Source organism: Scyliorhinus torazame, chromosome 7, assembly GCF_047496885.1.
Source record: "Scyliorhinus torazame isolate Kashiwa2021f chromosome 7, sScyTor2.1, whole genome shotgun sequence".
Lineage (NCBI taxonomy): Eukaryota > Metazoa > Chordata > Chondrichthyes > Carcharhiniformes > Scyliorhinidae > Scyliorhinus > Scyliorhinus torazame.
In genome coordinates, this window is record NC_092713.1 from 291585746 (window position 1) to 291874103 (window position 288358).

General features: G+C 47.3%; 1 protein-coding gene across 3 annotated transcripts; it reads left to right on the plus strand.

Annotated features, from left to right (window-relative positions):
- The first annotated feature begins 17946 nt into the window (after positions 1 to 17946).
- Positions 17947 to 230303, plus strand: LOC140427091 (glycine receptor subunit alphaZ1). Of its 3 annotated transcripts, XM_072512599.1 has the most exons (9): positions 17949 to 18248; positions 20254 to 20381; positions 85846 to 85913; positions 113437 to 113660; positions 120281 to 120363; positions 151653 to 151787; positions 170509 to 170723; positions 178220 to 178366; positions 227648 to 230303. In XM_072512599.1, exons 1-9 carry the CDS (start codon positions 18193 to 18195, stop codon positions 227930 to 227932), a joined length of 1341 nt encoding a protein of 446 aa, XP_072368700.1. In that variant the 5' UTR covers positions 17949 to 18192; the 3' UTR covers positions 227933 to 230303. The 3 variants fall into 3 exon arrangements, with proteins under 3 accessions (XP_072368701.1, XP_072368702.1, XP_072368700.1); XM_072512600.1 differs by lacking the exon at positions 151653 to 151787 and having other exon boundaries at positions 17947 to 18248; XM_072512601.1 differs by lacking the exon at positions 178220 to 178366 and having other exon boundaries at positions 17948 to 18248.
- Positions 230304 to 288358: the final 58055 nt, after the last annotated feature.

Below are 288358 nucleotides of genomic sequence, written 5' to 3' on the forward strand. Positions count from 1 at the left end.
GTCAAGCATGTAACCTCTTGTTGTTTTCCTGACCACCTGCCGCAGACGTAGTTTGGCAGCTTTGTCCTTTAGGACTTGTCCAGTTCGGTCAGTAGTGGTCATTACTTAGTGTTGATTCATCAGCTGAGGGAGGGCAGTAGGTGTTAATCAGCAGGAGGTTTCCTTGCCAATGTTTGATCTGATGCCATGGAACTTCATGGCAGCTGGAGTCAGTGTTCAGGATTCCAAAGGCAATTCCATCCTGACTGTATACCAGTGCACCACACCTTTGGTAGGTCTGCCGGTCTGTGGGAGAAGACATGCTCAGGGATGGCGATGGTAGTGGCTAGGACATTGTAAAGAAAGATTCTGTGAGTATGACTATGTCAGGCTGTTTCTTGACTTGTCTGTGTGACAGCTCTCCCAATTTTGGCGCAAGCCCCTGATGTACGTAGGGAGGACTTTGCAGGGTCAACAGGGCTAAGTTTGCTGTTGTCGTTTCTGGTGCTTCAGTCGATGTGGGTGATCTATCTGGTTTCATTCCTTGTTGTCTGTTCTGTAGCGGTTTGAAGCAACTGAGTGTCCCGTTAGGCTATGCCAGAGGGCATTTAAGAGTCAACCACATTGCTGTGGGTCTGGAGTCACATGTAGCCCAGACCAGGTAAGGACGGCAGATTTCCTTCCCTAAAGGACATGACTGAACTGAAGGGATTCTGTACAATTCTGTAACAGGGAAATAATCCATTGCTCCATTGAATTTTTTCTAGTGACCCATCCTGGAACTGCACAGATGGTAAAGACAAGTGGGTTTTTAAGAGATGGATGTGTTTGCTTTCATAGTCAAATAAACTGTGGATGCCCAATCTCTCGGGCCAGTGTTCAGGTAGGTGGTTTGAAGTGTGTCTACTTCAATGCCAGGAGTATACGAAATAAGGTAGGGGAACTGGCAGCATGGGTTGGTACCTGGGACTTCGATGTTGTGGCCATTTCGGAGACATGGATAGAGCAGGGACAGGAATGGATGTTGCAGGTTCCGGGGTTTAGGTGTTTTAGTAAGCTCAGAGAAGGAGGCAAAAGAGGGGGAGGTGTGGCGCTGCTAGTCAAGAACAGTATTACGGTGGCGGAGAGGATGCTAGATGGGGACTCTTCTTCCGAGGTAGTATGGGCTGAGGTTAGAAACAGGAAAGGAGAGGTCACCCTGTTGGGAGTTTTCTATAGGCCTCCAAATAGTTCTAGGGATGTAGAGGAAAGGATGGCGAAGATGATTCTGGATAAGAGCGAAAGTAACAGGGTAGTTATTATGGGAGACTTTAACTTTCCAAATATTGACTGGAAAAGATATAGTTCGAGTACATTAGATGGGTCGTTTTTTGTACAATGTGTGCAGGAGGGTTTCCTGACACAATATGTTGACATGCCAACAAGAGGCGAGGCCACTTTGGATTTGGTTTTGGGTAATGAACCAGGCCAGGTGTTAGATTTGGAGGTAGGAGAGCACTTTGGAGACAGTGACCACAATTCGGTGACGTTTACGTTAGTGATGGAAAGGGATAAGTATACACCGCAGGGCAAGAGTTATAGCTGGGGGATGGGCAATTATGATGCCATTAGACATGACTTGGGGGGGATAGGTTGGAGAAGTAGTTAGTGGGCAGCACGGTAGCATTGTGGATAGCACAATTGCTTCACAGCTCCAGGGTCCCAAGTTCGATTCCGACTTGGGTCACTGTCTGTGCGGAGTCTGCACATCCTCCCCGTGTGTGCGTGGGTTTCCTCCGGGTGCTCCGGTTTCCTCCCACAGTCCAAAGATGTGCAGGTTAGGTGGATTGGCCATGATAAATTGCCCTTAGTGTCCAAAGTTGTCCTTAGTGTTGGGTGGGGTTACTGGGTTGTGGGGATCGGGTGGAGGTGTTGACCTTGGGTAGGGTGCTCTTTCCAAGAGCTGGTGCAGACTCGATGAGCCGAATGGCCTCCTTCTGCACTGTAAATTCTATGTAAGTAGGCTGCAAGTGATGGGCACACTGGATAAGTGGAGCTTGTTCAAGGAACAGCTACTGCATGTTCTTGATAAGTACATACCGGTCAGGCAGGGTGGAAGGAGTCGAGCGAGGGAACCGTGGTTTACCAAAGAAGTGGAATCTCTTGTTAAGAGGAAGAAGGAGGCCTATGTGAAGATGAGGTGTGAAGTTTCAGTTGGGGCGATTGATAGTTACAAGGTAGCGAGGAAGGATCTAAAGAGAGAGCTAAGACGAGCAAGGAGGGGACATGAGAAGTATTTGGCAGGTAGGATCAAGGAAAACCCAAAAGCTTTCTATAGGTATGTCAGGAATAAAAGAATGACTAGGGTAAGAGTAGGGCCAGTCAGGGACAGGGATGGGAAGTTGTGTGTGGAGTCTGAAGAGATAGGCGAGATACTAAATGAATATTTTTCGTCAGTATTCACTCAGGAAAAAGAGAATGTTGTGGAGGAGAATGCTGATACCCAGGCTATTAGGATAGATGGCATTGAGGTACGTAGGGAAGAGGTGTTGGCAATTCTGGACAGGCTGAAAATAGACAGGTCCCTGGGGCCTGATGGGATTTATCCTAGGATTCTCTGGAAACCCAGGGAAGAGATTGCTGGGCCTTTGGCTTTGATTTTTATGTCATCATTGGCTACAGGAATAGTGCCAGAGGACTGGAGGATAGCAAATGTGGTCCCTTTGTTCAAGAAGGGGAGTAGAGACAACCCCGGCAACTATAGACCGGTGAGCCTCACGTCTGTTGTGGGTAAAGTCTTGGAGGGGATTATAAGAGACAAGATTTATAATCATCTAGATAGGAATAATATGATCAGGGATAGTCAGCATGGCTTTGTGAAGGGTAGGTCATGCCTCACAAACCTTATCGAGTTCTTTGGGAAGGTGACTGAACAGGTAGACGAGGGTAGAGCAGTTGATGTGGTGTATATGGATTTCAGTAAAGCGTTTGATAAGGTTCCCCACGGTAGGCTATTGCAGAAAATACAGAGGCTGTGGATTGAGGGTGATTTAGAGATATGGATCAGAAATTGGCTAGCTGAAAGAAAACAGAGGGTGGTGGTTGATGGGAAATGTTCAGAATGGAGTTCAGTTACAAGTGGCGTACCACAAGGATCTGTTCTGGGGCCGTTGCTGTTTGTCATTTTTATCAATGACCTAGAGGAGGGCGCAGAATGGTGGGTGAGCAAATTTGCAGACGACACTAAAGTCGGTGGTGTTGTTGACAGTGCGGAAGGATGTAGCAGGTTATAAAGGGACATAGATAAGCTGCAGAGCTGGGCTGAGAGGTGGCAAATGGAGTTTAATGTAGAGAAGTGTGAGGTGATTCACTTTGGAAGGAATAACAGGAATGCGGAATATTTGGCTAATGGTAAAGTTCTTGAAAGTGTGGATGAGCAGAGGGATCTAGGTGTCCATGTACATAGATCCCTGAAAGTTGCCACCCAGGTTGATCGGGTTGTGAAGAAGGCCTATGAAGTGTTGGCCTTTATTGGTAGAGGGATTGAGTTCCAGAGTCATGAGGTCATGTTGCAGCTGTACAAAACTCTGGTACGGCCGCATTTGGAGTATTGCGTACAGTTCTGGTCACCGCATTATAGGAAGGATAGAAGGATAGGAAGCTTTGGAGCAGGTGCAGAGGAGGTTTACCAGGATGTTGCCGGGTATGGAGGGAAAATCTTATGAGGAAAGGCTGATGGACTTGAGGTTGTTTTCGTTAGAGAGAAGAAGGTTAAGAGGAGACTTAATAGAGGCATACAAAATGATCAGGGGGTTAGATAGGGTGGACAGTGAGAGCCTTCTCCCGCGGATGGAAATGGCTAGCACGAGGGGACATAGCTTTAAACTGAGGGGTAATAGATATAGGACAGAGGTCAGAGGTAGGTTCTTTACGCAAAGAGTGGTGAGGCCGTGGAATGCCCTACCTGCAACTGTAGTGAACGCGCCAACATTGAGGGCATTTAAAAGTTTATTGGATGATAATGGCATAGTGTAAGTTAGATGGCTTTTGTTTCGGTGCAACATCGTGGGCCGAAGGGCCTGTACTGCGCTGTATCGTTCTATGTTCTATATATGAAGCATAGCCTATTTTACAAGATAATAAGACCACTCTACCAGGCATGAGCAGTAATGTAGCATCAATAATCAAGACTAGAGTGAGGGAAGTGGAGAATAAGTGGAGAAAATTGGTGAAAAAGAGACTAATTTAATGATATTAATAATTTTAAATATTTCCCAACTAATGTCTGATCATGTTGCGTCTAAATTTGTGGTCTCCTGGGGCAAAATTGTTGGTAAAGGCACTTGGGAATTTATAACCTAGTTCCAAATCAGTATGGCTGACAACACAAAACATTGCCTTATTTCAGCACCAACTGCACTAAATTGGAGTGCTCACTTGGTGAGGCTGGAGGAAGGGGTGGTGCTCAGTAAGGGATGCACAAGAGGTTGGGACTAACATCTATCACTAAGACAGAGAAATGGTGCTTCACACTATGTTTAATCATGTTGCATATTTCTACATTGATTCTGATCCTAAAAATGAGAATGTTTTCGAATTTTCAGCATTAACATTCTTTCTGCTGAAAGGTCACAGATCTGAAACATTAACTTTGTTTTACTCTCCACAGATGCTACCTAACCTGCTGAGCATTTACAGCATTTTCTGTTTTTGTTTCATCAAAGTTACTTAATGTTTATTGAATAACTCCTTCATTCATTGGAAATGTGCAGGAACCTGCCCAAAGTCACTCAATTCGGAAAAGTGGTATTACTACTGCACTGCTGAGGGCAGCAAGGTAGCACAGTGGTTAGCACTGTTGCTTCACAGTGCCAGGGCGGCACGGTAGCACAGTGATTAGCACTGTTGCTTCACAGTGCCAGGGCAGCACGGTAGCACAGTGGTTAGCACTGTTGCTTCACAGTGGTTAGCACTGTTGCTTCACAGTGCCAGGGCAGCAAGGTAGCACAGTGGTTAGCACTGTTGCTTCACAGTGCCAGGGCGGCACGGTAGCACAGTGGTTAGCACTGTTGCTTCACAGTGCCAGGGCGGCACGGTAGCACAGTGGTTAGCACTGTTGCTTCACAGTGCCAGGGCGGCACGGTAGCACAGTGATTAGCACTGTTGCTTCACAGTGCCAGGGCGGCACGGTAGCACAGTGATTAGCACTGTTGCTTCACAGTGCCAGGGCGGCACGGTAGCACAGTGGTTAGCACTGTTGCTTCACCGTGCCAGGGCGGCACGGTAGCACAGTGGTTAGCATTGTTGCTTCACAGCGCCAGGGTCGCAGGTTCGATTCCCAGCTTTCGTCACTGTCTGTGCTCCGGTTTCCACCCACAGGTCCCGAAACACGTGCTGCTAGGTAATTTGGACATTCTGAATTTTCTGTCTGCATAGGTCTGGCGCCGGAATGTGGCGAATAGGGGCTTTTCACAGTATCTTCATTGCAGTGTTAATATAAGCCTACTTGAGACAATAAAGATTATCATTATTATATCGTTAAAACATTCATACATGACACCCATTGCATACATCCACAATGTCGACTGAAATTCAAGAACATGCAAGAGAAATTGGGACGCAGTAACTTGGGAGCTCATCCGCATATAAAGACAAAAGCATTAAAATCAAATCTAAGACTTACACAGGCGGGAGGAGGAAAACTAACCCATGCCAACAAAAGGTTTACCACTCTGACTAGGCCTGATGTATCGTACATTGTGCCTTGAACTGCACTGTATCTTATAATCTCCAAAGAAATGGGCTTGGTACCTGAAGAATGAAGAGAACACGAGAGAATGGCACAGCAGATGGACCTCACAGTAAATATTGTTGGTGCAGATTGATGGGCTTCTGATGATGCAGTTGCAGGTGGCCATTAGGTTCCTGCCACAATGATGTCCTGGGATTGTTCGGAGAGACCTTTCATTAAAGATTTTTCACAACTGGCTGAGAACTGTTTCGCTTTCTTTGTTGTTATGAATCAAAATATGACCTATATTTCCAACACCATGAGCCAGCCAATAAAAAGGTCAAAACACTACTCCTCTTAAGCTGTTTACATATAAGATATTTAGGTGTGGGCCCAGCTCAGTGGTTGCATGCTTACGTCCAAGTCTGAACTTTACATGTTCAGGCTCCACTTCAGAGAAATCACCACACAGCCTAGATCAGTGCATCCCAAACTAGGTTCTGCGGAACCCTAGAGTTTGTAGGAGACATCTGGAGGTTCCGCAGACCCCTAGGGTTTGGTGGGAGACATCCGGGGGTTCCGCAGAACCCCGGAGTTTTGTAGGAGACATCCGGGGGTTTGGCCGGACCCTAGGGTTTTGTGGGAGGCGACCGGGGGTTCGGCGGAACCCTAGGATTTTATGGGAGGAATCCGGGGGTTCGGCGGAACCCTAGAGTTTTGTAGGAGACATCTGGGGGTTCTGCAAAACCCTAGGGTTTTGTAGGAGACATCCGGGGTTTCTGCGGTAGGTCTGGCAGTTGTAAACTTGAAAAAAACTGTCCTTCCTGCTTGTCCAATCAAAGGAGATTTTCACACTAGTTTGGTTGCTGATAGTCAGCCTATCAGCTGCAAATGCACTGAGAAGCCAGGAACTGATTGGAAGAGCAGGATATAGCGGCAAAGTGAGTATTGAACATCACCATGGCCAAGAGTGAAGGCGAGCGGATGGTAGAACGAGATAGACTACGGGTTAGGAGGAGAAGCAACCACAGAACAAGGAAGAGATGGTGAGAGTGTGTGTGTTTGTGAGAGGGAAAGAGTATGTGTGTGTGTGAGAGAGAGAGTGTATGTGCATGTGAGAGAGAAATAGAGGTGTGTGTGTGCGAGACAGAAAGAGAAGTGAGTGTGAATAAGAGAGTGGGTAGGAGTGTATGTGTGCATGAGAGAGGTAAGCATCTGTGTTTGTGTGCATGGTGTGCGTTTGTGTGTGGGTGTAACAAAGAGAGCGCCTGTGTGTGCTTGTGTATGTGAGATAGGGAGAGAGAGAATGTGCATGCACACGTGTCTACTATGAGAATCCAGCTCCCCAGCAGCACTTTTAATATTCAATTAATTTGTGAGTAATATAAGCAGCAAAACTCAAAGAACAAAGAAAAGTACAGCACAGGAACAGGCCCTTCGGCCCTCCAAGCCTGCGCCGACCATGCTGCCTGTCTAAACTAAAATCTTCTACACTTCCGGGTTCTGTATCCCTCTATTCCCATCCTATTCATGTATTTGTCAAGATGCCCCTTAAATGTCACTATCGTCCCTGCTTCCACCACCTCCTCCGGCAGCGAGTTCCAGGCACCCACTACCCTCTGTGTAAAAGACTTGCCTCGTACATCTCCTCTAAACCTTGCCCCTCTCACCTATGATCCCTAGCAATTTACCCCCTACTCTGGGAAAACGTCTCTGACTATCCACTCTGTCTATGTCCCTCATAATTTTGTAGACCTCTACCAGGTCACCCCTCAATCTCTGTCGATCCAGTGAGAACAAATCGAGTTTATTCAACCTCTCCTCATAGCTAATGCCCTCCATACCAGGCACCATCCTGGTAAATCTCTTCTGCACCCTCTCTAAAGCCTCCACAGTGCAGAAGGAGGCCATTCGGCCCATCGAATCTGCACCGACCCACTTAAGCACTCACTTCCACCCTATCCCCGTAACCCAATAAACCCTTCTGACCTTTTTTGGTCACTAAGGGCAATTTAACATGGCCAATCCACCTAACCTGCATGTCTTTGGCGTGTGGGAGGAAACTGGAGCACCCGGAGGAAACCCACGCAAACACGGGGAGAATGTGCAGACTCCGCACAGACACTGACCCAGCGGGGAATCGATCCTGGGACCCTGGCGCTGTGAAGCCACAGTGCTATCCACTTGTGCTACCGTGCAGGCCCAGTATAACATTTAGGATTGGGATGTCTGATGGCAGAGATATTTATTGCACATAAGCACCAAAATTGAACACCAATGAACAGAAAAAAATGCATCTTCTCTCCTTTGAACTTCACTGGCACCATAATGACCAAGTCTGCTATCGTTAAGATATTGAGGATCATCAGTGACCAGAGGTTGAACTGGACAAGCCAAACCAACACCGTGGTCACAAAAAGAAGGCAAAGCTGGGTGTTCTGTGATATTCTTACTCATCGACCCTTCAAAGCCTCGTCTTTATCTAAAATAGCTCAATTCAGGAGTGTAATGCAAGAGGCTCCATGTCGTTCAGAACTCATTGGCCACCCGCCAGAACACCATGACGCACTGAATTAAAAATGTACATTCCAAGATTACTTTGACAGCACCTACCTACTTGAGGACTCTACCACTGAGAAGATCAGTAATGTTGTGGGGCCACCATCAACTACAAGTTTGTCTCCAAGGCAAACTCAATCTTGACTTGGATATATATCACATATATATCTTGGCGATAGCAGGCTTGGTACTAATGAAGTTCAAAGGGGACTGGATGTGTTTTCATCTCTTCGTTAAGTTTATTTTTGGTGCTTATGTGTAATGAACATATATCGCCATTGGATCAATATGCTGGAATTTCAAAAATAACACCATCATAGAAGCAGCAAAACCATAAGAACTCAAAAAGGTCCATAGCCGTACTTTCAGGACAACTAGGGCTGGTATTAATTATGGTCTTGCCAGGGTTTTTATTTTTTTATTTTATTTTGTTTTAATCTAGAGGGGATGGCAGTGAAGGCAGTGCAATGTTCCTTCTGCAGAATGTTTGAGGTGAGGGACGCCGTCAGTGTCCCTGCTGATTTCATCTGTGGGAAGTGCACCCATCTCCAGCTCCTCAGAAACCGTGTTAGGGAACTGGAGCTGGAGCTGGATGAACTTCGGATCATTCGGGAGGCAGAGGTGGTTATAGATAGAAGCTTCAGGGATGTAGTTACTCCGAAGAATAAAGATAGATGGGTGACGATGAGAGGGGCTGGGAGGAAGCAATCAGTGCAGGGATCCCCTGTGGTCGTTCCCCTTAATAACAAGTATACCGCTTTGGATACTGTTGGGGGGGGGGAGGGCTTACCAGGGGTAAGCTATGGGGTACAGGTCTCTGGCACAGAGTCTGTCCCTGTTGCTCAGAAGGGAAGGGGGAGAGGAGTAGAGCATTAGTCATTGGAGACTCCATAGTTAGGGGGATAGATAGGAGATTCTGTGGGAACGAGGGAGACTCGCGATTGGTTTGTTGCGTCCCAGGTGCCAGGGTCCGTGATGTCTCAGATCGTGTTTTCGGGATCCTTAAGGGGGAGGGGGAGCAGCCCCAAGTTGTGGTCCACATTGGTACCAACGACATAGGTAGGAAAAGGGATAGGGATGTAAGGCAGGAATTCAGGGAGCTAGGTGGAAACTTAGATCTAGGACAAACAGAGTAATTATTTCTGGGTTGTTATCCGTGCCACATGCTAGCGAGACGAGGAATAGGGAGAGAGAGGAGTTGAACACGTGGCTACAGGGATGATGCAGGAGGGAGGGTTTCAGATTTCTGGATAATTGGGGCTCATTCTGGGGTCGGTGGGACCTCTACAAATGGGATGGTCTACACCTGGACCAGAGGGGTACAAATATCCTGGTGTGGAAATTTGCTAATGCTCTTCGGGAGGGTTTAAACTAGTTCAGCAAGGGATTGGGAACCTGAATTGTAGCTCCAGTATACAGGAGGTTGAGAGTAGTGAGGTCATGAGTAAGGTTTCAAAGTTGCAGGAGTATATCGGCAGGCAGGATAGTGGTTTAAAGTGTGTCTTCTTCAATGCCAGGAGCATCCGGAATAAGGTGGGTGAACTTGCGGCATGGGATGGTACCTGGGACTTCGATGTTGTGGCCATTTCGGAGACATGGATACAGCAGGGACAGGAATGGTTGTTGCAGGTGCCGGGGTTTAGATATTTCAGTAAACTCAGGGAAGGTGGTAAAAGAGGGGGATGGGTGGCATTGTTAGTCAAGGACAGTATTACTGTGGCAGAAAGGATGTTTGATGAGGACTCGTCTACTGAGGTAGTATGGGCTGAGGTTAGAAACAGGAAAGGAGAGGTCACCCTGTTAGGGGTTTTCTATAGGCCTCCGAAAAGTTCCAGAGATGTTGAGGAAAGGATTGCAAAGATGATTCTGGATAGGAGCGAAAGCAACAGGGTTGTTTTTATTGGGTACTTTAACTTTCCAAATATTGACTGGAAACGCTATAGTTTGAGTACTTTAGATGGGTCCGTTTTTGTCCAATGTGCGCAGGAGGGTTTCCTGACACAGTATGTAGATAGGCCAACGAGAGGCGAGCCCATATTAGATTTGGTACTGGGTAATGAACCGGGACAGGTGTTAGATTTGGAGGTAGGTGAGCACTTTGGTGATAGTGACCACAATTCGATTATGTTTACTTTAGTGATGGAAAGGGATAGGTATATACCGCAGGGCAAGAGTTATATCTGGGGGAAAGGCAATTATGATGCGATGAGGCAAGACTTAGGATGCATCGGATGTAGAGGAAAACTGCAGGGGATGGGCACAATGGAAATGTGGAGCTTGTTCAAGGAACAGCTACTGCGTGCCCTTGATAAGTATGTACCTGTCAGGCAGGGAGGAAGTGGTCGAGCGAGGGAACCGTGGTTTACTAAAGCAGTCGAAACACTTGTCAAGAGGAAGAAGGAGACTTATGTAAAGATGAGACATGAAGGTTCAGTTAGGGCGCTCGAGAGTTACAAGTTAGCTCGGAAGGACCTAAAGAGAGAGCTAAGAAGAGCCAGGACGGGACATGAGAAGTCTTTGGCAGGTAGGATCAAAGATAACCCTAAAGGTTTCTATAAATATGTCAGGAATAAAAGAATGACTAGGGTAAGAGTAGGGCCAGTCAAGGACAGTAGTTGTGCGTGGAGTCCGAGGAGATAGGAGAGGTGCGAAATGAATATTTTTTGTCAGTATTCACACAGGAAAAAGACAATGTTGTTGAGGAGAATACTGAGATTCAGGCTTCTAGACTAGAAGGGCTTGAGGTTCATAAGGAGGAGGTGTTAGCAATTCTGGAAAGTGTGAAAATAGATAAGTCCCCTGGGCCGGATGGGATTTATCCTTGGATTCTCTGGGAAGTTAGGGAGGAGATTGCTGAGCCTTTGGCTTTGATCTTAAATTCATCTTTGTCTCCAGGAATAGTGCTAGAAGACTGGAGGATAGCAAATGTTGTCCCCTTGTTCAAGAAGCGGAGTAGAGACAACCCTGGTAACTATAGACCATTGAGCCTTACTTCTGTTGTGGGCAAAGTCTTGGAAAGGTTTATGAGAGATAGGATGTATAATCATCTGGAAAGGAATAATTTGATTAGAGATGGTCACCACGGTTTTGTGAAGGGTAGGTCATGCCTCACAAACCTTATTGAGTTCTTTGAGAAGGTGACCAAACAGGTGGATTAGGGTAAAGCTGTTGATGTGGTGTATATGGATTTCAGTAAAGCGTTTGATAAGGTTCCCCACAGTAGGCTACTGCAGAAAATACGGAGGCATGGGATTCAGGGTGATTTAGCAGTTTGGATCAGAAATTGGCTAGCTGGAAGAAGACAAAGGGTGGTGGTTGATGGGAAATGTTCAGACTGGAGTCCAGTTACTAGTGGTGTACCATAAGGATCTGTTTTGGGGCCACTGCTGTTTGTCATTTTTATAAATGACCTGGAGGAGGGCGTAGAAGGATGGGTGAGTAAATTTGCAGATGACACTAAAGTCGGTGGAGTTGTGGACAGTGCAGAAGGATGTTACAAGTTACAGAGGGACATAGATAAGCTGCAGCGCTGGGCTGAGAGGTGGCAAATGGAGTTTAATGCAGAAAAGTGTGAGGTGATTCATTTTGGAAGGAATAACAGGAAGACATAGTATTGGGCTAATGGTAAGATTCTTGGTAGTGTGGATGAGCAGAGAGAACTCGGTGTCCATGTACATAGATCCCTGAAAGTTGCCACCCAGCTTGAGAGGGTTGTTAAGAAGGCGTACGGTGTGTTAGCTTTTATTGGTAGAGGGATTGAGTTTCGGAGCCAAGAAATCATGTTGCAGCTGTACAAAACTCTGGTGCGGCCGCATTTGGAGTATTGCGTGCAATTCTGGTCGCCGCATTATAGTAAGGATGTGGATGCATTGGAAAGGGTGCAGAGGAGATTTACCAGGATGTTGCCTGGTATAGAGGGAAGATCTTATGAGGGAAGGCTGAGGGACTTGAGGCTGTTTTCATTAGTGAGAAGAAGGTTAAGAGGTGACTTAATTGAGGTATACAAGATGATCAGAGGATCAGATAGGGTGGACAGTGAGAGCCTTTTTTCTCGGATGGTGATGTCTAGCATGAGGAGACATAGCTTTAAATTGAGGGGAGGTAGATATAGGACAGATATCAGAGGTAGGTGCTTTACTCAGAGAGTAGTAAGGGCGTGGAATGCCCTGCCTGCAACAGTAGTGGACTCGCCAACACTAAGGGCATTCAAAAGACCATTGGATAGACATATGGACGATAAGGGATTAGTGTAGATGGGCTTTAGAGTGGTTTCACAGGCCGGCGCAACATCGAGAGCCGAAGGGCCTGTACTGCGCTGTAATGTTCTATGTTCTGTGTTTCTTTAAAAAAATCTCAGCAAGCAACAACTTCCAGATAGGTTCCCTGTACAGGTGGCATGGTAGCCGGAATGTGGTGACCAGGGTATTTTCATAGTAACTTCATTGCAGTGTTAATGTAAGCCTACTTGTGACAACAATAAAGATTATTATCATTATTACAGAGCGGTTGTATCAGCTGAAAACGCCGAGCAGCAAAAACACAATATATGTACAATGTTGAAGCTCCACAACATGCGTTGTCCTGTAGATCAGAGTCAAGGACACTAGCAATAAACGGTTAATTTCACTGATACGTTCATTGCAAGCTTGAACGTACTGAAGCCTCCTCAGTTGGTCAACCATATGGGATGAAGCATAAGCTGATTATGAAACATATGTCACATCACATTTCTGATCAGTCTGCTGAATTGCCCTGAATTGCTAAAGGCACCTTTATTCACTTCAAAGGCTTGTTTTGCCTGGCTGGAACAGAGAGATGAATGTCCTGGTTATGATCATTTCTCTGCTGTTCAATTTCATTATTTTCTAGTGTCTCAAGAGCTTTTAATGTACACATGTTAAGTGAATACACAGAGAGATATTCACGTTCAAAAGTATTCACTTCACAACCTGGTACAAGTAAGTTATGTTGGTCAAATGCGAGCTGAATATTTTGATTAAAGTGGTTTATGTACTGTCAGCCATTGGACAAAATTTATTTTGAGAGTTAAAAAATAAAAAAATGATATTGATGGACTGCCATTCTTGTTGCAAATAGGGGTGGATGTTCTTCGGTTTTAATATTTGACTTGCTTTGCGACCATAAAAGTGAAAAATGTCAGTGCTGAATGGAAAATATTCTTAACTTGTACAATTTTGTTGTGCCAATTATATGGGCACTGGATATGTTTCCTCCAAGCGTTATGAAAGGTTCATTTCTCACAACAAATATCAGTAGTGATGGTAAGAGACCAATTGAATCAAAAATTTAATGAAACAATCAAAATTTAACTGCACAACTAGAAATTAACTTATGGTGGTGGGGCAGTGATATTGATTTGTCATCCATGAATAATTTTGGGACCAACTTGCCAGCAAGTCAAAAATGTAATTCTAGGTGTAAAGTTTCATATGGCACTAAAACGTTTTTGTCACAGACATTAGAAGTAATTATTATATCCATTATTACCTATGAAGGTTCCAGTTTATTATCGCCAATCATTTTTTAAGGAGCTGTATGCTGTGCACATGTCATTAAAATGGGGGGAAGACATTTTGAAGTGACAATCACTGTGTCGGTCATTTTCAAACCCAGGGTCGTGACCCAGGGTAATGAGCCCATGCGTTGTGACGTTCACGGTTGCAGGAAGTAGTGCCCAAGGGCACGACCGGCTTTTAAAAATGAGGGCGTTGGCCAGCTTTCAGAATGGAGGCCTTTGTGCCCCCTCAACAGTGCGCAGGCCCGGAGTCCAGCGGTCTAGATAGGACACGTGAACGGCGCAGGCTTGGAGGGCTGAAGGGCCTGTTCCTGTGCTGTATTGTTCTTTGTTCTTTGAGACAGTCCAGCTGTTCCTGATGTCAGCGTGCTGACCCAGGAGCAGATTTTTTTTAAATCGCTGGAGTCTTCCTGCCTGGAGCGATGGCGGAGAGCAAGTCACGCACTCCAAACACTGACGTCACGTGTTCTGGGTGTGAGAGAGATTCTTCCATTTTGCAGCTGCCAGCAGTGCTGGTGTGTAATTCAGGGGCTCTGGTGAACAACCTATGAAGAATAAGCTAAAATAGGAATAAAGCAGCATTAAGGTGATTATTTGAGGGGTGGGTTCATTAATTGCGTTGCTGCAAATCAGGTCATGTGTGTTATATGCAGGGAAGCACTGGCAAATGGAAGTTTAAAACCCTCAAAACTTCAAAGTCAAACCACTTGAATTTTTTCAACGGATGCAGTGAGATCTTAAATCATCAGCTGAAGTCATTATCAGAAATGTAACATTGGACAACAAAGCAAGCAGGCTCACCTGTCACATCAAAGGTAAGTTAAAATGATGGGTCGCGAAGGTCGGGCGGCGTGAGTCACGAAAGTCAGCCGGCATGGGTCCCGAAGGTGGGCCGGCGTGCGTCCCGAAGTATGGCTGGTTGATAAAAATGGATCCCGAGCAAAAAAGTTTGAAAAACACTGCTCTATGTAATTACATCAGATCATTGTAGCAACCCATGGTTGAAGGTATTTTGTTCTGGTGAACTGCAGACATAAGCCTTCCACATGATATGTACCAGGTGTGATCCTCATGTCTGAGAATTTCCATATCTCGATGCAACTTGAACAAGGAGGTTACAATGATGTAATAGACATAAATGCATGTTCCTCTGACATTATGGCCAGGACATTCTGATCCAAGTTCACCCCAGCACCGCTACCAGCGAGTACAGAGAATTTGGCACACAGCGAGAACTCTATTCACTGCAGTGGGACTGGATAATCCCACCAACATGAACGGATGGAGAATTCCGGCCAATATCTTTGCAATGCACAATACAAATTTGGTATAAGAAGTGGAAAACCAGCACTGTTGCAGCAGAAGCAATTGCAACAATTTTTAGCCAGATATGCGAGTGGATGATCCATCTTGGCCTCCTCCGGAGGTCCCCAGTATCACAGATGGGAGTTTTTACCTAATTTGATTCCCTCCATGTGATATTAATCAAAACAAGAACCGCATTGTAAAGAGATTTGAGACATCTGGTAATCATGAAAGGTGAAACATAAATTCAAGTCTTTCTACTTTTGGTTTTCTGTTCATTAACCAAATCTCCATCCATTCTAATATATTACCAGGTTTTTGATTTCTTTCATGCCTAATAACCTTTTGTGTGGCACATTATTGAATGCTTTTTGGAAATCCAATAATAATAATAATCATTTATTGTCACAAGTAGGCTTCAATGAAGTTACTGTGAAAAGCCCTGAGTCACCACAGTCCGGCGGCTGTTCGGGGAGGCCGGTACGGGAATTGAACCCACACTGCTAGCCTTGTTCTGCATTACAAGCCAGCTGTTTAGCCCACTGTGCTAAACCATCCCCTGGTCTACTGGCTCCGCTTTATCTACCCTACTTGTTACAACTTCAAAAAAACTGAAATAGATTTCTCAAACAACAATTTTCTTTTTGTAAATCCACGTATTAATCCATGATTATACTATGATTTTCTAAGTGCATTATTAAGACTTCCTTAATAACAGATCTTAATGACTGATGGCAGGCTAACTGGTCTATAGTCCTCGGTATTCTTTGTCCCTCCTTTCTTGGAATAGTGGTGTTACATTTTTAACTTCCAATCCATGGGGTTGGGGGTGAGGGGTTCTGGAATCCAGGGAATTGTCTGGTGCAGTGCCACTAGACCAAAAGACCCTGCACCATCTTGTCAAACAACATCCATAATCAGTGGAGTGTGACTAAGTTCTATGGGCGGCACGGTAGCACAGTGGTTGGCACTGTTGCTTCCCAGCGCCAGGTTCCCAGGTTCGATTCCTGCTTGGGTCACTGTCTGTGCGGAGTTTGCACGTTCTCCCGTGTCTGCATAGGTTTCCTCCGGGTGCTCCGGTTTCCTCCCACAAGTCCTGAAAGTCGCGCTTGTTAGGTAAATTGGACATTCTGAATTCTCCCTCAGTGTACCCGAACAGACGCCGGAGTGTGGCGTCTATGGGCTTTTCATAGTAACTTCATTGCAGTGTTAATATAAGCCTACTTGTGGCAATAATAAAGTTAATTATAAATTCCCCATTTCAGTAAAGTCTACTAGCCCCGCTTGCTGTGCCTGCCCCCATAGCTTGGAAATTGGGTCAGAGGCTCATGCATCCCAAAATCTCCACTCCATACACCCTGACAACTATCCTGTCTCCTCTACTACTGCACCCGGACATCTCTCTCCCAACCCATGGCAGCTCAGGAATGTCACGCTGTATCAGGTCCCATCACACATCTCGGCTCACTTAGATCTCAATGCACCACCAACTGGGGTGGCACGGTGGCACAGTGGTTAGCACTACTGCCTCACGGTGCCGCGAACCAGGGTTTGATCCTGGCCCCAGATCGCTGTCTGTGTGGAGTTTGCACATTCTCTCCGTGTCTGCGTGGATCTCACCCCCACAACCCAAAAGGGTGCAGGGTAGGCGGATTGGCCATGCTAAATTGCCCCTTAATTGGAAAGAAAAAACACCACCAACTTCACCAGTTCTGAGACTTTCCCAACACACTGGTGACAGATCCTGACACTTTTCCCAATGCCCGCAGACCAGGGGGACCTACCTATTTTGTTTCCACCCAGTGGAGTCACTCAACAAATTAATCACCCCATTCTGCATTGACACAACTCAAAACCTCCCTCCCTCCCTCTCCCCCACCCACTACTCCCATGGCCCAAAACTGCCCTTGTCCAACACTATTGAGGAACCCCCCCCCCCTCCCTAATAGCTGCTGAACCCACAATCTCCACAGTTCGGATTCTCCCTCCCCCCAAAAAAAACAAAACGAGGAGCTGGAGATTGAAAAGCAAGTTCCAATCTCCAAGTAAACTTACCTCTCCGACCACAATCTGTGCAGCACGTCTTGCCATTGTGTGGAGCAGGAGAAAGTTCCGGGATGGTCTCTGGAGAGAACCCCACCACCCTCCGACTGCAGGGCGGCCGCGAATTCGGACTCCGGCTCCTCCAATCGCTCGGGGTCTCGGGAAATGCAGTTCCCATAAAGTCACTCCTAACATGTTTTTGTTGGAAAGAACAGGAGGCTGGGGGAAGCACTCCAACTCCCAGAGTGCAGCTTCCACTGGCAGCCCAGTAAAAAAAAAACCTTGAGCAAAAAAGAAATGTCAACAAAGTGCTGGAACCAATTGGAACAGCCAGCGGGGGCGGGCTTTACTGCGAGATGAAGTTTTTCGAGAGTGTGAGAGTTTAGAATTGCTGCAGTGGGGAAAAAAAAATCTCCATAACTCAACTGCCAACACAGTAATGTAGGGCAAATAGGGAAAGGGAAGGAGCCCAGACCCCCACCAGCACTACATGCCATGAAACCTCCCTCCGGCTTCTTCTCTTCAATCACCCCAGGAGAAGGGGCTTTTTTAAGAGCAGCAATAATATCGGGTTGGTGTTTTACCCGGAGAAACAGCATTGAAAGTACTCAATGTTACCTGGAGCAGCCGTAGCTATGTCTAAATCCAGAGCCATAACAAATACCTTTGGGTATCTCTCTCTTCGATAGTGTATTGGGACTGGAGGGGCGATCCAGGAGATATCCTAGGAGGAGAAAACTTGTGGATTTTAATGCAAAATATTTTTTTTTAAAACAACGGAATAATAATTTAGGGGGGGAGGGGGGGAGGGAGAGAGGAAACGCTCACCCTTTTTTACTGGAACTCTTCAACATTAACCGATCCAGCAGTGGACCTGTCCAGGGTCCTGAAAACATCACGTTGCTCTTACCTATCCCAGGACGCTGAAAGAATCGAGATCTTGGAGGCAAGAGAGAAGACGGAGCTGGCAACATCAACAACAACAAAACACCCAGACTATTGGACATTCCTAACGACACCTGCATCAAAAGCACTTTCTAACACCATCTAGGCTTCGAAGATGTACAGCCTAGCCGCTCTCCGCCTCTACCTGTGGGAGACAATCGTATTTTTCAGGTAAGATATTTTTTTCCTGTGTGGATGTGTGTGCAAGTCTGTGAGCATTATTAACAGTAACTGACGGCATTGGAAAGCAGCGCGTGTGGTTAGAAGCGTAATGAGCTGCTGGCAGGATTGTGCACCGTTGCAATTATTTTTTATTATTTGGGCTGAGGTGGGGGGGGGGGGGGAATACATTTTTACAGGCTGAGTATTATTGTTGGTTCGCCGTTTTGAGGAGGGCACCCGTTGCAAAAGAGATTTGCCTTGCCAAATCACCATGGAGGGACCCGCGGTAATCTCATTTCGGCTTCATGACCGTGCAAGCCCCAGTCACAATTTAAATTGTGCTGCATTAGATTAGACCGCAGTGGATGTGGAACTGGCCGAAGCGGCGCTCTGCTTGCCTGGACAACACCGCCAACTATCGGCGGCTCACGACGAGTGTGTGGGAGAACTATTAAAACAGATCATCTTCAAAATAAAAAGGAAAATACTTCGTGCTCCTCGCTGCAACTGGTCTAACTGGGCTAGAACAGGAAATGTTTCCGCGGCCTTTATACAGAATGCACACTCATCAATGTCCAGTGAATGTGTGTGTGTGTTTTAGTTTGGATGTCCGCTGGTGCAATGGATTTGGTGCCTGGGCTGAGTGCATCCGTGCAAGTGAAAGTTTTAGTGCCTCTTGCACCAGTTGCCAAGCTGCACTGGCGCGTGGGTGCATCAACTGGTTTTAATATCTTAACCATTTCCGAAGCATCAGTTCCATTAAGTTTAATGAAAATACCCCCCTCCCCCCACACCCGGACTTAAATTCCTGGTTCGTTCGCCTCTGCCCCGTGTTCAGTTTCACACCCCCCCCCCCCCCCCCCCCCGCCCCGGGCCATTTCGTCCCGGTCCCTGAAGATTCACGATATTGATTGCAAACGGGCAAAGTAGCGTATGGGCGCTGATGCTGCAATTTTAAGGTGTCAAGCAGTATTGTAGAGGTAGCGCTCCCTGGAAGAAAACACTTGATCTTAAGGAAATAGAGGTGGCGACTGGGGAGATAATTGAAATTATCTGGCGGTGGGGGGGGGGGGGGGGGAGCTTTACATTCTCTGCACATTTTGGCGCTAATGTTGATGATGAAGAACTCGCACACATTGCTGGCGTCTGCACAAACCCGGAGTCATTGCAATCTGTGCTCCAATCACCCTACTCATTTGGAATGGACATTTGTGGGCAGGCGTTGAACACTTTGACAATAAAAGTGGTGCTGCAGGAATACAAATTATTTTATTTTTAATTGTGTTTAAAGAAGGAAGGGAGACGTTCTGCACCTTGACAGCCCTCGCTTTGCGGAAAGCCTCGACTCCGCTAATATTCCAAAATGACTCCTCACTTTGGTGCAGATGATAGATTCGCCCGGATGCCAATTTGCCGAGCAGTGAAGATTCGGGAATGCCATCAGGTTAAAGTGGAAACTTGACCCATGACACCGGGCACCCCTTACAGATAGAGTTGGGGGGGGGGGCTCCCTCTCCCTCTCCCTAATATTTCTCTGGCCTTAACTCAAATGACAACCAGGGATGGGAATGGGCCGAGGGTCGCGAAACATTTTGTTTTACAAAAAGTGCTCCAATATTGTGATAGAATGGCAATTATTTAAGAACCTTTGGGTGACCCTGCCCGTTCAGGATAACGATTTTCACCTTTTAATTTGCTGTGATGTCAAATCAAGCTGATAGCTTGTGGATTTTACAGAGGCAATGATGATACACATACAGCAAAGCGGACGTGATCACTACAATTATATATTGTCATTAAGGTCATAACTTTAAAAGCCCCTAGCGGTTAACTTTACACCCTTCATTTCTCAACAGCAATCGTCTGCGTTAATTTAACGCTGATTATTTATTTGGGGTTCAGTAGGACAGGTCGCTGCCGCTCTTTACAGTTTGACCTGTGACAGTGGTGAGGAGTAGATTGAGATTTGCGGTTGACATCTATCTTATCCCCCTGCCTTTCTCGCCCTATGCAGCTTGGCAACGTCCAAAGAGGTGCAGGCGGCGAGAGCTGCCGTCAAGCCCCCGTCACCGTCAGACTTTCTGGACAAACTGATGGGCAGGACATCGGGATACGATGCAAGGATCAGGCCGAATTTCAAAGGTAATCCTTTTGCAAACACTCGCGTGCTTCATTGCTGTTGTTGTTGTTGCGGCAATGCGGCCGACATAAATCATGAGTTGTTCACCGACGCTGAACTGGGAACAGTGGCCAGTGTCAGGAACTCTGCTGCGAACAGATTGCTCGATACAAACACGCCGTGAGCCAGGCTCGTGTCTTTTATGGTTAAGGAAAGCTTCCCTTGTCGCTTCATATTTTTTTTGGGGGGGGAAGGGTGAGCTTAAATTTGACAGCCACACGCGGCATTGTGGCCGATCAAGTGACATTATCCAAACATTACCTATCTGTCAACAGTGAGCTGTGGCCTGTAACACAAGCTTGACAGCAAAGCCACTTGTGTCCAAAATAAAATAAAAAATCTTTTTTGCACCTCATACTAAAGGAAACAGTATAATTCAAGAAACTACCTTTACTGTTCGTGGTGTGCTATTGGTTAATGTAAAGCTTGCAGTGTGATTTTAACTGACTAATTAAAAAACAAATTTTTAGCACAATAGAATCAATTGAAACTCTTTTGTGCTGTCACTTTATCATTGTGATATATTGTTAAAATGTTTATTTTCACTGGTATTGAACACACAGATTTTTTCTAACATACCTTCTTGGATTTACTGACTTGCATATGCGTTCCAAACTATAGTATAACGTCCAAAGGTGTTGAAGTACACCTGGCAGATCAATATGTGCATTCTCACTGTTTCCACAATCCTCCAGTGATCACCTCGATGTCAAAGGTCCAGATGACCGGTTGATTTTAGCCATTGGTGATTAGGTGCCCGCACCCGGGCACAGAGGTCACATTTGTATCAGCGAGTGTTGTATTCAGGGAAAGAATGATAATTGCCTTCATTCTTATACTGTGTACACCAGTCAAGGCAAGTGGGAACATTTCCCATCAGTCGGTGTGAAATATTGCTGAACCCTAATGAAACTCCTTTGCCCTGCGGAGTAATATACCTGAATGCCATATCAGAACAACACTGCCAAAACAACAACCCCATCATATGCCAGTAATATACCTGAAACCCATCTCAAAACACCGCCAAAACAACAACCCCATCATCCCCCAGTAATATACCTGAATGCCATACCAGAACAACACCGCCAAAACAACAACCCCATCATCCCCCAGTAATATACCTGAAACCCATCTCAAAACACCGCCAATACAACAACACCATCACCCCCCAGTAATATACCTGAATGCCATACCAGAACAACACCGCCAAAACAACAACCCCATCATCCCCCAGTAATATACCTGAATGCCATACCAGAACAACACCGCCAAAACAACAACCCCATCATATCCCAGTAATATACCTGAAACCCATCTCAGAACACCGCCAAAACAACAACTCCATCATCCCCCAGTAATATACCTGAATGCCATACCAGAACAACACCGCCAAAACAACAACCCCATCATCCCCCAGTAATATACCTGAATCCAATCTCAGAACATCACCGTCAAAACAACAACCCCATCACCCCCCCCGTAATATAACTGAATCCCATCTCAGAACAACACTGCCTCAACAACAACCCCATCACCCCCCCCCCAGTAATATACCTGAAACTGATCTCAGAACAACACCAACGCAACAACACCCCCATCATCCCCCCAGTAATATACCTGAAACTGATCTCAGAACATCACCAACACAACAACACCCCCATCATCCCCCAGTAATATACCTGAATCCCATCTCAGAACAACACCAACGCAACTACACCCCTATCATCCCCCAGTAATATACCTGAATCACATCTCAGAACAACAACACCACAACAACACCCTCATCATCCCCCAGTAATATCCAGAATCCCATCTCAGAATAATACCAACGCAACAACAACCCCATCATCCCCCAGTAATATACATGAACCCCATCTCAGAACAACACCGCCACAACAACAACCCCATCATCCCCCAGTAATATACCTGAATCCAATCTCAGAACATCACCGTCAAAACAACAACCCCATCACCCCCCCCGTAATATAACTGAATCCCATCTCAGAACAACACTGCCTCAACAACAACCCCATCACCCCCCCCCCAGTAATATACCTGAAACTGATCTCAGAACAACACCAACGCAACAACACCCCCATCATCCCCCCAGTAATATACCTGAAACTGATCTCAGAACATCACCAACACAACAACACCCCCATCATCCCCCAGTAATATACCTGAATCCCATCTCAGAACAACACCAACGCAACTACACCCCTATCATCCCCCAGTAATATACCTGAATCACATCTCAGAACAACAACACCACAACAACACCCTCATCATCCCCCAGTAATATCCAGAATCCCATCTCAGAATAATACCAACGCAACAACAACCCCATCATCCCCCAGTAATATACATGAACCCCATCTCAGAACAACACCGCCACAACAACAACCCCATCACTCCCCAGTAATATACCTGAAACTGATCTCAGAACAACACCAACGCAACAACACCCCCATCATCCCCCCGTAATATACCTGAAACTGATCTCAGAACAACAACACCACAACAATAACCCCATCATCCCCCAGTAATATACCTGAATCCCATCTCAGAACAACACCAACGCAACAACACCCCCATCATCCCCCAGTAATACACCTGAATCCCATCTCAGAACAACACCGCCACAACAACAACCCCATCACTCCCCCCCCCCCAGTAATATACCTGAATCCCATCTCAGAACAACACCAACGCAACAACAACCCCATCACTCCCCAGTAATATACCTGAATCCCATCTCAGAACAACACCGCCACAACAACAACCCCATCACTCCCCCCCCCCCCCAGTAATATACCTGAATCCCATCTCAGAACAACACCAATGCTACATCATCCCCATCACCCCCAACATCCCCCAGGAATATACCTGAACCCCTCTCAGAACAACACCGCCAAAACAACAACCCCATCATCACCCAGTAATACATCTGAATCTCATCTCAGAACAACACCAACGCAACAACACCCCCCCCCCAGTAATATACCTGAACCCCTCTCAGAACAATACCGCCAAAGCAACAACCCCATCATCCCCCAGTAATATACCTGAATCCCATCTCAGAACAACAACACCACAACAACAACCCCATCACCCCCAATAATATACCTGAATCTCATCTCAGAACAACACCAACGCAACAACAACCCCATCACCCCCCCAGTATACACCTGAATCCCATCTCAGAACAACACCGCCACAACAACAACCCCATCACCCCCCCAGTAATATACCTGAAACTGATCTCAGAACAACACCAATGCAACAACACCCCCATCATCCCCCATTAATATACCTGAATCTCATCTCAGAACAACACCAACGGAACAACAACCCCATCATCCCCCAGTAATATACCTGAATCCCATCTCAGAACAACACCAATGCAACAACACCCCCATCATCCCCCAGTAATATACCTGAATCCCATCTCAGAACAACACCGCCACAACAACAACCCCATCACCCCCAGTAATACACCTGAATCCCATCTCAGAACAACAGCAACGCAACAACACCCCCATCATCCCCCAGTAATATACCTGAATCCCATCTCAGAACAACACCAACGGAACAACAACCCCATCATCCCCCAGTAATATACCTAAATCCCATCTCAGAACACCACCGCCACAACAACAACCCCATCACCCCCCAATAATATACCTGAATCCCATCTCAGAACAACACCGCCACAACAACACCCCCATCATCCCCCAATAATATACCTGAATCCCATCTCAGAACAACACCAATGCAACAACACCCCCATCATCCCCCATTAATATACCTGAATCTCATCTCAGAACAACACCGCCTCAACAACAACCCCATCATCCCCCAATAATATACCTGAATCCCATCTCAGAACAACACCAATGCAACAACACCCCCATCATCCCCCAGTAATATACCTGAATCCCATCTCAGAACAACACCAATGCAACAACACCCCCATCATCCCCCAGTAATATACCTGAATCCCATCTCAGAACAACACCAACGGAACAACAACCCCATCATCCCCCAGTAATATACCTGAATCCCATCTCAGAACACCACCGCCACAACAACAACCCCATCACCCCCCAAAAATATACCTGAATCTCATCTCAGAACAACACCAACGCAACAACACCCCCATCATCCCCCCAGTAATACACCTGAATCTCATCTCAGAAGAACACCGCCACAACAACAACCCCATCACCCCCCCAGTAATATACCTGAAACTGATCTCAGAACAACACCAACGCAACAACACCCCCATCATCCCCCCGTAATATACCTGAAACTGATCGCAGAACAACACCAACGCAACAACACCCCCATCATTCCCCAGTAATATACCTGGATCCCATCTCAGAACAACAACACCACAACAACAACCCCATCACCCCCCAGTAATATACCTGAATCCCATCTCAGAACAACACCAACGCAACAACACCCCCATCATCCCCCAGTAATACACCTGAATCCCATCTCAGAACAACACCGCCACAACAACACCCCCATCATCCCCCAGTAATATACCTGAATCCCATCTCAGAACAACACCAACGCAACAACACCCCCATCATCACCCAGTAATATACCTGAATCTCATCTCAGAACAACACCAACGCAACAACACCCCCATCATCCCCCAGTAATATACCTGAATCCCATCTCAGAACAACACCGCCTCAACAACAACCCCATCACCCCCCCCCCAGTAATATACCTGAAACTGATCTCAGAACAACACCAATGCAACAACACCCCCATCATCCCCCCGTAATATACCTGAGTCCCATCTCAGAACAACACCGCCTCAACAACAACCCCATCACCCCCCCCAGTAATATACCTGAAACTGATCTCAGAACAACAGTAACGCAACAACACCCCCATCATCCCCCAGTAATATACCTGAGTCCCATCTCAGAACAACACCGCCACAACAACACCCCCATCATCCGCCAGTAATATACCTGAAACTGATCTCAGAACAACACCAACGCAACAACACCCCCATCCTCCCCCAGTAATATACCTGAGTCCCATCTCAGAACAACACCAACGCAACAACAACGCCATCATCCCCCAGTAATATACCTGAAACTGATCTCAGAACAACACCAACAGAACAACACCCCCATCATCCCCCAGTAATATACCTGAAACCCATCTCAGAACAACCCCACCAAAACAACAACCCCATCATCTCCCAGTAATATACCTGAATTCCTTCTCAGAACAACACCAACGCTACATCATCCCCATCATTCCCCAGTATACACCTGAATCCCAGCTCAGAACAACACCAATGCAACAACAACTGCATCACTCCCCAGTAATATACCTGAAACCCATCTCAGAACAACACCGCCACAACTGCAACCCCATCATCCCCCAGTAATACACCTGAATCCCATCTCAGAACAACACCAACGCAACAACACCCCCATCATCCCCCAGTAATATACCTGAATCCCATCTCAGAACAACACCAACGCAACAACAACGCCATCATCCCCCAGTAATATACCTGAATCCCATCTCAGAACACCACCGCCACAACAACAACCCCATCACCCCCAGTAATACACCTGAATCCCATCTCAGAACAACACCGCCACAACAACACCCCCATCATCCCCCAATAATATACCTGAAACCCATCTCAGAACAACACCAACGCAACAACACCCCCATCATCCCCCAGTAATATACCTGAATCCCATCTCAGAACAACACCGCCACAACAACACCCCCATCATCCCCCAATAATATACCTGAATCCCATCTCAGAACAACACCAACGCAACAACACCCCCATCATCCCCCAATAATATACCTGAATCCCATCTCAGAACAACACCAACGCAACAACACCCCCATCATCCCCCAGTAATATACCTGAATCCCATCTCAGAACAACACCAACGCAACAACCCGATCATCCCCCAGTAATATACCTGAATCCCATCTCAGAACAACACCAACGCAACAACAACCCTATCATCCCCCAGTAATATACCTGAATCCCATCTCAGAACAACAACACCCCCATCATCCCCCAGTAATATACCTGAATCCCATCTCAGAACAACATCACCATGGCGGAATGGTGGCACAGTGGTTAGCCCTGCTGCCTTACAGCTCCAGGAACCCGGATTCAATTCTGTGTGGAGAATGTGACTGTCTGTGTGGAGTTTGCACATCCTCCCCGTGTCTGTGTGGTTTCCTCCGGGTGCTCTGGATTCCTCCCACAGTCCAAAGATGTGCAGGTTAGGGGGATTGGTCATGCTATGTTGCCCCTTAGTGTCCAAACATTTAAGTGGGATTACGGGGATAAGGTGGAGGTGTGGGATTACGGGGCAAGAGTGGAGGTGTGGACCTAAGTAGGGTACTCTGTCTAAGGATCAGTGCAGACCCGATGAACCGAATGGCCTCCTTCGGCCCTGCATGGATTCTCTGATTCTATAGCAACTGCCAGCACCCTTCCTCCCACCCAGCTCCACAAGTGTATGATATTTCTGTGCTTCACATGTACCAATCTTATAGCTGATTTGAGTGAGATGATCAATTTAATTCTCAAATATGCGCATTAAGTTTTTGCTTTGGGGTTATGACGGAAATGCTCAGTCTTCCCACGAAAGTTGCTTTGATTTTAAGTAAGGGAGGAAATAAAGAGTGTGTCATGCCGCACCATAAGCAACAAAAAGTCAGGTGACACTGGGGTTTACCACTCCAATGATTGTTTCAGCATTTCCTCGTACTAAAGCCATTGTAGACATGATAAAGGAATTCTTGTGCCGGCAAGACTTCAAGAAGTAATGAAGTATATTAGTAAAGAAATGCTGCGGATACTGTCTCAAAAATAATACAACAAAGTGTACCATAGGAGGATTGTTGATAAGATCATGTGATTGGTATCAAATACAGCAGCATGGGCTCAGAGGTGGCAAAAAGACTCAAGAGAAACGTTCTTAAAACTAGAAAGATGTGTGGTTTCTCTAGGGGGAGATTAGTATTCCGAACATAGTTTTTTATGTATATAACTTTTCATATAGCACATGGTCAAAACAAATTGGATAGCATTTTCAAAGAGACAGCACAATGGATTGAATGGACTCCTTTGCGCTGTGTCAATCTGTGGTTCTATCAATCAAACTTGTTAATTATTGAAGGAAACCTGTCACTCTGCCTGATTTGGACTCTGCGTTACATGGTTGAAACTTGATGTCCTCAGAATTGGCCGAGAAATCAACATGAATAAAAATTAGCACTAACACTATCCCTTTATGGCATCTCGGGATGGCCACTAAATGGGAACTTTTCAGTAGAAATGATAAGAAACATAAAAAGACCGAAGAGACGTTTTTCTAGGCAGAGGCTTACTGGGATACATTATGGTGGGGCATGTTGGAACTCAAAGCTAGAATAACTTTCAAAAGGGAGATAGGTAAATATTTTCCAAAAAATTAATATTGGGAAAGAGAAAGAAGAGAGTTTGCAATTTATCGCTCCTTTAGAGAACCAATGGAGGCACATTGGCATAAATAGCTACCTTTATGTTTTACAATTCAAGATTTAAGTTACTCATTCTGATAACATCCGAAAGCTCAATGATATGCTAATAACAACAGAAACATATTTTTTAGATTGACTCTCAGGATGTGGGCATCTCTGACGAGGCCAGAATCTATTGCTCATTTATTGCCCTTGAGGAGGTGGTGGTGAGTTGCCTTCTTGAACTGCTGCTGTCCATGTGATGTAGGTACAGTGCTATTAGGAAGGGAGCTCCATGAATTTGACCCAGCAACAGTGAAGGAACGGCAATATAGTTCAAATTCAGGACGGTGTGGGACTTGGAAAGTGTTATAATCTGCCCGGATCCAATGGGCTGCGGACAATTGGTTACCCCATATTACTTGGGGAATATGAGCTCCCCCAGTGAGGGGGGTGGTCAAACGTTAGAAATGTAGCTGTATAAATAGAGCTGGCCAGCGTGGTACCGGCTAGAGAGGGAACCAGTAGTGAACTTCTGGCCCTGTGGACATATTGTTGTAAATAAAGTTGCTTTCTGTTTGACTGTACAAACTCACGTTGGATTTTTCGTGGGCCTCACGAAAGAAAGGAATTTGCAGGTTGTGCTGTTCCCATGTTATTCTAGGTAGTAAAGGTCATGGACTTGGAAGGTACAGCAGAAGGAGAGTTGTTGCAATACATCTTGTAGATGGAACAAATTATTTCCACTGTGTGTCGGTGATGGAAGGGGTGAATTTTGAAGGTGGTCAATGGGTGCCAATCAAGTGGGCTGCTTTGTCCTGGATGGTGTTGAGCTTCTTGAGTGTCGTGGAGTTGCACTCATCCAGGAAAGTGGAGAGTATCCCATCACACTCGTGGCCTGATATATAAGTAACCATTAAATAAAAGCTGTGATGGTATTTTTAAAATTAGCATGAGTGAACATTACACCAACAGTAGCAGAAATGTCAAGTGTGCAAGTTAGAACTAAAATGTCCAAATCAACATTGTAAGATTTCTGGTTCACTTATTCAATGTTGCACAGATTGATTTGTATCTGGAGGAATGAAAATCAATGTTTCGAAGTTCCGTGTCACATCTTGTCAAATGTTCAACTTCCATATGTTCTAGTCTGCCGGCATAATGTCGCTCACTTTTATTTTTGCCTGTTGACAGACATCGAACGTGATCTAACGGCCGCATTATGCCTGGCGCGGATCCGTGTGAGCCAGTTAGTTTACGGGAGAGAATGAAATCAGGATCAGTGCCAGACGCTGATTGGTTTCTGATCTGAGCGGCCAGCTCCTGTTGGTGGGATCCGGAACCTAATAATCACCAATTAAGGTCAATCTCCATATCACTAATGAGACGGAACCCCATCTAACAGCCTCCCATGATCTAACCGGCTCCCCAGTGAGCGGTCACGTAGGTGTCCTTTAGCACACCTACTTTAAAAAGTGACGGGCCTAGTTGGGGGGAGGGAGGAGGGTGGGGGGGGGGGGGGGGGGGTTTGGGTGCCATTGGCATGGGATCACCTCTGAGATGAGGGGCTCAGCGCCCATAGGTCCAACAAGCCACCCCCTCCCCAGATTGTGTATACCCATAATAGGGGCAGCTTCAGCTCCTGCCTATCCGACACCCCTAGGACAGAACCCTATCTGTGGTAATATGGTGAAGGTCACTGTAATCCCCGTTGACCATGGCGGCCTCTGGCTGCACAGACGAAGGCTAATGCCAATAGGGAATTGTCTGTGTTCGTTATATGAACACTTCACAGCTCTCACATGGATTGCAATGGGTAGACGTGCCATGTCGCAGGTGAGTGTTACTGCCTGGCTTCAGAGTCAGACTGTGAGGCCTGGACACTTTGTCTGAACACTGGATGCTTCAACGCCACAGAGGCAGCAGCCAACATTCAAGCACCCAAGAGCTGGGCCGCAGCACTGGAGCTATCCCCACAACCAGAGGGTGGGTGAATGGATTGGGGAGGGAACCTGAGTCTGGTTCAATTAATGTTCCCGGCAGGGGTCTGTGGTCTGGGGTTCAGTGCCCATGGGCCCCTGCTGTTGTTGGACGTCTGTATGCAGGGCAGGTCCCCCCAGCACAACCGACTCATTGAATGGCACCCTGAGAGAAGGTGGTGAATGTAAAGGTGTTGGAGGCTTGGGGGACCCGATGGTCCCGGCGTGGAACTCATTACTGGTTGTCAGTCTCTCACCCTCTCCAATTCCTTACTGATGGCGCATTTTGGATGGTATTGTGGACCCGCAGCAGCTGTCCTCGTAGTACTGGTGGCAATCCAGATGGCCAGACGTTGGAGAAGGCGATGGCAGCAGCGTCGACACAGGCTCGAGGTGGCACCCTGTGTGTAGGGGCCCACCCCACACCCTGAGGACCCTGCTGCCCATCATGCCAGGGAGGGACCCAGAGGGGGAGGCTGGCAATGGTCCAAGGTGTACAGAGGTCGCTGATCATTTCAGATGTCGGACAGCACGTGCCGCAGGAGGCTCCGTCTCAACAAGCAAATGGCGCGGCACCTGTGCCATGTCCTTGCAGACCTGGCACCCCATGGAGGAGGTGGATACCCACTCCCAGTGGCTGTGAAGGTCACCGCAGGCCTGAACGTTTGTGCCTCGGGTTCATTCCAGGACTCGAGCGGGGATTATGTGGCATACCCCAGCCTACAGCCCACGAGTGCATCTGTGAAGACACGGATGTCCTGTTTCCCCGGGCAGCTGACTATATAAACTTTGACCCGGACCAAGCCCATTAAGATGCACGGGTTGTAGGATTATCCGCCATCACCGGGATGCCCCAGATCCAGGGAGTAATAGATGGCACGCATGTCGCCTTGTGTGCACTGGGCGGTCGTGTGTGACCACAACCTCAAGACCATGCACGTGCGTGCATGCTTCCTAGGGTGTGTGCATGACTGCTACATCCTGGGATTGTCATAGATCCCCTGCATCTTCGAGGGACACCCCAGGATGACCTTTTGGCTCTTGGGGGGATATGGGAGGTCCTGGATAATGACGGCAGTACGGAGGCTGGGGACCAGTGTGGAGACCTGAAATAACGAGGCCCATGTGGCCACCTGGGCTGTCATTGAGCGATGTATCAGACTGCTGAAAACGTAGTTCCAATGCGTCGACCGCTGTGATAGTGCGCTGTGGTACACCCCCCCCAGAGGGTCACCCGCTTTGTGGTGGTCTGCTGTGCCCTCCACAACTGAGCACAGCAGCGAATCGAGGATGGGGGAGGATGAGGAACATGTGACCTCGTCTGAGGAGGAACAGGACCATGAGGGGCTTGTGGACAAGCCCGGGGAGTGCTTTAATGGTGTACAGTCGTGACCCTCACTGTCCCTAGATACCAGTGGTGCCACCCCATCTTCCTCCCCAGTGCTCTCTCAGTGATCCTGAAACGACTTTGTCCTCTGTGCTCTAACGTTACATGTAGGTGTGTCCCCCGGATGCACATCAGATGTGGAGGCAGCCTGCTGCTTAGCACGCCCTGTGGCCGTCCATGTCTTTGGCAGGCGCCCCCCCGGGGACCCTGGGGCTGGAGGGCACCGGTTGACTTGCCAGTGGCACAAGCCTCGTGTGCTACTCTCTTCCAACCACTGACCACGAGAAGCACCATTGTCAGGAGGGAGGGGACTTGGGAGAGCTGCTGACCACCGTCAACTCCCCGCAGTGAGGTTTCAGGTCGGCCTCCAGTGCTCCCTCCTCCCAGACAGTGCCTGTGGGGGTCAGCTTGGGTTGGAGGGGTGGCTGGACTGAACTCCAATGGCCCCTGCATCACCTGGCTTTGTGAACCCTGACAACTCCCCATTGCCGATGCCCTCAGTGATGCCCTCTGTGACCGGGCCATCCTCTTGGGTACCTCGGCAGTGTCCAACTGTGTCTGGGACATATTCCTCAGCGACTGAGACATGTTCCGGAGTGCCTCAGCAATGCCCACCTGAGACTGGGACATGCTCCGCAGCGCCTCGCCAATGCCCACCTGAGACTGGGACATGCTCCGCAGCGCCTCACCGATGCCCACCTGAGACTGGGACATGCTCCGCAGCGCCTCGCCAATGCCCACCTGAGACTGAACATGCTCCGCAATGCCTCGCCAATGCCCACCTGAGACTGGAACATGCTCCGCAATGCCTCGCCGATGCCCACCTGAGACTGGAACATGCTCCGCAGCGCGTCGCCGATGCCCACCTGAGACTGGAACATGCTCCGCAATGCCTCGCCAATGCCCACCTGAGACTGGGACATGCTCCGCAGCGCCTCGCCAATGCCCACCTGAGACTGGGACATGCTCCGCAGCGCCTCGCCAATGCCCACCTGAGACTGGAACATGCTCCGCAATGCCTCGCCGATGCCCACCTGAGACTGGGACATGCTCCGGCGCAACTCGGCAATGTCACCTTGAGGCTGGGATATGCTTCGCAGAGCATTGCAAGGTCCACCTGCATCAGGGACATGTCTACCAGCCACTGGGATATTCTGTCGAGGCGCTCAGCCATGGCCTTCACTGACTGATCAATGCCTTGGGCACCACCACTCAGGATGTTAATGTCATGCTCCAGGCTATCCACTAGGGTCACCACCCTAGCAATATTGGCCTGTGTCATGCATTGCCGGCGCCATCTCCTGCACCTGTAACCTTTGGGACTCCTCCAATTGTCTTTGAACCCGCTGGAGTGTTGCTGATGTCCCCTTCAGAAACTCATGGCTGCACCCTAGCATCTGCATCAGCTCCGGGATGACCTTTTCCAGAGGTTAGGCATTTGACTGAGACCCAGCTGGTTCCTAGGATCCAGCAGACCTCCAACTGCTATCCACCCTGGATGTTCCTGTCACAGCAACTGGGTGGTGCTCCCAGGTTGTGCCCCAGAAGCCTGGTCACTACATTTGCCCACTGAGGTGTATGTCACTGTGCTGGTGGAGGGTGGGGATGATAGCTGTGATGCCTCAAGGGTGGCATCCTTGGAGGTCTCTTCTGAGGTATACTCTCAGAAGGCATGGGGGGTGGGGGAGACCCCGGATGGGACAGCACCATCAGATGGAGATCCTGCTGGAGAATGGACATGTGGCCTGTGGGAGGGAAGGATCATTATTTCTGCCATGAACAACTCACAGGTGATTTGGGTGGGGCGCGGTGGATCCTCACATCTGCGGTGGAGGCCAAGCTCGACGACGGTGACCTTCAGGGGGTGAGGGCTCTGATGTCCGGTACCCAACCACCCATCTGGGCCCTCTCCCATGATTCCTGTGGCTTCTCCTGTGGCTCACAGAGTGGGCATTATAAGCCACACGCTTTATGCATCTCATGGATGGCTATGGCGGGGGATAGGTGTGGGCACAGAGTAGGTGTGCTGGTGGGCGCCAGGATGAGGTGGGGCACAGGCGCGGTATCATGCTGGGGGGTTGCGGTACAAACCACTGGATCTTCGGAGGCGGAGGGGGGGGCCATGGGTGGCAGGCTGGACCGGTGCCAGGGGGCCAATGGAGGTCATTGGACAATCCCCACGCTGACGGCTGCTGCCATTGACCTCCATGCAGCACTGGCTGACATGTGGCTGACTCTCCAATCCCCTCGGGAAACAGGGTGTTCCATCATGGCTCCACCGCCTCCAATAGCAGGGCCAGGTCGGAATCTCCGAATTGTGGGGCTGAGCTGCGCAATGGCATGGCTGCGTGCTGTCTGGGGTTGGCTTGGAGAGAGTAGTTTAACAGCTGCTCCCCCTCGTTAATGGGGAGCTGCCAGGCGCGGTCCAGGAAATCAGCTGGTGAGACAGCCATTTCTTTTGTGAAGCGCTTGGGGCATCACTACCCGTCCTTATTGACGTCAGATACCGGTTGCGGTCTCCCCGGGTCGGCCGACGGGAAACATCCGGCAATTCCCACTCGCTACCACACTTAGTGCTTCTCCCATTAGATCGTGTCCATCATTTTTAGTCGAGGCTCAGTCATCTTACCTTATAAATATTAGCACAGTTCATTTATGAACGAGAAAAATTGCCCACATTTAGAAAACATTTGGTAATATATTGCACACTGAAAATGAGACGTCTAGATTTATTTTTCAATTTAAAGTCAGATATTTTAACCATAGCAGTATGACAAATTTCTACATAGCACTTGCTCGGTAACTGTTGTCAGGTAGAAAATCAGGAAGGGGAAAAGCAACACTGATTAAACAGATGAATATGGACAATGGGGGAGGCATAAGAATATAACAGGCACAGTGTTAACCATAATAAGCATGGGAGTATGATGCCTATATGATTGGAACAAATATGTGCAAATTGTTGAAGGACATAGGGTATTCAGAACAGTGTAGAATGGACAGTTCAGGGATTACAAGGATAACCATGAGGGGTAAGGAGAGACATTGGGCAGTAGTAATAGACATGAGTAGGGGCATGAAAAGGACTTGTGTAAGAGAATGGAGAAATTAATTGCACCAGGGAACTTGAAGTCAAATTCTACTCTAGGTTTGCACAATTTATACAATTCTTTGAAGTTGAAATTCAGATTGCATAAACTAAAAATATTTCAAAAGGTCTTTCAATTTAGCACACTGGGCTAAATCGCTGGCTTTTAAAGCAGACCAAGGCAGGCCAGTAGCACGGTTCAATTCCTGTACCAGCCTCCCCGAACTGGTGCCAGAATGTGGCGACTAGGGGCTTTTCACAGTAACTTCATTGAAGCCTACTTGTGACAATAAGCGATTTTCTTTTCATTTCATTTCAATTTGAATCCGATGCCAAAATTCTAAAGGTCAAATCCACTGCTGTAAATGTCTGGCAAATTATTCCATAATCTTATAGATTTTCAATATTGTCTTGGTTCAATGAGTGTAATTTCCCATCTCACCGGGATTTTAAGTATCTTAAATAGCAAAAATTTGCTCATAAATCCTTTGCACCTTGCACAAATGAAGAAAGTCCAATTATATTTTGTTCACAACAGTTTATGTAGCGGAATACATTTACTGCAATGAATGCTATCACTGCCCAGTAAAACCTCATTTCTATAGAACTATATTTTGCTAATCAATGCATCTGTTTTGATTTTGTTCCAAGATTTCCTTAAGTTTTAAAATGTGGCTACAATTCAAGCTGGGAAAGGTGATGACGTAGTTTTCAAAAGGGCAATTTATGGAAATGGAATTTTTAAAAAAAATATGGTCCTGTGCCAAACAATGCCAAATAGATTGGACTATTAATCAAAGTTTCAACTATGTTCTTTCTGTGAGCTTTGCATACAGCTTAATTTACATTTCATGAACTATATCAGGATGTGCCTCACTATTTGTTTTGCCCTATATGAGTCGTAGCATTTCAGTGCAAATTTGCCGGTATGATTATTATTTATGACACGGTCAAGAAGAATGCTGATCACAAATTCTTAAAATTACTTCAGAAAAATTAATTGAAAAGGATATTAAATAGCTTAAGATCATTCTATTAATAACAATTAGCAAGTTTGTCAGAAACTTGATGCCTAAATAACACAGAAATTTATTTCGACCAATAATCATCATCAAAATCCTGGATTAGTCAATATTTTCATGGTGTTTGCAATCCCCTGGGGGATGGGGTGCAATTGAGAGATTTATTTTTCATCTGCTTTTGGAGATGTTTCTGTTTGGTCTTCTGCATACACAATTACTCAAGTTTTTACATCACTCTTTTTGCTGCTTCCATTATCAACATTTCATTTGCTTCTACTTGAGCATCAACAGCAGTACAGCTGCAATCACAAACTTCATGTTAAGAACCATAGCTATAGTCAACTTTCAATGGACTACAGATTAAACTTAATATTCCTGAGCAAGAATTACTGGCTCTTTTGAAGAATAAAATAAAAACGCTTTTATGTTTTTGACGAACGTCAATTTTTAATTTTGCTTGAAGGCCGGGAAGGTCCTGTTCTGAGTTAACTGATTTCAATGAGGATAGTACAATAAATACGATAATTGGATACAGTTACCCAAGCTTCAGAGCGGTAGGAAAAAAGTCAACCACGGTTCCCATTTCTGATCACACTCCTGCCACCCCTGTAGAATTGTCGGGCACGATTTAACGAAAATGAAAGAGTCCCGTGCCCAGTGTGTTTCGCTGGGTGTTTCCCGGCTCTGGACTCTGCTTCATTTCAGGGCATCAGTGACGAATGTCCCGCCAAGACTGCAGTTAGTTGAATTTCCTGCACTAACAAGCTCTGTTCGCCAGTGCAGGAAGAGATCCCGGCGCCATTTTTAAATGGCCCGCCGATCTCTAGACTGCCCAATGCGGTGTCCGGACCTCCCAAAGCCCATCTTACCTGCAAGGGGGTCACCGAGACCCCACACCCTACCTCTTAAGGACAGGGCATCCCCGAGCCTGATCCCCAGCATGGGCAGGATGCCACCTGGACCCGTTGGCAGTGCCAGGGTGCCACCCAGGTGGCACTGCCAAGGTATGCAGGTGGCACTTCAGGATGCCAGACTGGCAGTGACAAAGCACCCAGGTGGCATCAGCAGTGCCAGGAAGCCAACCTGCCCAGAGCCCAGCACCTGGTAGCCTCTAATCGCCTGGAAGACATCCCCCAAGTGCCATTCCGCCTGGTCCATCTTGGTGGAGCTGAACTATGCCCTGCCCGGGTCTCCAAGGTGAGAGGATACAATCCCGGGCACTGGGTAGATTCAGCGTAGAGATATTAAAGTGAGACAGCATAGACATATTCAATTGAGGCTAATTACTCACTAGAATGTGCTGATCTGGATAATTGGATACAGTTCCTCAATTCCCATTAGATCTCACGAGGTGTGAAGAGCGGGTAAATCTCGCAAGAGGCCTCTCATGAGATTTACCGCCCATGTCACGACCCAAGGCGGGCACGGCACAGTCGTTAGATCATGTCCGTTATTTGTAAATGTCAGCAGGCGTGCCTGCGATACTTCCCTGCATCATGGTCAGATAGATTCCTACTACTCATGATCGAGGCTTGAACTGAAAGAATGGGCATTTGCTGAAAACATCAAATACTTCATTAAAGGATCCATTCATCAGCCTGAGTCAGGAGAGAGAATTGAGGAATACTGAGGAATATAGTTTTGTGTACTAAGCCACAAGTATGATTATTTGTGAATCTTTTCTGTAGTGTCATAACAATATGCTTCTAGATACTAGTATTCCTTGTTGAGTTGCATGACGTTACATGGGCTGAAATTTTAAAATAACATAGATTAATATTGAAAGTGGCTTTGTCACAGACTTTGATGAAGCCATTTTATCTTAGCTCAAGTTGCTAAGATGGAAACAAGTATCTTTAAATACTGCTCACTGATTGGAATTTCACGGCCTGAAATTCCAATTTCCAGTCTATTTGGAAATATAACATTTTCTGGCAACAAATACTTCCTTTCCTTGTGCCTGTTTCTAAGAAAAAGCTGTAGCAACATCAAATTGTTTGTGCTTATATCTGGATGTGTAATAAAGCCTGGGACTGACTTCCTATAAAATATGCTGAACTTGAAATGCATTTGGCTCGACATGGCCTTTGTTGAAACCGCAGTGAGGCACAAACTGTCCTTCTCTCTTATTCCTATGGAAGTGCATGAAAATCTAACTCACTAACAATAGATGGTTAATCACTTGAAATAGATAGAGGACATGGAGTAATCACTGACAACAGGCCGTGTATAAATTCAGTATTTGTCGCCTATTCTGGATATGAAAGTTAGCACGTGCGTCAAGGGTAAAGAAGATTTATCGTTCCCCCTTCCGTATACTACTGGGAGACAGTTGCTTTATGAGGAATTTTACAGTGTTAGTCCCTATTCGGCAATCATAACAAGGAACTAACATTTTGACGCCATAAGACTCTGCCGGAACTGTTACACTCGGGAGGATTTAAGACTTGTGATGTTTGGAATTTTCCATTCTTCAGACTTCAATCATTTGAAATATGTTTTGTGTCTACAGGTAAAATAAGTGAATGGTTGTCACCAATTACTGCAGCATGCCTTTTGGTGTTCAGAATTTATTATTGCAAGTCTGTGCTTTCCCTTAAACCTGGCCAACCAGAACAAATAATGAAGGAAGTCAGATTGCTGCTTTCACTACACTTGCCGAAGAATATTTAATGTACTTGACTCTGGGAAATTGCTTCAAATAAATTTGTTTTATTGGTTCATATATTGTGGTATCAGTTACATCAAGCAGCGAATTCCTGGTAACACCATTTCATCTTTATGGCTTTCACATAATGCCACCTCAATTCAACACTTGGTTGTTAAACTCTTCATTTCAGTTTGAGTTTTTACATCTAGGAGCCTATCTTATTGTTTCTTGGTTAGCACAGAAACAATGGATTGTACGAGTAGGTTCAAATTACAATGTTGAGGTGGGAGATAGTACTGTTTGCATCAATGTGCTGCATCCTTGTTTTTGACTCGAGTTACCTAAACCACAGCCCTTAAATACAACAGCAATGGAAGGAACAAATCAAAATACCATTTTTTGAGAGACTAACAGATTTGAACAATGTAGCTAAATTGGTAAATCCGCATAAGCAAAAATAAGCACTGAACTGAAGTGTGTTTATTATTTAATCGCAGCTGTCTGGGAATAAGTGTAATCGGCTGGAAGAGCCCCAGGGGCTGAATGATGTTTTAATCTATCATGATTTAGGGATATTATCAGATCCTTTGACAATACCACTTGTAACATCATTTTTAGTTGTTTTTCTGTGTGCCACCTATAAGACATTCTAGTCCAACAACAACAGCTTTCATTTCTGTTGCGCCATTGATGCAGTGAAATACCCCACTTCACAGGAGCATTTTCAAAGAAAATTTGACATTGTATCACATAAGGCAATAATAGAACAGTTGAATCATAGAATGGGGAGGCCATTTGGACCTATCTATATATCTGTGCCGGCTCTCTACAAAAGCGACTTCCATTCCCCTGCCATTTCCACATAGCCCTGCAATATTTTTCTCTTCAGATAATTATCCAAATTCCTTTTGAAAGCCATGATTGAATCTGCCTCCACTCTCAGTCAGTGCATTTCAGATCTTAACCAAGCATTGTGTAAAAGAGGTTTTCCCTCACTTTGCCTTTGGTTCATTTGTCATGCATCTTATACTGGTTTAGCACAGGGCTAAATCGCTGGCTTTGAAAGCAGACCAAGGCAGGCCAGCAGCACGGTTCAATTCCCGTACCAGCCTCCCCGAGCAGGCGCCGGAATGTGGCGACTAGGAGCTTTTCACAGTAACTTCATTTGAAGCCGACTTGTGACAATAAGCGATTTTCATTTCATTTTCATTTCATCTGCGTTCTTGATCCATTCGGTGAAAGCGTTGTCAAAGATTGGTTTTGTAGAATATCCTTCATGAGGCTGACTTTACAATGGTCTGATTCATTTTGGAGCCACCAAGCATCTGGTTACATTTGGAGCCCCACAAGCCTGGCCCTTGTTCAAGCCTGGTGAGAGGCAAGAGACATTTTAAAATCAGTGAGAGAGCCATTTGCAACAGGTGAGGGGCAGAGAAGCCATTTTGAAGCCCCTTGTTTCAGGCTTATCATTTCGGGCAATCCTTTGGAATCACTCTTAAACATGAGTCAGCAATACCCAAGAATTGGAACCTGTGTTTTGAAGAATGCAAATAAAAGTATCAGGCAAGAAGTGAAATTGGATGTTTTTGAGCAGTTGATATTGTTAGAGTGCTAGAGCACATAAAACACTACAACTACAAGGCTAGGAACCAAGTACTGGAAAATAGAATTAGAGTGGATTGGTGCTTGATGATAGGCTCAGACACGATGGGCCAAAGGGCCTCTTTCTGTGCTGTAAAATTCTATGGCCGGGATTTACCGTCCTACCCGCCATGTGTTTTTCGGTGGCGGAGGCGAATCTACCAACCCCGCCATTGTCAACGGGATCTCCCGGTGACTGCACCCCTCATCGCTGGGAAACCCTTGTGCAGGCATGGGACCGGAATCCCCTGCTGGCGTGAACAGCCAGGAGTTCGCGCCCTTTGACTCTAGCCTAAAGAAAGAGAAAGTAATGTAATGGGGGAGAAGGTTCGGGAGGGAATTTCCGAGCTTGGCACTAAGCAGCTGAAAGAACAGCCACTAGTGGTTGAACAATGTTAATCGGGAATGTGCAAATGTCCAGAATTGGAGGACCACTGATATCTCCGAGAGGAGGTTACTGAGATAGGCGAGGGTGAGGTTACGAAGGGATTGGACTCCCAGGCCCAAATGCGGGTCACCAAGCACAATGTTAATAGGTGATAGAGAATTGGTGCAAGTCAGGACGGATACAGCAGAGTTTCAAATTAGTTTATGTTGGTTGCAAGATGGGAGGATGGCTACTGAGAGCATTGGTGTAGTTGAGTCTAGAGGTAAGATTTAGCTGGGATTTTCCAGCCCCCACCCCCAGTGGTGGGTTCCTTGGTGGTGAGCAACGCAAATGGCCGTTGACTTCAGCTGGAAAATAAAGATAACATACTGATTCCGATGCACTCTCCTGTGTCACTGGCCGCATTTACAAGCAGCGAGCAACACTATATATGTCTCTACAAAATCAAAATGCTGCAAATGCCGACAATCTAAACTAAAAACGAACTGCAGGAAACACTCGCAGTCTGGCAACATCTGTGGAGAAAGAGACAAGAGTTAATGGACAGGATTTTCCAGCCATTCCCGCCAGCGGGATCTTCCAGTCTCACTGAAGGCGACGCCGCCCCCTCCCGCCCGTAGCGGGCTCTCTCATGGCTGGATGGGCGAGCCAATCAAAACGTCATAGACTTCGGTGGGATGGGAAAATCCCACCGGCAGCCAATGGTGAGCTGCTTCCACCTCCGGAAAACACGCCGGGAGGGTGGGGGGGCTGGACAATCCCGCCAGGTGTTCGTCAGAATGTTTGTCTGTATTTGCTTGGAATTGCATATGAACTGGCAGATCTGAAATATATTTGAACAATTATTGTCTTGACTCCATGTTTGAAAATAGTTTAAATTACTGGTGGGTTGAAATGCATGGGTTTTCTTTGAATTCTTTTCACTCGTGTGTTTGAATGGTTCACTCCCTCTGATGTTTCTCCCATTATTTCTTTCCGCCCTCCTATCTTGCTGAGCCATCGATCTCCTCTTCCTGAGAGGAGACGGTGGCATAATAGCAATGCCACTGAGCTAGTAATCCGGAAACCCGGGCTAATGCTCTGGACGCACGGATTCAAATCCCACCATGGCAGCTGGTGGAAATTCAATTCATCAAATCTGAAATTGAAAGCCAGTCTTAGAAACCGTCCTGTGAAACTATCCCCGATTGTTGTAAAAAATCCATCTTGGGAAGGAAACCTCGTTTGGCCTACCTGTGACTCTGGATCCACAGCGATGTCGTTGACTTCTAACTGCCCTCTGAAGTGGCCGAGGAAGCCGCTCGCCTCAAGGGCAATTGAAGATCAGCAACAAATGCTGGACTTTGCAGCTCCCATGAAAGAAAAACATGAAAAACAAAAGAGATGGCCAACACACACCCAGACAGTGCACTCCTGCTCAGTGCCAGTAAGTATACAAGATCGTTGGAGGAGCCGATGATGGGCAAAATTTTCCGATATTGACTAAGTGTTGGCTCTGGAGAAAGACCAGCGTGGAGCTCCCCGGCTGCACAGCTGGCTTTTCCCGCCAGATAATGCAGCATTTAAAGTTTAAAAAATGCTGCAGGCACCTCTGATGCCGCAGCGCTGAGGGATGATAAGGCCGGTAATGCTAGCCCCATGGAGAGCAGGGCACCACTTTTAAAGGATGGCCCAATCTGCGCAACCAAAATACTTCACCCCTTCCCCCACACGCACTGGCATATCCCCCAGTGCTCCCCCTCCCAACAGATAAGACCCTCCCCCACGGCTCCCTCCAATGGAACTCCCTAGAGGGATCCCCCAGCACTGCCCCTGGCACTATACCGGCTCAACCATGCCAGGGGACATTACTGTGGCAGTGCCAGGGGGCAGTGTCAGGGCACTGCTTGGGCATGTCCCTCTTGCCGCATGGGCTATACCTATCCATGCACCCCTGGCGGGTTCCCTTTGACTGCTTCACATTTTTAAATACCTGTTGTAAACCTCACCGAGAGGGGGATTCTAAATGGGGGAGGGGGGGGGGGGAACTTATGGTTGGGAAATCTGCTATGTATATCAAAATTTATTGAAATGTATTGAAATTAGGTTCTTGTCCAGTTCCGTCATCAGTGCGGGGCAGGGAAAATTGGAAAATGAGATCTGGCCAGCGAGAATAAGTTGTTTTCCAATTCTCGTGAGATTCTGCACTCATGTCACCGTTTGCACTCACAGCGGAATTGGGTGCAAAGTCACCCCCTGACTACTGGGTGACAATAATCTTTCCTTTTGAATAAATGCCTACCCTTTGCTTAAAGGATTCCAACATCATATTGTTGATAAAATACAATGAAATAAGGTTTTAAAATTGAATCTTGCTACTTTGTGACATTTTGGATCATAGGGCATAGGAACATAGGACATAGGAACATAGGACATAGGAACATAAGGCATAGGAACATAGGGCATAGGAACATAGGACATAGGAACATAGGACATAGGAACATAAGGCATAGGAACATAGGACATAGGAACATAGGAACATAAGGCATAGGAACATAGGGCATAGGAACATAGGGCATAGAAACATAGGACACAGGAACATAATGCATAGGAATTAGGAACATAGGACATAGGAACATTGGGCATAGGACATAGGAACATAGGAATTAGGAACATAAGTAGGCAATTCAACCCTTTGTGCTTGCTCTGCCATTCAATCAGATCATGGCTGACCTCCTCCTAATCTAAACCCCATCTCCCCACCTGTTGCTCATCTCTCTTTAACATATTTTTTATCAGAAATATATGTATCTCTATCTTGAAACCATTTAATGACTCAGACTCACCACAGTATGGGGCAGCGAGTTCCACAAATTCACCACCCTCTGTGAGAAGTAGGTCCTCCTCATCTCAGATCTAAATCTACCGCCTCTCAACCTAAAACCATGACTAGGTACAGTTTTCCAATGTCCAGCACCAATATTTCAACTTGCAGCTAAACGTTCGGCTCCCTGTTGAAATTAATTGAAAACACTTTCTGACTTGAATGTTTAACATCTATTGGATTTGTGACACGGTAGCACAGTGGTTAGCACTGTCACTTCACAGCACCAGGGTCTCAGGTTCGATTCTCGGCTTGGGTCACTGTCTGTGTGGAGTCTGTACGTTCTCCCTGTGTCTACATGGGCTTCCTCTGGGTGCTCCGGTTGCCTCCCACAAGTCCCAAAAGACGTGCTGTTAGGTGAATTGGATATTCTGAATTCTCCCTCTGTGTACCCAAACAGGCGCCCGAGTCTGGCATCTAGGAGATTTTCACAGTACCTTCATTGCAGTAACCCTAACCCTAATGTAAGCCTACTTGCGACAATAATAAAGATGATATATTATTATATTGGGTAGCAGTTTATGATAACCATTGTAGCAGGAAGGGACAGAGTGTTCAAATTTAACAGTGCACCAGCAGATTAAGTCAGAGATTAAAGGTTCTGTCCTTATTTGCATGCAGCATTTGTAATGAAATGGCTAAATTGTTAGCACAGAAAAAGATCAACATGTACGAACTGAAAGCCTGTACAGAGACATGGTTATAAATTGGCCAGAGCTGGGATCTGAATATTAAAGGGTATTTAACATCTCAGAATGGCATATTGTCTCTATTAATTAAGAAAGAGACTAGTACAATAGTGAGAGATTATCTTTGTTTGAAGGAGCAAGATGTAAAATGCCTTTCGGTAGAGATAAAAAATAGGTAAGAGGTCACTTGTAGACGGGATTCAGAGGCCTCCTAACAGTAATTGCACTTCATGGCAGAGGATTCAAGAAGAAATAAGTGGGGCATGTAAGAAAGGTACTGCACCAATCACAAGTGACTTTAATCCACATGTAGGTCGGGTGATCAAATTGGCACAGGTAGCCTGGAAAATTAATTAATAGAGTACATTTGGGATACCAACTAGGGAGCAGGTTACCTTACACCTGGTAATGTACAATGGAAACATAGAAAGTAGGAGCAGGAGTTGGCCATTCGACCTTCAGGCCTGCGCTGTCATTCACTATGATCGTGGCTGATCCCTTATCTCAACACCGTACTTCCCTGCTCTCCCCATCCTTCTTGACATTTTTAGAGTCTAAAAATTTAACTATTTCCTTCTTAAATATATTGAGTGACTTGGCCTCTACAGCGTTCTGTGACAGAGAATTCCATAGGTTCACCACCCTCTGATTGAAGACGTTTCTTCTCGTCTCAGTCCTAAATGGCCTACCCCTTTACCCTGTGACTATGTCCCCTTATTCTAGACCCTCCAGCCAAAGGAAAAACATCCCTGCATCCAATCTGTCCAGCCCAGTCAGAATTTTATATGTTTCAATTAGATCCCCTCTCATTCTTTCAAATTCTAGTGTGTACAGGTCCACTTGACCCAATCTAGCCTCATATAACAATCCTGCCATCCCAGGAATCTGTGAGGTGAACCTTCGCTGCACTCCTTCCATGGCAAATATATCCTTCCTTAGAAAAGGAGATAAAAACTGCACACTACTCCAGATGTGGTCTCACCAAAGCGCTGTAGAGATGCAGTAAGACATCCTTGCTCCTGTACGCAAGTCCTCTTGCAATGAAGGCCAAGAAGAATGGTTCCAGGAATGAGAAACTTTAGTAATGAGGATAGATTGGAGAGATTGGAACTGTTCTCCTTGTGGAGATTGAGAGGAGATTTGATAGAGATGTTCAAAATCATGAGGGAGCTGGACAGAGTAGATAGGAATAAACACTTCTCCCTCGTAAAAGGATCAAGAATGAGAGGGTACAGATTTAAGGTGATTTAAAGGAGAGCTGCAGGCACAACGTGGAGCTGCAGGCACAAAGGAGAGCTTCAGGCACAAAGGAGAGCTTCAGACACAAAGGAGAGCTGCAGACACAAAAGAGAGCTGCAGTCACAGAGGAGAGCTGCAGGCACAAAGGAGAGCTGCAGGCACAAAGGAGAGCTGCAGGCACAAGGGCGAGCTGCAGGCACAAAGGAGAGCTGCAGACACAAGGGAGAGCTTCAGACACAAAGGAGAGCTGCAGACACAAAGGAGAGCTGCAGACACAAAGGAGAGCTGCAGACACAAGGGAGAGCTTCAGACACAAAGGAGAGCTGCAGACACAAAGGAGAGCTGCAGACACAAAGGAGAGCTGCAGACACAAAGGAGAGCTGCAGACACAAAGGAGAGCTGCAGACACAAAGGAGAGCTGCAGACACAAAGGAGAGCTGCAGACACAAAGGAGAGCTGCAGGCACAAAGGAGAGCTGCAGGCACAAAGGAGAGCTGCAGGCACAAAGGAGAGCTGTAGACACAAAGGAGAACTGCAGGCACAAAGGAGAGCTGCAGGAACAAAGGTGAGCTGCAGACACAAAGGAGAGCTGCAGACACAAAGGAGAGCTGCAGACACAAGGGAGCGGTGCAGTCACAAAGGATAGCTGGAGACACAAAGGAGAGCTGCAGACATAAAGGAGAGCTGCAGACACAAAGGAGAGCTGGAGACACAAGGGTGAGCTGCAGAGACAAAGGAGAGCTGCAGACACAAAGGAGAGCTGCAGACACAAAGGAGAGCTGCAGACACAAAGGAGAGCTGGAGACACAAGGAGAGCTGCAGACACAAAGGAGAGCTGCAGACACAAAGGAGAGCTGCAGACACAAAGGAGAGCTGCAGGCACAAAGGAGAGCTGCAGGCACAAAGGAGAGCTGCAGACACAAAGGAGAGCTGCAGACACAAAGGAGAGCTGGAGACACAAGGAGAGCTGCAGGCACAAAGGAGAGCTGCAGACACAAAGGAGAGCTGCAGACACAAGGGTGAGCTGCAGACACAAGGGTGAGCTGCAGACACAAGGGTGAGCTGCAGACACAAAGGAGAGCTGCAGACATAAAGGAGAGCTGCAGACACAAGGGTGAGCTGCAGACACAAGGGTGAGCTGCAGACACAAAGGAGAGCTGCAGACACAAAGGAGAGCTGCAGACACAAAGGTAAGCTGCAGACATAAAGGAGAGCTGCAGACACAAAGGAGAGCTGGAGACACAAAGGAGAGCAGCAGACACAAAGGAGAGCTGCAGTCATAAAGGAGAGCTGGAGACACAAAGGAGAGCTTCAGACACAAAGGAGAGCTGCAGACATAAAGGAGAGCTGCAGACACAAAGGAGAGCTGCAAACACAAGGGAGAGCTGCAGACACAAAGAAGAGCTGCAGACACAAAGGAGAGCTGCAGACACAAAGGAGAGCTGCAGGCACAAAGAAGAGCTGCAGACACAAAGGAGAGCTGCAGGCACAAAGGAGAGCTGCAGACACAAGGGTGAGCTGCAGACACAAGGGTGGGCTGCAGACACAAAGGAGAGCTGCAGTCATATAGGAGAGCTGGAGACACAAAGGAGAGCTGGAGACACAAAGGAGAGCTGCAGGCAGAGGATGATTATGAGAGGCAGATGCATAGAGAAAGCAAAGGGGAACACAGAATTCATGTGAGGTGAAGGCACAAAATCTCTCCAAGCAAAGGTTGCTTTTCTGTTTGGCAAGAAGAATTTAAAATAGAGGGGAGGATTTTTCGTGCCGCTGCGATCTGCTTCTCGATGGCAGGAGATGGCCCGCCACTGGCTGGCGGCAGGATCTACTGGCCCCGCCGCTGTCAATGGGATTTGCCATCAAATCCACCCCCCTGCCACCAGGAAATCCACGGCGGTGGTTCGCTATCGGCAGGGACCAGAAGATCCTGCTGGTGGACACGGCCAAAATTTCAGAAGCTCTTGCGGAAGTGATGTGTAAGCGAGCCAGACGGGACTGACTCTTAAGGAGCGGTTTGAATAGCTCAGACATGCAAAAGAACTGAGAATTTGATTCAGAGGAGGTTGACTAGTTAAAATGAAATTTACCTTTCCTTTTGAATTATCATTTGCCTTTTAATTCATATATAATTTGCATTGGTTCCGATTTGTGTTGAAGTAAAAGCTGCGAGAAGTGGAAACTTGTTAGCAATTGCTTCATTTGGGGGTCATTCAGTAAATTGGGCCATTTTGGTTGACGATTTCTCCACAGGATCGTAACAATTACGCTCTGTTTGTTTGAACCTGTGTGCCTCTGATCTACTCTCGCAAAGTGTTCTCACCAAGCAATGAATCACCAGCACCTGGACAGGCAAGGTCACTTGTTTAGTCCTTAACCTCTCAGCTCCTATTCACAATGGACTTCACACAGGTTCAAATTAGGTAGGAGATCTTTCTGCTTCATTTAACAAGCTGTCTCTGGGTCTTTGGTGTTGATGGCTGGTCTTCTACCCCGGTAACGAATATTTGCATCAGAATTCATGGTTTAACTTGCATTATCTCTTTCCTCACCTAGCGCTCAATCTGACTACTGAATCCCATGTTGAGGATACGCTTAAGGACCTTTATTTAAAGCAAACGAGTGTATAGTTTTCACTGCAAAGAAGTGGTGCAAATAAGAGTCTGAAGCTTTTCCTTGGTGCTAAAGAGCTGAGATATGAAGAAATCCTGAAGCGATCTAATTTTTTTCAGCCTTGAATCACGTGAGAAGTTATCTTACTGACTATAAAAGCAGAACATTTCAAATCGAGATGAGACAGGAAGACAAGGGCATGGCGCTTCAATTTACTGAAGTACTGGAATAACATCAGAATACTCTTCCTCTTAATATGCAACAAGAGTTTTGGGAAGATGTTGAGGATGGAAATCTTAGGATTTTTTTAAGAACTAGTCATACGCCTTTTTTAAAATTCATTTTGTGGGATGTGGGCGTTGATGGCTGGGCCAACATTTATTGCCACACCTAACTGTCCTCCATTTCAGAGGGAATTTAAGAGTCAACCACATTAGTGTGAATCTGGAGTCACATGTAGGCCAGACCAAGTAGGTTTCCTTCCCTAAAGGACATTAATGAAGCTGATGGGCTTTTTACGACAATCAACAATGGTTTCATGGTCATCATTAGACTTTTAATCCCAGATTTTTATTGAATCGGAACGTCACCATCTGCCATGGTGGGATTTGAGTCTCTGGATTACTAATCCAGTGACAATAACACTCCGCCACTGCCTCTCCTGCAAATAGAAAGACATTAGGCACGCTGGCTGGTTAGATTAATGGCCAAATGAAGTCCTCATTCTTAATTAACTTATGACCCTGGTACAAATATAACAATCTGTAGCAGAGATAAAATGGTAATGGGACAATACTAGGAACATTATAATAATTTGGTAATAATGCTCAAGCAGTTTATTAATAATAACCAGTAGGTTAAGCAGGCTGAGAATGGGACCTCCGTCGCTCAGTGGGGTGGGAGGGGGAAGAGTCTCACTTTTGAGAGATGCCAATCCGATTGGCCAGCAGCTCTACCAGTCCCAACAGCGCTGCTTCAATTGAGGGTGGGATTTAATTTAAACAGCCCTGATTTTCCTCTCACCACCCATCCGTAAACAGAAAAGTGTTTTGATTTGGTTCCCCCTCTAAATGGTGGCGTATTTCCAAATCCCTCAGTGATCCAATTTTCTATTCATAACCCCACAGAAAACTCAAAATAAGATGAACTCAGAGGGTTAGTTTATTCGTATATACTTAAAACGGAGTAGGGAGTCGCTGCATAGTCCTCAGTGCACTCATACATTAAAAGTGAGACAGAGACCACAAAGCTTTACAGGATAAAGAAAAAAAAATATTGTTTCACATGAGGTTAGCGTCCAGAATCAGAGTTCAATGGTGTGTTCCTTCACAGCGGTCAGCAGGCTGAACTGATGCAAGATAATTCACTCTCCCAGTGCAGTTGACCTCCGCAATGAGATAGGCATGAAGATTTAAATCAGTCTTTTAAGCAGTGGTACAAAATGTCTAGTATAAACAGTGTAGCGGGGGGGCAGGCATTGAAAGCTGGACAGCGCCTTTTATCTGAACTGCTGCTTAGTAGATGGAAAGATGGCAGCCTGAGCTTTGCAGTTCCTCAACGCAATATTACTGGTTCCACCCAGGTAGGGGGTTCATGTCACATGACTCCCACTCTGGCCTTGACAAACGGAGGGAATTTTTTTGTCTGGGTCCCAGAGTTTTTACATTTTCAAATCATTAAGTCTTAAAGGGAGGTTGCTGGGTCTTTTGTCCTAGCAGGTAAATCAGTTCTAGATGTCCAGGATTGGCATATTCAACGTAAAAGTCTTTTGTATAGCTCTCTTTGAATGTGGACTCTGCAGCCCACAGGATTGTTAATATCTCTTGAGGGATAATGAGGTACGGGTTTCTGCGATGCTGCCAAACTGTTCGAGGGTTACAAACATAACTTCAGCCATTCGTGTGTGTGTATATGCAGTCTTGGTCCCATTACAAATTCCAGAGCCAGATAAGTCCGCGGGCTTTTAGGGCCTGGAGGGTCAGGCAGACGAGGGAGGGGGCCAAGAGGAATGGGGGTGGGTTTTGGAGGCGAGGCGAAGATGGACAAAGGGGTTAAAACCTTCCCGGGGAGGAGAGGAATGGAAGTGGTTAGTGCCCCAGATGCACAAAGGGGCACTCCTCCGAATGTTGTGCCCTCCTTCCTTCCCATCTTTCCAACAAATAATATCAAAAGCGGGCTCCCCTCTCACCCACCTATTCATGCCAACCGTTTGATGATACATGGGCAGTATGGGTTAATGGCTTGGCAACTAGCTCAATTGTCTGACAATTACTTATTTTTAAATGGCGGATGGGCTTCTGATTTCAGCACCTGCCCATCCACCATATTATGGAGCCTCCAAACCCCAGACCTCTACCGGCAACATTAGGGAAACCGCAATCAGCTGCCCTCCCCTGACCCACACGCACCCTTTGGTCGTGAGAGGATCCCGAGTGCTGAAGGCCTGTTCTTTAGTGTTTGATTGTTGGCAGCTGCTTCTGTGGTGCTGGCGCTCCTCGAGTTCAGGCAAACTGTTCAGACTTCAAGGTTTGCTTGACATGCAATGCATTAACCATCCTGAGGTATGGCACGTGTGCCCTCGAAGAGACACTTGAGAGTTGAGGAGCGTGAAGTACTATCACAACTAACAAGGCTAATTCCTCAGTTGAAATAGCCTTCAACTGTGAAGGTAGAGGCTGCTCCCAGTCCAAGGGGGTGAAAGTGACTTTAATGACAAAAGCCACAGTAGGGCTCTGCATTGGAACTGTTTGGTAGGACAAACAGGCTGCAGCTGTGGTTGCTCCTGTTATGGGTCTCCACAATACATAAAGAGAGCTTGAAGGTCTCAAAGATGCAAAGCGCCTCCCCACTCAGCCCATGGGTGACCTCTGAACCTGAACAAAGAACAAAGAAAAGTACAGCACAGGAACAGGCCCTTCGGCCCTCCAAGCCTGTGCCAACCATGCTGCCCGACTAAACTACAATCTTTGACACTTCCTGGGTCCGTATCCCTCTATTCCCATCCTAGTCATGTATTTGTCAAGATGCCCCTTAAATGTCACTATCGTCCCTGCTTCCACCACCTCCTCCGGCAGCGAGTTTCAGGCACCCACTACCCTCTGGCTTCAATCTCCTGACCAATCCCAACCCCCCGGAGGGGTCCCTTACCTCCCGAGCACTGGGGCAGTAGCTCACTTGAGCTGAATGCCAGAAAATGGAAATGGCTACTCACCTCCTCACTTCCCCTCCGAAGCCATTGTGCCAGCTTCACACTTGTAAAAAGGAGGACAAAACGAAGCCGGCAAGATTTCTCACTGGGGAGTCGCTAATTCCCGGGAGGCCACTGCATTCGACTTCAATCTTGCTAATGAGCTGGAAATTAATGCAAATGACGGTTAATGATTTGCTAACAATTTGGGGGCAAGATCCGGAACTCGCTAACGGGAGCGCGCCGGGTGAATTGCAAACTGGTTCGCACCTGCCGTGAATCCTGATTTTGACCTTTCCCGCTATTTACCCGGCATGCCCAGATCCACTCCGCGTGCAAGGGTGGTTAAATCGCACCCTGCGATTTAAGTATCGTCGTCAGGACTGAATAACGTGCGCTCCATTGGGGGCGCTATTTGGAAAGCAAGTCAGGACATGCAAACGAGCCAACATTCTGCTGGCGCGCGTTGAGAGCAATTCCCGGCCCAGCAGGCATTGTAACCACCGAGACTACAGTTAGCGCGGAAGAGCCTGAGAGCTGGAGCTGTTTTTAAGTGCTCCGCTTACCACACATTCACTGCAGCCACAAAGAATTTTATTTTTATAAATTCAGAGGCACCCAATTCTTTTTTTTTTCCAATTAAGAGGAAATTTAGCATGGCCAATCTACCTGCCCTGTACATCTTTGGGTTGTGGGGGTCAGACCCATGCAGACACGGGGAGAATGTGCAAACTCCGCATGGACAGTGACCTGGGGCCGGGATCGAACCCGGGTCCTTGGCGGCGTGAGGCCGCAGTGTTAACCACTGTGGCACCGTGCCACCCCTGCAGCCACTAAGGTGACTCACAGAAGATCTACGCCCTGAGGTCGGGAGTCCGAGGTGGACCCACAGTTCAATGCCAGTGAGGAGAGGAGGGACACCCACTTCCCCAGGGTGGGCTGCAGATTCAAGGCTGCCCTCCTGAACAGCACCTGAGAGGTGTTGGCAGAGACAGTCAACAATGCCTGCCTCACCAACAGGTGACAGCTGGTGATCCAACCTGGCAGTGTCAACCTGGTTGGTCGTGGCAACTTGTGTTAAAGGGCAGTGCCAGGGCAGGTCCATGGAGGGGACGGTTCAATTACGTGTGCTTGGGAGAGGGAGAGCGGACACTGAGGATAGGGGGAGTGCCGGCGATGCTGTGGTTGGGGGAATGCTGCCGATGATTGTGGCAGCCGGGAGGGGGTTGGGGTAAGATGCCTCTGTAGTGGGGGCCGTTAGCTTTCAATGTTGATCGATCCACCCTTTAAAGAAGGTGCCCCGATCCCGGTGGAGCCAGTTACCGGCTCAATCAGGCTCCACCCCGCCAGAATGGTGACGGAAAACACGCCCACTAATTGTTTTTCTTTAAAGAGGCTCAAGATCTGGAGAGAAAAATGCGCAACTGGAGAGTTACACGCCAGCTTTCAGCCTGTGCCTGACACTTTGCCAAATTCTGATTCCACTCATTGAGTGGAATGTTTAACTTATCTGTGACATAAAAATTGGCATCACTGCAGCGATTAAATAGTTTGGTTTTATATTGATAGTCACTGCAAGATAACATTTTCCAAAACTAGTGCGAAACCAGCAAAAATATTGATATCCCCTGGCCTCATTAATAGATCTCTGCAGTTTATGAAAGTGATGTGTGAATGCGATACCCCACAGGGCAATATTCATGTGACTGACTTGCACTGTACAACTGTCACATCTTGTTCCTCAACCTTCACGGATAAGGGTCAAACTAAATGAACAAAGCTGTTCTGCAAACTTACTTCTTCGAATCTTCAAAATTTTTCCCGTAATTTGGATGTCTCTTTAATCCACTTCCAATTATTATCCTGTTAACGTGTAATAAATATCAAAGAGTAAAATGACCAATGATAAAGCTTTTTCATGAAATGACACAAGGTTAGCTGTGCCAGGGCTGGACTGAAGGAGGCTACAAGGGGGCACAGACAGGTTAAGTGAGTGGGCAAATGTGAAATTGTCCGTTTTGGCAGGAAGAAAAAGAAGCTCATTATCTAAATGGTGAGAGATTGCAGAGCTCTGAGGTACAGAGGGATCTGGGTCTCCGAGTGCATGAATCAGAAAGAGCTAGCATACAGGAGCAGCAAGCAATTAGGAAAGCGAATAGAATATTTTTATTTATTGTGCGGGGAACTGATTACAAAAGTAAGGAGGTAAGGAGATCCAGAAAAAGGGCAGCAGAGGGCAGTAGAGCGGAGCTGCTAATTGGCTGTTGCAGGGAAAATTTGCATCAGTGCATTGCAGTCACTGCATCCAGAAAGTGTACCTGAGCAAGACACCTTAGGTGTTCAAGTGAAGGCAAGCATCCGGCAGAGGGCAGTAGAGCGGAGCTGCTGATTAGCTGTTGCAGGGAAAATTTGCATCAGTGCATTGCGGTCACTGCATTCAGAAAGTGTACCTGAGTAAGACACCCTAGGTGTTCAAGTGAAGGCAAGCATCCAGCAGAGGACAGTAGAGTGGAGCTGCTGATTGGCTGTTGCGGGGAAAATTTGCATCAGTGCATTGCAGTCACTGCATCCAGAAAGTGTACCCGAGCAAGACACCCTAAGTGTTCAAGTGAAGGCAAGCATCCAGCAGAGGGCAGTAGAGCAGAGCTGCTGATTGGTTGTTGCGGGGAAAATTTGCATCGGTGCATTACGGTCACTGCATCTAGAAAGTGTACCTGAGCAAGACACCCTAGGTGTTCAAGTGAAGGCAATCATCCAGCAGAGGACAGTAGAGTGAAGCTGCTGATTGGCTGTTGTGGGGAAAATTTGCATCAGTGCATTGCGGTCACCGCATCTTGAAGGTGGTTTGTGGAGGTGCTGTTGTCAAGTGACAGTTAAACCCGAAACACTTCTTCAGTGTTTCCCTCCCTACCTCCTCTAACCAAAAAAAAAAGACAATCACTGTAAGGATCCCAGCCGAGTAAAGATCAAGAGGGAGACTCAAGGGCAGGTAGAAGTAGAAAGAAGTTGAAACGTGATGTCACAGCCTGCAGGTAAGTGATTGGCTGGTGACTGGTAAGTAGTTTTTCTTTTCCCTGAGGTGTTATCGTGCGGGGCGCAGTGGTTGCTGAGTGAGTGCTTGCTGAGAAGGGGAGTAAAAAATTTTTTAAACTAACTGTTGGGAGTTTCCAGTTGAATACGGTCAGAGTGCAGATAGTGACTGAGTGACTGCTGGGTAAGTAGTAAAGATTTAAATTGTTTGCACAGGCCCATAACAGTTGATTGCTGTTCTGAAGTGGGGTGCAGTGGTTGCTGGTTGAGTGTTTTATTTTTACCCGTATTTAAGTTGGGCAGTTTCTAAACCCTAGACACTACACCTGTAGTGTCCCCCACCCTTCCACCTCCTTTAACCTAAGGGGTAGAGTGAATAACAGATAAGCTCTTTCTTTCTTTTTCTTTTTTATCTAGAGGGGATGGCAGGGAAGACAATGCAATGTTCCTCCTGCAGAATGTTTGAGGTGAGGGACGCCGTCAGTGTCCCTGCTGATTTCACCTGTGGGAAGTGCACCCATCTCCAGCTCCTCAGAAACCGCGTTAGGGAACTGGAGCTGGAGCTGGATGAACTTCGGATCATTCGGGAGGCAAAGGTGGTCATAGATAGTAGCTTCAGGGATGTTGTTACTCCGAAGAGTCAAGGTAGATGGGTGACGGTGAGAGGGGCTGGGAGGAAGCAGTCAGTGCAGGGATCCTCTGTGGTCGTTCCCCTCAGTAACAAATATACCGTTTTGGATACTGTTGAGGGGGATGAGCTACCAGGGGTAAGCCACGGTGAACGGATCTCCAGCACTGGGTACATCCCTGTGGCTCAGAAGGGAAGAAGGGAGAGCAGGAGAGCAATAGTTATTGGGGACTCGATAGTTAGAGGGACAGATAGATGGTTCTGTGGCAACGAAAGAGACTCACGGATGGTATGTTGCCTCCCGGGTGCCAGGGTCCATGACGTCTCAGACCGTGTTTTCAGAATCCTTAAAGGGGAGGGGGAGCAGTCACAAGTCGTGGTACACATCAGTACCAATGACATAGGTAAGAGAAGGGACGGTGATTTAAAACAGGAATTTAGGGAGCTCGGGTGGAAGCTGAGAGCCAGGACACACCATGTTGTCATCTCTGGTTTGTTGCCGGTGCCACGTGCTAGTGAGGTGAGGAACAGGGAGAGAGTGCAGATAAACGCGTGGCTGCAGGGATGGTGTAGGAGGGAGGGTTTTGTTAAGTAATGGGTTAAGTGACATTGCAATTCGCTGTCCCATTTATGTTAAGTATCCATTAGTTGACACTGATATGTAAAGGGGCTTCAGGTGGCCTCTGTCAGGTGATGTATAGTGAGAGTTTTGTGCAAAGGCTGTTGGAATGAAATAAATGTGTGTTTGTGAAAAAGGAACAGAACTTTAGACTCTTCATATCACAGCAACTAAAACGTCCAACAATTGGTAGCAGAGGATGATTGCTGTGTAAATGTGAAGGGTTGAAAGATACAACTTTTCCAGATTAAACCAAGGAGTTAGTGAGAAAAGAAAAAAAAAGGTATATATGGCTGAACCGAGGATAAAGATGGCTGGATATGACTATCCTCCCTTATTTTCTGAAAGGGAATCATACGACCAATGGAGAAGTGCAGTAGTCATGTGGACTAAGGTAACTGCCTTGGGAAAGAGAAAACAAGGTATGGCATTGGCTCTTTCTCTACCATATGGCAGTAAAATCCGAAACAAAGTGCTTTCTGAGCTGGAATTGGAAGAGTTAGACTCAGAAGAAGGTCTGGAGACTTTATTCCATTATATGGATTAGATTTATAAGAAAGATGACTTGTTAAGTGCGTATGAAGCATGGTCGGATTTTGATGAGTTCTGGAAAATGGAGGATATCTCCATGGAAGACTATATAATGGAATTTGGCAGACTATATAAAAGGCTACAGAAACACAACCTGGAATTTCCACAGGCTGTGTTGGCCTTTAAATTACTTGTCTGTGCTAGAGTGAGCAACATGGATAGGCTCCTGGTTTTGACAGGAGTTCAGTTTACTGATTATTCGAACAGATGACAAAAGCTTTACAAAAGTTTTGGGGAAACATTCGATTCCGATGGCTCTGATGACCCAAATAGGTCAGCCTGCAATAAGGCAGAATATGGAAGATACACTACTAACAGGATGGCAAAATCGTATGGCTATGAACAGGGCCAAGACTATAGAAGGAGACCGAGACAAGGAAATTATGAAGACAGAAACCCAGTTAGAACCTACAATAGGAAGATGAACCCCAGAAATGCACGGGGCATGATAAATAGATGTTTTCGATGTGACTCTCAATACCATTATGCTTTCAACTGTCCAACTCGTTAAGATAGTGTTTGAAGCGACACATGACACGGAACAGTCAGAAGAGGAAAAAGATAGTGACCAGAAAGGAGGCATTGTCCTAGTGACAAGCAGTTTTACGCCGGTAATGAGGGTGTTGGTTGCAGAATCCTTCAACTGTGCTGTATTGGACAGTGGCTGCACATCTACTGTGTGTGGAATTGACTGGTTAAAATGTTACCTGGACTCTTTGAATGCTGAAAATTGTAACAAGGTTAAGGAATTTGAAAGTTCCACAAGTTTCAGGTTTGGGGATGATAATACTCTGAAGTCGCTGAAAAGAGTGGTGATCCCTTGCAATATTACCAGAATGAATCATTTCATTAACACGGATGTTGTATCAAATGAACCGTTGCTTCTGAGCAGACCGTCGATGAAGAAAGCACACATGAAACTGGATATGGAACAGGATAAGGCAACAGTTTTTGGAAAGACGGTGGACTTACAATTTACACAGTCAGGACACTATTGTATTCCATTACTGACAAATAATAATTCATGTAGAGTGGTTAAGGATGTGTTAATGGCAGTTGAAAATGGGACTTTAGCTGATAAAAAGATTGTGTTATTAAAACTGCGTTGGCAATTTGCACATCCGTCTCCTCGGAGGCTGAAACATTTATTAAAGGATGACGACTATACTAAACTGATAGAACAGGTTAGTGACCGCTGTGAAGTTTGTAGGAAGTACAGAAGGACACCAGCACGACCGATAGTAACCCTACCTTTGGCCAGGGATTTTAACGACATTGTGGCCATGGACTAAGATCTGGGATAAAGCAAATAATATATTTATTTTGCATTTTGTAGATGTAGAAACCAGATTAAGTCAATCAACAATTGTATGAAGTAAAGAAAAGAGAGTAATTTTGGATCAAATCGTGGAAAAATGGATAGGGACAGGAATGTGTCCACTGACAAAATTCCTTACGGACAATGGGGGAGAATTTGCTAATGATGAGTTTAGGGATATGTATGAAAACATGAATATCAGAGTTATGAATACGGCTGCAGAAAGCCCATTTAGTAATGGTGTCTGTGAAAGAAATCATGCTGTCATCGATGACATGCTTCAGACAATTTTGGCAGATCGACCAAATTGCAGGCTAAATTCAGCTTTAGCATGGGCAGTACATGCAAATAATTCATTGCAGAAGGTTGGGGGCTATAGTCCTTATCAATTAGTGTTTGGTAGAAATCCTAAAAGTCCATCCATTTTGGATGACCAGCCTCCAGCTTGGGAGGGGACTACAATTAGCTCTGGTTTTGCTGAACATTTAAAAGCATTACATAGCAGTAGAAAAACATTTTTTGGAAGCAGAAGTCTCTGAAAGAATTCACAGAGCTTTCAGACATAACGTACGGCCATCAGATTCCGTTTTTCAGCAAGGAGGCATGGTACACTATAAGAGAGACAACTCTAATGAATGGAAAGGCCCAGGGAAGATCATAGGCATAGTTGACAAAACAGTTATTTTGCAACATGGTACTCAAACTGTTAGGGTACATTCATCAAGGATAATGGGTACAGATTACAAATTTTCAAATTTAGACAGAGAAGACAGACATGATGAGGAACCAGAGTCATCTGGTATGCATGTGTTACAGAACTATGAGGACCAATTAACTGATGTAGACAGGGTTTCTGTGGAGGAGCACAACACTTCTGATGAATTAGAACAGGCCATTTTCGTGAAAGGGCAACTGCCAAAAGTTGGTACAAAAGTGACATACTTGCCTGAAGGGTCTAGTCAATCGAAGGTTGCAACTGTTATTAGTAGAGCAGGGAAGGCCACTGGAAAGTATAATCATTGGTTGAATGTACAGCATTCAGGGGAAGGAGTCAAGACAATGGATTAGGGAAACAAAGTTCAAAAATGGAGGGCACAATAATGCAGTGCCAGTTCAGATAGTACATCAGATGGTGAACAGGTCCGCAGGAAAAGGTTGAGAACTATTGAAAGGACATCCCACAGCAGACATCCTCCTCGGCTTTGTTCATTATAGATGGCTGCTTTCTCTGGCCCATGGTGGGGAAGCGGGTGTCTCTGCTTGACGGCGTCCAGCATCCAGTTGCTGTCGGCATCCACAAGCCCGGGAGCGGTTCCTTTGGCATCCATCCTGTTGCCTGCAATGAAAGTGTGGTCTACATGGAGCACTTAAAAGCTGCTCCAACTTGTCAGTCTCTCAACGACCTTTCCGACCCCAGCTAATCAGACAACTGGGGATTCGGGACTTGAGCGGGATGCATGTTGCCAGCAGTCAGGCCCATTTGCACACCAGGAGCAGTATTCTCAGTCCCGCCACAGCCGTTTTCCAGTGCAGCGCGCCCCCGCCGGCAGCAGAATTCTCCATTCCGGCAGCCGGCCAATGGGGTTTCCCATTATAGGCACCCCCCTGCTGTTGGGAAATCCACGGATGTGAGTGTGCTGCCGACGAAACGGTGCATCACACCGGCGGAGAATCTGTCTCCACAAATTTCTCCTAGCGGCAGTGCGAGCCTGTTGTGATTCACCCCCCAGCGGGAGCACTTAGGGCGAGATTCTCCATTGCCTGACGCCGATATAATCGGCAATCGGGCTGAGAAGCCCTGTTTACGACTGAATCGGGGGCGGCGCCTGTTTTCAGATGTTCCACCCCCTCCAAAGTAGCATATTTAATATGGTTTGGAACTGAAACTGGACAATAGTTTCACCACAGCTATTGTAATCTTGAACCCCTCCAACCACCAATAACTCCCACTCCTCAAGTTCCGACAGGCAGACTTACATAATACTGGATTTGAGATATCTCATGAAAAGGGACAAGATTCAATGCCTAGCATTGCTGCCTCACGGCACTGACGTCCCAGGTTCGATCCCGGCTCTGGGTCACTGTCGTGTGGAGTTTGCACATTCTCCCCGTGTCTGCATGGGTTTCACCCCCTCAACCTAAAGATGTGCAGGGTAGGTGGATTGGCCCCGCTAAATTGCTGCTTAATTGGAAAGAATGAATTGGGAACTCTAAATATATATTTTTTAAATTTTAAATAAATAAATGATATTGAATACCTCTATCAAATATCCACTCAAATATCTCAAAGGGAAACAATCCAATATATGTGAAGCCACAGTGCTATCCACTTGTGCTACCGTGCTGCCCATGAATACTCCAGCCGAAGTTTACCTAGTGCCTTATATAAGCTCAACATCATTTCTTACTCTTGTACTCTGTGCCCCCATTAATAAAGCTCAGGATACTGCATGCTTTACTAATGTGCTCTCAACCTGCCCTGTCACTGTCAATGATTTAGGCATCTGTATACCCAGGTCCCTCTCCTCCTGCACCCTTTTAGAATTGTACCCTTTATTTTATATTGTTTTTCCATGTTCTTCCTACCAAAATGAGTCATTTCTCCAGATTGACGTTCATCTGCCACCTGTCTGCCCACTCATTAACTTGTTTATGTTCTTTTGAATGTTGACACTGTCCTCCTCACAGTGCGCAATGACTTCTAGCCCTTCCATCTGCAAATTTGGAAATTTTCCCCTGCACACCAACATCTAAATCATTAATATGCATCAGGAAAAGCAAGTGTCCCAACACTGACCCCTGACACTACAAAACTTTCTCCGTCCCCAAAAATATTCATGAACCATTAACTTGCCCCGGGTCACTGTCCGTGTGGAGTTTGCACATTCTCCCCGTGTCTGTGTGGGTCTCACCCCCACAACCCAAAAAAATGTGCAGGGTAGGTGAATTGGCCACGCTAAATTGCCACTTAATTGGGGGGGAAAAATTAATAACCATTAACTCACTGTTTCCTGTCACTGAGCCAATTCTTTGTCCATGTTGCTACTGTCCCTCTTATCCCATGAGCTATAACTTTTCTCAGAAGTCAATTGTGTGGCACGGAGAATAAGTTATGACATTAATTCAATCGAGATGTGCTGAAGAAGTAGGTTTGCTCTCGGGGCTGATTAAATCAGCTCCTCGTCTTAAAATTAGAAAGTGGCTCAGCTCTGCCAGTCTGTTATAATGAGGTCCACTTAACCTCTCAATGAATCTGCAAGCTTTAATCATTCCACAGGCATTCATTTTCTTCAAGTGTTTGTGAAAAACTGGGAAGATTAGAGGTGAGCATGGCGAGGAACAGAAAGACCTGTGACTCTATTGCTAATCAATTATCTATTATGAAGCCACTGTCTTTGGGAACTGGATTGGAGGTGGAAGAAATTTAGATGGGGGGACATGAAAAAAGGAAAGATGAGAGAAAATGTTACCCTCCTGAAACGATTAGGCTTAATTATTCCTCACTAATCTGAGTTATAAATAACCTGAATTTGCTGCTTTGAAGAAAATAAATCTTTTGATTCAACACACAATACAAGTTGGGCAGCTGCATAAATTGTAAACTTGTCCATAACTTATTCTTCCTGAGCAATTTGTTGTCAAAACACTACACCAAAGTATACTTGCAAAAAAATGATGTGGAGTTTTCTATAGCATTTCTATAATTCGCTAAGAATAAGATGGAATTGTGGATTCCAAAAGCTAGTTTTGCAGACCTAGTGAATAATGAAATGCCTGAGCTAAAATACTGCCAAAATGAAAAAAAGGCGTGCAGGTCAATGCAGAAAGCACCTGTCTTCCTCGAAAGGAAAGTATGTGTGGTGATCCGCGGTAAAGGTTAATGAAGAATAGTTAAGGGTGTGCCACAGCCACTGGGGGGAAAATACTGACTGCTGCTGAACTCAAAGTGGCTGTAGCCTGTTTAACTTCATCAATGGGAACAGCAAATTCACCAGATCTTCGGATTCTGGCAAATAGGTACTTAAAATAAATAAATAAAAACACAAATTATTTAATGTAAAATACTACGTAAAATATTCTCAATATGGAATATAAGATAATATATACACAGGTATGAGTCGTTATTCAATGGTAGCAATCTCACGAGTCAAGATGCTATGGGTTCAAGTCCCGTTCCAGAGGCATGAGCACATCATTTAGGCTGATTCTTAAAGTGCTGCACTGGCAGAGGGTCAATACTGAGGAGGTGATGCACTGGCAGAAGGTCGGTACTGAGGGAGTACTACACTTGCAAAGGCTGAGTACTGAGGAAGTGCTGCACTGTTAGAGGGTTAGTACTGAGGGAGTGCTGCACTGTCAAAGGGTTAGTACTGAGGAAGTGCTAAACTGTCAGAGGGTTAGTACTGAGTAAGTGCTGCATAATCAGAGGGTTAGTACTGAGGGAGTACTGCACTGTCAGAGGTTCAGTACTGAGGGAGTGCTGCACAGTCAGAGGAGCAGGACTGAGGGAGCGCTGCATTGGCAGAGGCTCAGTACTCAGGGAATGGTGCACTGGCAGAGGCTCAGTACTGAAGGAGTGCTACACTGGCAGAGGAGCAGTACTGAGGGAGTGCTGCACTGGCAGAAGGTCAGTACTGAGGGAGTGCTGCACTGTCACGGGAGGAGTACTGAGGGAGTGCTGCACTGGCAGAGGAGCAGTACTGAGGGAGTGCTGCACAGTCAGACGTTCAGTACTGAGGGAGTGCTGCACTGTCAGAGGAGGAGTACTGAGGAAGTGCTGCACTGGCAGAGGTGCATTACTGAGGGACTGCTGCACTGGCAGAAGGTCAGTACTGAGGGAGTGCTGCACTGGCAGAGGAGGAGTACTGAGGGAGTGCTGCACTGGCAGAGGTGCATTACTGAGGGACTGCTGCACTGTCAGAGTTCAGTACTGAGGGAGTGCTGCACTGTCAGAGGAGCAGTACTGAGGGAGTGCTGCACTGGCAGAGGAGCAGTACTGAGGGAGTGCTGCACTGACACAGGTTCAGTACTGAGGGAGTGCTGCACTGTCAGAGGGTCTGTACTGAGGGAGTGCTGCGCTATCAGAGGAGGAGTACTGGGGGACTGCTGCACTGGCAGAGGAGCAGTACTGAGGGAGTGCTGCACTGTCAGAGGGTCAGTACTGAGGGAGCACCGCACTGTCAGAGGGTCAGTACTGAGGGAGTGCTGCACTGTCAGAGGGTCAGTACTGAGGGAGTGCTGCACTGACAGTGGGTCAGTACTGAGGGAGTGCTGCACTGTCAGAGGTTCAGCACTGAGGATCAGGGGTGAGCTGGCAAGGTGGATACAGAACTGGCTAGGTCATAGAAGCCAGAGAGTAGCAATGGAAGGATGCTTTTCTAATTGGAGGGCTGTGACCAGTGGTGTTCCGCAGGGATCAGTGCTGGAACCTTTGCTGTTTGTAGTATATATAAATGATTTGGAGGAAAATGTAACTGGTCTGATTAGTAAGTTTGCAGATGACACAAAGGTTGGTGGAATTGTGGATAGCGATGAGGACTGTCAGAGGATACAGCAGGATTTAGATTGGAGACTTGGGCGGAGAGATGGCAGATGGAGTTTAATCAGGACAAATGTGAGGTAATGCATTTTGGAAGGTCTAATGCAGGTAGGGAATATACAGTGAATGGTAGAACACTCAAGAGTATTGAAAGTCAGAGAGATCTAGGAGTACAGGTCCACAGGTCACTGAAAGGAGCAACATAGGTGGAGAAGGTAGTCAAGAAGGCATACGGCATGCTTGCCTTCATTGGCCGGGGCATTGAGTATAAGAATTGGCAAGTCATGTTGCAGCTGTATAAAACTTTAGTCAGGCCACACTTGGAGTATAGTGTTCAATTCTGGTCACCACACTACCAGAAGGATGTGGAGGCTTTAGAGAGGATTTAGTGCAGAAGAGATTTACCAGAATGTTGCCTGGTATGGAGGGCATTAGCTATGAGGAGCGGTTGAATAAACCCTGTTTGTTCTCACTGGAACGAGAGGTTGAGGGGCGACCTGATAGAGGTCTACAACATTATGAGGGGCATAGACAGAGTGGATAGTCAGAGGCTTTTCCCCAGGGTAGAGGGATCAATTACTAGAGGGCATAGGTTTAAGGTGAGAGGGGCAAGGTTTAGAGTAGATGTACGAGGCAAGTTTTTTTACACAGAGGGTAGTGGGTGCCTGGAACTCGCTACCGGAGGAGGTGGTGGAAGCAGGGACGATAGTGACATTTAAGGGGCATCTTGACAAATACATGAATAGGATGGGAATAGAGGGATACGGACCCAGAAAGTGTAGAAGATTGTAGTTTAGTCGGGCAGCATGGTCGGCACGGGCTTGGAGGGCCGAAGGGCCTGTTCCTGTGCTGTACATTTCTTTGTTCTTTGTTGAGTGCTGCACTGTCAGACGTTCAGTACTGAGGGAGTGCTGCACTGTCAGAGGAGGAGTCCTGAGGGAGTGCTGCACTGGCAGAAGGTCAGTACTGAGGGAGTGCTGCACTGTCAGAGGGTCAGTACTGAGGGAGTGCGGCACTGGCAGATGGTCAGTACTGAGGGAGTGCTGCACTGTCAGAGGGTCAGTACTGAGGGAGTGCTGCACCGTCAGAGGGTCAGTACTGAGGGAGTGCTGCACTGTCAGAGGGTCAGTACTGAGGGAGTGCTGCACTGTCAGAGGGTCAGTACTGAGGGAGTGCTGCACTGTCAGAGGGTCAGTACTGAGGGAGTGCGGCACTGGCAGATGGTCAGTACTGAGGGAGTGCTGCACTGTCAGATGGTCAGTACTGAGGGAGTGCTGCACTGTCAGAGGTTCAGTACTGAGGGAGTGCTGCACTGTCAGAGGGTCAGTACTGAGGGAGTGCTGCACTAGCAGGGGTGCTATCTTTCTAGGTAGACATTAAAACAAGGTTTCACTTCTCAAGTAGAAGTGAAAATCCCAGGGCACTGTTGGAAAAATATCACAGGAGTTCTCCCCATGCCCTGGCCTCAATCAACATCTATAGCAAATAATCTGATTATTTATTTTGTTGCTATTTGTGGGAGCTTGCTCAGCACAAAATGCCCACTACATTTCCTACATCGAAACAGTGATTGTGTTTCAAGTGTAATTTATAGGTTGTAAAGTGCTTTGGGGCATATTTGAAGTCATGAGAAGTTCTAAATAAATGAAAGCTCTTTTCCTGTATGCATGTCTGTCACATGAGTTGGGATGCTCCGCCTGCGCACCCCCCCCCCCCCCCCCCCCCAGCAATTCTTCTGGTGGTGAAGGTGACTTGGCATTGACCACCAGCGGAATTTTGTGGTCCTGCCGAAGTCTTCGGTGCTCCGTACGGGTCACTCGCCCCCACTGCCAAGGAACCCGCCACGGAGGGGCTGTTGGGGTTGGGGGTCACAATTGGCGGATTCAGAAGATACTGCTGGTAGCAAGGGTGGGAAAATCCTCCCCCCCCCCCCCCCCACCCCCCCCCCCCCCCCACCCCCACCCGCCGCCACCAAGAGGGAGTCATTGCGAACTCTGACTGAATTTTCGGAAGATTTCCCTGTTATCGCTGAGGAGAAAGAGGGGAGGAATCAGTGGAAGAGGGAGGAGACTTCCTACCTCAGAGGGGCCTAATGTTATCAGTAAAGAGAATGGACCTCTCCAATGTCTTCTTACCAAATTATAATTTTTATTTTCATTTCTCACTGTCATGTGAGAGTACCTTTAAGAAATGGGTGTTTATAAATGGGTGGGTGTGTATATAAATATCTGTCGTGAGAGTACCTTTAAGAAATGGGTGTTTACTACTGCAGTGATGTCAGAGAGTGGGTGAAACGGGGCTGGGTCAGCTTTTTACTTTCGTTTTTGAGCAGGCTGCAGGGTGTGTTTTAGTTTCGTTTTCAGCCAGACCAAGCTGTTCTCTCTGCCATCAAAAGACTATCTATTGATCATTTGGTGAATTCAGAATTATAAATGTTCTCAGTAGTGAATGTAAACCTAATGTGCTTCTGTTGAAAGGTGTTTTGTCTGACTTCTGGATGTTGTTTGGGAAGTTATTAAGGATTACTTAGTGTTGTAACCTTTGGGGGTTGTATTTGAATTAATGGTTGCTAAGATTTTCACTGTATGTTTTAAAAAGGTTAACTTGAGTTCATAGAATAAACATTGTTTTGCTTTAAAAAATACTTTTCCATTTCTGCTGTACCACACCTGTAGAGTAGGGCGTGTGCTCCCCATACCACAATCTAGTAAAAGTTGTGGGTCAGGTGAACTCCATGATACACTTTGGGGTTCTCTAAACCCTGGCCCATAACAAATTGGGGGCTCGAGGGGGATAAAAGTCTATCTATTGGATTGGCTTAGTGAACTTAAAGACAGTGAGGGGTGAGCATTTTGTGGGTGCTTTTCAGGTGTGGTATTTTAGTTTAAGTAGGGAGTGTGTTGTGGACAATGGCTCTTTCAGAGGCTCTGAAGATTTTGGGGGTGGAGACGGTCACATGCAGTACCTTACGGACAGAGACTAAAAGCAGACTGTTAGATTTGGCAAAAACATTGCAGTTAACATTACCTGACGAAATGCGAAAAGATGAGGTAATTATGGTGGTGGCGAAACATTTAAAGTTGCCTGAGATACTGTTTGACTCATTGGAAATGGCAAAAATTCAGTTGCAAATTAAACAAATGGAACATGAGAAAGAATTAAAGCAGCTTGAAAATGAAAGACGTAGAGAGGAAAAAGAAAGAGAGAGAGAAAGAGATAGAGAGGAAAAAGAAAAGGAGGGAAAAGAAAGTAGAAAAGAAAGAATAGCTCTAGCAGAACAAAAAGAAAGAGAAAGGGAGATACAGATCAGGGAAAAAGATAACGAGAGAGAGTTTGAATTTCAGAAAATGGCCATGAAACATGACAGTCAGTTAAAATTGGCAGACGTAAAGGGAAACGTACAGTTGGATGATAGTGATGAGGATAGTGAGAAAGAGAGGCATAGTCGAAGGCTTGGTGGGAATATATTTAAATATGGCCAAGCATTGCCAAGGTTTGACGAGAATGAGGTAGAAGCCTTTTTTATTTCATTTGGGAAGATGGCTAACCAAATGAAATGGCCACAGGACATGTGAGTATTACTGATTCAAACAAAGCTGGTAGGTAGGACTGGTGAAGTGTTTGCATCACAACGGAGGAGGTATCCGAGACGTATGACGAGGTGAAAAAATCCATCTTAGCTGCATATGAACTAGTGCCTGAAGCCGACAGACAAAGGTTTAGATATTTAAGGAAAGAATTTGGTCAAACATACATGCAGTTTAAAAAGATCAAACAGTAATTTTGATAGGTGGATAAGGGCTTTGAAAATAGATCAAACGTATGAAGCTCTCAGAGAAATTATACTTTTGGAGGAGTTTAAAAATTCAATTCCTGATGTAGTGAGAACTCATGTGGAAGGGCAGAGGGTTAAAACTGCGAGATTAGCAGCAGAAATGGCAGATGATTATGAATTAGTTCATAAATCAAAGCTTGGTTTCCAACATCAGTTTCAGCCTGTGAGGGATTGAAACTGGGGACATGAAAAATACTCAAGTGGTGAAGGTAAAGGTGATCTGATGGGAGATAATAAGGAGAGTGTACCTCAGCTTAAAAAAGAAATCCAGGAGGGTGGAAAAGAAATGAAAAGTTTCAAATGTTTTCACTGTCATAATCTAGGCCATGGAAAGTCACAGTGTTGGTAGTTGAAGAAATGCACTGGGAAGGCTGATGTGGTAAAACAGGATAAGACAATGGGGTTTGTTAAAGTGGTAAAGGAAAGCCCAAGTGAAGTGAAGGAGGTGCAAAAGATTGTACAGTCTGATCAAGAGGTGATTGATAAGAAGGTGCCAGAATTTATTTGTGTGGGTAACATTTACTCATGTGCATCAGGAGGAGCAGGTAAATAAGTCACAATTTTAAGAGATACGGGAGCTAGTCAATCTTTAATGGTAAGAGATGAGGAATTATGTATTTTGGGAAGAATGTTGCCAGAAAAGGTGGTAATATGTGGAATTCAGGGTGAGAGGAGTAGTGTTCAATTATATAATGTAAGGTTGGAAAGTCCAGTGAAGAGTGGTGAAGTGGCCGTCGGAGTAATAGAGAAACTTGTCCAGAAATACAGTTTATCTTGGGTAATGATATAGCTGGATCGCAGGTGGGAGTGATGCCTACTGTGGTTGATAAACCAGTGCAAAATCAGACAACTGAAGTGTTGAAGGATGAATATCCTGGGATTTTTCCGGATTGTGTAGTAACAAGGTCGCAAAGTCACAGGTTAAGACAAGAGGAAAAATCAAAGAGTGAAGATGAAGTTGAGGTGCAATTGTCAGAAACGGTTTTTGATCAGATGGTTGAAAAAGAACAAGAACAGGTGGAGGATGAGGCGGATATTTTTAATTCAGGAAAATTGGCGGCGTTACAACAAGAAGATATCGAAATATAACGGATGTATCAAAAAAACATATACAGAAGAGGAATCTGAGTGGATACCAGAGTTATTAACATAAAAGTGATGTCTTGATGAGAAAATGGATACCTTTACATATGCAGGTGGATGAAAAGTGGGCAGAAGTTCATCCAAGTAGTGTTGCCGATAGGGTATAGAAAGGAGGTGTTGCGAGTTGCACATGAGGTACCAGTGAGGGGTCATTTAGGAATAAGAAAAACTCAATCTAAAATCCAGAAACATTTTTATTGGCCTGGACTACATAAAAATGGAGTTAAATTTTGTCAATCATGTCACACATGTCAAGTGATAGGGAAACCTCAAGCAGTGATAAAACCAGCACCCTTACGAGCCATTCCAGCATTTGAGGAACCTTTTACAGGGTCCTAATTGATTGCGTAGGACCGCTTCCTAAAACAAAAAGTGGAATCACTATCTTTTGACCATAGTGGATCTGTTTACTAGGTTTCTAGAGGCCATTCCAGTACGTAATATTACAGCTCAAAAGATTGTGAAGGAGTTATTTAAATTCTTTACTAGATATGGACTATCCACAGAAAAACAATTGGATCAAGGATCAAATTTTATCTCCAGGTTATTCAAAGAAGTTATGGATAGCTTTGGAATAAAACAATTTAAATCAACTGCCTACCATCCAGAATCGCAACGAGCGTTAGAAAGGTGGCATTAGACATTAAAGACAATGTTGAGGGCTTATTGTCATGATTATCCAGAGGATTGGGACAAAGGAATTCCATTTGTACTGTTTGCAATTAGGGATGCACCTAATGAATCAACCGAATTCAGTCCTTTTGAACTAATGTTTGGTCATGAAGTAAGAGGACCACTTAAATTGATTAAGGAAAAAACGTTGAGTGAGAAATCGGAATTACATTATTGAATTACGTGTCAAATTTTTGGGAACGATTAAATAGAGCCGGTGAATTGGCTAGACAACATTTAAAAGTTGCACAAAATGTGATGAAACGGGTAGCGGACAAGAAATCCAAAGTTCGTAGTTTTGCCAGTGGAGATAAAGTTTTAGTATTGTTACCAGTGGTAGGTGAGCCTTTAAAAGCTAGGTTTTGTGGACCTTATCAGATTGAAAGGAAATTAAGTGAGATGAATTATGTGGTAAAACCACCAGATAGAAGGAAGACTCACCAAGTGTGTCATGTGAATATGCTTAAAAGGTACTTTGAAAGGGAAGGAAAGAAAAAAGAGGAGGTTTTAATGATTCTAACTCAAAGAGATGAATCAAATCCAGATGATTGTGAATTTGACATACCTCAAATTAAATTGGAAAATGAGGATGTTCTTAAAAATTGGGATAAATTATTGAGTTACCTAAGGGTAACCCGAAGTTAACCCGAGGAAAACGGACTGACCTGAAAGAGTTATTGATATCACATGGGCAAGTTTGTAGAGATAAATTGGGAAGTACTAAAATGGCTATACATGATGTAGATGGGGGAAATGCTGTTCCAATCAAACAACATCCACACAGACTGAACCCTTTAAAATTGGCACACTTTAACAAAGAGATTGAGAGTATGCTTAAAAATGGCATAATTGAAGTGGGTTGCAGCCAATGGAGCTCACCCATCGTGATGGTACCTAAACCAGGCAATACCCAACGGTTGTGTGTGGACTATAGAAAGGTTAATGCAGTTACAAGAATGGACTCTTATCCTATCCCACGTTTGGAGGATTGCATTGAGAAAGTGGGACAATCAGCTTTTATTTCCAAACTGGATTTACTTAAAGGTTACTGGCAGGTACCTTTATCCGAAAGGGCAAAGGATATTTCAGCTTTTGTGACTCCATATGGTATATACCAATTTAAAGTTATGCCATTTGGCATGAAAAACGTCCCAGCCACATTTCAACGGTTAACTAACAAATTTGTGTGCGCGGAGGGGAGGAGCACCGGGTCTCCCTCTACGCGGATGACCTGCTGTTGTTTATTTTGGACCCGTTAGAGGGGATGGGGGAGGTCATGCAGATCCTGGGGGACTTCGGGAGGTTCACGGGGTATAAGTTGAACGTGGGGAAGAGTGAGCTGTTCGTGGTCCACGGTAGGGGCCAGGAGGAGAGACTGAAGGAGCTCCCACTCAGGATAGTGGAGAGGAGCTTTCGGTACTTGGGGATACAAGTGGCCAGAAACTGGGATGCCCTGACAGGCTCAACTTAACCCGGCTAGTGGGGCAGATGGAGGGAGAGTTTAAAAGGTGGGCCATGCTCCCGCTTTCCTTGGCGGGACGGGTGCAGACTGTGAAGATGACGGTTCTCCCCAGGTTCCTCTTCGTATTTCAGTGCCTCCCCATTTTCATCCCCAAGTCCTTCTTTAAGCGGGTGAATAGGATTGTTACGGGATTTGTGTGAGCGAATAAAACCCCGCGAGTCAAAAGGGTATTCTTGGAGCCGAGCCAGGGGGACTGGCTCTGCCGAACTTCTGCAGTTATTACTGGGCGGCCAATGTGGCCATGATCGGGAAATAGATGATGGAGGAGGGGGCGGCGTGGGGGCGGTTGGAGGCGGCGTCGTGTAGAGGCATCAGTCTAGGGTCACTTGTTACGGCTCCGCTGCCGTTCTCGCCGGCGTGATACACCACTAGCCCGGTGGTGACGGCGGCACTGAGGATCTGGGGGCAGTGGAGGAGACACAAGGGAGAGGAGGGGGCCTCAGTGTGGACCCAATTTAGGAATAACCACAGATTTGCTCCGGGTAGGTTGAATGGGGGGGGGGGGTACCAAGACTGGTATAGGGCAGGTATTAGGAGGATGGGGGACCTGTTTACAGATGGGGTTTTCCCCAGCATGCAGGCGCTGGAGGATAGGTTCGGCCTGCATCCGGGGAGTGCGTTCAGGTGCCTTCAGGTTCAGGACTTTCTTAGAAAACAGGTGGGGACATTCCCGTGGCTGCCCCCACGTAGGATCCAAGATAGGGTGGTGTCTGGCATCTGGGTTGGGGAGGGGAAGGTGTCGGACATATATCAGGAGCTGCGGGAGGTAGAGGAAGCCTCAGTGGGGGAGTTGAAGGATAAGTGGGAGGAGGAGCTGGGCGAGGAGCTGGATGAGGGCCTGTGGGCCGATGCCCTGGGCAGGTTGAACTCCTCATCATCATGTGCCAGGCTCGGATTAATCCAGTTTAAGGTGGTGCATCGGGCGCACATAACGGCGGCAAGAATGAGTAGGTTTTTTGGGGTGGAGGACAGGTGCGGGCCCAAGGTGTGCAGGGAGTCCGGCAAATCATGCCCATATGTTTTGGGCATGTCCGGCGCTTAAAGGATTCTGGCAGGGGTTTGCAAGGCTGATGTCTAGGGTTTTGGACGCTCGGGTGAAGGCGAGCCCAGCGGTAGCGATATTTGGGGTGGCGGAGGATCCGGGAGTGCAGGAAGTGAAAGAGGCCGAGGTACTGGCCTTTGCCTCCCTGGTAGCCCGGCGATGGATTCTGTTAATGTGGAGGGACTCGAAACACCCGAGTGTGGAGACCTGGGTTAGTGACATGGCGGGGCTCCTCAGCCTGGAGCGAATGAAGTTCACCTTGAGAGGGTCCTTGATGGGGTTCTCCTGGCGCTGGCAACCTTTCCTTGACTTTCTAGGGGAGCAGTAAGTGTCAGCAGCAGCATCCTGGGGGGAGGGGAGGGGTTCAGGTGGGGGGGTACTGTTGATATAATGTGAGTTGGGCATGGAGACAAAACCCACCTTGTTCTGTTTTTTTTTAATTCTGTTTTGTAAGTAGTTTTATTGTAAGCTTTGGACTATGTTTATTGTTATTTTTTATTACTATTTGTATTTCTATTTTGTTATGTAAAAACGCTGATTGGAAAAACTTTAATAAAACATTTATTTTTAAAAACTAACAAAGTTGTTTCAGAATTACCCAATTGTGCGGTATACATCGACGATCTGGTAATTTTCAGACAGACATGGAAAGAACATTTAAAACATCTGATGGAGTTATTCGATCGAGTTCAGGAGGCGGGTTTGGTGATAAACCTAGCCAAAAGTGAATTTGGAAAAGCCCAAGTCACTTTCCTTGGCCATACAATCGGACGGGGTCGAATGGTCACACGGGATGTGAAACTAACAGTTATTGAGGAGTTTCTGATGCGCTCGAAACGAAGGGAAATAATCCGATTTCTTGGCATGAGAGGATTTGATCGAACGTTTGTGCAAAGGTTTTGTAGCGTGATTGCTCCACTGATGGACTTGCTGAAGAAACGTCAAATATTTCAGTGGACAGCAGAGCTTCAACAGGCATTTGACTGCCTGAAAGCTGTGATAACCAATGCTCCTGTGTTGGAGAATTACAAGGGACTCTGTGTTCAGATTGAACTAAAGTATATGACTTTAAAGAGAAATGCCGAAGCGTAGAGAAATGGCCGGATCGTGCAGAGACCTTATTGTTCAAAGAGACTGTCAATAAAGAAGGATTTCAGTTGGATGAAGAAAGAAAAATGGACTATATTATTGCACCTGTTTGCGTGTGTTGTTTTTTTAAACAAAAAATATATTTACTGCATGCATTTCTTAAAGGACAGTGAAAAGGTGAAAAATGAAACCACCTTGAAGTTGATGGGGGGGGGGTTTCTCTTGGGGGGAGGTGTCATGTGAGAGTACCTCTAAGAAATGGGTGTTTATAAATGGGTGTGTATATAAATATCCGTAGTGAGAGTACCTTTAAGAAATGGGTGTTTACTACTGCAGTGATGACAGAGAGTGGGTGGAGCTGGGTGGAGTCAGCTTTTTACTTTCGTTTTTTAGCAGGCTGCAGGGTGTGTTTTAGTTTCGTTTTCAGTGTTGGAGCTGAAGCCAGACCAAGAATTTGAACTGCTGTTCTCTCTGCCATCAAAAGACTATCTCTTGATCATTTGGTGAATTCAGAATTATAAATGTTCTCAGTAGTGAATGTAAACCTAATGTGCTTCGGTTGAAAGATGTTTCTTCTGTCTTCTGGATGTTGTTTGAGAAGTTATTAAGGATTACTTAGTGTTGTATTCATTGGGGGTTGTATTTGAATTAATGGTTGCTAAAATGTTCACTATATGTTTTAAAAAGGTTAACTTGAGTTCATAGAATAATTGATGTTTTGCTTTAACAAATACTTTTCCATTTCTGCTGTACCACACCTGTAGAGTGGGCCGTGTGCTCCCCATAGCACAATCTATTAAAAGTTGTGGGTCAGGTGAACTCCATGATACACTTTGGGGTTCTCTAAACCCTGGCGTATAACATCACGCAGAAACATACATGGACTCAGAGCAATTACAAGGTACAGACCACTGCTGTACCATATCTTCAGAGAGCAAGCAACCAAACATGTTGTGAGGGCTCAGCATTGGAAATGCATTTTGAAACTGGCTTCAACTAGCAGTTATACAGTAGTGTTTTGGCTGGAGAAAGTTAGCTGAGCAGAATGGCTCAAACATGAAAATGTCAATGAGACGATCCATGATGAACTATTCCCATCAATGTAGCTCAGAGACCCTGTCAGAAAATATGCCGGTCGTCTCTGAAGGTGGGTTAAGAAAAAAATGGTGGGCATTCCTTTCGTCACAGTAACCAAAGCAACACTAATTCCCACTCAGATGATTCTTAAGAATATTTATTTTGCATCAAGCATTATTCAGAACTTTTCAATTGTGATAATTTGTGGTGAAGTTTTGTGTGGACAGACATTATTTGCAATTTTATTAAAGACCTGTTAAGTTTAAAAAATACATCACTTCTACTCCCTAGTCATTTTCTTCAGAACGCTAGAAAATGTATCTTGAGGGATAATGTAAAATACTTTTGAGACACACTTTACCCTGTGGGTTCTTATTTCCATAATGTCAACATATGGGAGATAGGAGGCATATCCCTTCAAGTAAACTTTACAAAATAAAATTGTCAAAATTCTGAGATCATTTAAAAATTCTCAAAAGTCAGTTGTGATTAAATCCTAACAAGTGGTCATGAATCAGGGCGTGCACCATAATGAAACCATCGGTTCGCTAAAACACAGCAGTTTTATCTGCAGCAGGGAAAGATTTGTGACTAATCATTTGTCTAAAAGATTCTGAACTATCAAACATTCTATTCAAAACTGGTTGTTGAGTTCCTGCAAAAACAAACCATACCAGAAATGGCTGCGGAGTTAATTCCTCCCCCGTGAAAATACTTTTCACTGTACCTCGGTACACATGACAATAAACAAATCCAATCCAATCCAATCCCTCAGTGGAGTGGCAAAAGAACACGAGGGCAGCCGCTGTGGGATCAACTCCTGCAACCATTTTGGTATCTGTCAGGAATTGGAGAAGGAGATAGACCGACAAAATCGGTGAGGGCTTCCATCTCGGGACTCTCAAATCCCCCAAGCCTCCCCACCATTACTTTTCCTCCCTCTTCTCTCAGAGTGCCATCCAGCGAGCCAGTTGTGCTGGAAAACCTTGCTCTGCACACTCAGCCCCGGCCACAAAAGGAGCCATGAGACCTCAGATCCCAGACATCTGCCGGGTAGTAAAGGAGGTTATATAAGATTGCAACAGGATCTTGACCAGTGGGCCGATGAATGGCAGATAGAGTTTAATTTGGATGAATGAGAGTTGATGTATTTTGGTAGATCAAATCAGGGCAGGACCTATTCAGTTAATGGTAGAGAGTTGGGGAGAGTTACAAAACAAAGAGATCTAGGGGCACAGGTTCATAGCTCCTTGAAGGTGGAGTCGCAGGTGGACAGGGTGGTGAAGAAGGCATTCACCGTAAATAAAGCTGGCCAGTTTGGAACCAGCTAGAGGAGAGTGAGCAGCAAGGGAGTTGCTGCTGCTGTTGTATATATATGTTACTGTAAGTAAATGTTATTTCTTTCTATCCTTCAACTCGTGCTGGATTCTTCGTGGCTCTCACAAAACTGGCGACGAGGGTTAAAATGAATAGCTGTCTACACTGCTGAAGCCACCTCCCTGGATTTTTGTTGGATACAGGTTGGAAGTTGATTTCTATTATACCATGCCTCTGTATGGACGTTTGGATGTTTTTGATGCTGCGCTGGAAAATTGGAACCAGTACGCACAACGGATGCGTTACTATTTCCGGGCAAACACCATCACCGAAAATGAGTGCCAGGTGGTCATATTGCTCACCGCCTGCAGCCCGCATACGTTTGGGGTGATTAGGAGCCTTACGTACCCAGCTGCACCGAACACCAAAACGTTTGATGAACTTGTAAACTTAGTGGGGCAACATTTTAACCCAACTCCGTCCACGATAGCCCAGCGTTACCGGTTTAATACCGCTGAGAGGACCCCAGGAGAATTCCTTGCCGATTTTCTATCCAGGCTACGCAGGATTGCGGAGTACTGTGACTATGGTGAGACCTTGTCAGAAATGTTACGCGACCGTTTGGTTTGCGGAATTAACAATGCAGCCACCCAAAGAAAGTTGTTAGCTGAACCAACATTGACTTTTCAGCAGGTCACTCAAATAGTATTGTCTCGAGAGAGAGAGAGAGAGAGAGAGCGCAGAGCGAGGAGTGCAGGAGCTACAGGGAATGGAGGTGCATGCCTTGGGGTGTAACCCCTTCCATCCGAAAGCGTCCCCCCGCACCCCTGCGGTACCTTGGGCGAGGCGACGTCCGGATCGACGTCAGTGGCCGTCAGACATTCCTCCCTGAAGGGAGCCTTCTCCAGAGCCAATGGATGAGGAGCCATGTCCGTGTCAGACTTGTGAGCACCGACCCCGTCGCTGACGCCAGTCCTGGGGCTAACAGAATTTCTGACAGAAATTGGGGCCAGCCCAGGGGCTGTACCTTCCATTTGGATGAACCTGCGGCGACTACTCCTGAGGATGTGGAGACGGAGGACAACTGCCTGCAGCTGCATTGTGTGGCAGCTCCCCGTGTGGCGGTCAATGGTCACCCGCTTGAGATGGAATTGGACATTGGTGCAGCAGTCTCCGTGATCACCCAGAGAACATTCAACCGCATCAAGCAGGGTATACAGACCCTTACAATAACCGACACGCAGGCCAGGTTGGTCACCTATATGGGGGGAACCATTGGACATTGCAGGAACTACGATGACCCCTGTTGTTTATAAACACCAGGAAGGGCGTTTCTCATTTATCGTGGTGCGCGGCCATGGGCCCAGCCTGTTGGGTCAGGACTGGTTGCGCCATTTGCGGCTGCAGTGGCAGCACATCCTCCAAACAGTTGCTGGACGGTTGACGGAGGTGCTAGGACGGTACCCAGATGTATTCCAGCCAGCTTTGGGGAAAATAAAAGGGGCCGTAGCCCGTATCCAAATCAAACCAGGCGCGCCCGATGCCTTACGCCTTGCTTGAGAAGGTAGAAGGGGAGCTCAGTCGTTTGGAGACTTTGGGTATTATATGGCCAGTCCGTTTCGCTGACTGGGCAGCACCAATTGTACCTGTAATGAAGCCAGATGCCACAGTTCGCTTGTGCGGCTTCTATAAACGTACAGTGAATACGGCTTCCCGGCTCGACCGATATCCAATGCCTCGCATAGAAGATCTCTACGCGAAGCTTGCAGGCGGACTCTCGTTCACGAAATTAGATATGAGTCACGCCTAGCTACAGTTGGAGCTGGGCCCTGCCTCCCGGCCATATGTAACGATTAATACACACCGGGGCCTGTATGAATATACACGGTTGCCCTTTGGGGTATCCTCTGCCTACGCTATTTTTCAACGCATCATGGAGGGCATTTTGAGAGGTTTACCGCATGTCGCTGTCTACTTAGACAACGTTTTGATTACAGTGACGCCAGAGCAGGAACATTTGGGAAATTTGGAAGCTGTCCTTAGACGCTTTTCAGAGGCTCGAGTCCGTTTACGGCGCACAAAGTGCGTCTTTCAGGCAAAGGAAGTAGTCTATCTGGGTTATCGGGTGGACCGCGATGGTTTAGACCCCGTCGCAGAGAAGGTGCGCGTGATTCAACAGGCCCCTGCCCCGACTGACACTTCGCATCTTCATTCTTTTCTCGGCCTCGTAAACTATTACGGGAAGTTCATCCCCAATCTGGCAACTACACTGGCCCCGTTGCACCCTCTGCTAAAGAAGAATCACACCTGGGTTTGGGGTCAGCCGCAAGAAACCGCTTTCCGGCGGGTAAAACAACAATTGTCATCGTCTGGGTTACTAACCCACTGTGATCCTAGAAAGCCTTTGCTCATCACATGTGATGCATCCCCGTATGGTATTGGGGCCGTCCTGTCCCACAAAATGGAGAATGGGGCTGAGCGGCCGATAGTTTTCACCTCCCGCACATTGACTGCAGCGGAAAAGAAATACGCGCAGATCGAGAAGGAAGGCCTGGCGGTGATCTTTGCAGTGAAACGCTTCCACCAGTATGTGTATGGCCGCCACTTCACTATCATGACTGATCATAAGCCTCTGCTGGGACTTTTCCGAGAGGATTAGCCAATATCACCCATTGCTTCCGCACGGATCCAGCGCTGGGCTCTGTTGCTCGCTGCTTACGAGTATTCTCTGGGGCACAAACCAGGAACCCAGATGCCGAAGCACTGAGCCAATTGCCTTTATCAACCGGCCCCATGTCAACCCCCACGACCGGTGAGGTGGTTGCAACCCTAAATCTTATGGACACCTTGCCTGTCACAGCACCACTGATCTGTGAGTGGACCCAGACGGAGCCAGTCCTGTCAAAGGTTCGGCACATAGTCCTGTATGGTGGGCAGCATAGACAGCTCCCAGGCGAGTTGCGGGCATTTTCCTCCAAGCTGTCAGAATTTTAGTGTGGAAGACGGTATCCTCTTGTGGGAGACACGTGTGATTATCCCAGAAAAAGGACAGCGGCTGATACTATGAGACTTGCACAATGGGCATCCGGGTGTGACCAAAATGAATAATGTTGGCTCGGAGTTATGTCTGGTGGCCAGGCCTCGACACTGACATTGAGAAGGTGGCCCAAAACTGCTCCATTTGCCAGGAGCATCAGAAGCTTCCGCCGGCCACGTCCCTACATCACTGGGAACGGCCAGGGCAGCCTTGGGCGCGCTTGCATGTGGATTTCGCCGGCCCTTTTCAAGGATCCATGTTCCTTCTATTAATTGATGCCCTGTCTATATGGTTAGAGGTGCATAAGATGGTAGGCACAACATCCTGCGCAACAATCGAGAAGATGCGTTTGTCTTTCAGTACGCATGGCCTCCCCAAGGTGCTGGTCATGGACAACGGCACTCCGTTCATAAGTGAGGAGTTTGCGAGGTTCATGAAGATGAACGGCATACGCCATATCCGCACCGCCCCATGCCCCCCGGTTTCAAATGGGTTGGCGGAGCGTGCAGTGCAGGCATTCAAACGAGGCCTAAAGAAGCAGTCTTCCGGGTCGATGGACACGAGACTGGCTCATTTTTTGTTTTCATATAGGACCACCCCACATGCGGTAGCTCCCGCGGAACTCCTAATGGACCGGAGACTTCGCACCCGCCTTGGCGTGGTTTTCCTGGACATTGGCACAAAAGTACGCCGCACACAAGGACGGCAGGGACATGGTTTTTCTCGGCATCAGCCGATTTGGCAGTTTGCGCCTGGTGACCCAGTGTTCATTCGGAAACTTTGCTGGTGGTTCCCAGTGGGTCCCTGGCGTAATCTTTCGCAGAACGGGCCCTATCTCTTACCAGGTGCAAGCCCAGGGTCGGCTCCAGCGCAAGCATGTAGACCACGTTCGGTCCAGAAGACCATCCCTTCCAAAGATTCCCCGCCCCCGGAGCTCATTTCTACAGCCACAGAGACCAGACACAGTGGAAAGTATTCCTCACAATCTTCCTCTGGTGCTGCACTCAATGGTCGTTGCAGAACCGCGTGGAGATAGAGACTCCGAGATGACGGAGGCAGCGGACTCCGACACCGAGATGGAGACACAGGATACCTCAGAGGGGGAATCCTCAGGCCCACGGGCCGTGGTTGTACAAGCGTTATGCCGTTCATCACAGAAGCGCCGTTCTCCGTCTCATTACACACCGCCCGATCCAGCGCCTCATGCAAATGGTGTCCGGCCTGCAGCAAAACAAATCTTCGGTGGATTCCTTGGACTTTGCGGGGGAGGGACATTATAACCTGCCTGCCTACCACTGGCTGGGGACTAATGGCAATCCCACAATCCTTTGGGAGTATGAGCTTCCCCAATTAGGGGGCGGAGAAATCATTAGCAGATTCCCTGCATAAATAAAGCTGGCCAGTTTGGAACCGGCTACAGGAGAGTGAGCAGCAAGGGAGTTGCTGCTGAAGTTGTGTATATATATATGTTATTGTAAATAAATGTTATTTCTTTCTATCCTTCAAATCATGCTGGATTCTTCGTGGCCCTCACAAAACCCTTTAACCTGTTTTTTAATCAAATATAAATCTATCTCTTTCTTGAAACCATTTAATGACTCAGATTCTACCTCACTATGGGGCAGCGAGTTCCACAAATTCACCACCCTCTGCGAGAAGTAGATCCTCCTCATCTCAGTTCTAAATCTCCGTCTCTCAACCTACGTCCATGGCCTCTCATTCCAGGTTGCTCCACAAGGGGGAACATTTAGTCTTTGTTTACTTTATCAATTCCATTAAAAATTTTATACACCTCAATCAGATGCCTTCTCATCCTTCTAAACTCCAGCGAGTATAACCCCAAACTGTTTCATTTCTCCTCAAACGGTAATCCCTTCATCCCCGGAATCAATCTGGTGAACCTCCACTGAACTGCTTTCAATGCCACCACACCCTTCCTCAAATAAGGAGACCAAAGCTGGACACATTACTCCAGATGTGGTCTCACCAACACCCTATACAATTGCAACAACACTTCTCTACTTTTATACTCCAGTCCTTTTGCAATAAATGCTAACATTCCATTTGCCTTTGTTATTACACACTGTACCTGCATCCCGACTTTCTGTGATTCATGAACAAAGGCACCCAGATCCCTCTGCCCAGACGCATCTTGAATCTGCTTTCCATTTCGATAATAAGTTGCCTTTCTATTTTTTCGGTCAAAATGAATAACCTCACACTTATCTATATTAAACTCCATCTGCCAAATTTTGGCCCAATTTCCTAGCCTATCTATATTGTTGCATCTCTTCTGTTATACCTTCTTCTCTTGCTCATAACTATTTCTCACGAAACACATGTCATAGCTACTATATTTATTTTTATTTGTCTTAACTGTTCTCCACAATTACTTCACTCAAATGGCCTTTTTAAAAAGTTTCTTTCTCTAAGATGCTTCTTTTATACATACATTTGTATATGGTGGTAGCATGGCCCCTTTAAGGGGGCGGGTCTGGCGACCCATGTGACTGGCTCAGGGCCCCCCATGCAAATCCTGGCTAATAGAGAGTAAGCACGGGGCCATGGGAACTAGTACGCAATGTGGACCCCAGAGCCGGAGAGATAAGACCTTCGGGCCGGAAAGTGGAGCTGAGTCCACAAAAGATCAGCCATGATCTCATTGAATGGCGGAGCAGGCTCGAGGGGCCAGATGGCCTACTCCTGCTCCTAGTTCTTATGTTAACCTTTGTCTTTTAGTAATAAACCCCATTGTTGCTACTGGAAGCCTCCAGTGTGTTGTCTCAAGCCATCATATTAGCAACAAGGTAAAAGGATCAATTGTAGCCCTGCGGTACTTCGTGAGTCAAGAGGGGAAGAAATAACTTTTTTAAAAGACCAATGAGACCCAAAACATAAGGAAAAATGCCTGATATTGGTAATCTAAGAGGCTGAAGATTGGAGCCAGTATATTGAATGGCTCCGCTGTTGCTTCACCGCAAACGAGATCATTGGGTAGAAAAACAGAAGGCGATATTTGACAGTTTTTGGGCCTCAAACGTATAATTTGATAAGGAACCTTACGTCCCTGGAGGTACTCGACTCAAAGACCTTTGACCAATTAGTCCTGAGAGTCCTGAAACAAGTTCTTTGATACGTGTTAGAGGATATTGATCAGCACATAATACAGGGTTGATAGTTGTTTTGAAATCCCCACATATTCGCACTGAACCTTCCTTCTTTAAGGCAGGAATGGTTGTGGTTGTCCAATCACTGGTGGTAACAGGCTCAATGACTCCAATCTTCAGTAACCTCTTGCGTTCTTCTTCCACTTTAAGTCAAATGACATAGGGTACGGTGCGTGCTTGCAACTTAGGCACTGCCTTTACCTTCAGTTTCACTTTGACCACAGTCATGAATCTAAGTGACTCCACAAATACCTGCACATGAGTTCTCAGAAGTGGTTAAAGATCATTCATAGAATCAACAAGTTGGTTCAGACAGCCCAGTTTAGCTTAATCTTCCTGATGTGTTGGGTGTTCTGGATCACATACAGGTCACCAACACTTGAAGTAGTGCAACACTATTTTATTAAAAGGTTAACTATTTAAACATACTTGAACTGTGGGTAAATACGATACCAGCTTTAACTAAAGACCTTTCCCTTGTCCTCACCAGTTGATGCACTCAGCACATGGTGAATGTCTGTGTTGCAGGCTGTGAGCTTTGTGCTCCTAGCTAGCTACTACTCGAATGAGCGGGAACTCTGATGTCCCCTGTCTTTATAGTGCGTGTGCTCTCATTGGTGATTGACTGTGGTGTTGTGTATGTTGATTGGTCCCAGTGTGTGTCCATCAGTGTGTGTCTACACCATGATATACTGATGTATATTATGACACTTCCTCAACCAAGATTTCCCAAACAATGCTGCAAGGTTTCCTTGAACAATGTGAAGAGGCAACTCCACTTTCTGCTTGTTAACATCCATAGTCACCTTTATGAGGCCCTTCAGCGGCACAACCTCCTCGGCATATGTCCTCAAGACCACATCAGATGGTTGTAATGGCAGATACTTTTCTGACGATATAATCGATTCAGGTATAAATGGTACTGCAGCGCCCATATTCACTTTCATATTATTAGTATTCCCAATCAATTCTGGGTAGACCCAAAATTGTTGCTGGTCTCCTGTACTACTAGAATGCTGAGCTTACATTCCTTAAGCATTTTGGTACTCGGTGAGTCTTTAGTTCTATCCCTTAACTGGTAAACCGCCCCAGTCGACTTTGCAGTATTTTTCTTGCTCCACTTCTTTTGTGCTGATGAAGGTTGTCATGACCAACATGCCTTGGTACTGTGACCGACTTTGTCACAATCTTTGCATTTGTTCTCTTCGCCCCAACAATCTCCAGCAACATGTCCCACTTGGTTGCAGCGATGACATAGTAGGTTCTTGGCTGACCTGTTTCACAGACTCTATGGACTTTACCTCAAACTCCAATCAGTGAAGATTCTCTCATAGCAAGCTCCATAGATGTTGCAATCATTTGCAGAATTTAGGGTGAATGAATCTTCATTCAACAATTTCCTGTGGGTGGCCTCATTCCTGAGGACACAAATTAATCGGTCGTGAAGTGTATAATCCAAAGTCTGGCCAAATTCACAGTACTTTACTAGAATTGTGAAATGTTTTTCCCTTCTACCTGTGCACGATGGTAAGTGTATTGAAAACTGCTATCTTCCATTTGAAGTAAGCCCATTGTAACCCGCAGTTGTCTGATAGCATTTGTTTGTAAAAACTCTTTTACCTGCACTAGTGGCTGTTGTGATTGACCGGATGATTCACTGACATCCTGCTATAAACTGTATGGCCGGGATTCTCCGAGCCCACGCCGGCTCAGAGAATCGGAGATGATGCTTAGACGGCCTGCGACGCCGGTCCGACACCGAGACTCCGGCAACCGGAGAATTGCTGCCAGCAGCACACACGCGGTTGACGCGGCGCCGGTCGGTGAAAGACGCCCCGCGTGCTGATTCTCCGCAGTCGACCGGCTGAGTTCCTGCCGCCGTGGATCTAACATGGTTCCATCTGGCGGGAGATTGGACCCGCTGCCGCGGTGGCCGTCCTGGTGGGGGGTGAAGGGATCAGACTCCGAGGGGGGGGGCCTCTATGGCGGTCAGGCCCGCGATCGGGGGCCACCAATCGACGGGCGTGCATGATCCGGGGGGGGGCCTACCTTCTCCGCACTGGCCCGCTGTGTGGCTCCGCCATGTTGCACAGCGCCGGCGCGCAAGTGGCCGCTGGGCACATGCGCGGACTCGCGGTCGGCCGCTGCGCACAGCGCGGACACATGAAATGAAATGAAAATCGCTTATTGTCACAAGTAGGCTTCAATGAAGTTACTGTGAAAAGCCCCTAGTCGCCACATTCCGGCGCCTGTTCGGGGAGGCTGTTACGGGAATTGAACCGTGCTGCTGGCCTGCCTTGGTCTGCTTTCAAAGCCAGCGATTTAGCCCTGTGCTAAATAGCCCCTAACCATGGCGTGCAGTGCAGGGCCTCGTACAGCAGCGCAGAGCACTCCAACGCTGTGCTGACCCCCTGTGGGCAATAGAATCACTGGGCCAAGTGGCCCTTTGATGCTGGCGTAAAACACTCCGGTGTTCACACCGGCATCAACACTTAACCGCGTTTTCAGAGAATCCCCGCCAGTGTGTCCAAGTATTTACTTGAGTTATTTTTATTTGCCACAACAATGATTTCGCCCTGGAAGCCGATTATATTTTTCCCGACCTCACTCCCGATGGTAAAGGGGCCTGGATCTCCATCGATGATTTCTTCTTCTGGCTCACAAAATCATTGTCGACAGTTGTTTTCCTCCCTTTTTTGTTTATGGTCCAGTTTGTTGTCACCAGTTTCCCTTTTGATATGTTCTTTGTTGTCGCCACAAAGAGAGAGAGTCAGAGGTGGCACACATCGTATAGCATTACGCAAAGGGCTTTATTTACTTTGTAAAAAATGAATTTAAAATGCCCAATTCTTTTTTTTTCCAATTAAGGGGGCAATTTCGCGTGGCCAATCCATCTACCCTGCACATCTTTGGGTTGTGGGGGTGAGACCCACGCAGACACGGGGAGAATGTGCAAACTCCACATGGACAATGACCCGGGGCCGGGATCAAACCTGGGTCCTTCATTTACAAGTTGCTGCTCAAATTGGGCACGAAGGTGAACTTGACAAATGCCCCCAAATACTTTGATAAAGTAATTGTATAACATGTGACATTACACCAGCCAATGGTGTTCCTCTGATACATAACACATCCTTTAGTGCCTTTACGTATGCAGTCCTTGGCCTTTCAATAACAAATCCCATTGTTACTAATGGAAGCCTCCAGAGAGTTGTCTCAAGTCACCACTTACCTAAATTAATTTTATCTCCCAAAACAGTTGTTTATGTCAAATTTCAGACTGTCCTGATCAGATCGAGTCATACATTCACTTTAAATGTAGATTGAGTTGCTCCCTGGTATTTTGCTCTTTGTACTAACACTGAATTCATTAGACTTGGAACAATGGTAGAGGACTTTGCTGGCATATTGAATAATATTAGCCCCTTACAGAAAAACAATCAATCCTCGATTCAGTAATCATTTACACTGACAACGCAAACAAAATGCAATAACAGAGTTCAGCTCTGTAAGGATTAGAGGCTCTTTCACACTCTCTGTTCCAGGATACGTTTTAGACGTAAAAACAGAAGCCTACTTGTGACAATAAGCGATTTTCATTTCAAAATGCTTGGAATGCACGGGTGCCGACATCTATGGAATGGAAAGAATTGGTTTATCGTTTCAGGTTAATGGCCTTGCCATGTGGAAGAGAATTTCTTAAAATGGGTGTTCCTGGAAGAGAAGTAGCAATGAATTAAACAAGAAAAAACAAGCAAAATAAAAGCAGGTTCCGATTGACTTGAAACACTAACTCTGCCTATCATCCTGATCTGCTGAATCTTTCCAACATTTTCTGTTATTATTTTTGATTCAGGCAGCAGCACTGTTTTTGATACATTTCAGTCATACTCACTATAATCTTTCTATTCTCCCTCTGTTCTGATGCATGCCACAATTGTGTCATACATCTCCCTGCAGCATTATTCTCTTAACACGTATAATGGATTAATGGATTCCTATTTCTATGCGATACAATTATGGTCACAGAAAATTTGAATCAGTGAAATCTTTTAAGATTTCACCCTGGGGTATACCCATTTATAGCTTGATATCTGCATCACCAGGATAAAAGGGTGCATTGCCTTTTTGTTTTCTTTGCCAATTAGGCTTTACCAGAACAGACACGTCATTAATCTGGTTACTTATTGCAAATTGTTCCTTTTAGCACGGCAACAAGACTGCATTTTGAGATGTGTTGGATAATTTCAAAATCAGCCAACCACTTAAACCTGAGGCAAATCTATGTCAAACTAAATTGAAGTCTTTTAATTCGCCATCAATTGTTGAGTGTAAATCTCTTCTCCATTATCTTTACACCAACTGTAATGATGCCACTAAACCCGACTGATGGATCGTTATACAAAGTTTTGCAATCAGCTAGCTTGTCTGCACATCCACTTTTTTGCTCACTCCAGTTTGACATGTCGCGTTCGAATGTCGAACATGAAATTTTAATCTGAGATAATCCCGACTGGGTCCCCTCAGATTAATTATTAATCATTCAGAGACTAGCCCAATTCAGATCCTTCAGACTTGCCATTTTTCTGATAACTTTGTTAGCTTCCTTTTTAAGCTATTGAGCTCTCTGTGATCCACAGCCAATTTGCAGTAGCTACATGGAGAGGAATGCATACCATAATAATAGCACACTGCAAAAGCAATTTGGTTAACTGAGAATTTCCAACAGTAGCTTGTACCCTGAACAAACACTTTTCAAAGAAAGATTTAGTGGCAGCGGTGACATCTCCCAAATACAGTTAAACACGTGGTGGTTTTAAGACCATAAGACATAGGAGCGGAAGTAAGGCCATTCGGCCCATCAAGTCCACTCCACCATTCAATCATGGCTGATTTCATCTCCATTTACCCGCTCTCTCTCCATAGCCCTTAATTCCTCGAGAAATCAAGAATTTAAAGAATTTTGCTGTCTCCCTGTGAGCCATTAATCTTGAGCCACCCTTTCAACAATATCTCTCAACTCAAACTAACTTGCAAATAACTTTCCCTCACTGTGGTGCTGGGTTTGAGAAACTGCACCTCTCTCCCTTCTCCTGCAATCGTGTTTAGGAATCTCGGCCTCTCCAATTCAGAAACAAAATCAGTTTACTCATTCTGAGGTTGAGAAAACACTTGCTGTTGTGGGAATTATGCAAGGGAGTGTGAAAAGAACACAACTTTTTATTGAATCTGACACAAAGGTTTTCTGAAGGGTTTATTTTCCTTCGTGTTGTTTTGCAATTTATTTTTTTCCCCTCTTTTACTAAATCTGTTCTTATGTGGTGAACTTGCTGCATTGTATTTTTCTCAGCAGCGCGTAGATTGCTGAGGTCGTCACCACCACCACTTCACAATTAATCAAGGCCCAATCGGTTTGACCATGGCCTGTTTCATCTTTCATTAACTGGAGACCAGTTGGGTTCTTGATCTCCACTAATGCTGCAGAATGAGAGTTGGAGGAAAACGTGATATTAATACATTTTACCTGTGTTTGTTTACAGGCCCTCCAGTTAATGTCACATGCAATATATTTATCAACAGTTTTGGCTCAATAGCAGAAACCACCATGGTAAGTGCTCCTCAAATCCTTATATTAACAAAGATGTGAATTTTTTATATTTTAAGTAGTATAATAGAACTTGTTGAGCTCAGATTTCAGGGTTGCTCTTTTGTAATCCCATAGCATGGGGCTTGTGGATATTAGAGGTAAGACTTATTTCTGAGGAGGAATGAATGCTGACAATATAAATTTAATTGCTCAACACACAGGGTGGTGAATGTGCGGTTGCTCAGAAATCCAATAGAGGCTGACTGTCAATAAATTCAAGAGGGATTTTCACAGGTACTGTCAAAAGAAACAATTGAAAGTTGCAGGGAATTAAGTACAAAACAAAAGTAAAATACCTCGGATTCTGGAATTCTGAAATATAAACAGAAACTGCTGGGAACATCCAGCAGATCAAGTGGCATTGTGGAGCCAGGAACAAATCAATGTTTAGGTCAATAACCTTCAGACAGCACAGTGGGCTAAATAGCTGGCTTGTAAAGCGGAACAAGGCCAGCAGCACGAGTTCAATTCCCACACCAGCCTCCCCGAACAGGCGCCGAAATGTGGCGACTAGGGCCTTTCCACAGTAACTTCATTTGAAGCCTACTTGTGACAATAAGCGATTTTCATTTCATTTCAAATGGTCAGAGATTAAGTATATTTGATATGACTTGAACGGTAGAACTTGGAAGAGGGTACTTTCCAATCCTATGCAAATTTACTATGCAAATGAATGCTAATTAAATTGTGAGAACTCACAGCTTTGCAGAATGTGCTTTCTGATGATTTAATTGCATTGCTGCTTTGTTAATTACATTCCCATTCCACCCGCCCTCTGCCCCCACTGCACTGCCAAGGGATGACCTGAGGATTGCCCCACACTGTGTAAATAGGCCTGTGCCTGCAGTAGCCAGAAGCTTGTCACAGCAACAAGGCAGGGCTGGGGGTGTTCGCAGTAGCCCAGCTATCGCCCATCCCACTCGTCATTCCTACCCCATCCCCCTGTGGAGAGGAGTCTGAAGATTATTGCTGCAAAGGTTCACCTTGTGATAGGGCTCAGTAAGCCAGGAAAATCAACATTTGGGGAAAACGTCTACCAAGAACAATTCAAAGAGCACATTGCTTTCCAGCTGCTGCACTCCGGCAGCAACCCAGTGGCCCGATCTCGGCAGCTCGGAGGACTTGCAAGCCTGTGAGCTGTCAAAGTAGAAAATCCACACTTTATTCAAGTGGAACGTTGAGTGCTGTGAGGAGAAAAAAGTGATTGTTTGGATGTGCCTTGCATTTGAATGTGTGGCAGCAGTTTCCAGGTCAGCTGGTCCAACAGAGTATTTCTTCCTTTTGTACAATTAATCCTTTCAAGTGATTAGTCTAATGTGCAGAGCTTTTGATCTCCACATGTAAAAGGAAATTGTGGTGTGAGGGTAATTCTAGCAGTTGGATGATGAGCAATGTACTTGCTCAGTGCTCTTGTTCCCAGGCATGCCTAAGGCAGAACGTACTGACAGTGTGTGACGAATCCTCCAAGATTTGTTGCTATTTTCTTACTCAACCTCAGGCAGAGAAAAATCTTCAAGGTTTCCTGTCTCATTAGTTATGTTGTCTTTCAATCTTCTGGAAAATGGCATCTATCCAGCACATTTTGGATTCAAAGGCAATAACTCTGCAGATTTTATTAACAGTTTGCCTACAGATTGTGTGACTAATCCTAAAATGGGCAGGATTTTATAACATATACAAAGCCCCAAAGGTTTAGTGAATCTAAGATAGCCCTTTTAAATCTTACAGCTGCTTGAGAATTTGATATCCTGATTTTACCCATGTATTGTCTTTGGATATCAAATGGTCAGTGGTGATCTAACAAGTGTGTTTTCTTTACACGATTGTGTTGCTTTGCTTTTACCTCAAGGTATGGCTCCATGAATTATTCCTTTTCTTACAGCTTTTCAAAAAATATAAATCTTGATTTTTGTTCTCACCATCTTTAATTTTATTTCTGGGCACAATTTATCGGAAAAATTTAATTTTTGGCGTGATTGGCGGGGCGGTTTCTCAACGGTCAAGCTGGCGAGATCACGGCCCGCATTTAACGACACTTAATGCCGGAAATCAGCCTCATGAGCTTCTCGCCATCACTGGCTATTAGCGAACATAGCCGTGACATTCAGGAGGGAACGTTATTAACATTCCAGTGAATGAAATATCCATGTGGAGGAGTACCAAAGGCTACGGGTGCTAGAGATGATGCCGACAATGTGTGGCGCAGAGGCCAACACTGCAAGGGTGGCGACCACAGTGGAAAACCTGGAGCATGAGAACAGTGACTTGAGTAGTGGTGTCCAAGGCATGGCTCAGTCTATGACGGCCATGGCTGAGGGCCTCGACATCATGTCCCAGTCGATGAGGGGCATACCCCAGATGCTGCTAGACATTGCCGAGGCACTGAAGAGCATGGCCCAGTAAGTGAGGACCCTTGCTGAGGGCATCAATACCATGGTGCAAACAATGGGGAGCCGCCAGGACTGGCAGAACCAGATAACTCAGAGACCTCTAGAGCTCACTCCAGTTACCCTTCCATCCCAGGGAGTCCCCCAGAACCCTATGGGCATCTTCAGGGAGGACGAAGCACTGGAGGGCAACCCTGGGCCTGCCACCAAGGAGACGTTGACGGCCTCCTGCTCTTCTGAATCCTCCCCTCCTTGTCGTGTTGGGTGTTCCGATACACAAATGATCCAACACGGTTGCAGATGGGACAACTCTGTTTTATTGTCTTAAACAATAACAACTAATAACTTGGCACGCTGTGAGCTCTGTGCTCTGAGCTATCTCCTGGTAGAATGAGCGGGAACTGTGGTGTTCCGTGTTTTATAGTGCGTGTGCTCTCACTGGTGATTGGCTGCGATGTTGTGTGTGTGTTGGTTGGTCCAACTACCTGTCCATCAGTGTGTGTGTGATTGCACCATGATATGCTAATGTGGATATCATGACATCCCCCCTTTTCACAAGGATATGTGCCTACATGCTAATAAATATAAGTGTGTACTGAGTGCATCTGAGTATGTGTGTGCAATATTTACAACATGTACATAAAGCTAAACTATATACAGAGGAAGGTGACAGGTGCAACAGAGCAACGAGGTTGTACCAATAACAAAACACATGCAATCAGCAAACGACGAGAGAGAACTTCTGGAACGACAAGAAAGAAACATGTTAACAGTACTGTAAAACAATTCAGTGAGTCCAATGTGCTAACAGGCTCATAAGTCAAGTCTCTCAGGTGGGCGACGAATTCGGGTTGACCGCCTCAAGGGTGGGTCAGGATCCACCGGCTGAGGAATGGGCCTGGCCATGGGCGAGAGAGGAATAGGCAGAGTGGCAGGAAGCTCAACGAAGTCGACATCAGGGACAACAGGAGGGCGTGGCACCGGCGCATGATCACGTAGCGAGCGCGGAAGCAGCCGAAGGGCCCGCCGATTACGTCGACGAATTGAGCCATCAGGCATGCGAACGAGGAACGAGTGGGGAGCCACGTGACGGAGAACCTCGGCAGTTGCCGACCAGCCACCCTCTGGTAGGCGTATGCAGACGTTGTCTCCAGGCGCCAGGACAGGAAGATCAGTTGCCTGAGTGTCATGTGCCACCTTCTGCTGAACACACTGCTGCTGCATCCTTCGCAGTACTGGAGCATGGTCGGGATCAGGAACATGAATGGACGGCACAGTGGTCCTGAGGGTGCGACCCATCAACACCTGGGCTGGCGAGAGGCCCGTGGACAGTGGGGCCGCGCAATAGGCCAGCAGGGCTAAACAGAAGTCAGATCCAGCATCAACAGCCTTGCAGAGGAGCCGCTTCACAATGTGGACGCCTTTTTCCGCCTTGCCATTCGACTGGGGATGCAAGGGACTGGACGTCACGTGCGTGATGTTGTATGAAGTGGCAAAGGAAGACCATTCTTGGCTCGAAAAGCAAGGCCCGTTGTCAGACATGACGGTGAGTGGAATTCCATGGTGAGCGAAGGTTTCTTTGCACGCCCGGATGACAGCTGATGATGTCATGTCGTGCAGGCGTATGACCCCCGGATAATTTGAAAAATAGTCAATCAGAATGATGTAGTTCCTGCCGAGCGCATGAAAGAGGTCAACGCCCACCTTCGCTCAGGGGGACGTTACCAACTCATGGGGCTGAAGTGTCTCAGGGGGTTGCGCCGGCTGAAACCTTTGGCAGGTGGGGCAGTTGAGCACCATGTTGCCAATGTCGTCGCTGATGCCCGGCCAGTACACCACTTCACGGGCCCTCCACTTTTCAACTCCGAGATGGCCTTCGTGCAGCTGTTCGAGGACAAGCCGGTGCATGCTTTGTGGGATCACGATCCGGTCCAACTTCAAGAGGACACCATCAATGACGGCCAAGTCGTCCTGGACATTGTAGAATTGTGGGCACTGCCCCTTGAACCACCCTTCCGTCATGTGGCGCATTACACGCTGTAGAAGGGGGTCAGCCGCAGTCTCACGGCGAATGTGGGCCAGACGTGCGTCCGTGGCCGGCAGATTGGCCGATGTGAAGGCTCCTTGTGCGTCGACCTGACAAACGAACCCCTCCGATTCGGGCGGTGTGTTAACCGCCCTGGACAGAGCATCTGCGATGATGAGGTCCTTCCCCGGGGTGTAGACAAGTTGGAAGTCATATCTCCGGAGCTTGAGCAGAATGCGCAATGTCATATCGTTGAGGTCCTTCTGAATGATGCCGACCAGGGGGCGATGGTCGGTCTCCACAGTGAACATAATCGTGGAATTTGTCGATGCCGGTCAACAAGCCTAGGCACTCCTTTTCAATCTGCGCATAGCACTGTTCTGTGGGGGTCATGGCCCGCGAGGCATAGGCGACCGGGGCCCATGATGCGGTGTCGTCCCGTTGCAGGAGTACCGCCCCAATGCCGGACTGGCTGGCGTCAGTTGAGATCTTTGTATCCCGAGTGGTATCGAAAAACGCCAGTACCGGGGCGGTGGTGAGCTTGACCTTGAGCTCCTCCCATTCATTATGGTGTGCGGGCAGCCACTGGAATTCCGTTGTCTTTTTGACCAGGTGGCGAAGAGCCGTTGTGTGCGAGGCAAGGTTAGGAATAAACTTCCCCAGGAAGTTGACCATCCCGAGAAAGCGCAGCACTGCCATCTTGTCTGCCGGCTGCGGCATGGCTGCGATAGCTGCCACTTTGTCGGCATCCGGCCGCACCCCTGACCAGGAGATGTGGTCCCCCAAAAACGTTAGCTCAGTCTGTCCAAAAGAGCACTTGGTTCAGTTGAGGTGCAGGCCCTGATCCCATATCCGTGCAAAGACACGCTGAAGACGACTGATGTGCTCCTGTGGTGTGGTGGACCAGATGATAACGTCGTCTACATAGACGCGTACCCCTTCGATGCCCTCCATCATCTGTTCCATGATGCGATGGAACACTTCGGAGGCTGAGATGATGCTAAATGGCATCCTATGTAGCAGTATCTGCCAAATGGAGTGTTGAAAGTGCACAGCTTCCTGCTGGACTGATCCAGTTGAATCTGCCAAAAATCCTTTGAGGCATCAAGCTTGGTGAATATTTTTGCCCGAGCCATTTCGCTCATGATTTCTTCTCGTTTGGGTATGGGGTAGTGTTCCATCATAATGTTGTTGTTCAGATCTTTTGGGTCGATGCAGATCCGATGCTCGCTGGAGGGCTTCTTGACGCACACCATGGAGCTGACCCATGGCGTTGGCTCCATGACCCGGGAAAGCACTCCTTGGTCCTGCAGGTCCTGCAGCTGCTGCTTGAGGTTGTCCTTGAGTGGTGCTGGGACTCTACGAGGTGTATGAATGACCGGGGTGGCGTCCGGTTTGAACCGTATTCTATATGTGTAGGGCAGTGTGCCCATGCCCTCGAAAACCTCCTGGTTGTGCGCGAGGAGTGAGTGGAGCTGCGCCCTAAAGTCTACATCCAGGAAATCGGACGTGCCTTCTGGAGACAGAGTGTGTACCCGCTGAACGAGGTGGAGGATCTTGCATGCCTGTGCACCTAACAGAGAGTCCTTCGAGGATCCAACTATTTCAAAAGATAATGTGGCTTTATGTGAGTTGTGTGTAAGCTCGAGCTGGCAGGACCCCGTGGCCGGGATGACGTTTCCATTGTAGTCAACCAGCTGACAGTGGGATGGCAGAATCGGTGGTTTAACCTTCAAGGTCTGGAAGGCTGACCATGCAAGGAGATTGGCGGAGGCACCAGTGTCCAAGTGAAATGTGATCGGTGATCGGTTGACCATTAGGGTGGCACACCACTCATCGCCCGGATCAATGCTGTGCACTGGCAGCGGCTGGTGGTTCCGGCTTGGGGACATTCGGTTCTTGTGGATTACCGCAACGCGGAAGGGCTCCCTGTCTTAAGTATCACTGGTCTGCATGTTGTCAGGATATGACTCAGTGTATGGGGGCTGAATGGCCCGCACGTTCCTGCAAGGCTGGTGGAATTGTTTAGAGTTGGCAGGTTGAGCTGCTCGACAGCAGGCAGCATAGTGGCCCATCCTGCCACAGCGGAGGCATTGTCGCGCTTTGGCCGCTTTAAGTGGGCGGAGCCACAGTTGCCGCACGTCGTGACGTCATGGCGTTCGTTGCGCCACCGCGCATGCACGGTGTGGTCCTGCGTAGAGCGCGCCTGCGCATCCCGTCCCTCTGCGTCGACGTCCCCTCTTTTGGCGCGTACAAGCGCGGGAGGCCTCGGAAAGCGCGCAAAATGGCCGCCCTCGTCCAGACCGCGGGCCGGGAGGAACTCGATCGATTGGACCCGCTCCACCTCGTAGGACCCCTGCCGTGACGATTCGGCCGCCTGGATTTGGGAGTACCGGCTGGTCGCGTTCTCGTGGAGGACACAGGTCTCGATGGCAGTCGCTAAGGTGAGGCGTTTTATTTTGAGGAGCTGCTGACGTAGGGTGTCCGAGGTGACCCCAAAAACTATCTGATCCCGTATCATGGAGTCGGAGGTGGCCTCATAGCCGCAGGACTGCGCGAGGATGCGGAGGTGTGTCAAATAAGATTGAAAAGGCTCATCCTTACCCTGCAGGCGCTGCTGGAAGAGGTACCTCTCGAAGCTCTCATTAACTTCCACACTGAAGTGTTCCCGAACTTTAGAAGCACCGTCTTGTATTTTGTCTTGTCCTCGCCTTCCGCGAATGTCAGGGAGTTGTAGATGTGGATGGCGTGTTGCCCCACCATGGAGAGGAGGAGGGCGATCTTCCTGGTGTCCGATGCATTCTCCCTGTCTGTGGCTTCTAGGAAGAGCTGGAAGCGCTGTTTAAACAGCTTCCAGTTGACGCCAAGATTTCCAGCGATTCGGAGCGGCTGCGGCGGGCTGATGTTCTCCATGGAGCAGGGTGGCGGATGTCTGAAAGGGTGCAGTTAGGTCTCACAGCCGCTTCCACTACTGGTATCATGTCGTGTTGGGTGTTCCGATACACAAATGATCCAACACGGCTGTAGATGGTACAACTCTGTTTTAATGTCTTAAACAATAACAACTACTAACTGCTGGCTGAGGTTCGTGCTTCACCAGCTAACCTGTGGACCCAGCCCTATCACTATCTTAGTGAGGCACTCAGCACATGGTGTATGTCTGAGTGGCACGCTGTGAGTTCTGTGCTCTGAGCTATCGCCTGGTAGAATGAGCGGGAATTGTGGTGTTCCCTGTTTTATAGTGCGTATGCTCTCACTGGTGATTGGCTGTGATGTGTGTGTGTGTTGGTTGGTCCAACTACCTGTCCATCAGTGTGTGTGTGTGATTGCACCATGATATGTTAATATGGATATCATGACACTCCTGACATTGGTGTGTTTCAAGGCAGCGGGCAGATCAGGGTAGCATGACGACACCTGTGACACCAGTAAGTTGGCCAGGGCCCTTCGGCTCCAGGGCCTCCAGAGGACATCCACCAAGGGCATCAAAGGCCACAGGGCGCGGAAAGCAGCAGGCTGCCACCACCTCTGATGTGCATCCTGAAGACACACCTAGATGTAACAGTAGACCATGGAAGATCAAGAAGAGAGAGAAAGGAACACTGAGTGGGTGGGGGGGGGGGGGGCACTATCTGTGTATCTAGGGGGAATGGAAAATGGAAATGTCAAATGTTCACAATTAAAACATGTAATGCCTGATACATGTGAAGCCTCTATCATATTAATCTTCACAACGGGTCCGCCTCCTGTTTCCCTCTGCTCTCCTCAACCCCCACCCCCACAGGCTCAGTGGTGCAAGACCAAAAACCTCCGATGCAGACCCCATTCAGAATATGGGTGTGAGCGCATTTTCAGCAGCAAAACAGGAGTCAGACTTTGGCATAAACCAGAGCTTAGCTCACAGGGAGTTGTCAACACTATCCTGCCTTGCATATTGAACCACTGAGTATGCTGACATAGGCCCATCACTCTGAGGTGATATTACATAGACCCTTGTAGGGTGGAATAGGGTCATCAGGGAGGAGGATAGTGTGGGAGGGATGGGGAATGGGACAAAGGGGGAATGGGGTTAATCAAGGGAAGGAGGGATTGGGAGGGAGTTGAGGATTTGGAGGAGGGGGGTGGGGGGGGGGGGGGGGGGGGCGGAAGGATTGGGGCGGGGAATGGGCAACTTGATCCGCCCCTCCTCAGACAAGGCCGCATTTCCTCCTCCTGCAGCATGTCGCCCACCACTGAGGTTGTGGAGGGCACAGCAGACCACCACAACATGAGAGACCCACTGTGGGTGTGTCCTGCAGTTCACCACCAGCACGGTGCAGGCACCAGAATGACATTTTGAGCAGTCCGATGCACCACTCAATCACAGCAAGAATGGCAATATGGACCATATTATGTTGGGTCTCCAGCCTCCGCACTGGTCTCATCAGCCAGGACCTCAACGAGTACTCATTATCCCCCAAGAGCCTACCCATCACGCTGGGGTTGTCCTCACAGGTGCCAGGGATCTCCAAGTGTAACAGGATGTAGCTGTCATGCATACCCGCAGGAAAGTGTGCACATACATGCATGATCCAGAGGCGGTAGCCGTATATGAGCTGAACATTCAGAGAGTGGAACCCCTTCCTGTTAATGAAGGGGACTCCCTGCATGCCATCAATTACCCCCTGGACCTGGGGCATCCCAGTGAAAATGAAAATGAAATGAAATGAATGAAAATCGCTTATTGTCACAAGTAGGCTTCAAATGAAGTTACTGTGAAAAGCCCCTAGTCGCCACATTCCGGCGCCTGTTCGGGGAGGCTGTTACGGGAAGGTGCTGGCAGAGAATCCTGCAGCCCGGACATCTTGGTGGGCCTGGTCCAGCCCAAAGTTGATAAAGTCTGATGCCCAGGCACAAAGGGCATCTGTGACCTCACGGATGTATTTATGGGCTGTAGCTTGTGAGAAGCTGCACAAATCCCAGCTCGAGCCTTAGAATGAACTGGTGGCACAGACGTTCAGGGCTATGGTGACCTTCACGGCCATGGGGAGTGGGTGTCATCCTCCTCCACGGGGTGCCAGGTCTATGAGGATGAAGTTGACACAGAGTCTCCTGCAGCACATACTCTCTGTCATCTCCTCGAAAGACCAACAGCACCTGTACGCCTTGGGCCATCACTGGCGTCCCTTCTGGGTTTCTCCTCGGCCTGATGGACGACCGGGTCTGAAGGGTGTGGGGTGGCACCCTGCAGATGGGATACCACCTCCAGCCTGCATAAACACTGCAACTTTCTCTGGTGTCTGGCTGCCTTGGTGCTACCAGCACCGCGAGGGCAGCCTCTGCGGCACCTACATAACCAGCTATATTGTGATATCTGTAAGGCATTGGAGAAGGAGAGAGACCAACAATCAGTTAGGACCTCCACCCTGGGACCCTCAAATCCTCCAAGTCTCCCTCCTCCTTATATGTCCCGCCTTCTCTCAGAGAGACATCCACCATTCACTGGGAAACCTCGCTCTGCACACTCACCTGGCCACAGCAGGAGCCCAAGACCTCAGACCCCTGCCGAGCACTTTAGGGTGACTGTGCTCAGGTGCCTTCCCCTGATCCACACATTTACCCTATGGTCGTAAGGATACCCCCAGTGCTGAAGCCCACTCTTGACTGTTTGATTGTTGGCGGCTGACTCTACGGGGCTGACGCTTCTAAAATTCAGGCAAACTGTTCAGGCTTCAAAGTTTGATTGAAAGGCCCCACATGGCACATGTACCCATGTGGTAATACAACCCACAAGAAAAGCACTTGAGAATATTTTGTTTATTAAAAGGTCAACAGTACCAGTATTTAAAAAGTTGAAAACCAGTTACTTAACAGTCCATACATCACACCAACTATTAATCAATAAGGAAAAGGCACTAGACCAAACATGCACAACTACTTTTCACACCAAAATATCGGTACAAACACAAAACTACAACAGTTCATTTGGACAATAAAAAACTAAACACACACTCAGGTCCTCAACAAAATGGAGGACCCTTACCATTCACCCGTGCTACCTATCAGACTCTGCCCATGAGCCTCCGTTGTACAGGCCTTCTTACACAGACTAATTCAATTGGAACCAAAGCTCTGTGTCCATATGTTACCCTTGTGTTCAAGATGCAATAAAACAGCCGCGAAGTCCAGCTGGGGGCTGCAGGAGGGAGAGTGGGAGGCAAATTGATCCGAATGTGTAACATTCAGCATAGAACCAAGAGTAGGTCTCTGGCCTGGAAGTGATTGGTAGGACAGACAGGCAACATCTGTAGTTGCCCCGGTTATGGGTATCACAATATTTAAAGCTGGCTTGAAGGACTAACAAACAAAAAGCCCCTCAATCGCGCCCGACCTCCAGCCCAGGGAAGACCGCCAACCTGGAACGCTTCCCCTTCCCCAGCGCTGGCAGCAGGCCATTCAGATCAATCTGCTTCTTTCTGTCCCTCCTGCAGCTCCCAGCAGTAGACGCCTCAGGGGAAAATCACACGAACACAGAGCACAAAATAAGAGAGAAAGAGCTGCACTGGCAGCAGATCATCTTACATTCTCCCTTTCCTTACGCCAGGAATCAAAAGCAAAAGGGCAGCAGTAAACAAACACACATCCTCCAGGCATTAAACAATCAACAGTACACATTTGGATCAATCCGCCTCTCTCTCTCTCCCTCCTCCAGCTCCCAGCAATAGACTCCTCAGCAGGGAACATCACACCGACGCAGGGCACAGCAGAAGAGAGAAAGAGCTCCCCCTCCCCTTCTCCAGCACTGACAACAGGTCATCTTACATCCTCCCTTTCCTTACTCCAGGCCACAAAAGCAAAAGGTGTGACAGAAAACAAACACACATCCTTCAGGCATCAAACATTAAACAGTCAACGGTACAATAAAATCACCAGCAATCTGCAACAGCATTTCTTCAGCACCTTCATCATTCGGATCAATCCACCTCTTTCTCTCTCTCCCTCTTGCAGCTCCCAGCAGTATACTCCATAACAGTGGAAAATCCCAATGACGGAGAGCATGCCAGAAGAGAGAAAGAGCTCCCCTTTCCCTTCTCCAGCACCGGCAGCAGGTCATCTTACATCCTCCCTTTCCTTACTTCAGGCTACAGAAGCAAAAGAGGTAGCAGCAGACAAACCCATGGCCTTCAGGCATTGCAGCTACCAGCAGGAGCAATCAGCAAACACAACCTGCAGCACCGCTCGAGAGCTGTGAAGTGCTCTCACAACTAACAAGGCCAATTCCTCATTAGCAATAGTGTTCAGCTGTGATGCTAGAGGCTGCTCACAGTCAAAGGGAGTTAAGATCAAGCGTCAGATCCAGCCCAAGATGGTGCTATGCCTTTTCTTGTCAGCTTGGACTCTTGTGGGGACTGTGAATTGGCTTCAGTTTGAATTTGAATTGTTTATGGAGCAAGCAATGAGATGGATTAAGGGTTTGCTCTGTCCACTCTGCACATTGGCTTTGTGACTTAAAAAAATCTAAACAAAAATAATATGAACTTCAGCATAGAACCAAGAGTAGGTCTCTGTCGGGGAAGTGTTTGGTGGGACAGACCGATAGAAGCTGTAGTTGCCCCTGTTATGGGTATCCACAATATTTAAAGATGGCTTGAAGGCCTCACAGATGAAAAGTCCCCACCCCCCTCACCCCCGGTACAGGGGTGACCCCCAACCTAGAAAGCTTCAGTCGCCGACCAAGCCCAACTCCCCTGAGGGAAAAGCCCCCCCCACCCCACTCTCCCCCCACCCCCACTCTCCCTCACCCCCCCCCCCCCCCCCCCAAACCCAAACACCCTGGGGCAGCAGCTCCAATGCCCTTGAGCTGCTTGCGGGAAAATGAAAATGGCTGCTCACCACCTCAGTTCCCCTCAGCAGCCATTATACCAGCTTCATGGTTTTTAATAACGAGTTTTAATCAACGGCCACGTGATTTATCGCTGGGCAGCCAGTTAATTCCAGGAGGCCGTTGCATTTGACTTACATCTCGCTAATGAGATGTAAATAAATGCAAATGAGGGTTAATGATATGCTGCAGCCAACACGAATCTCGATTTTGGCCTTTCCCACTATTTAACTGAATCACCCAGCTCCGCGTTGGACGCAATCTGTGGTTAAATCGCACCCTACATTTCCTTTATCACGCCACTTACTACCCAATGCCACAAAATTACCTACATCAGCCTGTGAATTTCAGTCCTCCCTCATGGGACATTGCTTCAAGTTGAATGAGGCTTCTATCTCAATGAGCTTGGCTCCAATAGTGCAAATGCAAGAAAACCTCAGCACTGGCTTTGTCAAGTATAAAGGAAAATCTATCAGAACTGGAGAATAAACTGAATATTTGAATAAGTCCCGGAGGATTGGAAAACTGCCAATGTTACACATTTATTCAAAAAGGGAGGGAGACTAAAAACAAGTAACTGTCGGCCAGTTAGCTTAACTTCTGTCTTTGGGAAAATGTCAGGGTCCATTATAAAGGATGTAATAGGGGCTGTACGGTGGCGCAGTGGTTAGCTCTGCTGCCTCACGGCACCGAGGACTGTGGTTCGATCCCGGCCCCGGGTCACTGTCCCTGTGGAGTTTGCACATTCTCCCCGTGTCTGCGTGGGTCTCACCCCCACAACCCAAAGATGTGCAGGGTAGGTAAATTGGCCTGACTAAATTGCCTCTTAATTGGAAAAAAAGAATTGGGTACTCTAATTTTTTTTTTTAAAGGATGCAATAGCAGTGCATTTGAAATGCATAATATGCATAATATAATCAAGCATAGTCAGCATGGCTTCATGAAGGAGAAATCACACCTGACAAATTTATTAGCGTTCTTTGAGGTGGTAACAAGCAGGAGAGATGCGTTCCTCGCTGATTAATACTCTGCATAGTCCCAAAAAGATTCTGAGAGAGTTTCTAATGAGGCACCTCCCCCCCCCCCCCAATTGTGAGGCTTGATAGAACTAGACAGTGTTAAGGCCCCACGTTTAGGTAAACATAGCAGCGGCCCATACCAGCAGCAGGTCTCTGGGGGCAGAAATCTAGTATGATCCAAGTGACATCAATTTTTATCATTGAATTTACAGTGCAGAAGGAGGCCATTCGGCCCATCGAGTCTGCACCGGCTCTTGGAAAGAGCAACCTACCCAAGGTCAACACCTCCACCCTATCCCCATAACCCAGTAACCCCACCCAACACTAAGGGCAATTTTGGACACTAAGGGCAATTTATCACGGCCAATCCACCTAACCCGCACATCTTTGGACTGTGGGAGGAAACCGGAGCACCGGGAGGAAACCCACGCACACACGGGGAGACTCCGCACAGACAGTGACCCAAGCCGGAATCGAACCTGGGACCCTGGAGCTGTGAAGCAATTGTGCTATCCACAATGCTACCGTGCTGCCCTAAATTGACATGATAAACATGACTAAAGTAGTGTACACCTTGAATATTAGAAGACCCACACCTCAACTTGGTCAAGCACATCCATTCCGACGACCTCCATTGTGTTGTTTCTTGGTGTTTCGTAACCAACCCTCCACTAGTTGAAACATTACGCGACAGATCTAGCTGCTGTTTTGTTTCAGAAGTCAAACTTAATTACCTTCATTTCATGAGTCTAGCTTTTAGAGTGTAACTGCAAAGTTCACACCATGGGCTGGATTCTCTGCCTCTTGCCACAGCTAGTGGAGTTCCTGATATGGCGGAGAATCTAACATCGGGGAGAAAACAGGATCTGCGCTGGGCACTGATCAGTTTCCAAGCTCTGGTCCCATGCCAGCGTCGGGATCAAGGTTCGCGCACTGCATCAGCAGGAGGATCATTAAGACCCATTTGCATCCTATAAACGGGCCGAGCACCATCTTCTCTGGGCCCTCGTGGGAATTGGTGCAGGTCTTGGTCCTGACAAGTGTGTATTAGATGCGGTTGACCTCACAGTGGGTCAAGGGGCTAACTCTTTAAGGGAGCTGCCATCAATGTCCATCAGAGGGCCACCCACCCCTCAAAATGCAAGACCTGACCATCCCACCTCCACCAGACCCCCCCACCCCCTCCCGTCCACCATTCCTCCCACCACAGACCCCCTAATTAAAGAGACCCCCACAGACCCCTTAAATAAGGAGACCCCCGAAATAATGTGACCCCCCCTACAAACCTGCCAGTTGTGAGACCCCTGTCAGGAAGCCCCCAGAACAGAAACGCCTATCTGGAAGCTGGAGAGAAGCCCAGGTAGATGCAGTGAAATAAATCATTGTTTTAACACTTACCCAGGCAATATTTCTGTTGGGTCAGGCAGAGGAATCAGCACCTTTCAATTTCTGCGAAGGGAAAACCAGTCAGCTGTGTTTAAACCCTGTTAGATCTTTGATCAGCTAGCCTTTCATTAATTTCTCTTTGATATTGATTTTACTAGGCTGTAATTGACAGCTTGCATTAAATTGTTCCACACAACTTGCTTTGTTGTTGAATAACTTTGAGGTGGTCAACTGTGAAACTAATCACAATTTTTTTAAACATCAAGTTTTAACTGACAGCTCCTGGACCACTTCAATAGAGTTAAGTGCTATTAGTTTCACAGCTGACCACCTCAAAGTCACTTAACCATGAAAAGAGGTGATTGGAAAGCACGTAACTCTTTTTGAAGTGGTATTTAATGCCTGGGAGAGGGGGAAAGGGTGCCACTGCCTGGGAGAGGGGGCACCCCGATGCTTGTGCCCTTTAAAGATAGATGGCACTGTGATCCCTATAGAGCTGGCCTTGCCAGTTCTCTCAGGCCTTGTCGAACAATGTCACAAACCATGCCCCCAGATTCTCTGAGCGCTGAGTGCCAGAAAATCTGGATTGAAAACACAACTGTGCAGCTGGAGAGATGCACACTAGTTTTCAGTCTGAACTTGGCACTCTGACAAATTTTAGGAAAATTCCGCCCTTAATGTCCTGTCCCCCAGTGTTACCAGCTTGCTTTAGATAAACATCTGTTTGCAGTGTTGCTAGACTCAGCAACATATCAAAAGCATTAATTTCATTCGCAGAACCACACCGTCCCTGCTTTCAGCAGCTTACATTTTCCCATAGTTTATAAAGTATATAACCAGCCAAACATATTCCAACTCATTGGTTTTCCCTGATATTTTCATGTCTTTGCTATTTTGCCTTGCAGCTGTCCCCATCCTGCATCAAAGATCATGTGGCAGCATCCAATTATTCCACAGTCAGATTGTGGGTTGAACAGCCAACTAATGCAAAATGTGTTAATTTGATTCAAGTGTCAAAAAGTAAATGGATAAATTCCCATTTCAGCGAGATGTAGAATGATGCGGGACAAAATATTTGGGTTTTTTTTAGAAATCATTTAAACATAAGTACGAAAGCAAACAAACATAAATGATGCAGGCAATCAACTGACATTCATAATTATGCTGTTTTAATCACGTTCTGTGTTCGTATCCAGACAGTGTGACTGTCATTGAACTGTTAAATTATATTTGCTGAATACCTATGCCCCAGTGGAAAAAATTCTTAACCAAAAACAAGAGTGACGGGCTTAGATGAACCATAAGAATTCTGCCAAGACTGCAGCCTAAGCTCAATAATGAGTTATGTTCATAGATATCTACTGTTTTTGGTATTATCTAAGCCTCTCTGTTGTATTTAGTACCTTTTAAAGTGAATGGGGATAATCTGAGTGAATTTAAAACTTGCATTTGTGAAAAACGCAACAGAATTTAACGGTGGTCTCAGTAGAATCTCACTAGACGTTGACACTATGGCTGAAATCTTCCATTCTGAAGTCTAAGTCGTCGGAGTGATTCCCACTGGTGGCCTATGAACATGCGCAATCTTCCACTTTGCAGCTCATTAACTATGTAACCAGAAGGAACTCGGTGCATTTTGTGACGGAGCAAGCAGGAGGTCACCCAACCCCGCCATTACCTCTTGGGGTCGAAGCCATATATAAAGGGCACCAGGACAACCATTGACTCACCGCAGGCCAGGAGCTCCACACTACTCCTTCAGAGTCCTTGCAGCCGCAGCTCATCTTAGACGGCTGGTAGACACATGCAACCAAATCTTTGGACACACCTTAACCCTAAACCTCCAGCATTGCCTTCCATTCAATTCTAGATACACCCGTGGTTGGGCCAGTGCTCGCCACGGCAGTGGACGTTGTTTGCCAGCATCTTGATCTTCTTGAGGCGCCACTGCTTCTTGCCGCTCAGGCCCTTGCTCCTCCTGACCTTGTGCCAACCTACAATGGGCCCTCCTTTTCCTCATCTGGATTGGAGCCAGTACCAAGGCAGCAATCTGCAACCTGCATCATTGATGCCTCAATGGATCTTTGAAAAGGTTGAAGTGATAAATGTAGGCAGCATCTCCTTTACAGGTTTACTCCATCTAAAAGCTAGCAGGTATGTTTGTAAAAATGATGGGTGTCACATTCCAAAATCAGTCCATTATATTCTAGTGTCCCCCCCCCCCCCCCCCCCCCCCCCCCACCATTCCTGCAATCCTTGAACCTCCCCCGGTTACCCTGGACCCTTTAACATTCCACCTCCATGTGCCTTCCCTCCCCTAGAGCTGACACCCGTTGCCGTCCCCATGCTCACCCTGAACCTGCCCACTCCCACTATCTGTGCCACCTGTCCAATCTGCCTCTGTGACATCAGCCCCCACTCCTTCACCTACCAAACCCTTGCCCTGGGACAGCCACGCTACTGCATCTTACTCCAGATCTGGCTGTGACTGTTCCCTCTTGTTACCAGAGCACTGAGTTCAACCCCAGGACCCCACCATCGACATCATTGACCCTGCCCTCTCTCTGCCCTCAGCACCTGGTATTATCTGCAACAGTATTCCTGAAGAGAATTACCAGCATTACACTCATACCCTGCGTGTCTGAGGTCTCTGTTGCAGGAGCCACTGATACATGTATTGCTCCCTGTTAGTCATAGAGGTGAGCAGCACAGAAAAGGCCCTTTGGCCCATCGCTTCTGCGCTGGTCAATAATCAACCACCTAACTATTCTAATCCCATTTTCCAGCACTTGGTCCATAGCCTTGTATGCCTTAGCATTGCAAGTGCACATGTCAATACTTCTTCAATGTTATGGGGGCCTTTGCCTCCACCACTCTTTCAGGCAGTGAGTTCCAGACTCCAACCACCCTCTGGGTGAAAAGATTGTTTCCTCACATCCCCTCTAAACCTCCTGCTGCTTACCTTAAATCTATGCTCCCTGGTCACCACCCCTGCTATTTCCCCCCTTGCCTCACTCAATAGCCTGGATTACATTTCATCTGGTCCTGGATATTTGTCTATTTTAAACATGCTAGACCACTCAGAACTTCCTCCCTGCCTATGTTAGTTTCTTTACTTTTACCACAGTCCTTCTGCCTGATTTCTATACCCACACCGGCCCTTTCACTAGTGATCACCAACACAAAGTATTCATTTGGAATCCTACCTGCATCCTCCGGCAGAAATTTTCATGATCCAAGTGACATTGATTGAAGCAATGAACGTGACTAACGTAACATAAGCCTTTACTATTGGAGAGCATACTAATTTCTGCAAGTCTTCCATTCCATTGACCTCCATCGTACTGTTGCTTTGATGTTTCAGAATCAGCTCTCCACTTATTTTTTTTTTTAAATATGTTTTATTGAAATTTTTTTCCCAAACAACAATTTTTCCCCTCTTACAAAGCAAACGCAACAATAACAATACAGAAATTTTTAACAATACACAAGTAACAAAACCCCTTTATCTTTGACCTAAACTAAACTAAACCCCACCCCCCCCCCCCCTCCCCCCTCTCCCCCCTTCCCCCTGGGTTGCTGCTGCTGGTCATCTGTCTTCCCTCTAACGTCCCCCTAGGTAGTCGAGAAATGGCTGCCACCGCCTGGTGAACCCTTGAGCCGATCCTCTCAGGGCAAACTTTATCTGCTCCAGTTTAATGAACCCCGCCATATCATTTACCCAGGCCTCCAGTCCGGGGGGTTTCGCCTCCTTCCACATGAGTAGGATCCTGCGCCGGGCTACTAGGGACGCAAAGGCCACAACGTCGGCCTCTTTCGCCTCCTGCACTCCCGGCTCTTCCGCAACTCCAAATAGAGCTAACCCCCAGCCTAGTTTGACCCGGGCCTTCACCACCCGCAAAATCACTCCCGTCACAACCTTCCAATACCCTTCCACTGCCGGGCACGCCCAAAACATATGTGTGTGGTTTGCCGGGCTCCCGCCACACCTTCCACATTTGTCCTCCACTCCAAAGAACCTGCTCAATCTTGCTCCCGTTATATGTGCTCTATGTAGCACCTTAAATTGAATCAGGCTAAGCCTGGCGCATGAGGAAGAGGAATTTACCCTGCTTAGGGCATCAGCCCACATACCCTCCTCTATCTCCTCCCCTAGTTCTTCTTCCCACTTTCCTTTTAGCTCGCCCACCGACTCCTCCCCCTCTTCCCTCATCTCTCGGTAAATCTCTGACACCTTGCCCTCTCCGACCCACACCCCTGAAAGCACCCTGTCCTGTATCCCCTGTGTCGGGAGCAACGGAAATTCCCTCACCTGTTGTCTAGTAAACGCCCTCACCTGCATATATCTCAAGAAATTTCCCCGGGGCAACTTATACTTTTCCTCCAATGCTCCCAAGCTCGCAAAAGTCCCATCTATAAATAAATCTCCCACCCTCCTAATTCCCAACTGGTACCAGCTCTGAAATCCTCCATCCATTCTTCCTGGGGCGAACCTATGGTTGTTCCTGATTGGGGACCCCACCAGGGCTCCCCGCACCCCTCTCTGTCGCCTCCACTGTCCCCAGATATTCAATGTTTGCCGCCACCACCGGGTTCGTGGTAAACTTTTTAGGTGAGATCGGTAGCGGCGCCGTCACCAGCGCCTCTAAACTCGTCCCTTTACAGGACTTTCTCTCCAGTCTTTTCCACGCCGCTCCCTCACCCTCCATCATCCATTTACGTATCATTGCCACATTGGCGGCCCAATAGTAATCGCCCAAGTTCGGTAGTGCCAATCCTCCTCTGTCCCTACTACGCTGAAGGAACCCCCTCCTTACTCTCGGAACTTTCCCTGCCCACACGAAGCTCGTGATGCTCCTGTCTATTTTATTAAAAAAGGTCTTGGTGATTAGTATAGGGAGACATTGAAATACAAATAAGAACCTCGGGAGGACCATCATCTTAATTGCTTGCACCCTGCCCGCCAGCGATAGAGGCTGCATGTCCCACCTCTTGAAGTCCTCCTCCATTTGTTCGACCAACCGTATCAGATTAAGTCTGTGCAAGGTTCCCCAGCTCCTAGCGATCTGAATCCCCAGGTATCGGAAGTTTCTTTCCACTTTCCGTAGAGGCAAGCCTTCTATCTCTCTACTCTGGTCCCCTGGATGTATCACAAATAATTCACTCTTCCCCATGTTTAGCCTATACCCCGAGAAATCCCCGAACCCCCTCAAAATTCGCATAACCTCTATCATCCCCCCCGCTGGGTCCGACACGTATAACAATAGGTCATCCGCGTATAACGAGACTCTGTGTTCTTCTCCCCCTCTAATCACCCCTCTCCATTTCCTGGAGTCTCTCAACGCCATGGCCAGAGGTTCAATTGCCAACGCGAACAACAATGGAGACAGCGGGCATCCCTGTCTTGTTCCCCTATATAGTCGGAAATACTCCGATCTATGTCGACCTGTAACTACGCTTGCCGTTGGAGCCCCATAAAGAAGTCTAACCCAGCTAATAAACCCGTTCCCAAACCCAAACCTCCTTAACACTTCCCATAAATACTCCCACTCCACCCTATCAAATGCCTTCTCTGCGTCCATTGCCGCCACTATCTCTGCCTCCCCCTCCACTGGGGGCATCATTATCACCCCTAATAGTCGTCGCACGTTAACATTCAGTTGTCTCCCTTTTACGAACCCTGTCTGGTCTTCGTGCACCACCCCCGGGACACAGTCCTCTATCCGCGATGCCAGTACCTTTGCCAACAATTTGGCGTCCACGTTCAATAATGAAATGGGTCTATAGGACCCGCACTGCAACGGATCTTTATCCCTCTTCAAAATTAACGATATCGTCGCCTCCGACATCGTCGGGGGTAGAGTCCCCCCTTTCCTGGCCTCATTGAACGTCCTCACCATCAACGGGGCCAACAAGTCCACATATTTTCTGTAATACTCCACCGGGAACCCGTCTGGTCCTGGGGCCTTCCCTGCTTGCATGCTTCCCAGTCCCTTAATAACCTCGTCCACCCCAATCGGTGCCCCCAGGCCTACCACCCCCCGCTCCTCCACTTTCGGGAACCTCAATTGGTCCAGGAACTGCCGCATCCCCTCCTCTCCCTCTGGGGGTTGAGACCTATACAGTTCCTCATAGAAGGTCTTGAACACCTCATTTATCTTTCCTGCCCTTCGCACCGTGTCTCCCCTTTCGTCTCTAATTCCTCCTATCTCCCTCGCTGCTGCCCTCTTTCGCAATTGATGAGCCAACAGGCGACTAGCCTTTTCCCCATATTCATACCTCCTCCCCTGTGCCTTCCTCCACAGTACCTCCGCCTTTCTGGTGGTCAGAAGGTCAAATTCCGTCTGGAGTCGTCTCCTCTCCCTGTACAATTCCTCCTCCAGGATCTCTGCAAATTCCCTATCCACCCTTAAAATCTCCCCCAGTAATCTTTCCCTTTCCTTGGCCTCTGTTTTCCTTTTGTGGGCCCCAATGGAGATCAGCTCTCCTCTGACCACCGCTTTTAGTGCTTCCCATACCACTCCCACAGGGACCTCGCCATCGTCATTGACCTCCAGGTATCTCTCAATACACCCCCGCACTCTTGCACACACTCCCTCATCCGCCATCAGTCCCACATCTAATCGCCAGAGTGTTCTCTGCTCCCTTTCCTCTCCTAATTCCAGGTCCACCCAATGTGGGGCATGATCCGAAACCGCTATGGCTGAGTACTCAGCTTCTTCCACCCTAGAGATCAACGACCTTCCCAAAACAAACAAATCTATCCGGGAGTACACTTTATGGACATGGGAGAAAAAGGAAAACTCCCTAGCCCTAGGTCAGCTCTCCACTTATGTAGCATGTTGAAACATGTCTTTCAAATGCTACCTTTGTCTGAGAAGAAAGTAAGTATGCATTCCAGGAGATAAATATTAAAGAAGTGAAAGCTACACCCCAGAATATGGATTGTTAGGCAAAGTGAATCACAAAATGAAATAGCTTGTTAGCTGCAGACACTGAATTAATGAGATTCCTTTGAGATGTAGCAAATGAGCTGCCTCAGCTGCAACTCACCATGCATCTTTTATAGCCTGTAGTTCTCCTTATGCAATATCCTCATTATTTATCCTTTGTACATTTGTATCATGTTAGTGAATAAACAATAGAGTTTCCAGAAATAATTCATCAACTTATGTCTGACAGTTACCATCTCCTTGGATTGGCATTGATGTGACTGTACGATAAATATCTTGTAACCTATATAGCATTCGTGTAAATCAGCAGTCTGCATATTGCAAAGTAATTATCCTTCGGACCCATAGAATTATTGATTAGGGAAGTTGTGACTCAAACTAATAAAAGTAACAGTACCTTCCTACTGTTAAACTTTTCTTTAACTTGGACACTTTCTCCTTGACAAGCTTCTATGCACTTAAAATGTGACATATTGTATAAACATTGCCAGGATTGTCCCCTATATCTGACACTGAACTTATCTACTAGACATCCTTGAAACCTGTAAATGTTCCTCCTGTGCTTCCTCCAATGTCAATTATGATCTGCAGAATGTCGTTAATGACATAATGGGGCTGGTTTAGCTCAGTGGGCTAGACAGCTGGATCGTGATGCAGAACAAGGCCAGCAGCCACGTACCAGCTGATAATTCTGAATTCTCCCTCTGTGTACCCGAACAGGCGCTGGAATGTGGTGACTTGGGGCTTCATTGCAGTGTTAATGTAAGCCTACTTGTGACAATAAAGGTTATTTATTTATTTATTTTATAAACCTGACCCGCCTGTGTCTTACTGCCTTCATTGCTCTTCAAACCTGCTCAATTCACACATTATTTATTTACTGTTAGCTATTTCTCATCCTTATGGCCAAAGAATGATTAAACACTTTAATATAGAACAGAGCAGTCTGCCGTTTATGCTAATGTGTCAGGTTTCAAAGAACGCTTGCCAATTAAAGTTGCACAGAACTGGCAGTCCAGTTTGGACAAAAGAAATCTGGGGCGTCATTCTCCGACCCCCCACCGGGTCGGAGAATGGCCGTTGGCCGCCGTGAATCTCGCCCCCGCCCCCGCCGAAGTCTCCGGTACCGGAGATTGGGCGGGGGCGGGAATCGGGCCGCGCCGGTTGGCGGGACCCCCCGCTCGATTCTCCGGCCCGGATGGGCCGAAGTCCCGCCCAGAAATTGCCTGTCCCGCCGGCGTAAATCAAAGCTGGTATTTACCGGCGGGACCAGGCGGCGTGGGCGGGCTCTAGGGTCCTGGGGGGGGCGCTGGGCGATCTGACCCTGGAGGGTGCCCCCACGGTGGCCTGGCCCGCGATCGGGGCCCACCGATCCGCGGGCGGGCCTGTGCCATGGGGGCACTCTTTCCCTTCCGCCTCCGCCACGGCCTCCACCATGGCGGAGGCGGAAGAGACTCTCCCCACTGCGCATGCGCGGGAAACTGTCGGCGGCCGCTGACGCTCCCGCGCATGCGCCGCATTTCCGCGCCAGCTGGCGGGGCACCAAACGCCATTTCCGCCAGCTGGCGGGGCAACAAACGCCATTTCCGCCAGCTGGCGGGGCGGAAATCCCTCCGGCGCCGGCCTAGCCCCTCAATGTTGGGGCTCGGCCCCCAAAGATGCGGAGCATTCCGCACCTTTGGGCCGGCACGATGCCCGTCTGATTGACGCCGTTTTTGGCGCCAGTCGGCGGACATCGCGCCGTTGGGGGAGAATTTCGCCCCTTGAGTTACAACCAGTTCTCATTTAACACGTTCAGAGTAAATGAGACATCAAAATTAAGCTTCTGGATTCAGTGATGATCCATTGCAGATGAAACAATGGACAGAGTGTTCCCATCATGGCCTTGGTGGGCTGGGTGGCAGGCAGGAGCGGAGAATCTAGCGAGAGCCAAAAAGCCAGAAACTCGCTGGCATAAAATCACATTGCAATTATCGCAATGGCGGTTTATTGGCAGGTCAATCTTCCTGCTGGCTGATGGCGTGAACCCCATTTTCATCCATTCGCACCTCATGAATGCTCATTAAAGTAGCTGCGGGCAGGTGTCCCGTCAAGCCTTCCAATCTTGCTTCACGCCAGCGCGAAATTATATCAGTCTGAAACCCGATGGGTGCACAAGGCAGACTTTGAGTTGAGTGCAATAAAAGCTTTCTGCCACCGTGCTGCGCTAATCCTGATGCACTGTCCACCACTCTGCCGGGGCAGGCGGGTTCCTGTCCTCCAACCCCATGCCGAGCTGGTCTTCATTGACAGCACCGTACTGCTGAATTGATGGACTCTCCAGTGTCACCAAGTCAGACCAGTACAGAGCCTGGGGTTTGGGAGCACAGGAGTCTCCTTGCCCTGGTGCCACACACCAATGTCGATCAGGACAGCACCGCGCTGCTGGACTCACGGACCCACCGCAACGAAGGTCTGAAGTTTGACCAGGGGGTGGAATGCGAGTTGAGAGTGGGATCTGATGAAGATAAAGGGGGGAAATCTGTAAGGAGGACTGTGCAAGAATTGGGAGGGAAGGGCGAGGGCGCACAATGGCAGGCAGAGGGGCAAGGAGGAGGATAAAGAAGACGGAAAATGGAAGGATGAGGGAAGACTGAGAGGAGGGAAATTGGACCCTGAAAAGCTCAGAAACAAGGATTACCACATGGTTAACTGGAAGAGGATGTACAAAGACTTCAGATGCGGTGGGTAAAGTCCCAAGTGAGGCATGGGCACTCTTGAGGTTTAGGAGGGGTGGGGGGGACACGTGAATGAATCAAGGAATAGACTTCTTCAGGTTGCTAGTCTTTTCCCTCTGGATGGCTGACATCCTGCACGTTCTGGTAAATACAGGTGGGCTGGAGAGAATGACATGAATGTGATGGACTGGTATTTAAATAGGGCACCGGAACCTTTGAACCTGCCAGCTGATGGGCAGACGAATCAGCTGCAGGCCTACCCAGAGATTCGGAGGGGAACCTGACTGTGCAGAATTTATTAGGTTCCAAGCACAGAATCCGGCAGCATGAAAGACGCCACCAGAGCCACACTCCCACCAACCACTCAGTCTGAAAAGCGGAAAATTCCAGCCAATAAATAGAAACTCAGGTGAATGCTTTCTGATGGGAAACTAGTCGATGCCATATTCAAAGTGAAAAGCCTAGTCATTTTATTTGTTTCGTCTGATTTGTTTCCAATCTCATGTGGTTGTTATTTTAGTTAAAAGCCATATGGTGTTTGGGACATACTTTGTGCCAGCTCTCACACTTATCTTCCTCTTGTTCCCCTACCAATAAGATTGTGTTGTGCATAGCCCCACCCACGTCTGCTTGATCTTCCCATAGTATTTTCATCACATCATTCTATCCAACACTGTCAGAGGATATCCTGTAGGCTGCCCTGCTCTTCTTAATCTTCTTACAGTTCATTACCTGTTCACTGAGTCCCAGGTACATACATTTGTACAGTATGTTCACTTACTCATTCCCGGTGTGAATATTTTACAGTGGTATATTTCATTGTATAGTATTTGCCTTTAATGATCTTGACATTCCTTTAACCAACCAACAACTTAATCATCGTAATCCATGGATTCAGTAAGAAATGCTCCAGTATTTTCCACTGCCATGAGAAAGATATGATTTGACCAAATTGTAAATGCTTAACAGTGAAATGGCTACCAGTGCTGAATCTTCAAGTCTTCAAATTAAATGGGCTCCATTCCCCCAAATGTCTAAGATTTCCCTCCCTCACTGAGTCACCCTCTGGGATTTCCCTCTATAGCTGTTCTCTACTGGATAAAAGCAAATTACTGCTGATGCTGGAATCTGAAACCAAAAGAGAAAATGCTGGAAAATCTCAGCAGGTCTGGCAGCATCTGTAGGGAGAGAAAAGAGCTAACGTTTCGAGTTCAGGGTCTGGGTGATCGCTTTGCTGAGCACCTTCGGTCTGTGTGCATTCAGAACCTCGGCCTTCCCGTTTGCCATTTTAACACAAAACCCTGCTCCCATGCCCACATGTCTGTCCTTGGCCTGCTGCAATGTTCCAGTGAAGCTCAACGCAAACTGGAGGAATAGCATCTCATCTTCCGGTTGGACATGCTACAGCCTTCCGGCCTGAACATCGAATTCAACAACTTCAGATGATTAGCTCTACCCACCTCAACCTCTTTGTTTTCATTCCATTTCATTTAGACTGTCTTTTATATTTTATTTCTTTCTTGCCTTTCTTTATATATATATTTCCTCCCCTATCTTGTCCCTCATCTCCTGACCTTTTCTCCCCTTTGTTTCCCACATCCCCCCTAAATCTGTCACAGCTTACCATCTGATTTTAGTTTCTCTTCTGTTTGGCCTTTCACACCTTTTATTTTCTCTGTGGGTTGCTATTAGCACTCTTTTCCTTTGGTTTCTGTGTCTATTAGCATTATTTTCCTTTGGTTTCTGTGGCTATTAGCACTCTTTTCCCTTAGTTTCTGTGGCTATGACTCATCTTTCATTCCCCCACCCCACAGTATAAATATCTCCCACTTTCTATGTCTTTTAGCTTTGACAAAGGGTCATCTGGACTCGAAACATTAGCTCTTTTCTCTGTCTACAAATGCTGCCACACCTGCTGAGATTTTCCAGCATTTTCTCTTTTGGTAGCTATTCTCTACACTGTTTCCAGCCTTTCATTGTCTTGTAAAAATAACTTTTCCCCTGAATTTTCTTTTAAAGCTCCCCTTCCTGTTATGACCAAGCAATATTCCATTTTCTCTAAATCCTTTATTTTCTTTTACATCCAATGCAAGTTAGTTTCAGAGTCCCCTTCCACAGCACTACATAATCTTCAGTCCATTCTTCCATGCATTGCATGTTTTTTAGTGCCCCATATATGCACTCCATGTCTGCTTCAAACTGTTCTTCTAACCAGTCCATGTGCATTTCGCCCCTCTTCTTATCTACTTCAAACCATATCTGCGCTTTCTATCAGACTCCTTCAAACTCTTTCATCCTTAATCTCTGTGTCAACCTCATCTGGATGTTTACTCCCTCTCTTCCATATTGCCTACCTATTTCTTAATTGCTACAGCCTCCTGGCATCGTTCCTGCAATAATAGTGAATACTTTGGGAATATTCTATGATTTTGCGGTGGGAGTTAAGCACTCCATTCTCTTTATACTACAAATGATCATTGAATCCTGTCCCAGCTTTGTAATGTTCTCTGTATGCACGGATGTTGGTGTCTTTGTGGTTGAAGTGATCAGAGAACATACGGCTTTGTAAATGAACAAAACTGCTTATTAACTAACTAAAACACTAAAGGGTTTCTATGATATCTACTATGATTACAGTTGAAGACTATGGCTAAATGCAAACAACTATGATTAACTAGTATTAATTACTATTGACTAAGGAGCTACTCGATATGACTGCAATCCACATTCTGCCTCACATCTGGCTGTGTTCCAGTAACGCTCTCCTGTCGCCATGCCAACTGTGGTCATATGCTAGAATACGTTCTGCCTTACATGTGTCTGTGTTCCAGCAACTTTCTCCTGTCGCCACACCATCTGTGGTCGGATGCTAGAATTGTAATCTATGCATACAGGTACTATTGTTTATATACAGTTTGGATATTATATTATCTACAAGGATGATAGTTCACATATCATCACAAGTTTAGCAAAGGGAACAAGCTAAGAGGACACTTGAGGCAGTTATCAAAGGAAACTTGGGGAGTGGAAAAATGGTTGGTGCATTTAAGCAGTCTTTCACTCTCATTTGCTGTGAACTGTTGCTCTCCTTCTGAGCTCATATAAACAGCTCTATTTTTCTCTCTCCTCCTGCAGGATTATCGGCTAAATATTTTCCTACGCCAGCAATGGAATGATCCGCGGCTAGCTTACAGCGAGTTTCCTGATGACTCGTTGGATCTGGATCCATCTATGTTGGATTCAATTTGGAAACCAGATTTATTCTTTGCTAACGAGAAAGGTGCACATTTTCACGAAATTACCACAGACAACAAACTACTGCGAATTTTTAAGAATGGTAACGTCCTCTACAGTATCAGGTACGTGACAGTCATATGTAACTGGATGAGGAGAGTACGTAGTAGGCTATTAAATGAGGGGTGATCATGGAGTATCCATCATAGAGTACACACACAGTATTGGGTTCAACACCGGTATATGATGCTGGGTAAGGACGTATTTTAAAAAAGAATTGCATTTATTTGGCGCTATTCTTGACATCTCAAAACATTCAAAGACAATGAAGTACTTTTGAAATGTAGTCACTGTTATAATATAGGCAATGCATCAGCCAATTTGCGCACAGCAAACTCCCTCAGGCAGTGATGTGATATTGACCAAACAACCTGTTGATTGAGCGATAAATATTGCACAAGAACCCGGGATTAATTTTGCTGCTTTCCATGAAAAGGTACCATGGGATCTTATCCATCTAGGCTTGATGGCAGCAATATCTCACCTCCAGCACTTTTCTCAGTACTGCACTGGAGTGCCGATCTTGATTTTTTTCTGCTCAAGTCCTGGAATGGGACTTAAACCCAGAGACTCAGAAGCAAAAGTGCTACCAGCTGAGTCACTGGTGACATTGCATCAGTGAATCAGGAAAGGGACTTGCAGGCAGTGTAGGATATCTGACATCTCACCAGCATCGAATAATATTTACATTGTTGTGAGTTTTGCGAAGAATACAAATATCACATCAGGCAGGAGGCAGATATAAAATCATGAATTGAGAAGCAGATAAGCAGTACGGAATGTAGCATTGATTAAACATTCCTGTACAATGTTGAGTACGTGTCTGGAAGCATGTCTTTTAGACCAAAGACAATTGGAGGTTCTTTTATTCATCGTGCCATCAATCTTTACTGATATAAATCGGTTTATATTTGAATGAGTCACAAGTCACCCTGGAAATTGGTACTGCTATCTTGCTTTCATTGTACCAGTCTCAGAGCAGAAGCAATGGTCAGTGCACAAATCCAATTTACAATGCAAGCTGGACTTGAACATTTCCCAGTAACAAAAGGCTTTTTGTTCTGTAATTGTAATCTTCTGGTAATTTTAATCTTCTGTTACTGTTGTTTTCAGGAGTTAGTCTCCTTCATATCCCCTTGTTATATGCATATATCTTTGCTCACAGGACAGTGAAACTCCAGTCGTAGTGTCGCACAGATGAGGGTGCAGCCATTTCCCACACATTACAAATGTCATACCGCAGTGTATGCCAAATTTTGAAACTTAAGCAGACCATTTAGGAGCACTCTAAATCAATTTGGGGTTATATGGCACCCCATGTTATGTGGATACCTCATATGCACATTCTCACACAGTACAGCTCAAAAATCAGATCGACGATGTGATTTACAAGCTATGTTATCGTTGTTCTGTTAATGTACATCCAAAACTACTTCACATCCACGTCTGAGAGGAGGACAGCTTGGTAAATTTCAAATAATTGTAGCATTTATTTATGGTACATATGAAAATAAATACACATTTTTAAGATTTGGATAAAAATTGAGTTGAGAAGGTTTTACTTGAGGAAACATGGGGCATATCTTCCAGTCTGCAGATCGTCAGAGACCAGGCCTACAACCAAAGATGTGCGTCAGCACCCTGAGGGAAGTTTGATGTGTGGAGCCCCTTGGGAATTCCCCAGAAAGTTTCAACTGCTGAATTCCCCTGCTTCCCAGGACCCTCCACAAATATCTCCAACTCTGAGTTTGAGTCCAAAGCCTTGGGACATTTCTGTGGTAGTCACTCAGGAAATGTTAGACAGATTAAAACCTAGCCTAACATATAGGTGATTACTCAATTTGTCCTCCCAATCAACTGTCATGACTACCTCCCAGCCCCCCGACCCGACTTGACTACCCACCCGACCTGACTACCCTCCCAACCACTCACTCCTTCCTACTCCAACCGGACTACACCTTAACCCAACTACACCCAACCCCCACGCAAATACTCTCCCGACCACCCAACTACACCCCAAAGGGAGCCAAATATACCCCCCCCGACTCAGTTACTCACTCATCCCACCTATTCACTTGCCCACCTGACCTGCTTAACCACTGTGCAACTCACCCCCTACCTACATTAACCACTTACCCCTTACCAATCTCCTGCACCACGCCACTTACCCACCTCACCACTCACCTATCTACCCATCCACTCACTCGCCCATTCATCCACTCACACATTCGCTGACATTCAAACTGGACCCTCCTTACCAAATGGCAACTAGTGCTGTAAAATTCCGGGCCGCAGTTTTGGGATCCTGAATAAAAACCTACAATATGCAAGAGACTACATGCATCTCAAAGGGGGAACCTGGGCTCATGCCGAGCGATAATTGTGCGCGTCTTCTTGGGAATTATTTTGAATCAATTCCTTTCTAATCCTAAGACTTGCTGGAGATTTATTAGTTTGTTACCTGTGTCCTACAGCTTTATATGTTCATAAATAATCTGCTTTCATCTCCAGCTGCCGGGATACTATCAGTATAACCCAAGAGTCAGGTCGCTATCTGACTGCTGAGCACATGAAGCTAAGAAGTATAAGACCCTCTACAGGAAGACCGTTCACACCATTTCAGCTTTGTAGCAGCTAAAGTTTAAGATCAGTCCAGCATGAAGCTGGGGTTGAAAAGTGCAGCTGCTGCTCTGCTTCCCAATTCCTCCTAACATTTAAAAATAATCACTGGGTGAGCCAATATTTAAGCCTATGTCCTCAGCGTGGACTCCTGCTTTGCATTCCGCATATAACTGGGGCCTATATTAACCATTTCTGCGCACAAACTTGTCTTCATTTTGCCAACACAAATGAGTTCAATTCCCTTCAAAGCTCTGTACCCCGAAGCAATTTCTTTTTGAATATTTTCCAACACAGCAAATGGTTTTCACCAATGACCTTTGCAAGCTGAAGAATAACTTCTGCTGGCCTGTAGTCAAATGCCCTTGATATGCGTGCCAGAATTTGATTAGCCATATTGGCAACAGATGGCTAGATGCAATTGACTGGATGCTTTCAGTGAATGATCATAAATCACGTAAAAAGATTCCATATTTTCACACTTTATCTTGTAGACATCAATATGGACCAAATGCATTGTAAATATTTAGTGTTATAATTTCAGAGGAAAATGTTAGCACAGTAGGTATGTTACTGGAGGCTCGCAGATCTGTAGAAATTAGTTAAAATCCCGCCAGCAGCTGGAGAATTTAAATTCAGTTAATTAAGTAAATACATCTGAAATATCAAGACAGCCAGCAGTAATGTTGACAGTGTAATACTCAGATTGTTGTAACAGTCTATCTGGTCCACAAAAGTCCTTCAGGGAAGGGAACCGAACACAGGACGAGAGTGTGGTCAACACTTAGTTGCCTTCAGAAATTACCTAGCCAGCATGTAAATTGTACCAAATCACTACAATAAGAATAAAATCGGACAACCAGCCCAGCATCAACTTAAGCATCAGATTTTAATTGAGGAAGAGCCCAGTCGACCCTGCGCCTGGAGACTTCTTCCAAAATTGGGACGCTGATCTACCTATTAGTTATGCAACAGCCTAACATGGATGTTCTCACAGAATGTGACCGACTTCCCAGACTCGTCCATGACCATCACCTTTTCTGGACAGGTTCTGTCTAACTGGTGGTGACGTGGTGGTTTACAATCAAGAAGGGGTGGCCTTTGGAGTTCTCAACATTGATTTGGACCCCACAAAGCCCATGGTTTCAGACCAATCATGGGAATGGAAACCTCCTGATTGCTAACACCTCAGATGATGAATCTGTACACCTCCACGTTGAACACTATTTGGATGAAGCTCTGAGTACAACAAAGGAACAGAATGTGCTTGGTAGGGGACTCCAATGTCTGTCCCTAAAAGTGGTTTTGTAGCTTCATGAGCTGGCTGAGTCCTGGAGGGCATATCTTCTACATTGGCCGGGGGCATTTGAGGAGAGAACCAAGTGTAGGATGCTGGGAGCCACCCGGCACCCCTAATAATGAGATGCCAACCTTGTGAAACTGCAATTCAGGATCTCATACATGCTAGAAAGCAGAAAGATCATGCAACAGACAGAGCTAAGTGATCACATCAACAATGGATCAAATCAAAGCTCTGAAAACCTAGTCATTTATGGTGACAGACAATGAAACAAGTAACGGGAAGAGGAGGTTGGATGAATACCCCATTCTTACTAATGGTGGAACACAGCATGCGAGTGCAAAAAACAAGGCTGAAGTGGTTGCAACCAGCTTCAGTCTGAAGTGCCGAGTGGATGATATATCCTTCTGAGGCCCTCACCATTAGAGAAATCAGTAATCAGTCAATTTGATTCACTTTTGTGATATCAAGGAACAGCTGAGTGCACTGGCTACCACATCCTGGCTGTAGTGCAGTGGACTTATGTCTATGCGTCCCTAGCCAAGCTATTCCAATTAAGATACAACACCTAACAGTGGGCAATTGTCCAGATATGCCCTGTCCAGAAAAAGCAGGACAAATGCAATTTTCATCAGCCTACTCTCACTCGGTAGCAAAAGAAAGGAAGGAGGTTATTGACACTGCTATCAAATGGCTCCTACTCAGCAATAGTATGATCACCGAGGCTTAGCCTGTGTTGTGCAAGAACCGCCCAGCTCCAGATCCCATTTTAGGTTTGGTCTAAACTTAGGCAAATGAGCCAAAATTTAGTGGTGACGTGATAGTGGCTGCACTTATCATCACGGCAACATTTGACCCTGTGTGACATTAAGGAGTCCTGGCAAAATTTAATTGTATGGGCATCAGGGGCACCTAGCACAAAGGAAGGTGGTGGTGATGTGAGACGACAATAATCTCAGCTCAAGAACATAGCTGCAAGAGTTCCTCAGGGTGGTGTGCCAGGCCTAAACATCTTCAACTGCTTCACCGATTCTCTTCCCTCCATCAAGGTCAGAAATGTTCACTGGTGATTGTTCCACGTTCCATTTGATTTGTAACTCCTCATCTACTGCCCATATGCAGCACGTTGTGAGCAACATTTAGGCTTGGGCTGATAAGTGGCAAGAAACATTCGCACAAATGTTCTTCTACAATAAAAGATAATCAAACTACCATCCCTTGACACCCAGTCACATTATCATCACCAAATCTCCTACCAATCAGCATCTAGAGTCGACATAGATCAAGAACTTAACTGGACCAGCCACATGAATACTGTGACAAGAGAAGGTCAAAAGTTGAGTATTCTGGAGTTAGTGACACATCTCCTGATTCCCCAAAACCCCTCCGCTACCTACAAGGTACAAGTCAGGAGTGTAATAGAACACTGTCCACTTGTTTGGAGGATTACAGCTCCTACAGCCCTCATGGAGCTCAACACCAATGAGGGCAAAAGCAGTCTACTTGAAACATTCACTCCCCTGTTCATTGGTGCATCGTGGCTGCAGAGTGAAAGCTGCAACAACTTGTCAAAGCTTCCTCGCCAGCACTCCTAACTCGTGACCTCCACTGCCTGGAAGGAAAAGGGCATCCAGTGCATGACACCATCACCATCTTCAAGACACCCAACAGGTTACACATCAGCCTAGCTTGGAAATATTTTGCAGTTCCTTTACGGGACAGTGTCAAAATCATAGAACTCCCTCCCTAACATTGGGGGAGTACCTTCACCACATGGACTAAAGACGTTGAAGAAAGTGGCTCACCACTGCATTCCCTAAGGCAGTTAGGGATAAGCAATTAGGACTGGCCTCGCCAGTGAGAACCACATTCCATGAATTACTAAAAAGAAAGTGTTAATATAGATGGTGCCTTTAATGTGCTGGTTCATATGCGGGAAAGGAGAAAGAATGACAATACTTTGTAATTGAAAGGGAATCATAGTTGCCTATGGAACAATGATAGATACAACTAACAGTGGGGTCATGACATTGATTATGAGATTATTGCATTAAACAATGGCAGACTGAGAAATTATTCTCACTGCCCCTGTGCTAGATAGTACACAAAGATGTGATCACTTACAGTAGGCAGTTGATTGCACTATTGTTTGTAGCAGTGATCACAGTGATTGGTAAAAAAAGGAACTCAGTGGGGAATGATTAAATCATTGGAAAGGAGAAATTAATGCATTAGCTAGTGGGGGAATTAACAGCAATGGTCATGGGGAGAGCGCTCAAAGTAGCTGGCGTGACATGACCACAATAAGTGCAGAGAAGATGGAATTATCACAGTAACCAGCTCTATGCCACACATTCATCAGTTTAAGTTACAATCAACCATAGATCAATTTACCATCTGCTGTTTTGATTAAGAAGTACAGATAACTTTACTTTCTCACTATCATCAATGCAGAGCACAGTAAAGATTCCATTGGTCTGTGTAATTGCCTCAGCATTCTACGATAACCTAGTACTATCATCTAGAAATAATTGTAGAAATAACTTGAAGTGTAGTGTTCATCCGAATGGATTAGAGAATTGTCCAACATTACACATTTGAAGAATGTTGCATTCACTTATGTCATTACCTTTAGCTCAGTGAATTTGACAGTTAAGATTTAGTTTCAAATGTGTAGGATGAGGTTAGTCCCAAGTCATACAGAGCTTAGGCCACTTAAATTGACCTCTGTACCCAATGTAAAAATAATTCTTTACTTCTTATCAGGTTAACACTGAGCCTTGCCTGTCCCATGGATTTGAAGAATTTCCCAATGGATGTGCAAACATGTATAATGCAACTTGAAAGCTGTAAGTATCTTTTATTTATTAGCTCATTTTTGGATATCAAGGTCAAAAATTAACAATCAAAAACAGTGATTTTTCTCAATACACGCCTTAATAGATGTCTGTCACTTGACTATTGCTAACTCCTACACTCTGAACTTAAAAGCCCTTTGCGAAATGTATCATTTTGGTTTATTGCACGTGACCAAAATTTATTGGTAATATTGCTGTATTGCATTTTTATATTCTGGAGTAGTTCAGTTTTGCGGTAGGTCTGGGATGATTGAGGCCAAAATTATTTCTAGGATGTTCTCTACCATGTCTCTTCCAGACCATTTTCCCTTTGTGTAGGGCAGGCCCAATTGCAAAAAATGGGTTCAGCCACATGCAGAACTCAAGAGTGAATTAGTGACATCTTCCAAGCTTCCACCCTTTTTTCTGTTTAAATGCTGGTGCCAAGATTGCTAGGCATATTGCACTCAAATTTCAGGTACTTAGGTGTGTACAAAATGATTTGATTGACAAGGGGCCTGTGCAATTGTTCTCAAAGCAATGTCAATGGCCAAGAACAACTTCAAAAACTTTTGAGAAAAGACATTGGCGACTTGAGGTAAACCTCACAGCAGGCCCCTGAAGCCTCCTCGAGTAGGTCGGTGCAATTTGATGCAACACATCAGTGGAGGTTAGGAATGCCTCCTCCAACATGTAACTGACCCAAGGTCAGAAAGTCAACTGAGTTTAGGAATTATTTCCCAAGCACAACTCTCTCCCCCTTGCCCCAATGAGGAAATGTTGGCCTATGCACACTTTCAAACTATAAAAGAGTTAACTTAACTTGTGCTTGCACCTTCTTACTGCTCTTCACATCTTTTCACCCTTTATCTGTTAATGATATGTTTACTGTTGTTATGGGCCAGGGTTTAGAAAACTCCAAAGTATATCATGGAGTTCCCCTGACCCACAACTATTTATAGATTTTGGTTATGAGGAGCACAAGGGCCTACCTTTCAGGTATTATTCAACAAAAGGCCTGAAGCACTTTTAAACAAAGCAAAGTTTATTCTACGAATTCAATTAACATTTTATAAACACACACCGTAAGCATTTTTTATCAACTACAAACATAAATTTGCCACACAGCTGCAGTTCCCTCTCTCTATATATATATATATATACAACCCTTAACAACTTCCCTTTCTGCTGTTTCAACTTGATAATGACATCCAATAAAACTAGGAAAAACCTTTTAACAAAACAATAGGTTTGAATTCTTGACAGAAAACAGTTATCGCTTTTAAATTATCAAGAGATCTGGACATCTTTTAACGTGCAGAGAGAGAAGAGAAGCCTTCTTTTTCTGAATCCAGCTTCCAACAGTGTAAACCGAAAGTGAAACTCAGAGCCACAGCCCAGCTCCCAGCTCAAACCGAAAGTAAAACCCAGAGCCACAGCCCAGTTCCACCCACACAATGACATCACTGAAGCCATGTCATAATGCAAACATTTCTGAAAGGGACACTGGCATGACATTGTGTTGTGAAGAATACACAGATGATGGGAATGGTTTGATTAAGGACTGGGTCACATATAAAAAGAATCCTCTTCGCCTGGTGGACACCGCGGGGCCTTATCGACCCTTTCAATTACGTTTTGGTTAAAGTTTTAATTTTCATTTGTGATTTATTTTTGTGTAAGGCAGTATCCCTTTAAGGGGCTGCTCCTTTAATTTGTCCTTTATCTTGCTTGATTTAGTTTAACTGGTTAATGATTGTCTTTCAAAATAGGAATATAAAGTGAGTCCCTGGCTTGGTGGGAACATTTTGATTTTTAACAGTATCAAAATACAAAGGACAATACAATGAGGGTGCCAATCACTTGGCACCAAGGGCACACTCACCCCACGCACCCCCACTCTCCCCCCGACCTACATCAGCAGAAAAGTTACCAGCCCAGCCCACCAGAAAGGCTGCTCCAACACAGAGCACAGTGGAGGAAAGAGAAAAACATTCCACCCCTCCCAAGAAAGGCACAGTTCAGTCCAGAACAAGTCCCGCACATTTTAAACAAACCCAAATATGGAGCAATCACTGAAGGTAAACACAAACGGGACAAGGAGACGTCTGGCCTGGTGGCCACTGTGGGGCAGAGGTGTTTCATTGACCCATTTAATCACATTTTGTTTTGAAGTGCTTTGCAAGTCTGCCTCATTACACATCACCATATGCAGAATTGCCTGTTCCCTAATGGGCTCTGTCATAAGCTGCTCCAAGAAACCATCCTGCAGAAATTCCACAGATTCTTTTACTTGGGATCCACTACCAACTGATTTTCCCAGTCCATCTGCATATTGAAGTCCCCCATTATTATTGTAATATTGCCTTTCTTATATTCCTTTTCTATCACCTGATTTATTTTCTGCCCCACATCTTGACTACTGCTAGGGGGCCTGCACATAACTCCCATCAGGGTCTTTTTTTTCCTTTGCGATTCCTTGACTCTACCCACACAGATTCTATGGCCAGGATTCTCCAATCCCGTGACAAGTTGTGGCACGGCACCAACCACTCCGGCATTAACAGTCCCTGATAATGAGGAATGGTCCCCATTCTCGGGGGCTAGGTCAGCGCTGGAGTGGTCCGCGCAGCTCCAGCCGGCGCGGAACGGCCGGCGCAAGTTCGCACATGCGCACTGCGGCCAGCGTGATTCCGCGCATGCGTGGTTCCCTTCTCCGCCCTGGCCCCTGGGCAATATGGTGGAGCCCTACAGGGGCCCGGCACGGAGGAACATAGGCCCCCACAGATCCAGCCCACCGGCGGAACAGTAGGCCCCGATCGCGGGCCAGGCCACCGTGGAGGCCCGCCCCCCCTCATGGTCGGATGACCCCCCCCTCCCCCCCCCCCCCCCCCCCCAGGAAGGCCCCCGCAGACACAGCTTCCAGGTCCCACCATGTGGGACCCGAGTAACACACGCTGGCGGAACTCGGCGGCCATTCGGCCCGTAGGGGCCTGGAGATTCGCCTGGCGTGCCGCTTTCAACGGCTCCTGACCGGCGCGGCGGCGATCCCGCAAGCGCCCAAGAATCGACACCGGAGAATAAGTAAGCTGGCAGCGGGGCATGATTCTCGTGTCCCCCCCGGGGATTCTCCAACCCGGCGCGGGGTCAGAGAATCACGGCCCATGCCTTCTGATCCTATTGTCATGTGAGAGTACCTTTAAGAAATGGATGTTTATAAATAGGTGTATAAGTACCTGTGATGAGAGTACCTTTAAGAAATGGGTGTTTACTACTGCAGTGATGTCAAAGAGTGGGTGGAGCTGGGCTGTCTGTCAGCTTTTTACTTTCGTTTTTGAGCAGGCTGCAGGGTGTGTTTTAGTTTTGTTTTCAGTGTTGGAGCTGAAGCCAGGCCAAACAGGTATACTGCTGTTCTCTCTGCCATCAAAAGGCTATCTCTTGTTCATTTGGTGAATTCAGAATTATAAATGTTCTCAGTAGTGAAGTTAAGCCTGATGTCTTTCAGTTCTGAAGGTTTGTTAAGTCTTATGGATGTTAAAAGGAAAGCTTAAAGGATTACTTAGTGTTGTATTCTTTGAGGGTTGTATTTGAATTGATGGTTGCTAAGATGTTCACTATGTTTCAAAAAGGTTAGCTTGAATTCGTAGAACAAACATTGTTTTGCTTTAAGAAATACTTTTCCATTTCTGCTGTACCGCACCTGTAGAGTGGGCCGTGTACTCCTCATACCACAATCTAAATTGTTACAGGAAGATATGGGTTCGACGACAAGGAAAATTAGGAGAAAGGTTAAGAGGAAATATAACTTAGGAGAGGTTACTGATCGAGGTGTTAAGATTAAGAACAGAGGTAAAAAAGCCAACATAAGTGTACTTTACCTGAATGCTCGTAGTATTCGGAATAAGGTAAATGAGTTGATGGCGCAAATCATCGTGAATGACTATGATTTAGTGGCCATTACTGAAACATGGGTAAAAGATGGTCACGACTGGGTGTTAAATATCCAAGGGTATCAAACTTTTCGGAAGGACAGAGTGGATGGTAAGGGAGGTGGTGTAGCTCTGTTATTTAAGGATGACATCCGGGCAACAGTAAGGGATGACATTGGTGCTATGGAGGATAAGGTTGAATCCATTTGGGTGGAAATCAGGAATAGTAAGGCGAAAAAGTCACTGATAGGAGTAATCTATAGGCCACCAAATAGTAACATTATGGTGGGGCAGGCAATAAACAAAGAAATAACAGATGCATGTAGAAATGGTACAGCAGTTATCATGGGGGATTTTAATCTACATGTTGATTGGTTTAACCAGGTCGGTCAAGGCGGCCTTGAGGAGGAGTTTATAGAATGTATCCGTGATAGTTTCCTCGAACAGTATGTAATGGAACCTACGAGGGAACAAGCGGTGCTAGATCTGGTCCTGTGTAATGAGACAGGATTGATTCAGGATCTCATAGTTAGGGATCCTCTCGGAAGGAGCGATCACAATATGGTGGAATTTAAAATACAGATGGAGGGTGATAAGGTAAAATCAAGCACTAGTGTTTTGTGCTTAAACAAAGGAGATTACGATGGGATGAGAGAAGAACTAGCTAAGATAGACTGGGAGCAAATACTTTATGGTGTAACAGTTGAGGAACAGTGGAGAACCTTCCAAGTGATTTTCCACAGTGCCCAGCAAAGGTTTATACCAACAAAAAGGAAGGACGGTAAAAAGAGGGAAAATCGACCGTGGATATCTAAGGAAATAAGGGAGAGTATCAAATTGAAGGAAAAAACATACATAGTAGCAAAGATCAGTGGGAGACTAGAGGACTGGGAAATCTTTAGGGGGCAACAGAAAGCTACTAAAAAAGCCATAAAGAAGAGTAAGATAGATTATGAGAGTAAACTTGCTCAGAATATAAAAACAAATCGTAAAAGTTTCTACAAATATATAAAACAAAAAAGAGTGGCTAAGGTAAATATTGGTCCTTTAGAGGATGAGAAGGGAGATTTAATAATGGGAGATGAGGAAATGGCTGAGGAACTGAACAGGTTTTTTGGGTCGGTCTTCACAGTGGAAGACACAAATAACATGCCAGTGACTGATGGAAATGAGGCTATGACAGGTGAGGACCTTGAGAGGATTGATATCACCAAGGAGGTAGTGATGGGAAAGCTAATGGGGCTAAAGGTAGGCAAGTCTCCTGGACCTAATGGAATGCATCCCAGAGTGCTAAAAGAGATGGCTAGGAAAATTGCAAATGCACTCGTGATAATTTACCAAAATTCACTAGACTCTGGGGTGGTCCCGGCGGATTGGAAATTAGCAAGCGTGACACCACTGTTTAAAAAAGGAGGTAGGCAGAAAGCGGGTAATTATAGGCCAGTGAGCTTAACTTCGGTAGTAGGGAAGATGCTGGAATCTATCATCAAGGAAGAAATAGCGAGGCATCTGGATGGAAATTGTCCCATTGGACAGACGCAGCATGGGTTCATAAAGGGCAGGTCGTGCCTAACTAATTTAGTGGAATTTTTTGAGGACATTAACAGTGCGGTAGATAACGGGGAGCCAATGGATGTGGTATACCTGGATTTCCAGAAAGCCTTTGACAAGGTGCCACACAAAAGGTTGTTGCATAAGATAAAGATGCATGGCATTAAGGGGAAAGTAGTAGCATGGATAGAGGATTGGTTAATTAATAGAAAGCAAAGAGTGGGTATTAATGGGTGTTTCTCTGGTTGGCAATCAGTAGCTAGTGGTGTCCCTCAGGGATCAGTGTTGGGCCCACAATTGTTCACAATTTACATGGATGATTTGGAGTTGGGGACCAAGGGAAATGTGTCCAAGTTTGCAGACGACACTAAGATAAGGGGTAAAGCAAAAAGTGCAGAAGATACTGGAAGTCTGCAGAGGGATTTGGATAGGCTAAGTGAATGGGCTAGGGTCTGGCAGATGGAATACAATGTTGACAAATGTGAGGTTATCCATTTTGGTAGGAATAACAGCAAAAGGGATTATTATTTAAATGATAAAATATTAAAACATGCTGCTGTGCAGAGAGACCTGGGTGTGCTAGTGCATGAGTCGCAGAAAGTTGGTTTTCAGGTGCAACAGGTGATTAAGAAGGCAAATGGAATTTTGTCCTTCATTGCTAGAGGGATGGAGTTTAAGACTAGGGAGGTTCTGCTGCAATTGTATAAGGTGTTAGTGAGGCCACACCTGGAGTATTGTGTTCAGTTTTGGTCTCCTTACTTGAGAAAGGACGTACTGGCACTGGAGGGTGTGCAGAGGAGATTCACTAGGTTAATCCCAGAGCTGAAGGGGTTGGATTACGAGGAGAGGTTGAGTAGACTGGACTGTACTCGTTGGAATTTAGAAGGATGAGGGTGGATCTTATAGAAACATATAAGATTATGAAGGGAATAGATAGGATAGATGCGGGCAGGCTGTTTCCACTGGTGGGTGAAAGCAGAACTAGGGGGCACAGCCTCAAAATAAGGGGAAGTAGATTTAGGACTGAGTTTAGGAGGAACTTCTTCACCCAAAGGGTTGTGAATCTATGGAATTCCTTGCCCAGTGAAGCAGTAGAGGCTCCTTCATTAAATGTTTTTAAGATAAAGATAGATAGTTTTTTGAAGAATAAAGGGATTAAGGGTTATGGTGTTCGGGCCGGAAATTGGAGCTGAGTCCACAAAAGATCAGCCATGATCTCATTGAATGGTGGAGCAGGCTCGAGGGGCCAGATGGTCTACTCCTGCTCCTAGTTCTTATGTTCTTATGTAAACCCTGGCCCATAACACTATATTGTGCTGCTGCTGCTGCTATCCTTCCGGTGTTCCTCGCACTTTGTGTTACTTATTAAGGGTTGTTACTGATCTTTCTGGTTGCTAGTTTGCTTTTGCTACACTTGGTTATTACAGTGAATACCAGTGTGGTTTTGATTGGAATGATTGCTCTTTTTTCCTTCATGCAGATGCTTGCTTTTTTTGTGATATGTTATTCTCTGGTCTGCTGCACTCAGTTCTTTGCTGCCACTTCTTTTTCAGTAATTGGTACCTTCTTTCATAATACTTTCTCCTCTCCTGGGGCGAAATTCTCCGGAAACGGCGCGATGTCCGCCGACTGGCGCCCAAAACGGCGCCAATCAGATGGGCATCACGCCGCCCCAAAGGTGCGGAATGCTCCGCATCTTTGAGGGCCGAGCCCCAACATTAAGGGGCTAGGCCGGCGCCGGAGGAATTTCCGCCCCGCCAGCAGGCGGAAAAGGCCTTTGGTGCCCCGCCAGCTGGCGTGGAAATGACACCTCGGGGCGGCGCATGCGTGGGAGCGTCAGTGGCCGCTGACAGTTTCCCACGCATGTGCAGTGGAGGGAGTCTCTTCCGCCTCCGCCATGGTGGAGACCGTGGCGGAGGCGGAAGGGAAAGAGTGCCCCCACGGCACAGGCCCGCCTGCGGATCGGTGGGCCCCGATCGCGGGTCAGGCCACCGTGGGGGCACCCCCCAGGGCCAGATCGCCCCGCGCGCCCCCCAGGACCCCGCCCACGCTGCCTTGTCCCGCCGGTAAGGTAGGTGGTTCAATTTACGCTGGCGGGACAGGCAATTTATCGGCGGGACTTCGGCCCATCCGGGCCGGAGAATCGAGCGGGTGGGCCCGCCAACCGGCGCGGCCCGATTCCCGCCCCCGCCGAATATCCGGTGCCGGAGACTTCGGTAACCAGCGGGGGCGGGATTCACGCCAGCCCCAGACGATTCTCCGACCCGGCGGGGGGGGTCGGAGAATGTCGCCCCTGATTTCACAAATTGTCCTCTTCAATGTTACAGTTTTGGCCCCCTTATTTAGGGAAAGATATATTATCATTGGAGGCAGTACAGGGGCGGTTTACTGGGATGATCCTGGGCATGGAGGGACTGGCATAGGAGGAAAGATTGCACAGGTTGGGTCTGTACTCCTTGGAGCTCAGAAGAATGAGAGATGATATGACTAAATCATATAAGATTATTGGGGGGGAGGGTTAGACAGTTTAAATGTTGGGAGAATGTTTCCATTCACTGGTGAATGTAGGACCAGAGGACATAGTTGCAAAACCAGCGGAGGTTGTAACAGGAGTCAATTCTCTCTGCCTAGACCAGAAATTCCAGAGCCAATTACTGCTGCCGCATACTACCCTGTCTTACAACACCATATTAAAGCCCAACAGGTTTTTTTGGAATCACTAGCTTTCGGAGTGCGGCTCCTTCATCAGTTGATGAAACTACCCCAACTGAGGTTAGCTAATCCTGTATGAAGCCCTAAATCTGTGATCCCATATAACATTGCTGCTCATTCTTAAATAAAAGCAAATGACTATGGATGCTGGAAATCTGAAACAAAAACAGAAGGAACTGGAGGAGCTCAGCTGGTCTGGAGCCTCTATGAAGAGAGAAGGTTTCTCGTCCATGTGATTCTTCTTCAGAGCTTATACTTATACCTTTCTTTAATTCAAACTTGGGATGGGGTTGTTGTTAATGAGAACAACATTGCGCTTTTTCAATAGACTATCCCATGATGCCTCACAAATGCATACTGAAATATGACATCAAGCCACATAAGGCAATGTTAGCTGTCGTGTTATTCGCCCTGGGGTAACACGGACTGCAACAGGATGCAGATGAACTGTAAAGCATACACCAAACGTAGGCGTTGGTTCAATACGATTCATTGAACTTCTGTAACAATGCACACAGCTGGCTGTGGGTTGACACTCTACTACTCTAAGTGTACTAACTCTAACTTACTAGACCAGGCTAGCTCTGATCCACGTGTAGAAAGTGCTGACTGATATATACACCCTGACTGTCACTACAGTTGTCACCAGTGGAAAGAGGCGGAGTGCTGATGCCTCGTGTGTTTTATAGTTGGAAGCCCCCCTCTGGTGTACTATCTGGTGATTGGTTGTGTTCTGTCCTGTATGTTGATTGGCTAACCTCGGTGTCTGTCACTGCCTGTTTTTACCTCATGATGTGCATGGGTGCATATTATGACATTAGCTTCGATGACCAAAAGCCTGATCAAGGAGTTCGATTTTAAAGAATGTCTTAAAGGTAGAAAGTGAAGACGAGAGGTGAAATTATGTCAGGGAGCTTATTCCATATCTTGGGGCCTATGCAACTGAAGATGCAGTCACCGATGGTGGAACAATTAAAACTGGGGTAACTTAAGAGGCCAGCATTAGATGAATGCCGATATCTGAGGTTTGTGGTGGTTGATCTACCAAGCATGATAAGGGAATGGTACTTGGTGTGAGTTCAGATATAGGCAGTTGTGTTTTGGAGAGTAGGATGTGGAAGACTAGCCCGGAGTGGATTTAATTTGTTAAGTCTTGTGTAACAAAGCCATGAACGGGGTTGGTTTAGCACACTGGGCTAAATAGCTGGCTTTTAAAGCAGACAAAAGCAGGCCAGCAGCATGGTTCATTTCCCGTACCAGCCTCCCCGAACAGGCGCCGGAATGTGGCAACTAGGGGCTTTTCACAGTAACTTCATTTGAAGCCTACTTGTGACAATAAGCGATTTTCATTTCATTTTTTTCATTTTCAACGTGGGTTTCAGTAGCAGATGAGTTGAGAGAGGGATGAAATTGGCTTATATTATGGAGATGGAAATAGGCGGCCTTAGTGATGCAGTGTGTGGTAGCATGGCCCCTTTATGCAGCTTTCACTCATGATCCATGTGACTGGCTTGGGACCTAGGTGGATTGATCATGATAACATTTCCCCTTAGGTTAGTTGGGGGTACGGGGATAGGGTGAGGGAGTGAGTCTGGTTAGGGTGCTCTTTCAGAGGATCAGTGCAGATTCAAGGGGCTGAATGGCCACTTTCTAAACTGTTTTAATTCTATGGTACTGGTTGCCAATAAACTACCATCAATCAGGTATTGTGTCAAGCCACCACATTGCCGACAAGTATAAACCAGTCATTGAATTGACAGGGGTGGGGCGGGGCGGGGGGGGGGGGGGGGGGGTGGGCAGGAGGGTGGAGGAAGAAGACTCTAAATTGAACGCAGTCAGTGAGGGAAAAACGTCCATGATTGGGAAGTTAGACCCATTCAACCAGGGGCCGAAGACTGGAGCCAATATATTGAGCGGCTCCATTATTTCTTCACAGCAAATGAAATAACACGGAAGGATAAACAGAAAGTTTTCCTATTAACAGTTTGTGGGCCAACAACCTACAATATCATAAAAATATTAAGACCCTCGGAGACTCCTGACACTATAGTCATTGATCAGGGAGCATTTAAACTCCAGACCCACAATCATACTGCAGCGCTACAAATTCAACTCGGCTATTAGAGACCCAGAAGAAGCAATCTCTGCCTTCATTGCCAGACTCAGGAAAATGGCCAAACATTGCGAGTTCATGCCATGCCCGAAAGTGGCGGTCTTCGGGGTTTCAGACCAGCCAGATCTATTCCTGGGGAGGAGGGCGGACGCCCTTGCCTTTGCCTCCCTGATCGCCCGCCGTAGAATCCTGTTCGGCTGGCGGTCAGCAGCACCACCCAAAGCTGCAGACTGGCTGTCCGACCTCTCGGAATCTCTCCAAATGGAGAAAATCAAATTCGCCATCCGAGGGTCAGACGACGGCTTCCACAGAACGTGGGAGCCATTCACCCAATTGTCCCGAGACCTGTTTGTGGCCAACGAACAAGCAGAAGAATAGCCAGGTAGCCAAGAAACAGGGGAGAGTAGCCAAAGCATGAGAGGGAGAGATAGACCGGGAGAGGGGGGGTGGGGGGGAACAGCTAAATCTAAGAGGAAAGAAAGGTGAGCCACGGGGGGGGGCAGGAACGGGGAGAGGGGGGGTAGAGGGAAGAGACGGAACAATAGAGGAGAGCCAGGGAGGGGGGAGGCAGGGAAACGTTAACAAACTTAACGTCCACAGGAACAGAGAAAACGGGGAAGACGGGAGGGCCGCAGAAGCGGAAGTGCGCAGAAGCGGAACAAGACGACAACGGCAGCGAACTCCGTCCGGGAGAAGCAAGGGACGACAACACCACGAACAGATGCTTACTTATGTGTGTAAATAATTTTGCCAAGTGTACAGAGCTGCTGCTGTTGAGCGGGGGCATAATCCCATCCGATGGCTTCTCAGGGAAAATTAAAACATCAACAGCAGCAGCGACCCGTAGGGGAGTGGGGGTGAGTGCTCCGTTGGGAGGGTGTGGGAAGACTGAGGCACGTGGGGTCACGTCTAGTCAATTGCTATTGTATATTCTCTTTTTGCACTATGTTAATGTTCACTCTATTTTGTTGTGTTAGGATTATTACTATTTATTATGAAAAACTTTGCAAAACTTTAATTGTAAAAATATCTATTTTTAAAAACATTGCGAGTTCATTGCAACACTTGGTGACATGCTGCGTGATCATTTAGTTTGTGATATTAACAACATAAGTGTGCAAAATAAACTTCTGGCGGAAACAAACCTTAGCCTAGACAGGGTGATCAAGATCGCCCAGGCAATGAAGTGCACTGAGAGGGGTGCGCCAGAACTTCAAAGCATGCAAGAGAGTGATGTGAACCAGCAGTTGTGGGGTGATATGGCTGCAAGACGTGCATCCAGGTTGACAGGATAGTAGTCAATGGCCAGGGAAGAAGAAGTCAAGATGAATGTTATTTGTGTGGGGTAGATCACCCTTAGGAATTGTGCCGCTGCAGAGAATTTATTTGTTTTTGGTGCTATAGGAAGGGCCATATCCAGATATGTTGCCATGCTTGTCAGAATGCGGCAGTTAATAAAAATGCAGAAAACCATGGGTGCGATTCTCCACTCCCACGCCGGTTCGGAGAATCGCCTGGGCCGCCAGAATTTCCGGGGACGCCGGTCCGACGCCCTCCCGCGATTCTCCCAAGCGGCGGGAACGGCCCGGTCGAGTCTCGCGGACCGCAGGCCGGAGAATCGCCGGAGACACCCAAAATGGAGATTCTCTGGCACCCCCGCTATTCTGAGGCCCGGATGGGCCGAGCGGCCAGGCCAAAATGGCGGGTTCCCCCCGGCGTCGTCCACACCTGGTCGCTGCAGTCGTGGGCGGTGCGTGAACGCTGGGGGGACGGCCTGCGGGGGGGAAAGGGGGGATCCTGCTCCCGGGCTTTACCTGAAATGTGGGGTGGCCCGCGATCGGTGCCCACCGATCGCCGGGCCGTCCTCTCTGAAGGAGGACCTCCTTCCTTCCGCGGCCCCGCAAGATCCGTCCCCCATCTTCTTGCGGGGCGGACTTAGAGAGGACGGCAACCACGCATGCGCGGGTTGGCGCCGGCCAACCCTCCCATGCGCGGATGATGCCCGTTATGCGGCGCCGGCCGCGTCATCTATGTGGCGTCGCTTTTACGCGGGTGACAAGGCCTGGCGCATGTAGATGACGCGACCCCGATCCTGGCCCATTGTCAGGGCCTGAATCGGTTGGGACTGGGGCCGTTCCGTGCCGTCGTGAACCTCAACGGCGTTCACGACGGCGCGGCCACTTCGGCGTGGGAGTGGAGAATCGCGCCCTATATTTCCCGTGAACAAAGTGGAGAGGAATTCAGATGAAGAACCTGAAACAAACAGATTAAACATAGTGAGAGTGAGCGAAACAGCACCAATTGAGAAAGTCCTCACAGTAAATGGAAGACCACTAAAGATGGAGGTCGACAACGGGATGTCGGCTACAGTTGTGGGTGAACAAACATCGAAAGCTCTTCGAGGAGGTGTTCAGCCTTTAAACTTGACTGAGACAACAGCCAAATTGGCAACATATATGGGAAGACCCGAAAAGATTTGGGAACAACCGTGACTCCAGTATCATATCAGCAACAAGATGCCGAGTTATCTATGACCATTGTCGAAGGACATCGACCAAGTCCGATGGGGCGGAATTGGTTACGACAAATCAAGTTGAACTGGTTAGAAATTTTTCAAATCTCGGACAGAGTCATTCAAAAAGTCCTACCGTATAGTTTTCAGAATGGGCAGCCCCCATCATCCCTGGGTTAAAGTCGGACTGCTCCATTATGATATGCGGGGACTACAAGCTTAGAATCAACCAAGCAGCCCAAGTGTTTAAATACAGAATTACACAAATTGAAGACCTTTATGCAAAGTTGGCGGGGGACCTCACATACACTAAATTCGACCTCAGTCATGTTTACCTGCAACTAGAACTGGATGAAGATTCCCAAAAGTTTGCAATGATTAACAAGCATAAAGGCCTGCCTCAATACACCAGATTACCTTTTGGCATCTCCTTAGCCTGTGCGATATTCCAGCGTAGAATGGAGAATCTGCCTCAGGCTATCCCAATGGTTGTGGTCTACCTGGATGACATCCTAGTAACAGGAACATCACATGAGGAGCACCTGCCAAGCTTAGAAGAGGTGTTGAGTGCAATGATCTGTAAATAGGCAAGCCAGAGAAGGGTTAATTATTGCATCTCAGTGTAATTCAAACACTAGAGGGCACCACTAGTTCTCAGTATATAAATCAGACCTCAGGGAATGCTGGGTAGTTAGGTAGTTAGCAAAGGAGAAAGCCAGAGAACAGCACGAGGAGTAGATTAGATTACAGAGAGTTAACACAATGATATTATCAGTGACTACTAGATTACTGATTACTGCTAGACAGATCCAATGTTACTTTATTATTAACTGTAGCTCAGTAGCGTGTGCGAACTTCATTTAATTTATTGTTATCCAGTAAATTAGTTTTGTTTCAATCTAATGATCGGTGGATTCTTTGTCATCAACTCAACGGACCATTCTCGATCAAAAGACAAAGAACAACGCCATATTACCACCAAAGGTAAAATAACATTGAGAAGATTCAGAAAGGTGGCAATCTGACAGAAACATGAGACGTGCACTTTCTAAGCGAATGAGATCACTTGCCTGGGATTCAAAGTGGACTCTAAAGGTCTGTACCCACTTGAAGATAAGGTGAGAGCCATAAGAGAAATTCCAGCACCTAAGAATGTGACAGAATTAGAGTCCTTCTCAGGAATGGTAAACAATTATCATCATTTTATTCCCAACCTAGTAACAACATTGGCACCACTACAATACTCTTGAGAAAACTCTTTAACCTGTCCCTACTCCACTCCGAGGTCCCCACCTGCTTCAAGAAGACCACCATCATACCGGTGCCAAAGAAGAACCAGGCAACGTGCCTCAATGACTACCGACCAGTGGCCCTGACTTCAGTCGTAATGAAGTGCTTCGAGAGGTTGATCATGAAGCGCATCACCTCCATATTCCCAGAACGCCTTGACCCACTGCAATTCGCATACCGCTGCAACCGATCCACATCAGACACCATTTCCCTGGCCCTACACTCATCCCTAGAGCAGCTCGAAAACAAGGACTCCTACATTAGACTCCTATTTATTGACTACAGCTCTGCCTTCAACACCATAATCCCAGCCAAGCTCATATCAAAGCTCCAAAACCTAGGACTTGGCTCCCCACTCTGCAACTGGATTCTCGATTTTCTGACCAACAGACCACAATCAGTAAGAATGAACAACAACACCTCCTCCACAATAGTCCTCAACACCAGGGCCCCGCAAGGCTGCGTACTTAGCCCCCTACTCTACTCCCTGTACACACACGACTGCGTGGCAAAACTTGGTTCCAACTCCATCTACAAGTTTGCTGACAATACGACCATAGTGGGCCGGATCTCGAATAACGATGAGTCCGAATACAGGAGGGAGATAGAGAGCCTAGAGGGGTGGTGTAGCGACAACAATCTCTCCCTCAATGCCAGCAAAACTAAAGAGCTGGTAATTGACTTCAGGAAGCAAAGTACTGTACACAACCCTGTCAGCATCAACGGGGCCGAGGTGGAGATGGTTAGCAGTTTCAAATTCCTAGGGATGCACATCTCCAAAAATCTGTCCTGGTCCACCCACGTCGACGGTACCACCAAGAAAGCACAACAGCGCCGATACTTCCTCAGGAAACTAAGGAAATTCGGCATGTCCACATTGACTCTTACCAACTTTTACAGATGCACCATAGAAAGCATCCTATTGGGCTGCATCACAGCCTGGTATGGCAACTGCTCAGCCCAGGACCGCAAGAAACTTCAGAGAGTCGTGAACACCGCCCAGTACATCACATGAACCTGCCTCCCATCCATTGACTCCATCTACACCTCCCGCTGCCTGGAGAAAGCGGGCAGTATAATCAAAGATCCCTCCCACCCGGCTTACTCACTCTTCCAACTTCTTCCATCGGGCAGGAGATACAGAAGTCTGAGAACACGCACGAACAGACTCAAAAACAGCTTCTTCCCCACTGTCACCAGACTCCTAAATGACCCTCTTATGGACTGACTTCTTTAACACTACATCCTGTATGCTTCATCCGATGCCAGTGCTTATGTAGTTACATTGTATATGTTGTGTTGCCCTATTATGTATTTTCTTTTATTCCCTTTTCTTCTCATGTACTTAATGATCTGTTGAGCTGCTCGCAGAAAAATACATTTCACTGTACCTCGGTACACGTGACAATAAACAAATTCAATCCAATCCAATCCAAAACACCATTGGTAGCATTGGAAGGAACTACAGGAGCAAGCCTTGCAACATGTTAAGCTGGTCGTCAAGTCATCGAGCCGATTGGTTCATTTCAGAGAAAACCCATCATTCTGATCTGTGATGCTTCGCCGTAGGGGATAGGGACAGTTCTATCCCAAACAATGCAGGATGGTTCAGAGACGCAAATTGTCTTCGCTTCTAAAACACTTTCTGATGCTGAGTGTAAATACGCACAAATTAAGGAGGAAGGCCTTGCCGTAATGTATAGCAATAAGAATATCCACCAGTATGGTTACGGGTGATGTTTCGCAATAGTAACGGACCACAAGTCCCTGCTGGGGCTCCTTCATGGCGATAACTCGATGCCGCCAATCGCCTCTGCCAGAGTACGGCTTTGGTGCTGGCGGCCTATAACTACATCTTGCAGCACAGGCCAGGTACACAGATTTTGAATGCTGATGTCTTGAGTCGGTTCCCATTTCCAAAGAACCTGGCACTCCACTGTTACCTCAAGAAATTGTCTTGGCATTGAACTTTCTGGACACCCTGCCAGTTTCGTCCAGCCGAAAAGAATTGGACACAATGTGACCCAGTCTTGTCCAAAGTGAAATGCATGGTCTTCACCAGGTGGTACCAGTTAGCAACTCAAGATTGGGCATCCATGACGCTCTGTGAGCCGTCAGCAGCAGCAGAATTGTATTCAATCACAATCTGCAACCTCATGGCCCAGCATATCCCCCACTCTACCATTACCACCAAGCCAGGGGATCAACCCTGGCTCAATGAATAGTGCAGGAGAGCATGCCAGGAGCAACACCAGGCTGACCAAAAAATGAGGTATCGACCTGGTAAAGCTACAAAACGGGACTAATTGTGTGCCAAACAGCATAAGCAGCAAGTAACAGACAGAGCTAAGCGATTCCACAACTAACGCATCAGATCTAAGATCTGCAGACCTGCCACATCCAGCCCGTGAATGGTGGGGGACAATTAAACAACTCACTGCAGGAGGAGGCTCCACAAATATCCCCATCCTCAATGATGGAGGAGCCTAGCACAAATGTGCAAAAGGCAAGGCTGAGGCATTCGCAACAATCTTCAGCCAAATGTGCCGAGTGGATGATCCATCTCGGTCTCCTCCAGAGGTCCCCACCAGCACAGATGTCAGTCTTCAGCCAATACGATTCACTCCACAGGATATCAAGAAATGGCTGAAGGTGCTGGATACTGCAAATGCTACGGGTCCTGATAATATTCCGGCAAGAGTACTGAAGACTTGTGCTCCAGAACCTGCCGTACCTCTTGCCAAGCTGTTCCGGTACAGCTACAAAACTGGCAATGTGGAAAATGACCAGGCATGTCCTGTACATAAGAAACAGGTCAAATCCAACCTAGTCAATTACCGCTCTATCAGTCAACTCTCCAACATCAGCAAAGTGATGGAACAGTACTATCAAGCGGCACTTGCTCGGCAATAACCTGCTCATGGACGCTCAGTTTGGGTTCCACCAGGGTCACTCAGCTTCTGACCTCATTACAACCTTGGTTCAAACATGGAGAAAAGACTTGAATGCCAGAGGTGAGGTGAGAATGAATGCCTTTGACATCAAGGCAGCATTTGAGTGAGTATGGCATGAAGGAGCTCTAGCTAAACTGGAGTCAATGGGAATTAAGGGGGGAACTCTCCATTGGTTGGAGTCATACCTGGCACAAAGGAGGGTGGTTGTGGTGGATGGAGGTCAATCACCTCTGCTCCAGGACTTCACTGCAGGAGATCCTCAGGGTAATGTCTGAGGCCCAACCATCTTCAGCTGCTTTATCATTGACCTCCCTTCTATCATAAGGTCAGAAGTGGGAATCTTTGCAGATTACTGCACAATGTTCAGCATCATTCGTACTCCTCAGATAATGAAGCAATCCATGTCCAAATGCAGCAAGACCTGGACAGTATCCAGGCTTGGGCTGACAAGTGGCAAGTTACATTCACGCCACACAAGTACCCGGCTATGACTATCTCCTACAAGAGAGGATATAGCGACCTTCCCTTGACATTCAATGGCATTACCATCGCTGTCTCCGCCGCAATCAACATCCTGGGGGTTACCATTGATCAGAAATTGAACTGGATCAGCCACATCAATACTAGCCACCAGGGTAGGCCAAATGCTAGGCTACAGTGAATAACTCATCTCCTGACCCCCCGAAGCCTGTCCACCATCTACAAAGCACAAGTCAGGAGTGTAATGGAATATTGTCCACTTGCCTGGTGAGTGCTGCTCCAACAACACTCAAGAAGCTTGACACCATCCAGGAGAAAACAGCCCGCTTGATTGCTCCTCCTTCCACAAACATTCAAACCCTCCACCACCAGCGAACAGTGGCAGCCGTGTGTACCGTCTACAAGATGCACTGCAGTAACTCACCAAGGTTCCTGAGACAGTACTTTCCAAATCCACGATCACGACCATCTTGCAAGACAAGAGCAGCAGATCGAGGAACCCCACCACCTGGAGGTTTCCCTCCAAGTCACTCACCACCGGACTTGGAAATATATCGCCGGTCCTTCGCTGTCGCTGGGACAGCCAGCACAGTGGATGTACCTATACCTCAAGGACTGCAGCGTTTCCAGAAGGCAGCTCACCACCACCTTCTGAAGGGCAACTCGGGATGGGCAATAAATGCTGGCCTAACCAGCGACGCCCACATCCCGTAAATGATTTTTTTTTAAACAATAAATCTGACCAATTAAGACCGGACCTTATTCATAAGGATTAACTCAGTTGTGAGGATGGAGTCAAACTCTGAATGATCGCGAATGGTAATACCACCCCAGCCTGCAGCCGTAGTTGCAATAATTGCAAAGTGCCCATCCAGGTCAGACAAAAATTAAAATGCTCGCTCATAGCTACGGTTGGTGGCCTGGCATATGTTGCGCCAGTGCAACCTTGCCAGACACAGCAGACACTGACTCCTACAGCCAACCTCTAACCTTGGGAGTAACCTGGACGCCCATTGACAAGGGTGCATGTGGACTTCGCTGGTCCCTCCATGGGGAAGATGTTCCTCGATTTGGTCGATGCTCATCCAAAATGGTTGGAGGTTCAAGACATGGGAACGACAACTTTGGCGGCCATAGTAGAGGCCTTGCGGCAGGTGTTTGCTACGGATGGCCCCCCAAAGTAATAGTGTCGGACACGACACTCCCTTCACTGGTGAGGACTTTCAGCATTTTGTCCGAACGAACGCCAGTCATCATATTGGAACAACCCTCATCTCCCCACCTCAAATAGGTTTGTGAGAAAGCTGTGCAAACATTCAAGGCAGCTATAAAGAAGCAGTCCAGCAAATCACTACAGCTTAGGTTGACCAACTTTCTTCATCTTATAATACGACCCCCCATGCCACTACTGGCTTCACACTGGCAGAATTACTTATGGGCCGTTGCCTGAGGTCCCGTTTGGACTTGGCTTTACCAAATTTGGCAGATATGGTGGAGGCACGGCAGGCCTCCCAGAAGAAGCAGCACACTTCATGAAAAAGGGACAAATCATTCCAAATGAATGGCCTAGACCTCATCAGAAACTTTGGTGGATTTGAACAGCAATATCGGAACAGTTGAAGCCGGCAGGCAGCATTAATGTTCCTGCGGGGGAGCTGGAACAAAGAGAATCCAGGAGTCTTGAGGTGACCCCCATCGCTGAAGCAGGAACAAGTAACAGAAGGAAATCATTCATAGAATTTACAGTGCAGAAGGAGGCCATTCAGCCCATCGAGTCTGCACCGGCTCTTGGAAAGAGCACCCTACCCAAGGTCAACGCCTCCACCCTATCCCCATAACCCAGTAACCCCACCCAACACTATGGGCAATTTTGGACACTAAGGGCAATTTATCATGGCCAATCCACCTAACCTGCACATCTTTGGACTGTGGGAGGAAACCGGAGCACCCGGAGGAAACCCACGCACACACGGGGAGGATGTGCAGACTCCGCACAGACAGTGACCCAAGCCGGAATCGAACCTGGGACCCTGGAGCTGTGAAGCAATTGTGCTATCCACAATGCTACCGTGCTACCACAATACCCTGTGGGGTTGGTCAACTCGCAGGGACATTCTGCTAAGGATGACAACGGCATTACCTCCGAGTTGGAGAAGCAAGTTGGGAGATTAAGGCCATCGACTCAGGAATCTCTGAATAGGTTAACGCTGTGGTGGACTGTTTGGACTCTCTTCCCTTTTGGTTTCCTCTGCCTTATATTGTATATTGTTGTTATATATATCTTGTTTGCATACATGTTACTGACTTAGGGGGGATTGGCTTGGGGCGTAACGCACGGGAGCGTGTGAACCCTGACCAATGAGCAAAAAGTGCAGGGCCAAGGCAGCGGGATTCTGCTCAAAGTGATCCTGGGAGCCAGAGTGTTAACATCTCTATACGGCCTCTGTGCCTGTATATATGTTACCTTTGTTAGTTGCCAATAAACACTTTGTACTTCCTTGCTACCATCTATCTGATATTGCCTTCAACGCAGGGTGCTTATGGGTTTGGAAGCTCATGTTGGGGTTAAATATAACACCAAGGTTGTGAACAGACTTGTTTTAGACTGTTGCCAGGGAAGAAGGTTGGAGTCACATGCAGGGAACCGAGTTTGGAGCGAGGACTGAAAATAATGTCTTCAATCTTTCCAATATATAATTGGAGATGGTTTCTGCTCAACCTGTAGTGGATTTCTAATAATCTAGCGAAGTGGTGGTGTGGGGAGATGCGGTGGTGATGTAGAGCTGGGTGTCAACTGCAGCAAACTAATACAGTGCTTTTTGATGATGTCTCAGAGGGATAGCATATAGATAAAAAATAAGAGGGGACCAGCGATTGATCCCTCGGAGATACCAGAGTGAGCAGGGGGAGAAGCCATTGTAAGTGATTCTTATAAAGAATGGAACCAGGTGAGAGCAGCTACAGCCAGCTGGGTTAATATGGGCATTTATTGGCCAAACCTAGTTATCCTCTGGTTTGATACGACTGAGTAACTTGCTTGATCACTTCAGAGGGCAGTTTAAGATCATAAGACATAGCAGCAGAAGTGGGCCATTCGGCCTATTGAGTCTGCTCCACCATCAATGAGATGATGACTGATCTGATGTGATAACCCTCAACTCCATTTTCCCACCTTATCCCCAATAACCCTTGATTCCCTTACTGATTAAAATAAGTCGAGAGTCAACCATGTTGGTGAGCGAAGAGTAACATATAGACTAGAATAGTAGATTCTCTTCCCTAAAGGAATGAATCAACTAAGTTTTGGTGACAACCTGAAATTTGATAGATACTTTTACTGATACAGCACCAGCTTTTTATTTGAGTGAACATTCTGGGAAAGTTATCCTTACTCATTTTTCTCTTTTTTTGTTCAGACGGTCAGCTCAGGCGGGAGAAGCGGTGTGCAGCCCCCTCCCTGGTTGCACTGCCGGCTTTTCCCGCCAAATCTTGAAACACTCTGGAAAAAGAAACCCTGGTGGCGGGTCCCGCAATATCATGTGGGTGGGGCAGGTCCAGGCATGAACCCCACCGCCCCTCCCCGGGGCTGTACTTACCTGTGCCCTCCAGCGGACTCTGTTCGGCAGGACTTTGTTTCCTATAGGGAACACCAGCAGCGTGACATCATGCTGTCAGTGGAGATGTGGAGAGGGGGGGACTTTTATATGTGGAGTGGGGGGGAGGGCGGGGGGGGGGGTGATTTATCCAGCAGGGAGGCATTCTCATTATATTTAAATGAATTCAAATGGGGGTCTGTTTATAATAACTCATAAGGAAGATGTTAACAAAGGTGAATTTATTGACATATTTACAAGTAGATGCTTTGCACAGCATCTCACCCCCAGTTTAGACCTCGCTGGGAGGATAGGTATCACCAGGCCCTGAGTTGGGCCTGCTTTTATCCCCTACCTTAACAAGCCCCAGGTGGCTGGCCTCCGCACCCCAAACCTGGGGAGATCGTACTCCACGAAACCCACCGGGAGATCAATGGTTGTTTCCCCATGGTCTTCCTGGTGGCTATAACACCATCATTACATGGTGGGTACCCCATTATGACAATAACAAAGGGCAGGGGACAATCGAACGGTAAAATCCTGCTGGTATAAAAGCCGTTTTTGGACTCCCCCTCGATTCTCCACCCCCTCCGACATTCCTGCCCCCCACCCCCCTCACATTGTACCGCTGACAGTGGAGCACTTTCTCAGTGCTGCAATAAAACGTCAGCGTTGAATTTTGAGCTCAAGCCCTCTTGCAACATATTCCACCGATGCATGGAAACCGAAAAAAATGCACACTAGTTTTGAACAAAGTCAAAAATGTATAGCTCCCTCACAGGATTCAGCTGCAGCATTGCAGATTTAATTCAAGGAATGACTGGAACATGGGATGAATAATGCACGGGGGCTTGCATTATTTAGTCTTGCTTGTAGACCCGAATATTATTCTGCCATATTTGCGGCATAATTGAAGCTCTGCCCATGACAATTTTTGATGTACAAAACTAAATTTGCAATGATTTCCAAAGCTGTTGTCTACAGGCACTCAAAGTGTAGGATTGCAGCTGGACAAAACAGAGAAATCGCTCTACAACTTCACCATCGTTGGTCACATATCTTAAAATTAATGTTAATTGGTCTACATGACTCACATCTGGTGTTGAACCAATTATTGTGGAATAGAATTTAGCATTTTTTACTTCATGAGTGAATTGGTTTCTAAGCCGCTCTGCCTTATAGTGATGAAGTCAGCATAGGTTCTACACATTAGAAAGTTTTTCTTCCCTGAGCCACACTAGGCAGGTAAAGGGAACCAGCAGTCAGGAACTCGGGAGCCTCAGCCCTTGACCCTGTCCAACAGGTATGAGGCACTTGCTCCCTGGGTGGATGGCGAACAGGGCTGCAGGAAGGATGAGTCAGCTGACCAAGGCACCATGGTTCAGCAGGCCATTCAAGGGGAGGGAGTAAATAGGCAAGTTGTAGTTGTAGGGGATTCCATTATCAGGGGGATAGATAATATCCTTTGTGAGCAGGATAAAGAGTCCCGCATGGTATGTTGCCTGCCCGGTGCTAGGGTGCGGGACATCTCTGACCGGCTTGAAAGGATACTGGAGAGGGAGGGGGAGGATCCAGTTGTTGTGGTCCATGTCGGTACCAACAACATAGGCAAGTCTAGGAAAGAGGACCTGTTTAGAGATGAAAAGAGCTAGGATTCAAATTAAAAAACAGGTCCTCAAGGGTCATAATCTCCGGATTACTGCCCGAGCCACGTGCAAATTGGCATAGGGAGGCAAGAATAAGGGAAGTTAACACATGGCTGAAAGAGTGGTGTGGGAAAGAGGGGTTCCTTTTCATGGGACACTGGCATCAGTTTTGGGACAGGGGGGACCTATACCGTTGGGATGGTCTCCACCTGAACCGAGCTGGGACCAGTGTTCTGGCGAAAAGAGTAAATAGGGTGGTCAATAGGACTTTAAACTAGAGATTGGGGTGGAAGGGAAAGTCAGGGAAGCAAGAGGTGAAGTAATCAGTGGGAAGCGTAGCTGCTTAGGAATACAAAAAAGCACGAAAAGACGGGAGAGGTTACGATAGTCCCCATCTCACAAAATATGACGCAGTGAATGGAAAGGCTCAGTAAACCAAGGTCCACCACACTAAGAAAACAAAAAGGGACGGTCAATAGAGAATTAAAGGTGCTATATTTAAATGCGCGCAGTGTCCGGAACAAGGTAGATGAGCTTGTGGCCCAGATTGTGACTGGCAGGTATGATGTGGTAGGCATCACAGAGACATGGTTGCAGGGGGTTCAGGACTGGCATTTAAACATCCAGGGATTCACAACCTAGCGAAACGACAGAGAGGTGGGCAGAGGGGGCGGGGTTGCCTTGTTAATTAAGAACGAAATTAAATCCATAGCACTAAACGACATAGGGTCAGATGATTTGGAGTCTGTGTGGATAGAGTTGAGGAACCACAAAGTTATGTACAGGCCTCCTAACAATGGTCAGGACCAGGGGCACAAAATGCACCACGAAATAGAAAGTGCAAGTCAGAAAGACAAGGTCACAGTGATCATAGGGGACTTCAATATGCAGGTGGACTGGGTAAATAATGCTGCCAGTGGACCCAAGGAAAGGGAATTCATTGAATGGTTACAGGAGGGCTTCTTGGAACAGCTTGTGATGGAGCCCACGAGGGAACAGGCCATTCTAGACTTAGTGTTATGTAATGAGCCAGACTTGATTAAAGATCTTAAAGTAAGGGAACACTTAGGAGGCAGTGATCATAATATGGTAGAATTCAATCTCCAATTTGAAAGAAAGAAGGTAAGATGTAAAGGTGTTACAGTTAAATAAAGGTAACTACAGGGGCATGAGGGAGGAACTGACGAAAATCGACTGGGAGCAGAGCCTAGTGGGAAAGACAGTAGAACAGCAATGGCAGGAGTTTCTGGGAGTAATTGAGGACACAGTACAGAGGTTCATCCCAAAGAAAAGAAAGGTTATCAGAGGGGGGATTAGGCAGCCATGGCTGACAAAGGAAGTTAGGGAATGTATCAAAGCAAAAGAGAAAGCCTATAATGTGGCAAAGAGTAGTGGGAAGTCAGAAGATTGGGAAGGCTACAAAAACAAACAGAGGATAACAAAGAGAGAAATAAGGAAAGAGAGGATCAAATATGAAGCTAGGCGAGCCAGCAACATTAGGAATGATAGTAAAAGTTTCTTTAAATACATTAAAAACAAACGGGAGGCAAAAGTAGACATTGGGCCACTCCAAAATGACGCTGGTAATCTAGTGATGGGAGACAAGGAAATAGCTGAGGAACTAAATAAGTACCTTGCGTCAGTCTTCACAGTAGAAGACATGAGTAATATCCCAACAATTCAGGAGAGTCATGGGGCAGAATTGAATATGGTAGTCATCACAAAGAAGAAAGTGCGAGAGAAACTAAGAGGTCTAAAAATTGATAAACCTTTGGGCCCAGATGGGCTACATCCTAGAGTTCTAAAGGAGATAGCTGAAGAAATAGTGGAGGCGTTAGTTATGATCTTTCAAAAGTCACTGGAGTCAGGGAAAGTCACAGAGGATTGGAAAATCGCTGTTGTAAACCCCCTGTTCAAGAAGGGAATAAGGAAAAAGATGGAAAATTATAGGCCAATTAGCCTAACCTCGGTTGTTGGCAAGATTCTAGAATCCATCGTTAAGGATGAGATTTCTAAATTCTTGGAAGTGCAGGGTCGGATTAGGACAACTCAGCATGGATTTAGCAAGGGGAGGTCGTGCCTGACAAACCTGTTAGAGTTCTTTGAAGAGATAACAAATAGATTAGACCAAGGAGAGCCAATGGATGTTATCTATCTTGACTTCCAAAAGGCCTTTGATAAGGTGCTTCACGGGAGACTGCTGAGTAAAATAAGGGCCCATGGTATTCGAGGCAAGGTACTAACTTGGATTGACGATTGGCTGTCAGGCAGAAGGCAGAGAGTTGGGATAAAAGGTTATTTTTCGGAATGGCAACCGGTGACGAGTGGTGCCCCGCAGGGTTCAGTGTTGGGGCCACAGCTGTTCTCTTTATATATTAACGATCTAGATGACGGGACTGGGGACATTCTGGCTAAGTTTGCCGATGTTACAAAAATAGGTGGAGGGGCAGGTAGTATTGAGGAGGTGGGGAGGCTGCAGAAAGATTTAGACAGTTTAGGAGAGTGGTCCAAGAAATGGCTGATGAAATTCAACGTGGGCAAGTGCGAGGTCTTGCACTTTGGAAAAAAGAATAGAGGCATGGACTATTTTCTAAACGGTGACAAAATTCATAATGCTGAAGTGCAAAGGGACTTGGGAGTCCTAGTCCAGGATTCTCTAAAGGTAAACTTGCAGGTTAAGTCCGTAATTAAGAAAGCAAATGCAATGTTGTCATTTATCTCAAGAGGCTTGGAATATAAAAGCAGGGATGTACTTCTGAAGCTTTATAAAGCACTAATTAGGCCCCATTTAGAATACTGTGAGCAATTTTGGGCCCCACACCTCAGGAAGGACATACTGGCACTGGAGCGGGTCCAGCGGAGATTCACACGGATGATCCCAGGAATGGTAGGCCTAACATACGATCAACGTCTGAGGGTCCTGGGATTATATTCATTGGAGTTTAGGAGGTTGAGGGGAGATCTAATAGAAACTTACAAGATAATGAATGGCTTAGATAGGGTGGACGTAGGGAAGTTGTTTCCATTAGCAGGGGAGACTAGGACCCGGGGGCACAGCCTTAGAATAAAAGGGAGTCACTTTAGAACAGAGATGAGGAGAAATTTCTTCAGCCAGAGAGTGGTGGGTCTGTGGAATTCATTGCCACAGAGGGAGGTGGAGGCCGGGACGTTGAGTGTCTTTAAGACAGAAGTTGATAAATTCTTGATTTCTCAAGGAATTAAGGGTTATGGAGAGAGAGCGGGTAAATGGAGTTGAAATCAGCCATGATTGAATGGTGGAGTGGACTCGATGGGCCGAATGGCCTTACTTCCGCTCCGATGTCTTATGGTCTTAATATTGATCATTTTTGAAATTAAAGGAGCTCATCAAATTCTGAGATATTCAAGGCAAGCTGAAAAATTACCACTTTGAGTTGAAAATGACAACTCATCATGTCCTCTTAGGGATATCCCAAAGAAGACAGCAGTTTGTCTGTGGCAACAATGCATCTCAGCACTTTCCTCCAGTAAGAATATTCCTTTTGAAACTGAGCCAATAATGCAGAATCAATTCTTCCAGATAATTTGCATCTTTGAACAAATACACACATAGCTTTAATATGAGCTTTGGAAGTTTCATGATCATCAAGATCGCTTCCAACATTTCTCCAGTTAGCGTACCCATCGGCAAATGCTTGTTTCTCTTCACACTGTCAACTCTAAGTGGAGAGGATCTCAAGGAAGATCGCGCATATCGACACAGATATCAAGTTTCTACAAAGATGCAAGAAAGTAGACAAGATCCCGAAAGGACTACAGATCAAGAACCCACTCAAGCACATGTAAAGACTTGCATTCCAACCATTCTTCACACTCCAATCTGTGATTGTCTTGAAATTGTGTCTCTGTCTATACATGCTGTGTTTGTGAACCTGCCTCCACTTCACCTGGTAAAGAAGCAGCACTTCAAAAGCTTGTGATTTCAAATAAACCTGTTGTACTTTAACCTGGTGTTCTGAGACTTCTTACAAGCCCCCGAGATGGTGGCAGCTGGGGATCAAAAACTCTAAAGCTCACAGAAATGCTCAGCATGAAGAAAAGGAAAATCTGTGACAGAAATTCTGACTTGAAAGAAGTTCCTAGCTGAAACTGAAGATAATCAATCAAAAAATTCACCAGAAAAAGCTTCAGAGAAAAGAACCTGGAAGCTGAAGGCAGAGATTTCACTGCAGCAACAGACTTCGTGGAATCTCACTTGGACGTCCAGTGACAGCATTTAGAATACAGCACCTGCAAAAGCGAACTAAATCCATTTAAGTTCCAGGCTGCAGCTAGTCCCTGAGAGCCCGATGTTACTAATCGAGAGTCTTAATTGCCATTTGAATGAAACTCATCCTGGAACCTAATCCCGACTCCGAGCTTGAAATAGAATAAATTATTAATTAATATACTCAGCTTCTTGGGATGGTTGCAACTGTCTGATTCAGAAAAACAGCAAGTCTGCGTTGAATTCGAATGCCCCCTTACTCACCACAGTGAATCGCTGAACTAAATAAGTTGGAAGATAGCCAACCCACCCACACATTGTTAAACATTTTTCTTCCCGAAGGATGCAAAGCCTGTCAAAACCAGCAAGCGTAGGGAATCCTTTGTACTGCCGCGAAAGGCGACGCCACCTTGAAAGTTCTTAAAGCTATACCCATACTTTAAATATCTTTAACATGGATCACCATTGCACACTTTTAACTCCATTTGGACTAACCCACGGCCCAGCCATGTCACAAGATTGGACTATGTGAACAAAAAGATTTTTAAGACACATCATTGCTTCAGGTTTAAATAAAAGGTCAGAGGACAAGCATGTACATGCACTACTTTACTCAATGGGGCCAATTGCAGGTGACATCATTCCATGACAGGATATTAGTGAGTTGGAGGTGGTGGGGGCGGCATGGTGGCACAGTGGTTAGCACTGCTGCCTCACCACACCAAGGACCCGGGTTCGATCCTGGCCCCGGTTCACTGTCCGTGTGGAGTTTACACATTCTTCCCATGTCTGCATGAGTCTCACCCCCACAACCCAAATATGTGCAGGGTAGGTGGATTGGCCACACTGAGTTGCGCCTTAACTGAAAAGAAAAGGATATTAGTGAGATTGCCACCAAATTTGTTGAGGTTCTAAAATCCTTTGGCATTTATTTCAACTTATGACCCAGCAAAATATTGAAGAGAGCAAATTTAATAAGAGCCAAATTCGAGAACCTGTTGATTCCTTCATACATGATCTCCACCGGATGACAGAGGAGTGTCAATATGGAGACTTAAAGTCTGAACTCATCAGAAACGGAATAGTGGTGGGTTTTGCAGATGATTCACCCTCTAACCTCCTACAAGCAAAAGATGATCTAACCCTGGATGAGGAAATCCAAATAGTTAGACCGTCTGAGGTAAATGAGCAACAGAAGACATTCCTAAAGGGAGAGAGTACAGCATGGGGCAGAAGCAAACCCTCAATCCAGTTTATGAAGTCTCAAATCCACAGGGACAATCCAAATCAGCAATTCCTGAACCCTCCAGCAGAGCGACCTTGCCAGCACTGCAGTGTGAGGTGTCCTCACAGAAGGGGTCAGTGTCCCGTGAGTACAGTCCACTGCTCCTACTGCCACAAACAGGGACACTTTGGTAAACTGTGCAAGTCCAAACTCCAGCACTGCACAGGTAGCCCAACGGTAGTCCGCAAGGCCGAGACCAACAACTCAGAAGACACACAGCCGTGCTTCCTGGATGAATTCAAAGATTGTGGTTCTTCACTTTGGAATGTTGACATCCTGGTTAATGGTTATTGTAATGATATGTATATAGACAAGTTAGTGAAGAGTTAATTATTATATCTCAGAGGGCGCAGGCACTTCTCTGTATTTAAGTCAACCCTGTGGGAATTCTGGGTAGTTAGTGAAGGAGAAAGCATGCGAACAGCACTAGGAGAAGATTAGATTAGATAGAGTTAGCACGAGGTTAGATCATAGATTATTGATTACTGCTGGACAGATTCAGTATTACTTGAATATCAACTATAGCTCAGTAGAATGTACAAACTTCATTTAATGAATCGTTATTTAATAAATTAGTTTTGTTTCAATCTAATGATTGGTGGAATTCTTCTCATCAACACAACGAGTCATTCTGGAAGAAAAGACAAAGAACACAACATATTACCACCAAGAGTAATGTAACAGTCATCTAACAAATGTTAAATTAAGTTCTGTGACAGTCCGATCAGAAAAGGAATAATGGCTCAAAGACGGCTGGCTTTAAGCAATTTGGCAGGAGGAGTCCGACTCTCGGTCTTCGGCACAATTCTGGAGCCATTGAGATATGGCAGAAAACAAATCTTTGAGCTGCTGTACATCATCTGTAACCATCCTTTCTTTCTCCTGAGCAAGGATGCCTGCGTAGCACTGGATATCCTTCAGACGGCAAAGATTGTCAAGGCTACCACTATTGATACCCAGCCAGAACAGCACGGTACTGAGTACGCGAACACTAAGGCGTATTCAGACTCAGATTTCACCTTCTCTTCTTTTTGTAGAGCAAGTTGGTCCATTATCATTTGACATGCCAGAAGGTCCCCAATGGTCGGGCCAACCTACTGCCCGCAAAATTCACATGGCAACTCCAGTGAAAGTGGTACCAGAGAATGATCATCTGCAATCTGAGAAGCTTATTCCTCCAACTACAAAGATGGTACAGCTGGTTGGCACATCAACTACTGTGCTCGCCGTGTATCTTTCAGCCAGCTTGCCACATTCACGAGGGATGCTGGAATATGTCAGCCTTTCAATCATTGACAACAAAACACAATAGTGAGCATTCCACTGAGCCTGTTTCTCTTTCACAGGAATGCTCTTCGCAGAGGGCTTTGAGATGACCCACACAGAGAATAAAGAAGAAAAATACAGAACTGAAGAGAGGAGTACATGTTTGTCTGCCCTGCAATGTGGATCAAAGCAACAGCCAGACCGATCAGACGTGGTTCAACATAAAATATCAGCCATGATTGAATGGCGGAGCAGACTCGAAGGGCTGAGTGGGTTCCTGGTGCTGTGAGATAGCAGTGCTAACTACTATGCCACCGTGCCTCCCCAATGTAGAGATGGGGTAGAGAGAATGCCCCAAGATGGAGCAATGAGAATGTTATAATAATACTAATAAAGTAATAGCAACAATGTTTGAATAACATTAAGATATTAACAACATTAATGCATAAGACTAATAACTAGTGAAACTCCATATCCATTCAACTAAGACTTGGGGGTAGGTGTAGTATAAGGGTCAAGCACCTACAGAGTTAATGTGAACTGAGAACAGGACTGTGCACACAGTAATGTAAGAAATTACCCAGATCTAGGCTGAGTATGGTATTAAGTAGATGTGCTCTGGAGATAGCTCCTTGCTTGTGTACTTTACTGTATATCTGTATAGTTACAAGTATTTAATTGCTATCAACATACAGAAGACCACAAAGACTTCTTTAACAGACATGTTTTGTAACCAAAACCATCCCAACTCTGTTTATCTGTTATTTTAACCCTCGACAATTATTGTTATGTCAGGTGCATGTTACTTTCTGTTTTTCTGCCTGTCAGGAGAGATGTTAGGAAGCACTTCTACACACAAAGGGTGATAGAGTTTTGGAATTCTTATCCACAAACGGCAATTGATGCTGGATCAGTTGATAATTTATAATTTGAGATAGATAAAATCTTGTTAAGCAAAGGTATTAAGGAATATGGGCCAAAGGTATATGGAGTTAGGACACCTATCAACCATGATCTCATTGAATGGTGAAGCAGGCTCGAGGAGCTGAATGGCCTCCTCCTGTTCCTATGTTCCTATGGCTGTCCTTTGCTCTAATTCTTTCATGTTATTTTCTCTTTATAATATTGTTCTTTGTAGTCATTATTCTTTTTTGTTTCCCATATTGTTGCTCTCCTAATGTTACCCTCTCTTGTCAAAAAGAAAACACCAGAGATGCTGGAAATCTGGATTTAAAACCGAAAATGTTGGAAATATTCAGAGGGTCGTCAACCAGAAAAGTTCAACTATTTCTATCCAAAGGTGCTGCATGGCCTGTGTAACCAGGGCCGATTTAGCTCACTTGGCTAGACAGCTGGTTTGTGATGCAGAGCAAGGCCAGCAGCCTGGGTTCAGTTCCCATACTGGCTTAGGTTACTGCCCCTTGCCCCCCTGGTGATCTTCAGGTTAAATCCCCACCAATCAGCTCTCCCCCTCAAAGGGGAAAGCAATCTTTGATCATCTGGATCTGAGGGGTCATTACCTTTAATCAGCTGAAATAAATGTATTCAAATGCCATAGTTTTGTACAAATGTATTGACAGATGCTGATAAGTGGCATATGCAAAGAATTAACAGTATTTCTCTGTAATCTTATGGGAATTTGCAAATGGCCTCGTAGCCTTGTATGGGTTTCTTCACTGGTAATTCAGATGCATTGAGATTTATTTTCCCTCTTCTGTCTTCAGTTGGATACACAATGAATGATCTGATATTTCAGTGGGATGACAAAGCTGTACAGGTAGCTGATGGATTAACTTTACCACAGTTTATTCTCAAAGAGGAAAAGGATTTAAGAGACTGCACAAAGCACTACAACACAGGTCAGTTTTATAACTGGTAACATTGGACGGAATCTTGTGATGCTCCCAGGAGTGGGAAGCAGGGCGGGCAGGAAAACCTAATCGTGCAGGAGGCCAAAGGTTAGCTTCCCGATGGCTACAGTATTAAGTTCTCGCATGATTGATGGCGGTTTGAGTATGCTGATGGCAAGTGTTGGTTGTGGTGTTTTTAGAATGATATAAAAGCGGCAATTACTCATAAGGGACTGTGTAAACACTTTGTGGCTTCATTTGTTTAAACTAGGAACATGAGAATATATATACATAGATAGAAAGCTTTGAACACATCAGCAGCAGAGCCATGTATGCTGTGTTCTGTTCACAAGCCAAAGTGAAACTGAGACTGGATAACATAACACACTTCCCTTCTGGTGATGATATGCTGCTATTGCTCAAGGGCATATTGCAACATTGGGAAGGCCTTTTGAATACATTTGCATGTCATGCATGCCCATTAAAAGGTAATCTTGTTAAAATCAAGTGTACTTTTCAAATTAAATAATCAGAGAGTGATAAATGCATGCCTTCAGATTCACGACTGTTTGCCTGTGCTGTGAAGCAGGCGAGGTAGTCTCCATGGTGGTTGTAGAATGAGTATGAACTGCTTTTACCTCTACAGGGAACTTTGTTCAATGATTGGAGGCAATGATTGAGATTAGGTGGCATCAATCAAAGAGGAATGGGCATGGCTGATCGAGGGAGGAAGGGAGGGAGGGAAGATTGCAGAGACATGTAGAGGTGGGAAATTCCGAGCATCATGGGTCTGTGGTCCTGTCGTGGGGCAGGGATAGGGGGGCCTTTCCAGACAGGGTTTGTAGGTGAGCCATGGTCCGAAAGTGAAGGATCAGTGCCATCAGTAGGTCCTGTGGGTTGAATTGAGGGTGCTGGGTGGCAGAGGGAGCACTTACAGTCAGAGGGGCGAGTGGAATTCAGTGGGGGCAGGTCCAGAGTCACAGTTGGATTTTGCAAGTCTCCTGAGTGAGTCACAGAAGTAAACAAAAGGTGTGAGTTGGATAATTGGAGGGTTCAGGGTCAGAATGGGCACTGTGATTGTCATGGGGGAGAGAGGGAATGTGGAGGGTAATGGTTAGAGGATCCAAGGTAACTTGAGGAACTTCAAAAATGACAGAGGGGCAAAAATGGTTGTCTTGAATGGGTCAAGTCCGATTGGGAGTGTGGGGGAGCAAGCACGTGGGTGACAGGGGAAGGGTAGAAGGGAGAGGATAGGGTTTGGAATGTAACATGCATATCTCTTTTGAAGCACAGCCTCATTGAATGTAATCATGTGTGTGCAATATTTACAATAACATGTACATGTGGCTGTACTATATACACAGGAAGGTGCCAGGTGCAGAAACTAACTATGTTACACCAAGAACGAAACCAATGTCATTAACAAACAATAACAAAATCTTAAACATTATGGCAAAAAGCCAAAATCTTAAACAGTGTGGCAAAAAATCTGAAACAGTATGTCAGAACAAGTCAGTGAGTCCAATATGAAAAGTTTCATAAATTAAGTCTCTCAGGTGGGCGACGAATTCGGGTTGACCATCAGGGTGGCACACCACTCGTCGTCCGGATCAATGCTGTGCACTGACAGCGGCTGGTGCATTCGACTCGGAGACAGCTTGTTATTGTTGATGACAGCAACGCGGAAGGGCTCCCTGTCCTCAGTGTCATTGGTCTGTGTGACGTCGGGATCGGACTCGGTGAACGTGGGTTGAATTGCCCGAACGTTTCTGCAAGGCTGGTTAAACGGGTACAAGTTGGCAGGGTGAGCTGCTTGACAGCAGGCAGCATAGTGGCCCAACCTGCCACAGCACAGGCATTGTCGCGCTTTGGCAGGACATTGCCGCTTTAAATGTGCGGAGCCACAGTTGCCGCACGTCGTGACGTCAGTGCGTTCATTGCGCCACTGCGCATGCGCAGTGCGGTCTTGCGCATCGCGTTCCTCTGCGTCAGCGTCCCCTCTTTTGGCGCGTACAAGCGCGGGAGGCCTCGGAAAGCGCGTGAAATGGCCGGCCGTCTCCAGGCCGCGGCCCGGGAGGTACTCGATTGTCTGGACCCGCTCCGCCTCGTGGGGCCCGTGTCGCGCCGTCTCGGCCGCCTGGAAATGTGAGTGCCGTTCTCATGCAGGACGCAGATCTTGACGGCAGTCGCCAGGGTGAGTTGCTTGACCCGAAGGAGCAGCTGGCGCAGGGTGTCCGACATGACTCCGAAAACTATCTGGTCACGTATCATGGGGTCAGAGGTTGTTCCATAGCCGCAGGACTGCGCGAGGATGCGGAGGTGTGTTCAATAAGACTGGCAAGGCTCGTCCTTACCCTGCAGGCGCTGCTGGAACAGGTACCTCTCGAAGCTCTCGTTTACTTCAACGCTGAAGTGTTCGTCGAACTTCAGGAGCACCGTCTTGTATTTGGTTTTGTCCTCGCTGTCCGTAAATGTAAGGGAGTTAAAGATGTGGATGGCATGTTGCCCCGCCGTGGAGAGAAGAAGGGCAATCTTCCTGTTGTCCGATGCATTCTCCCTGTTTGTGGCCTCGAGGAAGAGCTGGAAGCACTGCTTGAACAGTTTCCAATTGACCCCGAGATTGCCAGCGATTCGGAGCGGCGGCGGCAGGTTGATGTTCTCCATGGTGCAGGACGGCGGATTGCTGAAACGTTGCAGGTAGGTCTCACAGGCGCTGGTTTGCGTCCACTACTGGTATCATGTCGTGTTGGGTGTTCTGATGTATGTCCATCAGTGTGTGTTTGATTGCACCATGATATGCTGATCTAAATATCATGACACTAATGATGACCATGAAACCATTGCCGATTGTCATAAAAACCCATCTGGTTCACTAATGCCCTTTAGGGAAGGATAGCTGCCATCCTTACCTGGTCTGGCCTACATGTGACTCTTGATTCACAGCAATGTGATTGACGTCCCATAAACTAATTAAAAAGAGCATGACTGTGGCAGAGTAAGGGTTATACAGGGAGGGTTATCAGCGAAGTCATGAGAACCAACGGTAAGAATGGGAAGATCAAGGACTACAGAGGAAGTATCAAGGATGAATGGCAGGTTGAGGGGAAATGGAGTGGGTGGGGGAGGAGGGGAGGAGGGGAGGTGGAAGTTCCATTGTGTTGAGGGGATACTTGAGGGTCACTGATAGTTAGTCAGGCGATGGGTTGATGGTCCATAGAATCCCTATAATGGCCATTTAGCCCATCGAGTCTGCACCGACCCTCCAAAAAATCACCCCGAGGAAACCCACTCAGACAAGGTGAGAACATGCAAACTCTACACTGACTGTCATCCAAGGCTTGAATGGAATGTGGAGGGTCTCTGGCACTGTGAGGCAGCAGTGCTAACCATTGTGCCATCATGCGGCCAAAGGGCAAAGTAAGGGTCAAAGGCATTGGAGGGAAGGTCAATAGTGATTGAAGGAGGGTGCAGAGGCATGGCGTCTATGGCGTTGAATGTCCATGCACATGGCTGCATCAACAAGAAAGGCTCTCTGCCGTGAACATCGAGGATGTATTAGACCATGTTGGGGCAAGTGGAGATCAGAGTGTGTATGATGCTGTGTATTGAACTTCCCAATTGTCCAAACTGCACACAAAGGATCGCCTCAAAAGCTGTGTTGATCAGATTACTGCCTGCATTTTATTCACAGATCACCTCAAGCACACAGAATGGGTCAAGGGCACCCAGTGCTTCTGCTAATTCTGGTGCCGCTCCAGCAGAACCAGTGGATGGTGGCCCACAGACAGACACAGTAACAGTCAGAACAGCAAGAAGAGCTGGCAGCAGAGAGTCAGCCAGGGGTCAGTGCAACGTTGAACATTGACGTGCAACCAAACATACCAAGGGTGGTGGAACTATCTGCACATGTCAGGCAATGTCAGAGACTGCTCGGAATGAGTCAGGCTTCTGTCATTCGCCTATGGCAGCTTCTTGAGGAAGACCTATGTTTCTGAGATGGGGAGGAAATCAGATGCCAGCAGCTCTAAAAGTCACCATGGCATTGAATTCCTTGCCTGCTGGTGTTCCCAAGATCTACCGGGGCCCTATGTGGGATCTCGCAGGCAGCTACTCACACATGCATCAGGGAGATCTCCAATGCCCTGTTCAGGAGAGCCAATTAATTTGTGAGATTCACCACAAACTCTGAGAGCCAGACAGTCAGGATTGTTGGTTTCACTGCCATCACTGGATTTCCACAGGAACAAGGGATAATCGATTGAAAACATAGGTGCTGAGAGTTACCTGGGAACAGCCAGCAGGGTTCACAAACTAAAAGGGCAGCCGGAATGAGATCATCAGAAATGAATCCTCCAGGTGTGTGCGGAGGCGTTGGTCGTGATACTTTTCCTGGTGTTGAAGGGGTCTGCTCTACTTTGTCCATGTCTCTGCATGTGTCTGCAATATATGGAATGACTCAGACATTTACACTGTTCAGACAGCAATCCCTGAGGGAGGATAAGCAGGTGAAAATTACCTGTTGGGTTGCAAGCTTGGTTTCAAACCCGCCAACTTTGCAATGCTGCCTAAGGAGGGCAACCTGTCAGGATACTCAGCGATCTCAATACTTGTAAGCCCACACAATAAATGGTGTATCCAAAAGCCCACATCACCCATCACTCAACATCCATGAAGTGGAATACCCTTAAATGCACACAGCTGTTGGAACAACATAATGACCATTTGAGATATATGACAAAAGTGCTCAAAATCTGCATGTAAATTGCAGGCATACAATGCCACTTTTAGCCAGTCCAATTTTTTTTCACATTTCTGCGTCCTACCACTATGCTGAGGTGCAACCCTACGGTCCACAGCTGAGGTGAACCATAGAACCATGGAGGCAGCAGTTGCCTGAGACAACCTGAGTGGCCATCCTCTGGTGGTATAAGGTCCAAAAGGGCTCTGGTTTGCTGAGGGTCTCCTACACTGATGCAGATGAACCCTCTTTGGCATCACCTACTAGAGGTGATGGAATCACTGGCGGAGGGAAGGAGGAATGACACCACACTCTTACAGCACCCTAAGATGACACCCCCGGGGCACATTACTGCCAGTCCAGCTCCCTGTTGGTTCGTAATGACACCTCCCTGACTCCCGGATGAAGCTGGAGGTGCCTTGCCTTACTCTCACCTAGCTACTGCTGCACTGCATCCATGGCTGGAGCAATAGAATACAGATCTGTATGCATATCTGACAGCCACTGTATGTTCTGCTGGAACTGGCTCTTCATGGAGCGAGCCAAGTGTTCACATGCCAGGGCCATGACAGGAATCAAAACTGATTGCTGGGCAGTCTCCTGCATTTTGTTGCTCAAGTCTACGCATGGCCGCTGGCATTTCTGTCAGCTGTTTCCCTGCCTGTCTCTGCATCTCCGTCAGATTTCTTATAGCCAAATTCAGAGACACATTATCTGAATGGGACTCAGCATGGGCCTGGTCTCCAGCAGTCCTCCAAGTATCAAACACCTCAACTGTCACATCTACCATCAGCTGCGGAGACGTGTCGATGACGTGCTCATCATCTTGTGACCCTAAGCCTAATCTAAAATACGGACCCACTGAAATGATATTCTCTGCTTTGGTGGAGGGTAGAAGGGATTACATGGCTGAGTCTCCAGCATCATCATCCTCAGAGGTGGAGCTGGTGGAAGGCAGGAAAGTCCATATTCCTCCCCAACCAGTACTGAGGCCACCTATCCAACAGGGGCCAGGACTCTAAAGTCAACGACACCTTTGCATGCTTCCCTCAGGTTGTCAGATTGTTTCTCCTGAAGAAGGTGTGAGTTTCGTCCTCGTGGGCCCATAACTTCATATCTGTGACAAGTATCCACCTGTAATCCTCCCCCGTGAGTGTTACAAACACAGACACACACAACTTACGGCTGGTACAACTTTCAGAACATAAAGTGGCTTTCTCACATTCAGTCCACCTGTTTCATCTAAGTCTGAAGTCTACAACCCAAACTCTTGTCCAGCATCCATCCAAAATCACACTTTTACATTTCTTGGTGCCCTTATGAGGTCCAGTCAGCAGTGAATACAAACTGCCACTTACCGTTGTGAAACACCGCAAATTATTTATCCTTTGCATTGGACAAAGGTAGTGGTGCAGTCCCGTGGATAACCTACACTTCAACCTCGTTGAATCTGTCTTGGTCAGGCAGGGGACTCACCTGCTGCCATTCCTGGAAAACAGTACCTCCCTCCATTCCAGGACTCGAGGCGAACCTGCAGGAACCGTCACTCAACTGTGCGGTCACTTGTCTGCGTTTCGACGTAGATGATTGTGAACAGCAGGTTGGGCGGGGGTGGGTCGTGGATGGCAGCAGTTTCAGAGATCCAGGTAGCACGTGGAGAGGGGGTGGCTGCAGTTCCCAAAGGCACTTGCTCAGCCAGTGAGAATGATGGTCAATGCCAAGTGGAGTGAATGCCTGTCTGGTGTCCTTTAAACATGGCTTGCAGATGAAATGAAAAAATGAAATGAAAATCGCTTATTGTCACAAGTAGGCTTCAAATGAAGTTACTGTGAAAAGCCCCTAGTCGCCACATTCCGGCGCCTGTTCGGGGAGGCTGGTGCGGGAATTGAACCATCCGCACCAATTAGGAAATGACAGGGGCGTTGACCTTTTCCCTGACCACACTTCAAGATTTACCATGCTCCTCGAATATGAATAGCTAATTGGCTGGTCACCACGTGATCACACCTGACCAGCTATTCTGCCAACTAGCATAAAGTGTCAGGCACTCTGGCCCCGCCATGGGCAACGAGAGATTCCACCCATTGCCACCATGATACAGCGCAAGGCACTATAACATAGATCAGTGGCATGGTAAAACTCACCTTCACACACAACAATAATGCATAAACGTTTAACATCACATGACTCGATTTCCGGTAATGATGATATGCTGAGCAATCGCACATCAGGTGGCTCTCCTCCCATGGATCTGCAAAATAGCCACTTTTCATCGAAAACCCGCCAGAAAACTCGGCAATTCATTCCCCAAATTTTAGTAAAACAGGGAAGGAAGAAAGAGAGGAAAAACTGCCTGGAGAAAGCCAGTCTAGGGGCTGAACAGAGACCAGGAGTGGAAGGGGCCAGGAACAGCAACAATCTGACGAGCCGACCAGCACACGAGGCAGCGGAGCGAGAAGGACAAAGCACCGGGTGGGAGCTGGTAGGTGTCCTTCTCGGAGGCACTGAGGGAGCACCAGCTGGATATAAAAGCGGACATTCAGGCCGCAATGAAGGACGCGGTGGCTGAGACTTTGGCACAAATACAGCTCGTCCTGAGCAGAGAAAAGGGACTGGAAACCCAAGAGGCAACCATCAAGGACTTGGAGAAAGCCGCAACCAACCAGAGTGATCGGATAGTGGCACTTGAGAAAGAGGTGGCGAGGTTGGTCGCGACACAGGGCAGCCTGAGGGGTAAAGTCGAGGATCAGGAGAACCGCTCAAGGAGGCAAAACCTGCGGATTGTGGGCCTACCGGAGGGGATCAAAGGCACGGACCGCACGAACTATGTGGCCCAGATGTTAGGCAAGCTGTTGGGAAGGAAAACTTTCCCCAAGCCACCAGTAATAGACAGGCACACTGGTCGCGGCGTCCGAAACCCAAAGCCGGGGAACAACCAAGGGCAGTAATCGCTAAACTGCACCGGTACCAGGAGGAAAAGAATCCTGTGTTGGGCCAGAAAGTCCAAGATCTGTAGTTGGGAAGGACATAGAATAAGAATATATCAGGTCATTGGGTCTGACCTGACCAGGAGACGGGCGGAATGTAAAGGGGCAAAAGCAGCCCTGCGCAAGAACGGCGTACGCTTTGGTTTGCCGTACCCGGCAAAGCTCTGGGTCACATACCAAGGCAAGGAACACTTTTTTTACAGCCCCTGCCGAGGCAGATAAGTTTGTTGTGGAGTGCAGGCTGGAACAGCGTCAGCAGGGGCAACGATAAGGGGCCCATGGTAAGGAACGATAGCATGCCGACGGGCCAACGCCGACGGGGGAGGGAGAAGAAACACATTCTGAGTGTCAAGCAGCAAGCCACCACGTGAGAGATCGTTTCACGCGGGAGAACGTGGCCTCGTTCGAGAGAACGAGAGCAGCGGAAAAGGGAAAGTGGAGTGGCAAGTGAGAGGAGTGCAGGGTAAGACGGGGAAAGAACGGGCATGATCTGCAGGGAGCGGGCGAGGGAAAAACGAGACAGTAACTCCTGGGAGGGGGGTCATCCCACTCGCGGCAAAGCTAGCGCCGGGAGCATGCAGTGGATAAAGGCTACGGCGCACCCCCAACAGGAGGGACAGCGCCAGGCCGGGAAGGAGGGGGGGGGGGACAGCGGGGATGGGGGAGCAAAGGGGGAAAAGATCTGGGGGAAGGGGCACAGGGGGGGAGCATGAGAAAGGGGTGATAATAGGGGAGGTGGGGCGAGGGGGACATAGGGAAAGGGAAAAAACAGAACCAGAGCGAAAGCAGCCAAATGGCTACGAAGGGCTGCAAACAGGGGCCCAGAGCAAGGAAGCACTGTAAGCAACCACCTAGGACGGTCTGTGGGCGAAGCGAGATCCCGGAGTGCAGGGACCTACCCACGTGGCGGATGCACAGTTGGCGGCCATGAACAAAAACAAAAACAAAAAAAAACGACCAAGAGATGCAAGTGACATCAGGGGCACCCCCCAGATGTCCCTTCCTCCCGGTTTTGTTTTGCTTGTTTTGTATTAAAAAAAGAGAAGCGGGGAGAAAGCCCCCACCTTACGGCTATGTGTTCTGAAATTGTTCTTTGTTTTTTTTAATATACTTCCTCTGTTTTGCTTTGTTTGTTTCTCAGGGTGTACAGGGTGTAAGTATATCATGTATAAACCCCAATAAAAACATTTTTTTAAAACACATCACACGACTCAATTTTAGTTGTTCTGAATATTTGTGAACAATAGGTTTTACCCATCCAAATTAATGAATTATAACAAATCTCCATTGCTACTTCTAATTGATTTCCTATTGCAGCCTCCCAATACAAAAACAGTGCTGTAGTGTAACTGAAGTATGTTACCATGCCCCAATCAATACTTCTAAAAACTGGATGCGGACAGCCTATTAAAGTGGCTGTTGTAAATTGTGTGACCTTTGACATTCGAGCTTCAGTCAGAACCAGGTCTCAATATGGGCATGCTGAGTTATCCAGGGAATTTGCGCATCTCTTTGATAAAGACGAATGAATGTCCAAACTGTCTGTCTCTCAGTTTCAAAGTGAAGGAAGTGGAGATGCAAAACTCAATTGGTGGCAGACTGAGGTGGATGGATACTGTCAATCTTCTATTAAATCATGATGATTTTCCCCATCTAAACTAGACCAGGCAAATCACAAAGGTGTTCAAACGCAACACAGGATGTTGGGATCAACATGAACACCAGCCCCTTAGGTGGAAAGTACTTTGAACTTGTGAAGGTTACATGGTGAGGCAACCATGCTTACTGTCTGCATTTTAAAACTCAGCAAAAGCTGTTTGCAGGCAGTTCCTCCAGAAAACTATCAAACCAATAGGTGAGTAGTCAGAAAATCATGTCAGAATGAGCTGCAAATTATCAAGCAGCCAAGGTAATTAGAAACTTTCCAAGAAAGCGGGTGATCAAAATAGAGAATAACTGGGGCTGTTTAGCACAGGGCTAAATCGCTGGCTTTGAAAGCAGACCAAGGCAGGCCAGCAGCACGGTTCAATTCCCGTACCAGCCTCCCCGAACAGGCACCGGAATGTGGCGACTAGGTGCTTTTCACAGTAACTTCATTTGACGCCTACTTGTGACAATAAGCGATTTTCATTTCAAATGGCTTCTCTACCTGTTCCACTCGCAAGTTCACCTGAGAATCAACCTTCAATAAATTTGACTACAAGAAATCTCCCAGCTGTCATAATATACACCAGTATATCATAGAATTTACAGTGCAGAAGGAGGCCATTCGGCCCATCGAGTCTGCACCGGCTCTTGGAAAGAGCACCCTACCCAAGGTCAACACCGCCACCCTATCCCCATAACCCAGTAACCCCACCCAACACTAAGGGCAATTTTGGACACTTAAGGGCAATTTATCATGGCCAATCCACCTAACCTGCACATCTTTGGACTGTGGGAGGAAACCGGAGCACCCGGAGGAAACCCACGCACACACGAGGAGGATGTGCAGACTCCGCACAGACAGTGACCCAAGCTGGAATCGAACCTGGGACCCTGGAGCTGTGAAGCAATTGTGCTATCCACAAGGCTACCGTGCTGCCGTAAATATCATGGTGCAGACACACACACACACACTGATGGACATGCAGTGGGACCAATCAGCATACATAACACCGCAGCCAATCACCAGTGAGAGCACACGCACTATAAAGACAGGGGACAGGAGAGTTCCCGCTCATTCTAGTAGCAGCCAGCTCGGAGCACAGAGCTCACAGCCTGCAACATAGACATTCACCATGTGCTGAGTGCATCACCTGGTTAGGACTAGGCAAGGGTCAACAGTTAAAGGTGGTATTGCATTTACCCACAGTTCAAGTATGTTAATATAGTTAACGTTATAATAAAATAGAGTTGCACCACTTCCAGTGTTGGTGACCTGTTTGTGATCCAGAACACCCAACATATCATGGTACAAGGAGTGGTTGCATACTAGCACTTCTGAGACCCACCTGCAACTAATCAGCATTCCGCCATCTTGAAGTATGGAGAACATCAACCCGCCGCCGCCACTCCACATCACCGGCACCTCAGCATACAGTGACAACCAGCAACGATACCCAGGCAAGATGTTCAAGATCCGGGTTCCGCAGCATCACCAGTGCCACGGTGATCTCCGCGAAAACTGGCGGGCATTCCGGCAAAAGTTTGAAATCTTCCTGCTGGCAGCCGAACTAGAAGACCTGGCCAATCCTGAAAAAACAGAGCCTTTCCTCACCATTGCCGGTGCCAGAGCAGAAGAAACCTTTTTAAAATTCAAGTTCTCCAAGGGGCAAAATAGAAGCAACTTCCATACAGTCCTGGACAAATCCGGCAAATACTGTGAGGAAAACACACTCCAACCAGCAAGGAAAGGTAAGAGAAGGGCCAGTACTCACCTCGAGGCCGAAATCCCGGAGCAGAGAACGATATTGGTCGGCGGCCATCTTTCTAAAGGGACTGCACTTGCACAGTTGCGCGATGCCACGCATGCGCAATCACGAAAACGGCCATCAGTAAAGGAACCGCGGTCTGCGCATGTGCAAACGCCTCCTACGTGCTACGTCACACGCGTCATGACATCAGAGGCCCCGGACCACGCCCATTTAAAGGGAAAACGTCCCAAATCAAAGAAAAAATCTTTTAAAGCTGTAAACCAACCTTCCTTCACCTGGAATGACAGCACAATGCCCCATATTGAACCAGGAAATAAAATAAACCTCCGAAGAACCCTGCAACAAGCAGTTACCTACCCCCAAACCGAGTCCGATTCCGACTTCCTGCAGACCAATGACACCGAGGACCCGAGAGAGCCTTTTCGAGTCGCTGTTATAACAAAGAACAGGCTGTCCCCGAATCAAAACCACCAGCCGCTGTTGGTGCACAGCATTGATCCAGACGACGAGTGGTGTGCCACCCTGACGGTCAACCGATCCCAGATACGATTCCGCCTGGACACTGGTGCTTCCGCTAATCTCCTGGCGTGGTCAGCCTTTCAGACCCTTGGGGTTAAACTAACCATTCTTCCGTCGACCTGCCAACTAGTGGGCTACAATGGCAACGTCATTCCTGCTACCGGTTCATGCCAACTCGAAGTGACGCACAACTCGCGAAAAGCCATCCTTCCCTTCGAGATCGTGGGCTCCTCGAAGGACTCTCAGCTAGGCGCACAGGCGTGCAAACTCCTAAACCTCATTCAGCGAGTACACTCTCTCTCTCCAGAGGACATGTCTGCCTTCCAGGATGCGGACTTCAGGGCGCAATTCAATGCCATCATCGACCAGCACCGCAACGTTTTCAAAGGCATGGGCACGCTTCCATACACTTACAAAATCCTGCTCAAACAAGACGCCACGCCTTGTGGTTCATGAACCTCGCAGAGTCCCAGCACCCCTCAAGGACCGCCTCAAGCAGCAGCTGCAGGACCTCCAGGACCAAGGAGTGCTCTCCAGAGTGACGGAATCAACCGACTGGGTCAGTTCCATGGTGTGTGTAAAGAAGCCCTCCGGCGAGCTCCGGATCTGCATTGACCCAAAGGATCTGAATCGCAACATAATGAGGGAGCATTACCCTATCCCCAAGCGCGAGGAGATCACGTGCGAGATGGCTCGGGCCAACATCTTCACCAAACTTGACGCCTCGAAAGCATTCTGGCAAATTCAACTAGACAGGTCCAGCAGAGAGCTGTGTACCTTTAATACCCCGTTTGGCAGATACTGCTACAACAGGATGCCGTTCGGGATTATATCGGCATCGGACGTATTTCACCGGATCATGGAGCACATGATGGAGGTCTTTGAGGGTGTGCGCTTCTATGTTGACGACAGCATCATTTGGTCCACCACCCCGCAGGAGCATATCAGTCGCCTCCAGCGCGTTTTCAAACGAATACGGGACCAAGGCCTTCGCCTCATCAGAACCAAATGTTCCTTCGGCCAGACGGAACTCAAGTTCCATGGGGACCACATCTCCCGGTTGGGTGTGCGGCCGGATGCGGACAAGGTGGCAGCCATCACGGCCATGCAGAAGCCAACGGATAAGAAGGCGGTCCTCCGATTTTTGGGCATGGTCAACTTCCTGGGGAAATTCATCCCCAACCTCGCCTCCCATACCACAGCTCTCCGGAACCTGGTCAGGAAGACAACAGACTTCCAATGGCTTCCCGCCCACCAGCGCGAATGGGAGGAGCTTAAGACCAAGCTTACCACGGCCCCGGTATTGGCATTTTTTGATCCCACAAAGGAAACAAAAATTTCAACGGATGCCAGCCAATCCGGCATTGGGGCGGTGCTCCTGCAACGCGATGAGGCATCATCATGGGCTCCCGTTGCATATGCGTCACGTGCCAAGACCCCCACGGAACAGCGCTACGCGCAGATCGAAAAGGAGTGCCTGGGCCTGTTGACTGGGGTCGACCAATTTCATGATTACGTGTACGGCCTCCCCCAATTCACTGTCGAGACCGACCATCGACCGCTGGTTAACATTATACAAAAGACCTGAATGATATGACCCCTCGCCTCCAGCGCATTCTGCTTGAACTCCGGCGGTACGGTTTCCAGCTCCTATACACACCGGGCAATGACCTGATCATAGCCGATGCTCTGTCCAAGGCAGTCAACATCCCGTGTGACCCAGAGGGTTTCGTCTGCCAGGTTGACGCCCATGTGGCCTTCATGGCCTCCAATCTGCCGGCCACGGATGAACAGCTTATCCACATTCGCCCCGAGACTGCGGCTGACCCCCTGCTACAGCGGGTCATGCGCCACATGACGGACGGGTGGCTCAAGGGCCAATGCCCGCAGTTCTACAATATCGGAGACGATCTGGCAGTAGTCGATGGTGTCCTCCTGAAGCTGGACCGCATCGTGATCCCGCACAGCATGCGCCAGCTCATTTTGGAACAGCTACACGAGGGCCATCTTGGCATGGAGAAGTGCCGACGGAGGGCCCGAGAGGCTGTGTACTGGCCCGGCATCAATGAGGACATCGCCAACACAGTGCTCAACTGCCCCACCTGTCAGCGGTTCCAGCCGGCCCAACCACGTGAGACCCTACAGCCCCATGAGTTGGTCACGTCCCCTTGGTCTAAGGTAGGCATTTAACTGTTCCATGCGCTCGGCAGGGACTATGTTCTGATTGTAGACTATTTTTTGAACTACCCGGAGGTCGTACGCCTGCACAACATCACATCATCGGCAGTCATCCGTGCCTGCAAGGAGACCTTTGCTCATCACGGCATCCCACTCACTGTGATGTCGGACAATGGCCCCTGCTTTGCGAGCCAGGAATGGTCCAACTTTGCCAGCAGGTACAACTTTGTGCATGTGACATCCAGTCCCCTGCACCCCCAATCCAATGGCAAAGCGGAAAAGGGCGTCCACATCGTCAAACGGCTCCTCTGCAAGGCTGCCGATGCAGGATCCGACTTCTACCTCGCCTTGCTGGCCTATCGTTCAGCCTCACTTTCCACCGGCCTGTCGCCAGCCCAGCTGCTCATGAGTCGCACCGTCAGGACCACGGTGCCGTCCATTCACGTCCCAGACCTCGACCACGTTCAGGTCCTTCAGCGGATGCAACAGTCTCGTGCACAACACAAGGCGGCGCAGGACGCTCGGGCGACTGATCTCCCTGCTCTGGCGTCGGATGACAACGTCCGCATCCATCTTCCGGTGGGTGGCTGGTCTGCAACTGCTGTGGTTCTTCGGCAGGTGTCTCCCCGCTCATTCCTGGTTTGTCTGCCAGATGGTTCCATTCGCCGCCGCAATTGGCATGCCCTTCGTCTCGTTCCATGCTCGCTACGTGATCCTCCACCGGTGCCGCGCCCTCCTGTTGTCCCCAACCTGGACTATGTGGAGATTCCGAGCACTCTGCATCCTCCTCACCCTGCTGTGGCCCAGCCCGTTCCTCAGCCGGTAGCTCCTGACCCACCCTTGAGGCTGTCAACCAGAATTCATCGCCCACCTCAGAGACTTGACTTATGAGTTTTACGATGTTGGACTCTTTGATCTGTTCTGTTATCCTGTTTCATCGTTCCAGTAGTTTGTATATAATGTTCATTTCGTTGTTGGTGTGACACCCTATTTCTCTGCACCAGGCACCTTCCCGCGTAAATAGATTAGCCTCATGTACATAGTCATGTAAATAACACGCACACACATAGTCAGGTACATTCACCACACAATATTTATTGTCACGCAGGCACATATTCTTTATATAAAAGGGGGGATGTTTGAAGCCTACTTGTGACAATAAGCGATTTTCATTTCAAATGGCTTCTCTACCGGTTCCACTCTCAAGTTCACCTGAGAATCAACCTTCAATAAATTTGACTACAAGAAATCTCCCAGCTGTCATAATATACACCAGTATATCATGGTGCAGACACACACACACACACTGATGGACATGCAGGGGGACCAATCAGCATACACAACACCGCAGCCAATCACCAGTGAGAGCACACGCACTATAAAGACAGGGGACAGGAGAGTTCCCGCTCATTCTAGTAGCAGCCAGCTCGGAGCACAGAGCTCACAGCCTACAACACAGACATTCACCATGTGCTGAGTGCATCACCTGGCTAGGACTAGGCAAGGGTCAACAGTTAAAGCTGGTATTGCATTTACCCACAGTTCAAGTATGTTAACATAGTTAACCTTATAATAAATAGAGTTGCACCACTTCCAGTGTTGGTGACCTGTTTGTGATCCAGAACACCCAACACATCACCAGCCAGCTGAGAATCCCTCACTTCAACTTTGAAGTATTGAAACATCCAAGGAGCTACAGGCTTACCACATGGGAGACCAGAGATGATAAGTCAGAGACTGAGATAATTATAAGCTGTAAAAGTCCATGATCTCCACCTCTCTCTAATCTTTGTGTGTCTGTGTGAGAATGTGTGTGACTGTGAGAATCATGTTTAATTCGGGTTAAGTGTGTAAGAATAAATAAATGTCTTTGCTTCTTAAACTCACAAAAGCTTTCTGCTGAAATCATTTAATTGAAATACATATTCTAAAGGGGTAACAAAAAGCACATATCACCTTCTTTCAAATCATAATGATTAACAGAAGTAAGAGGATGCATTAATTCTGCCTGGGTCAATGGGACATGAAATCCAGTCAATGAACAAAAGGAAGATGAGTTGTCTTTAATTGTTATTCAGCATTGTTTGAGTGAAGATTTCCTGTATCTGTTATATTACTGTCCATTGTCACATGTGCTGCAGTTTGCTAACTAAAGATCACAATTTTACACAGGAGGCCCCAGAGGCAACACAAATGCTGTTGTCTGTGTGGAAATGAGTGATAAATCACTTTTGGTGCCAATTTATTTGTTCTGCTTAGAAGGTGATTGATTTGGGGGAACAGAGGATGTTATGTTTACAATAGTTGCTCTTTATACACATTTTCAACAATACTCGGTCTTTGTTGCCATGTGCATATGGTTTTTGAATCCCTTTCATTTTAATTTGACACCTACTAGAAAAGGCATTGTTAAGCTAAATCTATCAGATAAAAGTAAGATCTTCAGAGGGGAGATGTCAGGATCTCTAACCAGTAAATTGTATGTATAATGTTCCGTTCTATTCACAAATACTCAGAATTAAGCATGCGCGCATGCAGTGTGATCTGGACAACATTTAGGTGTGGGCTAATAAGTAGGAAGTAACATGCCAGCCAATGACCATCTCCAACAACAGAGGGTCTCATTACCTCCCCTTAATGGTCAGTTTCATATATTTGCTGAATCCTCCAACGTCAACATTCTGGGGCCACCATTGACCAGAGACCTCACTGGATCAGGTACATAAATAACGTCACTCAAGAGCAGGCATGAGGCTCGGAGTTCTGCAATGAGTACCTTGTCTCCTGACTCCTTAAAGGCTTTCCACCAACTACAAGGCATAACATAGAACATACAGTGCAGAAGGAGGCCATTCGGCCCATTGAGTCTGCACCGACCCACTTAAACCCTCACTTCCACCCTATCCCAATAACCCCTCCTAACCGTTTTGGACACAAAGGACAATTTAGCATGGCCAATCCACCTAACCTGCATGTCTTTGGACTGTGGGAGGAAACCAGAGCACCCGGAAGAAACCCACGCATCAGTCGGGAGTGTGATAGAATATTTTCCACTAGTCTGGATGAATGCAACGTTCAACACTTAAGGAGCTCAGCACCATTCAGGGCAAATCAACCCACATATTTTGAAGCTAAAACAGTAACTCCTTCCACCTCTAGCAGCCTGTAGCTGCAGTGCATACCATCCACAAGGTGCACTGCCTCAACTTGCTGAGGCTTCTACAGCAGCACTTCTCAAGCCTACCTCCTCTACCATCTAGAAAGACAGGGGCAGCAGGAGCTCAAGGACTCCAAAACCTCTAATTTCTATCCCAAACTGACTTGGAACTTTATCACCATTCCTTAATGATAGCTGGGGAAAGATTCTTGGGGCACTTTCCCTTGCTATGCAAGTGCCTTTACACGCATGGGGCAGGATGCCGAGCCCCCACTAGCCAAGGATTGAAAGGGGATGGGAGCTAAAATTAGCTCCACTCACAGGCACGCTAGTTCCCTGTCTCTACCCTGTCTCCAGGCTATTCTTCCCAAGGTTGGAGAGAGGGGTGGTGGTGGCAGAGCTATCCACCTGCATGTGGTTGACAACATGGCAGATCACTTTAATAACTGGAAGAAGCCTCCTAATAATAATAATAATCTTTATTGTCACAAGTAGGCTGTCGTTAACTCTGCAATGAAGTTACTGTGAAAAGCCCCTAGTCGCCACATTCCAGCGCCTGTTCGCATACACTGAGGGAGAATTCAGAATGTCCAATTCATCCAAACAAGCACGTCTTTCGAGACTTGTTGGAGGAAACCGGAGCACCCCGAGGAAACCCACGCAGACACGGGGAGAACGTGTAGACTCCGCACAGCCAGTGACCCAAGCCGGCAATCAAACCTGGGACCCTGGTGCTGTGAAGCAACAGTGCGAACCACTGTGTTACCGTGCCTCCTGGTGGCAGACCGATGGGCCAGAGTTCCAGGCATGTCCAGAAGCCCTATCTGTCTGCCCGGGTGCAGACGTTGCCACAGGTAGTGGTGGCCTGGCTGCAAATCTGCTGCAGAGGGTACATAAGGGAACGGGTGCTTCAAAATGGCTCGCCACCACCTTCTCAAAGGCAATACACAATGGACAATAAATGCCAGTCTTCCTGCGATGCCAAAATCCCTTGGATGAATTAAAGCAAACGACCTTTAATAAATAACACAAACATTACACTTGATTTGAGCAGGATTACAAAGCTATGAATGAGGATTGATGTTGTGTTGAAAGATGTAGTTTCCAAATTTCACACCACTGCCAGGAAGCCACGCTTACGGGAAGTGCATGTCGGAATTTTGGGTCGGGACTGGGCATGGTTTTTCAAACATTGTCGATTATCAAAAATTCATGGGAAGCACAGCCCCAGATTTCTGTGATTTGCTATTGATAGCCAAAGCCAGAGCATTACCCCTTTTCAGAAGTGGACAAAGATGTAGTCTGCATTTTAGAATCATGCAGCACAGAAGGAGGCGACTTAGCCCATTGTGCCTCTGCTAGCTCCTTAAAAGAGTTGCCTTGCCCTCGCCCTTACCCCACCACCCATTGGTCTTTGCCCATAGCCTTGTAAATCTTGTCAATTATGGATTTCCATATTTTTCCTCTTTGAATCTGCTTCCACCAACCTTTCAGGAAATATATTCCAGGCCATAAAAACCCATCTCATCATTTCTCCTCACCTCCTTTCTGATTTTTCTGCTAGTTATCTTGACTCCGTACTCTCCGTTTTTCAGCCTAACTGCCAATGCAAACAGTTTCTGTGAAACAGAATAAATGTTCCTTGAAAAAGTGTAGACATTGTTTGAAGACTTTATCGATATAGTATTTTAACTAATCTAAATAATATCACATTAATTTTTCTGTCCAACTCCAGGGAAATTTACTTGTATAGAGGCACGTTTCCACCTGGAGAGACAGATGGGTTACTACTTAATCCAGATGTATATCCCAAGCCTGCTCATCGTTATCCTGTCCTGGGTCTCCTTCTGGATTAACATGGATGCAGCACCAGCACGTGTTGGTCTAGGAATTACCACTGTGCTTACCATGACTACTCAGAGTTCAGGATCTCGAGCGTCACTACCAAAGGTAATAGAGTGCAAGATACCACTAATTAAGCGAGCGATGAAGTGGACTTGTATCGCATCAAAAACACTAAGTGAGAGCTCAAAGGAGTAGCTTAACCCTGCAATTTTACATGTAGTTTTAAAATTTGTTCTGTCGGGGATTTTATACATATGTGTTCTGTCACTGAACAATAATTAAATTTCCAATAATGCCCAGGAAGGCATTAAACAACGTTCTACTTATAATGCTAAAAGATTATGGGCTGAATTTTCAACATTGGTTCAGAAAGCAGGAGTCAGGCCATTTTACGATGTCAACTTCGGAACGTCAACCCACTCACCTGGAATTTGAACTGAGAGTTGGATGTGGGTTTGTGTCGGTCCAGCCGCCACCTGATGCAGCAAGAGGCAGGCAGATGCCAGGATAGACAGGTTAGAAGGTTTATCTCCATTCACTGGTACAGGGGTCCAGTTTTGTTCATGGTTGTTCGGCCTTCTGGCTGTCATCCCTCAACTCCCAACTGTCAACTGTAGTGACAAAGCAGGCTGAAAAGCTGGCCAGATATTTGTTTTGCCAGGAGGTCTCATTATGAATGCCAGGCTGAGCTCCAAGACTCAGTAATGGATTCAGTTCTGTAGGGGACTGTTCGCACAGTTGCAAATAGGACTGCTAAATTTGTTTGACAGTTTTATGAGCCTGTAATAAGCTTATCATTGAAGTATTGTTTTTTTCAATGTCTGATTGTTTATTTGACAAGATTAAGAGGTATAAAGTTGATTAAACATGTTTTCAATGCCCGTATGAAAAGTTGTATTTGATTGACGGTTTCATAAACTTGTAAGAGGGAAAACCTTTTCGAAAAGGATTTTGAAAGGCTGATATTTCATGAGCATTTCAAAGACTTGCCGGTGCCATCATATTGTTCATACATTTTGTACTTAGTGGTTACCGGAAGAGTGTCTCAAAAGTTTACAGACATTAGGACATTAAATCAATGAGTAAATCAAACCACAGGATCTCATACATTCTTAAAATCTGATTCTTCATACTGCTAAATGCAGAAGAGGACTTTATCCACTGGGTAAATTGTACTAATGCATGTGAACATTTATGCAATGCTGGCCAATTTAATAGTCACTTACCTTTCAAGGATAGGTCAATCACTGCATCAAAAACAGATTGAATCTATCAAACAGCTTGTAATCTGTCAAAAGCTTTATGATTCCACAGCAGGCCTTCCACAATTTTCACAAATTGACTTACTTGACATGGTCCCCAAAGCCTCCTGGAGCCCAGCTGGAGCTGACTTCTAAATAGCAAACGCAACGTCACTTTATTCGAGTCTTGTGTTGTTGCCGCACTTTTACTGGCCCGGGAACACAACCGATGGTGGGAATGGCCTGGCAAGTATAAAATTACGGCCAAGCATGCCTCCCATTTGGTTCTGCAATGTAGGTCTGCTCAGTGACACGGGGGGAAAATTCAACCCTATGTCTCTTAGTAAAAGGTTACAGATTACGTGGACTGAAACTATTTGTCAACAGAAAAGGATAGTAATAATTGGAAATGCTGTATCAGGGATGCAGTAACCAATGGTGCTCCACAGAGATGTCTTCCAGGTTACGTGATGCCTATGTTATTTTGGAATCATTTCAAGCAAATATTAGCAATAGAAGCTGACAATTTGCTAGTGCCTTTACACAGTTAATAAGCAAATTAGGAGACTGCTAATATTTTGGATTTATCCCCATTTGGTAAGTGGGTTGAAAATTGGCATCGACATTTAGAGCTGAATTTTCAGGCCTTGCAGATGTCCGGAACCACAGTGCACAAGGCTGAAAATTACGAGGCTAACCAGTATTCTCCACCCCATTCCGAAGGCCATTTTGGAAGGTGTGTGTTCAGGGGTTATGGGGTACATTTCTACAAGGAAGGGCAGGAAATAAACCCCGTTAAGAGCCTTGTTGACGGTGGGTAACGGAGTCTGACTGAAAAATTCTAATCGGTCTCAAGTTTCTCAAACTGATGGGGGTGGGGGCCAGATCAACTATCTGGAGGTGGGAGCACAGTGTTAGGCTGAGTTGTCAGCACACCTGGCAGGCCTACAGGCCTTCCTTGCCTACCTGGGTGGGGGTACAGGACACATTCAAAGGCTACCCTGCTTTATAGTGGTGAACTAGCCGCTTTTTGTATTTTTCTATTAAAGTTTTTAAAATGTGACTCTGGGGGCACCTTCCTTCCGGCAGCCAGGTCTTCTCTGAGGCTAGAAAGCCTCTGATTGGCTGCCCAACTTTTGGGCACACTCACCACCTTTAATTAAATTGGAAGCCTGTCTCGGTACTAATTAGTAACTCACGCATGTGAAAATCTTGACATTAATCAGTTTCCCACCAGAGACAGATTGGAGCACAAAACAGCCCCGACTCCTGTTTCGCAACTCCGCGGGAAAGATTCAGCGTCAGTAAATATAAGGTAATAAATATAGAATGGGATTGGATTGGCAACATTTGACTAACATGAAAGAGGCCAGCAGAATGGCAGGGTTTGGGTTGGCCTGATAAACAACAGGATACATAGAACATAGAAATATACAGCCCAGAACAGGCCCTTCGGCCCACGATGTTGTGCCGAACCTTTGTCCTAGATTAATCATAGATTATCATTGAATTTACAGTGCAGAAGGAGGCTATTCGGCCCATTGAGTCTGCACCGGCTCTTGGAAAGAGCACCCTACCCATAGTCAACACCTCCACCCAACACTAAGGGCAATTTTGGACATAAGGGCAATTTATCATGGCCAATCCACCTAACCTGCACATCTTTGGACTGTGGGAGGAAACCGGAGCACCCGGAGGAAACCCACACAGACACGGGGAGGATGTGCAGACTCCACACAGACAGTGACCCAAGCCGGAATCGAACCTGGGACGCTGGAGCTGTGAAGCAATTGTGCTATCCACAATGCTACCGTTAAGAACAAATAAATCTACACGATATAATTTTACCACAATCCATGTACCTATCCAATAGCTGCTTGAAGGTCCCTAATGTTTCCGACTCAACTACTTCCACAGGCAGTGCATTCCATGCCCCCACTACTCTCTGGGTAAAGAACCTACCTCTGACATCCCCCCTATATCTTCCACCATTCACCTTAACTTTATGTCCCCTTGTAATGGTTTGTTCCACCCAGGGAAAAAGTCTCTGACTGTCTACTCTATCTATTCCCCTGATCATCTTATAAACCTCTATCAAGTCACCCCTCATCCTTCTCCGTTCTAATGAGAAAAGGCCTAGCACCCTCAACCTTTCCTCGTAAGACCTACTCTCCATTCCAGGCAACATCCTGGTAAATCTCCTTTGCACCTTTTCCAAAGCTTCCACATCCTTCCTAAAATGAGGCGACCAGAACTGTACACAGTACTCCAAATGTGGCCTTACCAAAGTTTTGTACAGCTGCATCATCACCTCTCGGCTCTTAAATTCAATCCCTCTGTTACTGAACGCTAGCACACCATAGGCCTTCTTTACAGCTCTATCCACTTGAGTGGCAACTTTCAAAGATGTATGAACATAGACCCCAAGATCTCTCTGCTCCTCCACATTGCCAAGAACTCTACCGTTAACCCTGTATTCCGCATTCATATTTGTCCTTCCAAAATGGACAACCTCACACTTTTCAGGGTTAAACTCCATCTGCCACTTCTCAGCCCAGCTCTGCATCCTATCTATGTCTCTTTGCAGCCGACAGCAGCCCTCCTCACAATCCACAACTCCACCAATCTTCGTATCATCTGCAAATTTACTGACCCACACTTCAACTCCCTCATCCAAGCCATTAATGAAAATCACAAACAGCAGAGGTCCCAGAACTGATCCCTGCGGTACGCCACTGGTAACTGGGATCCAGGCTGAATATTCGCCATCTACCACCACTCTCTGACTTCTATCGGTTCGCCAGTTCGTTATCCAACTGGCCACATTTCCCACTATCCCATGCCTCCGTACTTTTTTGCAGAAGTCTACCATGGGGAACCTTATCAAATGTCTTACTAAAATCCATGTACACTACATCCACTGCTTTACCTTCATCCACATGCTTGGTCACCTCCTCAAAGAATTCAATAAGACTTGTAAGGCAAGACCTACCCCTCACAAATCCGTGCTGACTATCCCTAATCAAGCAGTGTCTTTCCAGATGCTCAGAAATCCTATCCTTCAGTACCCTTTCCATGACTTTGCCTATCACCGAAGTAAGACTAACTGGCCTGTAATTCCCAGGGTTATCCCTATTCCCTTTTTTGAACAGGGGCACGACATTCGCCACTCTCCAATCCCCTGGTACCACCCCTGTTGACAGTGACGACGAAAAGATCATTGCCAACGGCTCTGCAATTTCATCTCTTGCTTCCCATAGAATCCTTGGATATATCCTGTCAGGCCCGGGGGACTTGTCTATCCTCAAGTTTTTCAAAATGCCAAACACATCTTCCTTCCTAACAAGTATTTCCTCGAGCTTACCAGTCTGTTTCACACTGTCCTCTCCAACAATATGGCCCCTCTCACTCGTAAATACAGAAGAAAAGTACTCGTTCAAGACCTCTCCTATCTCTTCAGACTCCATACACAATCTCCCACTACTGTCCTTGATCGGACCTGCCCTCGCTCTAGTCATTTTCATATTTCTCACAGATGTGTAAAAGTCCTTGGGGTTTTCCTTGATCCTACCTGCCAAAGATTGTTCATGCCCTCTCTTAGCTCTCCTAATCCCTTTCTTCAGTTCCCTCCTGGCTATCTTGTATCCCTCCAACGCCCTGTCTGAACCTTGTTTCCTCAGCCTTACATAAGTCTCCTTTTTCCTCTTAACAAGACATTCAACCTCTCTTGTCAACCATGGTTCCCTCACTCGACCATCTCTTCCCTGCCTGACACGGACATACATATCAAGGACACGTAGTACCTGTTCTTGAACAAGTTCCACATTTCACTTGTGTCCTTCCCTGACAGCCTATGTTCCCAACTTATGCACTTCAATTCTTGTCTGACAACATCATATTTACCCTTCCCCCAATTGCAAACCTTGCCCTGTTGCACGCACCTATCCCTCTCCATTACTAAAGTGAAAGTCACAGAATTGTGGTCACTATCTCCAAAATGCTCCCCCATTAACAAATCTATCACTTGCCCTGGTTCATTACCAAGTACTAAATCCAATATTACCCCTCCTCTGGTCGGACAATCTACATACTGTGTTAGAAAAGCTTCCTGGACACACTGCACAAACACCACCCCATCCAAACTATTTGATCTAAAGAGTTTCCACTTAATGTTTGGGAAGTTAAAGTCACCCATGACTACTACCCTGTGACTTCTGCACCTTTCCAAAATCTGTTTCCCAATCTGTTCCTCCACATCTCTGCTACTATTGGGGGGCCTATAGAAAACTCAAAACAAGGTGACTGCTCCTTTCCTATTTCTGACTTCAACCCATACTGCCTCAGTAGGCTGATACTCCACGCACTGCCTTTCTGCAGCTGTTATACTATCTCTAATTAACAATGCCACCCCCCCCCCCCCCACACCTCTTTTACCACCCTCCCTAATCTTATTGAAATATCTATAACCAGGGACCTCCAACAACCATTTCTGACCCTCTTCTATCCAAGTTTCCGTGATGGCCACCACATCGTAGTCCCAAGTACCGATCCATGCCTTAAGTACACCCACCTTATTCCTGATGCTTCTTGCGTTGAAGTATACACACTTCAACCCATCTCCGTGCCTGCAAGTACTCTCCTTTGTCAGTGTTCCCTTCCCCACTGCCTCATTACACTCTTTGGCGTTCTGAATATCGGCTACCTTTAAACAAAATATTACTAACAGAATATCCAAATTAAATCAAAATAATGGGACATGGCAACCCAAACAAAAATGCCTAACAATGCCCATTTTACATGGAAGAAAGAGATTGAGACACCGCATTGCTGGTGTAGAATGGTCCCCTTGGATGCACATTTTGGCTTCTGAACATATGCAAGCAGTTGAATGAATCATAGATCTGTGCATGGTGGATTTGACCAAACACATCAGTTAGTACCTTATAGATTTTTCCTGTGCACCAGGTGACCAAAACAAACTAGATAGAGCCAAAGCCAAAAGAATATATAATCTCCTAAAATACCAGAGGCACATTGCAGCCTCTGGCATTGCAAGCAGAGATGGAACAATGTGCAATGGAATTCATTGGGATGAATGGAAAAGGAAAGCGATTTGGTATGATAATTGATCATGTCCAAAAATTATCTTGCAGATATGAACTAGTTAGCAACTAAGAAAGTTAGCATTTGGTTACATCTGAGCAGTTCTCGGTACCACACCAGAACATTTATAATGCTTTTTCATAGGTCACTAGTGAGGGCAAATCTGAAATATGTTACACAGCTTTGATGACCTTTTAAAGGATATAGGTAAACTGGAATAATCTCAGAGGTGAAAAATGAGGATTCAAGCTATGTTACAAAGAAAGACTTGGGAAATTGAATGTACCTTCACTGAGAATCAACTAAAAGACGCGATATGGGTCTTTAGAATAATGAAATGTATCCATATATGGTAGAAACAAGCAGGCCATTTTCTTTTGACAGGGAACAGAGAATTTGAAAGTACAAGTTTAAAAAAACAAAATCCCAAGCGTGATCAAAAATTCAAAGAATCTTTTTCCACAGGAGAATGACTGTAATACAGACTACCGAGGTTAATTCCAAAACAAAATACTGCGAATGTTGGAAATTTGAAATAAAAGCAGAAAATGTGTGAAATACTCAGCACCTGTGGAGCGAGAAAGAGAGTTAGTGTTTCAGGTCATGACCTTTCAACTGTTCTGAAGAATGACCTGAAATGTTTTCACTCTCTCTCTCCCTCCACAGAAAATACTAGACCTGCTAGTCCAGTGTTTTTCTGCCTTTAGGTTAATTGCTACCTTTAACAATTACCTTAGCTTAATGCCAATTGACAGCTATATAGATATTATATCCATCTTTATAGATATTGAAATTATTATGGATATATGATTTGCCCCAGCCATTTCAAAAATAAAAACAGGGCACCGAGATCTTGCGTGAGATAGGGGAAAAATTCATGATTGATGTAGGTACGCACTGGCTGTGGAATATTCTCCTTGATGGGCACACAATACTTTCTTATTCTAAGCTTTCTCTCGTCCTTTGGTTCTCAGTATGTTTGAGACATTCCTAACAGTATCTGTTGGACATTCCCGATGTTTCCAATTCCTACTCTCCCATCTCTTGTTTCTATTTCCTCAAGTCTTTCTTGTTGAATCTAATTGCCTTTCCATTCTTTATTTCCTTTCAAACCCTTTTGTGATGGCAAAATGACGAAAAGGCTGAAGCCAAATGAAACTCGCTTGAATGGAACAGTAACCGGAGCTCGGTTATCTGATGAATGTGCAGTTCTTATGCTACGGTATCGTGAATAATAATTGTCTTTCCCCACTTCAGGTATCCTATGTAAAAGCCATTGACATCTGGATGGCTGTCTGCTTACTCTTTGTCTTCTCTGCACTATTGGAATATGCAGCTGTTAACTTTGTGTCTCGTCAACATAAAGAGCTTCTGAGGTTTCGCCGGCGAAGACGCCTGCACAAGGTAGGGGCTAGAGAGATAAGGACAAAAGACCATCCCCAGTAAATAAGCAAAATACTGAGGATGCTGGAAATCTGAAATAAAAACAGAAAATGCTGGATAAATTCAGCAGGTCTGGCAGCGGCTGTGGAGGGAAACAGAGGTCTAAATGACCCTTCTACAGAACTTCCCAGCATGTATGCACTCAGTTACAGTATAACTAGAGAGGCAGTGACAGGAGACTTTTTGTCATCTATATACACACAAACAAAATGAACCCAAGATGAGGGACAAGGAAATTATTTCCCGAAGACGCATGGACTGCAATTTACATTTCGATGGCAGCTTTAACAGGGATAAGAGCATCAAGCCACTTCGCGGAAGACTAAACCATCTAAAACTGATGCCGAGACAAGAAGGAGATATTGGAAGAGTTGAATTAAAAATGTGGTAAAAGAGGGATGTTTAAGGAGGGTCTAAATGGAAGAGGGGAGATGGAAAGGTTTTAGGCAGGGAATTCTAGAGCAAAGACCCTGGACAGCTAAAGGTACAGCCATCAATGGTGGGGTGAAAGGAGTGAGATAGTCACAAGAAAAAAGAATCAGCGAAGCAAGGAGCTCTTGGATGGTTGTCGAGCTAGGAAAAGTTACTCAGATAGCAAGGCATGGGATCTTGAGAATGAGAATCTCAAAACAACTAGAAAATGAACATTCCCTACATAAGAAAGCATTCTTTACTTGAGGGCGGAAGACTATTTGTATAAGGGGGAAAGTATCACTAACTATAAATTACATTGTAAGAAGTCTTACAACACCAGGTTAAAGTCCAACAGGTTTGTTTCAAACACTAGCTTTCGGAGCGCTGCTCCTTCCTCAAGTGAATGAAGAGGTATGTTCCAGAAACATATACATAGACAAATTCAAAGATGCAAGACAATGCTTAGAATGCGAGCATTTGCAGTTAATTAAGTGTTTACATATCTAGATATAGGGGTAATCTCAGGTTAAAGTGGTGTGAATTGTGTCAAGCCAGGACAGTTGGTATGATTTCGCAAGCCCAGGCCAGATGGTGGGGGTTGAATGTAATGCGACATGAATCCCAGGTCCCGGTTAAGGCTGCACTCATGTGTGGCTATAAGTTTCTGCTCGGCGATTCTGCGTTGTCGCGCGTCCTGAAGGCCCCCTTGGAGAACGCTTACCCAGAGATCAGAGACTGAATGCCCTTGACTGCTGAAGTGTTCCCCGACTGGAAGGGAACATTCCTGCCTGGTGATTGTCGCGCGATGTCGGTTCATTCGTTGTCGCAGCGTCTGCATATTCTCGCCAATGTACCATGCTTCGGGACATCCTTTCCTGCAGCGTATGAGGTAGACAATGTTGGCAGATTCTCACGAGTATGTACCGCGTACCTGGTGGGTGATGTTCTCACGTGTAATGGTGGTATCCATGTCGATAATCTGGCACGTCTTGCAGAGATTGCCATGACAGGGTTGTGTGGTGTCGTGGTCGTTGTTCTGAAGGCAGAGTAGTTTGCTGCAAACAATGGTTTGTTTGAGGTTGCGCGGTTGTTTGGAGGGCATTCAGCCTCTGATCTCTGGGTAAGCATTCTCCAAGGCGGCCTTCAGGACGCGCGACAACGCAGAATCGCCGAGCAGAAACTTATATCCAAGTTCCGCACACATGAGTGCGGCCTCAACCGGGACCTGGGATTCATGTCGCATTACATTCAACCCCCACCATCTGGCCTGGGCTTGCGAAATCATACCAACTGTCCTGGCTTGAGACAATTCACACCACTTTAACATGGGGTTACCCCTATCTCTGGATATGTAAACACTTAATTAAATGCAAATGCTCGCATTCTAAGCATTGTCTTGCATCTTTGAATTTGTCTATATATATGTTTCTGGAACATACCTCGTCATTCACCTGAGGAAGGAGCAGTGCTCCGAAAGCTAGTGTTTGAAACAAACCTGTTACCTTTAACCTGGTGCTGTAAGACTTCTTACTGTGCTCACCCCAGTCCAACACCGGCATCTCCACATTATAAATTACATCAGAAGTTATTACTGATATTGAACTTGTGGTTAAACGACTTCGGCCTAAACTCAGATCATGTACGTAAATCATGGTATTGGGGCTACTTTTCTACTCAGATAGCATTATGAGTGCATTTCACATTCTTTTTCCTTTCTGTTTTGAGCCTGATGGGACTGAGTATGAATGATAGAGCTGCATCTTAAATAATTTCCCTTTCATGTATGTGCTCATCAAGATGAAGGTTTCAGAGCAAGGGAACTGAATTCCTCCACATTTACATCCATTTGTCAGCAGCTAGCTTTTGTAAGTCATAGCCAGATGTAGAATAAAGCTCCCTTCACTTAAACTTTTAAGCTCCATCTCTGAATAGCATCTTCATTCTACACCGCCACAACCTTTCCTTTTCCAATCTAGTCATTTTTGTGGCTTGCCTGCCATAAAAATACTTGAACCTCATCATTCCAAAGTATCCCAAAGAATGATGATTTTTGTTGATGGAGGCCTATAGTCTCAGTTCTAGGACATCACTGCAGGAGTTCCTCAGTGTAGTGTCCTAGTCACAACCATCTTCAGCTGCTTAATCAATGACCTTCCTTCCGAAATCAGGTTAGAAGTGGGGTTTCTCACTGAGGATTACACAATGTTCAGCGGGATTCACGATTCCTCAGATATTGAAACAGTCCATTCCTGAATGCAGCAAGACGCGGACAACATTCAGGCTTCGGCTGGCAGGTGGCAACTGACATTTATTCCACACAACTGCCAGGCAATCAATGACCACATTTAACAAGAGAGGATCTAACCTATTCCCCCTTGACATTCAATGGTGTTAACATTGCTGAATCCCCCACTATCGACATTCTAGGGTTGTCATTGATCATATGTTTACCTCAACCATCCATACAAATACAGTGGCTCTCACCTCCTGACTCCCCAAAGTCTGTCCACCAACTTCATGGCACAAATCAGGACTGTGATTGAATCCTCTCCGCTTCCCTGGATGAGGGCAGGTCTAACACCACTCAAGAAGCTCAATACCATCCAAGACAAAGCAGCCTGCTTGGTCAGCACCCAATCGACCATCTTAAACATTTATTCCCTCCACCACTAACACACAGTAGCAGCAGTGTGTATCATGTACAAGGTGCATTGCAGCAACTAGCCAAGGTTCCTTTTGTAAGGGGCCACGAAAGGAGTCCACAGTGAGTTGTCGAGAAAAACAAAACTTATTTTATTTAACACATTAACTATTATGTACAGCTCCAGTAATTCCCTACTGGGTCGGTGCCTGACTGGCCGACTATTTAGTCAAAGGCACGTGAACTGTGTTAAGGGTCCTCCTCCTCCTTATCGGAGGGGGGACGACATGTGAACTGTGTTAAGGGTCCTCCTCCTCCTTATCAGGGAGTGGGGGGGGAGGGGGAGCTCATATTCTGGAAGCTCCATGCGGCAGTAGATCATTCCTACCTCGTCATCCATACCCCATGAGACCCCTGTGGGTTATATCAGTTCCATTCACAGCACATTCCAAACTTGCAATCTTTTTCACCAAAAAGGATAAGGACAGCAGATGCAGGGGAACACTACCACCTGGAAGCCCTCCTTCAAGTCACAAACCATCCTGACGTAGAACTAAATCACTGTTACTTCTCTAGTACTTGGTCAAAATCCTGGAACTCCCATCTGAACAGTACCATGGGTGTACTTCCACCATATTGACTTCAGTGGGTCAAGAATGGCTCACCACCACCTTCTCAAGTCAATTAGGAATGGGCAACAAATGCTGGCCTTGTCAGTGATGCTCATATCCCCTGAACAAAGAAACAAAATTGTCATTTGGAAGCCTGTCATTTGGTCATAAGAAGCAGATTTATTGCGGAAGCCTTTTACACACTGAATTCCCGTGCGTGATTCAGAAGGTAGGTGACAAGCAGAAACCAGGGATAGGAATAACTTTGGTCACTATGTGTGATGTCAGTGTCAATACATTTGGTGAAGATGTCTTGTATCAATATTTGTAACAAAATCGCAAAGAAAAGGTTAGGTGTTTTTCATGTGCCAGTGCAAACTCGATGGGCCGAAGGTCCTCTTCTGCACTATATGTTCTGTGATTCTGTGAAAAAGGTTGCATGGATTTTTGTAGCTGATCTATTACTCAGTTATGATGGGTTTCACAAACATTGGGAGTGATTTTGCACCCGCGTTTGGCGTGAGCGTAAATAGTGGCGTGGACGCAAAACTTCACAAGAATCAGAAAACGAGATTCCTGCCGGCGGAATCTTATTTTACGGTTTTCTATGCCCCTCACCGGTGACAGGGCATGAACCTCATTTCAATAAATTGTTTTAAATGTAAATATCAGTAAAAGGCTTCCCCATCATATGCTACCCCCTCACTGAAAACTAATACAAGTCAGCGATGTTTACAGCAGGTTTTAAAAATTTGAAACAGTCGCGGGGAACCCACTGGGGGCACAAAGGTAAGCATAGCCCCTGGTAGGGAGAAGGACATGCCCGGACAGGGTGGCACTGCCAAGGGACTGTGCCAGGGCAGGCCCTCTGGGAAGCTCCATTGGAGAAAGGCTCCCCTTATGTGTGGGGTGGGGAGGGTCGCCCTGTTGCTTGTGTGGAGGGGGGATGAGGATGGCCATCCCGCTGCTTGTCAGGGTGTGGAGGGGTCAACCTGATGCTTGTGTGGGGGGGAGGGTGTTGGGGGTAGCTTATTTCAGACACAAACCGGACACCCTTTGAAGATAGTGCCCCAATCTCTGTGAAGCCAGTGTTGCTGACGCGATCAGGCCCCACCCCGCCAGTGTAACGGTGGAAACCATGCCCCCATATTCTCTGTGCACAGTGCCAGAGAATCTGGGGAGAAAACTCAGCTTTACAGCTGAAAAGCTACACGCAGGTTTTCTCACCGAAACCAACACTCTGACAATTTATCGGAAGATTCCGTCCATCGGATCAAATTGGTGATGACTCTAGAGGAACTTAATATTCTCATTGATTAGGCACCCAGTAGCATTTTCCAGTAGGAGTCTGCTGCTTGTGCATCAGGCCTGTCACAGTTCCTTAAAGGGAAGGTTGTTTCATGGACATAACATACAAAAAGCAGGTCTAGATAGTATAATGCGAGTTGTGTTGTAAGGTGTCTTTTGGTGCCAGCTTTGTAACATCTGTCATTTTCTATAGTTATAGGGTTGAATATATTAGTGCACCCAAACAACAGCCGCTAACAACAGCTTGCATCCTTTTTGCTAACATTTGCAAACACAAACACAGTTACTCATGTATCAGAAGATTCTGTTGGTAAAGTTGAGGAGGTAGCACTGAAAAGGTAATAATAATCTTTATTCTTAGTGTCACAAGTACGCTTACATTAACACTGCAATGAAGTTACTGTGAAAAGCCCCTAGTCGCCACACTCGTGCTCCTGTTTGGGTACACTGAGGGAGAATTCAGAATGTCCAATTCAGCTAACAGCACGTCCTTCGGGGCTTGTGGGAGGAAACCAGAGCACCCGGAGTAAACCCACGCAGATACGGGGAGAACGTGCAGACTCCGCACAGACAGCGAGCTTAGCTGGGAATCAAACCTGGGACCCTGGCGCTGTGAAGCAACAGTGCTAACCACTGTGCTGCCGTACCGCCCCGGTATAGGATATGCCTAATGACTAGTAACTGCTAGCAGCAGACGAAGAGCAGCAACATGGTGGAAACTATATTTATTTCCTCGTGCGTGAGGAAATTCAGCAATCCAGTGAAATTGGGCCGTCTGGCACTGGTCAATGACACAGGAAAGAAAATACACTACACTGACTGAAAGACTAGACCATGGATCTTACACCTGTGGCCAGGCAGCTGGTGCAGAGGAATCCCTCTGCAAGCCTGGAAGAAGATGCAGTGCAGAAAATTGAATATAGTTTTGTCTGCTGTCATGGTTCAAGTTGAATGCCGGTTCCTTGTAGCAGATAGAACTGACCTATCGGTTGTCCAATGATGACTTGAAGCCGGCAGAATGAGCGTGCCACGGTCACAGCCAGGTACTTGTGATAGAGCCAGCAAAACGCAGGAGAGGAGTCGGAGATTTAAAAGCGGGAGAGGAGCCGGAGATTTAAAAGCGGGAGAGGAGTCGGAGATTTAAAAGCGGGAGAGGAGCCGGAGATTTTAAAGTGGGAGAGGAGCCGGAGATTTAAAAGCGGGAGAGGAGTCGGAGATTTAAAAGCGGGAGAGGAGCCGAAGATTTAAAAGTGGGAGAGAAGGTGGAGATTTAAAAGCGGGAGAGGAGCCAGAGATTTTAAAGTGGGAGAGGAGCCGGAGATTTAAAAGCGGGAGAGGAGCCGGAGATTTAAATGCGCGGGAGAGGAGCTGGAGATTTGAAAGTGGGAGAGGAGCCTGAGATTTAAAAGCAGGAGAGGTGCCGGAGATTTAAAAGCGCGGGAGAGGAGCCAGAGATTTAAAAGCGGGAGAGGAGCCGGAGATTTATAAGCGGGAGAGGTGCCAGAGATTTAAAAGCGCGGGAGAGGAGCCAGAGATTTAAAAGCGGGAGAGGAGCCGGAGATTTAAAAGCGGGATAGGAGCCAGAGATTTAAAAGCGGGAGAGGAGCCGGAGATTTAAAAGCGGGAGAGGAGCCGGAGATTTAGAAAGTGAGGGAGAGGAGCCACCTCCTCTAACCTAAGGGGTTGAGTGAATATCAGGTAAGTTCTTTCTTTCTTTCTTTTTCTTGTTTCATTCGCAAGTTATCTAGAGAGGATGGCAGGGAAGGCAGTGCAATGTTCCTCCTCCAAAATATTTGAGGTGAGGGACACTGTCAGTGTCCCTGCTGATTTCATGTGTGGAAAGTGCACCCATCTCCAGATCATCAAAAACCGCGTTAGGGAACTGGAGTTGGAGCTGGATGAACTTTGGATCATTCGGGAAGCAGAGGTGGTCATAGATAGAAGCTTCAGGGATGTAGTTACTCCGAAGAATGAAGATAGATGGGTGACGGTGAGAGGGGCTGGGAGGAAGTAGTCAGTACAGGGATCCCCTGTGGTCATTCCCCTCAGTAACAAGTATATCGCTTTGGATACTGGTGGGGGGGGGGGTGGGGGGGGGGGGGACTTACCTGGGGTACAGGTCTCTGGCACAGAGTCTGTCCCTGTTGCTCAGAAGGGAAGGGGGGAGAGGAGTAGAGCATTAGTCATTGGGGATTCCATAGTTAGGGGGACAGATAGAAGATTCTGTGGGAACAAGAGAGGCTCACGGTTGGTGTGTTGCCTCTCAGGTGCCAGGGTCCGTGATGTCTCGGATCGTGTTTTCGGGATCCTTAAGGGGGAGGGGGAGCAGCCCCTAGTCGTGGTCCACATAGGCACCAAAGACATAGGTAGGAAAATGAATGGGGATGTAAGGCAGGTATTCAGGGAGCTAGGGTGGAATCTTAGAGCTAGAACAAACAGTTATTTTCTCTGGGTTGTTACCCGTGCCACGTGATAGGGAGACGAGGAATAGGGAGAGAGAACAGTTGAACACGTGGCTACATGGATGGTGCAGGAGGGACAGATTCAGATACCTGGATAATTGGGGCTCATTCTGGGATAGGTGGGACCTCTACAAACGGGATGGTATACACCTGAACCAGAGGGCTACCAATATCCTGGGGGGGGGGGGGGGGGGGGGGGGGATTTGCTAATGCTCTTTGGGAGGGTTTAAACTAATTCAGCAGGGGGATGGGAACCTGAATTGTAGCTCCAGTGTACAGGAGGTTGAGAGTAGTGAGGTCATGAGTAAGGTTTCAAGGTCGCAGGAGTGTACCGGCAGGCAGGAAGGTGGTTTGAAGTGTGTCTACTTCAACGCCAGGAGCATCCGTAATAAGGTGGGTGAACTTGCGGCATGGGTTGGTATCTGGGACTTCGATGTTGTGGCCATTTCGGAGATCTGGATAGAGCAGGGACAGGAATGGTTGTTACAGGTTCCGGGGTTTAGATGTTTCAGTAAGCTCAGGGAATTTGGTAAAAGAGGGGGAGGTATGGCATTGTTAGTCAAGGACAGTATTACGGTGGCAGAAAGGACATTTGATGAGGACTCGTCTATTGAGGTAGTATGGGCTGAGGTTAGAAACAGGAAAGGAGAGGTCACCCTGTTGGGAGTTTTCTATAGGCCTCCGAAAAGTTCCAGAGATGTAGAGGAAAGGATTGTAAAGATGATTCTGGATAGGAGCGAAAGTAACAGGGTAGTTGTTATGGGGGACTTTAACTTTCCAAATATTGACTGGAAACGAGTACTTTAGATGGGTCAGTTTTTGTCTAATGTGTGCAGGAGGGATTCCTGACACAGTATGTAGATAGGCCAACGAGAGGCGAGGCCACATTGGATTTGAAACTGGGTAATGAACCAGGTCAGGTGTTAGATTTGGAGGTAGGTGAGCACTTTGGTGATAGTGACCACAATTCGGTTACGTTTACTTTAGCGATGGAAAGGGATAGGTATATACCGCAGGGCAAGAGTTATAGCTGGGGGAAAGGCAATTATGATGCGATTAGGCAAGACTTAGGATAGAACATAGAACATAGAAAAATACAGCACAGAACAGGCCCGTCGGCCCACCATGTTGTGCCGAGCCTTGTCCTAGATTAATCATAGATTAACATAGAGTTGCGCAGGAGGCCATTCGGCCCATCGAGTCTGCACCGGCTCTTGGAAAGAGGACCCTACCCAAGGTGAACACCTCCACCCAACACTAAGGGCAATTTTGGACACTAAGGGCAATTTATCATGGCCAATCCACCTAACCTGCACATCTTTGGACTGTGGGAGGAAACCGGAGCACCCGGAGGAAACCCACGCAGACACGCACAGACAGTGACCCAAGCCGGAATCGAACCTGGGACCCTGGAGCTGTGAAGCAATTGTGCTATCCACTATGCCACCGTGCTGCCATTAAGAACAAATTAATCTACACTATATCATTCTACCGTAATCCATGTACCTATCCAATAGCCACTTGAAGGTCCCTAATGTTTCTGACACAACTACTTCCACAGGCAGTGCATTCCATGCCCCCACTACTCTCTGGGTAAAGAACCTACCTCTGACATCCCCCCTATATCTTCCACCATTCACCTTAAATTTATGTCCCCTTTTAATGGTTTGTTCCACCCGGGGAAAAAGTCTCTGACTGTCTACTCTATCTATTCCCCTGATCATCTTATAAACCTCCATCAAGTCGCCCCTCATCCATCTCCATTCTAATGAGAAAAGGCCTAGCACCCTCAACCTTTCCTCGTAAGACCTACTCTCCATTCCAGGCAACATCCTGGTAAATCTCCTTTGCACCTTTTCCAAAGCTTCCACATCCTTCCTAAAATGAGACGATCAGACCTGTACACAGTACTCCAAATGTGGCCTTACCAAAGTTTTGTACAGCTGCATCATCACCTCACGGCTCTTAAATTCAATCCCTCTGTTAATTAACGCTAGCACACCATAGGCCTTCTTTACAGCTCTATCCACTTGAGTGGCAACTTTCAAAGATGTATGAACATAGACCCCAAGATCTCTCTGCTCCTCCACATTGCCAAGAACTCTGCCGTTAACCCTGTATTCCACATTCATATTTGTCCTTCCAAAATGGACAACCTCACACTTTTCAGGGTTAAACTCCATCTGCCACGTCTCAGCCCAGCTCTGCATCCTATCTGTCTCTTTGCAGCCGACAACAGCCCTCCTCACTATCCACAACTCCACCAATCTTCGTATCGTCTGCAAATTTACTGACCCGCCCTTCAACTCCCTCATCCAAGTCATTAATGAAAATCACAAACAGCAGAGGACCCAGAACTGATCCCTGCGGTACGCCACTGGTAACTGGGTTCCAGGCTGAATATTTGCCATCCACCACCACTCTGACTTCTATCGGTTAGCCAGTTCGTTATCCAACTGGCCAAATTTCCCACTATCCCATGACTCCTTACTTTCTGCATAAGCCTACCATGGGGAACCTTATCAAATGCCGTACTAAAATCCATATACACTATATCCACTGCTTTACCTTCATCCACATGCTTGGTCGCCTCCTCAAAGAATTCAATAAGACTTGTAAGGCAAGACCTACCCCTCACAGATCCGTGCTGACTATCCCTAGTCAAACAATGTCTTTCCAGATGCTCAGAAATCCTATCCTTCAGTACCCTTTCCATTACTTTGCCTACCACCGAAGTAAGACTAACTGGCCTGTAATTTCCAGGGTTATCCCTAGTCCCTTTTTTGAACAGGGGCACGACATTCGCCACTCTCCAATCCCCTGGTACCACCCCTGTTGACAGTGAGGACGAAAAGATCATTGCCAGCGGCTCTGCAATTTCACCTCTTGCTTCCCATAGAATCCTTGGATATATCCTGTCAGGCCCGGGGGACTTGTCTATCCTCAAGTTTTTCAAAATGCCCAACACATCTTCCTTCCTAACAAGTACTTCCTCGAGCTTACCAATCTGTTTCACACTGTCCTCGCCAACAATATGGCCCCTCTCATTTGTAAATACAGAAGAAAAGTACTCGTTCAAGACCTCTCCTATCTCTTCAGACTCAATACACAATCTCCCGCAACTGTCCTTGATCGGACCTACCCTCGCTCTAGTCATTCTCATATTTCTCACATATGTGTAAAAGACCTACAGAATTGTGGTCACTATCTCCAAAATGCTCCCCCACTAACAAATCTATCACTTGCCCTGGTTCATTACCAAGTACCAAATCCAATATGGCCTTCCATCTGGTCGGACAATCTACATACTGTGTTAGAAAAGCTTCCTGGACATACTGCACAAACACCACCCCATCCAAACTATTTGATTGAAGGAGTTTCCACTCAATGTTTGGGAAGTTGAAGTCACCCATGACTACTACCCTGTGACTTCTGCACCTTTCCAAAATCTGTTTCCCAATCTGTTCCTCCAGATCTCTGCAACTATTGGGGGGCCTATAGAAAACTCCTAACAAGGTGACTGCACCTTTCCTATTTCTGACTTAAAGCCATACTATCGCAGTAGGCAAATACTTCTCGAACTGCCTTTCTGCAGCTGTTATACTATCTCTAATTAACCATGCCACCCCCCACCTCTTTTACCACCCTCACTAATCTTTTTGAAACATCTGTAACCAGGGACCTCCAACAACCATTTCTGTCCCTCTTCTATCCAAGTTTCCGTGCTGGCCACCACATCGTAGTCCCATGTACCGATCCATACCTTAAGTTCATCCACCTTAATCCTGATGCTCCTTGCGTTGAAGTATACACACTTCTACCCATCTCCGTGCCTGCAAGTACTCTCCTTTGTCAGTGTTCCCTTCCCCACTGCCTCACTACACGCTTTGGCGTCCTGAATATTGGCTCCCTTAGTTGCTGGACTACAATTCCGGTTCCCATTCCCCTGCCAAATTAGTTTAAACCCTCCCGAAGAGTACTAGAAAACCTCTCTCCCAGGATATTGGTGCCCCTCTGGTTCAGATGCAACCCGTCCTGCGTGTACAGGTCCCACCTTCCCCAGAATGCGCTCCAATTATCCAAATACCTGAATCCCTCCCTCCTACACCATTCCTGCAGCCACGTGTTCAACTGCACTCTCTCCCTATTCCTAGCCTCGCAATCACGTGGCACCGGCAACAAACCAGAGATGACAACTCTGTCTGTCCTGGCTTTTAACTTCCAGCCTAACTCCCTAAACTCGTTTATTACCTCCACACCCCTTTTCCTACCTATGTCGTTGGTACCAATGTGCACCACGACTTCTGGCTACTCCCCCTCCCCCTTAAGGATCCTGAAGACACGATCCGAGACATCCCGGGCCCTGGCACCCGGGAGGTAACATACCTTCCGGGAGTCTCGCTCGCGACCACAGAATCTCCTATCTATTCCCCTAACCATTGAATCTCCTACTCCTATTGCTTTTCTATTCTCCCCCTTCCCTTCTGAGCCCCAGATCCAGACTCAGTGCCAGAGACCTGGCCGCTAGGGCCTTCCCCCGGTAGGTCATCCCCCCCCAACAGCATGCAAAACGGTATACTTGTTTTGAAGGGGAATGGCCACGAGGGATCCCTGCACTGTCTGCCTGTTTGTTTTCTTTCACCTGACTGTAACCCAGCTGTTCGTGTCATGTACCTTGGGTGTGGTTACCTCCCTGTAACTCTTCTCTATCACCCCCTCTGCCTCCCGGATGATCCGAAGTTCATCCAGCTTTAGCTCCAGTTGCCTAACACGGTCTTTGAGGAGCTGGAGTTGGGTGCACTTCCCGCAGGTATAGTCAGCGGGGACACCGCTGGTATCCCTCACCACCCACATCCTATAGGAGGAGCATGCAACTGGCCTAGCCTCCATCCCCTTTTACCTTACAGAATGTAGCTGCCCTGTGGACCAACTGGACCTCCGCCCTCCGACTCTGCTCCCAGTCAGCTGCACTCTCTGTAAACTCCTGGCTCCCTTCTCGCTCTTTGCGAAAATGTAGGAAACAAAATGAAAGGAGCACCTTACTCCCTCCTCACCTAATTCCCTCAGTCACCAAACTCTCACTATAGCACTCAAATGCACCAAATTCAGCACTCCCTCAGTCACCAAACTCTCACTATAGCACTCAGATGCACCAAGTTCAGCACTCAGTGCAAACAAAGTCTGCACTGAAGTGGATCACTTTTATACTGTGAATCTAGCCTCTGAAAACTGGCCTAATCCAATTAACCAATTAACAAGCAAGTACCTACAAGTAGAACCTTTGTTTAAAGCTGATTGAAAATTCACCTTCTTCTAAACCAAACAGCAACTTTTAAGTTAATTAACTAAATAAAAGAAAGACTAGACTTTAGATAAAAATTAACCTTTATACACCTTCAGTCACCAAACTCTCACTTTGGCACTCAAATGCACCAAATTCAGCACTTTTAGGATGCATAGGATGGGGAAGGAAACTGCAGGGGATGGGCATAATTGAAATTTGGAGCTTGTTCAAGGAACAGCTACTGCATATCCTTGATAAGTATGTACCTGTCAGGCAGGGAGGAAGTGGTTGAGCGAGGGAACTGTGGTTTACTAAAGTAGTTGAATCACTTGTCAAGAGGAAGAAGGAGGCTTATGTAAAGATGAGGCGTGAAGGTTCAGTTAGGGCGCTTGAGAGTTACAAGCTAGCCAGGAAGGACCTAAAGAGAGAGCTAAGAAGAGCCAGGAGGGGACATGAGACGTTCTTGGCAGGTAGGATTAAGGAAAACCCTAAAGCTTTCTATAGATATGTCAGGAATAAAATATTGACATGGGGTAAGAGTAGGGCCAGTCAAGGACAGCAGTGGGAAGTTGTGCATGGAGTCCGAGGAGATAGGAGAGGCGCTAAATGAGTATTTTTCGTCAGTATTCACACAGGAGAAAGACAATGTTGTTGAGGAGAATACTGAGATACAGGCTACTAGACTAGACAGGATTGAGGTTCATAAGGAGAAGGTATTAGCAATTCTGAAAAGTGTGAAAATAGATAAATCCCCTGGGTCGGATGGGATTTATCCTAGGATTCTCTGGGAAGCTTTGATCTTTATGTCGTCATTGTCTACAGGAATAGTGCCAGAAGACTGGAGGATAGAAAATGCTGTCCCCTTGTTCAAGAAGGGGAGTACAGACAACCCCGGTAACTATAGACCAGTGAGCCTTACTTCTGTTGTGGGCAAAGTCTTGGAAAGGATTATAAGAGATAGGATTTATGATCATCTAGAAAGGAATAATTTGATTAGGGATCGTCAACACGGTTTTGTGAAGGTAGGTCGTGCCTCACAAACCTTATTGAGTTCTTTGAGAAGGTGACCAAACAGGTGGACAAGGGTAAAGCAGTTGATGTGTATATGGATTTCAGTAAAGCGTTTGATAAGGTTCCCCCACGGTAGGCTATTGCAGAAAATACGGAGGCATGGGATTGAGGGTGATTTAGCGGTTTGGATCAGAAATTGGCTAGCTGGAAGAAGACAAAGGGTGGTGGTTGATGGGAAATGTTCAGACTGGAGTCCAGTTACTAGTGGTGTACCACAAGGATCTGTTTTGGGGCAACTGATGTTTGTTATTTTTATAAATGACCTGGAGGAGGGTGTAGAATGATGGGTGAGTAAATTTGCAGATGACACTAAAGTCGGTGGAGTTGTGGACAGTGCGGAAGGATGCTGCAGGTTACAGAGGGACATAGATAAGCTGCAGAGCTGGGCTGAGAAGTGGCAAATGGAGTTTAATGCAGAAAAGTGTCAGGTGTTTCATTCTGGAAGGAATAACAGGAATACAGAGTACTGGGCTAACGGTAAGATTCTTGGTAGTGTGGATGAGCAGAGAGATCTCGGTGTCCATGTACATAGATCCCTGAAAGTTGCCACCCAGGTTGAGAGGGTTGTTAAGAAGGCGTACGGTGTGTTAGCTTTTATTGGTAGAGGGATTGAGTTTCGGAGCCATGAGGTCATGTTGCAGCTGTACAAAACTCTGGTGCGACCGCATTTGGAGTATTGCGAGTAGTTCTGGTCGCCGCATTATAGGAAGGATCTGGATGAATTGGAAAGGGTGCAGAGGAGATTTACCAGGATGTTGCCGGGTATGGACCAAAGATCCTATGAGGAAAGGCTGAGGGACTTGAGGCTGTTTTCGTTAGAGAGAAGAAGGTTAAGAGGTGACCTAATAGAGGCATACAAGATGATCAGAGGATTCGATAGGGTGGACAGTGTGAGCCTTTTTCCTCGGATGGTGATGGCTAGCACGAGGGGACATAGCTTCAAATTGAGGGGAGATAGATATAGGACAGAAGTCAGAGGTAGGTTCTTTACTCAGAGAGTAGTAGGGGCATGGAATGCCCTGCCTGCAACAGTAGTGGACTCGCCAACATTAAGGGCATTTAAATGGTCATTGGATAAACATATGGACGATAAGGGAATAGTGTAGATGGGCTTTAGATTAGTTTCACAGGTCGGCGCAAAATCGAGGGCTGAAAGGCCTGTACTGCGCTGTAATGTTCTATATTGTCTATATTGATGTTGCTGCTGGCATAGCAAGTTCTGTCAGCCTGGCTGTGGTGCCTGCTAATCATCTTGGCTTATTTTATTTCAAACAGTGCACATTAAGAATGAAATATTGTCATTAGGCTGCTTTCCAAAAGAAACCCGAGCATTAAACTAATATTGACTTGCCAAAGAGTGTTGCTTTTGATCTAGCTTCCAGTTAGATACAGTAGCTCACTGTGAGGTAGAGAGAACATTGATATTCTGGGGAATAGGTGACAGATCTTCAAGGAAGTTTCTCCTTAGAATTCCCACAGTGCAGAAGAAGGCTATTTGGTCCATCGAGTGTACATCGACTATCTAAAAGAGCACCCTGCCTCGACCCACTCCCCTGGCCTATCCCACCTAGCCCCACCTAACCTGCACATCTTTGGACTGTGGGAGGAAACCGGTGCACCCGGAGGAAACACAGACACAGGGAGAAAATACAAACTCAACACCGTCACCCAGGGCCGGAATTGAACCCAAGTCCCTGGAACTATGAGACAGCAGTGCTAACCACTGCACCCCCCCCCCAAATGGTGTCTGAAAAAAGACGTACTGTTAGGTAATTTGGACATTCTGAATTCTCTCTCAGGGGCCGGAATGTGGCGACGAGGGGATTTTCACAATAACTTCATTGCCGTGTTAATGTAAGCCTAATTGTGACAATAAAGATTATTATTGTTATATATCCACCTTTTCTTGCTGTCCTCCAATCCATTTGGATAACAAAAAGCTATGAATCACAGATTTAAATTTAACAATTATTATGGCATCAATTGCTGTTTGCGAATCACAGTTCCAAACTTCAATCATTCTTTGCGTGTAGGACTGGTGCCTAATATCACTCCTGGAAGGTTTGTCTCCAATTTCTAGAAATTGTTACCTAGTCCCAGGGTCAAATCTTCATCTGGGTATTTGCAGCTTGGAAACTGTACACCTGACCCACATGTGCCTTCACATGTCATTTTTGTCTTCACATGGGTTGGGTTCACAGTGTATATTGCAAGCCACTTTGGCTGCATAAGGCACGTGGGTGTGAAGCCCACTTCAGTCCTCCAACGCAGCAGCCCAGCTGTCGTCGTCGTCCCCCATCCCTGCCAACCATGGCTCCACTGTGCTCCATGCCAGGTTCGCAGAATGCCCATACTACCCCATACTCCTCTATGCCCCCATGTATCCCCTTATGCACATGTACATTCCTTGGAAGTTATGCAATAGCAATGGGAATGATTTTAATTTCCCGAGGGAAAAAAATAAACATCTCATCATCTGATAAAAGCCTTCATTAAACACATTACCATTGCGAATGTGCAGGAAAATGCATCAGGCATGTGAAAAAGCCTTGCAATACTTGTGATCTTATTAGCTGCATGAACAAACCAGAAACCACATCAAAGGCATAATCTGTTATCATAACCTCTTGAAATTGTCAACTCGGTTGAAAAACACAGATGAGCCTGTTGGGTTGAAACCCATTAGCACTTGAAATTCAGCAAATCATTCATAATTGCTATAGATATCAAAGTACTGTCAGAGTAAGAAAGAACAGAAGGTGTTAATTTCAATTTCAAAACAGAGTGCCTGTCAATCGATGGACGGGAGCAGGTGGTTCGATTTTTATCCAAGTGTAGATTTTCTTCAGGTAGCAGAAGCAGTTTTTTTTTAAATCAGCCAAAAGCATGTAAATCACAGTACGAAGTCTTACAACACCAGGTTAAAGTCCAACAGGTTTGTTTTGATGTCACTAGCTTTCGGAGCGCTGCTCCTCCCTCAGGTGACCTGAGGAACCTTCCTCCTTCACCTGAGGAAGGTGCAGCGCTCCGAAAGCTAGTGACATCGAAACAAACCTGTTGGACTTTAACCTTGTGTTGTAAGACTTCGTACTATGCTCACCCCAGTCCAACGCCGGCATCTCCGCATCATGTAAATCACAGCAGAAGAGATGACAGCGCAGGTTAACAGGCCATTTTGTAACATTTGTCACTGCATTATGGTGCTTTCTCCTTTGCAAAAAGTATTGTAATACATGTGACCAATTTACACAATGCTATTCAATGTAAGGATTAACTTGCCATTAAAGAACAAATCCCTGTGATGAACCACTGAATTTAAACACATCTACATTACAATACACATCTAATAGCGACATCTGAAGGTCTGAAAAAAGTTGACATTTGCTTTTCAGAAAGTTCCCGATTTCCCAGTAACGTTTCCATTTTCTTCATGAGCTCTCAAACCTGGTGTGCTTTTAATGGTCTTCCAAACCCCCCACCATCAGACAAAAATGGTGTGCAGGAGGAAATCCAATTTTTGTCCACCGCTTAAAATGGAGAGCCTGACCTCACCGGGAGCAGGTGTGCGTTTTTCACACTAAGCATTTACAACCTGCAAAAAGGCCAGAGAAAAATGGCATAGGGTCAGGAGTGTGGAGAAAACTTGGATTTCCTTCAAAAAAGAACTGAATATGTGCATTTTCACATGAAAACGCACCTCTGTGCTCAGATGAAATTTCAGCCCCTAGATGCCTATGAAAATAGAATGGATAGAAATAAACTCTCTATTTCCTTTTATAATCTGAAAACTTCACCCAAATCACTCTTTATTGATTGATTTATTGTCACATGTACCGAAGTACAGTAAAAGGTATTTATCTGAGGCCAAGGGAACGTACACAGTACATACATAGTAGACAAAAAGAATAATCGACAGAGTACATTGGCAAATGATACATCGACAAATAGTGACTGGTTACAGTGCGGAACAAGGGCCAAACAAAGCAAATACATGAGCAAGAGCAGCATAGGGTATCGTGACTAGTGTTCTTACAGGGAACAGGTCAGTCCGAGGGAGAGTTGTTGAGCAGTTTAGTAGCTGTGGGGAGAAGATGTTCCTCTGTCTGGATGTGAGGCTCTTCAGACTTCTGTATCTTCTGCCGGATGAAAGGGTCTGGAAGAGGGAAAACCCTCCTAAATTCCAGGGACTACAGTGCCAATTTATGACATTTATTTCAAACATGACAAAATAATAAAACACTACATTATGCAGCACATTCATAAAATAAATACAAAGTAATATACAGATCTCCTCTCATAAATTAACCCCTGAAGTCCCGATATCATTTTGGTAAATCTATGCTACACTCCCTCCAAGGTATGGTGCCTAGAATTGTTCACAGTATTCCAGGCATCATCTCACCAGAGCTTTGTATAACTGAAGCATCACTTCATAATTTCTAGTCCTCTAGATATGAAGGGCAGCATTCTATTAAACTTTTCACATTTTAATGATCTAGCTTTGTGGCATCTGCAAATTTGGATATGGGGCTTTGTCAACATCAAAGTTGATGATAAATGCAGTGAACGTTGAGGCATTAACACAGATCTTAGTGACATGACTTGACACAATCTGCCAATTGAGTACCTGCCCATTATCCTCACTCTATCTCCTTCCACTCAGCGCATTTTCTATTCAGGACAATAGTTCATTTACAATTTCAAAGGCTTCAAATTTATCTAATGGTCTCTTTTGTGGGACTTTATCAAATGTTTTCTGGAAATTCATATAAAATATCACTTCTACTTCAGTTCTCTTTCTCCTACTTTAATCACCTCTTCAAAAATAATTCAATCAATTCTTCAGGCGTGACCTCCCCTTTACAAATCCACGCTGTGTTTCTCTCCAATCAGCTGAAAATGTTCAAGCTGCTCAGATTCTGTCGGTGAGATCTTCCCGCTGTTCATGCCATTGGGATCTTCTGGTCCTGCAAACGGTTTCCTGGCAGCATTGGGTGGATTCAGTAGGATATCTTTAATTATAGATTAGCAATATCCTGACAGCAGAACATAGGCAAACTGATCTACAATTTCCTGATTTCCTTCTGTTACCTTTCATAAATAACTGAGTGACATGCACAATTTTCCAACAGAAAGAAACTTTGGAAGATTTTAGTAAAGACAAAGGGGGAGGGCGGGATTTTCCGGGGCGGATTGCCTGCAGCGGGAAGCCCAATGGCCCAGTGAATCGGATGTCGGGCAGAAAACGGGGTTCACGACTAGTGGGGACATGCAAATAGGTCATTATCCCTAAATTGAATCTCTTTTACGGGCAGGACCCTGATTCACCTGCCTCCTTGGATGCGCCAGCGGGGGTTCGCACAGCTCTCCAGCCGAGAGTCTTGCAGCCATGAATTGGTGCAAGTCCTGACAAACAAGGACTTGGCAGCTTACACTCCGAGGGCTGGCAAAGGGTTGAGTATCCTCACTACAATTGCCTCCAGGGTGTCAAGGGGTCCTTCATGGGAGGTAGGGGGTCGGTTGGGGCTTGTGCTGGGCTGTAGGGACTCAGGACAGGGGTCTTTACTAGGATGGAAGTCTTTTGCCTGGTGTTCCGAACTGAAGCCTTTAAACAGTCTGTCAGCATCTCAAAATTAAAGCTCTCTGAGAATAAAGTGGAAGTCTTCCCATATGCAGCCTTAAACAATTTTAAAGAACTGAAACATGTCAAGTTCAAAGATCTGTGAGGAGAAAGTAAAAGTATTTCCTTTAATATGGTGGAAACCTTTGAAGTGGTGTTCTTGCAGCCAATTTCATTGCCCTTTAAAGTATTGAAGTCTTTCTGCAAGCTTAGAAGTTTAAAAGCTTTGAACTGCATTGTTTACATTCAATTTCACAGATCATTCATTTTTACAAACCTTTTGATTACCAGGTCAATGCAGTTTCAAAGGGAGGATCCATTAACTCTGAGGAGCAGCTGTTTTTCTAACCGCAGTTTTTTTTAAAAAGAGGCTGCCTCTTTGTTTTCACGCGCTTCCAGGTTCTCAGAAAATATGAAAAATATTTCTAAGTGCCATTGCATGCCATGTCAGAGTCGCCCCTTGTGCCAGTGAGAATAACTCAGGTTTTCCCACTGGCTGGATTCAAGAGAATCGTGCCCATTTGCAATGTTCACACCAACTTTTATTTGGTAATGCACTATGTTTTACCCATAGTGATGCCAATTGACTTAAATTATTACAGTTTAATGGAAATTTTAGCATGTCTGTTAGTTTACACCTCATCAAATCATATCTCTCAATGAATCAATGTCTTGACATAATCAATGGAAAGACTATTTCATTGTTTTGTGAAGAATGGACCATTCTATATATAGGCCAGACTTCTCCAGCCATTGGGATTCTCTTCTCCCACTGGCAGTCCCCCCCCCCCCCCCCCCCCCCCCCCCCCGCCCATGGGTTTCCCAGTGGCGCGGAGTGGCTTCAATAGGAAATCCCATTGACAAGTGGCGGGAAGAGAGAATCCTGCCACCAGCGAATGGCGCACCGCCGGGGTCCGGAGTATCCCGCCCACAATTTCCAAAGAATACCTGACAAGCACTGGCACTGTAATCACAGTGGTTTGAGCTTTTAAAATTTGACTGGAAATGTGATCCACACAATTTTTATATTAGAAAATGCTGGAAATATTCAACAGGTCCATAAGCATCTATGGAGAGAGAAGTGGAGTTAACATTTCAAGTCAATGACCTTCCACCAGTTTATGTTCATTTTAATATTTTAGTGAAATACTGTATCATTTTTAAATCTATTTTTTTGGATAATACAGCAATCTGTTACGAATAATGAGCTGTTTGATGCTGCTGACTTCGAAAGATTCCCTTGTAGAGTCCACCCATCTGTTTGAATATAGTCGCCCACACTTGTTCAAGAGTGAGATCATTTTAAAGAAGAGATAGATCGTCATTTTGTTTCTGTTGAATGTCTTTCTTTTGTTTTATAATTTAAATTTCTTGAGTCCTACGAAAATGAAGACAATGATGGTATGATCAAATTACAGTACTTGCGAAAGATAATTGTGATATGATAGTCTTCACATTAAAGGCGGCGAGTTGAAGGTAGCAGTACCACTCAGTTCTGGTATGGGCGGCACGATAGCACAGTGGTTAGCACTGTTGCTTCACAGCGCCAGGGACCCGGGTTCAATTCCCGACTTGGGTCACTGTCTGTGCGGAATCTGCGCATTCTCACTGTGTCTGCGTGGGTTTCCTCCGGGCGCTCCGGTTTCTTCCCACAAAGTTCCGAAAGACATGCTAGTTAGGTGAATTGGACATTCTGAATTCTCCCTCAGTGTACTCGAACAGGCCGGATTGTGGCAACTAGGGGATTTTCACAGTAACTTAATTACAGTGTTAATGTAAGCCTGATCTCAACATTCTGAATAGCCTGCAGCAGACCTTTAAGCAATGCAAGATCTAAAATGTACGAGCTCTGACTAACACAAACCAGTTTAATAATCCCAATCTGAATAGCTCATTTTAGTGGATGCCTGGAACATGTCAAATAAACCCCAAACAATTTAGTGGTGGCCAAAATGCTACTGAAACTACTTTGCTAATTGGTTATCCTTGCATCCATATTAAACCCTTATAAGAGTGCAATATAAAATTGAGACCTCCCCTCTCTCCACCCTATGTTTCATGATTCAGTGCAGTAATTCCTCACTTTGCATTGCAGTTGTGTTCCTGAAAAGTGCAACTTTAAATGACACAACATTAAGCAAACTAATTTTTCCCATTACAACCAATGTAAAAGCTTTAGGTTGGTTCTATAGGGCCTTGTTTGTTGCAGTATTTTGTCAGAACAAACTTTAAAACTTTATACCCTGTAAATTTCCATACTTTACTTTGCTAAATAACTGTTTTCGTAAATTATAGAATCATAGAACTTACAGAGCAGATGGAGGCCATTCGGCCCGTCGAGTCTGCACCGGCCCTTAAAAAGAGCACCTGACTGAAGCCCACGTATCTACCCTATCCCCGAAAGCCAGTAACCCCAACTTGACATTTTTTGGACACTAAGGGCAATTTAGCATGGCCAATCCACCTAACCCGCACGTCTTTTGAACTGTGGGTGGAAACCGGAGCACCCGAAGGAAACCCACACAGACACGGGGAGAACATGCAGACTCCCCACAGACAGTGACCCATGTCAGGATTCGAACCTGGGACCCTGGAGCTGTGAAGCCACAGTGCTAACCACTATGCTACCGTGCTGCCTAACTTCTAAAATAAATTTGGAACTGTCAAATAAATATGTTCACTCTTTCCACTTGCTTGCCACTCGCCACCTCTCTGTACAATTCAATCCTGATTGTGCTCCCTGACTTTCCCACTGGCTGACCCAACTGCTGGCCTCTTCCCTCTCCTGAATGGTGGCAGCCATGAGCGGGAGAGGCAGTCAGCGCAAGGGTGGTCAAGCGGGAGACTCCTTGATGACCAAGAAGAGTGGGGAGTGGGAGAGGCCGCTCCAAAACGGCACCGATCCTTTGTGACACCAGTGCAAAACAAAGTTAATGAGAATCCACAGCTTTAAATGTGAATACCAGCCCTATTAAATCTGTTTTGATGGAGAAAGTTGGTATATAGTTTTTCATGAAACTATTTATTCATGTTCATGGTTCTCTGAACACAGACTGTTCCATCTCTTGCTGTCTTGGAGCCTCTTGGTCACCTGACTTTGATATCATGCTTACATCATCATTAACATAATTGTCATATTACCATAACCATTAACCCTTTAATCTACAGGGGCAATTTTAATTTACTGCAGTACATATCGGCCCAAGATGGTATTAATGCAACATTCATCTGGGTAGGCAGTATCCATTTGCATTCTAATCTACAGATGGCTCTGATTTGATTTTTCAAGGTTCAGAGTATTCATGCTGGGGAAAGGCACCCTGTTGTCATAGTAACTTAAAAAATGTGAGATGATAAAAGACTTAGGTCACTTTCCAGCATTCTGGAAGGTGTATGATATAATTGAAAAGCAGTTGTTGACTAATCAGAGAAAGTAATCAATCAATCTACATTCAAACGTTAGATTAGCATCAAACATCCCACAGTTAATCACCTCCAATATTCACCTTGATAAGTTCATAATTTCATAGAAACTGAAGTCATTAAAGTAAGATATTTTATCCTGCAGCTAGCTTATCCCACACTAACCGCAGTTTGGATTTACAGGTCAACGTGTTAGCATGAATTTTCTCTAATTGTTAATTTAATGTAGTTAATTAAAGATGAATTCAGCGTGTCTCCATTCTAATCTGAGTAACCTTATGAGAAACAAACTTCTTCTTCTGAATTTCCAATGTTTGAACATATTGCAATAACCTCTTGTGAGAAGTATTCCAGCTGTTAGTGTCCAACATTTACTCCACTTGTTATCAGTGTAATCAATGGGCGCAATTCAACTAAAAAAATTCTATGTCCAGTTTTGGACGTGTTTAGTTTCTTGGCACCTGCAGCACTGGGAAAGACCATCTATTCAATGGCACTTTGCTGTTATTTTTGGCCTCGGTGAGGAACTCCCTGTGGAGGCCGCACTTTAGTTATCAGTATTCCCACTCTTTGGCACTGCTCGTTATCGTATTCCTGATGGATGTATGCAGTATTTATTCTGCTTGTTAACTTTGTACACCATCTATTCCACCTGCTATCAGTATGCATGTTGCTTGCACACAGTATTTATAGCGCTTGTTATCAGTATACCCACTGTGGTACATAGTATTTATTCCACGTGTTCACAATATTTATTCCACTTGTTATCAGAATTACTGCTGCCTGTGCACAGTAGGTACAGTTTATTAACATTCCTATTGTTTGTACACAGTGTTTATGCTGCATGTCGTCAGTATTTAAGCAGCTCCTACACAATATTTATTCCACCTGTTATCAATATTCCTAGGTCTGTACACACTACTTATTCTGCTTGTTCACAGTATTTAAACTGCTTGTACACTATATATTCCATTAGTCAGCAGCATTTATTTTGCTTGTACACAGTATAAATACCACTTGTTATCAGTGTTCCTGCTGCTTGTGCACAATATTTATTATGCCTGTTATCATCATTCCCGCTGTTTGTATAAAGTATTTATATTGCTTTTGCCAGTATCCCTGCTGCTTGTACACGGTATTTATATGGCATTTGTTATCAGTATTGCTGCTTGTACATAATATTTATTTTGCTGGCAGTAGTCTTCCTGCTTGTATGCAATGTATATTCTGCTTTTTATTGGTATTCCCGTTCCTTGTCAGAGTATTCAGGTTGGCTGTACGCTTCCTGGTGTGTGCACACAATACTTATTCTACTTGTTATCAGTATTCGCATATTTTATACTGCTTGTTATCAATATTTAAGCTGCTTCTACAATGTATTTATTTTGCTTGTTATAAGTATTCCTTGTTATAAGCTGTTTGTGCAAGAGATTTTTTTTATGGCTTCTTAAAATTATTCTTGTTGCTTGTACACTGTATTTATACTGCTTGTTATCAGTATACCACTGTTTGTACATAGTAGTTATACTGCTTGTTACCAGTATACAACTGTTTGTACACAGTATTTATACTGCATATTACCAGTAGACCCACTGTTTGTACACAGTATTTATACTGCCTGTTATCAGTAGACCCACTGTTTGTACACAGTATTTATACTGCCTGTTATCAGTAGACCCACTGTTTATACGCAGTATTCATACTGCCTGTTATCAGTAGACCCACTGTTTGTACACAGTATTTATACTGCCTGTTATCAGTAGACCCACTGTTTGTACACAGTATTTATACTGCCTGTTATCAGTAGACCCACTGTTTGTCCACAGTATTTATACTGCCTGTTATCAGTAGACCCACTGTTTATACACAGTATTTATACTGCCCGTTATCAGTAGACCCACTGTTTGTACACAGTATTTATACTGCCTGGTATCAGTAGACCCACTGTTTGTACACAGTATTTATACTGCCTGTTATCAGTAGAGCCACTGTTTGTACACAGTATTTAGACTGCCTGTTATCAGTAGACCCACTGTTTATACACAGTATTTATACTGCCTGTTATCAGTAGACCCACTGTTTGTACACAGTATTTATACTGCCTGGTATCAGTAGAGCCACTGTTTGTACACAGTATTTATACTGCCTGTTATCAGTAGGACCACTGTTTGTGAACAGTATTTGTACTGCCTGTTATCAGTAAACCCACTGTTTGTACACAGTATTTATACTGCCTGTTATCAGTAGACCCATTGTTTGTACACAGTATTTATACCGCCTGTTATCAGTAGACCCACTGTTTGTACACAGTATTTATACTGCCTGTTATCAGTAGATTCCACTGTTTGTACACAGTATTTATACCGCTTGTTAACAGTCGAGCCACTGCTTGTACACAGTATTTATACTGCCTGGTATCAGTAGACCCACTGTGTAGTACACAATAATTATGTTGCTGATCTGTATTGCTACCGCTTGTGCACAATATTTATTCTGCGTTTTACCATTATTTAAGTTGCTCGACACAGCATGTATGCTGCTTGTTATCTGTATTCCCACTGCTATTACACAGTATTTATAATGCCTGTTATCTGTATTGCTGTTACTTGTTCATAGTATTTGTATTGCTTATTATCAGTATTCCCGCTGAATGCACACAACCGTTTGTTATCAGTATACAGTATTTCAACTGCTTCTAATCCGTAATCCCATTGGTTGTACACAGTATTCCGCTTGTTATTAGTATTTCCACTGCGTGTGCAGTTTCATATCGCTTATCAAAGTTACCGTTGCTTGTATACTATATTTGTGCTGCTTGTTATTATTCCTGCTGCATCTGGACAATATTTATGCCACTTGTTACTCGTATTCCCATTGTTTATACACAACAGTATTTTGTCCCACTTATCAGTAATCCTGCTACTTGTACACAACATTTATACCACTTGTTATCATTACTCCTACCCACTGCTTGTATACAGTATTTACAGCACATAACAATATTCCTGCTGCTTGTATACAGTATTTACAGCACTTAGCAATATTCCTGCTGCTTGGACACAGTATTTATTTTGCCTTTATCTAATATGCCACATACTTGTCCATAATACTGATTCTATGGGTTATCAGTGTTAAGCTTCTTGTGTGCAGTCTTTATGCTTGTTATCAGTACAAGATGCCTACACCTCAGTATTTATACTGCTTGTTACGCGTATTCCCATTGCCTGTGTATTTACTGCACAAGCTATCACAAGCTGATGCTTGTACTCAATATCGGAACCTCACACTTGGGAGCAGGAGTAGAACATTCGGACCTTGGTCCTGGTCCGTCATTTGATTAGGCCATAACTGATCTTATTATGGCCTCAACTCCACTTTCCAGCCTGCTGCACATAACCCTTGACTCGCCTGTCTACCAAATATCTATCCAACTCAGCGTTGAATAAATTGAATGACTCGACCTCCGCTCCTTTCACCAGAAGTGAATGCCACAGACTAACAACCCACAGAGAAAGAAAATTCTCCTCATCTCCATCTGAAAAGCGATACCCCTTATTTTTAAACTGGATTCCCTAGTTCTAGAAAAAAAAAACTCCCCCTGGCATCCACCACATTAAGGCCTCTCAGGATTGTATATGCTTCAATAAGATCGCCTCTCATTATTTGTTTCGAACATATGAATTAGGAATAGGTGTAGGCCACTTGGCCCCTTGGGTCTGACCCACTATTTAATAGGATCACCACTGATCTGATTACAACATCGACTCCACATTCCCACAACCTTCTATAACCTTTCACCGCACCCCCTCCCTTGCTATCAAAAATCTATCCAACTCTAATTTAAAAGTATTCAAAGACTCTGCTTCCATCACTTATAATCCTCTGAGAGAATAATTTTCCTAATCTCTGTCTTAAATGGGCAATCTTTTATTTTTAAACAGTGACCCTTAGTTCCAGGTTCTTTCACAAGAGCAAACATCATTTCCACATCCACCCTTTCAACATCCCTTAGGATCTTACATGTTTCAGTCAAATTGCCTCTTACTCTTCTTTTTTTTTAAATTTAGAGTATCCAATTCATTTTTTCCAATTAAGGGGCAATTTAGCGTGGCCAATCCACCTCCCCTGTACACCTTTTGTGTTGTGGAGGCGAAACCCACGCAAACACGGGGAGAATATGCAAACTCCACACGGACAGTGACCCAGAGCCGGGGCCGAACCTGGGACCTCGGCGCCATGAGACTGCAGTGCTACCACTGCGCCACCATGCTTCCCTTGTCTCTTACTCTTCTAAACTCCTTGGACGAACCTAGTTTGTCCAATTTTTCCTCAAAAGGCAACCCACCTATCCCAGGTATTGGTTGAGTAAATCTTCTGCGAACTGCTTCCAATGCATTTCCATCCTTCTTTAAATAAGGAGACCAATACTGTATACAGTACTCGAGATGTGGTCTCACCAACGACTTGTATAACTGTAGCATAACCCCTCTCATTTTGTATTCAATTCACTTGCAGTAAACCATGCCAGTCTTTTAGTTTGACTATTACTCTCTGTATCTGCACACTAATCTTTTTGCGCTAGGACATCCAAATCCCTCTGCATCTCTGAGCTCTGCAATCTCTCACCGTTTAGATGATAGTAAGAAGTCTTCCAACATCAGGTTAAAGTCCACCAGGTTTGTTTCGAATCACTAGCTTTCGGAGCGCAGCTCCTTCATCAGGTGATGAAGGAGCTGTGCTCCGAAAGCTAGTGATTCGAAACAAACCTGTTGGACTTTAACGTTGTGTTGTAAAACCTCTAACTGTGCCCTCCCCAGTCCAATACCATCATCTCCACATCACATTTAGATGATGGATGAGATCTGGCTGTTCACATCTGCGGGATCTTCCTGTCCCCGTCCCCCCCACGGGTTTCACAATGGCATGGGGTGGATTCAATGGGATTTCCCATAGCGATGGGGACAGAAGATCCCACCAACGGCAGGCCACCTCCCACCACCGTGATGCATGCCTCAGGGAGGCCAGGAAATCTCATCCAATACATTTTTATTCCTACTTCCAAAATAGAAAAGTTCAGTCCACATTTTCCCACATTTGCCAGATTTTTGCTCACTCATTTAACCAATTATTTCCCTTTGTAGTTTTCTCATATCCTCTTCACAACATACTTTCTAAATTATGTTTGTGTCATCAGCAAATTTAGCAACCATACCTTCGGTCTCTTCAACCAAGTCATTTATATAAATTGTAAAAAGTGGAGGCAGCAGAACTGATCACTGTGGCAAACCACTTGGTACATCTTACCAACCAGAAAATGATCCATTTATGCCAGCTCTCAGTTTCCTGTTCGGCAGCCAATCTTCCATCCAGGCTAAAATATTACCCCCTGCACCATGAGCTTTTATTTTCCACAATAACCTTTAATGTGGCACCTAATCAAATGTCTTCTTGAAATCTAAGTACAGTGTCATAAGGGTTCCCCTTGATCCACAACACATGTTACTTCTTCCAAGAACTCCAATAATTTGGTTAAATGTGATTCCTCTCTCACAAAACCATGTCGACTCTGCCGGATTGAATTTATCTAAGTGCCCTACTATAATGTATTTAATAATACCTTCAAACATTTTCCTTATGACTGATGCTAAGCTAACTGCCCTGTAGTTTCCCACTTTCTACCTCCACCCCATTTTGAGTGAAAGAGTTCTATTAGCTATTTTCCAATCGAACGGAACTTTCCCCAGAACCAAAAGAATTTTGTCAAATTAAAACCAGTGCATCAACTATCTCACTTTAAGACCATTGGGTGAAATCGATCAAGAATCGGGGACTTGTGAGTCCACATCTCCAACTATTTGTTCAGTACCACTTCTCTGGTGATTGTCATTCTCTTGAGTTCCCCCCTTCCCATTTCCTGATTTAGTTATTTCTGGGACGTTACTTGTAATAATAATCATAATAATAATCTTTGTTATTGTCACAAGTAGGCTTACATTAACACTGCAATGAAGTTACTGTGAAAATCCCCTAGTCGCCACACTCCGGCGCCTGCCCGGGTACACAAGGGGAGATTTCAGAATGTCCAATTCACCTAACAAGCACGTCTTTCGAGACATCTGGGCAGGATTCTCTCAGCCCGGGGCCGGCCAGGAGAATCCCCGCGACCGGCGCGAATCGCACCACGCCGCCTTGACGGCGGGACGCGATTCTCCTCAGAGCGGAGGATCGGCGCCAGCGTGGTCGGCGCGGCGCCAGTCGGGGGCCGCTCTACACGGCACCCCGCCAATTCTTGGCCCTGGATGGGCCAAGCAGCCGCAGCAAAAAACCCGTCGGCTGAGAACAGATTAGAATGCCGCCGGCGGGACCTCGTCATGGAAGGGTAAGAGGGGGCCTTGGGGAGGGGGGGCGAACGACCCTGGTGGGGGGGCCTCCGTTGTGGCCTGTCCCGCGATTGGGACCCACCAATCGGCGGGCCAGCCTCTTGGGCTAGGGGCCCTCCTTTCTTCCGCGCCGGCCCCTGTAGCCCTGAGCCATGTTGCGTCGGGGCCGGCGCGGAGAAGGGAGCCACTGCGCATGCGCGTGTTGGCGCCGGTGCCATTGCGTATGCGTGCATTGGCGCCGGTGCCACTGCACATGCGCGGACCCCGCGGTGCCCAGTTGACGCCGGAATCAGCAGCTGAAGCGGTGTGGGCCGTTCCATTGCCGTGCTGGCCCCCTGTAGGAGCCAGAATTGCTGATCCTGAGGCCGTGTTGACGCCGTCAGAGAATCCCACCCTCTATATCTTCTGTAATGAAGACCAATGCAAACTTTCTGTTCAATTCTTCAGCTATCTCCTTATTTCCCACTATTAAATCCACAGACTCATCTTCTATGGGATCAACACTCGCTGTGTTAACTCTATTCTTTTTAAATATCCATAGAAACTCGTACTATCTGTCTTTAGATTTCTAGCTAGCTTTCTCTCATCCTCTAATTTTTCCCTGCTTATTAATGTTTTAGTCATTCTTTGCTGTTTATTGTATTCTGTCCAATGTTCTGACCTATCAGGCTTCATTGTGCATTTGCATGCTTTTTTAAAAAGTTTGATACTATCTTTAACTTTTTTAGTTAACCACAGATGGTGGGTCCTCCCTTGGAATATTTCTGTCTCATTAGAATGTATCTGTTCTATATATTCTGAAAAATCCCTTTAAATGACTGCAACTGCATCCCTATTGACCTATCCCTTAAACCAACCCATCAGTTAACTTTAGCTAGCTCTGCTTTCATTCCTTCATAATTGCCCTTATTTAAGATTAAAACCCACTCTTCTCCCCTTGAAACTGAATGTAAAATTTAATCATATTATGATCTCTGTAACCTTTACAACAAGGTCATTAATTAATCGTATCTCATTGCACAATGACAGGTCTTGTATAGCCTGCGCTGTGGTTAGCTCCAGAATGTGCTGCTTTAAGAAACTACCCTGAAAACATTCTATGAACTCCTCATCCAGGCTACCTTTGCTCATCTGATTTTTTGAGTCTGTATTTAGGTTAATTATCGCCATATATTTCTGACAAGCTCCCATTGTTATTTCTTTTATACTCCCTCCTACCATGTGGGTGCTGTTCGGGAGCCTGTACACCACTCCCACAAGTGACATCGTGCTTTTATCATTTCACATCCCTACTCAAACCACCCCTACATCCTGGTATCCTGAACTTAGGTCATCCTTCCCCTTCTGCTAATATCATAATTAATTAACAGACCCACCCTTCCACCTTTTCCTGGCTTTCTGTCCTCATTAAATATCCTGTACCCTTCAATAGTCAGGTCCCAATCTAGGTCCTCCTGCAGCCATGTCTCCATAATATCTATTGGATTGTAATTATTTGTTTCTATTTGAACCATCAGTCCAGCTGTTTTGTTTTGAATGCTACCTGTATTCAGACAAAGAGGGCCTGATCGAACGGCCTTGTCACGCCCGACTCGGGACATGTCGAGACCATTAACTCTCGTGAGATTTGCGACGCTCAGGATGCCTCGCAAGATCTACTGAGATCTCACAAGACCTGCCGATCTGGATATCGCCCTCATTGGGCGGGATCCAGATTTGCATATTTAGGTGAGCAGTTAGCCTCACTTACATATGACTGCGCCTGAGACCTGGGAACGAACGCCTGTGCCTGCGAGGCCTTGCCGTGGCACCGTTTAGCACAGGTCCACATTGTGGACCAAGTGTAACGCCGCAGGTTGGGGGGGGTTCTCCCGGAGGGTGTTCTCACAGGCCACTGGGGGTGGGGGTTCTCCGGGCCATCAGAGGTCCTCAGGGGGTCAGGCTCTGGACAGGGTGGTACCCTGGCACTCCTGCTGCCACCTTGGCACTGCCACAAGGGCACCCTGGCAGTTCAAGCCTGGCATTGGCAGGATGCCCAGGTGGCACAACCAGGCTGACGGGGCACTACTAGGGTACCAGGCTGGCAATGTCAAGGTACCCGAGTGGCAGGTTTCCCGTGCCGGGTATTGGGCCTAGGGGTGCCCTGTCCTTATGCGGTAGGGTGAGGTAGGGCTCGAGGACCCCCTACCAAGTAAGTTAGGCATTATTGGGGGGCGGGGGGTTCTGGAGGCAGCAGTCGGGCGTTGAGAGATCAGGGCAGCATTTAAAAATGGCGCCCCGATCTCGTCCTCTACTGACGAGCTGAGTGTAGGAAATGAAGGTGAGTGCAGCCTAGCCGGGGCATCCCTCGCCAAGGCCAGAAAAAAAAAGTCCCATTTGATAACGGGGTCGTTCTCAGTGCTACAGGTGCCAAGAAACACCCTGCTACACGTGCCCAAAATGGGACTCTTTTCCATTGAATCACGAACTGAGTCTTTAGTATTGTCTTTTTTATTATTTTTGTAACTTCTAGCCTTATCTGTTGTTTTACTCCTAGATTTATATTCTCTATCCTTTCTGTCATGGTCTGTTCAGAAGTGCCTTTTTCTCGTGCCTTGTCTTTACTCTTTCATTTCCCACCTCTTCCCAAATTTGACCTTGTGACTCCGCTATTTAGTTTAAAACCCTCTCCATTTGACTAATTATGTGACTCACGAGAACACTTGTCCCAGCATGGTTCAAGTGTCGACCTTCCCAACGGTACAGGCCCTACTTCCCCCAGTCCTGGTGCCAGTGCCCTCCAAACTGGACCCCACATCCCACACCAGCCTTTGAGCAACAGCTTCATTTCTCTAATCTTATTTGCCCCGTCCAATTTGCACTAATTATTATCTTTGAAGGTCTGCTTCTTAATTTGGTGCCGAGTTGTTCATACTGACTAAGCAGATCCTCTTTCCTTATCCTGCCTATGTTGGTCGTCCCTTCATAGGCCACAATGAATGGATCCTTCCCCTCCCACTCCAAGCTCATCACCACTGAGTAGATGTCTAGAATGCTGGCAGGCATCACAGCATTCTGGGCCCTCGTTCTTTGCTGCAAAGAACACCCTCATGATACTGTTTATATACTGCTTCAATAAGGTCGCCTTAATTCTTCTAAACTCCTTTGAGTAAAGTAAAGTAAAGGTAAGTCACCATAGTCCCAGATGACCATAGGCTGCTTTACGGGTAGCATGGTGGTTAGCACAATTGCTTCACAGCTCCAGGGTCCCAGGTTCGATTCCCGGCTTGGTTCACTGTCTGTGTGGAGTCTGCACGTCCTCCCCGTGTGTGCGTGGGTTTCCTCCGGGTGCTCCGGTTTCCTCCCACAGTCCAAAGATGTGCAGGTTACGTGGATTGGTCATGCTAAAATTGCCCTTAGTGTCCAAAATTGCCCTTACCGTTGGGTCGGGTTACTGGGTTACGGGGATAGGGTGGAGGTGTGGGATTGGTAGAGTGCTCTTTCAAAGAGCCGGTGCAGACTCGATGGGCCGAAGGGCCTCCTTCTGCACTGTAACTTTTATGATTCTCATTCTTTGATTTCCACTTTGAGGGGGAGATCTGACTGGTGGTGGTTGAACCTGAGGGTCACCACACCTCAGGCGAGGGACAAGGTTGGCAAGGTGGGGCCTTCATGAATAACCTCAGCTGGTACGGAATTGAACCCATGCTGCTGGCTTTGTTCTGCATCACAAACCAGCAGTCTAGCCCACTGAGCTAAACCAGCCCCCTTTAAGTAAGGCCCAACCTGTTCAATCTTTCTTCATAAGATAACTCCTTTGTCCGAAAATGAGTGGATGAAACTTCTCTGAACTGCTTCCAACGCAGTTATATCCTTTTTAAAGTAAGGAGATCAAAACTGTACATGATCCTCCAGATGGTGGTCTCACCAAGCCCCTGTAAAGCTGCAGTAATACTTCCCTACTTCTATATTCCATTCCCCATGGGTGGCACGGTAGAACAATGGTTAGCACTGTGGCTTCACAGGGCCAGGGACGCGGGTTTGATTCCCGACTTTGATGACTGTGCGGAGTCTGCACGTTTTCCCCGTGTCTGCGTGGGTTTCCTCTGGTTTCCTCCCACAAGTCCCGAAACAGGGGCGGAATTCTCCGTTATCGGCGGAAAGTCCGCCGATCGGCGCCAAAAACGGCGCAAATCCGACTTGCGTCACGTCGGAAAAATGGGTCGATAGTCTCCGGCCCGAAATGGGCTAGCAGCGACGTAACGGGATCCGCGCTTGCGCAGTGGTTCACGCCGTGCAGCGTCATACGCGCCGCACGGCGTGACGGCACATAAGGCCGCGCTGCTCCCCCCCCCACCCGACCGGAAGACCCGACCGCAACACCCGACTGGATGGCTGGCCGCCGCTCAGCCCCGAGGTTCGAGTCACGCGATGTGGAGGCGCTCCTGGACGCGGTGGAGCAGAGGAGGGACGCCCTGTATCCCGGGCACGGCCGCAGAGTTGCCCCACGCCACAGCCGGCGTCTGTGGAGGGACGTGGCAGAGGCTGTCACCGCTGTGGCCCTGACACCACGGACAGGCACCCAGTGCCACAAGAAGGTGAACGACCTCGTCAGAGCAGGCAGGGTGAGCCTCCCCCATGTCCCCCCACCCCCATAAGCCCCCTCTTCCATATCCCCCATATTCCCCCCTCCCCCATATGCCCCCTCCCCTATATCCCCCCTCCCCCATATCCCCCCTCCCCCATATCCGCCCCTCCCCCATATCCCCCACTCCCCCATATCCCCCCTCCCCCATATCGCCCCTCCCCCATATCGCCCCTCCCCCATATCCCCCCTCCCCCATATCCCCCCTCCCCCATATCCCCCTCCCCCATATCCCCCCTCCCCCATATCCCCCCACCCCCATATCCCCCCTCCCCCATATCCCCCCTCCCCCATGTCCCCCCTCCCCCATATCCCCCCTCCCCCATATCCCCCCTCCCCATATCCCCCCTCCCCCATATCCCCCCTCCCCCATATCCCCCCTCCCCCCTATCCCCCTCCCCCATATCCTCCCTCCCCATATCCCCCTCCCCCATATCCCCGTCCCCCATATCCCCCTGTCCCCCATATCCCCCCTCCCCCATATCCCCCCTCCCCCATATCCCCCCTCCCCCATATCCCCCCTCCCCATATCCTCCCTCCCCATATCCCCCCTCCCCATATCCCCCTCCCCCATATCCCCCCTCCCCATATCCCCCCTCCCCCATATCCCCCCTCCCTCATATTCCCCCCTCCCCCATATCCCCCTCCCCATATCCCCTCCCCCATATCCCCCCTCCCCCATATCCCCCCTCCCCCATATCCCCCCTCCCCCATATCCCCAAGTGAATCCAGCCCTGACCTTAACCTCTGCAATGCACGCGCAACCGATGGCGTGCATTCATGTGCCTGCCTAACAATGTTGCCTTTTACCCCTGCCCCCCCCCCCACAGGAGAAGCGCGCACACAACAATAGGGAGCATGTGAGGACTGGAGGAGGCCCCGCTGATGAGAGGCCACTGACCGAACACCAGGAAAGGGCCCTGGAACTGGCTGGTGGACCTGAGGACCGGGAGGTTGCTGATGCAGAGGTCGGGGGCGTAGTAGCAAGTGAGCCACCGACAGCCCGTCCCCATATCCCCCCTCCCCTATATCCCCCTCCCCCGTATCACCTGATCACTGCCTGATGTCTAACCATGCATGCTTCATTGTGTATCGCAGGACCAAACGTCCAGGCACCCATCCCCGCAGATGCAGACCGCCCGCAGGATGCCCCTCGGAGGCCACGGGAGACGGAGAGACCTGGACCCTCCGGCATGCGACGCCCGCAGGATGCCCCTCAGAGGCCACGGGAGACGGAGAGACCCGCACCCTCCGGCATGCGACGCCCGCAGAATGCCCCTCGGAGGCCACGGGAGACGGAGAGACCCGCACCCTCCGGCATGCAACGCCCGCAGCATGCCCCTCGGAGACCATGGGAGATGGAGAGACCTGCACCCTCCAGCATGCGACGCCTGCAGGATGCCCCTCGCACACCACGGGGGACGGAGAGACCTGGAGCAACAGGGAGATGACACCCCCGTCACATGCGGGAGCGACCACCCAGCGATGAGGGGGGCAGCCACAGGCCCCCGTCACCTCCGAGCCAGGACACCACTACCCAGGACACCACGACCCAGGACACCACTACCCAGGACACCACTACCCAGGACACCGCTACCCGGGACACCGCTACCCGGGACACCACTACCCGGGACAGCACTACCCAGGAAGACGAAATACCGGACAGTGACTCAGAGTGGATGGGTGGAGACGAACCCCCACCCCAAAGTGCCATGGACTCAGAGTGGGACGAAGAGCACGACACAACGCCACTGCTGTCACCAACACCCTCCACCATCGCAGAAACACTCACCTCGGTTGGGCACTTTAGTGATGAGGCGTCTGGTACACTCACTGGTGCGCACAACACAGCCGTCCCGGTACAGCAGGTGGAGGTAGGAGCAGCAGAGGGGCCGGGCGGTCATGAGGGCAGCCCAGCCCAAGCGAACATCTGCCGCCCAGATGGATCCCGGGTTCCTGGAGTTACCACACCCACACATAGATCCGATGCAACCACCGACCCGGAGACAAGCGGAGAGGGTGACGGGCGGCTTGCGGCGGCTGCGGTCGCAGGTGGAGGAGTCCACCCGCGTCCAGGAGCTGGAAGTGGTGCCGGTCATGCGTGCCACCCAGGCCGACACCGCACGGGTGGCGTCCGCGGTGGAGGCAATGGGTGCGACGGTGTCAGACATGGGGAACGGTTTGCGAGGCCTGGGGCTTTCCGTACAGGCGGCGTCTGTGGCCCAGGAAATGGCTGCCCTCTCACAGGAGGCAATGAGCCAGTGCCAGCGCCAGATGGCAGAGGCGCTCAACGCCATAGCCCAGTCTCAGCAGGCCATGGCCCAGTCTCTGCAGGCCATGGCCCAGTCTCAGCAGGCCATGGCCCAGTCTCTGCAGGCCACCGCTGGGGGCATCGGCGCCAGTGGCCATGTGCGAGCCGGCGTCGCACTGTCACAGACAGGGTTTGCCAACCCCCTGGGCTCCATGGCTGCAAACCTGCAGACCTCTGTCGATACCAGCACGGGCCTCCAGGACTGGCAGTGCCAGATTTCGGGGGGGCGTCGGATGGCCAGTCCGTTTGCATCCCCCACCCATGTAGAGGCCTGGGGGCCATCGGGCACCCCGAGGGAGGAGGAGGTGGTGTGGTCCGTCCCGGCTCCCTCTGTAGGGGAGGTCCCGGTACACCGCGACACCTCGGACTCCCCCCTTCCGTCCCAGGTGCATCGGGTGGGCAACGGGCAGGACAGGCTGGCAGCTCGCCATCCCAGTCGCCCGAGCCGCAGCCTGGCCCATCTAGGCCAGGACGCCCCAGTAAACGGCCGCCAAAGGGATCCAGTGTCAGAGGGCAGGAATCACAGGAGTCCACCTCCAGTTCTGCTGTACCGTCTGGGGAACCACGTAGACGTAGTCAAAGGGCCCGTAAGGCCAAACAATTAGACACTGAGTAAGTTGGCACGGTTGCAGGGCACAGATGAGTTTTAGGGGCTAGGGCACGTGCATGAACTCCTTTGGTTATTAAAGTCAATGTTACACCTACAGAAGCTGCCTTTGTGCTCTGTCCAAAGTGTGCGGGGGAGTCATGTACGTTGAGCGCAAGTGTGTGTGTGAGGGGTGGTCTTACTTCAGCCCCAGGTGAGTCTGCCCCCTTCCCCCTGGGCCGCCATCAACATCCCCCGGGCAGAGGACGGGACCGTGCGCTGCAGTGTCACAGCCGCATGCAGGGATGGTCCGGGTGGATGGTGGTACTGTGGCCATGGGTCAGACATAGTCCAACGATGTAGAGCCAGGAGCTCACCGCAGGGCGGGTTGTCATCATTCTCCATGGCCTGCGATAGACACGCGTCCACCCGCAACTGTGTGAGCCCGGCCCGTTGTGCCGCAGGTGGATCGGCAATGGGGGGGGGGGGGGGGTGCATGCGGGTGGGGTGGGTGGGGTTGGGGAGGGGGGTGTGGGTGGTCGGCTGTTGCCATGGTGTGCGGTCTGTGGCCATACTACCCGATTCCCACGCCCATCTAGTCAGTGAAGCGGGCATCTATCAGTCTGTCCCGTGCCCGCTGGGCCAGCCGGTAACGGTGGACAGCCACCCGCCTGTGTCTACCCCGTCTGCCCTGACCATTACCCCCATCCCCCTCATCTGGGGAGGACTGGGCCTCTTCCTGCTGCTCCTCCACTCCGCCCTCCTCTGCGTGCGGCACATCGCCCCTCTGTTGGGCTATGTTGTGCAGGACGCAGCACACCACAATGATGCGGCCGACCCTATCTGACCGATACTGGAGGGCGCCCCCAGAGAGGTCCAGGCACCTGAAACGCATCTTCAGCACGCCAAAGCACCTCTCTATCACTCCCCTTATCGCTACATGGGCATCATTGTAGCGGTTCTCCGCCTCATTGCGTGGCCTCCGTACAGGCGTCATCAGCCACGATCGCAATGGGTAGCCCCTGTCGCCCAGCAACCAGCCCCTCAGCCGGGGATGGCGTCCCTCATACATGCCGGGGATGGATGACCGCGACAACACCAATGAGTCGTGTACACTGCCTGGGTGACGGGCGCAGACGTGCAGGATCATCATGCGGTGGTCGCAGACCACCTGTACGTTCATCGAATAGGTCCCCTTCCTGTTAGTGAAAACGGCCCTGTTATCTGCAGGTGGCCGCACGGCGACGTGCATCCCATCGATCGCGCCCTGGACCATGGGGAACCCGGCCATGGCAGAGAAGCCCACGGCCCGGGCATCTTGGCTGGCCCGGTCCACGGGGAAGCGGATGTAGCAGTGCGCCATGGCATATAGGGCATCTGTCACTGCCCGGATGCACCGGTGCACCGATATCTGCGATATGCCGGACAGGTCCCCACTCGGTGCCTGGAATGACCCCGTTGCATAAAAGTTCAGGGCCACCGTAACCTTGACGGACACGGGGAGAGGGTGTCCCCCGCCAGTGCCACGCGGTGACAGGTGTGCCAGCAGGTGGCAGATGTGTGCCACGGTTTCCCGGCTCATCCGGAGTCTCCTCCTGCATTCCCGATCCGTGAGGTCCTGGTATGACTGCCTGGGCCGGTACACACGGGGCGCCCTCGGGTGCCTCCGTTGCCGTAGGGCCGCGACGTCCTCCTCCCCCTCCTCGTCCTGTCGGTCGGGTGTCCCTCCAGTCTGGGCGGCTGCCGCCTGCCCCTCTGCAGCAGCCTGCGCCGCCTCTCTGGCACGCTCTTCCTCCTCCTCCTCACCCAGGGCAACATAGACATGAGCGGCTGCCGCCACGGCGGCCAGCATCGCTGGATGATCTGAAAACATGACGGCCTGGTGGGGGGAGGGGAATGACGACATGTCATCATTGCCCATATCCCCTCCTCCCCCCCAGCCAGGTGGCATGGACCGCATGGGTCCAACTGTTAGAGGCTGGCACCTGGCCAGGTGGACCAACTCACTTGCCCTCCCATCCCCCTCCCCAGCAGGGACCCCCCCCCAACCTCCACCCCGGCACGGACACACCCCCCAACCTCCACCCCGGCACGGACACCCCCATCCCCCGCCCCGGCACACGGACCCCCCCAACCTCCACCCCGGCACGGACCACCCCCCCCCCCCCCAACCTCCACCCCGGCACCGGACCCCCCCCCGCAAACTCCACCCCGGCACGGACCCCCCCCCGGCACGGACACCCCCATCCCCCTCCCCGGCACGGACCCCCCCAACCTCCACCCCGGCACGGACCCCCCCCCCCCCCCAACCTCCACCCCGGCACCGGACCCCCCCCCCCAACCTCCACCCCAGCACAGACCCCCCCCCAACCTCCACCCCGGCACGGACCCCCTCCCCCAACCTCCACCCCGGCACGGTCACCCCAATCCCCCTCCCCGGCACGGACCCCCCCCCCCAACCTCCACCCCGGCACGGACACCCCCATCCCCCTCCCCGGCACGGCCCCCCCCCCAACCTCCACCCCGGCACGGACACCCCCATCCCCCTCCCCGGCACGGACCCCCCCCCAACCTCCACCCCGGCACGGACACCCCCATCCCCCTCCCCGGCACAGACCCCCCCCCCAACCTCCACCCCGGCACGGACCCCCACCCCAACCTCCACCCCGGCACGGACACCCCCCCCATCCCCTTCCCCGGCACGGACCCCCCCCCAACAACCACCCCGGCACGGACACCCCCATCCCCCTCCCCGGCACGGACTTCCCCCCCCAACCTCCACCCCGGCACGGACACCCCCATCCCCCTCCCCGGCACGGACCCCCCCCCCCCCCAACCTCCACCCCGGCACGGACACCCCCCTCCATCCCCCTGCCCGGCACGGACCCCCCCCCAACCTCCACCCCGGCACGGACCCCCCCCCCAACCTCCACCCCGGCACGGACACCCCCCCCATCCCCCTCCCCGGCACGGACCCCCCCCCCCAACAACCACCCCGGCACGGACACCCCCATCCCCCTCCCCGGCACGGACCCCCCCCCCTAACCTCCACCCCGGCACGGACCCCCCCCCCAACCTCCACCCCGGCACGGACACCCCCATCCCCCTCCCCGGCACGGACCCCCCCCCCCCCAACCTCCACCCCGGCACGGACACCCCCCCCCCATCCCCATCCCCCTCCCCGGCACGGACCCCCCCCCCCATCCCCAACCTCCACCCCGGCACGGACACCCCCATCCCCCTCCCCGGCACGGACCCCCTCCCGGCACCCTCCCGGAGCCCAGCCTACTCTAACCCCCCCCCCCGCCGCGCACACAACCCGAGACACACCTCTCCTCACACATTCAGACTGCGGCCACGCCATCGCCTGCCCAGAGCCAACCCCCCAGGCCGTCACTCACCTCCACGCTGGTCGGCGTGAACCTGGAGCACAGGGTGACGCCGATGAAAAGGAGGTTTAATTTACGTCGACGTGAACGGTCATCACGTCGACGGGACTTCGGCCCATCCGGAAGGGAGAATATCGGCAGGCCGAAAATCGGCTGCCTTGCGCAGACCCGTGACATTCTCCGCGGCAGCGGCGCCATTAACGCCCCGCCGACTTTTCTCCCTTCGGAGACTTCGGCAACCGGCGGGGGCGGGATTCACGGCAGCCAACGGCCATTCTCCGACCCTCTGGGGGGTCGGAGAATGATGCCCCTGGTGCTTGTTAGTTGAATTGGGCGTTCCAAATTCTCCCTCAGTATATCCGAACAGGCACCGTGGTGTGGCGACTAGGGGATTTTCATAGTAACTTCATTGCAGTGTTGATGTAAGTCTGCTTGTGATACTGATAAAGATTTTTTTTTCTATAAATGACAATATTCAGTTTGCCTTCCTGATCATTTGCTGTACCCACACACTAATGTTTTGTGATTCATGTGCCAGGGCACCCAGATCCCTTTGTACCACAGGTACTGCAATCTCTCTCTATTTAAATACGACACTGATTTTCGAATCTTCCTGCCAAAGTGGACGGCCGGGATTCTCCTGAATCCTGGCCAAGTGTTGACGCCGGTGTCAAAACCGGCACGAGCGATGCCGCCGCCAATGGGCTTCCAGGCCCTGGCACTCACCCCTTTCTAGGGGGCTAGTACGGCGCAAGAGTGCTGTGCGCTCGAAAGCCGGCGCGACATGTCCGGCGCAGGTCCGCGCATGCACGCCACGGCCTGCGCGGGTCCGCCACAGTGGAGGGCCCCCCCCCTGGAGTTGGATCCCCCCCCACCAGGATGGCCCCTGCAGCCAGAACTCCAAGGCCCCACCGGGTAGGACCATACGTAACCCATGCCGGCGGGACTCGGTGGTCACTCGGCCCTGACTGGCGTGGCGGCATCCTGCGGGCGTGATTGGTGCCAATTCTCTGGTCGCCGGAGAATCGGTAGCCTGGCGTTGGAGCAGCTTGGCGCAATCCGCGCACCCCCCCCCCCCCCCCCCGCACCCCCGCACCCCCCGGCGAATCTCCGACCCGGCGCGAGATTGGGGAAACCTGGCCCATACGTTCACATTTTCCCACATTATAATCCATCTGCCAATTTTTTGCCTATTCGCTTAATATATCTCCATTTCTTTGTCGATGATCTCCTCACAGATTTACTTTTCTACCGATCTTGCAGTCATCCGCAAATTTAACTGCCAAACATTCAGTCCCTTCATCCAAGTCATTGTTTGTAAATAATTGGATTTGTCTATCATATAGTTTATTCTGCTCTTTATTTCTGCTCCTTGACAGCATGTTTATTCTGCCTTTTAGCAGTATTGCTGCTGCTTTTACAAAATATTTATACAGCTTATCAGTATTCCTGCTACTTGCACACAGTATATATTCAGTTTAGCAGTATTCCCACTATTTGTACACAGTGTATATACAGTTTATTGGTATTCCCACTATTTGTATACATTATTTGTACAATTTATCAGTATTCCCTCTATTTGTACACAGTGTTTGTACAGTTTATCAGTATTCCCACCATTTGCACACAAGTGTTGTACAGTTTATCGGTATTCCCACTATTTGAACACAGGTGTACAATTTATCGGTATTCCCACTATTTGAACACAGGTGTTGTACAGTTTATCGGTATTCCTCCTATTTGTATACAGTATTTGTACACTTTATCACTATTCCCACTATTTGTACACAGGTGTGGTACAGATTACCGGTATTCCCATTATTTGCACACAAGCGTGGTACAGTTTATCAGTATTTCCACTTTTTGTACACAGTATATATACAGTTTATCAGTATTCCTGTTTTTTGTACACTGTATTTATACAGTTTATCAGTATTCCTGCTATTTTTACACAGGAGTTGTTCAGTTCATCAATATTCTCACTATTTGTACACAGGAGTTGTCCAGTTCATCAATATTCTCACTATTTGTACACAGGAGTTGTCCAGTTCATCAATATTCTCACTATTTGTACACAGGAGTTGTCCAGTTCATCAATATTCTCACTATTTGTACACAGGAGTTGTTCAGTTCATCAATATTCTCACTATTTTTACACAGGAGGTGTTCAGTTCATCAATATTCTCACTCTTTGTACACAGGAGTTGTTCAGTTTATCAATATTCTCACTATTTGTACACAGGAGTTGTCCAGTTCATCAATATTCTCACTATTTGTACACAGCATTTATACAGTTTATCAGTATTCCTGCTATTTTTACACAGGAGGTGTTCAGTTCATCAATATTCTCACTATTTGTACACAGGAGTTGTTCAGTTCATCAATATTCTCACTATTTGTACACAGGAGTTGTTCAGTTTATCAATAGTCTCACTATTTGTACACAGGAGTTGTTCAGTTTATCAATATTCTCACTATTTGTACACAGGAGTTGTCCAGTTCATCAATATTCTCACTATTTGTACACAGGAGTTGTTCAGTTCATCAATATTCTCACTATTTGTACACAGGAGTTGTTCAGTTCATCAATATTCTCACTATTTGTACACAGGAGTTGTTCAGTTCATCAATATTCTCACTATTTGTACACAGGAGTTGTTCAGTTTATCAATATTCTCACTATTTGTACACAGGAGTTGTTCAGTTCATCAATATTCTCACTATTTGTACACCGGAGTTGTCCAGTTCATCAATATTCCCACTATTTGTACACCGGAGTTGTACAGTTTCTCAGCATTCCCACTATTTGTACACAGTATTTATACAGTTTCTGTATTTGCGCTATATATACAAAGTATTTATTCTGCTTGCTGTCATTACGTAAGTTGCCTGTATTTTTTCTGTGTGCTATCAATATTTAAACTGCTTGTACACAGTCGTTATGCTGCTTGTTCTCGGCATTTTACTGCTTGTGCTCTGTATTTATACCGCTTGTTAGCAGTATTACTGCTGTTTGTGCACTGCATTTGTTCTACATGTTTTCAACATTTAAGTTGCTTGTATATAGTGTCACAGACAGTTTGTGGTGTCTTATTACCCATGATCCAAATGCTTTTACCTGTGAAGGTTGAGTGCTTTCTTACCCTGAGAGTGGTTTGTCCCAATTGAAATAATTTCCAGCAGCAAGCCTTTGTGAATTTTAAAATACAGATTATGTATTATCACACACTTGCTCCAGAGGTTTAAATGCAATGTTTCACACACACCATCAAATACACAATTGATTAGATACATATGAAGAAATACAGTTACTATCTGGTGTTATTTTGGTCTATTTTCATAGTATGCCTGTAATTTTTTGGATGATTGGAGGTTTTGGCTGGAGTGGAAATCTTGTAAAGCAGAGAATTCTCATGAAGCCGTGAGGCTCACGGCTTCTTTTAGTTGAATTTCCAGTACATTGACTCTCAGATTGACTTGATTTTGGAACAGATTGGAGAGAATCCTTCTCCGATTTTCAAGTTATTGCTGTTTTACCGTGGCCGTGTGTGATTGGTTTACAACTGGTTTGATTGCTTTTCGGATCTGTTTCCGATGGTTCTGATACAAACACCTTTTGCTGTTATTTTTGAAAAGAACAGGTGAAACACATGGCTGCCATAACCATGTGGCCAATTACCAATCCAAGGTCCTTCTTCCAAAAAAGCTAATGGGTTGGATTTTGACACTTCTGTGATTTCATGGCACAGCGATGGCTTTGAATTGAATACTCACTCAATTTAAATGACCCTTTGGAATATCTTTCGAGAGACACATTGAACATCGAGCCAAGATTAAATATAAAGACAAATTGGCTAATATGTGGTAGACATTTCTATTGACAGTTTATCGTTAACAAATGGATGTTAATTTCAGAAGTGGCTGTGATTGTCCATATTTTAGTTAGGTATGTGTTTGAATTTGGGTCTGACTGGAACCAATATTGCCAAAGTCACATAATATGCTGCCAGCCATCTTAAAAGCTGTTGTCTCCATTTTAAAATACAGCTGTAATATTTGTAATATCTTCGTACCTGCACTGGGCATGCCAACAGTATTTCTACAGCTTGCTTTCAGTATTCCTGCTTTAGCAAAATATTTATTTAGTTTTTTATCAGTACTGCGGCTACTTGTACACAGTATTTATATTGCTTGTTATTGGTATTCATGCTGGATGCACATGAAATATGTGCCTCGTGTTTACTTAAGCTGCTTGTTTATTTATTCCGCTTGATATCAGTACTTGTTAATCCTTAATCCTTGTACACGGGATTATCTTTTATTATCAGCCTGCCTGCTGCTTATCCACAGTATATATGCTGCTTGTTATCAGTATTTGCACAGCTTGTATGCAACATTACTGCACTTGTTATCTGTATTGTTGCTGTTTGTACACAATATTTTTATTCTACTGGTTATCGGTATTCCCATTGTTTGTACACAATATATATGCAGCTTGTTCAAACTGCTTGTATGCAACATTTATAAACCTCATCAGTATTGCTGCCACTTTACCCGCCATTTATTCTGCTGTTGTCAATATTTAAGCTGCTTGTACACAATATTTATTTTGTGCATTATTATTTAAGCGACGCGGTTCTCGGAATTTCCTCTGCTTGTACACAGTATTTATTCCGCTTATTGCTAGTATCACTGCTGCTTGCACATGGTATTCGTCCTACTTGTTATCGGTATTCCCATTGGTTGCACTCAAAAATAGATTACACTTGTTATCAACATTTAAGCTGCTTGTCAATATTTATTCCATTATATATCTTTACTGACGCAGTTTGTACCTACTGGACACCTTTAGTTATTAGCTTTCTGGCTGCTTGTTCCTGGTATGGGTGTAATCAGTATTCCTGCTACTTTTCCATGGTATTTATCTGCTTGATATCAGTTTTGGCGATGTTTGTACACAGTAATTATGCTGCTTGTTATCAGTATATCTGCAGCTTAGCATTTCCACTGATTATAGTTTTTCCACTGTTTACACAGTATTCGTATTGTTTCTTATCAGTGTACTGTATTATGCTGCTTGATATCAGCATTGTCTCTGCTTTACACAGCATTTATATTGATAATTATTGGTATTTCCACTACCTTTACAAAATACGTATACTGCTGGTTAACAGTATTCTAGTTGCTTGTACAAGGTGTTCACACCGCTTGTCCTATTAGCATTCATGTTGCTTGCACACAGTATTTTTACTGTTTATCAGTATTGCCCCAGTGTTTTTTACACTGTATTTAAATCCTTTGTTATGAGTATTTCCTTAACTTTTATTTAATATTTTTTCCGCTTGTTTTTGCTAATCCTGCGACTCATACAAACTATTTGCAGCACTTGTTTTCATTTATGTGCTTGTACACAGTAACTGCTTTATCAGTATTCTTGTTGTCTGTACCCAGTATATTCCCACTGCTTATACCTCCAGTGTACACAATTTTTACTTTGCATTTTATCTATATTTTAACTGCCTGTACACAATATTAACTCCACCTGTGATCAGTATTCGTGCTGCTGGTAGATAGTATTTATGCTGCATCTTCAGTAATCACGCTGTTTGGAGAAGGTTTTTATGTTGCTTGTATTATTATTGTTATTGCACACAGTATTCCTGTTGCTTGTATGCAGTATTCCTGATGCTTGTATACAGTATCCCTGATGCTTGTACACTGTATTCCTGATGCTTGCACAGTGTTCTTGATGTTTGTATACAGCATTCTTGATGCTTGCACAGTGTTCTTGATGTTTGTACACAGTATCCCTGATGCTTGTACACAGTATTCTTGATGCTTGTACACAGTATTCCTGATGCTTGTACACAGTATTCTTGATGCTTGTACACAGTATTCCTGAGGCTTGTATACAGTACTCGCACCACTTGTTATCAATATTCTTCATCCTTGTGCACAATATTCTTGCTGGATATATGTAGTATTATTTTCTGCTTGTTGTCAGCATCACAACTGCTTGTACACAGTTTATACCACCTGTTATCGGTAGTCCTGCTGCTTGTGTGCATTATTCCTGCTGCTTATGCAGTGTGACGCTTTTGCACAGTCTCTCCATTGCGTATTAATGGCATTTCTGCTGTTCTTGCACATTATTTCTGTTGTTTATGCCTGATCTCTCTGTTGTTTGTACTCTTTACTTCAAGGTTTCTGTATTTCTACTGCAGGTACCTAAGTATTCCATTAGGACAGGTTATCACTCCTTTTGTGGCGTATTTCTGCTGGTTGTGCCCAGTACTTGCACTATTTGCATCCAGCTTTGTACCAAAATGTTCTGATTCCTTTGATCCTCATTTCTATGTGCCAAAATTCCCATTACTCAGCGGCCCTGCAGTCCCTCGTATACTTATCATTTCATTGGGTCTGGTATTCCTGCCACTTCCATTAGTTGTTTCCTCTGATTGTTTTAGTACTTGATCTTGCCTGGGATTTCCTATGCCCTGTATTTGTTGTGCTCTGCCAAGTATTTCACTGTGCCGAGTATTCCCACTGCTACTGTCTCATTTATCCTCTCTGTGTGCCTGTTATTTGTCCTTCTGGTGCCTGGTGCTTGTGCTGCTTGTCCCCAGTTTTACAGCGATAGTATATCCCGGTCTGACATGCATAGCAGTCATATAGGGCATGCATTACAGAAGGGATTAGTTCTGATTTCAATCAAAGGTGAAGCTATGAATCAAAATTAAGCCCTGAATGAATGTCTTCTGGAAATGAACTGCCTACATTGCGGCTATTTTTAACTGCACATCACAGAGCCGACAGCTGGCATAAATCAGGCACCAACACAAGGACAGCTCATTGTTCATCTACCAATATATATATAAATGGTTGGAAGAGCAGACAAGGACATGGGAGGAAAGAATAGGATACAAGAGAAAAATTATACACATTTTTTTAAAGTAGTGAATGAAAGGTTTGCTCAATGTTAAAACATTAGTCTGCACCTCACAGTGCCATTACACTGGTTTATGACTTTGAATTTCAATTTAATAGAGGTTAAGCACATTTCATAAGGATCACGGTAAAGTGATAAAAGACAGGTTTGGTATGGAGTGAAGATTGGGGTTGTGAGTGAAATGACTCTGGCAGCGACTGTGTGATGAGAAAAGACTCAGGGCGGAAACTTGTTGAAGCCTCAGGGGTCATGCCTTCCTGCAGGAGAGCCGGTGAGAGACCCGCGCTGACTCTTTTCAGGAAGTCCCGCCGATGCACATGCCAGCACGAGGCGACTGGTAGGCCTTCCCCTGGAATCTAGGCCATACAGTGGAAGTCTCGCTTCCTGAAAGATGCCAGCCAACCAGAGGCTGGTAGGTCTTCTGCTCAACAGTGCCACTGGGAAGCAGTGGTTGCTGCAGGGAAAACACCTGTCTGGGTCCCCAGATCTCAGAGCGACCCAGGCCAGAAGTAATGAGGGGGGATGTTTTGCAAGGCGGTGATCATGGGGAAAGCTGTTCAAGGGGATCGACAGCAAGTTTAGGGGGTAGTTCTCAGTAGGCACCCCCTCTTCCTGATGTTGAGTTGCTCAAAGAGACACTGAGTGCTTTTGATTGAAAGACCTGCACGCCCAACAGCAGCACCCCCACCCCCCCCCAAGGCCTCTCGACCAGCAAGCCAACAGATGATGTGCTGATGTGGTCATTAATTGACCACTTGAGGGCCTAAATAGGTGATGGGGTGGGAAGGTCAATCACAAGCCTTCCCACCCAGGACTTAATTCTGGTAGAGGCAGGGAGGAGGTGGTTCTCTGGTGCACCACCATCCCTCCTAATCACATGCCCTTGCTGCCTTCAAGCTCACCATGAGCAAGACTAGAGCATTCCACTCGAAGGGTCAGGGAAAAGAAAACAAGTCAACGGTCACAACTACCAATCTCTAATAGAAAAAGAAGCCTTGCAAAAATTTAAAGGAAAAATGTTCTGCTAAATAGTGTCATCCCTCAGCTTCCCTCTTAAAGGAATTATTGAGCACTTCCGTATCTGTGTAAAACCATTGATAATATAGCAAAGCAGCAACAAATAAAGAGGTTATAAATTCTTAGGAGGCGAGTTGAAGCTAAAAAACAACAACTTGAATTTATGAAGTGCCTTTAAACTAATAAAATGCCCCAAGGTGCTGCCCAGAAAGTAAAATATGAGACGTTAGGTCAGACTAGCAAAGCCTAGCCAAAGTGGTAGATTTTAAAGAATGTTCTAAAGGAGGAGAGGGAGGGAGAGAGGTGAAGAATTTTGGGAAGGAAATCCAGAGCTTAGGGCTGAGGTGGCTGAAGGCATGACCACCATTGGTGAGGTTCAAGAGGCTGGAATTAGAAGAGATGTCTGAAGGACTGAGGGAGGCTACAACGATGGAGAGAGGTCGGACATGCCTTAGAGGGATTTGAAGACAAGAATGAGATATTTTTTTAAGGTTGGTGTGAGTTCGAGAGGCTAAGTGAGAGTGGCTTTGGACAGGTTGACAAGAGTTGTAATTGGCTAATGGCTGAGCAACAGTTAGGAGCTGTTGCATGACCTAGCCGGATGAGGACAGATTGATGGTGAAGGAGGTGCAAAAAGAAGCAGCAAAGTTTCTTAGGATTGATAAAGAGGCAGACCAACTGGAAATGATCAGGAGGGATCTAGACTATGGCAATTCATGGAAGTTATCTTAAATTGTTTTCAAAAATGTACTATTGGTTCGAGATCAGTGGACATTTGTTTTCATTGTTGTGTTGTTAATCACTGTCTCCACATTGACTGGTTATCTTCATTAGACTTTTTAAAGCAATCATTTGAGTTCACCTGCTGGAACCAGTCTGGATTGGAATCAATTTTTGCAAAAATATTCAGTCAATTGTCAGTTTAAGCTCATAACCTGAAGAAGCAGAGAATACAGTAGTTTCTCTGAATCAGAGAGACAATTGAATCAATGTCAGCGAAGCCATTTTGCACTGCACCTAGTTAGTAATTGTACTTGATCTTTTGTTACTTTTGGCAAGGTCTGCAGAAACTTCCCATATGTAGAAAAGTCAGGGGCTGGGCAGGCTTTCACTCGAAGACTTTATGAACTCAATTCTTCTCATTTGTTCCAGGAGGATGAGGTAGTAGAAGGTCGTTTCAGCTTCACTGCATACGGGATGGGACCTGCTTGCCTTCAAGCTAAGGATGGAGTTGCCATTAAGGGCAACAACAATACAGCAAAGTCATCTTCACCTCCGCCAAAATCATTGGATAAGATGAGGAAACTTTTCATCCACCGAGCAAAACGAATTGACACAGTATCACGGGTGGCTTTTCCCCTTGTCTTCCTGATTTTTAATATTTTCTACTGGGTGATCTACAAGATCGTGAGGAGTGGGGATATCCACGACGACTAGATCTGGAGAGAGAAAACACTCCACTGCCAGGAAGAATATTGGCATCTGGCACATGAGCAATGCAGTAAGGCATGAATATAATGGAAATATGGCAATATATATAAAAAAAAGAATTTCTATATACAGTCAGACTGAAGGGTGACATCCTTAAAAACTGCAACACAGATGCATTACAGAGGAGACGATGCAGTCAAAAAATCTTTCATATAATTAAATATATTATATATAAAAGGTTCATTAAACTCCTCGATGTGATCATTTGATCTGTATAAATTCTGAGAAAAAATGGAATGACTATATAATAAACCTCATGTGCTTGATCTAAAATATTCCATTTAAGGTCACACTAATTTTTTTTTTTAATTATCATGTTCCCTCTAATGCTTTTGTTAATCATATGTTAACATCCTTTAAGCATTTCCGTGTCTCATTTAAATCGTAGTACTGGAGCATTTCTCGATCTTAAAAAAATGTTCCATTGCAAACTGTCCCCTCCAGCGCTGCAGCAGAATAGTACGTAATCACACCCATCATTGAATAACATCAACCTCATTTTCAAATTTATCAATAGGATACTAATAAGTGGAAGGATAATGAGTTGTTTCAAATCTGTACATTTTAAATTCATAAGTGTGCATCATTTAGTTCAATACAAAAGACCTTCATTTATGTCGCACCTTTTTGTGCCCTTGATGCTCCATAGCACTGCATGACCAATTAATTACTTTTGACTTATAGTTACTGTTGTTATGTAGGCAAATGCATCAGCTAATTTGCTTACAACAAGGCCTCATAAGCACCATTATGTAAATGACCAATTTAACATATTTTCTTTGACGCTGGTTGAGAAATAAATGTTGGTCAGGACATTAGGGAAATTCCTTGACTCCTATTCCAATCGTATCATGGGATCTTTCACTGAAAACTGCACAGGGAACTCAAGTTTAACATCTCGTCCAAAAGGCAGCATGTCAAGCAATGTAACATTGCAGAGCACATGACCTTTGAGACTAAGAGCTGTGTGTGCTCGACGGACACTGCCTTTTTAGTACTGCAGTAGAATAGTCCTGAATCCTGCATATCACAATAGACTAATTTCATTAATTTATCAAGCACATACAAACATTAGTGGGAAGCATGATATTATTGTATCAAAGTGATATTGAACAAAATGTTCTTATTGCAATTGATCCTAAAGTCGGGATGGGCGTGATTATCAGTCTAATCTTAGCAATGGGTGTGTTATCACTGATCTAATATCAAGAGTAGATGCATTGTTATTGCTTCATTTTCAGCTAGGTAAATCACTGTTGATCTATGATCAGGGATTATTATTCTTTACTTCTTCAACAGTAATGTTATTAAAATTGATTTGATTGCAGGATATCAGAATTGGACAAATCATTCTGGTCAATTGGGAAGGATGGATGTATCAATGCTGATTCAGGAGAATTTGTTATTGATCCAGCAAATGTCAGTTTAATTCAATCTTGTCATTTGGTGTTTGGAGACAGATAATGTCAGGTAAATTTGACTTTGGGATCTAAAAACATTCAGGCTCCAATAAGATAAAAACTTTGCCCTTACAGTAGCCAATCGCATGAAGTTCATGTTCCATGCTCTCAATGTGGAGTTTGGAATAGGAAATTCTTAATTGCATTCAAAATTAATTGCATTGGATGGTGTGTTCTTACCCGAGAATTGGCCAACCATGATGGTTCAATCACAAGCCAACTCAAAAGTCCATTATTACAATAAGTTTCACAACTTTTGGTTGCTCCTCTGCCAATGTGAAAAAAAGTGATTATAATTTGTTGCAAGCCTTTCAATTATAAGGAACACGTGAACAGTATCAAATGAATGACAACACCATGAACAGGAGCTCGGAAACAGAAAGCTCCTTCAGAATGACTCACCAGGCCAGTTATAGCTTTCAATTACACACAAGTGGTTATGACCAAATTGAATGGAAAATGAATTGGTTTGAGCTGATGCCAATAATTAGCTGTGCCAAAATGTAAGAGCTCAAAACAAAGGAAGCATTAGAAGGAATAATTAAAAATTGGTGTAACCTTAATTAATCATTTTAAATTTTCTTAGCTGAAACTCATCAGCACGAAATGAAGAAATTTGCATCCGGCAGATTTGTTTCACTTTATATACAGTAATCCTGTACTTTACACATGTAATTTTGCATGAATATGTGATAAACAGAATATGAGATATTTTTGGCTTGTATAAATGAAATAGTAATCTGCCCATTGCTAATTCTTTAATTTTGAAGAGAATGTATAATTTAGGCAATCACTGTATATAAAGATATATTTATGAATTCTGATCCAATCCAAAATTAAACATTTTCAGAACTATTCTGCTGGTGTCTTTTGGAATGAGTGCTTAACTTCAGCCTCCTGGTGGTTCTTTGTTTTAATTCAATGTAAACATGGCCACCAAGGCAAGCAGGAAGATGTTAAATTGAGTTAGTTTCCTAATTAACTGGATGAAATTGAGTGCTGCATTAGAAGGGCTCCCTGTACCACAGGGACTCGAGTTCAAGTCCGACCTGTTACAATTCATCGCATTGGTCCAGACTCATTTAGTGTTAGAATTTGTTCCGGCACTTCAGCCAAGGAGAATGATCTTATCAGGTCTTTTTCTAATGAACTCATGCAACATTCCACCAGCGATAAAAAAAATAAAAATTCAATTAAAAAGTGAGCATCTAACTCCAGTATGGAACTGTAGTGTGAGCTTAATGAACAGGATCATTTATCATCATAGATTATCATAGAATTTACAGTGCAGAAGGAGGCCATTCAGCCCATCGAGTCTGCACCGGCTCTTGGAAAGAGCACCCTACCTAAAGTCAACACCTCCACCCTATCCCCATAACCCAGTAACCCCACCCAACACGAAGGGCAATTTTGGACACTAAGGGCAATTTATCATGGCCAATCCACCTAACCTGCACATCTTTGGACTGTGGGAGGAAACCGGAGCACCCGGAGGAAACCCACGCACACACGGGGAGGATGTGCAGACTCCGCACAGACAGTGACCCAAGCCAGAATCAAACCTGGGACCCTGGAGCTGTGAAGCAATTGTGCTATCCACAATGCTACCGTGCTGCCCAACGAAGCACCAACGATTCATGACAAATATACTGAAAGATTGTTTTTCATCTCTGTCTCCTGGCCATTAGAGATGGAGCAGAAGGAGAAAAGGACTGTGGAAGCAGAGGGCATGGAAAGATGCATGACTCACAGTGAGCATTAGCCCATAAAGCAGAGGCAGCCACCTTGACAGAACAGAGAAACAATGTGTGAAGAGCAAAAGCTAGCCATGGAGACTGTGGGCGCGAGTTAATGGCTGCGTTGCGCCCAATGCGGATCTGGGCACGTTGGTTATATAGCAGGAGAAGCCAAAATCGGGGTCCCGCCGGGCGCAAATTGGTTCAGGATCCCACCCAGACGTGGTGAGACACCAATTAAAACCAATCTCCATCTCATTAGCGAGATGGAAGCCCAATCCAAATACCTCCCGGGAACGAATCGGTTCCCATGAGAGAGGTCACGCTGTCGTCATTTAGCACTACTACTTAAAAATGGAAAGCTAGCGCAATGGCTGCTGAGGGAAGCTGAGGAGGTGAGTAGCCATTTCCATCACCTGGCATTCAGCCCAGGGGCCCTGGAGCTGCTGCCCCAGTGCTTGAGGGGAGCAGGGGATTGGCTTGTTCAGGGGGCTGGAGATCATAGGTTAGGGGTCGCCCCTGGGCTGTGGAGGGGGTGAGGGGCATGGCATCTGTGGGACCTACAAGCCATCCTCCAATATTGTATACATCCATAACAGGGGCAACTACTGCTGCTGCCTGTCTATCCTACCAAACACTTCCAGGACAGAGCCCTGTTCTTGGTTATATGCTGACGGTCACTTCAACTCCCTTTGGCTGTGAGCAGCCTCTATCTGCACAGCTGTAGGCTATTGCTAATACGGAATTGGCTTTGTTAGTTATGTGAGCACTTCACAGCTACAGGTTGTGTTTGCTGCTTGTTCCTTCTGGTGGCTGCAGATGCCTGGAGGCTGCTGTTGCTGTTTCCTTCCTTTTCTGTAACCGGAAAGAACAACAATTGTTTCTAGGATACCTGGGTTTGGAACACCAGGGTCAGGGGGATGTATGAATCCAGAAGGCAATCAAAAAACAAAGAATACAGCACAGGAACAGGCCCTTCGACCCTCCAAACCTGCGCTGATCAAGTGTCCTATCTGGACCAACCACCTGTATCCTTCTATACCCCGTCTGTTCATGTGCCTATCCAGATGAGTATATCCAGTTTGAAGCAAGAAGACGCTGCGGGACCTAGTGTATGACATTGATCCAAATGGGCACCTGCCATTGAAGACATGTTTTCGCGGATTGGTGATGTTTTTGTTGCTGGTGTGGTAAGTGCTGCATGTAACTGGCATGTCACTGTGGGTTAAACACGCTGAAAGTCAAGAATGTTCAACAGCTTCATGAGCGCCAGTGGAATATGTGGATGCCAGGATTTGGTTCCAGTGAGATTGGGCTGTGTGGGAGGGCCTGAACAGCTGTAACCCCTGGATGGAAAATGGTGTTGATTCGTGAAACAAGTAACACATTGATGGACATTTCTAATATCAGGTTCTGGACATGATAACACATCCTCAGACTTATCCCCTGTTTCTGTTGAGGAACCTGTAAGGGGTGATACCGTGTATTTGGGGTTTTTTTGTGAAAATTAGTTGGTATAGCTTTATATTGGGACCAATGTGGAATGCTAGCATTTCCTTGTTGTTTAATGGTTAGTGTGAAATGTGGAATGTTACGTAGTTGATTTTCAAATCTTTGTTACTGTTGACCATTTTAATAAACAAAATATATTCTCAAGTGCATTCCCATGGGTAGGTGTGCCCTGTCCCAGACAAGTGTTCTTGCCTAGCATTCCAATAAAAGTATGAGGCTTCAAAACTTTGCCTGAACACAAGAGGTGTCAGCACCACATAGGCAGCAGCCAACAATCAAACACTCTAGAGCTGGGCTTCAGCATATCCCCATGACCAGAGGGTGAGAGTGTGGATCAGAGGGGTACCTGAGCACCATGTCCCTAATGTTCCCAGCTGGGTTCTGGGGTCTGGGCGCGCCTGTTGTGGCAGGGGTTGAGTGTGCAGAGCGAGGCTTTCCAGCACAACCAGTTCAGTGGATGGCACTATGAGAGAAGGCGGGACACGTAAGGGTGAGGGAGGCCTGGGGGATTTGAGGGTCCCGGGAAGGAGGCCCTCACTGATTGTCAGTCTCTCTCCTTCTCCAATTCTTACAGACAGCACGATGAATGGTGTTGCCGACCTGGCAGCATCAGCTCTCATGGTGCTGGTGGCAGCCCAGGTGGCCAGACACCGGAGAAGGCAGCAACAAAGTCAAAGTGACACCGCATGTGCAGGGGACTGCACACCCTGTACACCCGGCCACCCATCGGGCAGATGAGGGACCCAGAGGTGGACAACAGTGAAGGCCCAAGGTGTACAGGCATCGTTGGTCATTCGAGGAGATGATGGACAGCATGTGCCGCAGAAGGCTCCATCTCAACAAGGAGATGGTGCAGCACCTTTGCCATGTCCTTGCGGACTTGTTACCCCATGGAAAAGGAGGATGCCCACTCCCAGTGGCCGTGAAGGTCACCGCAGCCCTGAACTTTTATGCAACTGGATCATTCCAGGGCTCGAGTGGGAACTTGTGTGGCATATCACAAGCTGCACCTCATAAATGCATCCGTGAGGTCACAATTACCCGGGCAGCTGACTATATTAACTTTGAGGTGGACGAAGCCCATCAAGATGCAGATGCACCGGCAGCAGAATTCTCCGCCATCACCAGGATGACCCAGATCCAGGGCGTAATTGATGGCACGCATGTCGCCTTGCGCATACTGGGGCAACAGAGAGTGCCCTTCATTAACAGGAAAGGGAGCTACTCCCTAAATGTTCAACTCATGTGAGACCACCACCTCCTGATCATGCACGTGTGTGCACGCTTCCCAGGGAGTGTGCATGACAGCTACATCATGGGACACTGGGAGATCCCGGCATCTTCAAGGACCACCCCAGGATGATGGGTTGGCTCTTGGGGGATAAGGGGTACGCGCTGAGCTCCAGGCTAATCACGCCAGTGCAAATGCTGGAGACTGAGGCGTGTGCCGCAGGAGGCTCCGTCTCAACAAGGAGATGTAACGAGGTCCATGTTGCCACTCATGCTGGGTTGCATCAGACTGCTCAAAATGCAGTTCTGATGTCTGAACCACGCTGGTGGCGCACTGCAGTATGCCCCCCAGAGGGTCGCCCGCTTTGTGGTAGTCTGCTATGCACTCCACAATCTGGCACAGCAATGGGTGACGTGCTTGAGGAGGGACATGTGGCCTTGTCTGAGGAGGATGAGAAGGGGCTGGACTAGGAGGGGCTGGAGGACGAGCCCGGGGAGGACCCACAGGAACACCCAGAGGATAGAGGACAGGTGGCAACAAGGGTTCAGCATGCCCGGAGGGCCAGGGATGCCCTCATTCTCCTCCGCTTTGCATAGGACAAAGCTTTGTCCATTGACTTTCCCCCTTCCCCCTCAAACTCCCCTCCATTCACCCCTCCCCATTGACCAACCCCATCACTGTTCCCTCCTCCCTCTCCCCCTACATTCCCTCAACGTCCCACACACCACGCACCCCCCCTTCCCAATACCCTGTTCCATCCTCCAAGGGTCTGTGTAGCATCGCTCCAGGGGATGGTGCTGTATCGGCACCGGGTCACCATACAAAGCAAGAGAGTGATGAGAACCCGCTGTGAGGTTAGCTCGGGTACTCCTCAGTTTCTCCCAAAGTCTCCTGTCTCTCTGCTAACAACGTGCTCACACCCATCACCTGCACAGGATCTGCATTGACGGCTCTCGCTCTAGGACGACTGTGCCTGGGGTGGGCAGAGGCTGGGAGGAGTGAAGGGCAGTTGGGGGGGAGGGGTGCAGGCAGGCTCACTATGAAGATTTACTGTGAAAGTGGCTGCACATATATCAGGTGCAACGTTTTAATAGTGAACATTTGAAACCTCCATGGTCTCTAGCTACCGATGGCTCCTCCCCTCCCCCACCCTCCTCCGTGCCCCGCAGTGCCCACACAGTGATCCTCAATCTTCTACATCTTCCGTGCTTTGCCGCTACGTCTAAGTGTAACTCCGGGATGCGCATCAGAGGTGGACGCAGCCTACTGCTTCTCACGCCCTGTGACCTTTGATGCCCTTGGCGGACGTCCTCTAGAGGGCCTGGAGCTGGAGGACCCAGGCTGGGTTCCTGGTATCACTGGCATCGCCGTGCTAACCTGTTCTGCCCACTGACCATGAGAGGCGCTGGTGTCAGGAGGGGGGGATTCGGGAGATGTGGAGACCACCTGGTCGGCCTCCAGCACTCCCTCCTCCTGGATGGTGCCCGAGGGCCGTGTCTGTCTCCATGGAAAAGAGGGGCCGCTGGAATGAGCTCCAGAAGCCTCTGTGTCACCCGGCTTTGCTGGTACTGGCGCATCCCCGTTATCTGCAGCCTGGTGTTGACGCTCTCGGCGATGCTCCTCAGTGACTGGGACATACTCTGGAAAGTCTCAGCAATGTCCGCCTGGGCCATCCTTTGGTGTGCCTCAGCAATGTCTGCCAGCATCTGGACCATGCTCTCAATGACTGGGATGTGATGTTGAGGTCCTCAGTCATGGTCGACGCTGACTGAGCCATGCCTTGGACACCACCACTCACCATGCTGACCTCGTGCTGCAGGCTTTCCACTGCAGACACCACCCTAGCATCGGATGTCTGCCACCCAACTGGGCCCTTACCACCAATTATGGGCTAACTTCTCCTGCAGGGACAGAGAGAGGGCATTGTGAGCTGCACGATTGGAGAGGGCTGCTATAGCAGGTGACATGCGTGGGCAGCGAAACTGGGCATGGAGGGATTGTGCTGGTGGGTGCCAGGGTGTGCTGGTGCACAAGCACGGTGATCAGATGTGGGGAGGGGGAAAGGAGCTGCCGCCGACCTGTTAGGGAGGGCCGAGGTCAGCGGGGTGACAGGTGGAACTGATATCAGCGGGCCAATGTTAACTTACCCTTGCAGCCTGGTAGAGGCCGTTGGTCTTCTTCCAATATTGTGCGGCAGTCCTCCTGGTCCTGCTGCCCAAACTAACAGCCGCTGCCTCTGCATCCTAGGCGGCATTTGCAGCTCTACTACTGGTCCTCAGAATCCCTCGGGGGAACAGGGTGTCCCGTCTCGCCTTCAGAGCGTCCAGAGGCCTGGCCTGGTCAGCATCCCCGAAGCGTGGGGCAGGTCTGCGTGCTGCTACGCTTGTGTGTCGACAGGGAGTGAGTTCAGAGGGAGAGTTTAAAAGCAGCTCCTCCTTGTTAGCAGGGAGCTGCCGGGTGCAAGTCTGGCAAATCAACTGGCGAGAGAACCAGTGACGGCTTGAAGCTTGTGAGGGATCATTTTCAGCTCTGAGAGCCGTTACATACAAGCCGCGGTCTCGCCGGTTTGGCTGGCGTGAAACACCGAGGACATGGCGCCCAATATGACACTTAGAACTTTTCCATTAAATCGCGCCCTGTGTGTTTTGAGGAGTCACGTGTGGTACATGAAAACCTGCAGGAGCCAGTTAGTTGGCGCCAAGTACTCCAGTGGCAGCGGAAATCACCAATGCTGTCAACTCTAATATCATCAGACACATACAAAATGAACTTCAGTGGCAGATGCATTGATTGCAATTTGGACAGTTGACATTTCCTTTTCTATACGATGACGAATTGCAGGCTGTAAGACATAATGAGAATTCAGTGTATTCAGTTGTATTTGCTTCACACGTGTTATGGATTTTTCTATGGATGAGCATATCCACAGGTCCACAGGTCACTGAAAGGGGCAACACAGGTGGAGAAGTAGTCAAGAAGGCATACGGCATGCTTGCCTTCATTAACCGGGGCATTGAGTATAAGAATTGGCAAGTCATGTTGCAGCTGTATAGAACCTTAGTTAGGCCACACTTGGAGTATAGTGTTCAATTCTGGTCACCACACTATCAGAAGGATGTGGAGGCTTTAGAGAGGGTGCAGAAGAGATTTACCAGGATGTTGCCTGGTATGGAGGGCATTAGCTATGAGGAGCGGTTGAATAAACTCGGTTTGTTCTCACTGGAACGAAGGAGGTTGAGGGGCGACCTGATAGAGGTCTACAAAATTATGAGGGGCATAGACAGAGTGGATAGTCAGAGGCTTTTCCCCGGGGTAGAGGGTTCAATTACTAGGGGGCATAGGTTTAAGGTGAGAGGGGCAAGGTTTAGAGTAGATGTACGAGGCAAGTTTTTTACGCAGAGGGTAGTGGGTGCCTGGAACTCGCTACCGGAGGAGGTGGTGGAAGCAGGGACGATAGTGACATTTAAGGGGCAACTTGACAAATACATGAATAGGATGGGAATAGAGGGATACGGACCCAGGAAGTGTAGATGATTGTAGTTTAGTCGGGCAGCATGGTCGGCACGGGCTTGGAGGGCCGGAGGGCCTGTTCCTGTGCTGTACATTTCTTTGTTCTTTGTTCTATCCATAATTACTACGTGATCTCCGCGGTGAAAGGCCAGCGTTAATGATTGGCTGTGCAAACACCTGGCAAGCTGCAAAGATACAGAAGTTGAGGCTGCTTCTAACTGTGACTAACCCTGACCATTCTCTTTGCTCGAGCCATAATGGAGTTGCCAGTTCAGATGTAACATTTACTGTCCCTTTTGCAGGGCAGTATTGTGGCTGACACGAGTAATGATGATTGCCAGCCAACCAACTAGCGGCATTTGTGCTGTGCTATGCATGTTACTGCTGGAGGGCACCTTGGAATTGGAATCCCAGAGCCTCCATAATAGTAGTGGAAGCATTAATAATGTTCCTGCAGTATCTGTGGGCTCTTAACTGCAGTCTCCAGGGCAGATACCACTGTTGCTACCAAGCGCACAATAGCAGACTGCAGCATAGACTACCTTGCTTTCCATCACATAACCCATGTAGAAAATGGCAGTGTATTTCTTGATGTTGAACCCCCCCACCCCAACACTGTACAGACCACTTTTCAATGCAGTACGTTAGGAGGCAAGTAACTCCTCACTACTATTCTGGTGTCATGTCAGCTTCAATTGAAAAGTAGATCCGTACAATTGAAGAGATTAATTAGTAAGCTGGTCCCCCAGCTAATTTATCCTCAACCACCACAGCAATCTTTGTAAAGACAAGTCAATGACTCACCCTGTGCCTCTTCCTTCGCCCATTTCAAATTGAGAAGGTGACGATTAATGCCCCAATGAGTAGTGTTCAGCCGAAGATGACCAAATTCATAGGAATGTAGGAAATAGGAGCAGGAGTAGGCCATTCAGCCCCTCCAAGTCTTCAATGCTAGATCATGGCTGATCTTCCACCTCAACACTATTTCCCCACCTTATCCTCATATCCCATGGTATCTTTAATATCAAGAAATTCCTCTCATTTTGTGAAGAAAACAGAAGGTACAATGGGATGAATAAGAACACTTATTTACTTGGATACCGCATTGCCATTTTATACACTATTGTGAGCTTGTGCACTATCGTCAATGTGCGTGGGTGTGTTTACGTAGCATAACAAGAAAATCATAGACTACTTGAATAATATGGTACACATTGTGAGCTCTGCATTGCTCCACTCTCTACAAAACCCACTTTAAAATGATTTTCATGTTGAAGAACCAGAATTAATTATAGTGATCATTGAATTGCTTCAAGTGACAACTGGATCTGTTTCTTTTCTTTTATATTCAACCATGGGGTGTGAGCATCACATTATACATAGAATATTTTATATTAAATATTTCACATTAAATATCACATTACTGATATTTAGGGCACGATTTAGGAAATGAAACAGAATCCCATGTCGGGCACATTTAGTTAGGTGTTTCCCGTTTTGGCAGCTCCAAGAACGTCTCTGCAATTAGACAAGACTGCTTCATTTCTGGACCTCAGCTAGGAGTACCCCGCTGAGGCGGTACTTAGTTCCATTTCTTGAGGGCAGCATAGTGGCGCAGTGGGTTAGCCCTGCAGCCTCACGGCGCTGAGGTCCCAGGTTTGATCCCAGCTCTGGGTCACTGTCTGTGTGGAGTTTGCACATTCTCCCTGTCTTTGCGTGGGTTTCGCCCCCAAAACCCAAAGATGTGCAGGCTAGGTAGATAGGCAATGCTAAATTGCCCCTTAAAAATCAAGTTCAATTTCCTGCACTACTAGCTCTGCCACTGCAGGAAGAGATCGGGGCTCCATTTTTAAATTACCCGCACCACGCCTCCGGACCCCACCCCCCCAACTCCCCAACTTATCGATTAGGGGGTCCTCAAGCCCAGCGCACTCCACATCATAAGGGTAGGGCAACCCCAGTCCCAATCCCTGGTGCAGGTAAGATGCCACCAGGTCGCCTTGACACTGACAGCCTGGCACCCTGGCAGTACCACTTGGGCACCCTGGAATTGCCAGGGTGGCACCCAGATGGCACTGCCAGACGTCTCTCGCGAGTTTTATCGTCCTCGTTGCATCCGAGTCGGGCGCCTCGAGGCCGATAGATCGCGCCCTTAAGCTTACTAATCCAAATTTATTTAATTAAATGAATTTAAGTTCCCTAACTGCTGCTATGGCATTTGAACTCATGTCTCCAGTTCATCAGTCCAGGTCTCTGGATTATTAATCCAGTTGCGGCTATGTGCCCATGCCCATGTCCTGGCCGGGATGGAGATCACCTCGTACAAAAGGTAGGTATTGTTTAACATCAATCAGTGTCAGAGTGGTCAGCTTGACATTTAAAGAGGTCCAAGAAGAATTTCCTTTTTTTTTTGCTGGTTGACCTGGATTTTCATCTTTCTTCGTCTCTTCTCCAAGGTTACATGGCTTTCGGGTAGCGCAGAAAGTATATTATCATGATGCATTTGGCTCAGTCTGGAACAGGTTGGATGGAATAAAGGGCCCTTGGCTGTCAGTCTTTGTTTGTTTGTTTAATAAGTGGCTGTGGATGTGAAGTGAAGAACTGCAGGAATGCAGAAGATTTGCTACTTATAATTGTGACTAGCTCTGATAGTCCTCTTGAACACTTCAAGCTCTCCTTGTAAACAGTGAGTATGTTTTCTTCTGTTCCTATTATCACTGCTATTATCCTCATTTTGTTGACTTTAACAGCACCAAAATATCCCCCCCTGTCAGGCTACACGTTGGATGCAAGCCTCTCAAACTGCTGGTTAAATTGGAGCAACAGCAAGATGAGGCTCTTAATTGGGGATTCATTACCCACTTAAGGCCCTCAATCAGGCCACAATAATGCATGGGTTAGGAGTTAGTAGGTCATTCAGCCCCTCAAGCCTGCCTGTCATTCAATAAGATCATGGCTGATCTGGTTGTGGCCTCACTGCCACGTTGCAGCCTGCCCCTTCCATAACCCTTGGCCCCCTTGTCAAGCAAAAGTCTATGTAATCCAGTCTTGAATAAATTCAATGACCCCGCCTCCACGACTCTCTAAGGAAGAGAGTGCCACAAACTAATGACCCTCTGAGAGAAAAAGAAAATCCCCTCATCTCAGTCTTAAAGGGGAAAATTGTGGCAGGGTAGGCAGGAAACAGGTTCGGCGCCGAAGGCACGGGTCGACCTGCCCACAGGTGGCCTGTTAAATTCAGCCCATGCGTACCATTTCAAACTACCAGAGATGATAGACAAAATACTGTAGATGCTGGAACCTGAAACATGAACAGAGGCTGCTGGAAAAACCCATCAGGTCTGGCAGTGTCTGGAAGGAGAGAAAGCAGAGTTAACGTTTCGAGTCCTTTTGGTACTTCATCAGAACTAAAGGGAGGGAGAAATTTGTTAGATATTAAAGTGTAACTGTGACAGACTGCAACAAAATGAGGCAACTTTAAGAAGAAAAGACAAGTAGCCCAGTGTGGGAGGGGGGTTTGCGTTGAGGCAATATATGTATGGGATATTTTAAAAAGAGTTTAAGATGGGGGAGAATGATCGCAATCTGAAGCTGCCAAACTCAACGTTGAATCCCAGCGATAATATGCTGGTTTCAAATTTCTCTATTAGCTTAACAGCTATTTAATTAATACATTTGTAGAGGCATCTGCACTGTGGAAAGTAGAAACGATAACACAGCGACATAGAAGCAGCATAGCATCATTTTACCATGGCGTTTTGTCACAATTAGTTGATGCACTGTTGGAGTATTGTGCTACTTACTTCTGCGGGAGTCACCACCAAGGTCAGACAGCAGGATATGTAGAAAGATGGTTCGGCCGGGGTGAATGGTTTATTCCCAATTTCCGGAGGCAAAAAAATGAGATATGCAAGTAATGTGCCAATCTTTGAAATAACCACTCAGGAAGGTAATAATTATAAACTTGGTGTTAAAGTGAGGAGAAAACAAACATTGTGAATCTATATATCATAAGCTACACGCACTGTTAGCCATCATATCTTGAATCTAGTGTGGTGTGACAGCTTGAATTAATGTGCAAATGGTTACAAAGTATACTACCCCAAGGGAGAAAATCGACCTTGCTGCTATTTTAAAGGCAGAAATTTTCATGAATGCATCTCTAAAAGCAGGTGCCTCCCACGAAACCGGGTGGCTTCAGATATGTGTGATATCAGTCACGTTTCATGTTTGAAATGGCACGCACGGGAGTGTCACTTGCATGATCTGGTATAGCAGGTCAAGTAGTTATTTGCCCTGCATCCCTAACTCAGTAAGATAGATTAAAGTTCTTGCATCTCTGTTACATTCTTTGACTGCAATGTTTTGTAGAGTTGTAGATTGTTTTCTTCTTCTAGGCTGTCATCTTGCAACGGCAAAGCTATAAATGGCATTGAAAGCAGTGGTTCCAAAGGAAAGATATGTTTCTCCTGTTTCATGGAATGGATTAGGCCTGACACCTCCCTGGGAGTAAAGCCCTCTCCTGAAGGTAAGTGCTAAGCATAATAGCTCTGTGGTAAGTATAACAGTCTTGAGCCATAAAAGAAACATGCATTATGCACCTTGTACTTCCATGATTACACATTATTAAGAACACAACAGGAAAGGGAGTAAGTCCATCTGTGGCAAACACCGTGAAGTATCACTTCTTTGAACAAAGTTCTTGCAAGGGTTATTCTTCATCAGATTGTCACTCACCACATTGACTCTGTGTGCTCAAAATCACCATGTGGCTTCCATGCAGTACAGGGAACAGTGGACGTGATCTTTGCAGCATGTCAAATTCAGAAAATTCTAGCAAGCAGAATAAGGACCTCTATTTTTCTTTTTAAATATTTTTTATTCTCCTTTTTCACATTTTCTCCCAAATTTACACCCACCAACAATAAACAATAATCTGTAACAAATATGTCAATCCCCATAACAATAACAATGATCCCATTCTCCCACCAAACCCCAAACATTAGCCCACATGTTCACATAAACAAATGACAAAAAATCAGGAATCACCCATAGTCACCATCAACCCTCTCCACCCACAACTAATGTTCGATGTTATCCAGTTCTTGAAAGTGCATGATGAATAATGCCCATGAATTGTAGAACCCTTCCATCCTTCCCCTTAGTTCAAACTTAACCTTCCCAAGAGTTAAGAATTCCAAAAGCTCCCCCCGCCACGCCAGGGCACAGGGTGGGGAGGTTACTCTCCAACCCATCAGGATCCGCCTTCGGGCGATCAACGAGGCGAAGGCTACAACATCTGCTTCCGCTCCCGTTTCCAACCCTGGCTGGTCCTACACCCCGAATATGGCCTCCTGGGTTTCACGTGCACCACTTTAGAAATGACCCTAAAAACCTCCTTCCAGCAATCCTCTAGCTTTGGACAGGACCAAAACATGTGAACGTGACTAGCCCCCCCCCCCCCCCCCCGCAGCACTCACACACATCTTCTACTCCTCCAAAGAATCGGCTCATCCTCGCCCTCGTGAGATGTGCTCTATATACCACCTTCAGCTGTATCAGCACCAACCTCGCGCATGAGGTGGACGCATTCATTCTCCGGAGCACCTCACACCAGAACCTCTCCTCCATTTCCTCTCCCAACTCTTCCTCCCACTTTTCTTTGATCCCTTCCAGTGATGCCTTGTCCTCTTCCAAAATAGCTCTGTACACCGCCGACACTACCCCCTTCTCCAGTCTCCCTGTCGTCAGCACCTCCTCCAGCAATGTGGAGGCCGGCTCCACCGGGAAGCTCTGTATCTCCTTTCTGGCAAAATCTCGAACCTGCATATATCTAAACATTTCCCCCCGCTCCAGCCATACTTCGCTTCCACCTCCTTCAATCCTGCAAACCGACCCCTAAGAAACAAATCTTTTAGTGTCTTAATCCTCTTCTCATCCCATTTCCAAAAATTTCCATCCCACCTCCCTGGCTCAAATCTGTGGTTCCCCCGAATCGGCATTTCCCTTGACTCTGCCCCCAACCCGAAGTGTTGGCGAAACTGCCTCCAAATTCTCAATGAAGCTATTATTACCGGACTCCCTGAGTATTTCCCCGGGGCTATCGGGAGCGGCGCTATTGCTAGTGCTTTCAATCCCGACCCCCTGCACAAACTCTCCTCCATCCTGACCCACTTGGAATCAACCCCTCTGACCCGGCTCCGCACCGTCTCCACATTCACCGCCCAGTAGTAATACATCAGGTTCGGAAGACCCAAACCCCCTGCCTGCCTTCCCCTCTGTAGCAGCACCTTTCTAACTCTGGCCACCTTCCCTCCCCATATGAACGAAGTAATCCTTCCCTCAATCTCTCTAAAAAAAAAGCCTTTGGCAGGAAAATTGGCAGGCATTGAAAAATAAACAGAAATCGCGCAACACGTTTGAAGTGTTGGGTACTCTGACACGCAGACGAACCAACACGGTTGCGTATGGTACAACGCAGTTTTATTTCATTGAACTATAAACATAGTAAACTCTGGTATTCAGCACATGGTGAACCTCTGAGTGGCTGGCAATGAGGTCTGTGCCCTAAGCTCTCTACTGCTCGAGTGTCCAGGAAGTGTTGTGTTCCCTGCTTTGTATTGTGTATGCTCTTGTCCGTGATTGGCTGTCGTGTTGTGTGTGTTGATTGGTCCGTTGATCTGTCCATCATTATGTGTGTGTGTATGTGCTGTGATGTTCACATGAATATCATGGCATCCCCCTTTTTTTACAGGATTATGTGCCTACGTGGTTATAAATAGAGATGTGGACTTCCGGTTGCGGCGATGTCCAGCTAAGCCGCACGTTTCGGCGGCTCCAGCTCAAACGGACCTTCGGGCTCTTTTAAGAGCCCCAACAGGGAATTTTTTCAGGACGAAACCCGGTGTGGGGTGAGTTAACAGGGAGTCCCCCCCAACGAAAGAGAAAAATATCGGCGGCGGCGGCTACATCGCGAAGAATCCTCGACGATAGGGACAGGAGGAAAAAAGAAGCAAGATGGCGGCGGAGAAAGCCCAGGCGACATGGGGGCCCGATCAAGACGAATTCTTAAGACGGTGTGTGGAGCTACTTAAGAAGGAGGTGCTGACCCCGATGCTACAGGCAATTGAGGGGCTTAAGGAGGCACAAAGGACCCAGGAGACAGAGCTCCGCGTGGTGGAGCAGAAGGTGACGGATAATGAAGACGAGATCCTGGGCCTGGCGGTCAAAACACAGACGCACGAGGCGCTCCACAAAAAGTGCATTGAAAGGATTGAGGCCCTAGAAAACAGAGCACGAAGGAAGAACCTTCGGATCCTGGGTCTCCCTGAGGGAGTGGAAGGAGCGGACTGCGGGGCTTACGTGAGCACGATGCTAAGCTCGCTGATGGGAGCTGAGGCCCCTTCGGGCCCCTTAGAAGTGGAAGGGGCTGATCGGGTCCCTGCGAGGAGACCAAAGGCGGGAGAACCACCTAGGGCGACAATCGTGCGATTTCACCGCTTTAATGATAGAGAAGTGGTTCTGAGATGGGCCAAAAAGGTACGGAGTAGTAGATGGGAGAATGCTGTGGTACGGGTGTACCAGGATTGGAGTGCGGAGGTGGCGAGAAGGAGGGCGAGTTTTAATCGAGCCAAGGAGGTGCTACACAAGAAGAAGGTGAAGTTCGGGATGCTGCAGCCGGCGCGACTATGGGTCACATACCAGGAGAGACATCACTACTTCGAAACGGCGGAAGAAGCATGGACCTTTATTAAAGACGAGAAACTGGATCGGAACTGAGGGACTGATATTAGAGGGAAATGTCACTGTCGATGTATATAGAGATGTAAATGGGGAAGGGGGGGACACTAAGAAATGTGGGCGCCAGTGGGGGGAAAGAAGAGACATAGGCGGAGGATGAGGAATGGGAGTGGGGCGGGAGAGGGAGCTGCGCCACAAGGGGCGGGACAGCTACAGAGAATATGGAGCCTACTGTCCTTGTTCCCGCGCCAAAAGGTGATGGCGGGAAGATAGGCGCAAGGTAGATGGGAGTTCCCCACACGGGGGGGTCAAGGAGTGAGCGGGAGAAGCCGGGGTCAGTTGAAGTCAGCTGACTTTCGGAAGTAATATGGGGGGAGCAATCACGCTAGATGGGGATCTAGCGGGGGGGGGAGAGGAGGATAACTGGGTTGCTGCTGCAGAAATCAAAGAGGAACTGGCTAAAGAAAGGGTGGTCGGGGCTGGAATGCGCCACCTGGGGAACGAGTGGGAGCGCGGAATCGGGACGTGGGACTGGCCTAGAGAGGGCGATGGCTAGTCGACACGGGAAGGGGGCAGGTAGCCCCCCAGTGCGGCTGATCACGTGGAACGTGAGAGGCCTAAATGGACCGATTAAAAGGGCCCGAGTGTTCGCGCACTTGAAAGGACTGAGGGCAGACGTGGCTATGCTCCAGGAGACGCACCTGAAGGTGGCGGACCAAGTTAGGTTAAGGAAAGGATAGGTGGGACAGGTGTTCCATTCAGGGCTGGATGCAAAGAATAGAGGGGTGGCCATACTGGTGGGGAAACGGGTATCATTCGAAGCTAGGAGCATTGTAGCAGATAGTGGAGGCAGATATGTGATGGTGAGTGGCAGGCTGGAGGGAATGGAGGTTGTGTTGGTTAACGTATATGCCCCGAATTGGGATGATGCGGGATTCATGAAGCCGATGCTGGGACGTATACCGGACCTGGAGGTAGGAAACTTGATAATGGGGGGAGACTTCAACACCGTGCTGGACCCAGGGTTAGATAGATCCAGATCTAAGACCGGAAGAAGGCCGGCAGCGGCCAAGGTGCTTAAGGGGTTTATGGACCAAATGGGGGGAGTGGATCCATGGCAATTTGTTAGACCGAAGGCCAAGGAGTTCTCCTTCTTCTCCCATGTTCACAAGGTGTACTCCCGGATAGATTTTTTTGTTTTGGGAATGTCGTTGATCTCGAGGGTAGAAGAAACTGAGTATTCAGCCATAGCTATCTCGGATCATGCCCCACATTGGGTGGACCTGGAACTAGGAGAGGAGAGGGAGCAGCGTGCACCCTGGCGATTAGATGTGGGATTGTTGGCGGATGAGGGGGTCTGTGGAAGGGTGCGGGGATGTATCGAGAGATACCTGGAGGCCAATGACGACAGGGAGGTCCGAGTGGGAGTGGGAGTGGTATGGGAAGCACTAAAGGCGGTGGTCAGAGGAGAGCTGATCTCCATCAGGGCCCACAAAGGGAAAACAGAGGCCAAGGAAAGGGAAAGATTACTGGGGGAGATCTTAAGGGTGGACAAAGAATATGCGGAGACCCCGGAGGAGGGACTGTACAGGGAGAGACGACGACTCCAGACGGAGTTCGACCTTCTGACCACCAGGAGGGCGGAGGTGCTGTGGCGGAAGGCACAGGGGATGAGATATGAATATGGGGAAAAGGCTAGTCGCCTGTTGGCCCATCAACTGCGAAAGAGGACGGCGGCGAGGGAGATAGGGGGAATTAGAGACGAAAAGGGAGCTACGGTGCGGAGAGCAGGGAAGATAAACGAGGTGTTTAAGACCTTTTACGAAAGACTTTATAGGTCCCAACCCCCGGAGGGAAAAGAGGAGATGCGGCAGTTTTTGGACCAATTAAGGTTCCCGAGGGTGGAGGAGCAGGAAGTGGAAGGCCTGGGGGCACCAATTGGGGTGGACGAGGTTACCAAGGGGCTGGGGAACATGCAGGCAGGGAAGGCCCCGGGACCAGATGGGTTCCCGGTGGAATTTTATAGAAAATATGTGGACTTGCTGACCCCGCTGTTGGTGAGGACTTTTAACGAGGCCAGGGAAGGGGGGACTCTACCCCCGACAATGTTGGAGGCGACGATATCGCTAATTTTGAAGCGGGATAAAGATCCGCTGCAGTGCGGGTCCTATAGGCCTATTTCACTACTAAATGTGGACGCCAAATTGCTAGTAAAGGTGCTGGCATCGAGGATAGAGGACTGTGTCCCGGGGGTGGTGCACGAAGACCAGACAGGATTCGTAAAGGGGAGACAACTAAATGTCAACGTGCGACGGCTATTAGGGGTGATAATGATGCCCCCAGCAGAGGGGGAGGCAGAGATAGTGGCGGCAATGGATGCAGAGAAGGCATTTGATAGGGTGGAGTGGGGGTATCTATGGGAGGTGCTGAGGAGGTTCGGGGACGGGTTTGTTAGCTTGGGTCAAACTCCTCTATGGGGCCCCAATGGCAAGTGTGGTCACGGGTCGGCACAGATCGGAGTATTTCCGACTATACAGGGGAACAAGACAGGGATGCCCGCTATCTCCATTACTGTTCGCGTTGGCAATTGAACCACTGGCCATGGCGCTGAGAGACTCCAGAAAATGGAGAGGGGTGATTAGAGGGGGAGAAGAACACCGAGTGTCACTCTACGCGGATGACCTACTGTTGTATGTGACGGACCCAGTGGGGGGGATGACAGAGGTCATGCAGATATTGAGGGAGTTCGGAGATTTCTCGGGATATAGGCTTAACATGGGAAAGAGTGAACTTTTCGTGATACACCCTGGGGACCAGAGTAGAGGGATAGATGGCCTGCCTTTAAGGAAAGTGGAAAGAAACTTTCGATACCTGGGGATTCAGATAGCCAGGAGCTGGGGAACCTTGCACAGACTTAATCTGACACGACTGGTGGAACAAATGGAAGAGGACTTCAAGAGGTGGGACATGCAGCCACTGTCACTGGCGGGCAGAGTGCAGGCAATTAAGATGATGGTCCTCCCGAGGTTCCTATTTGTATTCCAATGTCTCCCTATACTGATCACTAAGGCCTTCTTTAAAAAAATAGACAGGAGCATCACGAGCTTCGTGTGGGCAGGGAAAGTTCCGAGGGTAAGGAGGGGGTTCTTCCAACGTAGTAGAGACAGAGGGGGACTGGCGCTGCCGAATTTGGGCGACTACTACTGGGCCGCCAATGTGGCGATGATCCGTAAATGGATGATAGAGGGAGAGGGAGCGGCGTGGAAAAGATTAGAGAGAAAGTCCTGTAAAGGGACGAGTCTAGAGGCGCTGGTGACGGCGCCACTACCGTTCTCACCAAAAACATTTACCACAAACCCAGTGGTGGCAGCAACATTAAATATTTGGGGGCAATGGAGGCGACAGAGAGGTGTGCAGGGAGCCCTGGTGGGGTCCCCAATTAGGAACAACCATAGGTTTGCCCCAGGGAGGATGGATGGAGGATTCCAGAGCTGGCACCAGTTGGGAATTAGGAGGATGGGAGATTTATTTATAGACGGGATGTTTGCGAGCTTGGGAGCGTTGGAGGAAAAGTATAAGCTGCCCCGGGGAAATTTCTTTAGGTATATGCAGGTGAGGGCATTCACAAGACAACAGGTGAGGGAATTTCCATTGCTCCCGACACAGGGGATCCAGGATAGAATGCTTTCGGGGGTGTGGGGCGGGGAGGGCAAGGTGTCAGAGATATACCGAGAGATGAGAGAAGAGGGGGAGGAGCTGGTGGGCAAACTGAAAGGAAAGTGGGAAGAGGAGCTCGGGGAGGAGATAGAGGAGGGTCTGTGGGCTGATGCCCTAAGCAGGGTAAATTCCTCTTCCTCGTGTGCCAGGCTTAGCCTGATTCAATTTAAGGTGCTACATAGAGCACACATAACGGGAGCAAGGTTGAGCAGGTTCTTCGGAGTGGAGGACAAGTGTGGGAGGTGTGGCGGAAGCCCGGCAAACCACACACATATGTTTTGGTTGTGCCCGGCACTGGAGGGGTATTGGAGGGGAGTGACAGGAGTGATTTCGAAGGTGGTGAAGGTCCGGGTCAAACCAGGCTGGGGGTTAGCTTTATTTGGAGTTGCGGATGAGCCGGGAGTGCAGGAGGCGAAAGAGGCCGATGTCGTGGCCTTTGCGTCCCTAGTAGCCCGGCGTAGGATTTTACTCATGTGGGAGGAAGCGAAACCCCCCGGACGGGAGGCCTGGATAAACGATATGGCGGGGTTCATAAAACTGGAGCAGGTCAAGTTTGCACTGAGAGGATCGGCTCAAGGGTTCACCAGACAGTGGCAACCGTTCCTCGACTACCTAGCGGAACGTTAGAGGGAAGATAGATGACCAGCAGCAACCCAGGGGGGAGGGGGGGGGGGGAGGGGAGGGAGGGGGAGGGGAAAGTTTCATTTTATGTTATTTGGTTAGTTTACCATGTTAGTTAGTTACTCTTTATTAGATTGTAGTTATCATGTTACTTGTACTGTTAAATTTTCTTTATGTTTGATGTGTAAGGGGAAAAAATTGTGAATGAAAAATGTCAATAAAATATATATTTTTTAAAATAGAGATGTGTACTGAGTGTAGCTAAATGTGTGTGTGTGCAATATTTACAGCATGTACATGGGGCTTAACTATATACAAGGGGCGATGTCGGGTGTGACATAACAACAAGGTTGTACCATGAACAAAGAACGGGGAAACGTTGAACGATAAAGCAAATTCCTGTAACGATAAGAACATAAACATATTAACAAAGTGGTTGCATGAGTTCAATGTATAAACAGTCTCATAAGTCTAGGCTAGTAGGTGGGCGACGAATTCGGGTTGGCCGTCAGGGTGGCACACCATTCATCACCCGGATTGATCGTGTTAACTCGGTTCCCATCAATGACCGCAACACGGAAGGCGTCTCGGTCATCTGTGTCACCGGTCTTGATGTCGTCTGGGCAAGATTCGTAATGGGGCTGAATGGCGAGGTTGTCGGAATTGTGGAAGATTGACAGGTTGAGCTGCTCGACAGTAAGCAGCGCAGTGGCCCACCTTGCCACAGCGTAGCCATTGTCGGGTTCTTGCGGGAATTGTTTAAATGTGCAGCTCCACAGTTGCCGCACGTCGTGACGTCATGACGTTCGTTGCGCCACTGCGCATGCGCAGTTCGATCTTGCGTCGGGCACACCTGCGCATCACATCCCTCAGTGTTGCCGTAGGTTTTGGCGTGCACAAGCGCGGGAAATGGCCGGCGTCGCCCGGGCTGTGGGCCGGGAGGAACTTGATCGCCTGGACCTGTACGGCCTCGTGGGGCACCTGGCTCCCCAATCCGGCCGCGTAGGATCCCCGCGCGCCGATTCGGTCGCCTGAAATTGTGCACAGCGGCTAGTCGCGTTTTCGTGCAGGACACAGGCTTCGATTGCGGAGACTAAGGTGAGGCCTTTTATTTTTAAAAGCTGTTGGCGTAGGGTGCCCGAGGCGACCCCAAAAACGATCTGGTTCCAAGTCATGGAGTCTGAGGTGGTGTCATAACCGCAGGACTGCTTGAGGATGCGGAGATGGGTGAGGAATGACTGAAAGAGCGCTAGCTAACTAAAGTCGGCTAGTGAACGGAGGTGAGGTGGGAGGAAGGCTGCGGGCGTTGGAGCCTGGTTAGCAGGTTTCGATGGGCCTACGAGGCGAGTGAGGTGGGGGGGAAGGGTTTGATGCTGGGAAATGTTTTTTCAAGAGGAAATGTGGGATGGGGGCTGGGGGGGGTTGGGAGGGGGAGAAGGTGTTTGATTTTAATAATGGATAGGGACGCGTCAGGCTCATGGGGCAGGGCCCGGTGGTATGATGATGGTGGATAGGAAGGGTGGGAGGGGTGAGAGACCCCCAGTTAGGATAGTCACGTGGAACGTGAGGGGGTTAGGAGGTCCGGTCAAGAGGTCAAGGATGCTTGCGCATCTTAAAAGTTTGAAAGCCAATGTAGCAATGCTGCAGGAGACTCACTTGAGGGTGAAGGACCAGGTGAGACTTAAAAAGGGCTGGGTTAGTCAGGTGTTTCACTCTGGATTTGACGGAAGGACTTGAGGGGTAGCGGTGTTGGTCAGCAAAAGAGTACGCTTCCAAGGATGTTTTTTACCCCATATATTGTGATCCAGCTTGCAATCTCTGCGGTTAGCATTTAAATTGTCTTTATAACTACGGTTTGGACATTCTGTGGTGTGAGTTCCTGTGCTCAGCTGGCTGTTGAGTACTGGCCCGTACATGCGAATCCTCCATGTGAATCGCCATGACCCAATGAAGCTGAGCTCTGATGAACATGCTCGCGATGCCAGGTAGGATCTTGCTGTTGAGCGTTCTGTCCTGTTGCAAATAGATTTACGCAACAAAGATGGATAGCTTCTGGTTGCTTTATGAGATAGGTTGTTCAAGTATTTTTCTCGTACCAGCTGAGAATTCTGAATTCTCCCTCTGTGTACCCGAACAGGAGCCAGAATATGGCGACTAGGGGCTTTTCACAGTAACTTCATTGCAGTGTGTTATAACCTGCCTACTTACCATTGGCTGGGGACTAATGACAATCCCACAATCCTGTGGGAGTATGAGCTTCCCCAATGAGGGGGGCGGAGAAACCATTAGTAAACTCCAAGTATAAATAAAGCTGGCCAGTTTGGAAACAGCAGGAAGGAGTGTGCAGCAAGGGAAGTTGCTGCTGCTGTTATATATATATGTTATTGTAAATAAATGTTATTACTTTGTATCCTTAAAACTCGTGCTGGATTCTTCGTGGCCCTCACAAAACAGTGTTAATGTAAGCCTACTTGTGACAATAAAGATTATTTACTTATTTTTAAAAAGTGATCTAAGAACTACTTTGATCTTAGTTCCCAAGCAGTGGCGGACCTACATTTTTGGGACCCTGAAACTTGAACTGTTATGGGGGCCCCTTCGCAACCAGCAACGAGGTCTGGGTAACCAGTGTTATCTTCTTCAATGGGGTTGTTCCACGACAGATCACCACAAATCTTTTTTAAATTTAACCCCTACATCTCAGATTTTGATTAAAATTGCTGCACTGGATTATCTCACATGTCAAAGTCACTGGTGTGAATAAAAATGTCCTATGCTTTATAGTTTTCGAGTTATGGGGGGATGAAAATGAGGGAAATGTTATATACATGCATGATGCATCATAGAATGCTGAAATAAAACATAGAAAAGACCACAGTCAATATAATCTTTTATTTTAGACACCTATGAGAATACATACTACATGAAGCAGATTTTACAAAATACTCTTTTTTCTGTTTTTTCTAGCAACATATTCACGTACAGTTTTGTCATATGAGAGCTTCCTTGCAATGTCATTTTCTAGAGACAATATGCATAAAGAATTTAAGCGCTCTTCAGTCATGGTAGACCGAAATTTGTTCTTTATAAAGGATAGCTTTGAAAAATTCCTTTCTGCTTCACAGCTCGTTTTTTAAACCCCTTCTCAGAAAGTAAAGCACCATTTTTTAAGATTTATAATAAATAAGCTAAATAGGCTAAACTAGGCTATGTTCAAGCTAGCCTACGCTAGGCTAGACAAAGTTAGGCAAGACATCCAGCAATAGGGTTACTGGCACTTTCCAAGATCATGATACACACTAGAGTGAAAAAGGTTCTTTTTTCTCTAATTTAGGTAACATATGACATGCAACGCCCATTTTATTTCAAAGAGGGCCCCTTAGCAAGGGGGACAACACCATCCAATGAGTTGACATCACCAGGAAATCTCTGCAAGCAGCTCTGAGATGCTTATTACATTCTTCTTTTTGACATAAACATAACAATCATACGTAACAATTGGTGAAACAGTAATGCGGGTTCTTTAGTCTGCTCTTCAAATATATAGAGATGAAGTTAAGTATAAGGTTAAGTGTAGTACATCTAATCTCTACAACTGCTGCTCGCTGACTGAGTACAAATCATGGGATTAATACCGTTGAGGTGATTGACAGGAGTTTAAAATATGTAAACTTAAAGGTTCATGCGCATCATACCATGACAATTCCCTTTTTATCTAACTAAAGGTTAATCCTTAAAGAGTCAAGCTAGGTGAAGGTGATGGCACAGTGGTATTGTCACTTGACTAATAATCCAGGGGTCTAGGGAGATGCCCTGGGAGCCTGGTTACGAATCCCACCATGGCAGATGGTGGAATACTTTTTAAAACTCAATAAAGTTACTGGAATTAAATGTCAGACGATGGCAATGAAACCACAGCTGATTATCGAAAATAAACACCCTTTGGGGGAGGAAACCTGCCGTCCTTACCTGGTCTGGCCTACATGTGACTCCAGACCCACGGCAATGTGGTTAAATGCCCTCTGAAATGGCCTAGAAAGCCATACAGTCGATTTCAATACTACCAATGGAATGAAAGTGGACGGACCACCTGGCAGCAAGGTACGCACCGGAAATGACGATGGCTAACCTAGTCCTGTCGACACTACAAAGTCCTCCTTACTAACACCTGGAGGCTTGTGACAAAATTGAGAGAGCTGTCTCACAGACTAGTCAAGCAATGGAATCATATCTTACAGATAAATGTCACAGACAACATCATCACTATTCCTGGGTGTGCCCTTTTCCACCGGTAAGACAGACCCAGCAGGTGACAACACAGTGGTATATATTTGGGAGAGAGCGTCCTGGGAGTCCAGAATATTGACCTTGGACGCAATGAAGTCTCATGGCACTAGGTTAAATATAGGGAAAGAAACCTCCTGCTGATTACTACGTACCATCCCCCCCCCCCATCAGCTGAGGAATCAATACTCCTCCATGTTGAACACCACTTGGAAGAAGCACTGAGGGTGGCAAGGGCACAGAATGTACTCTGGGTTGGGGACTTCAATGTCCATCACCAAGAGTGGCTCGGTAGTACCACCCGCAGAGTGCTGGCCGGGTCCTAAATGACATAGCTGCTAGACTGGATCAGCGACATGTGGTGAGGGAACCAACAAGAGGGAAAAACATACTTGACCTCATCCTCACCAACCTGAGTGCTGCAAATGCACCTGTCCGTGTCAGCATTGGTAGGAGTGGCCACTGCACAATCCTTGTGGAGATGAAGTCCATTCTTCACATTGAGGTTACCCTCCATTGTGTTGTATGGCACTGTGGTAGTATGCATTAGGGGTCATGTGGGACTGTGAAGCCGTGATGTCATTGGCTGACAGATCCCGGGTCCTGGTTGGCTGTTAACCTCTAGCTCCGCCCTGAAGGTGGAGTATAAGAACCTGGAGTTCTCCCCCGCAGGCCAGTCAGCTACTGAACTGCGGGGAACTAAGTCACGCTTAATAAAGCCTCATCGACTTCATCTCTATTCGTCTCTCGTGAGTCTTTGTGCGCTACAATTTATTAAGCGTGCTTAAAAGAACTATGGAGCTCAGGATCACCCCGGAATGCCTGAGGATCAGCCCCAACGCAGTGAACTCAGCAGCAGTTTTCAAACACTGGCAAGACTTGTTTCGAGGCCTACCTCAGAACGGCCCCCGGCCGGGTCACAGAAGACCAGAAACTACAGGTCCTGCACTCGAGGGTAAACCCGGAAATTTTCCCTCTCATCGAAGACGCAGAGGATTACCAGACGGCGTTCTCAGCACTAAAAAGCATCTATGTTCGCCCAGTGAACCAGATCTACGCACGCTACCAACTCGCAACGAGACGGCAAAGTTCCAGAGAATCGATAGATGATTTCTACGCCGCGCTACTAATTTTGGGACGGGCTTGCGGCTGCCCGCCAGTAAACGCAATGGAACACACGGACATGTTGATGCGTGATGCTTTTGTGGCTGGTATGAACTCTTCCCAAATCCGCCAAAGACTTTTAGAAAAAGAGTCGCTAGGACTCTCAGAGGCATGGGCCCTTGCAGCCTCACTAGATGTGGCCGCGCGAAACACCCGCGCCTACGGCCCCGACCGCGCGGCAGCCCCTTGGGCTCCGTGGACCCCTGTCGCGACAAACCCCCCCCCCCTCCCCTCACCCCACAGGCTTGCGCGGTTCAGACGCCAAGTCGTCCCGGGGGAGCCCGCTGCTATTTCTGCGGCCAGGCGAAACACCCCCGGCAGCGCTGCCCGGCCCGCGCTGCGACTTGTAAGAGCTGCGGAAAAAAGGGCCATTTCGCGGCTGTGTGCCGGTCCCGGGAGGTCGCCGCAGTCCCCAGCGAACAAGGATTCCTGCGCGCTTATAACGCTCCCCAACCCCCCCCAGCGCCCCATGTACGACCCGCAGGCGCAACCAGTTTGGGTCCCGGCCACCGCTGTCCAGCGCCCCATGTACGACCCGCAGGCGCAGCCAGTTTGGGTCCCGACTACCGCTGTCCCCGGAGAACAAGGCGAGCTGCGCATTTCTGACGCTCCCCAACCCCCCCAGCGCCACATGTGCGACCCGCAGGCGCCGCCATTTTGGGTCCCGGCCACCACGAGGGGAGGAGGGGCGCCGCCATCTTGGGATTCCCCAGACCTGTGCGACGCAGGGGGACGGCCATTTTGTCCACCCCCGCCGCCATCTTGTGATCCCCCAGCCATGTGCGATGCACGGCCATTTTGTTCACCCCCGCCGCCATCTTGGACAGCAACAACGGACCCCAGTGTCGACGGCTCCACGGGGTTCGAGGAAGAAGCTCAAACACTACAATCACGTCTGGCCTCAATGACGTTGGACCAAGCACGGCCCCGGACGCTCCAGACGACGACAACAACGGTGCTGATAAACGGGCACGAGACACTATGCCTAGTCGACTCCGGGACCATGGAAAGCTTCATCCACCCCGACACGGTAAGACGCTGTTCTTTGACCATCCGTCCCAGTGCGCAAAAGATTTCCCTAGCTGCAGGATCCCACTCAGTACAGATTAAAGGTTTCTGCATAGTGACACTAACGGTGCAAGGGAGGGAGTTTAAAAACTACAGGCTCTACGTCCTTCCCCAACACTGCGCGCCCACATTACTGGGATTAGATTTCCAGTGCAACCTGCAGAGCCTAACGTTTCAATTCGGCGGCCCAATACCCCCACTCACTATCTGCGGCCTCGCAACCCTCAAGGTTGAGCCCCCATCCTTGTTTGCAAACCTCACCCCGGATTGCAAACCCGTCGCCACTAGGAGCAGACGGTACAGCGCCCAGGACCGGACATTCATTCGGTCCGAAGTCCAGCGGCTACTGAAGGAAGGCATAATCCAGGCCAGCAACAGTCCCTGGAGAGCACAGGTGGTAGTAGTCAAGTAAGGGGAGAAGCAAAGGATGGTCATAGACTATAGCCAGACCATCAACAGGTACACACAACTAGATGCGTTCCCTCTCCCCCGCATATAGAACATAGAACATAGAACAATACAGCGCAGTACAGGCCCTTCGGCCCACGATGTTGCACCGAAACAAAAGCCATCTAACCTACAATATGCCATTATCATCCATATGTTTATCCAAGAAACTTTTAAATGCCCTCAATGTTGGCGAGTTCACTACTGTAGCAGGTAGGGCATTCCACGGCCTCACTACTCTTTGCGTAAAGAACCTACCTCTGACCTCTGTCCTATATCTATTACCCCTCAGTTTAAAGTTATGTCCCCTCGTGCCAGCCATATCCATCCGCGGGAGAAGGCTCTCACTGTCCACCCTATCCAACCCCCTGATCATTTTGTATGCCTCTATTAAGTCTCCTCTTAACCTTCTTCTCTCCAACGAAAACAACCTCAAGTCCATCAGCCTTTCCTCATAAGATTTTCCCTCCATACCAGGCAACATCCTGGTAAATCTCCTCTGCACCCGCTCCAAAGCCTCCACGTCCTTCCTATAATGCGGTGACCAGAACTGTACGCAATACTCCAAATGCGGCCGTACCAGAGTTCTGTACAGCTGCAACATGACCTCCCGACTCCGGAACTCAATCCCTCTACCAATAAAGGCCAACACTCCATAGGCCTTCTTCACAACCCTATCAACCTGGGTGGCAACTTTCAGGGATCTATGTACATGGACACCTAGATCCCTCTGCTCATCCACACTTTCAAGAACTTTACCATTAGCCAAATATTCCGCATTCCTGTTATTCCTTCCAAAGTGAATCACCTCACACTTCTCTACATTAAACTCCATTTGCCACCTCTCAGCCCAGCTCTGCAGCTTATCTATATCCCTCTGTAACCTGCTACATCCTTCCACACTATCGACAACACCACCGACTTTAGTATCGTCTGCAAATTTACTCACCCAACCTTCTGCGCCTTCCTCTAGGTCATTGATAAAAATGACAAACAGCAACGGCCCCAGAACAGATCCTTGTGGTACTCCACTTGTGACTGTACTCCATTCTGAACATTTCCCATCAACCACCACCCTCTGTCTTCTTTCAGCTAGCCAATTTCTGATCCACATCTCTAAATCACCCTCAATCCCCAGCCTCCGTATTTTTTGCAATAGCCTACCGTGGGGAACCTTATCAAACGCTTTGCTGAAATCCATATACACCACATCAACTGCTCTACCCTCGTCTACCTGTTCAGTCACCTTCTCAAAGAACTCAATAAGGTTTGTGAGGCATGACCTACCCTTCACAAAGCCATGCTGACTATCCCTGATCATATTATTCCTATCTAGATGATTATAAATCTTGTCCCTTATAATCCCCTCCAAGACTTTACCCACTACAGACGTGAGGCTCACCGGTCTATAGTTGCCGGGGTTGTCTCTGCTCCCCTTTTTGAACAAAGGGACCACATTTGCTGTCCTCCAGTCCTCTGGCACTATTCCTGTAGCCAATGATGACATAAAAATCAAAGCCAAAGGTCCAGCAATCTCTTCCCTGGCCTCCCAGAGAATCCTGGGATAAATCCCATCAGGTCCTGGGGACTTATCTATTTTCAGCCTGTCCAGAATTGCCAACACCTCTTCCCTACGTACCTCAATGCCATCTATTCTATTAGCCTGGGGCTCAGCATTCTCCTCCACAACATTATCTTTTTCCTGAGTGAATACTGACGAAAAATATTCATTTAGTATCTCGCCTATCTCTTCAGACTCCACACACAATTTCCCATCCCTGTCCTTGACTGGTCCTACTCTTTCCCTAGTCATTCGCTTATTCCTGACATACCTATAGAAAGCTTTTGGGTTTTCCTTGATCCTTCCTGCCAAATACTTCTCATGTCCCCTCCTTGCTCGTCTTAGCTCTCTCTTTAGATCCTTCCTCGCTACCTTGTAACTATCCATCGCCCCAACCGAAACTTCACACTTCATCTTCACATAGGCCTCCTTCTTCCTCTTAACAAGAGATTCCACTTCCTTGGTAAACCACGGTTCCCTCGCTCGACGCCTTCCTCCCTGTCTGACCGGTACATACTTATCAAGAACACGCAGTAGCTGATCCTTGAACAAGCCTCACTTATCCAGTGTGCCCAACACTTGCAGCCTACTTCTCCACCTTATCCCCCCCAAGTCACGTCTAATGGCATCATAATTGCCCTTCCCCCAGCTATAACTCTTGCCCTGCGGTGTATACTTATCCCTTTCCATCATTAACGTAAACGTCACCGAATTGTGGTCACTGTCCCCAAAGTGCTCTCCTACCTCCAAATCCAACACCTGGCCTGGTTCATTACCCAAAACCAAATCCAACGTGGCCTCGCCTCTTGTTGGCCTGTCAACATATTGTTTCAGGAAACCCTCCTGCACACACTGTACAAAAAACGACCCATCTATTGTACTCGAACTATATCTTTTCCAGTCAATATTTGGAAAGTTAAAGTCTCCCATAATAACTACCCTGTTACTTTCGCTCATATCCAGAATCAGCTTCGCCATCCTTTCCTCTACATCCCTAGAACTATTAGGAAGCCTATAAAAAACTCCCAACAGGGTGACCTCTCCTTTCCTGTTTCTAATTTCAACCCATACTACCTCGGAAGAAGAGTCCCCATCTAGCATCCTCTCCGCCACCGTAATACTGCTCTTGACTAGCAGCGCCACACCTCCCCCTCTTTTGCCTCCTTCTCTGAGCTTACTAAAACACCTAAACCCCGGAACCTGCAACATCCATTCCTGTCCCTGCTCGATCCATGTCTCCGAAATGGCTACAACATCGAAGTCCCAGGTACCAACCCATGCTGCCAGTTCCCCTACCTTGTTTCGTATACTCCTGGCATTGAAGTAGACACACTTCAAACCACCGACCTGAACACTGGCCCCCTCCTGCGACGTCAAATCTGTGCTCCTGACCTCTATACTCTCATTCTCCCTTACCCTAAAACTACAATCCAGGTTCCCATGCCCCTGCTGCATTAGTTTAAACCCCCCCAAAGAGCACTAACAAATCTCCCCCCCAGGATATTTGTGCCCCTCAGGTTCAGATGTAGACCATCCTGTCTGTAGAGGTCCCACCTTCCCCAGAAAGAGCTTCAGTTATCCAGAAATCTGAATCCCTCCCGCCTGCACCATCCCTGTAGCCACGTATTTAAATGCTCTCTCTCCCTATTCCTCATCTCACTATCACGTGGCACGGGCAACAACCCAGAGATAACAACTCTGTTTGTTCTAGTTCGGAGCTTCCATCCTAGCTCCCTGAAAGCCTGCCTGACATCCTTGTCCCCTTTCCTACCTATGTCGTTAGTGCCAATGTGGATCACGACTTGGGGCTGCTCCCCCTCCCCCCTAAGGACCCGGAAAACACGATCCGAGACATCACGTACCCTTGCACCTGGGAGGCAACATACCAAACGTGAGTCTCTCACGCTCCCACAAAATCTCCTATCTGTGCCCCTGACTATAGAGTCCCCAATTACTAATGCTCTGCTCCTCTCCCCCCTTCCCTTCTGAGCAACAGGGACAGACTCCGTGCCAGAGGCCCGTACCCCATGGCTTACCCCTGGTAAGTCGTCCCCCCCACAAGTATCCAAAGCGGTATACTTGTTTCTCAGGGGAACGACCGCAGGGGATCCCTGCACTGACTGCTTTTTCCCAGTCCCTCTTACAGTTACCCACCTATCTCCAATCTTTGGTGTAACTAATTCCCTGAAGCTGCTATCTATGACCCCTTCTGCCTCCCGAATGATCCGAAGTTCTTCCAACTCCAGCTCCAGTTCCCTAACTCGGTCTTGGAGGAGCTGGAGATGGCAGCACTTCCTGCAGGTAAAATCAGCAGGGACACTAACTGCATCCCTCACCTCAAACATCCTGCAGGAGGAACATTGCACTCCCTTCCCTGCCATTCCTCTAACTTTCTACCAAGATCTGGCTAACAACTAAATTAAATTTTTATAAAAAATAATAATAATATAATAAAATATGGTACTTACCTCAGACCAATGGGTTTTATTATTAGGTTAGAGGATGGTCAATCGGATTGCCCAATGTAAGGTCTTCTCCACTGTGGACCTCAAGTCCGCCTACCATCAGCTCCCCATCCGCCCAAGTGACCGCAAGTACACAGCCTTTGAGGCCGACGGGCGATTGTACCACTTCCTAAGGGTCCCATTTGGCGTCACAAACAGGGTCTCGGTCTTCCAACGAGAGATGGACCGAATGGTTGATCAACACGGGTTGCAGGCCACGTTCCCGTACCTCGACAACGTGACCATCTGCGGCCACGCTCAGCAGGACCACGGCGCCAACCTCCAAAAATTCCTCCAGACCGCTAAAGCCTTGAACCTCACATACAACGAGGACAAGTGCGTGTTTAGCACAAACCGGCTAGCCATCTTGGGATATGTAGTGCGCAATGGGATAATAGGCCCCGACCCCGAACGCATGCGCCCCCTCATGGAATTTCCCCTCCCGCACTGCTCAAAAGCCCTAAAACGCTGCCTGGGTTTTTTTTCATATTACGCCCAGTGGGTCCCCCAGTACGCAGACAAGGCCCGCCCCCTAATACAGACCACGACCTTCCCCCTGTCGACAGAGGCTTGCCAGGCCTTCAGCCGCATCAAAGCGGATATCGCAAAGGCCACGATGCGCGCCATCGACGAGTCCCTCCCCTTCCAGGTCGAGACTGACGCCTCCGATGTAGCTCTAGCGGCCACCCTTAACCAAGCGGGCAGGCCCGTGGCCTTTTTCTCCCGAACCCTCCACGCTTCAGAAATCCGCCACTCCTCAGTGGAAAAGGAAGCCCAAGCCATAGTGGAAGCTGTGCGACATTGGAGGCATTATAGTCAACATCTTTTCCCAAAGGTAGGGGAGTCTAAAACTAGAGGGCATAGGTTTAAGGTGAGAGGGGAGAGATTCAGAAGGGCCCAGAGGGGCAATTTCTTCACTCAGAGGGTAGTGAGTGTCTGGAATGGGCTGCCAGAGGTAGTAGTAGAAGCGGGTACAATTGTGTCTTTCAAAAAGCATTTAGATGGTTACATGGGTAAGATGGGTATAGAGGGTTATGGGCCAAGTGCGGGCAACTGGGACTAGCTTAATGGTAAAAAACTGGGCGGCATGGACTGGTTGGGCCGAAGGGCCTGTTTCCATGCTGTAAACTTCTATGATTCTATGATTACCTGGCCGGCAGGAGATTCACTCTCCTCACGGACCAACGGTCGGTAGCCTTCATGTTCGATAATGCACAGCGGGGCAAAATTAAGAACGACAAGATCTTAAGGTGGAGGATCGAGCTCTCCACCTTCAACTATGAGATCATGTATCCTCCCGGAAAGCTGAACGAGCCGTCCGACGCCCTATCCCGCGGCACATGTGCCAACGCACAAATTGACCGCCTCCAAACCCTCCACGAGGACCTCTGCCACCCGGGGGTCACTCGGTTCTACCACTTTATAAAGTCCCGCAACTTCCCCTACTCTGTGGAGGAGGTCCGTACAGTCACAAGGAACTGCCACATCTGCGCAGAGTGCAAACCGCACTTTTTCAGGCCGGATGGTGCGCACCTGATCAAGGCTTCCCGACCCTTTGAACGCCTTGGCCTGGACTTCAAAGGGCCCCTCCCCTCCACCGATCGCAACATATACTTCCTGAACGTGGTGGACGAGTACTCCCGTTTCCCCTTCGCCATCCCCTGCCCTGACATGACAGCGGCCACAGTCATTAAAGCCCTTAACACCATATTCACACTGTTCGGTTGCCCCGCATACGTCCACAGCGACAGGGGTCCTCCTTTATGAGTGACGAGCTGCGCCAGTTCCTGCTCAGCAACGGTATAGCCTCGAGCAGGACGACCAGCTACAACCCCCGGGGGAACGGGCAAGTAGAGAGGGAGAACGGCACGGTCTGGAAGACCGTCCTACTGGCCCTACGGTCCAGGGACCTCCCAGTTTCACGGTGGCAGGAGGTCCTCCCGGACGCTCTCCACTCCATCCGGTCGCTACTGTGTACTAGCACTAACCAAACGCCTCATGAGCACCTCCTTGTCTTCCCCAGGAAGTCCTCATCTGGAACGTCGCTGCCGACCTGGCTGGCGGTCCCAGGACCCATCCTGCTCCGAAAACATGTGCGGGCGCACAAGTCGGACCCGTTGGTCGAGAGGGTTCGCCTCCTCCACGCGAACCCGCAGTACGCTTACGTGGAGTACCCCGACGGCCGACAGGACACGGTCTCCCTGCGAGATCTGGCGCCCGCCGGCAACACACACACCCCCCCGACACAATCGCCCCCTCCCTGCCACCGACGCACCCCGCGAGCGCCCCCTTCCCGGGGGGATCGGTCCTCCTCCCAGGTCCGACCAGAAGTGAAGCGGAAGCAGAAACCGAAAGGCTCCCGGAGACGACAACACGGGAACAAGCACCACCACCGGGGCCGAGGCGATCGGTCAGGAGAGGCAGTGGTGGAATGGTAACATCAAAGAACAAAGAACAAAGAAAAGTACAGCCCAGGAACAGGCCCTTCGGCCCTCCAAGCCTGCGCCGACCATGCTGGCCATCTAAACTAAAATCATCTACACTTCCGGGTTCCGTATCCCTCTGTTCCCATCCTATTCATGTAATTGTCAAGATGCCCCTTAAACATCACTATCGTCCCTGCTTCCACAACCTCCTCCAGCAGCGAGTTCCAGGCACCCACTACCCTCTGTGTAAAAGACTTGCCTCGTACATCTCCTCTAAAACTTGCCCCTCGCACCTTAAATCTACGCCCCCTAGTAATTGACCCCTCTACCCTGGGAAAAAGTCTCTGACTATCCACCATGTCTCTGCCCCTCATAATTTTGTAGACCTTTATCAGGTCTCCCCTCAACCTCTGTCATTCCAGTGAGAACAAACCGAGTTTATTCAACCTCTCCTCATAGCTAATGCCCTCCATACCAGGCAACATCCTGGTAAATCTCTTCTGCACCCTCTCTAAAGCCTCCACATCCTTCTGGTAGTGTGGAGACCAGAATTCAACACTATACTCCAAGTGTGGCCTAACTAAGGTTCTATACAGCTGCAACATGACTTGCCAATTTTTATATTCAATGCCCAGGCCAATGAAAGCAAGCATGCCAATGTCTTCTTGACTGCCTTCTCCACCTTCGTTGCCCTTTTCAGTGACCTGTGGACCTGTACATCTCGATCTCTCTGACTGTCAATACTCTTGAGGGTTCTACCATTCACTGTATATTCCCTACCTATATTAGACCTTCCAAAATGCATTACCTCACATTTGTCCGGATTAAACTCCATCTGCCATCTCTCTGCCCAAGTCTCCAAACGATCTAAATCCTGCTGTATCCTCTGACCGTCCTCATCGCTATCCGTAATTCCACTAATGTTTGTGTTGTCCGCAAACTTACTAATCAGACCAGTTACATTTTCCTCCAAATCATTCATATACTATGAACAGCAAAGGTCCCAGCACTGATCCCTGCGGAACACCACTAGTCACAGCCCTCCAATCAGAAAAGCACCCTTCCATTGCTACTCTCTGCCTTCTATGACCTAGCCAGTTTTTGCCCGCTCACGCCTGATCCCGTGTGACTTCACCTTTTATACCAGTCTGCCATGGGGGACCTTGTCAAAGGCCTTACTGAAGTTAAACTAGTAATCGCTAAACTAGTAATCCAGAGACCCAGAGTCATGCTCTGGGGACCCGGGTTCGAATCCTGCCATGGTAGTTGGTGAAATTTGAATTCAGTTTAAAAACAAAATCTGGAATTAACAGATTAAAGACAACAATGTATCGATTGTCATAAAAACCCATGTTGCTCTTATTAGCCTTAGTTTTATTAGCTCTGATTATGTCACCTTTGCTCACGAGTCGCCAGGTATCTTTCTGATATCGCCACGTGGTTCAAGCTCGAGTTATGATTAATAAGACAGCACACTGCTTAGTAAGATTGAAATCAACGATCATTTATTATATACAGCAATAAATACTTACACAATAATCCTACTTTCTACATCACTACCTACCACTACTGGCCAATACTTAACTTTTGGGAATGGCCCACCAGGTCAGGGAAACAAATGGTTTATCGAATTGGGTCTGGCCTGCGGGATTCAAAAGGCTGATACGGGTCGATGGCTAGGAGTCTCTATCGGGTAGCGATTGCTGGAGTCAAACTTACGGTTGCTGGTCGATGGTTCTTGCGAAGGTTGCGAGCAGGAGAAGAGGAGAGAGAAGGGTCGATCTGAACTTGGCCCCTAATTTTATAGGGCCCAGGGGCTTCCCGCCTCTCGGGGCGGACCTTGACCCTGAGTCCCAAGTGATTGGACTTGTTCCCAATAACTGGGTTCGATATGCTCCAATAATGGGGCGATTCCTTGATCGGGGGGGTGGTCGTTCACCTGTCTTTGTCTCGGCCACTGCTGGCGCCGAGAGGTCTGGCCCGGCATTCAATTGCTAATATGTTGCAATTATTCCCGGGGATAGCCGATTAAACTGCAGATGTCTGGGTTGATGCTGCTAATGGTCGCAGGTATCGATCTGGGCCGACTTCCCCAGAGCCGAATACGCTATTCTGTCTGCAGCTGTCCATTTGTGCCCTGTTGGCTGCTTTTCCCATCAGCCTTTTCGGTTAGCCACTTTATATCGGGTTTTGGCCAAATTAATCGGGAATCAGCCATTTTATGTGGCTACACCCATCAGGTTCACTAATGTCCTTTAGGGAAGGAAATCTGCCGCCCTGACCTGTTCTGGCCAACATGTGACTCCAGAACCACAGCAAGGTGGTTGACTCTTAAATGATGGGCAATAAATACTGGCCCAGTCAGCACCGCCCACATCCCATGAACGACTAAAAAAATCCTACCACTGTGCTAAGACTTTGAACAGTATCCATGAGGCGCTGTGGACCACCAATCCCAATCTACCCTCAGGGTGTGACATATTCTCCCACTCTACCATAACCACTAAATCAGGGGATTAACCCTGGTTCAATGAAGAGTGCAAGAGGGCATGCCAGGAGCAACACCGGGCAACCTGGCGAAGCTACAAAACAGGACTACTTGCATGCCAAGCGGCAAGCAAGTAATTATTAAATCTAAGCAATCCCACAACCAATGGATCAGATCTAAGCTCTGCAGACCTGCCACATCCAGTTGTGAATGGTGATGGGCAATTAAACAACTCACTGGAGGAGGAGGCTCCACAAATATCCCGATCCTCAATGACGGAGGAGCCCAATACATCAGTGCTAAAGACAAGGCTGAAGCACTCACAACAATCTTCAGCCAGAAGTGCCCAGTGAATGATTCACCTTGGCCTCCTCCAGAGGTCTCCAGCATCACAGATGTCAGTATTCATCAATTCGATTCACTCCACATGATATTAAGAAATGGCGAAGGCACTGGATACTGCAAAGGCTATGGGCCCTGACAACATTCCAGCAATAGTACTGAAGACATGTACTCCAAAACGTGCCATGTCCCTAGCCAAGCTGTTCCAGTAGAGCTACAACATTGGCATCTACCTGGTAATGTGGAAAATTGCCCAGGTATGTCTGTTCACAAGAAACAGGATGAATCTAACTTGGCTAATTACCGCCCCATCAGTCTACTCTCGATCATCAGTTAAGTGATGAAACGGGTCATCAACAGTGCTATCAAGCAGCACTTACTCAGCAATGATCTGCTGACGGACACTCAGTTTGGGTTCCGCCAGTGTCACTCAGCTCCTTACCTCTTTAGAGTCTGGTTTCAAATTTGCGCATAACAGCTGAATGCCAGAGGTGAGGTGAGAGTGACTGCACTTGACATCAAGGCAGCATTTAACCAAGTATGGCATCAAGGAGCCCCAGAAAAACTGGAGTCAATAGGAATCGGGGAAAACACTTCGCCATTTGAGGTCATACCTGGAACAAAGAAAAGTCGTCGTGGTGATTGGAGGTTAATCATCTCAGCTGCAGGATATCCCTGCAGGAGTTCCTCAGGGTAGTGTCCTAGGACCAACCATCTTCAGCTGCTTCATCATTGATCTTCCTTCCATCATAAGGTCAGAAGTGAGATGTTCGCTGATGACTGCACAATGTTGAGTATCATTGGCAACTCCTCAGGTACTGAAGCAGTTCATGTCCAAATGCAGCAAGACATGGACAATATCCAGGCTTGGGCTAACAAGTAGCATTCATGCCACACAAGTGCCAGGCAATGACCATCTCCTACAAGAGAGGATCTAACCATCACCCCTTGACATTAGTGGGGAAAATTCTTGAATCCATTATCAAGGACTTTATAGCGGAACATTTAGAAAGCAGTGGCAGAATCAATCACAGTCAACATGGATTTATGATGGGGAAATCATGCTTGACAAATCTGTTGGAATTCTTTGAAGATGTAACTAGTACAGTTGACAAGGGGGAGCCAGCCGATGTGGTATATTTGGAGTTTCAGAAGTCAAAGACCCGCATAAGAGATTATTGTGCAAGATGAAGGCTCATGGGATTTAGGTGGATAGAAAACTGGTTGGCAAAGAGGAAACAAAGAGTACGGATTAATGGGTCCTTTCCAAATTGGCAGGCAGTAACTAGTGGGGTGCCACAGGGATCGGTGCTGGGACCCCAGCTATTCACAATATAAATTAATGATTTGGATGAGGGAACAAAATATAACATCACAAAACTTGCAGGTGATACCAAGTTGGGTGGGAGGGTGAACTGTGCCGTGGATGCAGAGATCCTACAGCATGATCGGGACAGGTTGGGCGAGTGGGCAAATCAATGGCAGATGCAGTATAATTTGGATAAGTGTGAGGTTATTCATTTTGGAAGCAAAAACAGGAAGGCAGATTACTACCTGAACGGTTGTAAGTTGGGAGAGGGGAGTGTGCAGCGGGACCTGGGTGTCCTTGTGCACCATTCGCTGAAGGTAAGCATGCAGGTGCAGCAGGCGGTAAAGAAGGCTAATGGTATGTTGGCCTTCACTGCGAGAGGTTTCGAGTATAGAAGCAGGGATGTGTTGTGCAATTGTATAGGGCCTTGGTGAGGCCACACTTGGAGTATTGTGTGCAGTTTTGGTCTCCTTCTCTGAGGAAGGATGTTCTTGCTCTCGAGGGAGTGCAGCGAAGGTTTACCAGACTGATTCCAGGGATGGCAGGACTGTCATATGAGGGGAGATTGACTAGGTTAAGATTGTTCTCACTGGAGTTCAGAAAAATGAGGCGGGATCGCATAGAGACTTATCAAGTTCTAACAGGACCAGACAGGGTAGATGCAGGGAAGTTGTTCCCGATGGTGGGTGGGTCCAGAATCAGGGGTCACAGCCTGAGGATTCAAGGTAAACCATTTCGGACAGAGATGAGGAGACATTTCTTCACCCAAAGAGTGGTGAGCCTGTGGAATTCATTACCACAGGAAGTAGTTGATGCTAAAGAGGCAGCTAGATGCAGCACTTGGGGTGAATGGGATCAAAGGTTATGGGGCAGGATTAGGCTATTGAGTTGGATGATCAGCCATGATCGTGATATCTATCTTCTGCTCCTATCTTCTATGTATCTAGGTATTCAATGGCATAACCATCATGGAATCCTCCACTATCCTCCTTCTGCACTGTAAATTCTATGAAATTCTATCAACATCCTGGGGGTTACCATTGACCAGAAACTGAACTGGACTGACCATATAAATACTGTGGCTACCAGTGAAGGTCAAAGGCAAGGAATTCTGCGGCTAATAACTTATTACCTAACTCCCCAAAGCCTGTCCATCATCTACAAGGCAAAATTCAGGGAAGTAATGGAATACTCTCCACTTGCCTGGATAAGTGGAGCTCCAACACTGAAGAAGCTTGACACCATCCAGGACAAAGAAGCCCGCTTGATTGCTCCCCCTTCCACAAACATTCTCTCTCTCCACCACTGATGAACTGTGGCAGCAGTGTGTACCATCTGCAAGTTGCACTGCAGGAACTCACCGAGGTTCCTCAGGCAAACCCATGACTACAACCATCTAGAAGGATAAGAGCAGCAGATACCTGGAAGCCCCACCCCCTGAAGGTTCCCCTCCAACTCACTCACCACCCTGACTTGGAAATATATTCCCATTCCTTCATTATCGCTGGGTCAAAATCCTGGAACTTCCTCCCAAACAGCATAGTGGGCCGGATCTCGAATAACGACGAGTCAGAATACAGGCGGGAGATAGAGAACCTAGTGGAGTGGTGTAGCGACAACAATCTCTCCCTCAATGCCAGCAAAACTAAAGAGCTGGTCATTGACTTCAGGAAGCAAAGTACTGTACACACCCCTGTCAGCATCAACGGGGCCGAGGTGGAGATGGTTAGCAGTTTCAAATTCCATGGGGTGCACATCTCCAAAAATCTGTCCTGGTCCACCCACGCCGACGCTACCACCAAGAAAGCACAACAGCGCCTATACCTCCTCAGGAAACTAAGGAAATTCGGCATGTCCACATTAACCCTTACCAACTTTTACAGATGCACCATAAAAGCATCCTATCGGGCTGCATCACAGCCTGGTATGGCAACTGCTCGGCCCAACACTGGCAGAAACTACAGAGAGTTGTGAACACCGCCCAGTCCATCACACAAACCTGCCTCCCATCCATTGACTCCATCTACACCTCCTGCTGCCTGGGGAAAGTGAGCAGCATAATCAAAGATCCCTCCCACCTGGCTTACTCACTCTTTCAACTTCTTCCATCGGGCAGGAGATACAGAAGTCTCAGAACACGCACAAACAGACTCAAAAACAGCTTCTTCCCCACTGTCATCAGACTCCTAAATGACCCTCTTATGGACTGACCTCATTAACACTACTCCCTGTATGCTTCATCCGATGCCAGTGCTTATGTAGTTACATTGTATATGTTGTGTTGCCCTAATATGTATTTTCTTTTATTCCCTTTTCTTCCCATGTATTTAATGATCTGTTGAGCTGCTCGCAGAAAAATACTTTTCACTGTACCTCGGCACACGTGACAATAAACAAATCCAAATCCTGTGGGTGCACCTACACCCCAGGACTGCAGCAGTTCAAGAAGGCAGGTCACCACCTTCTGAAGGGCAACTAGGGATGGATACTAAATGTTGATCTAGACAACGAAGCCCACATCCCATAAACTTAATTTTTAAAAATTTTTACATGAAAGCAAAAGAAAATAACATTGGACGGGATTTTCCAACCCTTCACAGTGGTGGAATCTTCCAGTCCCGCCAAAGGCAAACCACTGCGGTGAGATCCCCAGAATCAGGACAGACGAGCCATGCAAAACACCATAGACATGGCTGGGCGATCCCGCCAGCGGTCAGCCATATCCGCCACCATAAAACATGCCGCAGGGATTGCGGGAGGGTGCAGAAACTCCCGCCCATTGCACAGAGCAATAAATTTGCAAGTATTGAAACATACTTATCTGTCCAGCTTTAGCCATGGTCACCTTTGCTCTTTGCTGGGAGCTGCTGTACGTTTTCACACTACTGGTTAGATGTGTTTTGTTTCTGTTGCATCTTAGACAGTGTCTTCATTGCAATCTGGTTATTCAGTGTTTCTTGTTGTCGTATTGTAATGATTTGGGATTTATTTTGCTGCACTGTCATGTCATTTGATGTTTGTACGTGATGCAATCTTGGTTCTGGGCACAGGCTGACTGTTTATAGCTGGATCCCACGTTCCAATAGTTGGGTGTTGTTTTTAAACTTTCCGTCCAATGTTCAGGTTGGGTTACTCAGTTATCTGTGCGCTGGTCATGGCATCTTTTATCTCCCCCTGCCTTTCCAGTAATTCATCACTTCCTCCTGACAGTATCAATGAGTGATAACTGGGGAGGTTTATCCACACTTATCTACCTAATAGCACAGTCAGGTGAAGTTTGCAAGTTTGGAATGGGAATACATATTCCCATGAGGGGCTGTTTAGCACAGAGCTAAAATCGCTGGCTTTGAAAGCAGACCAAGGCAGGCCAGCAGCACCGTTCAATTCCCGTAACAGCCTCCCCGAACAGGCGCCGGAATGTGGCGACTGGGGCTTTTCACAGTAACTTCATTTGAAGCCTACTTCTGACAATAAGCGATTTTCAGTTCATTTCATATTCAGCACCAACTGTGCCTTGCAGCCTGTTGGCTGGTGATCTTGGGCGTCATTCTCCGACCCCCCGCCGGGTCGGAGAATGGACGTTGGCCGCCGTGAATCCCGCTCCCGCCCCCGCCGAAGTCTCCGGTACCGGAGATTGGGCGGGGCGGGAATCAGGCCGCGCCAGTTGGCGGGACCCTCCACTCAATTCTCCGGCCCGGATGGGCCGAAATCCCACCCAGAAATTGCCTGTCCCGCCGGCGTAAATCAAAGCTGGTATTTACCGGCGGGACCAGGCGGCGTGGGCGGGCTCCGGGGTCCTGGGGGGGGCGCGGGGCGATCTGACCCCGGGGGGGGTGCCCCCACAGTGGCCTGGCCCGCGATTGGGGCCCACCGATCCGCGGGCGGGTCTGTGCCGTGGGGGCACTCTTTCCCTTCTGCCTCCGCCACGGCCTCCACCATGGCGGAGACGGAAGAGACTGGCCCCACTGCGCATGCGCGGGAAACTGTCGGCGGCCGCTGACGCTCCCGCGCATGCGCCGCATTTCTGCGCCAGCTGGCGGGGCATCAAACGCCATTTCCGCCAGCTGGCGGGGCAATAAACGCCATTTCCGCCAGCTGGTGGGCAACAAACGCCATTTCCGCCAGCTGGCGGGGCAATAAACGCCATTTCCGCCAGCTGGCGGGGCGGAAATCCCTCTCGCGTCGGCCTAGCCCCTCAATGTTAGGGCTCGGCCCCCAAAGATGCGGAGCATTCGGCACCTTTGGGCCGGCGCGATGCCCGTCTGATTGGCGCCGTTTTTGGCACCAGTCGGCGTTTACGATGGCATGGACACTCTGCCGCGGGATTAGAGAATCCCGCCCACCGTTTTAACATGGCAGTGAGTATCCCAGGAGAGTCCGTAACTACTGCTTGCTGCTCCTACGGGAGGTCCAGGGAAGTTGAATTACTGCAAACTCGTATTGTTAAGATGATGATGAGGAACACAGATCACAAGGAGTATAAGTGGAAATGCCATGCTTACACTATGCTCACTTAACTCTGCAATTCAGGGGCGAAATTCTCCACCAACGGCGTGATGTCCGCCGACCCGACGACTAATTCTGGCCTGCAAAAGGGGCCAGCACGGCACTGGAGCGGTTCATGCCGGTCCAGCTGCTGATCCCAGCGCGAACTGGGCGCCGTGGGATCCACGCATGCGCAGTGGTGCCGGAGCCAACACGAGCATGAGCAGTGCTTTCCTTCACACTACAGGGGCTGGCGCGGAAGAAACAAGGCCCGCAGCCAGAGAGGCTGGCACGCTGATCGGTGGACAGCAATTATATTTACAATATACATCAGGGGCGAAATTCTCCGGTATCGGCGCGATGTCTGCCGACTGGCGCCCAAAATGGCGCAAATCAGTCGGGCATCGCGCCGCCCCAAAGGTACGGAATGCTCCGTATCTTGGGGGGCCGAGCCCCAACCTTAAGGGGCTAGGCCCACGCCGGACCAATTTCCGCCCCGCCAGCTGGCGGGAAAGGCCTTTGGTGCCCCGCCAGCTAGTGCGGAAATGACATCTCCGGGCGGCGCATGCACGGGAGCATTAGCAGCCGCTGACGGCATTCCCGCGCATGCGCAGTGGAGGGAGTCTCTTTCGCCTCCGCCATGGTGGAGACTGTGGCGAAGGCGGAAGAGAAAGAGTGCCCCCACAGGCCCGCCCGCAGATCGGTGGGCCCCGATCGTGGGTCAGGCCACCATGGGGGCACCCCCGTGCCCCCCCAGGACCCCGGAGCCCGCCCGCGCCGCCTTGTCCCGCCGGTAAGGTAGGTGGTTTAATCTACGCCGGCGGGACAGGCATTTTAGCGGCGGGACTTCGGCCCATCTGGGCCGGAGAATCGCGGGGGGGGGGGCCCGCCAACCGGGGCGGTGCAATTCCCGAATAGTGTTATTGGGTAAGAGTTTACAAAGTGCATTCATCTGTTTTGGCACAAGGTGTATTTATAACCTGTCTGAGACCTAAGGGTTTGGAGCAATTAGTCTCCCCGTGAGTCTCGCCGATTAGGAGCTCCTCGGCTAAGGGGGCGTGGAACCCGAGGGCATTCATGATTGAGTTCTATATAAAGTCGGCCAGGTGTGGAACTGATAGAGCAGAACCGGCTGGAATCTGGGGCGAGATTCTCCGACCCCCCGCCAGGTCGGAGAATCGCTGGGGGCTGGCGTGAATCCCGCCCCCGCCGGTTGCCGAATTCTCCGGCATAGGAGCTCCTAATCGGCGAGACTCACGGGGAGACTAATTGCTCCAAACCCTTAGGTCTCAGACAGGTTATAAATACACCTTGTGCCAAAACAGATGAATGCACTTTGTAAACTCTTACCCAATAACACTATTCGGTGTGACACTGGTGGCTGTATTCTGGTTTGTTCTCATACTGGCAGTAGTCCTCTGTTAACAGGAAACCCAGCGCAAGGGTCACTGTACATTTAGTTGTTTGGGAGATGGCTTCTCAAGAAGCTTTATCATAGAATCATGGAATTTACGGTGCAGAAGGAGGCCAATCGGCCCATCGAGTCTGCACCAGCCCTTGGAAAGAGCACCCTACCCAAGCCCACACCTCCGCACAGACAGTGACCCAAGCCCGGGAATCGAACATGGGACCCTGGAGCTGTGAAGCAACAGTGTTAACTACTGCGCTACCGTGAGTAGAGAACCTTTTGCAAATGCAGAAATAAATGGGCTACTTCACATCTACCAGCATTGAAAAGCCATTAAGAACTACAGAATTGGAGGTAGATTTGGAGCACAAAATCTTCAGATGATATTTTAAAACCACAAAGTCCCAGTGGTATACATAATCATAAAGTCATCACATTACATTCAGTTGAGAGCACCTAATTATTTACACATGCATGGAAATCTCTACATTTAAATGAATATTTTAGCAACATTACAGACACAGATTGTGAGCTCAATGATCAACAAAGTAAGATGCCTATCAGTGGAAAATAAATCTCACTGACTGTACTCTGTTTACATCCTCTGTTTAAATCAAAAAAATATTAGCACATATTCATTAGGAGCCGTTGTTATCAATGCGTCAATTATTCATTACTTATTGTAACAGCCACAAATAACTATAGCAGTAATACTGTCGCTACCATTCAAATTATTTTATTCCCCAGTGGACGTAATCAACTCTTATCAAGTTCTTACTTGGCAATAATTATCGACGGGTGATAAATGCTAATATGATTTTCTCAAAGGGGATATCTTGCTATCCTTTTTCTTCATCAGTTTGGTGTTCCTTATGAGCTGTGATATTGCTTCATATTCTTACAGATAAGGGATAAATGATAGGGATGGTTCCCCCCATCTCTTTAATGGCCAAAAACAGATGTATTTCAAATGAAAAGATGTATTTCTCTGTCAGGAACAGAAAGCTTTTCTCATAGGTTTTAAAAAAGAAAGACAAATATATTTTATTCAACACCCAAATATACACGTGCACAGACTTCCAATTGTGATTACAAAAGGTAGCATTTTAAAGTTTTTTAAAATGCTAAAAATTCTCTGTCACACTTGTTCCCTCCCCTCCAAACATCCCCCCCCCCCCCCCCCCCTCCACCACCACCACCATTTTGGTGGAAGTTTTGGAATATTGCAGACCTGTAATTCTTTCTTAATCCACTGAAGAATAGAATTTGGGAATTGAGGAAGACAGATTCATTGTGGTTTATTGCTTGCTACAGCAAATTTCTCTTGTACTCCTGTCGGGACCTGGCAATCGGAGGAGCCCTGTAATGAAACCCTGTTCCTCAAAGAGAGAGGTAAGGAGCAACCCAAATTCTTTACGCACTAAGGGTTCTTAAGTAGGGATTTTTCCTTCGCAGGTCTGTATCTTTTTCCCTGTTGCTCCAAAAATATGCCTTATCAAAGGCTCTAATCCAAAAGCTATTTTCTGTCATGTGACCAAAATGTTTCCGTCCATTGTGTTTTGTTATGCCCTTGACGTAGCATAAGCTGCTTCCTTGATGTGCACTCTGACAAAGGAAGGTTCCGACTTGGAGATAGCTTTAACACATTTATTCAGCTATTAACAATTCTCCTACTTGGATTCGATGCTACTGTTAATCCTGCTATAGCTACTCAGACTGACTAACCAGTCTGCTACAATCCACGTGGTGGAAGTGATGTGTTTCAATCAACCCTGTGTCTGTGCTCACTGAGAGTCTCCACTGGAAAGAGACTGAGCATGTGTGATGTGTCCTTTTATATGGGTTGGTGTAATGCCCTCCAGTGGTAGTGTCACCTCTGTGTGCATCGTGACTGCCCATTGGTCGTGTCCTATCTTACTGACCTATTGGTTGACTGTCTGTGTGTCATGTCTCTGGTGTTCCCTCTAGTGCCAAGCTAGGTGTAGTGTATGTACATTAACCCTTAGTGTGCTTACAGTGATGTGTATCACCACAGTCCTCACAAGTGATTTTTGGTGGCTAGACCATTGTCAAACATAGGGTTCCAAATTTCACCCATTCATATTCCATCATAATAGAAGAGTTTCTTTTTACACCCATTTTCTTGTTTTCAATTCTGAAGCCAAAAATTTTGAATAATAATCTTTTTATTGTCACAAGTAGACTTACATTAACACTGTAATGAAGTGACTGCGAAAAGCCCCTAGTCGCCACATTGCAGCCAGTACGGGAAATGAACCCGCGCTGCTGGCCTTATTCTGCATTACAAACCAGCTGTCTAGCCCACTGAGCTAAACCAGCCGTAAGTATTGTGAAGACTTTCAATAATTATTTGGATTAGTGCAGCCATGAACCGCAGGACCAGTCTGTTAAATTTTAAAGAATTCTCCAAGACATGTCTTGAAAGTTCATTTGCATTTTAATGACTTTTTCAATCCTGAATGTTAACTCAGGAGTCTTGTGTTCTTACGTGTTTGCCAGAAAAGAAAAAGGTCACCTGACCTCTCAATTCCATTTCGTAAAGAATACATTCTCCATTTTGTTTTAAAGTAGGGTCCATTTTGAACTAATGCTCCACAAGTCTCCATTTCATTACCATGACAAAATTCATATTTGTCCTCATTTGTTATTTTGCATTAATATTCATTCCTTGGCTTCGTATTCACCTTTAAGTCATGTAACTTCTTTCATTGACTTTACTGAGAAAAAAAAACAGGAAAAAAAGTCACCCTTTTTGCACTATTGTATAAAGTAAAAATAAGACATGTGATAGCAGCACAAAACACAGACAATATTGTTGAAGTGTTAAAAAAAATTGAGAACTCTCGTGACATCAGGAAGCACAACATTTTCGGAAAACTATTTTCGGTTATGTGCCTGATTTAAACTTTTTAAAAAATGTATCTCCTTATTATCTCCGTCTCAACACAATTTAAATCGATATTCAAATTTAGCACAGCTCCCTATCAGCCAATCAAACCACAGCCCTCCTGAGATGTCACTTATAAATTGTAAATTGTTTTTTAGTCCGAACTCAGTCAGTTTCAGAGGATCAAGCATAGCATTTATCTTCCCCCACACAGCACTCTGCTTCTCCTGGTCACTTACCTTCCCCCACACAGCACTCTGCTTCTCCTGGTCACAGCTCCTGAAATGAGATAGGTCTTTATATCACTTACATTCCCAGGATGCTCTCTCGGTCTCTCCCTGCAGATTAACAGTTACAAACCAAGAAGAAAGAAAACAAAATGAAAGGGAAAAAGCACCTCTTCCCACTCTGCACCGAATTACCACACTGCTCCAAATGACCAAGTTTCAATCCCCACTCTGGCTCTCTCACTCAGGTTGTCTCCAGCTCCAATGCAATTTACACCTTTAACCTCTAATCATGCTTCAGGTGATTGGCAGATAACTGCCACTCAGCAATTTGGGTGGGGCAGCTCCTTTTTGCCAGCTAATTAGACCACTAAACCTATAACTGAAAAACAGGAAAATTAAATTTACCACTTACCTCTTTAAATATTGACCTTGGATTCATGTCGCATTACATTCACCCCCCCACCATCTGACCTGGGCTTGTGAAATCCTACCAACTGTCCTGGCTTGAGACAATTCACACCTCTTTAACCTGTGATTATCCCTCTCTCCAGTCGCTCTGTCTGGACCTGTAAAGACTTAATTAGCTACAAATACTGGCATTCAAAGTATCATCTTGCATCATTGACTTTGTCTATATATGTGTTTCTGGAACCCACCTCTTCATTCATCTGAGGAAGGAGCAGCGCTCCGAAAGCTAGTGATTCAAAACAAACCTGTTGGACTTTAACCTGATGTTGTAAGACTTCTTACTCTTTAAATACCACACTCCAAATTATCAAGTTTCAACCCCCACTCTGGCCCTCTCACTCACACACATTCTTGAAAACTTCATATAAACCATATTTGCACAGCCTTTGCATTGAATTAGCCATTGAAGGTTGGAGCCCATCCTTTCCCCAGGCCATGAATACCATCTTCTTTCACAGTGATAGAAAACCCTTTGAAGATGCTCTAGTATTTTCCTGGATCCACCTGAATCCCCCAACTCCACATGCGCAAAGCTTTTGGTGTTCTGGCAGCTTTAAACCCCAGCATTCTCATTCCCTTACTTTTATAACAACAGTGATCCGAGAACTAAAGATTACCTCTAAAAATATTAACATGAAGCATGAACTAAACAGTCATCACACCCTCTGGACAAAACAAACACCATAATGCCGTCGATTTAAAAAAAAAGCAACTCAGGTACAAAATTAAAATGCTTCTCGTTGGTGAACGAACCCTTATTAATCAGGTGTAATTTAAAGATCTTTTAGAGCATTATTAATGAAAGACATAGGCCGGGATTCTCCGACCCCACTCCGGGTCAGAGAATTCTTGGGGGGACGCAGATTCTCGGGCGCCCGCGGGATTTCCGCCGCGCTGGTCGTGGGCCGTTGATAGCGGTCCCCCCCCCCCCGCCGATTTTCCGGGCCCTGGCGGGCCGAGTGGCCGCCGGGTTCGGCCGAGACCCGCCGGTGTGGGTTACTCAGGTCCCACACGGCAGGACCAGAAAGGTGTGTCTGCGGGGGCCATCCTGGAGGAGGGGCAGGGGGAAGCCCCCGGGGGGGTAGGCCCCACGGTGGCCTCGCCCCGCAATCGGGGCCTACCAATCGGCGGGCAGGCTGGTTCCGTGGGGGCCTATGTCGCTCCTCGCCGGGCCCCTGTAGGGCTCCGCCATATTGCCTGGGACCCGGCACGGAGAAGGGAACCCGCACACATGCGCAGAATCACGCCGGCCGTAGAGCGCATGTCGAACTCGCGTCGGCCGATCCGCGCCGGTTGGAGCTACGGGGACTACTCCAGCACCGACCTAGCCCCCTAGGAAGGGGAGCATTCCCCATTTTTGGGGACCATTGACGCCGGAGTGGTTGGCGCCGCTTTTCACGCCGGCGTGGGGACATAGCCCCATTATTGGAGAATCCTGCCTGTCATGTTATTCAGATAAACATCATGGTGCAAACACACATACACACTGATGGACAGATCAACGGACCAATCAACACACACGCAACATCACAGCCAATCACAAGCAAGAGCACACACACTATAAAAGGGGGAACACCACAGTTCCTGCTCATTCCAGCAGGAGACAGCTCAGGGCACAGAGCTCACAGCAAGCCACTCAGACATTCACCATGTGCTGAGTGCCTCTCCAAGATAGTGTTAGGGCTGGGTCCACAGGTTAAAGGGTAATGAACGAACCACAGTAACAAGTTTACAGATGTTGTCATTGATAGCAATAAAACAGAGTTGTACCATCTGCAACCGTGTTGGTTCGTCTGTGCAGCAGAGCACCCAACATGACACGGCCGATATTGTTTTAATGTACTTTTCCTTGTTTTCTACAGACTGGAAGGTCAGTACCTATCATTTTGTACCACAGGATGATGTACACCCATGTTACCTGCATCACTAGAAGAATAGCAGTTTTGTAGACTACCCCCGAGATGGCAGAAAACAATTTTACAGAAGATTATTTTCAAAGCAATAAAAAAATTGCAACACAGTTGGCATTTCTGAAAATGGGGGGGAAGTGAGAGAATGCGAAGGAAAATTGAAAAAAAAGCTACAAAGAAATCAAGATGGAGGGACGCCAGCCGAGAGGCTGAATAAGGCCTGTCCAACTTTTGATTGCATTGATCCAAAATTTCTGAACCAATGACTGATTTTTAACAGACATTGTTCTGTTTCCATTTCCATGTTCTCGGGATGTGCAGCCATTTTTTATTAAAGTGCGTAAGATTTTCAAAGAAATCGTAATGCATCAGGTTACGATGCATTCTGCCTTAGAGCTGGTTTTAGATTTGATACATGGTAGTATCCCTAACACAAACACAGAAGCAGGCAGCACGTAGAGACACACAACATATAGCAACATACAACACTTAGAAATGTGCACACAGACTCAAGTAAAGATTTGCATAAGCACGCAAGAAGTCAGAAACGCATCTCATACCTGGAAACAAAATTATGAAGAAACAAAGGTTTTTTTTTAATATTATCACCATTGCCCATTAGGGATGGGCAACAAATACTGGCCCATCCAGCAAAGCCTACATCCTGTAAAATTAAAAATGAATTTAAAAAAAAAACACGCAGAAAGAAGCTGGACAGTGTTTTATTTGCGTCATCAAACCTTAGTGCTATTCTTACATTTTCCCAGATCCGAAACACATTTGCCAAATCCCGTGGGGATTAGTCCAGCTACGTGAGCACAACAGGCGAAACATAGCTCACTTCTGATTACATTGAATTTTTTTAACAAGAAGATGTAAAGAAATAAATCCTCAGAAACTGGGCATCCGGGGAATAATTCCTGTGATATTTCTAGGACGGCAGCACCACATCGATGTCTCTGCCAAGCTGCTTTGGAAGTCTGATCCTTTTTGGCATGGTATGAATGAAGTTATTCTTCCTACGTGCATTTAGTGCAGTGCTGAGGGAGTGATACAGTGCCGGAGATACCACTGTCTTTCATATAAGATGAAGGTAGTGGCGTAATGGTATTGTCACTGGATGAGTAATCCAGAGACCCAGGGTAATGCTCTGGGAACCTGGGTTCAAATCCCAGCAGAGCAGTTGGTGGAATTTGAATTCAATAAAAATATGGAATTAGAAGGTGATCATGAAACCATTGTCGATTGTTGTAAAAAAAAAAATCTGTTTCACTAATGTCCTTTAGCGAAAGAAATCTGCCGCCCTTACCTGGTCTGGCCTACATGTGACTCCAGACCCACTGCAATGTGGTTGACTCTTAAATGCCCTCAGGGATGGGCGATAAACATTGGCCCAGCCAGCGATGCCCACATCCCATGAACGAATAAAAAAAATTAAAGCCCCATTTTGCCCTCTCAGGTGAATGCAAAACAATCTCATGGCAACTTTTGAAAAAGAGGGGTTATCCTGGAAAATATTTACCCCTCGTTAAAATAGAGTGGTCAGTATTTTATTTCTTGGTATGGGTCCTTGGAGAGTGAAAATTATCTACGCGGTTTCCCTATGTTACAATATTTGAGTGCACTTCAAGAATTACATTGCTTGCCGAAGGTGGGACATCCTTAAGGTCACAATAGATGCTATTTGCACAAATTCCTTATTTATGAACTATGTGAGGCATTAGATGGAATCCAGACAATGGAAGAAGTTCAATTTGGGGATGGTGAACTAGAAGAAACCTATTCTGGGTCCCTCCTTAACCACATTATCTATAATTGATTTGGATCAGCGTAAATCCATAATTTTATATAATTTGTGCATAATATGAAGTCTGGTGACAAATATAAAAGAGATAAACTGCATTCAGAGAGATACAGAGAAATCAAACAGACGGGATAATAAATGTGGATGAATTTTTGTGGAACCCAAATGCATCCTTCACAGCATCGTAATAATTTACAGCAGGTAAGTTAACCCTTTTCCAGCTCTCTGAAGGAGGTATCCAATTAGTACCATTCCCCTGCCCTTTTCATTCTTTCATTCAAATATTTTTCTTTTCAAAAGCTTTTAAGAATTATGCTTCCCTACAGTGCAAAAGGAGGCCTTTGGCCCAGCAAGACTGCACCAACCCTCTGAAAGAGCATTCTACTTAGTACCACTCCCCCACAAAATACCCATACGCCAGTAACCCCACCTAACCTTTTTGGACACGAAGGGGAAATTATCATGGCCAGTTCACCGAACCTGCACATCCTTGGACCTTGGGGGGAACTGGAGCACCCGGAGGAAACCCACACAGACATGGGACAAATGTACAAACTCACAAGGCTGGAATTGAACCCGGGTCCCTGGTACAGTGAGGCAGCAATGCTAACCACTTGACATTTTGACACCTCCATTAATGTTTTGGTAATCTTAAATTTGAGCTAGCCATTACCCAATGTTTTGTGAGGGCCACGAAGAATCAAGCACGAGTTTGTAGAGTCAAAGAGAAAGTAACTTTATTTGCAACAGTATGTGCACAGCAGCAGTAGTTCACTACTGGTTCTTTCTTGAGCCGGTACCACACTGACCAGCTCTATTTATACAGCTGCAACTACTAGTGATTGTCCCGCCCCCACCTCATTGGGGGAGCTCATTTCCCAAGAAGCATGGGGTAGCCAATTGTCCCCAGCCAATAGGGCAAGTTATAACACAATGGAAATAGTTTTCATCTCATTTACCTGATCAAAACCCTTCATTATTTTGAATACCAGGGGGGGATTCTTCGGTCCCCCAGCCCTGTGCTTCTCGGTGGCGCGGCGTTTGCTGGCTATGGGATTCTCCACTCCTGCCGCTTGTCAACGATATTTCCCATTGAAACCACCTCACGCTGCTGGGAAACCCGCGGGCCAGGGTGTGCTGCCGCCGGGAACAGAAAATCCCAAACAGGCGGAGAATTCTGGCTCAGATCTTTTGTGTTCTAATGAAGAGTGCTTCAGTTCCGCGAGTGCCTCTTCATAATCAAAACCTGAGTAAAACCAGAGTAACAGGCCACCATCCCATAATCTGCAGTGCATGTACATCCCCTTGCAGTAATACATCCACATCCAGTTGACCCTGTGTTTGTCTACAATTCTTGAAGCCTTGCCAGGGTCCAGTTTCCCTCCCCTCGGGCTTCCATTGTTCATCCTCTTCATCCACTTCCCTGCCCCTCTGCCTGTCATGGTGAGCCCTCATCTTCCACGCCCAGCCCCCCCCCACCCCTCCTTGCACACCCCTCTTTCCACGTTGCCATCCCAGTCTTCGCTTGTCTTTGTCATGCCGTAGCCCCTGCCTACCCCTGGCTTCACCTCACATTCCACCCCCCCCCCCCCCCCCCCCCCCCTCCCCGCCCTGTCAAACTTTAGGTCCGGGATTCTCTGAGCCTCCACGGCGAAATCGCACTCGGCGCTGAGGCGGAGAATGGGAGACCCGCGATCGGGTGTGACACCGGGACGCGAAGCTCCAGCGACCGGAGAATCGGCGGCAGTAGTGCGCGCATGGTCGACGCGGCACCGGTCGAGGGCTGTTGAAAGAGGCCCCGCAGCGATTCCCCACGGGCGACCGGCCGGGTTCCCGCCGGCGTGGTTCACGTATGGTTCCCCCAGCTGCGTTGCGGCTCCGGTGGCCGTCCTGGTGGGGGGCAGGGGGATCAGTCTCCGGGTGGGGCCTCCACGACGGCCAGGCCCGCGATCGGGGGCCACCGATCGGCGGGCGCGCGCGATCTGGGGGGGGACCTACTTGCTTCCGCGCCGTGGGTAGGTGTGCCATGTCGCGCGGGGCGGGCACGGAAGTGGCCGCCGTGCGCATGCGCGGACCCACTGCCAGAAGTGCAGGGCCGCGTATCGGCAACCGGAGCTGCGTGGAGCGCTCGGGCGCCGTGCTGGCCCCCTGTGTGCCACGGAATCGCTGAACCAAGAGGCCCGTTGACGCCGGCGGGAAACACTCCAATGTTTACGCCGGCGTCAACACTTAGCCGTCGTTTTGAAGAATCCCGGCCCAGGTCTTTCTTGCAGTGGCTGCATGAGTTCCACAGCACAGTGCTGTCTAGATAGACACTGGTGTGTGGCACCGGAGGGAAGGAGATCCCTGTACTCCTCATCCTGGGCATAGTACTGACTCACGTTGGCGCCAGCAGCACCGTGCTGTCCATGAAGACCAGCTCGGTGTGGAACCAGCCTGCTCGGTCGGTTGATGTACAGCACTTCAGGAACAGCACAGCATTGTGGCAGGTAGCCTTTGTTGCACTCACCTCAAAGTCTCTGGAGAATTTGGGATCGCACTCTTTATCAGTCAGGTTTGACGCCAACATGATTTCCCGCTGGGGTGATGCAAGATCGGAATGCCTGACAAGATTCCGGTCGGCAGCTGTTTTGCATTCGAGTTGTCTGCACAGTAATGACTGAACTCCAAAACCAATTCACTGCGTAAAGCACTTTGAGATGTTCTTGATGACGTGATAAGGTACTGTATAATGCAAGTGAGAGAAAAGTCACGCAAGCTTTCGAGACTGAGCTGAGTCCCTTTGGACACTTGATAGAATTTCTGATTGGAAAACCCAGGACTTCTGGCATTTAGATCTTGTTTAGATATCAGTGTGAGAGCTAGCAAACAGGCAGTAGAGATTCATTTTTGTAGCACAATAAAAATTCTTACTCATTATAGTTGCTGGATGGTGAAAATGAAAAGAAAATCGCTTATTGTCACAAGTAGGCTTCAAATGAAGTTACTGTGAAAAGCCCCTAGTCGCCACAATCCGGCGCCTGTTCGGGGAGGCTGATACTGGAATTGAGCCATGCTACATGCCTGCCTTGGTCTGCATTCAAAGCCAGCGATTTAGCCCTGTGCTAAACAGCCCCAGGATGGTGAACAATGGAACAGCATCACAGACACCAGCCTTCAGCCAATTCGATTCACTCCACGTGATATAATAATATTAATAATAATCTTTATTGTCACAAGTCGGCTTACATTAACACTGTTAATGTAATAGTTAACAATAGTTACTGTGAAAAGTCCCTAGTCGCCACATTCCGGCACCTGTTAGGGTACACAGAGGGCGAATTCAGAATGTCCGAATTACCTAACAGCATGGGCGGGATTCTCTCAGGCCGGAGAATCCCCGCGACCGGCGCGAATCGCGCCACGCCGCCCCGACGCCGGTAATTGGCATTGGCGCCGGCGTGGTTGGCGTGGCCGACGTGAAAACGAGTGGCCGTCGTGCAAACGCTGAGTCCCGCCGGCGCCGTCCACACCTGCTCTCAGCCGGCGGGAACTCGTGTGTAAGGGTCGGGGTGGGGGGGGAGGGGGGTGCGACCCCAGTGGGAGGGGGGCGTCTGATGTGGCCTGGCCCGCGATCGGGGCCCACTGATCGGCGGGCTGGCCTTTCTTGCTGGGGTCCTCCTTTCCTACGCGCCGGCCCCTGTAGTCCGGCGCCATGTTGCGTTGGGGCTGGCGCGTTGAAGGAAGCCACTGCGCATGCGCGCGTTGGCGCCGGCGCAATCACGGATCCTGCGGCATCCGGTTAGCGCCGGGATCAGCAGCTGGAGCGGCGTGAACCGCTCCAGTGCCGTGCTGGCCCCCTGTAGGGGCCAGAATTAGTCGGCAGGTCGGCCCGTTCATGCCATCGTAAATCACAACGGTGTTTACGACGGTGTGAACAGTCTGCCGCGGGATTAGAGAATCCGGCCCCAGGTCTTTCGGGACTTGTGGGAGGAAACCTGAGCACTTGGAGGAAACCCACGCAGACACAGGGAACATGGGCAGACTCCGCACAGATAGTGACCCAAGCCGGGAATTGAACCTAGGACCTGATATCAAGGAACAGCTGAAGGGCAACATTCCAGCAACATTCCTGAAGACTTGTGCTCTGTAACAATCAGTGCCCTGAACCAGGTTTTTCCTATAGCTGCAATATTGGCATCTAAACGGCAATAAGAAAAATTGCTCAGGTATATCCTGTACACAAAAAAATAGGAGAAATCCAATCAAGGTAATTATCACCCCATTAGTCGACTCTCATGGTCATCAGCAATGCTATCAAGCAATAACCTGCTCACTAGCGCTCAGTTTGGGTTTTAGCCCCTAACCTCATAAAGCCTTCATCCAAACATGGGCATAAGAGCTGAACTCAAGAAGCAAGTTAAGAGTGACTGCCGGTGACATCAAAGCAACATTTGACCAAGTGTGGCATCAAGGAGCCCGAACAAAACTGGAGGCAATGAGAATCGGGAAAATTCTGCACTGGGTGGAGTAATTTCTAACACAAAGGAAGATGTTTATGGTTGTTGAGGTTGAACATCTCAGCTCTAGGACATCATTGCAGGAGTTCCTTAGAGTTGTGTCCTAGGCCCAAAAACCTTCAGCTGCTTCATCAATGACCTTTACTTTATCATAAGGTCAAAAGTGGAGAAATTCACTGCTAATTGCATAATGTTCAGCACCATTAGCACCTAACTCCTCAGAGAGTGTAATAGTCTGCATGTCCTCATGTAGCAAGATCTGGACAACATTCAAGCTTGAACTGACAAATGGCAAGTAACATTCGAGTCACACAAATGCCATCTCCAACAAGACAGAATCAAACAATCTTCCCTTGACATTCAATGCAATTACCATTGTTAAACATCCTGGGCCAGAAACTGAACTGGAACAGCCAAATAAATACTGTAGCTACAACAGTAAGTCAGAGGCTAGGAATCCTGCAGTGAGTAACTCTGACTCCCCAAAACCTGTCCACAATCTACAAGAATCGCTGAGCAGAAACTTAAAGCCAAGTTCCGCACACATGAGTACGGCCTCAACCGGGACCTTGGATTCATGTTGCATTACATTCACCCCCCACCACCTGGCCTGGGCTTGCAAAATCCAACCAACTGTCCTGGCTTGAGACAATTCACACCTCTTTAACCTGGGGTTACCCCTCTCTCTGGCTCTGTAAAGACTTAATTACCTGCAAATGCTCGCATTCAAAGTATCATCTTGCATCTTTGACTTTATATAAATGTTTCTGGAATCTACCTCTTCTTTCACCTGAGGAAGGAACAGTGCTCCGAAAGCTAGTGATTTGAAACAAACCTGTTGCACTTTAACCTGGCGTTGTAAGACTTCTTACTGTGCTCGCTCCAGTCCAACGCCGGCATCTCCACATCATACAAGATTCACGTCACGATTGTGACATAATACCCTCCACTTGCCTGGATGAGTACAGCTCCAACAACACTCAAGCTAACCAACACCATCTGGGACTTATCAGCCGGCTTGATTGGCATACCATCTCTACCTTAAATATACACTTCCTCCACCACCAATGCACTGTGGCAGCAATGTGCACCATCTACGGGATGTGCTGCAGCAACTCATACAGGTTCATCAACAGCACCTTGCAAGCCTGTGACATCTCTGCCAGAAGGACAAGGGTAGCAGGTGCATAGGAACACCACCACCTGCAAGTCCCCTGCAAAGCCACACACTATCCTGACTTAGGATTACGTCACTATTGAGCAGTACAGTGGCGTAGAGGTTAGCACTGCTGCCTCAAGGCACCGAGGATCCGGATTCGATCGCGGTCCCGGGTCACTGTCAGTGTGGAGTTTGCACATTTTCCCCGTGTCTGCGTAGGTCTCACCCCCCACAACCCAAAGATGTGCACGGTAGGTGGGTTGGCCACGCTAAATTGCACCTTAATTGTAAAAAAGGAATACGTCGCTGTCCCTGGGTCAAGATCCTGGAACTTCTTTCCTAACAGCATTGTGGATGTACCTACACCAGATGGGCGAGGTGCCCAAAATATTGATCTCAGTAGACTGGTTGATCAGGAACTTGTTTCCAGTCGACCGCACGCTTTCTGGAAACAAGTTCCTGATCAACCAGTCCACCGGACACTTCCTACGAAAAGCTCACTCGCCGCATGTGCACCATGCATTTTCTGCAAATCCTGGCTCGAGGTTCGATTAAGTTTGAGTTGATCCAACCCAAAATCCTAGAGGTTGAATAGAATGCTACATGGTGTAGTCACATGGCTTTAGATAGAAGCATGTCATTCATATACTTGATGGATATGCGATGTGTCAATATTTACACTTTCTCCATACATTTAAGGAATATCTTTACTTAAAAGCTTTTGAAATAAAGTGTGCATTACTCTAGTAAATAAAATAACATGGTTGGATTGGTCATCAATCTTGGTGCTTTCTGCACATGCATTCTCCATGGAAGACACAAGAGTAAACTTCATATGATGATACAATAGAAACAAAATTAGATATTTCCACTTTTGCCGTGGGTGGTGAAATGCAACTCCCACCTACTGCTACACTATCTGAGGATTTTTGACTGCAAACGTCTGTGCAAACTAATAGCCTTTACTGCATTATTGTGAGATTTTATCCTTAGCTCTCAAACCAATTCCAAATGGGGAAGGATCTACAGCACAAACCTGTCCTCATTTGTTTGAATTCATGTCAAAAATAAAAGTAATCTTGGACCCATAGAATAAATGCCAGCTGAATATTACACATCATTAAACCTTTGTTACTTAGGGTATGGAAGCATATGCTATGTCATAGGATTCGTTATCCAGAGGCTCGGATTAATGATCCGGGGGGACAATAGTTTAAATCCCATTATGCAGTTGGAAAATTTAATTTTGATGAATTAAACTCAGTTAAAATTCTGGAACCTTTGAGCGCAGATCGTTTTAAAAAACAGCCTAATTTACTAATGACATTTAGGGGAGGAAATCTGTGCACATTAGTGTGCATGAGTGTTCTTTGTGTGTTTTTCTTCTTTTTATTCTTGAACAGACTGCATAAGGCCTATATTGTGCGACATGCTTGAATGTCCCTGTGGGGAAGGGTGGGAAGACCGCGCTGGTGGATCGAGTTCGGGACCGTCGGGCAGCACAGTGGCACAGTGGTTAGCACGGACACCTCACAGCGCCAGGGTCCAGGGTTCAATTCCAGCCTTGGGTCACTGTCTGTGTGGAGTTTGCACATTCTTCCCATGTCTGCATGGGTTTCCTCCGAGTGCTCCAGCTTCCTCCCACAGTCCAAAGATGTGCAGGTTAGGTGGCTATGCCGTGCTAAATCGCTCCCAAGTGTCCAAAAAGCTTAGGTGGGCGTTACTGAGTTATGGGCATAGAGAGGGAGTGTGAGGGACTCTTACAGAGGGTCAGTGCAGACTCGATGGGCCAAATGGCATCCTCCTGTGCTGTAATGATATTATGAAAATGCTGATTCAAGTCATGAAAGTCTGGGGACCTCTGCCACTAGGACTACAGCAGTTCAATAAGGCAGCTCCCCACCCACTTCCCGGGGGAAGTTAAGGATGGAAAAAATGGGAAAGGATTGGGTAGCACGGTAGCACAGTGGCTAGCACTGTGGCTTCACAGTGCCAGGGTCCCAGGTTCAATTCCCCGCTGGGTCACTGTCTGTGCGGAGTCTGCGTGGATTTCCTCCGAGTGCTCAGGTTTCCTCCCACAGTCCAAAGACGTGCAGGTTAGGTGGATTGGCCATGCTAAATTGCCCTTAGTGTCCAAAAAGGGTTGGAGAGATTATTGGGCTCCGGGAATAGGGTGGAAGTGAGGGCTTAAGTGGGTTGGTGCGGACCCGATAGGGCGAATGGCCTCCTTCTGCACTGTATGTTCTATGTTCTAATTGCTGGTTCAGCCAGCAACATTCAAAACCTGCAAAATAATTTTTAAAAATCAATACGACTGAGGCACATGAAGTGGAAAACAAAAGAGAAGTGGACCAAGTTACTCAAAATAATGGAAAAAATTA

Coding starts and splice junctions, on each gene's coding strand:
- LOC140427091 (XM_072512599.1), top strand. CDS start 18,193: ATGTACAGCCTAGCCGCTCTCCGCCTCTACCTGTGGGAGACAATCGTA. Junction 18,249..20,253: donor GAGACAATCGTATTTTTCAG/GTAAGATATTTT, acceptor CGCCCTATGCAG/CTTGGCAACGTCCAAAGAGG. Junction 85,914..113,436: donor CAATAGCAGAAACCACCATG/GTAAGTGCTCCT, acceptor CTCCTCCTGCAG/GATTATCGGCTAAATATTTT.